At 40.8% G+C, this 243,324-nt stretch overlaps 2 protein-coding genes and 1 non-coding gene across 5 annotated transcripts; 2 read left to right on the top strand and 1 right to left on the bottom strand.

The window, feature by feature from the left end:
- Nucleotides 1–11,633: 11,633 nt before the first annotated feature.
- KRIT1 (KRIT1 ankyrin repeat containing) lies at nucleotides 11,634–53,294 on the bottom strand. Its single transcript, XM_067562211.1, has 18 exons — nucleotides 53,193–53,294; nucleotides 47,270–47,374; nucleotides 45,724–45,848; nucleotides 43,944–44,103; nucleotides 42,902–42,994; nucleotides 41,684–41,813; nucleotides 38,359–38,602; nucleotides 37,543–37,658; nucleotides 36,946–37,089; nucleotides 34,649–34,805; nucleotides 33,209–33,316; nucleotides 32,109–32,265; nucleotides 27,192–27,343; nucleotides 26,008–26,174; nucleotides 20,718–20,805; nucleotides 19,387–19,593; nucleotides 18,935–19,051; nucleotides 11,634–13,715 (listed from the first exon to the last, which is right to left on the bottom strand). The coding sequence occupies exons 3-18, from the start codon at nucleotides 45,823–45,825 to the stop codon at nucleotides 13,647–13,649; spliced, it is 2,211 nt and encodes a 736-aa protein (XP_067418312.1). The 5' UTR covers nucleotides 45,826–45,848; nucleotides 47,270–47,374; nucleotides 53,193–53,294; the 3' UTR covers nucleotides 11,634–13,646.
- Nucleotides 53,295–53,369: 75 nt separating this feature from the next.
- Nucleotides 53,370–225,805, top strand: ANKIB1 (ankyrin repeat and IBR domain containing 1). 3 transcript variants are annotated; one of them, XM_067562209.1, is made up of 20 exons: nucleotides 53,370–53,738; nucleotides 96,350–96,618; nucleotides 133,593–133,893; nucleotides 154,688–154,870; nucleotides 162,389–162,506; nucleotides 176,252–176,460; nucleotides 183,625–183,713; nucleotides 187,168–187,312; nucleotides 189,143–189,309; nucleotides 194,696–194,784; nucleotides 203,651–203,781; nucleotides 209,139–209,273; nucleotides 210,098–210,184; nucleotides 210,280–210,346; nucleotides 211,529–211,674; nucleotides 213,363–213,541; nucleotides 214,935–214,986; nucleotides 217,737–217,830; nucleotides 220,601–220,734; nucleotides 221,080–225,805. In XM_067562209.1, exons 2-20 carry the CDS (start codon nucleotides 96,431–96,433, stop codon nucleotides 221,830–221,832), a joined length of 3,267 nt encoding a protein of 1,088 aa, XP_067418310.1. In that variant the 5' UTR covers nucleotides 53,370–53,738; nucleotides 96,350–96,430; the 3' UTR covers nucleotides 221,833–225,805. The 3 variants fall into 3 exon arrangements, with proteins under 3 accessions (XP_067418310.1, XP_067418311.1, XP_067418308.1); XM_067562210.1 differs by having other exon boundaries at nucleotides 217,719–217,830; nucleotides 220,601–220,644; XM_067562207.1 differs by having other exon boundaries at nucleotides 217,719–217,830.
- Nucleotides 93,769–93,932, top strand: LOC137162510 (U1 spliceosomal RNA). The gene has a single exon (XR_010922387.1). It is a non-coding gene; the product is annotated as a U1 spliceosomal RNA (small nuclear RNA).
- Nucleotides 225,806–243,324: the final 17,519 nt, after the last annotated feature.

Genomic DNA, 243,324 nt, shown 5'->3' with positions numbered 1-243,324 from the left:
CCTGTGTGTGCAGAACAAGGCAGATACCTAACTAATTCTGACAAGAAAATACTCAGATGTCTAAGCCACCTTACCCTAAGAGAGGAGTTCCTGTTTGTGGATTGTTAGCAGGATGGGCACCTTGGCTTTAGGTGCCTAACTCCATGAAGGGGAGAGATTAAGGACACACCCCTATCGTCAGCATCTCCTATTGGCTAGTTTAGGTGGTGCCCAGCCTAGCATGCTGACTTTTGTATATTGCTGTCTAAAGCCATCTCTTTCTCTCCCCATTCATTAGGGGTCTAGGTGCCTAACTCAGGCTTTGTGTATCACTATATTGTTCCTATGATTTCCTAGGCACCTAAAAATAAGGCTTTGCAACAATGGGCATCACAATGCATACATTCTTTTGAGGATCTGGTCCTAAGTCTCTTTGTGAATCTAACTCTGAGAGAATTTAGATATAACTCATTACCCTGGCAATCGATTGGTTTTAAAGTTAATCTGGTCCTGTTCTCTTAATGCACTCAAAACACCCATAGGAGCAGCCAGCAGTAAGTGAATCACAGTTCTCTAGTTAAATCTTAATTGTTTTACATTTTTATGTTAAATGGGGTATACTTTTGGAAAGGGTTGATTTATTCCAGGATTTAGCACTTTATACAAAGCTTTCAGGAGCACAGAGCAGTAGTTTTCTAGTGAGGGCCACAGGTGACACTCCCCTTGAGTCACACAAATTAGACATAGAGGGGGGACTATTTGGTCATCTAGTAAATATGGTGGAGGCCAGCACAGGCTTGTTCCCTAAAGTAACTAGCCAAAGACTTTGTTGGGTCTAGGGACCAGGGGCCAAGCCTTGGAGAGGCTCTTCCACAGCCCGACAACTCCAACTCCGTCAGCAGCTGCTCCTGCTTTACCCTACAAGCTCCCACTGCTCCAGGCCTAGTTCTGCCCTCGTGCCCCTCCCTCGATAGCGGCCAGCTCCCAACTCGCCCCCGCCGCCCCGCCCCGCCCCGCCACGGACTGCAGGCCACGGCTCTGCCCCCGCCACCCCTGGGGCCGTACAGCAGCCCGCCCCGCCGAACACCACTACCGCTAGCCCTGGCTGCGCGAGCCCTACTAGCGCCACGCGAGCCGCGAGGAAGCGGCGGCGGCGAGCAGGCGCGGACACAACGCACCCGCCTCAGGAGGAGGTGGCAGCTCAGCGGCATCCAGTAGCCATGACAACAGGAAGACGCTCGCTGGAGCGGGGACAGACGGTGCTGCGTAGACTAGTCTTGCGCATGCGCGCAGCGGCACTGGCAATAGACTGAACTCGGAGGTGTCGGGCCTGCAGCCGGCCGGCAGGGAGAAAAGGGGAGGCGGCCGGGCACGGGCGATCACGTGGGGGAAGGGGAGAGGAGTAGGCGAGGGCCATAGCCGGCGGGGCAGTGATGTGCTCGGTGCTGTACCATGCTGCGCTGGATCTGCTGTAATGACAGCCACCTCGCCCCCTGCTTAGACAGGCCCTCGCCGGGACGCACGTGTTTGTCCCGCTGTGCCGCGGTGTGGTATGAGAGGGGGAAATTAAACTCCCTTCCCCGCCCGACAAAAATCCAGCCACTTTTTAATTGATATTTTGCAGACTTTGGGACTCTGAAAGGAGAAATCTAAGTATCAAATTACATTACAGCAGCGATCGTTTTGCGGGGTGAGAGCCGATACCTTTTGAAAAGTCCCCTTCTATTGGCAGCCCCAGCTGAAGCGAAGCATGCAGCAAGGGGTAGAGCCATTTTTAGCGAAAAACATACTTGTGCGTTTTCTGAGCACAAACAAAGGATGCATAACTTTACTAAGTGAAAGCAATGAACTCCGAATGAAAGAGAAGTTGCTGAAGTTGAGGGCTAATTTCTTTTATGTAAAATAGTGAAGAGGCATGCATTTAAAAGTATTCACAGAATCATAGAAGATTAGGATTGGAAGGGACCTCAGGAGGCCATCCAGTCGGCTGCTCAAAGCAGGACCAACCCCCAACTAAGTCAGGTATATTTCCTTTTTCAGTTCCACAGGCATCCTCTTTCTCCCCAAAGCTTCCTTGTTCAGCTGGTTGGGGGGGAAAAGTGACATTCACAAAACTTTTCCCCAAAAAAGTTGCAAAATTAATTTTTTCATCCAGCTTCCTCGGGTTACTCCTCAGAGCAGATGAGCAATGAACTAATCTAAGAAGGAAATTGCACTTCTTGTGAATTTGGTAGTCAGAACATTCAAAAATGTTCATAACACTGACGCAAGTTCCCAGTATTTCAGTAAATCGTGCTTTATTTGCAATTCCTTAGTTACTAACAGTCTCCCTCAGGCATTGTTATAAGGATAGTTAATGTAAACATAAGTGGCATAGTCCTGTAAATAAGATACAATATAAATGTACAGAGGCTGATAAGGCACAGAAAGCCCACCACACTAATTGAGAAAAGAGTTGTATCTGTCTATAGTTCAATTACAATCCCTGGAGGAACCAAAACTGATTTGAGGTAAAATTGTGTTTCTGTTATATTAATTTTATAGTGTTATCCTTACTGAAATAATCAAGTCTTATTTCAGCATCACATCTGATGTTACTGGAGATGCCCATATGATAGCAACCAGCACGAAACAATTCACATAACCACAGAATATTTCCAGACTGATAAATCAGTGTTTTTTTCTTGCCCATGTATAAATGGGACCAGATCCAAATCCTAGTTAAATCAATGGAAAACCTCCCACTGACTTTAGTGTGTGAATTGGATTGGGCATTAGGTTTATTATAGCTCCTAAACAGATTTAATACAAAAGTAAGGTCATGTGGAAATAGCCCATTACCTTGGCAATAATACCATGTCTGCCCACTGTGAATATTAGGACTAATGTCTACTGTATTGTGTCTACACAGCAAATGGTTATTGTATTAGCATATAAACATGAATGGTATACACTGATAATTTGAACATGAAATTGCCTGTTAATATTTTTTGCTAGTCTGTAAAATATAAGATTCATGTAATGGTTTGTAGGATCCAAACACCATGTGTAATATAGATCTCTGTTGAGTTTGCTGGCTTCTGTCAGAGTTCCTCAGATTAAATATGTGATGAATATGCTGATGAATGTCAATGTCTTAATGTGTTATTTACATTACTATGTTTAACATACTTAGAATAATATTGTAATAAAGCATATACTTTATCTATAATTCTCAAATGTGCTTTTACATGGTAGCAACAGATTTAAGTGTGACAACCAACAGATAGAATACCTAATTCTGTAAGGAATATAGCCAACAATGAGGCAGCATTGAGGGGCACACTGTCAAAATTCACACAAAATCCAATATAAATGTATAATCATCTAGGAATCAGCTACAAAAAGGTGACAAGACAGCAGTTTGTCATTCAGGTATATGTAATGTAACTGCATCACATAGATACTTCAATTTTCATTTTCTTTATAACACTATAGTTTCCTTACAATGCTTATGTATACACTGATAATGCCTTTGTACCCATTTTCCTTTTATGGTACCTAAAGAGATTCCTTGCAGTCCTCTCACTAACTTTACAAAATATGGGAACTAGCCCAAGCCTTCTTGCAAGAAAAACTGATCAGCAGAATATTACATCAATTGCAAATGAAGATTGTAGATCAATAAAACAACACTTCACCACCACAGATGTTTAATGTTGCTAGGAATTTGATGAAGAATGTAATTAAATGATGCTATAATTGTGTCTGATTCAGAGTTTACAATGCATTCAATCAATTTTCAGTCAAGAGAGCTTGACAAAAGCTCAGAATCAAAACAGCAGACAAAAATTTCCCTAGTGTGGTTATAAGTCCAAAGTATAATGCTGGCACTAAAATTTTAGGCCAGGTTTTTAAAAATAGGCGCCTAAAGTAAGGTCCTGTTGACCTTAATGGGAGCTGTTTGGTGCTTAGCTCTTATAAAAATCAGGTCATTTATTTAGGTACCTAAATAAGGATGTAGGAACCTTACTTTAGGTCCCTGTAGGCTGGTGGTATGGTCCAGCCAGGGGCGTTGCGACCCTTCCTCAGGCCCAGGCTCCAAGAAAGGCCACAGCGCCTTGGTCTAGGGGGATAAGCTCACGATTTACTAGTCTTTAGCTCCGGCCCCCGGCAGGACGAGCCTCTATGGCAGTCTGTAGCCCCCTGGCCCTCATGTATGGCAGGGCTGGTAAGGAGTCCACGACCCCAGCCTTCCAACAGGCAGGGCGGGCAAGCAGTCTGGTGCCCCCGGCCCTCAGACAGGCCCTCAGACAGGACGTGGCAGGCAAAGCGGTTTACAGCCCCCCACCCTCAAGTTGGGCAGGGCTGGTGCGTAGTTGGTGGCCCCTGGCCCTCAAGCGGGTGCGACAGGTAAGCTGTTTACAGCCCCCCAGCCTTCAAGGCAGGCAGGGCAGGTGAAATAGTCAGTAGCCCCTCGGCCTTCCAAAAGGCAGGGCAGCATAGTTGTCTGTAGCCCCTGGCCTTCCAATAGGTGGGGCAAGCAAAGCAGTCTACAGCCCCCAGCCCTTAAGCCAGGCAGGGCTGGTGAAGGAGTCAGTAGCCCCCAGCCCTCAGGCAAAAAGGGCAGGCAAAATAGTCTAAAGCCCCCAGCCTTGTTGGCAGGCATGGCTGGTAAAGCTCGGTAGCCTCTGGGCACTCAGAGGACGCCCAGCACTCCCAGGGTGGTTAGGGAAGGGGGACGCAGGCCCACTGGACTCCACTGCGTCTCAGCCCAGGGCCCTATCGGTGGCAAATGCTGACTGGTTTGGCCACAGACTCAGCCACTTTCTAGTTGGCTGTCCCTGGGTACCTGCATCCAGGTGTTTCCCTCTGGGTTGCTGGGGTAGATGGTGAGCAGGCATCCTGCGAGTCCCTCATCGTTGACCAGTGGCAGGTCTGGAAACTCCTCAAAGTCGTCAGCGGATGGCAGCTCCTCCAGGTCCCAGGGTTTCTTCTAGTTCACGAGGCTCAGTCCGCTCCTGTGGGTCCCCTACATCAGGCAGCTCCTTCAGGTCAGGGCTGGCTTCGTGGTTTCTCCCACCCAACAGGCTCAGATAGCTGCTCCCAGCTACTAGGGTCTGGCGACCCTCTCCAGTCACTCGGGCCCGGCAATCTGGGCAGGCTTTCGAGGTTCCGGTCAGTGGAGCGGTTGGTCCAGACAGCCACAGGGCCTAGGTCAGGCCTAGACCACAGCCTCTGGGAAGACACATCTGCCTGCAGCGGCAGCTTTCTCCTGACTGAGGGGCTGGGCCGGCCTTTTATGCTTCCCTCCCTGGCCCTGGCTCCTCCCCTCTACTTCTGGATGGTCTGGCCTGCAGGCCCTGGTTCTGTTCAGTAGGGGTGTTGCGACCCTTCCTCGGGCCCAGGCTCCGAGGAAGGCCACAGCACCTTGTTACAGCCCGCCCCCCTCAAGTCCAGCTCCTGGTGTCCAGAGCTGGCTTGTGCCCGTTCCCCTAAGCAGGACAAGGCATCCGCGTTGCCATGCTCTTTATCTGCCTGATGTTGAATGGTAAAGGTGAAGGGTTGTAGGGCAAGGTACCAGCGCATTATCCGGGCATTAGTCTTCTTCATTTGGTGGAGCCAGCGGAGGGGTGCATGGTCTGTGATTACAACAAATGGGCTGCCGAGGAGGTAATATCGAAGGGCCTCCAGTGCCCACTTCACGGCCAGCGCCTCTTTTCGTTGGTCGCATATCTCTGCAGGTGCGGAAGCAGGAACAGCCGCCCCTCAGCCTCCTGCATCCTCTGCCCACTGTGAAGGGCCGAACTGGCACCCCCCCAGGCCAGGGGATGAGGCCACCCCCATCTGATCTGGTGCCGGGTTGAGGTGCTGGTACGGCGGGTAAGTGCGGGGTGGGGGGGCGCACCGGACTGGCCCTTTGCAACAGAGGCAGGGGGCACAGGAGGCTCTGAGGGGTGCCCCTCAGCACCTTTCCTCCTGCACGTTGTGAAGGGCCAACCCAGCCCCCCTCTCCAGACTGTGCAGGATGAGGCTGTCCTATCCAAACCGGTGCCAGGCTGTGGGGCTGCAGTGGGAGATGCGGGTGTTGCATGCCGGGTAAGTGTGTGTGTGTGTGTGTATGGGAGGCGGCGGAGCCAAGCCTACATTTGTGCTCCCCCTGCGCCTCATGCCCCACCATAGGTACAGACCCCTCCTCCCCAGGGCAGCTGGGGGGCAGCGCCAGGACCCCTCCTGCCCTGCATGGGGGGAAGGTGTGAGGTCTAGGAGGGGACGCAAATGTAGGCTTGGCCTCTGCATGCTGGACACCCTTCATACGCCACTGGAGCTGCCTAATCTAGCCAATGGGAGATACTGATGAGAAGAGTGTGTCTGAAGTCCTTCCTCTTTCTCAGAGGTAGACACCTAAAGCTGGGCTGCAGGGGAAGACCTCTTTCTTTCTGCTTGTGATCTAAAACTGGGAACCCATCTCCAAGGCTGAGGCAGCTTGGGTGCCTAATTTGTTTTTTGCAAGAATGAGTTAGGCACCTATCTCACCCCACACAAAGTAGCCAGAGGAGGAGGAGGAGACAGTGGTGGTGATGGTGCCACCCACCTTATAACTTTTAGCTCCCTGGTTAGAGAATTCAGCAAGGATGTGGGAGACCTGGGTTCAATTCCCCCCTCTGTTACAGGGAGAAGAAAAGATTTGAAGAGGGGTCTCCCATCTCTCAACGGAATGCCGGAACCACTGAGCTATGGGATATTCTGGTGTAGGGCTCCCTCAATATCTCCTGAGGAAGCTGTTCCACTTTGGATAAATAATTAGTCATTTTAGCTGTGAGAGTGGATCCTTGGTCTCTTGCCTCCCAGGTGGATACCCTAACCACCACACTTATAGTCATTCTTTCGCTCTCTCTCTCTGAACCAATGACTATTTAAAGCTGTAAATAACTATCCTAAATCAGAGTGAAGGATCTCTATGGTGTCACATCATTTACCAAGATATTTGGAAATGGATCATCAATATGTAGTTCATATATTTTTAAGGCCAAAAAGAACCATGATAGTCTGCATAAAATAAACCATAGGACTTCAGCAGTAATTTCTGCATCAACCTTTTATGCTCTATCACAAGCTGAAGTTATTTTTCAGAAAGACATCCAATCCTGATTTCAAGGGTGAAGGCTTGACTGCATTGTAGTCAATGAAGGTTTGCCGTTAACATTAGCGAGGCAAAGATTTCACTGAAAGTTTTCAGGTGACAGAGAATCCACCACATCTCTTGGTAAGTTATTCCACTGGTTAATTACCATCACTGTTAAAAATTTACACCTTATTTCTAATCTGAATTTGTCTTAGGTTCAACTTCCAGTATTGAATATTGCCTTTGTCTTTGACTAAAGAGCCTTCTATCATCAAATCTTCACTTCATGTAGGTACTTATAGACTGTGATCAACTTGCCTCAACCTTAGGGTGACCAGATCACAACAGTGAAATATCGGGACAGATGGGAGTGGGATGATATACCATATCAGACATAAATGCATAAACATAAAATACATTGGTATTAATACTCATGGTACATGCATAACCTCTACAATAACAATATAGCATCGTTAACACAATATTCTGTAAATATAAATTGATAATTAACCCATTGGATTAATCAAAAACCCCTTTGTTCTTATTATTCCTATCTCGTTTTCATTTGATAACTCACCAATGCATAATTACACATTAAAACACTTTTAAAATGGTAATTAATGCTAAATAATTTTAATCCATATTTAACCAGATTTGTTTGTATGCTAAACAAGTAACATGGGCAAAGGGTGTGGTTTTTTATTCAGTCAATAAATCAATTTCACAATTTGCATACCTGTCAGAAGCGCCAGCAATTAATCTTTTACTTCTTTGATGACTTTGCCATAGTCATGACTTGCTTCTGAGCAACCACAAAGCTCTGAAAGACCTTGCAACTCATCCAGAAATTAATTTTGAAAAAGGTTTCATACCGCACCAAGTCTATGCTGCTTTGATTCTGGACATCGGTCCATGCACCTTTCATGCTTGAAAATCCATGCTCTGTGTATGCGTTGCTGACTGGTATACAGAGCACATATGACACCAGTTCGGTCATATTCAGGAATTCAGTGCTACCATCCTTGTTTCTCAGCACTTGAGACCAGAGTTCCCCAATTGAATATTTGCCAGGCTTCAACTTGGAATTGATGTCTTTGATGATACAGTACTCATCACAGAGCTTATCAAGATTCATTGTTTTCTGTAGGTTTACAGCTGTCACGGCCGCAGACAGATCCCTGTATTTGAGTCCCCTATTAATGTTGATGTTCAAGCACTGGGTATTGAACAAGTAGCCAGTTGTCGAAAAATCATACCATTTCTCCAGATATTGGTCTGACAAAGCATAAAATGTCATGAAGTCTTTCCGGAGACATTCAGCATTGACAGGCAGCATCTCAGTTCATGCATTTTCAACTTTGGAGCCGAAGAAATTGTCATTCTTCCGCTGATGAAGTTTAATTCTCAGATTATTCATTATGGCATACACTTCACATGCTGTCACACTCTCATTTTCTAAACAGAACACAGTACTGTTAAAGACTATCAGGACATTCTGGAGGAAAAACAGATGAATCTCAACTTTGCTAGGCCCTCAACTTCTTCACTATTTTCTATGTGGGAGAACAGCAACCATAGCGAATTTGGACACTCATCACTGCCCAGAGAAACTAAGTAGCTCTTAACAGCCTGCCGTGTATTTATAAGCCTGTTTACAGCTGGGAAAAGACTCAACCAACGTGTTGGAACGTGGCACAGTAAAGTGGCATCCTCCATATCCACAAAGTCAAACATATCATTCAGTGCTGCTACTCTCTTAGCAGAACTACTGAAATGATTGAACATCTTAATCACCAAAGTTTTAATGTCAACTTGCAGGGTATTGCTAGCATGTTTCATGGCATTGTGCACAACATAGGCCAGGCAGTTTGCAGGCAAAATATTTTGTTTTTGTTTTTTTAAATTCTGGTACACTGATTGTCGCTTTCCATAATTCATGTTTGCATTATCAGCACAACAGGAAGACACTTTGTTCAGTTCTAGTTTGTGTCGTAAGTTTTTCAAGTAATGTGTTGCTTATTGCCTCTGCAGTCTCTACACTTTGCTCATAGAAGTCTAACAGTTTATCTTGGACCCCATGTTCAGGTATCCAGTATCTCAGAGATAAGGGGTAAGTTTTCAAGTTGCCCTTGTTAGATGCGTCTGTGGCAACTGAGAAAAGGTTCCGTCTGGCTTGCTGAGATCTTTTAAAAGTTTTGTCAAAAGTGACGACAGCACATTTTTGATCATTGCCTCCACTTTAGTCTAGCCAAAGCTGATGTGCTTTGCAATAATTGAATCTGGATACAAAGTAGGTGCAAGTTTAAGTTCACAGTCACATGAGCGATAGAAGTGTGGTACACTTGAATTAGTTTAGCAACGATAACCTGGTTATTGAAGGATTCAATTAGCCTGCTGAAAAAATTAGAGACCAGGCTATTGCTTGAGAGTCTTGATGTTTTGTTCATGATTTTTTGAATGAGCATGATGCTTGCCATCAGACTCACTGCTATCAGAAATGATAAATTCCTTCCTGCGTGCTTTACAAAAGACTCTTGAATCACATTTGTACGATTTCCAAACCCAGGTGCAAGTGTTTTCCCATTCTGTCCTGGATCTGCACTATGTTTTTTGTTAGTTGGCTCTTCCTCACTTGCTGCTGTTATTTCAGGGTTTTTGACTGAAGATGGCTAGCTAGCAACTGAAAAGAACCACAGTCTCTGTATGCATACATATGTTATTACACGCCCACTGTAGTTTGTGCTACAGTACACACTATGGTTCAGAACTGCAATGTAAACCACATATCCCTACTTTAAATTGTGTTACACCAGAAAAATACCCAAAACCCCCAAAATTCCCAGCAGATAACAGGGCACAATCAGGTAAGGGTTTAACAAATAGGACAGCCCAAATTGACTAATTTTCTATTTCAATACCAAGTTTTAAATTTTGGCTGAATATTGGGACAAATGGCATCCCGCTTGTACATCAATTGGGACACGGGACAAAGGGTTAAATATTGGGACAGTTCCTATTTTATCAGGATGTCAGGTCACCCTACTCAACCTTCTCTTGGACAACATACATAGATAGAGCTTCTTAAGTCTCTCAGTATAAGGCATGTTTTCCAGACCTCAAATCAGTCTTATAGCTCTTCTGAATTTTCTAAATTTGTCTACATCCTTTTTAAAGTGTGGATACAAGAACTGCACACAGCATTCCTATAGTCTTACTATTGATGTATGCAGAGGTAATATTACCTCATTTCCACTAGTCATCTCTGTTTACATATCCAAGGATCATATTAGTCTCCTGTCCACAGTATTGTAATTGAAGTTCATGTTCAGTTGGTTATCCTTCATGACTCTCTAAAGTCCTTTTCAGAGTCACTGCTTTCCAGGATACAGTTCCCCATCCTGTAAGTGTAATCATCATTTTTTGTTCTGAGATGCATTATCTTGTAATCTGACTGTATTAAAATATGTGGTGTTTGAATAAGCCCAGTTTACTAGGTGATTAATTGCTTTCTCTAACTGATCTCTCATTATTTACCTCTGCATCAATCTGATTCATCTGCAAACTTTACCAATAATTATATATTTCTTTCAGATCATTGATAAAGATATCCAATGTAATTATTATTTATTATATGTATTCCACAGTGCCTAGGAACCCTACTCATGGACCAGGACTCCATTGTAACAGAAAGATGGTCTTTGCCTCAAGCAGCTTACAATCTAAGTATAAAACAAAACAAAACAAAAAACATAGATATGGACAGATGGGAGAGTACTAGTAAACAATGAGACAATATTGGTCAGCACGGTAGGCAGTGGTCTCTGCACACTAGTAGTCTAACTGTTGTCAAGTTTTTTGTAGGCATCAGAGCAAAGGAGAGTTCTAAAGAGGGATGTGGAGGATAATGAAGTAGCTATATAGATATTTATAGGGGTGCCTTCAAGTGCACAGGGCAGCACAGGAGAAAGTACAGAGATGTCTGTTTGAAAATATAATAAGCGGGTATTGGAGGCTGGCATCATACACTAATCAGAGGCAAACACTGATAGCTTGACAGTGAATGAGAGATGATAGGTAGGGTGGGGATTAGCTGCAAAGGACCTTAAAAGTGAATACAAACAGCTTATATTTGATGCAATGCATAGGAAGCCAGTGGAGCGATTCAAAACGATGAGCTAGGAAAATGATCTTTGCAGCAGCATTCTGACTGGACATGAGAGGAGCAAGATTGCATTTGTCACGGCCAGAGAGAAAGATGTTGCAGAACTGAGATGCAGAACTTGCACCAGTGTTTTAGCTGCATGGATGGATAGGAAATAGCATGTAACTGCTAATCTGTTTGTACAGTTACACTGTATTACAGGATGAGCAGAGGGAGGCTCCCAAACAACTTATGAATATGAGAAATAGTGGCAGAATCTAGTTCTCTGGAAATAGCATGCATTGGGTTAAGATACTCAATATTTATATAGAAACAAAAATGCATCTTTCATATTGGTTGGGATATTTAAAAAGTAGTAAACTTGGACATTTTTGCAAACAAGCCATTTATTAGATAGTAATAATAAATAATATATAGCAGTAAGGTATATTAATTTTATTTTTAAATATGCAACTATGACACTTATTTGTATATACACTTCTCCTAGTTTTCTAACAAGTGCATGTTATAAAAAAGTATATTCTGATATTAAAGTCAAGTGATAGATGAGAATTAAATTAGCATCTGCTATACCATTCACTTCAGATAAAAGGCAATACAATCAATCCAGGAAGATTTACAAGTAACTGCATGCCAATGAAGCTCATGTAGCATAGGTACAGCTTTAAAGAAAGTTTTATAGTGCAGACTTTTTCCTGAATGCCTTTTAAAAAATTGCCCAGAGTAATTTATAATTTGTTAAAACGTACTGATTTAAGGTTTCAGAGACATTTTAATGCAAAGATGAAAGTATTGCAAAGTGCTACAATGCCTGGCATTGAATTCTTTAATTTCCATTTTAGAGATGAGTGTGAATGTTTAACTTTACCACAAAATAATGCACATAATTTAGCCACACAATTCCCATTAAAATCAGTGATACTTAAAGTAAAAACCCTACAAAACCTTCTTGAAAGTTCAGAGGTTAGTACAACAGGGTAATATTTTGTGGTATAAAAATATATTTCAGACTCCATTTGATGATTTAAATGTTCATACCATACTGTTCATAAAAATAACCTAATTACTATACAACAGGAAGATTAAAATATGTAACAGTTTTACTTTAATTACTGTCATGCTAAGCAAATATACATTTGCTTGTTTAGGGCAGATTTTTTTCTGGTCCTAAGTGTCTTTTAAATTTTACAGTTTTCAGACTTCTTAAATATTATGAAAAGAAAATGATCATTCCGTCATACTCCACTCATTAGATTATATTGGGGCCTGCACCTGCTCCCACTGACTAGTGGGAGCAGAATGGAATCCTCAGTAAACTGCTCTATGGATGCCCACCTTCTGTCTCTGCACTGTAAATCCCCAATCCTGCAAATCCTCCATCCTATGGAGTCCAACAAAGCCATGTAAAACATGAGCATGAAAACTCAAAACTTGGGAACAACTCAATTTCCTACTACAAAAGCATTACTTAATCTAACCTGTTGCAATCCAGTAATTATTATGTACACAACTTTTCTGAATATAAACCTATTGGAATCCAGTAATTATTATGTAAGCCTTTCTGATACCATCAATAAGGGAGGTATTTTATGAGCTTCATTTTTATAGACAAAAATGCTGAGGATTGCATTGCAAAAGTAATAATCTAATAGTTTCAAAACATTACATATTCTAAACATTTAATCTGTTCCTGAAAAGACTTAAAAATGTATTTTCTGATAGCTGTCCTCAGGTAGTATTCTAAAACGATATTGGGTACATAAGAAAAAGAATTTAAACTTAAAATTAAGTCAAGTCTTAACTATAAAATGTATTGAACACCAAATTAAAAACACAGAGAAACCGACAGGATCACTCAACAGACTCCATGGTCTTCTAATTAAGATGGCGCAGAATATTATTTAATATATCTGGGAATACCTTTGGCGCAGTCTCCTAAGAGAGCAGGTAAAGTTAACCTTTGTCTATTAAAGGTTGTTACTTGTACAGGTTTCACTGCATTCTAGGGCATCAGAAGTAGATTAATAACAGGTATATTGGGGATTGGTTTAAGGCACTGTGAATCCTCCATAATCTTTTGGGAACAAAAGTATACTTTATTTTTTTGGTCCATATTCGTTTTATTTGGCATACCCCTTTTCATATCAATATTGTTGTTCTCATGGTTTAGCTAAAAATCAGAATAGCTTATATGGAAGAAAATCTCTTTATAAAAATAGATATGTTACATTCTTTTAAAAAAAAATAGCCCATAAAGCTTCTGTACAAAGTCTATACAAACTTCACAACATATTTCATTCTGAAAAACTTTCATGCACATGAAAGGCTTCTACTTTAATTAAAACAAAGTTACTTCTGCTTAATCACAAAACACTGTTGCATAACCACTGTCCATCGCTGTCACTCATTTCGTTCAGTTGACATTAACTGGCTGTTTAATTTCATCAGCAATTTTACAACGAGACCTGCCTACATATAGGGGAAAAAATGAAAATGTTATATCAGTTTTTCCAGTAATCATATAATCCAGCTCTCATGATTATATCGTGGGTCTTATGGTACTTGATATTTTTCTTAAAACCACAACACCTGGATTCATGTAATTAGGCAAGATACTAAGTTTAAAACTTTCATTTAATTTTTTTTTCTAACCTTCAAAGTTGCAGAGAAACTATAGATAACAAGAACCATAAAGGCTCAAATACCAGAAACCAAATAAAAACCACTCAGAACTCTCATTATAAAATTATCTCCTGATTTTTAATTCAATCATGATTTTGTGGGCCCGACATATGATAGATGAATACTTATAAAATCATAGAAATGTAGAGCTGGAGGGAACTTGAGAAGTCATCAAGTCCAACCCTCCGTGCTGAGGTAGGACCAAATAAACCTAGACCATCCTTGACAGGTGTTTGTCCAACCTGTTCTTAAAAACTTCCAATGGGGAATCCCAACTTCCCTTAGAAGCCCTATTCCAGTGGTTTACTGCCTTTATAGTTAGAAAATTTTCCTAATATCTAACCTAAATCTCTCTTGCTGCAGATTAAGCCCATTATCTCCTGTTCTACTTTCAGTGGACATGGAGAACAATTGATAACAGTCTTCAAATATGTGAAGGGCTGGTATTAGGTCCTCCCTCAATATTTTCTCAAGACTAAACATGTCCCAGTTTTTTTTTTAACCTTTGTTCATAGGTCAGGTTTTCTAAATATTTTATCATTTTTATTGCTCTCCTCTGGACTTCTTCAGTTTGTCCACACCTTTTCCTAAACTGTGCTGCTCAGAATGGGACACAGTACTCAGGCTGAGTCCTCATGAGTGCCGAGTAGAGCAGGACAATTGCCCTATGTACGACACTCCTGTTAATACACCATGGAATGATATTAGCCTGTTTTGAAACTGCATCACACTGTTGACTCTCATTCAATTTGGGATCCACTATAACCCCATATCCTTTTCACCGGTACTACCACCTAGCCAGTTATTCCCCGTTTTATAGCAGTGCATTCAATTTTTCTTTCCTAAGTGAAGTATTTTGCACTTATCTTTACCGAATGTCATCTAGCTGACTTCAGATCAATTCTCCAATTTGTCAAGGTGGTTTTGAATTTTAATCCTGTCCTCCAGGGTTCCTGCACAGCCCACCTTGATGTCATCTGCAAATTTTATATGCATACTCTCCACATCATTATCCAAATCATTAAGAAAATATTGAATAGTACCAGATCTAAGACAGACCTCTGCAGGATCCTACTAGACATGCCTTCCCAGTTTGACAGTGAACCACTGATAACTACTCTTTGAGTATGTTCTTTTAACCAGTTGTGCACTCACCTTACAGTAATTTCATATAGGCATTTCCCTAGTTTGCATATAAGAATGTCACATAGGATTATGTCAAAAGTCTTACTAAAAATCAAGATATATCATGTATACTGCTACCTCCCTACCTGCTATGCCAATAACCCTGTCAGAGAAGGAAGTTAGGTTGATCTGGCATGATTTGTTTTTGACAAATCCATGCTGGCTGTTCCTTATTACCCTATTATGCTCTAGGTGCTTACAAATTGATTAATAATTTGTTCCACTATCTTTCCAGTTATTGAAGTTTGGCTGATTGGTCTATAATTCCCTGGGTCTTCTTTGATCCCTTTTTAAAGATAGGTACTATAATTGTCTGGGACCTCACCTGTCCTCCAAGAGTTCTCAAAGATAATTATGATTCAACTTACGGTCGGCAATACTATACTTATTAAAAATCTCCTTGAGGCATAAGAAGTCAGGGCAGTAGTTTGAAATAGTGACTCTCTTCAAGAGGAAAGTCTTTTCTATAAGTATATAAAAGTGATGAGTTTACCTATCAAAGAAATGTAACCAGGGATAAAAAAGAACAAATAACCAATTGTGTGCCAAGAAAGCTACACACATAGTAAGGATCAACCTGACAAACAGGATTTTACAGAGGTCTTTAGAGCCTTGCATGGACACAAAATTTGTATCCACAGCCGATTCGCAAACATGGCCGCAGAGATCTGCATCCGTGGATTTGGATATAAAGTAGATATCTGCAGATTTGCAGGGACCTAGATATAAAATTTGGATCTGCATCCATCCACGATCTGCAAACATGGTCCGTGGATATTCGTGGATTTGCAAGACTCTAGAGATCTTGTCTGCTTAGGCTTCTTGATCTATAAAGTAAAATTTTCAAAATAAAATAAAAAATCCTAGATTTAAGTCAGCAATAACATTACACCAAACATCTTTTCCCCCCCCTTAGAGTTCTATTTACATTTATTTTTACTGGATTCAGGAAGGGTTACAGATTGCTTCTGATACAACAAGCTTTGCATAAGAACATAAAAATGACCATACTGGCTCAAACCAATGGTCCACCTAGCTCAGTATCCTGACGTACAATAGTGGCCAGTGCCAGATGCTTCAATGGGAATAAACAGAACAGGGCAATCTATAGAATGATTAAGATTCTGTCATGACCATTTTTAGTAAAAGTCAGGGAGAGGTCACGGGCAATAAACAAAAAAATTCACGGAAGCTGTGACAGTCTTTTACTAAAAATAACTATCTATGACAAAATGGGGCTGACTGAGAGTGGATGGGATGAGAGCAGCAGGTCTGGGTCCCCACCACTGCCTGCAGAGGCTAGGAGCTAGGGGCCAGGGCTGGGAGCACTGGGTCTGTGGGCCCCCTGCTGTCAGCAGCAACTCAGAGCTGCCGGGGGCATGCTGGCGCCCTGCCCGTGGTGGCTGGGAACTCCAGAGGGCCACCTGTGGTAGTTGGGAGCTCTGGAGTTCCCTGTTGCTCACGGTGCTCTGACCTGAAAGGGCCTGTGGCGGCAGGGAGCTCTGGGGACCCTCCCCTTTCCTCCCATCCATGGCAGCAGAGAGCTCCAGCGGTTCCCTGTTGCTTGCTCAGGCTCTGAGCTCTGAATCCCCCCTTACCCCTCCCACCCCCAGCTGAAGCAGAAAATGTCACGGAGATCACAGAAAGTCACGGATTCTGTGACACAATCTTATGCTTAAGAATGATGCATCCCGTTATCCAGTCCCAGCTTCTGGCAGTCAGAGGTTCAGGGTCACCCAGAAGATGAGATAGACCTCTATCATATCCTCCCTCAGTCATCTCTTTTCCAAGCTGAACAGTTCCAGTCTTTTTAATCTCTCCTCATATGCAAGCTATTCCATACTTCTAATCTTCTTTGTTAACCTTCTCTGTACTTTTTCAAATTCTAATATACCTAATATACCTTTATTATATACCTAATATAATTCTAATATACCTTTTTTGAGATGGGGCAAACAGATGCATGCACTATTCAAGATATGGGCATACCATGGATTTATATTGTGGCATTATGATATTTTCTGTGTTATGGTTCCTGACATCATTAGCTTCTTTGACTATCACTGAACGTTGAGGAGATCATTTCAGAGAACTATCCACAATGCCTCCAAGCTAAATGTGAGTCAACAGCATAACACCGTTGCAAAAAAAGCAAACATCATTCTGGGATGTATTAGCAGGCGTATTGCAAGCAAGACACAAGAAATAATTCTTCTGCTCTCCTCTGCACTGATTAGGCCTCAACTGGAGTATTGTGCCTGGTTGTGGATTCTACATTTCAGAAAGATGTGGACAAAGAGGAGAACGTCCAGTGAAGAGCAACAAAAATGATTAAAGGTCTAGAAAACATGACCTATGAGGGAAGGTTGAAAAAACGAGGCTTGTTGAGTTTGGAGAAGAGAAGACTGAGGGGAGACATGATAACAGTTTTCAAGTACATAAAAGGTTGTTACAAGTAGGAGGGAGAAAATTGTTCTCTCTAACTTCTGAGGCTAGGACAAGAAGCAATGGGCTTAAATTACAGCAAGAACAATTTAGTACAACATTAGGAAAAACTTCCTAACTGTCAGGGTAGTTAAGCATGGGAATAAACTGCCTAGGAAGGTTGTCGAATCTCCATCATTAGAGATTTTTAAGAGCAGATTAGACAAACACCTGTCAGGGATGGTGTAGTGGTTCTCGACCTATTTACCATTGTGGGCCACATATGCAGCTCTCTCTGTGTTATGTGGGCCACATCCACACAATATATATATACTACCTGTATGGCCCTGAGAATGTTACAGTGGCCGCAGATGTGTGCTGATTGGGCTGAAAGGAGCCCGAGGGTTGAGAACCACTGGTATAATACTTAGTCCTGCTCTGAGTGCAGGGGACTGTACTAGAAGACCTCTTGAAGTTCCTTCCAGTCTTACACTTTTATGATTCTATGTCTTTCTTGAGTGGTAACAGCTAATTTAGACCCCAACATTTTGTAGCTATAGTTGGGATCATGTTTTACAGTGTTAATTCTTTTGCATTTATCAACACTGAACTCACCTGACATTTTGTTTCCCAGTCACCAAGTTTTGTGAGATCCCTTTGTAACACTTTGCAGTCAGCTTTTGACTTAACTATCTTGAGTAATTTAGGCTTGGTCTACTCTACCAATTTATGTCAGTATAACTACATCGCTCCAATGTGTGGAAAATCCACATCCCTAAGCGACACAATTGTGTCAACATAACTCCTGGTGCAGGCAGCACTATGTTGATGGGAAGACTTCTCCTGTTGACATAGCTACCAGCTTTCAGGGAGGTGGAGAACCTATACCGATGGCAGAAGCCCTTCTGTTGGCATAGATAGAGTCTTCACTAAACACTACAGCAGTACAGCTCCACTGATGCAACTGTGCTGCTGCAGCACTGTAAGTGTAGACAAGCCCTTGGTATCATATGCAAACTTTGCCACCTCACTGTTTACCCTTTTTTCCAGACCATTTATGAATACGTTAAATAGCACTGTTCCCAGTACAGATCTTTGGGTGACCCTCTCTCCATTGTGAAAAAGTGACCATTTATTCCTACCCTTTGTTTCCTATATGCCCTGTTCTGTTTATCAGTCTGTCCTGAATTTAGCATTCTCAGCTGTGACCCACACCAAACATGGTGACACCATTACTGCTTACTTTGCTTCAGTGACATTAATGAGGGACCTTGTGAAAGGCTTTCTGAAAGTCCAAGTACACTATATCCACTAAATCACCCTTGCTCACGTTTGTTGACTCCCTCAAAGAATTCTAATAGAATTTCAGTATTTAACTACATTTTTTCAATGCTTACCTGTTTGGTATGCACTATAAAGCTCATTTTGTTTTCCAGACTATGGATTTGAAAACAGGTGTCTGCATCTCCTAACTGCCACATAAAGCAACCATATTTTAGACTGATGAGCAAACTCTGCAGTGAAAAATAGAAAATGATGAGAATATTTTCTGAACAATTATATGAACCTTCCCCAATTTGTCTAAATGAGGTTCTGATATACAGTTAAGGGTACAGCATGTACAATACTGAATTTTAAACAATCAGCTGTCAAAATAATAGGATTTCCATTACTAAGAATGTAAAGCTGAAACTCCATATTTTAAAGAGTTCTTAAATGACATATTGATTGTAAATGCATACAAGATTTTAATTCAGTGCTCAAATGTGAAATAAATCACCAGCAATTAGTAAACTCCCCATATTCTTAACTTCTATGTAAACTGCCAGTAAAAACTGCTAACCCTCACCTTGGTTTCCATATTGAGGAGATGCAGTCCTTTTACATTTACTCCTACGTAGACTCTGATCACTTTATGACTGCTTGAACTTGCCTTGGTGAATACCTGTCCTGTGAAAAAAGCAGCTCCATAGGTAGGAATTTCCCAGCAATTCTGCAAGAACATGCGTTGCAGGTGATGCATTTCTTTACTTACACCTTCACTAGTGCTGAGACTCTAGAAGTAGAAAAGCAAATAATTCACAAAATAAACTGTATTAACAATGCACATTCTTCAAATAGGGTAAAAAGGTAGCTGGTTTTCTTGAAGGGCTTTTTCTGGCAATCATCCTGAAATGATGCCACACCTGAACTAACAGCCTAATAGCAGTGTGATGGGACATCTCAGGCATTTGATGCCCCTCCGGTGGAGGCCCTGTAGCCCTAGTGCACTCCACCTGAAGGTGTTCTTCTGGGGGAAAAGAGCATTGAATTCAGATCTAGGAGTGTGTCGCGAGGCCACCCAGGACCAATGAGAATTGGTCCTGCAGCAGCAAGGGCTGGGAGCACGTAGAAGCTAATCAGGGCCCAGTAGGGAAGGTACAAAGGACCAACTGTTTCCTCCAGGGTGCAGTTCTGGGTAAACTTGGAAAAAGGGAGGAATGATCTCCCTTTTCTTAATCCAAAAGCTAAGCCTGATCAGGGACCTAGCTCTGACTACCCCTTTTGATTGAGTCAACAAAAGATTGTTTTGTTTTACTTTGTGGAATTTAAAGCCCAGGTGGCCATCATGAGTTGGTTATCAATTGACTTTGGTAAAATTAAAGGGAGCTCAACTTTGCAAAATTTGCCCTGGTTCATGCGAACGCATGACAAGCAGTCTCAATTTGTCAGGAATTCAGAACTGTTTTAAAAAAAAAAAAAAAAAAGGTGATGAAAACATTTCTGTTAGGTTTCATAAACTTACACTCTTCTGACTTATATTTTGTGCCTAAACTGAACTGACAGTGTCCTTTTAAGCACAGTTAGCTGGTTGGCATCAAAGTAAAAAAAACAGATTATGACTTTAGTGACACAATTTATTGTACTCACTTTCTGACAAACAAATCAACTTTTAATTTTATAATCAGAAAAAATATTCAAACAGCTCAGTATTAAGATATGTTGTTTCAAGGTACATTATATTTTACTTGAATATAAAAAATAAAAATAAAAATGGACTACTGATCAGTAAAAAGAATGATTCATTATCAATTTTTAGCTCTCCTGTGTTTCTGGCTTTGTATCTTACCATTATAATGCATAACAGTAACAGAAAACTCAAGAAAAATAAATATTTTAAGACAGGATTAATATTCTTACCTTGTACTCATGAAGTATCCTATTTGTCCAGTGAGGAGCCTTACTTTTTAGTTTGGTAATGGGTACTATGGATTTAAGATTTTCTTCACTGAAAGGAAAAAAGCCAAAATATTATCTAGTTTTCCATCATTGAGCAAAGTATAGGACACAAGGCAGTGTCTTCCAGCATGGCAATACTAACATCTTTAAGTATCAAATATTGGGATAGATTGTTATCCCCAATTCAAGCTGCTCTGTGTTGTTTCAACAGCTGAAAAGCTTTCCTAAAGTGGTAGCAAAGGTTTCCCACTGACAAAGAGGAATCCTTAGCTGGTGTAGAGCCAGTGTAATTGACTCCACACTACTTGTTTCTACCTACCCTGCACTGTGGGTGGTGCAGGAATAAGAGATTCTAGGAGTGGGATGGAGGACATGGGACTTTACTTGGTTCCCATTAGCAGCTCTAAATTATGATAGGGGCCATTTCAGCTTGCAGTCACCTTTTTCCCTCCCGCTTTTCTCAGCTGCACCAACTGTAAACTCAGCATAGCTGAGGGTTTGTCCTATTAACTTCCAATTGTTACAAATGACTTGAAACCAAGGCTATAGGTGCAAACATCCATGAGTGCATTAGTCACTTGGTTTACAAAATAAAGCTCTTAATAATTTCTTTTTATGCACAATCAGTACTGGTAATACCAACAGCTTACATGGTGTGTTTTTCTGTTCTGAACATTTTTTTCATCAATATTATGGTTTGAAAACAATGACAAGGAAGCTTGAACAATACAGGATACCCAGATTTCAAAAGCTGTTACCAAATCACCAATAATGAGGAAAGGAATATTATTAAAGTCACAGATTTGAAAGAACAGATCTTTTGCTAAATACATGCACTTGTTCTAAATCAAGGATAGCAAAACATAAAATATAAACAAAAATCATGATGTCTGTCTTGTAAAAATAAAAAAGCAAACACAAAGTAAAGTGAAAATGAGTTTTCTCAAGATTCAGAAAAAATGTTCCCTGTCTCCCTCACACCTAAGAACATAAAAATGGCCATAGGTCAGACCAATAGTCCATCTTGCCCAGTATCCTGTCTTCCAACAGTGGCACATGTTAGATGCTTCAGAGGCAATGAACAGAACAGGACAATTATTGAGTGATCAATCCCATGTCGTCCAATCCCAGTTTCTGGCAGTCAGAAGTTTAAGGACACAAAGAGCATGAGGTAGCATCCCTGACTATCTTGGCTAATAGCCACTGAAGGACATATTCTCCATGAACTCATCTAATCCTTTTTTTGAACCCAGTTATACTTTTGTACTTCATAACATCTCCTGGCAATGACTTCCACAATGTGTTGTGTGAAGAAATACTTCCTTATGTTTATTATAAACCTGCTGCCTATTAATTTAATTGGGTGACCACTGCTTCTTGTGTTATTTGATGGGGTAAATAACACTTCCTTAAACACTTTCTCCACACCATTCATGATTTTATAGACCTCTATCATATCCCCTCTTTGTCAGCTCTTTTCTAAGATGAACAGTCCCAGTCTTTTTAATCTCGTCTCATTATGGAACTTATTCCACAAATCCCGATCACTTTTGTTGCCCTTCTCTGTACTTTTTCCAATTCTATCTTTTTTAACGTGGAGCAACTAGAACTGCATGCCGTACTCAAGGTGTAGGCCTACCATGGATTTATATTATGGTATTATGATATCTTCTGTTTTATTACCTATCCCTTATTAATGTTTCCTAACATTCTGTTTGCTTTTTTGATTGCCGCTGCACATTGAGTGGATGTTTTCAGACAACTATCCACAATGACTCCAAGATCTCTTTCTTGAGTGGTAACAGTTAATTTAGATCCCAGCATTTTGTATATATAGTTGGGATTATGTTTTCCAGTATGCATTACTTTGCATTTATTGAATTTCATCTGTCATTTTGTTGTCCAGTCATCCAGTTTTGTGAGATCCTGCTGTAACTCTTTATAGTTAGCTCTGGACTTAACTATCTTGAGTAAGTCTGTATCGTCTGCAAACTTTGTCACCTCACTGATTATCCCTTTTTCAAGATCATTTATGAATATGTTGAACAGCATTGGTCCCAGTAAAAATCCTCCAGGGATCCTGCTATTTACCTCTCTCCATTATGAAAACAGACCTTTTATTCTTATATTTTGGTTCTTATCTTTTAACCAGTTACCAATTCATGAGATGACCTTCCCTCTCATCTGACGACAGCCTAATTTGTTTAAGAGCCATTGGTGAGGGTCCTTGCCAAAGGTTTTCTGAAAGTCCAAGTGCATTATATCCATTGGTTCACCCTTGTCCACATTTGTTGACCCTCTCAAAGAATTCTAATAGATTGATGAGGCATGATTTCCCTTTACAAAAGCCAGATTGACTCTTCCCCAACATTTTATGTACATCTAGCTGTCTGATAATTCTGTTCTTTATCATCATTTCAGCCAATCTGTTTGGTACTGAAGTTAGGTTTACTGGCCTGTAACTGACAGGATTGCCTTTGGAGCCTTTTTTAAAAAATCAGCATTACATTACCTATTTACCAAGTCAGCAGATACAGAGGCTCATTTAAGCCACAGATTACATATCAGTTAGTAATTCTGCAATTCCATTTTTTAATTCCTTCAGAATTCTTGGATGAATACCATTTGGACCTGGTTATTTATTAGTGTTTAATTTACCAATTTGTTCAAAATATCCTCTACTGACACCTCAATATGGGACAGTTCCTTAGATTTGTCACCAAAAAAGAATGGCTCAGATGTCAGAATCTCCCTCACATCTCATGAAGACCAGTGCAAAGAATTCAACTTCTCCATAAAATCATAGAATATTAGAGATGGAAGGGACCTCAGGAGGTCATCTAGTCCAAACCCCCTGCTCAAAGCAGGACTAACCTCAGCTAAATCATCCCAGCCAGGGCTTTGTCAAGCCGCAGCTTAAAAACCTCTAAAGATGGAGATTCCAGTGCTTCACTACCTCCTAGTGAAAAACTTTTTCCTAATATCCAACCTAGACCTGCCCCACTGCAACTTGAGACCATTACTCCTTGTTCTGTCATCTACCACCACTGAAAACAGCCTAGCTTCATCCTCCCTGGAACCCCCTTTCAGGTAGTTAAAGACTACTATCAAATCCCCCCCTCATTCTTTTCTTCTGCAGACTAACAAGCCTAGTTCCCTCAGCCTCTCCTCATAAGTCTTGTGCTCCAGCCTCTTCATAATTTTTGTTGCCCTCCGCTGTACTCTCTCCAACTTGTCCACATCCATTTTGTAGTGGGGGGCCCAAAACTGGACACAATACTCCAAATGTGGCCTCATCGGTGCTGAATAGAGGGGAATAATCACTTCCCTTGATCTGCTGGCAATGCACCGACGAATGCGGCCCAATATGCTATTAGCCCTTCTTGGCAACAAGGGCACACTGCTGACTCATATCCAGCTTCTTATCCACTGTAACCCCCAGGTCCTTTTCTGCAGAACTGCTGGCTAGCCGGTCGGTCCCCAGTCTGTAGCTGTGCATGGGATTCTTCCATCCTACGTGCAGGACTCTGTACTTGTCCTTGTTGAACCTCATCAGATTTCTTTTGGCCCAGTCTTCCAATTTGTCTATATCTCTCTGTATTCTATCCCTACCTTCCAGGGTATCTACCACTCCCCCTAGTTTAGTGTCATCTGCCATCTTGCTGAGGGTGCAAACTACCCCATCCTCCAGATCATTAATGAAGATGTTGACCAAAACCGGCCCCAGGACTGACCCCGGGGCACACCACTTGTTACCGGCTGCCAGCTAGACATCAAGCCATTGATCACTACCCGTTGAGCCCAATGATCTAGCCAGCTCTCTATCCATTTTATAGTCCATTCATTCAACCCATACTTCTTTAACTTGCTGATAAGAATACTGTGGGAGACTGTATCAAAAGCTTTGCGAAAGTCAAGATATATCACATCCACCACTTTCCCCAGATCCACAGAGCCAGTCACCTTTTCATAGAAGGCAATCAGGTTGTCAGGAATGACTTGCCCTTGGTGAATCCATGCTGACTGTTCCTGATCACCTTCCTCTCTTCCAAGTGCCTTAAAATGGATTCCTTGAGGATCTGCTCCATGATTTTTCTAGGGATTGAGGTGAGGCTGACCAGTCTTGTAGTTCCCTGGATCCTCTTTCTTCCCTTTCTTGAAGATGGGCACTATATTTGCCTTTTTCCAATCATCAGGGACCTCCCCCAATTGCCACGAGCTTTCAAAAATAATAGCCAATGGCTCCATAATAGCCTTATGTCTTCCTGGAGTGCTCATGTAGCACTTTGATTATCCAGTGGCCCCACTGATTGTTTGACAGGCTTCCTGCTTCTGATGTACTTAAAAAAAAAAAATTGCTGGTTTTTTTGGTGTATTTTGCTAGTTGCTCTTCAAATTATTTTTTGGTTTGCCTAATTATACTTTACACTTGACTTGCCAGAGTTTATGTTCTTTCTATCTTCATCAGTAGGATTTGCTTTCCAGTTTTTAAAAGATGTCTAAAACCTGTATTAAATCTTAACAATAATCTGTATAGATAGCACACAGTAGTGGATTTCTTTTGATGCATATTCTAAACAACATTGTTCAAAAAGGTTGTGTTCTTAGGGCCTAGTCCTGTAAACTCTTATTCCTGTGTGGAAACCTTACTCATGCGAGTATTGCTATTCACTTTAGTAGTACTATTCACATAAGCAGGAATTTGCAGGATCAGGCCATCAGCCCCATGATAATGTATACAGCTGAAGTTCCCATAGTCAACATGAATGCATTTTGAGTTGTTGGGAAGTCACTGTTTCTTGTATAATGGGTTCAAAAGTTCAATAGCTGCCTCATCACCCCACTAAAACTACAACTCAAGTTTACAAGAACATGACTGGAAAGAAAAATTGTGACAATTAAGATACTGTCTAACACCAGTTAATAAAATTGACTAATTTTCTGTTTTTAAATGATAGCATACCCACTGGAAAACCCTAACTCCTCTAGTCCTTAAATTTGCAAACTATTCATACAGGATACATTTTCAGTCTCAGACACAGGGGATTTGATGCACAGCACACATTATTGATATGGGAATTAAGTGGCTAGACCAACGTGCACAGTTCTGAAACTGTACTCCACATACTGGAGCTCAATGATAGTGTTTAATTACTAGTTGATACAGTTTATAGTTGAAATAGTTTAGGACTTGTCTGAAAAAACATTTCATTTTAAAAACAAAACAGTATCAGTTTAAATACTCACTCACTTTAGGAAACCTTGTTTGTGTTTCTTACTCTCATAATTTCCATAGACTATTTGTAACAGCAGACTTGCTAGTGTGATCAGTTTGGCATCAGGTGAGGTATAGAAGCCTTTCAGCAAATTATATCTGGCTTCATCAAACAGGATAAGAATAGCCAGTGGATCCTCAATCTGTTTAAAAAAATAAAATTTTTAAACATTTGGATTAAACTAATATTTTTTTTATAAACTAAATATAACTTTTCACTGATTCTAGGAGATAAAGATATGTTTAACTGAAATGTGTATTTTATTTTGTCTGGAATAAGAATAAGTACTATGATGCAAAAACATTGATATGCAAGTATTTCCATTTTCTGAATTACACATTCATACTGATCTAACATCTGTAAATTACAATCGAATACCACACTATACCAAATAAAAAGTTTACTGACAAATATTCACATCAAATCTATAAAAGCAAAAACATTTTACACTGTTGTCCAAAACCCCCCGTTTTCTCACTCTATAATATCTATTTCCCACCACTTTCTACTACCCTTACTCTTGCCAAGTAGTACCTTTCTCTAGGAGTAATCCCACTGAAATCAACGAACTATTTAATCTTTCAATTATGTTTAACTGCTTAGGAGTACACTCTAACAAATCTTCATTCAGTTGGGGGAATAGCATTTATGAGAAACTGCTGTTTATAGGAGCTCGCTTAGTACCATTTTATTACTGCCAATACATTTGTTTGGAATTTAAATGATTTTCTGCTATTTCAATAAATAAATAAAAGGAGAATATATCTTATAATTGTAAAAAGTCAGAGGTCTAGTCTACCATTGTCCTGTTCCATAATTATTAACAGAAATTACAGGTTTGATCTAACCCTTGTCGAAGTCGATTTTCTTTTATCTTCAGTGGAAGTTGGATTAGGCCCTTTCTACACACAGGCAGAAGAACAAATCACTAATTGATTGTTAGAAAATATTAGTAGGTATAAAAGTAACAGGTTTAAGTATGATCTAAAGTCATGGGATCTGAACCTGTGAGTTGCAACTTCCTTTTCTATTAGCCAGATGGAAAGGTGGTCCCAAAATTTCCAGACTAACGGATTGACACTCTAATTAACATACTGCCTACTGATGACAAAGGTTTCTGTTTCTGCACCTATTTGATATTAGCACTTCTAATACACACCTTTTTTTCAACCTCCAAAGGAAGTCTCACATCCCTCCTCAGGAAAAGCTGTGGAGTTTCCCTTTGAGGATCCAAGTTTGTCAGTTCAGTGAGTATTTCAGGCCAGTCACGAACATGCTGCAAAGGTTTGTGATATGGCTTCAGCTGGAGGCCTGGAAAATAACAGCTTTTCATTTAAAATAGCAAACAGGAGAATCAAGCCCATACATGTACAAATGAATGCTATATCAAAATGTTTGAACTGAGGACTCGCTTATCTCAAACAAAAAAGTGTTTTAGTTTACCTATATATATATATGTGTGTGTGTATGTGTGTGTGTGTGTGTATATATATATATAAATAAAAGGTCACAAACATGGATTTGGTGACAAATTTATCACAGTAGGGGCCAAAGCAATAATTCAGCAAATGCACGCTTGAATTATGATCAGTGTCTCAAAAAGTTAACTGAAATTTAAAAAAAAAAAAAAGTAACTTTAAAAAATTAAGTTTTTAATGAAACACATGGGTGGACCCTAAAAGTACAAGGGAAAGGCCTGTGGTAAGGACTGTAGAACTGGTTCAAACCACCACATCAAATAAAATATTTTAAATAATTTCCTCTTACTACTTCTCCCTCTGTTCCTCCTGCAAATGCCTGTGGAATCACAAATATCTAATTCAGGTTAAGGAATTACAATCATTAAAGCCGGTTGGTTAATGTATCAGATAGTGACTATATCAGTTATTTTAGGAGACATATACAAGAACTCAGGACTTGACAGGAAAATATATCTTTGGTTTATTTTAGAAACATATTTGCCATTTTACAGACTGTAATTCTTTCAGGATAGAGGTGCCTTTTCTATAGTCTGCAATGCCCCTCTGTCATGTACATTGGCCAAACTGAACTGTCACTACGCAAAAGAATAAATGGACACAAATCAGACATAAAAAATGGTAACATCCATAAACCAGTCGGAGAGCACTTCAATCTCCCAGGACACTCTAGCTGACTTGAAAGTTGCCATACTTCTACAAAAAAATTTCAAAAACAGACTTCAGCGAGAAACTGCAGAGCTGGAACTCATATGCAAACTTGACACAATCAGACTGGATCTGAACAGGGACTTGGAATGGTTATCTCATTACAAGAAGTAATTGTCACTGTTCACACATTCTCACCTTCTAATCAACAGTTGTGATAGGCCTCATCTACTCTAACTGAATTGACTTGCCCTCCCCATTGTTGTTTCTTACCCTAGGATGTATATATATACCTCCTATCTGTGATTTCCATTTCATGCATCTGACGAAGTGGGTTGCAGCCCATGAAAGCTTATGCCTGCAGGAATTTGTTAGTCTTTAAGGTGCTTCAGGACTCTCGTTGTTTTTGCTGTATACAAACTAACACGGCTACCCATCTGGAACTTATAACCTATCATAGTTTTCTTGTTAGATTTTTATTATCTAACATAAAATGACCCTTAGTTGCTTAAATAGGCAAGCAGAAATTGAAATTGATTTCTCAAAGTATTTTCATAGAGCATCTTGGTTTAAAGTCGTACTATACATTTCATCACATGGAGTCTTTATTTTCTTGGAAAATTAAAATATTCAGTCTAATTTGGAAAATTATGAATGTTTCATAGAATTACTTGTGGTAATAAAAACTTAACAAAATCAGTAATATTTCCCTGAACAACAAACAAAATATCTCAATATTTTGGGCAAAATAATTTGGAACACACATTTGGAAGGTAAAGGGACTAGAGCTGGGTGATTTTTAAAAAAATGTAAAAAAAAAATGTTCCATTTGGTACAAACAAACGGAAAAAATGACTCTATATCTTGGTAGTCAGGGCACTCATCTGGGAAACCTAAGTTCATGTCCCTTCTCCAATGACTATTTAATTATTTATGCACAGTGGAACAGCTTCAACAGGAAAGACTTGGACAGACTCCATCAGAATATCCCATAGCCCAGTGGCGTGGGGACTCTTCTATAGTGTAGGAGATCCCAGTTCAAATCCCTTCTCTGGGAGAGGAGGAGAATGAGCCCAGGTATCTCCTAGCCCAGATGAGTGCTCTAATCACTGAGCTATAGCTTATAAGGGAGACACTACTTTCTCCTTCTTCTCACCACTTTAAAAATGCCCAGAAAAACAAAGTTTTGGATTGAATTAAACATTTTGCTCAACCCAAAAAGGACTTTTTCAATTTGCTGAAATATTTTTACTTTTCAAATTTGGTTCCATCCAAACTGATATTTTCTCCACAATTTTTCAGAAATGTCAGAGAACAAAAAAAATCTGTTATTTGCCCTGCTCTAAAAGGGACACAAGCATCAAGACATCATCACTCAACTAGGTTCCTTTCATCTCAAAGACTGCAGCTCTGCATTTGTATCTCTGCTGTTGGACTTGTATGGTGTTCGACTAGTTGTGCATAAAGTAAAGGAAGTTAAATAACTGTGGTGAAACAGAGAAACTGTTCAGGCAGAAAAACTGAAGAAAAGCATTATTTAAAACAATTTCAGCTATAACACATACTTCATATTTTAAATTCTAGATATAAAAAGAAGAAAGCAAAACTGAAGTGTTGATACTCACACTGAATTCTTAATGCAAAGCTTTTGTACGAACGCTACCACAAGCAGCGTGTCTAACACAATTTGAAGCAGTTGAAATCATAATGATAGTTTCTCAAATTTAATTGGTATTACAAATGAGCCCCACAGCAACCTTGTCACAGTAATGCTGTTTACAACCTTTTCTGACAAATAGACATAATCATGACTGACTACAGCTTTTGCATGGTTCCAAATATCTTTTTGAAATCTGGTTGGAAAGAGGTGGCATGAATGTTGTTAAAGAAAAAGAATTACAAAGATATATACTGTACAAATGACTTTAATCCAAGAGAAGTCTTAAATTGTATGAAAAAGATAGCAATAGGGTTAAGGATTCTTCCCCTTCCAAATATAGCGGAGAACTTGTATAAATTTTTTTTTTTAAAGTTAGTGCAACACTGATTACATGAATTTATCATACAAATGAAGTAAATTGAGGTAATCAAATCTACCTTAGGCTTGGTCTACGCTTACCTCCGCAATTCGGCAGAAGTCGACGGGAGCTACACAAAGAACTTGCGTAACTGCCATCGACTGCTGTGCTTCTCTTCTGCACGCTGTCTTCACTGCACTGCGCCGGTTCCCGTCGACGCAGCACTACGCCACTTGTGGGGGTGGATTAATAACGTTGACTTCTGGATTGACTGAGCGGGTCTTCACTGACCGCTCAGTCGATCCAGATAAGACGATCTGATGGCAGCAACTTTGCCGCTGTTAGTGTAGACATAGCTCTAGTTACACATTTAAGCAGACTAAATAGTCATAAAATGTACCTCAGAATACATAATGCTAAAGTCAGGAAATAAAATATGTACTAAGGACTGTCAAAGGGTGAGGGCCCTTTAAGAGGGATGGGGCTCAGCTGCACTCTGTGCCAGGCTAACCTCACTTTTCCAGATGAAGGGAATAAATTCCAGGGATTATATGGTAGAAGACTGCAACTAAGTGCCAGGCCTGCTGGGATGCAAAGGACAGCATGAGTTCGGGTAGAAGGCTGAAGACAAGGGAGCAGATGGCTCTCCTTGGCACCCATGCAGATGTTCTAGGAGTGCAACTCTGCAGGGAGCAGGCTGAAAGCTAATCTGTTGGAGGAAAGCTTCAGCAGAAAGCAGTAGACAGACTTGTCTTAATGCCCAGGCAGAGGACCTAAGAAGTAATCTTAAGAAGGGAGTAATCAGCTCCTGCAAGAGGCCACAGGAAAAGGACACAATTTACATGTGGAAATTAAGTTGTTAATTCAGTCTCTGAAAAAAAGGGACTGAAATCCTGTGATTGCTGAGAGTTCTTTTGAGGCAGTGGCTGGCAAGATAGCCCACTGGCCTACAGGGATAAACTCGAATCCTTTGAAAAATACTAACTGTTTATGATCTCAAATAATTAACAAAACATATGCATTAATAACGTAAGTCCAGTCCTTTAATTATTCTCATATGTATAATTTCACTGAAGTTGATTAAGTTATGTATATAAATATGGCTCACTTATGTGAACAAGGTTTAAAGGGATTTGGCCCTGTATTTGCAGGCAAAGATTTTTAACAGTAAGTGCTTAAAGCTAGGCTGCAAAGTCCATACTAAGGCATCTTAATAAGTGACATGATTGTCAAAAGTGCTAAGCATCCAGCAGCTCCCACAGAAGTCCTGTGTTGTCTCTTCAGGCATCCACATCTAGTTCTCTTTGTGGAGGGTGGCCAGACACACTACTGCAACAACTCCACTGATCTCAATGGTTTAAAATTCTAGAAGGCATTTAAGATGGTTTTCCCACAATTTGTATCACAGATTGTATTACAGAACTGTAAGATATCTCATGGTGCACGATCTTTTCCCTTTCTTCCAACGAGAACCACTATTTTAAAAAAATGTACGTGACCAAGGATGACAGGCACCAAATCTAACTACTGAAAAAAGAGTGTGTTTTAAAGAAAATTTTTTCAAGGTGTTAAAAAACAAAACCCAGGGTATGCCAAAAAAAACCAATAACTCAACATTGCTGAGCTCCAATGTCTCATCTAACTAACAACCAACTCACTATCAATCTAGTCAGTTCTCCATTTTTTGCAATTGCCTCCTTGCACTACAGTGAGCAAAATTCTCCTAAGTTTTTTAAAGGTCTCAAGAATGTCTCAGCAATGCAGAAAATGAAGGGATAATGCGAATGACAAAAGAAAGCTGGCAAGTTTATTGTTTGGTCTACCAGCCTTTTTGCCCAAGTGCTTTTTTTTTATTTTAACAAGACATTTACAAAAGTAAAGGTAAAAAACTAAAACAAAAACCCCAATTTTATAAGTTCTCTAACTACTTACTAAGGTTCTCAGAACAAATCCAAATAGTGAAGTACTGCTGAGTTTCTTGAGACAGACGCATTCCTTCCATTATCTGCTGTACAGTAGTATTGTTTCCATGTTTCAGCTCAACAGAGCGATATGACCCATCCATTCGATAAATACGCACCTTTTCATACTATGGCAAAAATATATAAAAATAACATTAAAATAAATGGGAGAAAAATTAATCATAAGCTAAAATCCTACTTTTCTATTGCTTTCATTTCCACAAACATCAATTTTTAATCCAATTTAATAGCATTTACATTTTGAGGAAAATAATTATGCAGAATTCTTTTATATTTATCTTGGAATGGATCAGAATGCCCTTCACAGATCTGTGGGCCTCCCAGGACCCATGTAGCATTCTCTCTCTCTAAATTCCTAGACCGCGCCCATTACTGTAGTAGCTAAGGTGCAGATTTTTAAAGGTATTTAGGTGTTGAAGTGCTGAACAGACCAATGCATAAATTCATTTAAAAAACCGCTTACATATATCCTGCCAAATGCATTCTGTAATTACTACTACTGATTGACTATGAATTATGCACACAACTAGTCTATATTAAAACACCTTCTTGTTACCCTACTTAAGAACCATGAGGACTTGCACTGAGGACTTAAACTTCTTATCTCCAGTTGTTTCAAAGCTTTAGCTGTTTAAATGAGAGATCAGTTCCTTCTTCAATCACATTTAAAGTCAAATGAAAATGCACTTTAAAATAACATGTCAACAGACTGTATCTTCAAACATTAGAAGACAGACAAAAGAAAATAGGAGTAGCATGATCAATAGTGGCAGTAGAATTTGTGGCATTTTATAGAAATCAAAATATTACATTTTAAAATATTGCACACAGCTTTAGAGCCATAGGTATAAGATACAAATATTTAAAATGACAAATCCATGATATGTCCCTGTTCACATAAAAAAATCTACGTATATGCAGAGTATGTGTCCTGTAGACTTTAGTTGCTATATGTGGATCTACCACTTGCCTCAGTTTTCCGCTCTGTATACATTTTCTAAGACTTTAAAATATGGCCCCTAAACTGTTTAAAAGGTAGTAAACACATACAGGTTTATTTATGGCTTCCTTCAACAGTTTTGCTGTTGCTTCCCAATCATTTTGTTTGCTCTCTTCACAGACATTCAATGGGGATCTTCCTTGTTGATCAGTAATGTGCTATAAATATGAACAGAAAGACTGGCATAAATATAGATTTCAATCTAGATAGGTAAACATTACAGTTTTGCAAATAAATCCTAGATATTTTAGTTTCAATAATATTAATTAAAATCCTTCCTTGATCACAGGGTTCAGAAGTTTGATTGTTTAAATACTTTTAATTAATTGCACTTTTGTATTATTGTGTCCATTTCTGGCTCCACAGGAAAACACTGGGGTAAGAAGCACAGATGTGTTTCCAGGCCAAGACTGAGGTGTTGTTGGCAGAGTTGTATGAAAAACCTTGCATAGGGTTTGCTTACACTAAACCTTATTATAGTCCATGCTGTCAGTCATTTATTACCTAAACACCAATTTGACTCCATTTAAAATAAAATTTTAGTATTCTAATTTTTGCTACTGTGTATTCTGACATATATTTTGCACATAAAATAGAGTAAAATCCAGAGTCAGAAATCTTCTCTGGTGTTGGTGGGGGCTGTGGGGAGAGGGTTTGCAGTTCCCATTGACTTATTTATTATCAGCAAGTTAAATGTAATATAACTAACAACAAAAACTGCCCCACTTGATGGGGTTATGACTTCAATCCAATAATGTATTTTCCATCTGTACATTTTCATCACATTATGTACATTTGTTATTGGACACAGTATGTATGTACAACAAATGTATACAAAAATTGTGCAGAATTTGATTGCTTCCCTCTCTCCACCCTTTGTATGCTGCAGAAAAGAGAGGAACTAACAGCACATGCCTTTTATAATTGTGACCACTTTGCTTATACTTGGACATAGTCTGCTCTACCGCTCTTTATCTAATTCCTTGTCTTTTTTTTACTATAATATCCGATAGGGGCAGGCACTGTCTCTTTCCATGTGTTTACAGAGCACCTAGAACAATGCAGCCCAGCCCTGATTAGAGCTTATTGATGCTATTGCGATAAAAAAAATGACTATTAACTAGACAAGTAACAGAAATATGCAATTCAAGCAAAAAATCCAGAGGCTGAGGAATTTAATTCTTGATAATGAATAGGAACTTTACAAAAAGACAGTAAGAGCTTAGACTAAAATCTCTAGTAAAATCAGTCTGTATGTTTGGGGCAGAATAAGTTTGAAGATGGAGTACAATATCATATGAAACAACTGGAATTTGGGAGTTTAAAATGTATTTCCTTTTTAATTTAATTTAATAGAGACAATTAAGAACTGAAATTGCATTTCTTTGTTTTTACCTGGGAAATAGAAGATACACAACACATGAGAGATATTGTAAGTGTGTGCTGCAACTGAAGGTAAGACTATCATTCCAATTACAAAGGTATCTTACTCTGTCAATTTCCGGATGGTTTAGAAGAATTTGCACAATTTCAGCATGTCCTCCTCCAGCAGCAAAATGAAGAGGAGAGCTAAGTTGTCCATTCAATAGGTTTGGATTACATTTCCCTTTCTCCAGCAACATTCGAGTGGCTTCAACTTTTCCATACCTTCAAGAAAGATTAAAAGCAGAACGGTCATAACAAAGAACATAATTAAAAAAAAACAAAAAAAAAAAAACCCCCAAAAACCTGTTTCAGATGCTTTCAGAGATATTCCTGAATGTTTTAGGACATGTGGCATATTTAGGATAGGGAAATGTGGTCTAGATTAATTCACTATAATTTGGGCACCCAACTGGTTGAAAAATCATTCTCAAAGAGTACTTTATCAGTGATTTGCTGTTAAACTGTGAGGATTTATCTAGTGGGATCCTGCAGGGGTCAGTCCTGGGTCCAGTACTATTAAATATTTTCATTAATGACTTGGATAATGGAGTAGAGAGTATGCTTATAGAATTGCAGAAGACACCATGCTGGGAGGGGTTGCAAACACTTTGGAGGACAGGATTAGAATTCAAAATGATCCTGATATACAGGAAAATTGGTCTGAAATTAACAAGATGAAATTTAATAAAGACAAATGCAAACTATTACCCTAAGAAAGGAAAAATCAAATGCACAACTACAAAATGGGGAATAACTAGCTAAGCAGTAGTATTTCAGAAAAGGATCTGGGGATTATAGTGGCTCACAAATTCAATACGATCCAACAATGTGATTCAGTTGCGAAAAAAGAAAAATATAATTCTGGGATGTATTAACAGGAGCACCGTATGCATGAGCGGGAGGTAACTGTTCCACTTTACTTGGTCTTCAAATACAGTAAGGGATGTTACAAAGAGAACAGTGATCAATTGTACTCCATGTCCACTGAAGAAGTAATCAAGTTAGTTTGCAACAAAGGAGATATAGATTAGATATTAGGAAAAATTTTCTAACTAGAATCATAGTTAAGTACTGTAAGAGGCTTCCAAGGGAGGTCATGGAATCCCTGTCATTGGAGATTTTTAAAGACAAAACACCAGTCAGGGATCATCTAGGTATACTTGGTCCTGCCTCAGCACAAGGAGGGATGAATACATGACCTCTTGAGGTCCCTTCCAGCCCTATATTTCTACGATATAAAGAATAGAGCTGTATTGTGAACAATTTTAGTTCCGACTACAGGTCTGCAGATTCTTATTTTCTGGCTAAACCTACTTCTCATTAAGGCCTATTTACATGTGTAGTTCAGTGGGAAGTGGATTTGAGTCAATGGAATTTTTGATGAGCTAAAAACATTTTACAATGTTTTAAAAGAAAGTGTAATTTCTTTCACTCTTCAATAATTCAAAAAATAGCTGAAGAAATTTTCTACAAAATATCTGGGCTAAGAAAACACATAAGGTTAATTATCCAAAGAACATATTTTCAGAAAGTAAGGATCATGTGAAAAAAAAGGTTATAATGAAACTTCTGGTAGTAATAGCTATAGTGGCCAGGTTACAATTATAAGATGTACTCTAGAGACCCGGTACAGAAGCAAAAGTAAACACTGAAATGACAAAAAGAACAGAACATATTATTTAAACTTCTCACTCTCGGTGTACTTTCAAAATGGAATAATCAAGCCTTTGTTTAATAATAATAATGCTCTTCAGTTTTATACCACATTCTATCTAAGGGTTCCCAAGCATGACATTAAAATATTTTTATTTTCAAAATCCAGTTTATCTTGCATTATTTATGTGACTAACTTTCTGCATTTGTCTCAGCATAGACAAAAATACTGAAACATTTCTATTGGTCTGAGGGTTTATAATATTTGTTTTCATAAAATCTAAATTTTGGGGTAAATTTCAGTTGTCAATGTCTCTTTAATCAAATTAGAAACATAGGAATTGGTATTCTGGATCAGACCTATGGCTCATCTAGTCCAGTACCCTGTCTTTGATAGGGGCCAGAACCAAATGTTTCAGAGGAAGGGACAATAAAACGAGCATTAGGCAGATATAGAATAATGTGCCCCTCCAACTAGATCTCCACCTCCTAAGCCCTCTAGTCAGAGACTAGCTTAAAATCTTGAAGCATGAAGTTTAATATCATTTCCAACCTTTTTTTTCATTAACTATAAGAACAAATGACATCTACAGTTCTAGAGTTTGGATTTCCTGGAATTTAATTATTATTATAAATCATATAAGTGCTTAATGGTAGAGGTTTTCAACCACATATACCAGGAATACATTCACTTGGCAAAAATACTCACCAGCACGCATAATGGATAGGTGCCCAATGATCACTGTCTAACTGGCTGACTGAAAAGTTGTCATCTAGAAGGTGGCTCAGTAATTCAGAGTCTCCTTCACAAGCACTGCGATGAAGAGGGAAATCATCCACCCATTGGCGCTCTCTAGTAATGATAAGCAAAATATGAAAAAGATGCAACTCACTTATATTTCAAACATCAAATGTAAAGAAACATAACAATGACACACTTATGGGTATCTAATGATGTGCACAAAGCACAAGCAACTAAAATGAGTCAATGTTTATACAATTAGAATTTAGGTAGACAGATGGCCAGCCATGACTAATATTCATCATGCTAAGAAACACTCATTTTAGTGTTGCCTCACCCTCCAGCTGATCCCCCACTCCACCCTACATTTGTTCGTTTCACCAATCTGTTGTGTTCTGCTGCAAGCTCTTTGGGAACTGTTTTTTTTGTTTTTGTTTGTTTTTTTTGACAAGTCTTTGTGCAGTTACTAGGACAATGGGGCCCTGATCCCTGAATGGGGCCTTAGAAACAATTGTCATATGAATAAATAATATAAAATATAATTAAATAAATGTAACACAATACTTGTCTTCCATGACACTGCTCATGCTGCGTTGCCACTTTTCTCGTTTTGGAATCTGAATCTTTGAATAGTCTGGTGCTCCAAGACCAAAGTATGGATTTATAACCACTTTATCAACCTAGGAAGACAAAATAATGTTTTTTTAAAAACTGAAAAACTTCTCATTGAGACTTGAACGAACCAATCACAATGACTTGTATGTTCTCTTGGAACCAGTGTAAACACAGTAACTTGTTGCTATTAAGGGGACAGATTTTCAAATTTGAAAATCAAATCTGGCCACAAGCATGCACCAGACCCACCGACAGCAACTCCAGGTCCCAGGGCAGAACAGTCAATAGCCCGCCCAGAAAGTGATGGATGAGGTGTAAGTGAGCTTCTGCTGGAAGTTTTTGCTCATTTATTATGTGCCGTGCAGGTTCTCAGGTGGCTGAGGCAGCTACTCAGCTTCCCGGGTCCCTTGGACTTCCCAGGGAGATTACTAATGAACTCAGGAAGCTAAATATCAAATACTACCTCCTCAGTTGCCCAGGAACCTGTGTGGCACATAATAAATGAACTTGGCTCAGGGGAGGGGCAGAAAGCTCAACCAGAGGGGGCCTCGGGGAAAGGGGTGGGTGGAGGAAAGGCAGATACATATCTACCCTCCAATCCACCTGGGCCCTTTTAAATTGCCAGGCCCCTGGGCAATTGCCCCTTCCCCACCTCCATTGGCGGGCCTGGCATGCTTTGAGAAAATCTGACTATGTTAATGTTCAGTACATGATTATCAAATCCATTTCATAACTAAAATATAGTTCATACTACAAAACTCTTACCCTGTTGGTATACTGAAGATCTGACCCAAACAAAGGGTTGTAGATACACATATCTGCTTTCTCCAGCGCCAACATTTTGCTCTTTATTTCTAGTGCAGTATAGCCCATGTGTAGTGAGTTCTCAGTCTGCCCTGGTTCAATAGCATATGCAGGGTTTGTGACATTAGTTTTAATCCTCTCAAGAGGAGATGGTCTGAATAAAGCTGGGATGGAATGAGATTGTGTATGTCTTTCATCTAACCATCTGCAGAACGGAATGGAAAAGTCACACTAGTATTTGTTCATTTTTGAAGATATACAAAGCACTGATTCTTTACTCACACTGGGTACACCACTCATGGGGAAGTCAAAGGTTGTTGAGTGCATGAAGAGGTTACAAAATTAGGCCCTAAATCTGTTACATGAGTTGCTCCTGACTCTAAGGAGTGCTTTTACTGACAGAGAAGGAGGGACCTGTCCCCTATTTAGGTTGAGCTGGGGAGAAACATAGGGCCATTTACACATTCCTCTTGCTGAGGTAAGGTTTTGCCACTCACATATACATTGTGGGGCAGGACTTAGGGCCTGCAGTAAGTCTTTATCTTCAGGAGACTGTCTTGGCATTTAATTGCTGATTTTATGTTGTCATTACGTTGATCATTGTGGGTTTTGGAGGCTTTTTTTGGGTCAAGTCAGATTTGAGGTGGACATACTTTTGCAGGGGAAAAATTTATTTGGTTATTTAGGCGAGGATGGGAGGGAAGTAGGGAGGGATATATATCCCCAGAATTGTGGGATTCACTGTGTAGCTAGGACAGAAACACTCACAAGCAGAGACTACCTAGAGTCTGTCTCAGTGGTAGCTTTAACTTCTCTATGGGAGTAGAGTGTGGTTTGTGGTCCAAGACATGTCTCCAAACCTGGGTATGCTGTATGGTATCTCTAGCTTGGAAGTGTCTTGTGACTTTGGGGTCTGCTAGTCAGGAAAAAGGGTGTCCTGGATGCCAGCTACCCTTTGCTACAAAGAATACCTTCATTCCCTCCATTTGTTTACAATTTTGTTTGTTTATTTAGTAGAGCTGTCACCACTGTGCAGTAAACTATCTCTGGCTTGTGAAGTGGACTATAAAATGGATAGAGAACTGGCTAGAGCATAGGGCTCAACGAGTAGTGATCAATGGCTCTATGTCTAGCTGGCAACCGGTCACAAGCGGAGTTCCCCAGGGGTCGGTCCTGGGGCCGGTTTTGTTCAACGTCTTCATTAATGATCTGGAAGATGGGGTAGATTGCACCCACAGCAAGTTTGCGGATGACACTAAGCTGAGGGGAGTGGTAGATACCCTGGAAGGTAGGGATAGGATACAGAAGGACCTAAACAAACTGGAGGATTGGGCCAAAAGAAATCTGATGAGGTTCAACAAAGAAAAGTGCAGAGTCCTCCAGTTAGGAAGGAAGAATCCCATGCACAGCTATAGACTGGGGACCGACGAGCTAGGCAGCAGTTCTGCAGAAAAGGACCTGGGGGTAACAGTGGATAAAAAGCTGGATATGAGTCAGCAGTGTGCCCTTGTTGTCAAGAAGGCTAATAGCATATTGGGCTGCATTAGGAGGAGCATTGCCAGCACATCGCGGGAAGTGATTATTCCCCTCTATTCGGCATTGGTAAGGCCGCATTTAGAGTATTGTGTCCAGTTTTTGGCCCCCCACTACAAAAAGGATGTGGACAAGTTGGAGAGAGTACAGCGGAGGGCAACCAAAATGATTAGGGGGCTGGAGCACAGGACTTATGAGGAGAGGCTAAGGAAACTGGGCTTGTTTAGTCTGCAAAAGAGAAGAATGAGGGGGGATTTGATAGCAGCCTTTAACTACCTGAAAGGGGGTTCCAGGGAGGATGGGACTAGGCTGTTCTCGATGGTGGCAGATGACAGAACGAGGAACAACGGTCTCAAGTTGCAGTTGGGGAGGTCTAGGTTGGACATTAGGAAAAGGTTTTTCACTAGGAGGGTGGTGAAGCACTGGAATGGGTTACCTAGGGAGGTGGTGGAATCTCCATCTTTAGAGTTTTTTAAGATGAGGCTTGACAAAGCCCTGGCTGGGATGATATAGCTGAGATTAGTCCTGCTTTGAGCAGGGGGTTGGACTAGATGACCTCCTGAGGTCCCTTCCAACTCTAATATTCTATGATTCTAAGTGTCTTTTGAGCATCTACCCATTAGATGTTTAGGGAGTTCGAACCTTTCAGAATTATTGCTTCAGTTTGTCTAAAGACTCAGTTAGATGACATCAGTAACACTTGTTCACATTTTCAAGGTTTTCTTCACAATCATAAAGGCTAGAAACAAATATATTAAATGGAAGCTTAGATTCTAGGGCATCCATACAATGATAGGTAAGCTGAACAATTACCAATGTGAAGTAGACAGAAACTTATGACTATCAGTGCTAATAAATAAAAAATGAACAAAAAAAAACCGATAAGTCAGAGCTTATAACTTATATTTTGCAATCATCTTTGGCCTTCATCCTGCCAACATTTATGCATGTGCCTAATTTTAATCACGTGAGCCATTCTATTGTATTCAATGTCTGTAGAACAGAACGGACAAGCCGTGCTTTCTGAAGATAAAATAAAGGACTGATTGTTTTACAACTGAATGGGGCAACACATGAGCAAAGTTAAGAGTGTATGTGTTTGCAAGTACAGAATTTAGGAGTGAGTCACTTTTAAAATCTGAAGAATCACAGGATTTCTTTGCTAGATGGAGCTGAAGAAGTCAGACTCACCAAAAGTATGTGCTTAGCTAATTTTCCATCAGAAATCTGATTAATCAAATTATCAGAATTTTCTAATTTTTAAAAAGTGCTGTAAATCTGTGGAGGATATACTATATTATTCATAAGTAGCAGAGGCTTAATTTCTAGTTTAAGTGCAAATCTCAGTGCAATCTTAACTATGGAGATGCTAAGGTGACTCCATTATTCTCTGGCAAATATTGTTAGTTTATCATTAAGATGATCTATATAAGATGTAGATATCATTATTAATATTCTTGCACGCTTCTGTAATACATTAGAAGTGATCAAGTCTCTTTTTGGGAACCTCTAGATTTAAAAAAGATCTTCACTTCAAAACTATCTGGTGTGAAGGATTACAAATCAATCCTCAAGATCTGCTTGGTATTTTAAATAAACGTACTAAGAAAACAACATGTGATATTATCATGATTGCCTTCTCAATGATCACAAGACTGCTGTGAAATGATTCTAATTTTTCATGTTTGCAGACAGGGTTCCTTGTTTATTTTCTATTTCTAACCAAGTATTTCTACTTAATGACATTTCTTACTTATCCAAGGCTATTAACATTCTAGCAGTGAGTGTAGCAAAATGAGTGCTGGATTCGCTGCACACCCTCATGATGTCCTGTAAACAGTAGAAAACTGGGCATCCAGGACTGTATGTGTATTTCGTATTATCTAAAAAAGAAAGGGAAAAACAGAAAACTTTTCAACAGCAAAAAAATCTTGTTTCCCCATTATACAATTTCAGCCAAAATAGATATTCTATTTTTAGACTATGGTAGATCAATTTTTTCCAAATGGCAACAGATACAAATTACATATGTAAGTGTTGTAGGGGTTTTGGTTCCAGGATATTAGAGGGATGAGGTGGGTGAGGGAATATCTTTTATTGGACCAACTTCTAAAGCTTGCCTTCTACCAGCAGAAGTTGGTCCAATAAAAGATATTGCCACACCCACCTTCTCTCTCAAAAATTACATACCAATTCTTATATAACAAAATTCAATCCAATAAAGTTGCCCTAAATGTATTACAAAATGCTCAGTTACTGTCCCACCATTGTGATCATGGGGGTTTTTTTTTTTGTAGTTACTGAAAAAACTGTATACACTGTTGAAGGAAAAATAACCTGTAAGCCTTGACAAAGACCTCATGACTGAAATAATGGTTTTTTGGCCAACTTTCACTTTCAAAGCATATCACAAACAGCAAATGAACATGTTTCCCCCAGTAGAACACAAAAAGCCTTCATAATATTTGTAATTTATTTTAGTCCCTTATTATGTGAAATATATTTTGCCTTCAGAGACCTACTCAGTATTCCTTACTCAGACAAGAATGCCCCTTGACTTCAATGGGCACTGTTCTCTGAGAAAATAGTATAAATACAGTAGACTTTGTAATAAACAAAATTTGTTTTTTTGTTTCATAATACCAATATTAACTATTGTGAAATGTATTGAATACAAGATAGAACGTATAACAAAATATTGCACTGGTTCTCTAAAAATGCAACATTTTATTTTTTAAAACCTTTGATTCTCTTTAAACTTTGAATAACAATATTTTCCTCCTGTTTTCAGGTATCTGGAGAAACAGACAATTATGGACATTTACCAACCTCAATCCAATTCTTCCAAACCCAAATATAAATATCATAACAGTTAACATTTATATTACATATGTATGTAAATTCTTTAGGAAACAACAGTTTAACTTTCTCTAAAATACACACAATTTCAGGAATTATGTTTTAACGTTACCTTTGACAACTGTTGGAACAATGAAAAGAGATGCTTCCCTGCCCACCTTCTCTCCATCAAGAGGAAATGTCTTCATTAACACTACTCGTTTTCCTAACATATTATTAAAACAACAAAGAAAGTCAATTGAGTCTTGAATGGCCAACTGGACAAGTGATTGATAGCTTGATTCTTCCTGATTCCCAGGAAACAAAATCAAATATTATTTCCCAAAAAACTTAGGAAGAAAAAGATATCTGAATAAACCTGAGCAACTGCATGAACATATATGCAGCTCAACATACACACAGACACTGTTAACAGGTAAATAATCCTATTATTTTCAGTTTCCCTTCATATGACTATTTTCCATGAACCTAATCATTGTCATTGCTCTTCTTTAAACCACCTCTAAAATCTGAATACACTTTTTTAAATGATGTGTCCAACAATGCACACAGTATTCCACATGAAGGTGAACCATCAATTTATATAATGGCATTATATTTTCCATATTATTCTCCATCCCATCTTTGTGCAACCTAACATTTGGTTTGCCTTTTTTACCTCAGTTGCACATTTAGCAAAGTCTTCATTGAACTGTGCACAGTGATGCCCCGGTTCTTTTAGTATTATAACTTTGACCAATTTACCAGGTACAGTTTAAGGCTAACTGGTGCATAATTTCCTGGATCATCCCTAAAGCTTTTTTTTTAAATTGAGAATTTTTTTAACTCTGATTAAGGTTGGGTGCATTGTAACAATTTTTCCAAGAATTTAGAAACTTCGCTGTAAAACTCATTTTGGACTAAAACATAGGTATTGGCACATAAGGTCTCACCTATATTTGTCATAAACAGTTTTGTTTTTTTTAAAAATATTTAGAAGTAAAAGGAAAATAAAGGGCAGTCAGAGTTCAGTTGCATGTTTCTCTTTGCAGAATTTAAAATAGAGCTAGATTTTTAAAGCAGATGTTGTTTTATTAATTGCTCCAACTGGCCTATTTTGAGTATTAAAATGATTATAGAGAAACTAATACCAAATAAGAAAAAACAGTTCTCACCTTTGATACCTTGATTAGCTGGTGAAATTGGTTTGGTGGTTTCTATTACATAATCCAAAATGCTCTGGGTTATCTCACTGCCTCCCTGAAGTTTAGTTTCCAACAAAACTTTCTTTCTCTTTTTCTTTTGTCCTTCAATAGGAACTTCAAGCAACAAAATCTTGCAGACAATAAAATTGAACAATTATTTAAGCATCACTGAAACATTAGTTTTATTTATTTCACAAGCAGACTAGCAAGTTTTTGTTTTTAATTAACCAATTATAGTGCTATGTGCTGAATTCCCTAAATAGCAAGAGTATATGGGACATTCAACAGACACAGTAAGTGATTTTGAACACACTTTAACCCCATTTTTCAGGTCCTCAAAGTCATGGATGGCCTACTCTTATGTTACATTCCACAAAGCACTTTACTGCAGACTTCACAACCATCATGAATTCTGCTGAAGCATGGGGTTTGTCTACAAGTAATCATTTACAGAATATATTCCTTTTTATATTGTTAGTATTTTTTATTTTGCAGAAGCTGGAATCAAACTGTTGTTTCATTAGGCACAAATTACACCATTAATTATATGATGAATGTTTGATTTTTATTATCTGAAATCCTTTGATATAAAATAATAAAAGTATGAAGTCATTATATACAGGGCTTTTTATTTATAAAATGGATATTATAAAAGGAGAAGCATAACTGGCCAGTGAAGATTCCAAATTTGTGAGATTATGGTGTAACTTCACAAATTGGTACTAGGTAGTCAACTGTAAAAGCAGTGACAAAATCCAAAAAGTACTGAATGCATAATAGCATGTTCTGAAAAGTCATACTCACACGACCACCAAAGACACAGAAATGGGAAAAGCCAAGATCCCAATCTTGTTAAGTTCCATCCAGACACAGAGGGTCTACCAATTTGGAACATGTTATGGGACCAGGCCTTACTCTTAAAGACCTGACTCTGTTAACACCAGCACATGTGAGACAGAGTTTGTAGGCTCAGATTTTAAAATAGTAAGTGTTAGACATGTTCCTGTCAATATGCTGTGCTGAGATTTTTTCACATGTTGATTTTAAGCACAAGAAAATGTATTAACATAACATATTACAGTGTTTTAGTAAATGTTGGGTTAGTATACTAGACCAGCGGTTCTCAACCTTTTTTTCCCCCGAGTACCACTCGGGGGAAAAAAGAGGGGGGGGGGGGGGGAACGACTTTCGGCGGCAGTGGGGTTACGTGGGGGGAACAATGCCCTCCGCCGAAACCCTGCCGCCGTTTGCCCCTTTTTGGTAGCAGGGTTTCGCGGGGGGGAGAGGGGGGGGGGACGGACGACGATGGGGGGACACGGACGACTTTTGGCGGCGGATTCGGCGGCACGGTACGGCTCGCGTACCACCCAGCCTTCTTCAAAGTACCACTGGTGGTACGCGTACCACCGGTTGAGAACCGCTGCGCTAGACTGAAACACAGGTTCAGCTCTCTACTCTGCCACAGACATCCTGTGTGACTGTGGCCAAATCAGTTAGTCTCTCTGTAAAATAGGGATAATTGTACTTCCCTATGTCACAAAGGTTTTCCTGTGGATAAATAAAATAAATAAATAAGAGATTGTGGGACACTCAGCTCCTATGGTAACGGGAGCTAGATAAGTACCTAAGATTGCTCAGACAGTAAATATCTGTTTATCTAAATTAAATTAAGGTTTTTGTTTTTTCATTACATTATTTTTTTCATATTTTCAAACTTTAATCAAAGAAAGTTAAAAAATATAGTTTATACTTCATATGATTTAGCTCGATATTCCCGAGAATTCAGGCTAGCAGTATTCTTTGGACGAATCACAGCAACATATGCATCTCCTATGTTTTCCGGGTTTCCCATGGTTTATTCTTTTTCATTTATTACTAGAGACAAAGAAATAAACAGAAACCAAAGGATAAATTGAGTAAACAAGATAAAAACAAACTAAATAGGATATCATATGCTAGCATAAAGCATTATATTCACTGATGTTTACCCTTTAAAACAGATTATTCATCTTTTTTTTATTAGCTGGAGAAATTATTTCAATAGTTGTTACAACTCCTTTTCCTTTTCATGCACTAAGAGAATGTATGAGTGAAAAACCCCTACACTGTACAGAATTAATATGAATAAACCTGTTCTCTAACTTATTTTTACAATTAAGTTTGGAAGGATTAGATTTTTTGGATAAGTGTCAGTAAACATTGATTTCACCATGCACACACAAACTGATGAAAAAACATTACATCAATAATAACTGAAATTTACAAATGGGCAGAGCAAGAAAAATGCTGCTTGGGAACTTATTTGAGTTTAATTTTAAGACATTTACTTTGTAAATTTTGACATGTGACATTGACAATTTGTGCTGTAATGGTTGTAAAGCCAACTTTTTGACTATCAGTATCTACTATCATTAAATAATTGTCAGATTCCACCCCCCCAACTGTGAAAGTTTAAATTGACAAAAATAAAAAAAAATGCTTAAAACCTATAATTTTGCACAAATGGGAAAATTTAAAATCAATAAAAACAAAAAATATGCTTAAAACAAACATCAATATTACCTATTGAAATTATATTTTTTTTAAATTTGGGGAAAAAAATCAAATTCTGCAGAGCCTATTTGTAATGTAAAGATGACAACTGTATCTCTTTCAGCAAGCACATATCCTCTATATTTTGTAATTTGCCAAAAGGATAAGCAACTCTAGAAACTTGGAAAGTATAATACACAACTAATAACTCTTCTCAGTTTTTTAGTATATGTATGTAGTGTACAGTGTATCTGCTATTATAAATACCCCATTTCCACCAATTCAAGAACTAGAACCTCAAGAAAGAGTCTGAATCTCTGTTCTTCAATGGGAACTAGAACATTCTTACCAGGATCCCAAATAACAGAGCTGGGAAAAATAAGCTCTAAAACGAAATATTCCTTTTACTTCAGTGGGTCTCTAAGTGGGAGCAGAGGGTCCAGCCACACAGCTCATGGCAGACTGGAGCCATATTCATTCCAACTGACTGACAATTCTTTCAGGTCCTCAAAGCTGTGATTAGTCTTCCTTGTATTAAAATAGATTATATAGTGGCACTCCCTTATAATCCTAAAATCTTGCAATAAAATATATTAAATTTAAAAAAGAAATCTCCATAAAATAACTAGTTCTACACTTAACAATCGAGAAACAAGGTAATCTCTGGGCTCATGGCCCATTTCATCTGATCTTTTCCCTGACCCACAACTGAAAACCCTTTCATTGCCTATAATCAACATAGATTATATGCAAATTTGTCTCACCATAAAATGGAGATTTGCAGTGCTGCTGCACCTGTTCTGAGGATAAATAGAGAACTTCAGTCTTCCATGCACTCAATCCAGTATATTTCACCAGGATGAGATTAACTGAAAAATGCAAAGGGAAAAGAATAATAATTAAATGTAAAATGTTATAAACAAGACTGTGATAAAAAATGTTTTTCATCATTATGACAATTCCAGAATTAGATAAATTCATGGAGGATAGTCCATCAATGGTATTAACCAAGACGGTCAGGGATGCAACTCCATGCTCTGGGTATCCAAACTACCAGAAGCTGGGAGTGGATGATGGGGGATGGATCACTTGGTAATTGCCCTCTTCTGTTCATTCCCTCACTGTCAGAAGACAGGTTATTGGGCTAGACAGACCATTGGTCTGAGCCAGTATGGCCATTCTTATGAGAATGTTCTGCTAGCTTGAAGATATCAACACTAGGGTTGGGGTGGAAGTCTTTAAATATTGATTTGTATTATGGTAGCATCTATTAACTCACTCAAGCATCAGGGCCCCATTGTAACTAGATGCTGTACAGACATGTAACAAAGAAGATTGCCAGAGCTCTGCAGCAGGGACTATCAATCCGATTGATTGGAGACAAAGCATACAAAGTGGGGTTGGGTGGAGAGGATGAAATAACAATAAAATGAACAGATTTTAGCAGAAGTCGTAGTTAACGTTAAGATTTTGTCACAGTTATTTTAAGTAAAAGTTACGGACAGGTCGTGGGCAATAAACAAAAATTCACAGAAGCCCACGACCTGTCCGAGGAGGGGCGGGGCTTGACTGACGGCTGGGGGTGCTGAAATCTAAGACTGTGGGCGGTGGGAGGAGGGGCTGACATCCTGGAGCTCTTCATCAGGTCTGGGAAAGGTAATCAGAGTGTCACAGCTAAATACAAGGTGGAACAGATTGTTTAGCATAAGTAGTTCACCTGGAATTGTCCCTTGAAATACGTGTTAAGTGGTCTGTTAAGCCCCTTCCAATCAAGGGAGGGGGAGAGGGAAAGAAGGGACAGAAGACCTAAACTTCCTCACAGCTTTCCACCACAACCTCAACAACCATCACCCACCCATTAAACTCTCTCTGGAACACTCTCACACTAGCATCAACTTCCTGGATGCCACAATCAGTTTCAAGAATGGAACCCTACAGACAACTATATACAAGAAACCCACAGATCACCACATAAATCTTCACAGAACCAGTAACCACCCCAAACACACCAAGAAATCTGTTATCTACAGCCAAGCACTCAGATACCACAGAATATGCTACGAGGAAATGGTCCACCTTAGCACACTTAAAACCCCCTTCACCAAACATGGACACTTCACCAGAGAAATAGATCGCATCATGGATGGGGACACCCAAATACCCCAAAAGAACCTGCTTCCATACAGAAATAAAACCCCCTCTGACCACACACCTGCTGTTGTCATCTACCACCCCAGACTGGAACCCACAAGGGGTATCAAACAATTACAGCCGTTACTCGATGGGAACCCCATCCTGAAATAAATATTTCTTGAACCCCACTTCTGGCCTTCAAACAACATCCCCAAGCTCATCCTCAGAAGCAAGCTCCCCACAGACCAGGACACATCAACTCAAAGCAGCACTAGACCCTGCCAGAACAACAGATGCAAAAGCTGCAGACCTATCTCCACTGCTACAATAATCAACACCCACAACAACATATCTGTCAAGATCCACAAGTCCTACACATGCCTATCACAACATGTAGTGTATCTCATATCCAGTGCACTAAATGCCCAATGTGGGTGAGCAACTAGGTGGGTGAAACCAGACAATTGCTATGCTCTCAAATAAACTCACACAGGAAATTGATTAAAGATAAAAACACCACATCACCTGTGTAAGGCAGCTTACATCGACCTAATTTGGTAAGCGTCTACACTACAATGTTGCTCCCACTGATGTAAATCGCCCAGTACACTGACTGAGACCCTATCTATACTTACCTCCGGGATTAGGTGGCAGTCAATGGGAGTTACGCAAGCTATGCAAAAAACTTGTGTAACTCCCAATGACTTCTGGGCTCCTCTTCTGTACGCCGTCTTCACTGCACTGCGACACTTGTGAAGGTCGTCTTAGTACGTCGATTTCTGGATCGACTGAGCGGGTCTTCACTGACCGTTCAGCTAATCCAGAGAAATTGATCTGACGGCGGCGACTTTGACGCCGTCAGTGTAGCCGTAGCCTGAATAACTCCACCTCCACGAGAGGCACAGCGCTTAGGTCGGTGTAATTAGGTCGATGAAGTGTCAGTGTGGACACTGCATTGACTGTTCCTAGCCTGAGCCCCACTGCCTGGGGCTGATATCTGGAGCTGGAGCCCTGCTGCCTGGGGCTCTGGCTGTCAGCCCCGGGTGGCAGGGCTCCATCTGTCAGTGCCCTACAATGATAGCCAGTGCAAGCGCTCCTGGTGAGGATGCGCACCACCGAGAGATGCTAGTGTGGACATACACACCGATTTAATTACTGTGGCGGCTGTGTACGTTAATGTAACTTAAGTCGACTTAATTTTGTAGTGCAGACATGCCCTATAAGTACATTTCCCAAGCCTGAAGAAGAGCTCTGTGTAAACCAGCTTTTGACAACAGTAGCCTCTTCTGCAGATCCAGAAAGAATATTTTCTTTATTTCAGTTTAGTCAACATGCTCAGTTCAATGACTATTTCATTCAAAGTTATAAAACCAACTGGGAGCTGAAAATACAGGAAACTTTGTTTTCCTCTTCCAATCTGTAAATAAAAAATAGGTAAGAGAGGACAAAGATCTACTAGTTTTAAAATACTGAAGGACAATGATAAATAGAACCAACCAGCTTTTGATAAGGTCTCCTACAGTATTCTTAGCAGCAAGTTAAAGAAGCGTGGGTTGGATGACCGGACTATAACATGGATAGAAAGCTGGCTAGATCATCGGGCTCAATGGGTAGTGACAACGGCTCAAAGTCTAGTTGGCAGCCAGTAACAAGCGGTGTGCCCCAGGGGTTGGTGCTGGGGCCAGTTTTGTTCAACATCTTCATTAATGATCAGGTGGATGAGGTGGATTGCACCCTCAGCAAGTTTGCAGATGACACTAAGCTGGGAAGAGTGGTAGATGCTGGAGGGTAGGGATAGGGTACAGAGTGACCTAGACAAATTGGAGGATTAGGCCAAAAAAAAATCTGATTAGATTTAACAAGGACAAGTGCAGAGTCCTGCACTTAGGATGGAAGAATCCTATGCACTGCTACAGACTGGGGACCAATTGGCTAAGCAGCAGTTCTGCAGAAAAGGACCTCGGGATTACAGTGGACAAGAACCTGGACATGAGTCAACAGTGTGCCCTTATTGCCAAGAAGGCTAATGGCATATTGAGCTGCATTAGTAGAAGCATTGCCAGCGGATCGAGGGAAGTGATTATTCGCCTCTATTTGGCACTGGTAAGGCCACATTTGGAGTATTGTGTCCAGTTTTGGGCCTCCCGCTACAGAAAGGATGTGGACAAATTGGAAAGAGTCCAGAGAAGGGCAACAAAAATGATTAGGGGACTGGACCACATGACTTATGAGGAGAGGCTGAGGGAACTAGGCTTGTTTAGTCTGCAGAAGAGAAGAATGAGGGGGGATTTGATAGCAGCCTTTAACTACCTGAAAGGGGGTTCCAGGGAGGATGGAACTAGGCCGTTCTTGGTGGTAGTAAATGACAGAACTAGGAGCAATGGTCTCAAGTTGCAGTGGGGGAGGTCTTATGTTGGATATTAGGAAAAACTTTTTCACCAAGAGGGTGGTGAAGCACTGGAATGGGTTACCTAGGGAGGTGGTGGAATCTGCATCCTTAGAGGTTTTTAAGGTGTGGCTTGACAAAGCCTTGGTTGGGATGATTTAGTTGAAGTTGGTCATGCTTTGAGCAGGGCGTTGGACTAGATGACCTCCTGAGGTCCCTTCCAATACTAATCTTCTATCATTCTATGGATCAGTTCAATTCACTAACTACAGATAATACTTTGTTTAATAAATCAGTTCGTTTTAAATGCAACATGTTTTGATAAATCTTTTCTCTTATATACTCAATATATTTAAGGTAGTTTTAGTTAAATAATAAACACAATTTTGAAATGCAGTTTTTGTGGCATTTAATTGAATTTGAACTACGAAATAGAGCTTGACACTCATCGTAAGTAAAAAATAAATTATCATCTAGTAAATAAGGAATGCATTATTCACCATTATCTAACATAAACAATGTAAAAGTTAAGAATTTGAATAAGAGTCTGAATAAATGTAAGTTAAACTATACAATTGCTTAAATAAATGTCTATCGATATAGCATATCATCCTGGTTAACAAAAAGAAAGACCAAATTTAGTGCAAAAGCTACATTTAGCTACAAATCAACATGTTTTAAGGGTTACTAACCAATGAGAAACAACCTTTAGGAATCTTTAGAATTAGCAATCTTTAGGATTGTTAGAGGCTAACAATCTTTAGGAAGATAACAAAAGTACAAATGCAAAACAAGATTAAATTTGATGATTTAAGTCAAGGTTTCCTGCTTGCTGATTTAACTCATGATTAAAACTGATTATTTAAATTGCTTTGATTTGTTTTTTAGTGAATGTCTTTTGACCCTTCCCAACTTCCTGCCATCCTATCTTTGAAGTGAAGTCTTTTCTTTAGTGGTCTCCCAAATGAGGAAAAAGAACCAAGGTTCATCTCAGAGCTGCTGGCTTCTAGTGAGATGTGAATATTAGGTGAAGGAAGAGGTGCATACTATATTATTCTATAAAGCCCCCCCCCCCCCCCCCAGTCTTACTTCTAGGTTTTGGTTTAAACAAATATAATTTTTAATACACATACATCCCTCTGATTTGACTTCTGTCAGAGAAACGCCTTTTATTTGTATTTACAATTGGCTTGGGCATCCTCTTGGGTAAAAGAAACTACATAAATTCGTCATTATCTTTTCTATCAATCAACAAACCCATCATTTCTGAGAATCGGAGATGGGAACGGAATACATCATTTCCTCCCCGTTCAGACCTCCATGCTGCACACTCCCCCAAAGGTTAACCAGAAATAATTTGCACACAGCGATTAGTTAAGGGCCAGATCCTGCAAACATTTAGCGAAGCAAGTGGTCCTTACTGAAGTGAGCAGCCCCACTGAAGATAGTGTCTAAGTTCTACGGCTATTTCGGGGGAACTCAACAGAAAAACAACTAAGTGGAGATCTTTATAACACAAAGCACAGGTCTGGTGGTGCGTCTAAGTCACAAGCGATCCCAGTGGGGTCATTGGACTGAAGGAAAAATTAACTTTGTGCAGAACTGAGATGAGCTATTGTTTCCATGAGACAGCGAATAGCAGAGACACACCCAGGGCAAGGGCAAGGGCAAGCCACCCCTTCCCGAGTCCGAGTCCCAGTCCAGTCCCCACCCCTCCAAGCTCCAATAAGCGAGACAAGTAGAGGAGGACGAGGCTAAGCACTAGCCTGCCCGCTGTAACAGCACTCCCCAGGGGAAGGGATCTTTCTGAAAGTTTCTGGATGGGTGGGGTGGATGGAGCGGAAACCTCTCCCCCGCCCCGGAAGGCAGGCAGAGGCGCTGGCAGCAGGGGCTCTTCTCAATAGCGGCCCTTTCCTCTAGGGGTGGGAGAAGCTTCCCCAAACTTTCCTCCGGCCTGTTGATCTCTGGTCAGGCTGCCCCACCTCGAAGCAGCAACAGGGGCTGATGCTTATTGGCTGCGGCTGGGCCGGGGCAAAATGGGGGGCTCCAGCCCTCTCACCCGAGGCCGCCTCCCCCTCAGATAACACGGCGCAGCAGTTCAGCGGCTGAGAGGGGAGCCTGGTGGCGGCCGCGGCACCGGTTCGGCTCCCTCCACCCCGCTCTCTTACCAGGTGGCGCCTGGAGCCTCCCCCCGGGACGCATCCTCCAGCGCGGCGCTCGGGTCCAGGCCCGCCCCTGCTCCGCAGGCACAGACAGAGCGAGCCGGCCCCGCCCAGCTCCCTCCCCCTGGGCCGGCAGATCCGCTTCCCGTCCGGGCCCCCGCTGCTGGCCTTAGCTCAGCTCAGCTGTTGCCGATGAATTTCCGGGTCGGCGGCCTCAGCTCAGCTGCTGCTGCTGCCGCCGCCGCTGGCTGGCGTCGGCCGTTGGCCACGAGCTGACTCGGGACTGGGCTGCAGCCGCAGGCCGGGCGGGCGCGTGAGGCGCCGCGGAGGTGGAGGGAGCCGCCGCCGCCGCCGCGAGGAGGGCCTAGTCCGAGCGGAGGGGGAGCCGCGCCGTCAAACAAAGGGTAGCGCCCGAGAGCCCGCCGCAGAGCCCGGCCAGAGCCCGCTCCCCGCCCCGGCGAGCGCCTCACTCGGGGGACCCCAGCCTGGGGGCAGATGGAGGTGCTGGATGCAGGGAGAAGAAGCGGCGGGGAGAGACTCTCTGAGGAGCCGGTGAGTGACCCGCTGTGCCGGGGCCCGGGGGCGTGCCGTGCCGTGCCGTGCCGTGTCCCCTCAGACACGGCGGCCCCGCCTGAGCGCCGCGTTCCTCGGGGGGCGCCGAGGAGTCCGCCCCTTCTCGGACTGTGCGGTGCCGTGGGTTGCGGGGAGGGAAAGGCAAAGGCACCGCAGACAGAAGAAGAGTCTGCTCCTCTGCATGTCTGCAGCCCTGGGCGTCCCGGGGGAGGGGCAGCTAACCGGAGCCAATTCTGAATGCAGCAGGGCAGGGGAGTTTTGCTGAGGAGCCCAGTGCAGAGAAGAGAGGCGGCGGCTCCAGGGATGTCTCGGTTTTTGTTGCCACCAAAACAAAAGAGATCGGAAAGGCAGACTGTGTGCGCCTGTATATACTACACACTTAGTGCTTAGTAAACATTACCCGGCCTTTGGCACCAAGATTCACAGAGTTAACTGGTCTGACATGCCCTATTTTGAAGAACCTAGTGCGAATGAATGATTTGGTGAAGCCTCCTTAATTGTGGGAAGCTCGAGACCATCTCCGCTGTTTAAGGCATGTGTGTCAGACTATGGACAATATGCGGTGTTTGCATTGTATAATATATATTTGCATGCATCCAGATTTGTTGCTTACGAGGAATCGATTTCACTTCCCACGGTGACTTTCCCCGTCGCGTTTTAGTCACTTGTAATTCGCGAGACAGTGAAAGGTTTGCAATGTGTGGTGGATTGTTTACTTGGCAACTTCTTGGATAAAGTAGTGGGGATGTTCAGTTTTTCCTGGTAAGTGATACATATATATATACACACACCATTCATCAATTTCTATTTTTCTGGGTGCTGTGTACTATGAATTTCTTGAGACCATTAAGAAGACAAGAATGGAAATATCAATGGTAGTTTTGTTGTACCCACAGAATTATAAGAAGCTTGAATTGTCATAGCTCAGTATCAGTTCCTGTGTTTAAAAACAAATATTTGCATTGACTTTAAGTAAATTTAGGAAGTTTTTACAAAGGAGATATATTATTAAAATAGGAGAGTGTGGGGGGCATGTGCAGCTATAATTATAGTTGTGATCCTTTTGATATAACCCTGTTTTCAAAATGCATAGCTTGGTCATAAACAATCACTGTTGGGTGAAATTGAGCATTCAGAGTTTCAGATTGGAAATTTTTTCCTTTACAAAATTGAGCCCTGATCCTGTAAAATCACTCACAAGTGCCAGTAGGACCCCTTGATTTGCATTTAAATAATAAATTTAAGCCACTTTATTAGAAAATGTGGATTTTAAAAAAATAAAGTAAACCCTTACTAATTTGTATTTACTGTGTCCTCCTCCCCTTCCCCCCATCAAGGTTACAAAGTCACAAAATATTTTGTTCACTTAATTTTGAAAGCTAGTTTGGTTTCAAATAAGGTTCAGATACTGCACCTGATTGTGCGTGAGTGGACACCTACATCCATGCAGAGCACCTTTTGACTTCAGAAGCTCTCCCTGTGGGCACAGAAGTGAGACCAGTTTTTTGTGTGTGTCTGTATTACTAGCTGTGCAGATAAATTAAGTAGAACTAACAAGATTCTCTTCTAGTATATTTGCTAGTTACTATTGGTTTTTTGTTTTTTTACCGTAGTTAGTTCATTACTCTGAGGAATTAGTCTCTTTTAGGTATTTGAGGAAAAACAGCAAGTGCTCTTTTTTCTCTGAAATTGCTACCTGTAAGCAAGAAATATTTTCCAATACAAAATTTTAGGGATTTATAGAGCCTGTTTATTGGGGTCCCTATATAGCAACTGACCATATAAAGTGAGGGAGTGAGGCAATGTAATTCAAAGCAGGACTTTCTGAGCATGGAAAGAGCAAACTGCATGAAGAGATGAGAAACTGCAACACAGGCTTCTGGAATCTTATCCTAAACCTTTCTGTGCAGGGTGGATTGATTTAAATCAAGTTTCCCACTGATACTTGTTGACATTTCTTAATGGTGCAAATCTGGTCACTAAAACATGTTAATTTACAACTCAATACAGCATTTTACAACATCTAGGAGGGTATGCTTTGTGTAATTTTTTAGATAACTTGTTTTTTATTAATATAGGAAATAGTACATAATACTCATTACTTGTGTCAAGCTGGAGATGCAGCAGCAGTACATTAGGAATGGTAAGAACTAAATCACATATACAAACACAATAGCACTTATATTTTATTAAACTAAATCTAAAATGTTACATAAATGTTTCATATTTGCAATTGCAGCAGTCTCCTGAGTTGCCAGCTGATGTCTGTCCTTAAACTCTTTTTTTTTAAATTGTCACCTTATTAATTCTAACAGACAAGTCATCACAACACTAAACATACGCTGTCCTTAAAACTTCTACAACTAGCTCTCATCTTCCCCATTCCCACTGTCATTTTTATTCATAGACTGAAACAGAAATACAAGTTTTCCTGCTTTTTCAACTCCCAGTCGATTTCTTAGCTTTGAGTGAATAATACCAAATGATGAAAATATTCTTTGTGCCTGCAGAGGAAGCTACTGCTGTGAAAAGTTGGCTTAGCAACTGAAGGAGCTCTGTTTCAAGGTGCCTGGCTAATGATTTCCACCAATTCAGGGGTGTGACTTTGTTCAAAACACCATCAGTAAACATGTACTGTTAAATGGTTCCGCTCCAGCCCTGAAATTTATTATGACTGGCATAACTGAGGAGTGATTTTTGAGATGTCTATGCCATGGCAGCAGCATCTTCTTCAGAAGTTAGGCATCTACCTTTATATCTGGGGTTGAGAATGCTTGCAAGAAAATGAGGTGGAATTAGTACTTGATCCATTATCTTCTTTATTGCTTGCAGTTTAACTTTCTAGTGAGGTATTTCTTTCTTCTGTGTCTCTTGAAGTGCCTTCCAAATTTCGACAGCATCAGCAATGCAGCAACAATTTCTCTGAAGTTTGTTTAAGGCTATGGATATAGGCTTCAGTATACAGAGCATATCCTTCACATTCCTCTTTAATCCAATGTTAAATACTTTGGATGAGATACTTCCATCTATTTTATCACGGTTTTCTTCTCAAAGTTTTATGAGAATAGGCCAGTTCTTAATAAATTGTTCAAAACAATCAACCACAGAATTCTATCGAACATCTTGAGGGAGAATTAGTTTGGATCCTCCTGCTGTCTTCAGTGAAGCGGAAGCAAAATGGTTGTTATGGAAGTATTTTGTGACTTCGACAACATTTTTTTTTTATTCCTGGAGAAGACATACTTAAGTCTTTGGCTAAAAGATGCATTAAATGGGCATTACAGCCATATGTTATAAGGAGCATTCCTTCCATTTCTTCTTCTAGTTATCTTCTCATCTTTGCCATGTTTGCAGCATTGTCTGTGACAAAACTGTACATGTGACAGTTTATTACAGTTCTCACTGCCACTTCTTTTAATATTCTGTCGTGTGGGCATTCCCTGATGTATCTATTGGTTCTGAAAGATATGCAGCCCCATCTTCTGTTGTCACACAGGCACATATTACTGAATCATTGTGTACATTGCTCCACCCATTGAGGCTTAAACTGGCAAATTTCCCCTCAGTATTTCTTGCACACTGTTGAAGTTCTTTCTCATACACTGTATCTAGCAACTTTCCACCATTATTTGCTCTACCAGGTGAAGTGTTGTCTGGTTGTAAGGACTCAACCATGGCAATGAAGTGTTTATTGTTAAAAATGCGAAAAGGAGAATTTGTGGCATAAATGAACCAAACAATCTGTTCATCTATGGTGTCTTTTTGGTATTTGCTGGTCCTTACTACAAACCCATCTATAGTGGTGGTTTTACTGGATGATTGAAATCTTTTGCTTGCTACTGATACTTTGTTGTCTGTCTGAAATATGTTTAGTTGCAGCACTGCTGCTAAAAGTACCAATGGATGACTGAAGTTGTTGCAGATAGACAGTCAAAGTCAAAGTCTCTTATGCTTAAATGGAAACAAAATTCAAAAACAATTTTGAATAATTGTTCTTCTCAGTTAATTATTCACATTTATTTCAGCAAGGATGCAGATCTGACTCCAAATTACCAAAAAAGATAAGACTGACGGCACTTAGAGTGCACTTAATTTTGGAGTAAGTCCCATAGAACTCACTGGCACTTCTGTATTTTGAGAAAACAAGTATAGGATGGAGTTCCCTTTGGAAAGCTGAGTTATGCTGAAGTAAGATAGGGAATAGACTTATGGCATCACCATTATGGTCTGTGGCCATGATGTTCCAAAATAAGGGGCATGTCTTATGCAATATAAAATAAGAAAATGACAACTGGCAACTCTAGATTTCTCTTACTGCAGCTTTCTGTACTGTATACTTGGATGATAGATTCTGAACCTAGTTAACTAATTAAACAAGCCATAAGGATTAGCTAAACTAAACTTTATTTTCTAGCAACATCCAACATAGCAAACAGCTTGGGAATTTACTTGTTAAATCACACTTATACTGAAAGGCATAGAGAGTGTCTTGAAGAATAAATAATTCACTTTGCAATGCATCAAGTTACTAACCAGTTGATCCACATTGTTCTTCAGACATAGCCACATGTTCATCCTCATCATTTTCTCCCCGTAAGCATTATAATGTTTCATTCTTGCAACTAGGCCCTGCATCTCCTCCTTGCACTGCTTACACTTGACATGTTTTCCTTTTTTACCCAGGATGTGCTCCTGTACTGGAACAATTTGTTCTCTCATACCTGTGATGTATCAGGGGGTTTGATTTAGGAAGTTAATGTTGTTGCTTTAAATAGCTTACTTAGTTGTAAATTGAAATTAGTGTATCAAATGTGTATTTCATACTTAGTTGTAAACTAAAATTTTTAAAATACATGAAGTAATATATAAAAGAGAGGACTTGGCCATTCATAGAACCATAGATAACTAGGATTGGAAGGGACCTCAGGAGGTCATCTGGTCTAACCCCCTGCTCAAAGCAGAACCAACCCCAATTAAATTATCCCAGACAGAGATTTGTCAAGCCACACCTTAAAAACCTCTAAAGATGGAGATTCCACCACCTTCCTAGGTAACCCGTTCCAGTGCTTCACCACCCTCTTGGTGAAAAAGTTTTTCCTAATATCCAACATAAGACCTCCCCCACTGCAACTTGAGACCATTGCTCCTAGTTCTGCCATTTACTACCACCAAGAATGGCCTAGTTCCATCCTCCCTGGAACCCCCTTTCAGGTAGTTAAAGGCTGCTATCAAATCCCCCCTCATTCTTCTCTTCTGCAGACTAAACAAGCCTAGTTCCCTCAGCCTCTCCTCATAAGTCATGTGGTCCAGTCCCCTAATCATTTTTGTTGCCCTTCTCTGGACTCTTTCCAATTTGTCCACATCCTTTCTGTAGCGGGAGGCCCAAAACTGGACACAATACTCCAAATGTGGCCTTACCAGTGCCAAATAGAGGCGAATAATCACTTCCCTCGATCTGCTGGCAATGCTTCTACTAATGCAACCCAATATGCCATTAGCCTTCTTGGCAATAAGGGCACACTGTTGACTCATGTCCAGGTTCTTGTCCACTGTAACCCCGAGGTCCTCTTCAGCTGACCTGCTGCCTATCCAGTCGGTCCCCAGTCTGTAGCAGTGCATGGGATTTTTCTGTCCTAAGTGCTGGACTCTGCACTTGCCCTTGTTGAACTTCATCAGATGTCTTTTGGCCCAATCCTCTCATTTGTCTAGGTCACTCTGTATCCCATTCCTGCCCTCCACTGTATCTACCACTCTCTCCAGCTTAGTGTCATCTGCAAATTTGCTGAGGGTGCAATTCACCCCATCCTCCAGATCAGAAATGAAGATATTGAACAAAACTGGCCCCAGCACCGATCCCTGGGGCACTCCACTTGTTACTGGCTGCCAACTAGACTTTGAGCCATTGATCACTACCCATTGAACCCAATGATCTAGCCACCTTTCTAGCCATCTTATAGTCAATTCATCCAATCTAAACTTCTTTAACTTGCTGATAAGAATACGGTGGGAGACTGTATCAAAAGCTTTGCTAAAGTCAAGGTATATCACATCCACTGCTTTCCCCACATCCACAGAACTAGTCATCTCATCATAGAAGGCAATCAGGTTGGTCAGATGTGACTTGCCCTTGGTGAATCCATGCTGACTATTGCTAATCACCTTCCTCTCTTCCAAATGTCTCAAAATGGATTCCTTGAGGACCTGCTCCATGATTTTTCCAGGGACTGAGGTGAGGCTGACCCAGTCTGTAGTTCCCCAGATCCTCCTCCTTCCCTTTTCTGAAGATGAACACGATATTTGCCCCTTTCCAATCATCTGGGACCTCCCCTAATCACCACAAGTTTTCAAAGATGATGGCCAGTGGCTCTACAATCACGTCAGCACCCTCAGATGCATTGCATCTGTCCTCATGGATTTGTGCATGTCCAGCCTTTCTAAATAGTCCTGAATCTGTTCTTTCAGCACTCAGGACTGCTCACTTCTTCCCCATTCTGTGCTGCCCAGTGCAGTAATCTGGGAGCTGATGACGTCTGTGAAGACAGAGGCAAAAAAAGCATTGAGTACTTCAGTTTTTTCCACATCGTCTGTCACTAGGTTGCCTTCCCCATTCTATAAGGGGCCCACGCTTTCCTTGACCACCTTCTTGTTGATAACACACCTGTAGAAACCCTTCTTGTTCCCCTTCACATCCCTTGCTAGCTGCAACTCCAATTGTGCTTTGGCCTTCCTGATTTCACTCCAGCATGCTCGAGCAGTATTTTTATACTCCCTTGTCACTTCTTGTAAGCTTCCTTTTTTTGTTTAAGCTCACCAAGGACTTCTTTGTTAAGCCAAGCTGGTCGCCTGCCATATCTGGTATTCTTTCTGCACATTGGGATTGTTTGTTCCTGCGCTCTCAATAAGACTTCTTTTAAATATAGCCAGCTCTCTTGGACTCCTTTCCCTCTCCTATTAGCCTCCTAGGCGATCCTGCCCATCAGCTCCCTGAGGGAGTCAAAGTCTGCTTTTCTGAAGTCCAGGGTCCGTATCCTGCTGTTCTCCTTTTTTCCTTTTGTCAGGATCCTGAACTCTGTCACCTCCATTGTCACTGCTGCCCAGTTTACCACCCACTTCTACTTCCCCAACCAATTCTTCCCTGTTTTGTGAGCAGCAGGTCAAGAGGAGCACAGCCCCTAGTAGATTCCTCCAGCACCTGCACCAGGATGTTGACTACAACACTCTCCAAAAACTTCCTGGATTGTCTGTGCTTTGTAGTATTGCTCTCCCATTGTCTTATTTTGTTTGTTACCATCCTCTTTTATATACAGTAGATACTTATTATCAGCAACATATTGGTGCCCTTTTGTTATGTTGCTCCTAAGCGGCTGTTGCTGTTATGGGGAGTGTTGTCTGACCAGAGCCACATGAAGAGTTCAGAGTGTTTTGGAATGGGTGGGGCAGCCACATTGTGGGGGGGGAAGTTGGGGGTGTGTGGGAAGGAACACCAAGTTTATGGGGCAGGGGAGCCCCGGGTTTGTCGGGGAGCCCCCAGTCAGCAAAACAGCTGAGCGACTGCTACGGACAGGCTGAGGATGCTCCCACTGGCAGCTTCATGCTCCACCCTGGCAAGGGATGGATGGCCGTGGTGTGGGCACTGTGCACAGCTTGCAGTGGAAAGTGGGGGTGGCTCCTAGCATGGACTGCGGAGATGGGAGTGGGGAAGAGGACAGGTCAGTGCCCTGGGGAGGGAGGTCCCCTGCATCCCACTGCAAAACAGCACACCCACACCCTGCCACCAGCTACCGGATGGAAGAAACAGGTCAATGCATATGGAGGGTCCCTGATACTTCCCACTGAAAACAGCAACCCCCACTTCACCTCCAGAAAGCCAGACGCTGAGGAAGTGAGGAGGAAACCTTCCAGCTGTACCTCTGCTGCTCCCTGACCACAGTCCCTCTCCTCCCCTCCCAAATCCCTCTTTCAGACCTCCCCCACCCTAACTCCCTTCTACTCATGTTCTCCATGCAGGGACAGGCAGGACAAGTGGATGGGGCTATGTGCCCTGGAACTGTGTTGAAGGGCCAGGGTGAGGAGGGGAGTGGAAAGATGCAGTTTGACCACTCTATGCCCTCCTCCCATCTCCATCCTTGGATGTGACATCACAAATGTTGCTTTTTTGTATCAGCTATGCTGCTGTTACTGAGTGGACTATTCACAGTAGGGAAAGTGTTCCCAGGGGAAATGTTGCTCGTAAGTGGCAGTTGCTCTTTCCAGGTGTTGTTACAAACAAGCGTCTACTGTAGTGTCAAAACAGTACACCATGAATAAAAACTATTCATACAATATTCACTAATGAGGTCACAATTCCAGATTAGTAAATGGAGTTCAGTGGAACTACTGGTAATAATTGTATGCCTGATAGTTTTAAAAAAAAAAAAAAAAAGGTAAATTCTGGATCTTTTGCCATAAGTTACTTGTGTCAATGGTTTTGTCTTTGTCTTTTTTTATTTTGCCTGTAAAATGCTGTTAGTGTTTCAAATGTCTCAATGCTGCGTGATGATCTCTAAGTTTCCAAAAATTGTATGGGATTTGGCCATACCGCTCCTGTGGAATTCTTTGAAATTGTAAATATAAGTATCATTAACTTTGCAAGACTTTAAATGAAAGTAAATACTAAAACTTATGCTTTCTTTTTAGAAATTTTATTTAATAATAAAAAGTACTAGTTTTCTTCAGTAGCTCTAGTTAATTTTATTTCAAATGGAGCTGGTGGCATCATCCTTTGTTTCCCATTTGTTGTGGGTATATCAGCTTATCATAAGTGTAGCATCAGAGGAGTAAAATTTGTATTTGTCTGCTTTACATTAATAATCTGTAAAGTTCCAAGTATGTGGAGTGCTATAGCCAATTAAGACATGTCCCAGCCCTAAGGTGCTTTCAGTCAAGACAAAATGTGGGTGTGAGGAAAAAGGGATAAACACACCTCACTCTCTTTGCTTGTAAGTTGCGACATACATCCATCTTGTTAATATCATGACTTCTAAAATTCCCTTTTAATCCTCCATTTCTTCCCATCTATTCCCAATTCTCCCTCTGCACTCTGTTAACAGTCTTTCCCTTCTCACCTCCTGATTCCCTTGACTTCGTTGTAGACTTTGAGTTGCGTGTGAGTTAAGTCGCAAAAGGATGAAAACAAAAATTAGTTAACCAGTCAGGAAAAAACTTAAGTCCCAAGTGCCAGTGTCAAAAGGTGGTCTGGTGGGATCCTTAATTTTTCCTGTTCTGGCAGTCTATTACAGTATTAACACTCTTATTATTTGGAAGTAACTTTAAAAAGTTAATGGGTTTTTCAAATATTGTATATAAATTTTAGATAGCCAATCCTCATCTGAATAAAATCACATCAGACTGTCTAGGTGAACTTTTTATTAAATGAGAGATTAATGATTTTTCTTTTCTTTAATTCTAAACGTAATTTGTAATGTTGGCCTCAACATTGAATTTTCTCCTATTTTGTATTAAATTGTAATATTACTTAAAGTAGCCTTGTGTGTTAATCTTCCTTCATTTTGCATTGGCCAAAGACCTAAATTATAAGAATGAGAGCTTCTAACCTTTCAGAATTTTGAAGGATGATCACTGTAAGAAAATATAGTAACAACTGATAATGAGTTACTGTACTGTAATAGATGCGTCTTTGATTAATGCCTAATTCTTAGTAATCTCTTCAAGCATCTAGCTCAGCTGAGCAGCTGCATGACAACATTAAATTTGTAGAGTTCTTTTGCTATTTGTGTTTGATTCTAAATAGACAGGAAGGACAGATCTTTGTCTATGGTATTATTATATTACTCTGTATGTATGTATGTAAATACTATATCTATTGGCAGTGGTTAAAAAAAACCCATTATTCTTGCGGAGACCTGCTTGTCCCTGTATCAGGACTGAAATGCAGACTTTGGTATCATAATTCAGTTTATGTAGGGATATGCTTACAACTATTACTTAATGCTTATATATGGCATACTCCAATTGTAAAGTCAGTTTAAGATGTATTATATTAGTTTAAGTAGTGTATAACATTCTCTTGATTATTGTAAATTAGGTTTAAAATAGAGGGTTTTTTTGGTTTTAAAAAATAAGGCTGTGATGAACTGGCTTCCGTGAGTATACTTTGTTGGATTTTTTTCCTCTTACAAAGAGCTGGTTAGAACATCTGTCTGATATACCTGAATAATTTTTAGTTATATAATGTGCTGAACTAAATTTGCATCAGTCCTGGAGGTAATTTGTTTCTCCTGTTATGCACATCTTTACAGCCTTCTAGGATTTCCAGCTATATTTCTTTCTATAACCAACACAAGAACACCAATTTTCCAAATGTTCAGCTTTATGGTGTCTCTCTTTGTTGTGAAAAGAATACCCCCAAAATCATATTATACATTATTCCAGTTTCAAATATGGAACTGTGCATCTCTGACAGGATTTCAACCCAGAGCATGCTCTAATTGGTTCAGCTGACCGGAGCCACTATCCAAGTTCTGACACTTCCCTCCATATGTGAAAAATGTTTCCCTTGCTATGCACAGGTGCCCTAACCTCGATGGCCAGTTTAGCATATTTGACTTTCCCAAGCCTGCTTTGCCCTTTCAGGATCTGCTTGTGTTTGCTTGGTTCATTCCCATTATGCGGTCAGCCCTATCACAGCCTGGGAGTGTTTCCACCACGTTTCTTGGATATGTGCCTCATGAACCTTTTTCTGGCCGTCTAATTCTTGCCAAAGAGACTCCATCTGGACCTGTAGTTTTTAAAACTGTTTGACTGCAGTAAGGGTCTTGTTGTCAGCATTTTGCTGGCCTTCCAGATCCCTGATTCAAGTTCTTTTTTATGGAATCCCCCATTCATGAATTCTACTGTTATGCAGGGAAGCTTGTAGAACTCCCTTGAGTGGAACCCATTCCAGCTCATGGTCTGATCTAGTCCCTTTAACAAATTATTCAGGGTCCCCAAGCTTTTATACTTTGGGGCTGAGAATGGCATCAGGGTATCTCCCCTAGCTAACAGAAGTTTGAAACCCATGGCTATCACTCCACCTTTAGGTTTACATCCTGGGTGTGTTTTCTTCACTATCCCATATATGCCTATTCCTATAAACTCTAACTTTCCTATAGCTATAGTCTTGCAGTCCAAATTTTTAGCAGGGGAACAACTTTCTATGTGCTCTATTTTCCCACAACCAAAATAGATTGCCCCTTAAGCTTCACTCTTTCTTGCTTCAGTCTGGGTCCAAATAGTCTTTTGTTTAGACCCTGCAGCACCCTGTTGTGTAGTGGAGGGGGCCCAGGATATTTTAATAGTCTGGTCTTCCCCAGTTTTCTCAGTGCTCTCAAGAGCAGATATGCCTTGTTATTGTTCATATGGGGCAGACCCATCTTACATACCCCTCTTGCCTATAGTCGGTGCACGCAATTAGCAGGATCCCAAACCACCTTTCCTTTCTGTGTCTACCGTGTCTGATCCTTTCTAGTCACTGGATCACTCCTCTACATATTGTGGCTGCTGCATGGGCACTTCTGAAAACAGGAGATGGAGCTCCCATGATCGTTGCTACCCCTGCATTTGCTATCTTAGGAGAGTGAACATCTCACGATTGAGGAAGGTGTCTGTGTCTTTTCTGCTCAATCATTGCTCCTTGATGGGATGGGGATCTGGTCATTCCACTGCTGGTAATGGTTGTGAGAGGGTGCCATCACAGAGCACACGCTTTCATGCCACAGCACCCTGCCCTCAGTTTCCGCCTGATTCTCCCAATGGTTTAGATAATGCTTGATCCTGCCTCGAGTGCAGGGGACTGGACTAGAAGACCTCTTGAGGTCCCTTCCAGTCCTATGATTCTATGGTTCGATTCTATGAATAACTTATCCACACCCTTGACTATGTAAAGTAATATCCTGCTTCTTCGGGTCTAATTTATTTAATTTTCATACAGTATTGTCTCTCTTTGCCCTTTGGGCCCAAACCCATTCCTTTTGGGCTTCCTAATCACTCTTATAGGACACTGTTCCTTCCTCTTGATTAAGAGAATCCACAGTTCTTATTCTTGGGCTTTGCTGCAGGCAGACTTGCCTGTCAAGTGGCTTTGATCAATTACTCTTCTTGGGGAGGTGAGCTAAGTCACAAGTGGAACTTTAAATGATGATGGTTAAGAGCCAGTCCCCTTTGACCATGATTTATATAAAATATCACCAAGATATCAAATATGCATCCATACGAATACACAGTTTTATGAATATGAGTATATTGGGAATCAGATGTGAAGGTAATTGATAATTTAGGATTTTTATACAAACAGGTTAAAAATTAATGTATTTAAAACGGATAATGGAACAAAATGGAACCTCTTTAAACCCCCTGCAGAATTGGGACAACTAGATCTGTCTGCCTGCTGTATACATACACCAATTCTGTATATGGCTTAATGAGATAAAGAGTCTGATGCAAAGGCCAAATTCACCACATCATGTGGAATGGAAATTTTTATATTGTAGCCAAATAGTGCATTCTACTTATATAAAACATACATTTTAAACTGAAGTTAACTACCTAGTGTGTATTTTATTACATTTGCAGTTAAAAATGTAATGATGTTTCCAAGTCAATGTGGTTAAATGTGTAGACCCTTAAATTTGCTGGAGTGCCCTGGATTCTACTAGTCATAATAGCAGTTGACAGTTAAAGTAGATCCTAAGCTATTCTGAGTTTAGTATTCTGGAGATAATATATAGCTCTCGTTGGCAAGAAATCTGAGAAATGTGGACACAAGGACACTCCACAAGAATTTACTCTTTAAAAGTCAGTTTATTTTGTAATATTTACAAGTCTTGATTTTTTTTTAGTAGCTTCCAGAAATTTTTCTTTTAAGGGGTTCCAATGGTGAGATAGTTGGAAAAACCCAAAGAATTTTAAGTGAACTTGAACTGTTGTAGTCAAAGAAAGTAGCTCATGGCTTACTCTTTCCTTTAAACAGCCTGGAATAAGCATCAGGACACATCCACATGATTTTGTAAAAATAAGTAAGGGCCTTCAAGGATGAAAAGACCTCTACTTGTGTTTTTGTTCTAGTCAACTCACCCAACCAATAAGTCATCCCTGAGATCTGTTTTGAAGAGTTTCTGGGTCAAAGCAAATGACCTCCTCTAAATTTTAACCTGATTAGTAGCTGAGTTAGAACCTTTAATTGAAAAATACCAGATAAAAATACAGCCAAACTCCTATTTTACTAAATAATTAGGGATTTAGGAGTTCATAAAGTTAAAAAGTTCATAAAATTGAACATCTCAAAGTTATAGTGGATATGGTGCATAAGTTGCAGTATGGCGTACTGCACCACTTTCTTGTCCTTCAAAATACTGCAAAGCTATTTCCATTGGACTGAAAGCATTGTCATGTGAAAGTGTGTCTACTTGTTCTTCATTGTCATTGCTTTTGTTATGTGCTTTATTTATTTGGTCACTAAAAAAAGGTTTGTGTAACTGATCATTCATAAGACTGATGTTTGTTAAATAGAAGCTCTGTTGTAAAATATCCCTAACTATCATCTAAAACTTTGTAAGGCTGCACTTGAATATTGTGAAAGTGTCTAATTCAAGAAATATTCCTGTTGGATGGGAGATGGCTTTCTAGGCAGATGGCCTACCATTTTTAAGAGCCTGATCCTAAGTCCACTGAAGTCAGTGGGAGTCTTTCCATTAACTTGAATGGTTTTGCTTCAGGCCTTAAGAGATTAGAACAGCCATGAATATTGCCATATTGCCAGAATAGAGTGCTTCTGCAATGGAGGCAGGAGTCCATGGCAGTTTCCCTGAGGTTATCTCTGGCTGCTCCATTTATCTGGTGCCCCAGTCTTATGGGGCTAGTCAAAGACAGAGTGGGGAAAAGGGCACCTCTTAAAATGGAAAAGTTTGTTTGCTGGGTTTTTAAAAAAATTTAATTTTTTTTTACCACCCGTTCCATAAGGCTTAGTTATGTCAGCAGTCACATGTAGATAATGGAACCTCAGAGTCCCACAAGAGCAGTCTTGTGTGTCCCTATAGGTTAGGAACCATCATACTAACAAGAAGGTAGAGAAATTTGAGAAAATCAGTGGGAAAAGTTTTGAACTTGCATGTTAACTTAAGGTTTCTTTTTATCATATATATCTTCACTGTGAACATAGTTTTCTTTTGACTTAGCTTGTATGTTATTTACAGATATTGTCTAGGAATTTCAGATGAAGACAACCTACAAAATAGTTTCCTTGAGAAATGGTGAAATTCTGATTTTTTTTCCCAGCACTTGTGCAGCTGCAGTCCACTCGGACCAGACTGTTATTCCAGATCATCCTTCAGCCTAACAATAATTACATGAGGGAGGATAAAAGTTATTACAATGCTAAGGTCACATGGTTAATCCCTCCAAAGTCTGGAAATGCCAAAATTAAAGTTGATGTGCGAGGTTGAAAAATGTTTCCATGTGTATGCATTATGATAGCATATTTAATATGATCATATACTCTTATGCAAATACATTATATTACTTTAACCAATCTTTAGATATATATGTGTAGCATCTTGTAATATTTTAATTCTTGTGTACTTTAATTTTGTCATTATATGGACTGCTATTTTTAAGATATTTTATAAACTATATTAATACCCCTGTAGTATACATTTTACAAGACATTTTGAAACAGATATGCCTCTGAACAGTAGTTTATTATGCTTCACAATGTTATGTTTCACAAGCTGTTTCTTGAGGAAATAAACTTAGCATTGTATTAAACTTAATAATTTATTAATATAAATATAATGTAGTAAAGTCAGGCCAGATGGCTACAAAAGAGTATACCAGGGCCAGTATGTGAGCCCTAGAATGCTAAAGGCCCTTTTCCCTGCAGGTAGAGGAGAGGTTACTGCAAGTCAATTAGAGACACCTGGACCCAATTAAGGGCTACTCCTGGTGTATTTAAACCCTGCCTTCCCTAAAGGGCAGTGGGGAATAAAGGAGGAAGGAGAGAAAGGAGCTGTCAGATGGTTTGTGGTGGCTGGAGGAGAGACTCCCCCAGACCAGGAGATAATGCTTCTTTTCAGCCAGAGAAGCAGAGAGAGGAAAAACCCCGGCCCCAGCCTGCAGGAAGGACCGGTTTCTCCGATCCTCCAGGGCTTTACCATCATCTTTACAGCCCTGAGAAGGAACCACAGAAAGGTACCTCACTGGGCCCTGAGGCATATACACGGACTGGGACTACCCACCCCTCCCCTGCGGGGTTGAAGGAGTGCCCTCTCCCCCGGCCTGAAATAAGGTCTGCACCAAACGCTCCACGAGAGAGGTGCCGAGGGGAAGAGCCAAAGGATTTGTCCAGGTTGGGGCAAAGTTACCACGGGCCCCACTGCCAAAGGAGACTGTTGCCAATAGGTGAGACCAAGGGGGGGGGAGGAGTTGCTATACCACAATAATTAATAGTTTGTTTGAATATTTTATATAGAAGTGTATCAAATCATTTTTTAATTTAAGACATTTTCAAGGTATCACACTTAATTTCTGTGAGTAATGGATATATTTTCTTAAAATATTTTAATTTCACTCAAGAATTGGACAGAATTTATGCATATCCAGTAATTATTTGAAGTTATGTAAATTTAAAACTAAAAGCAAGTTGTTGAAAATTAAATTTTTCCATAGTTCAACCTAAAAATGTTTTTCCAGGGCCCAAGTATTTAAATGGCTACTATCAACAACTAAAAAAATCATATTTCTATATGAAAATGTAGTACCTACTGTAATTACAAGTAATCCCTATGGTCCCATGCTTGCAAAGAGATGCATTCAAATAGACTATTTTTCTTGCATGTAGCCCTACCGAACTCAAAGGGTATTCATGTGAATATGGAAGTCTCCCTGCATGCATCTGTTTGTAGGATAGGAACCAAATAATACTATAACTGAAAGAATTTAGTGGGAGAAAAACATAATCCTTATATTTTTTTAATGTAACTTTCCCACTACAGTAAGCCAGTTGTCGTCTCAACAAGAGGGATATTACCCAGCTATTGTAATTTAATCATAAAGTCTTATCTGTATTGATACTGAAAATTTGACTATTACTCTAATGTACTTCTGTGGTATGCTATTAAGTACTTTTTTCCTTGTGCTTTATAGACTGCTTCTGACATATGTAGAGTACTACACAATAATAAGATGCCATACACAGGCCCTGTGTACTCAGTGGCACTTTAGGACCAAATTCTTCTGCAACATTATGTTATTCCTGTTCCCATGGAATATTCTTCATTCCCATCCTCCCCACTACATTCAGCCAGAGCTCTGGCACATAGCTGAAAAAGCTAATTGACATAATATGTGTTTGATTATTTTATAGCATGATAGTTTCTGAGGATGAGTTTTCTTTTTTCTATGTTCTCTAGGTGGTTCCCTGACCGCTTCCTGCTTCACTACATGGAACAGTGCAGGAAGCATATATTAAACCAATTGACTTTCTCTTATGGAGAAAGCTGCAGACCAAGATGCAATTGCAGGAAGGTCCTGACAGGGTGACAGAAAATTAATGTCTGGTGCCTGGCTCCATCAAAATGGCAAATTTCATGATATCTTGGAACAGATGCCAAATTATGCAGCTACTAAACTTTGAAGACTATAGGGCCATAACTGAGATAAATGGGGCAGGTCATATTTTGGAGCTATTGTTTCATGCTTTCTGCAAATGCAGGCAGAAGATACTGTTTCATGTGTTCAAGATTGTCTGTTACCATAAAGGCTAGGAACTTTATTTAAAATGAAAGTTCAGATTTTGGAGCAAAGCTCTGCAGCAAATTTCTGGTCCCTGAATACATAGGGCCCTTTGTTTCTAAAAACAATCAGTATGACATTTGAATAACATTATGTAATTGTAATGTCTTGTGGAGATAATCTAGTCTTACACAGAATTAGAATGCTAATGCTATTTATTAAAAGAACTCCACTCATTTACTACTTGCTATAACAGCTTGTATACTAGAGCAACTTCCAGCAGTGCTGGTTACAATACTATGGTAGCTTTAAAGGTTTACTAATTAAGTATTTCATTGTATGGCAAATGTAAGAAGTGACATAATTTTAGTTGCTTGTACAACCTTAACTTTGGCATTTCCTGATGAGTGCTTAAGCATGTAACCTTAATATTACATGAATATTGTTTTTTGCATTTAGTTTTCTGTTTTTTCAGAGGAGGTGATTAGGGAGGAGAATAATCCTCAAATGTAGCTATTTGGCTAGAAGTCACTAGGACCTCACTTCACTGCCTATGCCTTTAGGCTTCCTGAGTTTTCATGATCTTTATTTGGCAGCTTGAATGTTAAAATACCAGATCTTGTAATTTCACATTTATTTACCAGCTGGTTAATCATCATTAAATTCCTTGCAAGTAGCTAAAAATTTATCCTCATTAAGAAACTGTCCTATTAGTATTTAATCTGTTTAAAGAATATTCATTACCATTTACTATCATTTTCCTAAATCATTTTCCTATAAGATGTCCTAATAAAGCAGACATTCCAAATTAAGTAGAGTATGCTCTAATACAGGGATGGGGAACGTCCGGCCCGCGGGCCGTGTAATTATTTGGTCCGGCCCGCGGCGGGCCGTATAAGGCCCACGAAATCATCTGTCTGGCCCTGGCGGCGGCGGGGAATTCGGCGGCGGCGCGGTTTCACAGCGGCGGAGGTGCCCCGGGGGGGGCGGCAGTGCCTGCCGCCGAAACCATGCCGCCGTTTGACACTTTTCGGCGGCGGGCACTGCCGCATGCCCCCCACGGAACCCCGCCGCCACCGCGAAACCGCGCCACCGCCGAATTCCCTCCCGCCGCCAGGGCCACCATCAGGCCCTTGAGAGAAAAAAGGTTCCCCACCCCTGCTCTATAAGGATGAAACTATCACTTTGGGTTGTTGGTTTTGGTTTTTGTTTGTTTTTTTTTTTTTTGCACATGCTATACTGTAGGACTGCAGCAGATTCTAGAGTTAAGGGCAGAAGCTAACTGCCACAGAGCATGCTATACAATAGGATGTTAATGACTGGGAAGCTTTGGGTATGTCTACACTGCTTGCACAGCTGCAGTGCTGCAGGTATGCTGCTGTAGAGTAGACAGTTGCTACAGTGACAGTTGCTGCAGTGGGTTTTTCTATTAATGTTGTAAATCTCCTCCCTCAAGGCAGTAGCATGGTCGACAGAATCTTCCATCAACCTAATGGTTTCCATCCTGGAGCTGATATTGGTTTAACTAGGAGTGGTCTACTGGCAAAAAAAATCCCTGCAGCAGTGAGTCTCATAGCCCAAGTCAACAATCCCAGGCTCTGAGTTGCAGTGGTTGTTATCATGTAAATCTACCCTACATGTCTCAGGAGTGTGAATTTTTCACTCCTCTGAGCAATGTGGCTAGGTTAATCTAAGTTTTAGGTATAGATCATACCTTTGTATGACTCTGGCATACACTCCTTCTGTAAAATATATTGTGCTCTTTAATATTACTGTACAGTGCAGTCTTTGTTTTTAAGAATTTGCTGGAAAATGCCACATAAATCAAGATTTGAATTAGTGGCTCCAGTGCAAGTAGGTATTTTGAAATGAATATTTATAGCACTGATTTATTTCCTTCATTGGCTTGATAGTGCTGCATGGAGTATATTTTCTCTAGGCTTGGCAACATTTTATATTTATTTTTAATAATTTTGATGGATAATATTGATTTTAAGCATTTTTTAAATTTTATCAATTTAAATTTTCACAGTTGTGGAAAATTATGGGAGGAAGGATTAGACACAAATTATTTAATGACAATAGATGTAGAAATTCAAGAAGTTAAAGCTTTATAACCATGAAAGCATAAATTGTCAACACCATGTATCAAAATATACAAAGTAAATATACTTAAATCGAACTCTTTACGTTCTTCAGCAGCATTTTTCTTATTCATCTATACATTTCAGTTGTTATGAATGGAAATATTTTTTTCAACAGTTTGTGTGTGTGTGTACGAAGAAATTTCAGTTTACTGATAAATTGAATCCTTCCAAACCCAGCTCTCATTTGTAGAGAAAGACAATGACTTAAAAAACATGCAAGCTAAAACATCCCTTCTCCATCTTCCATTCCTAGTCTGTGTCCATAAATGCTGCTGGTTTCCCACAAACCCCATGAGGTCATAAAGCAAAACAAATGTAGATCCGTGACTAGAACCTACCTGTGTGTTGGATTTTGTCAAATCCACAAGGCTATAGTGCCTCACAGGGAAGTCATTCAGTGATCTTGTATTCCTGTCTGTAAAATATGCAGTGTTGTCATAGCCGTGTTGGTCCCAGTATATTAGAAAGAAAATGGGTAAGTGTGACAGTACCCCCCTGGGGTGCAACCTGGAACTGGGGTACTCCTGGGTTACTGTGTGACCAGCCTGGGCGCTCTCTCACACTGTAATGCTGTAAGAAGTCACAAATCTTGGGCAGGTGCTGCACTTACATAAAACCATCCACAGGCAGGGACCACACCCAACTTAGTTTAATGAATGCTTTCCCCAGCCATTCCTGAACCAACAATAGAGAAGCTCCAGCCAGTTCCCTAGCCTATGACCCCAGGACTGTATCATATTGCCCTGGTCAAAAGTCTGACCAGTGAAGTTTATTGCCCAGTCTGCCCCTCCCTCAAAATGGAGGAGACAGGCACCAGCTTTTGTTAACTTGAGCGAAGATTTTTCCAAACACTTCAAGCAAAACACACTGTTTTAGGTAAAATATAAAAGAGATTTATTAACTACAGAAAGATAGATAGATTTTAGGTGATTACAAGTAATAAGCGTACAGATCAAAGTAGGTTACCGAAGAAATACAGGTAAAATCGCAATCAGTTCTATTAACGAGACTGGATTTGAATCAGGCAATGTCTCATCCTGTTGCACAATCCAAGCAGGCTATCTCTTCCATACACAGACACACCTGGGATCCCTTCCCCCAGTTCCAATTTTTGTCTTCTAGGTTTCCAGGTGTTGAGTCCCGGATGGAGTGAGAGCCAGTCATGTCACTCGCCTTTTATAGTCTTTTCCAGCTTGAAGCTTCCTGGACCAGTGGCACTTTTGACCTGGGAATTGTCCTCATTGTTCAATCAGTACTTCATTGTGTACATGCTTCCTTGGTGAAGTGTCTCCTGTAAACAATCCCTGTTAGTGGAATCTATTCTTGGATGGGTGAGAGAGAGCCATTAATGCTGTCTGGCTACTCCATTGTTGTTCCTGAAAAGCTGTTTATGGGAGTTTCCTGACTTGCAACATGTTCTAATGGCATGTTTAACGATCTTTCAAAACTTCACATACAATGATAGCACATACAATCCAACAATTCAGCAGATCAAGACTTTTAAAATAATACTACCCAAGGCATACCTTGTATAGAACATATCATAATTACATATTATTGATGAATATAGAGTTTTTTGGGGGGTGTTTTCAGACACAGAATGTCACAGTAAGGTATATCTTTTATTGGACCAACTTCTATTGGTGAGTGGGACAAACTTTTGAGCTTACACAGAGCTCTTCTTCAGGTCTAGGAAATCTGTATAATAGTATTTTGAAGTAAGACTCCATTTACAATGTTACACTTGAGTAGAAAGCTGAAGTCATTTGGCTTGAATGGGAGATGACATGCTCTGCATAATGGTTGGCTGTATGAGGCGCAAGTTTAGCATAGCTAAGAACTGGGTTCTGTCAAATTCACAAAGTAACTGAAAATGGGAAAGTAACAATTTCTCATCTTAATTATAATATTTGGTGTTACTTGTAACACTAAAATAAATTTCAGACAGAGATATGATGTTTGAAGTTGGCATTATCCTATTATGATGGAAAAATCAAATCAGTTATGTTCCCTAAGTTGTATTTAAAATACATTTTGAATTTGCCTAAAATCTGTGTGAACTTAATGTATTTTTCTCAGGGATGTCAAGATAGAATGACTATTCTTATTTCTCTAATTTGTTTGCTGTAAGAAAGGTGTAGCCTGCAAGGAATAAGTTTAGCGAAAGCAATAAAAGCAGGACTTCAAAAATTAATGTATAATTTTAAAATATTTGTCTTTTAGTAGGCCTAGGCCTTCACAGGCTGGTGCCACAAAGGAGACACTTCAAGCCCTGGACCTTCCTTGATTTTTATCAACCACAGCAGAGGCAGCACTTTGGCAACAAGAGGGATAGGAATAATGAGAGGAGCCCTCCTCAGCCCTCTACCAGCCACAGGGCAGGCCCAGCAATACAACCCCTTGGGCCCAAATAAAACTTTTGAGGGTGCGCCCAAGGACTGAGTTTAAGCCCAAATCTCAGATCCGCCACCTTGTTTATTTTTAAACCGGCTATCTCTCTTCTGCCAGGCATGGACACAAGTCCTATCAGACCGCTGGGCGCTATGCATGGTAGAACTGGGATACTCCCTCCAATTCAGGTCCCTCCCTCCTTCCCTGTCCTCCTCATGGACCCCTCTCACAAGCAACTTCTGATTTAAGAGATTCAAATGCCCTTTCAGTGGAGCAGTGGAAGAGGTTTATTGGGAGCTAAGGGAAAAAGGTTTCTATTCCCGATACTTCCTAATCCTGAAAACCAAAGGCAGTCTAAGACCCATACTAGATTTACAGAACCTCAACAGATTCATGAAGAAGTTGACATCCACATGTTCTCTTTGACCTCGATTATCCCCTCCCTGGATCCAAGGGATTGGTATGCCACCCTCAACTTGAAGGATTCATACTTCCATGTGTCAGTTATCCCGAGACACAGAAGATTTCTTTGCTTTATGGTAAATTGGTCTCACTATCAATTCACAGTACTCCCATTTGGCCTCTCGGCCGCACCCAGAGTGTTTACAAAGTGCATGGCGGTTGAGGCCTCAGAAAGTGGAAAATACAGGTCTTTCCATATTTGGATGATTGGCTAATCAAGGGCTACTCCAGAGAACAGCTGGAAATGGATGTAAGATGCATAAGATCGACTTTCACCAAGTTAGGCTTCCTGGTTAACGTGCAGAAGTCTTCACGGACTCCTACCCAGAAGATAGTTCATAGGAGCAATACTAGATTCAAACCAGGCTTACCTCCCAGACTCTCAACTCCAAGCCATATGTTCCGTCACAGAAGATTGGAAAAAGTATCCCACTATTATGGCCAGGAACTCCTGAAACTTCTGGGCCACCTAACAGCATGTACTTACATCGTCCAGCATGCCAGTCTGCGCTTTCGGCTTTTGCAGGCATGGCTGGCCTCGGTCTACCACCCATCACACGATCACATTGACAGGGTAGTTTCAATCTCTGCAGCTGTGTTGCAAATGCTCCACTGGTGGCTCGACCTGTATTATGTCTCTGCAGGAGTCCCCTTCGCCAGTTCATCTCCATCTCTTCTGTTGGTCACCGATATCTCAGCCGTAGGGTGGGAGGCTCATCTGGGAAAGCTCAGGAGCCAAGGCCTTTGGTCCTGGGGACATCTGTCAACCCACATCAATGTGAGGGAGCTGAGAGCAGTACGCCTTGTGTGTCATGCTTTCAGTACTCATCTAGAAGGGAAATGTTTATTGGTAAGAACGGACAACGTAACAGCGATGTTTTATGTAAACAGACAGGGTAGAGCATGGTCCTCTCCCTTGTGTCAGAAAGCCCTTGATCTGTGGCATTTCTGCATAGCTCATGAAATTCACCTAGAGGTTTCAAACCTGCTGGGGTCACAGAACACGCTGGCCGATCACCTCAGCAGGTCAATCTCCACCTACAAATGGTCTCTTCGTCTGGACGTGGTGGATGCCATCTGGAGGTGGGGGTTCCCCTTATACATTTATTCATGACAAAGTCCAACAGGAAGCGCACAGTTCTGCTCTTTCCAAAATCAGTCCAGGGTCAGTTGCAGATGTTTTCCTCATTCAATGGACAGCTCACCTGTTCTATGCATTTCCACCACCTCCCCTCAACCTCTCAGTGGAGACTCCTCTCAGTTTTCCACTATTGCCAGACTTAATCACTCAGGATCATGGTTGCCTTCGTCACCCCAACCTAGAATCTCTCCACCTCACAGCCTGGAAGCGCCACGGCTGAACCCGCTGGAGATGGAATGTTCAGAGCAGGTCAGAGAGATTCTCTTTGGCAGTAGGAAACCTTCTACTAGGGCCACCTAACTGGCTAAATGGAAGAGATTCTCCATCTAGGCCATGCAGAGGGGTATTCTACCCGAACTGTCATCCATACCTCTTATCTCAGAGTACCTATTATGCCTCAAGCGTCAGGGGGTATCGATATCATCAGTTAAGGTCCACTTGGCTGCAATCTCAGCTTTTCATCCCTGGGCAGCAAATCACACGGTAGGGTGCTTTCTCAAGGGCCTCGGCAGGTTATATCCTCAGACATGTCTGCCAATTTCCCAGTGGGATCTTAACCCAGTGCTATCAGCACTGATGAAGCCACCATTTGAGCCATCAGCAACATGCTGGCTTCTCTACCTATCATGGAAGGGAGCCTTCCTGGTGACCATCACTTCAGCTAGAAGAGTTTCAGAGTTTTAGGCCCTCACATCTGAGCCTCCTTTTACAATCTTCTTCAAAGACAAGGTTCACCTGTTCCCACATCCAGCTTTCCTTCCAAAGGTAGTGTTGCAGTTTCTCTCGAACCAGGACATGTGTCTCCCGGTCTACCCAAAACTGCACATCAACAGCCGAGAGCAGAGCTCTTGCTTTCTATGTCGAAAGGACTAAACTCTTTAGAAAAATGACACCGCTCTTTGTGGCATTAACAGACAGGATGAAGGACCTTTCAGTTTCATCTTAAAGGATTTCTTCTTGGATCACGTCAATCAGGGCCTGTTATAATTTGGCAAGAATACCGGCTCCAGTGTTGACAGCTCATTCCACAAGGGCTCAGGAGTCCTCAGCAGCATTCCTAGCTCAGGTCCCGATCCATAACATCTATAGGGCCACAACATGGTCGTCTGTCCACACCTTTGCAGCAGACTATGCCATTACTCAACAAACCAGAGATGATGCGGCTATTGGTAAAGCAGGGCTACAGTCAATCGTGCATTGAACTCCACCCCCTCCTTCTTTAGGTCTGCTTGTGAGTCACCTACTTGGAATCGACATGATTAAATGCTTGAAGAAGAAAAAATGGTTACTAACCTTCTGTAATGGTTGTTTTTTGAGATGTTTCTCATGTCCATACCAACACCCACCCACCCCTCTGTTGTCAAGAAGGAACTGAAGAGGTGGGGAGTGGTTTGGCAGGGCCCTATATAGGATGTCATGGAGGCACAACTCTAGGGGGCTCCAGAGCAGACCTTACGGGTACCACTAGGAGAAAAACCTTCCGGCGACTGCACACAGCACACACTCACCTATTTGGAGTGGACTTGAGGAACAACATTTACAGAAGCGTAGTAACCATCTTTTTTCATGGTTTATCTAACCAAATGTTGTTTTTCTGCTCTTCATATTTTTGGACACTTAACCTTAAGCAAACTAAATTGCATTCATTTGTAGAGGATTCATGCTAATTTAATTTTTGAACTCAGATGAAGTATTTTCCAAAATGGCATAAGGTTTTATTAAAGCCTATATCGAAACCTGTAGCCATACCAGCTTGTACTATGATCCCCTCAGAACTCTCATATCCAATAGTTTTCTTTTACTTCTGAAAAGTAGGCCTGGCCAGTTTAGAAGCCTCTGATGAAAATATTCTCTTTTGCTATGTATTTTTCTACATTGGTTTTACAATTATTATGCCACTACTTTCCAACCTCCAATCTGATTCCTAGAGCTGTGTAACAGGTGAGCATTCTGTGCAGATGTTTCTACACAGATATTCTAAAACTGAAAACATTTCATCTCACGAACAATGTGTAGTTTTCATTTGGCAGTGGGTTTTTGGTCAAATTCAGATTCTTGGTGAATTCAGTAGATGCTCGTTTGCAGCAACACTTTGTAAGAGCAACCGCTGCTTACAAGCAACATTTACCCTGGGAACACTTTCCTTGCTGTGACTTGTCGACACTCCCCATAACAGCAACAACGACTTAGGAGCAACATAGTAAAAGGGCACCGATACGTTGCTACTAATGAGCATCTACTTTAATAGAAATTACAAATATTTTTAGGGAGTTTGTATGATGCATTACAAGGTATAAATCTGGAATGTTCACACTTCGAAAAGTAAAAGTTAGGATGGTGATGTTAAAATATTTGGAATTTTGTGGGACTCGGGGATTTACTGTCATGTTTTGTAATTCATCTCTTTTAATCTAGTAATGTGGCTACAAGAAAGCTCTTTCCTTCAAGTTTTGACCTTCCCACTCTGCTCCAAAAATAAGTATCCTACCTTTTAATTGTCCATCAATGCCATCATTACAATATCCATAATTATCTATGGCACTCATTGCCACAAGGTAACATTGAGATCAAGAGTTTAAAAGGAATCCTTGAGATAGTAGGCACATTCACACATATTATGATGAACATCCACAATTTATTATATATGATGATACCAGCCCTCATTCCCCTGACTTGTTACAGGATATATTCTTTTCAGAATTTGGAAGAAATTTTCTTTATTGGCAAAAATTGTCCAATATTGGGTTTCTTTCATCTCACTCTAAAGCATCTGCATACTGTCAGGTAGGATACTGGATTACATGAACCACTGAGAGTCTGATCCAAGTTGGCAATTCCTATGTTTCATGCAGAAAAAGCACAAATAAATAAAAATAAACAGGATCATGACTTGGTCCCTCATCTTCTGAGTCATCTTTCAAACTCTTAGGTGCTTTGTAGTATTTTATCAGGAAAAGCGGTTTTGGGACCTTGACATAGCATCAGCAGCATTCTGATCCCCTCTGATACAGAGGCCTTTGTCCTCACTAGCATGATCTTGGGGGTCCAAGTGCTGTTAAGGTTTCTGGCTCTGTAAATGCCCAAGATCTGAGAACGTGATTAAATTCTTCATAGAAGGATGTTGTTTCCTCCCTAGCCTGGAGCACTTGTTTGTATCCCAGACTTTATTGTACTGCATCTTTATGGTTTAGATTGAATTACTCAGTACTATTACTCAGTACTATTTCCTGGTTCAGATGTTATAATCAGTCTGGGCCAGACACTTTGTTACAAATGGTCACATTTGGCTGGGACTAGATCACCGCATTGCCCCAGATCTGTATGAGCGCCGGGTATCTGTCTTGGGTCAGCTGGTAGCATGAATATAGGATGCTGGTTGAGAAAAAGGAATTATTCTTGATCCAGAAGTACTTTGGGACATTACCATTCCATCCCAGCGCTTTCACTGAAATGGATGATGTCAAAAAAAGTGAGAGCTAAGGTTTGTGGAGCTCATTTTGTACAGATGAGAGAATTTTGGAAGGCTTTACCTAAAGGTAAAGAAACTTGATGTGACAGGCACTGAAAGACCATTTGGTGCCATGTGTTGTGGTGTGGTATTGAGGATCAATTAAAGCAGTGAAGCTATCACACCAGCAAGCACTTCTACATTGACATTGCAGTAGTGGAAAATGAAACAGCCGTGGAAATACACAGTGATTAGCCTTATTCAGTACAATAAGAGTTAAGGTGTAACTGCTCTTTCATTATTGTTAGCACTTTTGTGTGTGGACATAAATGTCTAAGTGATTTGAAGATTGAAAGTGACATATTTTGAGAAATATGGAGAAATCCTCTGAAGTAAAATTCAGTAAGAAATTCAAAAAGAAATTCAGTAAGGACAAATGCAAAGTGTTCCTTCCTAAGTGGAGTAATCAGTTGCACACATACAAAACGGGAAATGACTGTGTAGGAAGGTGTATTGCAGAAAGGGATCTGAAGATCATAGTGCATCACAAGTTAAATATTGACAAGAGTCAACAGTGTCACACTTACAAAAAAAAGCAAACGTAATTCTGAGATGTATTAGCAGGAATGTTGTAAGCAAAACATGAGAAGTAATTCTATTGCTCTACTCCATGTTGATCAGGCCTCAACTGGAGTATTGTGTCCTGAGTGCCACATTTCAGGAAAGATGTGGACAAATTGGAGAAAGTCCAGAGAAGAGCAACAAAACCAATTAAATATCTAGAAAACATGACCTATGAAGGAAGGTTGAAAAAATTGTGTTTGTTTAGTTTGGAGAAGAGAAGACTGAGGCAGTGACATAATAGTTTTCAAGTAAATAAAAGGTTGTTACAAGGAAGAAGAAGAATTTTTTTTTTTTTTTAAATCTCTAAGGCTAGGACAAGAAGTGGTGGGCTTAAATTGCAGCAAAGGCAGTGTAGACTGGACATTAGGGAAAACTTCCTAGCTATTAAGGTTGTTATGCACTGGAACAAATTGCCTAGGGAGATTATGGAATCCCCATCATTGGAGATTTTTAAAAGCAAGTTAGAGAAACACCTGTCAGGGATGGTCTAAATAATACTTAGTCCTGCCATGAGTGCAGATGACTAGAGTAGAAGACCTCTTGAGGTCCTTCCAGTCCTACAATTTTATGATTCTATGATCTTGTCATTTTTATTTTATTTTTTAGTCTAATCAATATTTGGATGGAGTTATAGCTGGAGGTAAATCTGTCAGTCTGTTCCTCCCCTTCGTCTACTGGACCCCACTGTCTCCAACTTTACATTTTTAAACAAATAGAATTCAGCCTCTCCAAAGTTTGTGTTCTAGTTACTTTTTACATAGCTCTTCCTTATTTTCAGCTTTCACTTTGTCTGGTGCAATTCCAATAAAATCTGGGGCAGACTCATCAGAACAGCACTAAGGAGTTGACTACTAGAGTTCGATGTGATGGGCTGGGATTTGGCTTATCATAATGGATATTTCTCTTCACCCTTTCCCCCTTAATTTTGGTGCTGCAGGTCATTAATGATAGTCTACAGAAAACAACAATTACTAATACTGCTGCGTTAGTGTGTGATAAAATATTTGTGTACCTCAGTCATTAGGTATAGTAAAATTTTATAGGAATGGAACTGACACTCGCTGATTTTTTTTTTTCAAGGTACAGAAAATAAACTGTAATGTTTTTTAATAAAAACCTTGTCTTTTTGGCTTGGCATTTGTTTAGTAACAGGAGACCATTGTCCTATGACAACATTCTATTTGGGTATTCCTTACCTTCATATACATGATTATATAGTTTGTGGAAAAATAACAGAAATTTGAGCGCAGGTGATCTGGCACAGGTTAAAAATATTTTTCTCAAAATTACTAATTTATCTTTGTTTAATCAGAATAATAGAAATTAGAGCTGGGAAAGACCTTTTAGACCACTGCCAGTATAGACTTGTTACCTACAGCATAGTCTTAAGTACTTTGTACAGTTCAGGTTTAAAGGACTGTTGCAGTTGCAATTCTGCCAGTTTCCTAGCATGCTGAAGATGAAAGTGACATTACTTGCCATTTTTATTATTTTTTTAATTCCAATCAATGTTTAGATGGGGTTACAGATGGAGGTAAATTAGTGAGTCCATTCCTTCCCACTTTGCCTTCTCTCCCTCTCCTATTCTCACACTTCCTTTTCCTCTCTCTCCTCCTTCCTGTCCTGGAGCTTTTCAGAGAAAAGCAAACTGTTGAGGGATAGGATTATGGCATCTGAGGCAAATTATCCTATCATGCTCTGTTTTTTGCTCTCCCAATCACTTTTTATTTTGTCCTCTGTTCTCCTTTCTCTAGTCTACACTCTTTCCTCCTCTTTCTTCCCCTCTCTCCAATCTTAAATTCCATTTAATTAAAAATAAAATCTTTTGATTCAAATGTTCTTGGTGGCATGCATATCTACCAATTTTAAAATTTTTTATAATGATTCATCCATATTGGATCTGAGGTGTGGTAGTAGTTGGTGTACATTTGTGCAGTGCAATGATCATTATTTTAATAACTGGAGCCTAGTACTGTAGCGCCTGCTCTAGTTAGGGATGCAGAACACCTTTCATTATAATCCTGTTTATACACGATCTTAACTTTCTGAAACATTCACCTTTGGACTGAAGTTTTTTGTGTTTGACTTATGTTTAAAGGTTAATTCTTCTGGTTACTTTTGAATAAAATCACTTCAGTCATTTGTGAATCTTCCCCGGGTTGAAAAATACGTACGTCAAATTTAAAAGAATTCTAACACTTTACATGAACCTACAGCAAAATGGCTGGGCTTTTGCCTTTGCTCATTTTGAGAAATAATTGGTTTTAGTTTACTGTATTTCTGAGTGTTTAAAATTATGTGCTAAGAAAGCATATTATTATTTATTATATTTTAGGAACATCCAGGAACCCCAGTTGGTGTCCTGTTGTGCTAGGAACTGTACTAAGATATAACAAGTGACAGTCATGGCCTGGTATAAGGGCCTTATATTGCAATTAGATCCACTTGAGTGAATCTCTGTGCCATGGAGGATCTGATTCTAGGATTGGGGATTTATAGTAAGCTCAGGGCTCGACAAATTTGTTTTGGAGTTAGGAGCCAGCCCAAAAATTAAGGAGCCAGACAATGTGGGCTCAGTAGTGGGTCGCTCTGGCTGGAGTGCAGCAGCTGCTCTCCCCTCCCGGCCCCGCCCTTCCTCCCACCCCTCTCCCACAACATGGGCCCAGCAGTGGGGCGCCGTGGCCACTCACCCCTCCCAGCCCCGCCTCTTTCCCCTTTCCCTCTCCCACAATGTGGGCCCAGTGGTGGGGCGCCCTGGCTGGAGTGCGACAGCCGCAGCACTCCCTCCTTCCAGCCCTGCCACATAGGTTGCAGTGGCACCCTGGCCGGAGCACGGCGGCCACTCCCCCAGGAGAATTACTCCGCGCCAAACTTAAATTTCTAGTTGCCATGGCAACCTGGTGCCCGGGGTTTGTCGAGCCCTGAGTAAGCTCTTTGTCAGAAGGATGAGAATTTACCATGTATTTGTTCACCACTAATATAGTGGGGCCCTAATCTGATTAGGGTTTCTGGATGTAAGGCTGCACCTTTAGGGATTTTAATAAGCAATATTAAATTTCCCTTCAGTGTTTGAAATCAGTTCAGTGGTCCCACTGCATAAATTAGGCTATAGGATTGGCCTCCAAATTAATACAGAGAAAACAAAATAAGATACAAGCAGAGAGAGTGAGTGTGCATGAGGGAGGTTGAAAATCAGTGACAGGACCATGCAGTTGCATAGACCAGCTACATGCTCAGTTTGTGGGTTTGAGACTTATAAAAGATACGAATGTACTTTTCCTTTAGTGCTCAAATGCAGAGTTAGATCCTATTCCTGCGATAAGTATAGATCCCATTGCTCACTAGGGGTATGTCTACATTGCAATTAAAAACCTGCAGTTATCCCATGACTGCTGACTCGGGTTTATGGGGCTTGGGCTAAGGGGTTGTTTTATTGCTATGAATACCCTCAGGGTCAGCTTGTAGTAGCCCAAGCTTTGGGACCATCCCACCTCTTAGAATCCTGAAGCCTGGGCTCCAGTCGAAGCCCAAACATCTACTCTGCAATTAACCCACCCCTTAGCCTGAGCCCCACATGACCAAGTCAACTGGCATGGGCCAGCCATGGGTTTTTAGTTGCAGTGTAGACATATCTACAAAGCCCTATTGATTTCAGCAGGGCTCTGCACAGATGGAGGGGTCTACTTGCACAGAGCTCATTGCAGCATCAGGAGCTAAAAGATTCATTGTGGATGCATGACAGTTAACTAAAAGTACACTTTTCAAGTCTGTGTTGCAAAACTGCTGCATCTAATTGTCTTTAAGATGAGCTTTAATATAGATTTTATTGGGACCTGAAAATCAGTCTGACTTGAATAAAATCAGTTAGTTTTAAACTTCTAAGTGCTTAAAATCAGACATTTTGAAACTTTACATTTGGTGTTTTAGATCAGTTCATAGCTAGAACTATTAAGGACATTGGGAGCCAAGTAAGTGGCTGTGAAGTACTCTAGGTTTGCATTAATCCAAAATAGTGATTCTCAACGTTTTTTCCATAGTCTGACCTTACATTACAATAAAAAAAACTTTGGGACTTCGCCATTTAACCATAAAGAAAAGAAGGGCTACTGCACCTCCCGGACTTTTGTGACCCATATGGTGGAGAATCCATGTTGATCATTTCCTTTCCGCATTTAAATCTTCTTGTTTTTAAATTTTTTGATTGTCCGAGGAGTTGCTGATTTTAAACATTAATAAACATTAAAGCTACCAAACTGATTTTCTTCAAACTTGGTTTGATTATTACATCTTGATGTCATCTTCAAGAGGTGTACCAGCCTTAGAGTTTGGTTTAGTTACAGTTTCAAAGGCATTCATGTTTAAAGACAATAAATGCATCCTGAACCAGCAATGATCTGAACCCAGTGTGTCCTTTCCCAACTGCTGCCTTTCAACTCTCTGCCCTGTTGAACCTTGAGTCCCTTATTCTCCCTCCATATTAATTGTCTTTTATAAATGATAGTTTAAAGCAATTTGGCTCTAAGTGGCTTAAGCAGTTTAATCTAAAACTTTAAATCCGTTTGAGATGATTAAGATGATCTAAAGCTTTGATAAATTTTGGAGAGCAAGAAGCATTCCAAAAAGGAGTTTTTTGAAGGAGGACAAGGGCTGGAGGGCCAGCTGTGGAGAGGAGGTAGAACTTAAGCTGTTGTAATATTTTTTAAAAAAACTTTGCCCTTATAAGAATGTACATATGGCTAGGAATGGAAATATATATTTAACTTGCAGTACAAATGCTATTTTGCCAATTGGTGGAGCAGAGCAAGCACTTGAGCCTGATCTCCCTTGAAGAGATGCCTTAAGCCAGTGGTTAAGACCTAACAGCTAAAACTCAAAAGTATTTGTAATTTTAATCCGTGTAACTGTTTACTTTTTGTTGTTGTAGCACCTAGGTATTCCTAGTCATGGATCAGGACCTATTGTACTAGGCTTTGTACAAAAACAGAACAAAAATATGATTCCTGCCCCAAAGACTTACTATCTAAGTAATGACAGATTTTTACTCTGATACTTTACTTTAAATCAAGCCACATGCTTCCTGAAGCACATATCAGCAGTTCACATGCCACACTAGTAGTACACCTACTACATTTTGAGAACCAGTGACTAGGCCTTTCTAGTAGATTTACAGTGGCCTGCTAGACTGATTTTCTCTCCCATCAGCTGACTTCCTGAATCTGGGGACTTCTGCTGCATGAACACATTTAAGCGGTTACTGTATGCCTGAGGAGTTTTCCAAACTATTTACTGGAGTGTCTTTCACTTGAGTAGCTCTTCATTGCCAGAGTCATTGTTATTTTTGCTCTATAAGGATATGTCTTGACAGGCAAAAAGATTTTTTTTTGTTTTGTTTTTTGTTTTTTTGAACTTTTAACTTAACACTGAAAATCCCATTAACATGTTAGGTTAACACATTTGAAGTTGTTAACTGGTCATGTTGTGGTATAGGCTCTTCCTTACGCTCCAGAATGGCCAGATAACACAACTTCAAACATTTGCCTGCATCTTAATGAGGCTTGTAAGTCATGTTAAGCTAAGGCCTGGTCTACACTAGAGTTTTATTGACAAAAGTCAGCTTTTGTCATCAACAGTCCTGGTGTGCACACTACAATGACTCCCCTGCTGACAAAACTGCCCTGTTTTGATGACAAAATAAAACCACCTGGATGACAGGTGTAGGACTTCTGTCAGCAGAGCTAGGGTGATGCAGTGTTAGTGTAGACGCTGTGTCCCATTGCAGCAATGGAGAGGCTGTCATTCTTGTCAGTTTTCCCTTATAAGGGGATCCCTGCCTAGTTTATCTGTGTGGCTCTTGAGTGAATGTGTGTGTGTGTGAGTGAGGCAGAAGTAAATCAGCAGAAACAGACATATATGTGAATCTTATGATACTGCTGATGTGGGAGGAATCTGATGATTTACCAATATTGATATTCTTTTTAGTCAGTTTGTTAGTCTGTCGTTGTCGTTACTGACATATATCTATATAGCTGAGACAAGGTCTTTTATTGGACCAACACAGCTATAACAATACTGCATACAACAATGGAAGATACTGAATTTTGTTGTATGAAATGGAAATTCCATAACCTGAAGAAAAAGGAAGCAAAACTTAACAGCGACATCTACTTCAAGTGCAAATGAAAGAAACAAAACATCATCCCCAAAGGTCTCACTATCTGTAACCCTCTGATCTCCATATATATGGCTACAACAACACCGCATATAAGAATGGAGGATATCTAATGTAGCTAACAGTTACTTATGTTTTCTCTAAGCATGGGCTGGTAAATATTCTTTCACATTTCTCACTAGGGCTTGGGTTCATACCCGATGTGGATAGTGAAATATTGATGGAGGAGCAGTATTATTCAGATGTGAGCTATTGTATAGTGGATGTTTCATTGCACTATCAGTATTTAGCTCATATTATAAAGTGCTTTGAGTCACATCAATGTAAAGAGCATTGTGTATTCAACTAAATTCTGTCCTATATAAATGGTTATTCTTGAGAACATTTTAAAAGGCTTTCATTTCTTTTTGCAGGCTATGATATTGACCATGTAAAATGCCAGAACTGTCATGCACTTTTTGTGTGAAGTCTGTTCAACTCCACTAAAATGTCAAAATGCTTTTTGCTTTAAAATACTAGTGGCATTTTCACCTCCTGGCTTAGGCAGAAGAAAATTTAAGGAATTACTGCCAGCGTTGTAATAGTTGTTTAAGATTAGATCAGTTTGTTTAAACTGAGAAAAGAGAAGCTGATCCTGAAAATGTTTAGCTGGAGCTAATAAAGGGCTGTTCAGAAAGATCTCTCTCCATGTAACAGTAACTAAAAGTTCAGTAAATTGAACTGAAGTACCATGCTTTTTGACAGATTATCAGGTTGCTTGCACTTGGAGTTCACTGAACCCTTTACTTTTTAAAGGCATTTTGTCGGTTTTTAATGACCTGGTGTATTGAAATGAGTGTAATATTATGAGTGGGGATATTGCATACACTCATGCAGAAATTCAGGAGAATTGTTACTTCTATTCTGTCTTAACTGCATCTTCCTTAGGGTAAAATATTAAACCAAAATATCTGCACTTTTAAATAATGTCCTCGGGATGAGGAACAATTACTTCTTTAAGTGCAATTGAGAGAGATAATCTCCTTGTCTGACTATATTTCAGTGCACTTTTCATTTGTACTGAAATGATCTACTGTTGTACTCATCCATGCAATCTGAGCATATCTCATTGTACATCATACTATATCTGGCCTAAAATGGATTATCTCTTTTTGCATTTCATTGTAAAAAGGAACACATACTATAGGGATGGTGTTGAAATAGTGGTAGCTGCCATTTAAACTGTGTATATGAGCATTTTCTCCCCTAAAATTTTCCATCACTACTTCTAATCTTTCTTTCACACCTTTAAGGCTCCTGGAGAAAACATCTTCTTTATGGAAGCAGTGTGCTTCTGTAATATCAGTGCAGTGTAAACCAGGCTCCTATGTAAAATCCTTTTGTCTCAACAAAATAGAGTAAGAGGTAGGCAAAAAGAAGTGGCTAGTTGAAGGCATGTCAACATAGGTACTTTGTACCTAGGCCATAGGCTTGATTCTCAAGTGAGTTAGTTTTGGGGACTTCTTTTAAGTTTTCTTTGGGTGGATGTAGGTGTATAATAGGACAAAACCATCAACAACATAGTTATAGTTGATAGATTGAATATCCCACTAAAGTAAACTGTAACAAGCAAGGAAATAAACAATTAATTCATTCAATGCTCCACTCATTAGTTCCCTTTTTGAGGTTCTGCTATCCACAGTTCACATTCATCCTTATCTTAACAACAAAGCGGAAACCCTAAAACTCACCTTATTTGTTGGTGATATGTTCATGTGTTTTGGATTACTCATATAGGGCTGATTTGGTTTTCCCAATTACTGGTACATAGCTCTCTCCATGGTGGGTGAGTGGGTGGGGATGTGTGTGGGAAGGGGCTCAGGTCAGGTCAGATTGGGTCTGTCCAGTGGCTCCCTTCTGATGAATAAGAGCTTTGTTAATGGGAACAGCTGCCTTTTTTATAGAAAGCTCTCTATTTTATTGAAAGCTCTCTATCTCTGACCGCTTGAACTTCAGCTCTCCCTATTTCTGATTCCCTTCATGAATCCTTATTTCTAGGATGGTTAGGACAGTGGTTGCGGGGCGGGCGAGTCAGTGAGACTAAAAGGATTGTATGTTGTAACTGCAAAAAACAGCTGTTTTTTATAATGAAATAGCTATCTTCCTGAAATCCTAGTGGAGACAAGGTACGTGTAGTTTTACTTCGTAGATAGTTGAGATCCACCCTAGTGGTTGTGGGGGGGCTATAGGATTGACCCTGATTAGCTAAATTTCAGTTATTTGGATGGTAGTAGACACCTCTCTGACCTCAGAGCAACCCCTTCACCAGGTTTAAAGTCTCTGCTCCAAAATATGGAAGCTGAGTACAGCATCTCAACGAAACACTTGTAAGAGTTTTTAATATTGGAAAAGCAACGTATTTTCAGAGGGGTAGCCGTGTTAGTCTGTATACAGCAAAAACAACGAGAGTCCTGACCCACTTTGTCACGAAAGCTTATGCCTACAGAAATTTAATTTGTTAGTCTTTAAAGTGCTACAACACTTTCATTGGTTTTTTTTAAATGTATTTTCAGTGACCTAGTTCTCATACTGAACCATTTTTGCTGAAACTTTACAAAAGTATTTGGCCTAAGGCAGACACCTAAATGGTTAAAGTTTGGCAAAGTTATAAGTAACCTGAAAGATGGCCTTACAATGGAAAATGTTGGTTCACATTAGCAATAGGTATCTCTGCCAGCTGCATCTATAATATACATGCACAAACAATACTCTCTTGAATGTTTTGTTTAAAATTTTAAAATCTGGCTTCAAGCTAAAGCAGGGATGTCCTTTAGCTTCCTCGGGTTTTATAGTCCCGGAGGGAAGAAGTTACCTACATTTTTCCCTTTGTATATTTATGAAATGTGGCTGAACATCCTGGAGTTCTAAGGATCCAAATTCTTCTGCATAAATTTTGATGTATTCATTTTGTAATAGTTCATGATGGGCATCATCACTCCTACAGTCAAAGCATTCTAGTATTCTTTCAAATAAATATACACTTACTTACTTTCCGCCATATTTCCACCATATTTCCCTTTTATAATAAATTATTAATAATTATTTGCATTACAAAAATGCCCAGAGGCCCCAAAGAAGATTGGTATACCATTGTGCTTGGTGCTGTACAAATACATGTTAAAAGACAGTCCTTGCCATGAATAGCTTACAGACTAATCCTTTCACAATCATCTTGCAAGGTTCGTTGGAGGAATTCCCTGTAAAACACCACAGTCACCAGATTTTCCTCCTTAAAACTCATCTGTGCCATGATGCTGATGTGCTGTGCCCAATGCTTATGATGCTAATCAGAATCTCATTGTTACCTTGACTATCGGTATCCACCTGTTATTTCTTGTTTAGTCCCTTAGTGAAGAGTTTATAACCTGTCTTTGTTATATGTTTGTACTGTGCCTAGCACAGAGGGGCTGGTGTCTTGTGGTGCTGCTGCTGCAGCAAATTTAAACGTTTTATTAGGAAATGTTTAAGCAAAAAACAAAAAAGCAACGGTCAGGGTTTACAAGGCACAGTAATACAATATCCAGGGATGGTATGCAGTGGGGGGGTTGGGGAGTGATCGGGGATCAGGGGGTGGCAGCAGCATGATGAGCTGTGGTCCCGTAGGAGGGGCTGGAAGTGTGGGTCTTGAGGGTTGCAGGGGGCTATGGGGGGAGAGGGGGATGCTATCCAGTGTGGGGGGAGGGTCCCTGGGAGGCCTTTGCCAAGGAAGGCAAGCGAGTCCATGTGTGGGAGTGGAGGTCTGGGGAGTACAATGGCGTGCAGGGAGATGTATGGGGTGGGGGGGACGCTATCCATTGTGTGGGTAGGATCCCTGGGAGGTATTTGGCAAGGGGAGCAAGCGAGTCCATGCATGGGGGTGGGAGTGTGGGTCTGGGGAGGGTAATGGTGGGGTGGGCTGCAGTATCCCGGATGGAGGGTGGTACTACTACTACTACTACATTTAAGTTTATGGAAGTTTTACCTTTTGACTGCAGTGGGGGAAGAATTTGGTCAACATTGAGCACTTAAGGAAATCCCTTCTTGGAGTTGCATGTGGTTGAAGTAAGCAATATTTTGGATTTATTATGTTTAAATTGTAGCTTTTTTTTTGGTTGAAGGGTGAGAAGCACTTCTGAGAAGTTAAAGCTACTTTTGAGAGAGAGAGAAAAAATGCGTATGTGAAATCAACTGAACTCTGAAATGTTGTAGAGCAGCGGTTCTCAACCTACCACCGGTGGTACTTATGAGAAGGCTGGGTGGTACGCGAGCCGCGCCGCCGAATCCGCCGCCGGAAGTGCCTTCCCGCCCGCCCTTGCGAAACTTTGCCGCTGACAATGGGCAAACGGCGGAAGGGTTTCGGCGGCGGGTATTGTTTCCCCCATGTCTCTCCCCGCCGCCGCGAAACCCCGCCGCAAATCCCTCCTGCCGCCGCCGCGAAACCCCGCCGCTGCCGCACGTCCCCTCCCTTTTTTCCCCGAGTGGTACTCGGGTCGGGTACAGTCAGATCAAGTGGTACTTGACCTGACTGTACCTGGCCCGAGTGGTACTCGGGGGAAAAAAAGGTTGAGAACCGCTGTTGTAGAGGAAGGCTATTAGCAAACCTTTTGTTTAGATTGCCTAACACTTTCTATTATAGAAGATTTTTGTGACCTTTACTTTGAGAAGTTCCATCGTTAGCAGCAGACCTTTTAAATTCAGCAGGTGAAAAACCTGTGGACTAGTGAAATGCCTTTTCTTTGTCCTGTAAAATTCTGTCCATGTCAGCTTTTGCTGAGATAAAAACCTCTGAAAATCACCAGTTCCCTACTTTCATTTATGTTTCTCAGGAAAATGTTTGCAGTATGCCAAAAGAACTAAACATGAACATTTTAAAGTGCTGGGCTCAGGCTGTCACCAAAACAGCAGTAACAACACAATCACCACATACTGTACTGGGAATACAGGGTAGCTCCTGTGCCAGAGGGGAATGATGACGTAGGCTTGGCTCCTCCTGACTAACCCCTAGATCTAGCACATGGCTCTTGGGGCATATCATGGAGTGCTGCCATCTCTGTAGAGGGAAGGGTGAGTCACTCTCTGTCCAATCATCCCCTAAACACAGCATGTAGCCCCAGCAACCCATCCCTCCACAATGGGGCACCACATGTGGCAGAAGCTCCCCCAACTCCTGCAGGCCGGCCAAGGAGAGAGAATGTGTACTAGGCTGTAGTTCTCCCAACTGCTGCCTGGACTCAGCATCAGGTATTAGCAGTCCATCTTCTCCTTGGGTGCACATCGTGGGATAGGAGCTCCTCTACTTCCCTGTTGGGGAGAGAAGCGAGAAGAATTGGATTGGCCACCCCTCAACCACCTCTGCATCCAGAACCTAGCCCCAGTAGCACGTCTTCCATCCTCCCCTCCCTATTCAGTAGCAGCCTTCTCATGCTGCTGGTTGATGTAGTTAGTCCTGAAGCTCAAGTGGTAGAAGTTTGTGCTGCAGTGTCAAACCTTTGGGGTTCAGACTTTACCGATGGTGTGTGATGGTGGAGGCATTGTTACAGTTGAGCATAATATAACGGATTTTACCTTTTTTTTTCTTTAAAAATGTAATTTCCAATTTTAAAAAAACTGTTAAACGAATGTTGTTTAGGTTGCAAAGTTAAGTAAGCACTTGCAAGTTAGGCAATGCCTGATTTATGGTTGCCCATATAATTTTAGTTCTGTCTCTTTGTTCTTATGCATTGTAGTGTAGTCTTTAATTACATGATTGTGATCAGTGATGCTAATTCACTAGAGAGATGCACAAAGGGCAGTATTAAGGTTGCAAGGGCAACCGTAAATCTGATATTTGCTAACTTCTGAATGCTTCACATTGCAACCCAAATAACATTCTTTTAGGCATAGGTTTTTTTAAAGAAAATAAATAATTCTACTGTGAATCGATAATGTGCTATATTTCAAAACAGAAGACATGAGTTCAGGAGTTTACTTAAGTATCTCAGGCTACAGGTTTTATTAAAATAAGTTTGGTGCTTGGGAAAGATGCAAGATTGACAGCTAGCAGGAAATATTCTTTGTTCATATAGAACAGTTCTTTGCATGGGTGGGGACAGAGGCTGGGGGGTGCTCTCAGGCACTCCGGCTCCCTGCCCAGGGCAAGTCCAGGATCTGGGGCTCCCCATAGTGGGCCTGGGTTCAATGGACAGCTCCTACTGTGACCTGGCTCTGACTTCTGGCCTGACCAGAGGGTGAAGCCTTGGGGGGAAGAAGAGGAGCAGAGGCGGAGCCACTGAGCGGGACCGGGCTTTGTGGCAAGGGGAGAACTAAGGCCTACCTCAGCCTTCCTACCAGGAAGAGGCAGGCGCCGCCGGCAGGGACTGTGCTTCATGGCGGTGGAGCTGATCACCTTATCAGTTCTCTTGCCGTGAAAGCGCAGCCCCTGCCAACATTGCTTCGCTCCTGTCCAAGGCTTGCAGTTTGGGGGGACAACACAGCCCCCTACCCTCCAAACTATGCCCATTTTAAAAGGTAGGTGGGCCCGAGTCCCTCTTCTCCTGTTTCCAGTGCCCTGGGTCCATTACACAAAAATCTCTAGTTTGAGTTAAATATTGCTTTCAGCTTGAGGTAACTTGTCTTTCATGGAGGTGGGTTGAAGTGCAAGTGCTGCTGATGCTTGAACTAGTAATGCAGTGGGAATGGAGTAGTGTGAGTATATCTTAGCATCTCATCAGCCATTACTCTAGTCACCCTGTTAATCCAGCCGCTCTGCTCTGCTCATCAAACCCTTCTGTGTAACACGAGTATTTTCTTTTTTCTCAGTGCAATCACTCTCACTTGAGCTAGCTCGAGTGGAGTAACTTGCATGTATACTTACCTGGTAGGAGAGACACCGTGATCACAAAGGTGGTTTTCCCAGGGCCAGGCTCATCCATTGCACTGCGGGTGTGCTGACCCCTGTGATTTCCCCAAATGCAGGAAACTCGACTGCATAATTTGTGGTAGCAGGGGACTGTGTTCACGCTCTCCCCTGGTTTAAAAAACAAACAAACAAAAAAACTCATGTTAACTGTTGCAGTGAAGACCAGCCCAAAAAAGAGACACTTTGATTCAGATTGCTTACAGTCTAAGTAACAGTAAGAGTGGCTGAGAGTATGAGGTAACAGTAAACACTCCCACTTTGACCTCTGGCAAATCCTTCCTCAAACACATCTTTTCCATAATTCATACAGTAAAGTACAGTCTGATATTTGTGCTAGACACATGGAGAGCTGTGATCACTACTATTGAGTGGCTACGAATTTGCACATCATATTATATTTTTGTTTCCCAGCCTCTTTTGCCCCACCCTGACCTGCTTGTTTCTCATCCACCTGTCACATCTGGTCTTTTATTAGAGTATGAGCTGTTTGGAACTCTGACATTTATTATATGTTTACTCAGTTCCTAGCACAATGGGGCACAACCTGGTTGTGGGCTTTGTGCACTACTGCAATATTAATAATAATAACAAAACAAATAGATGAGCAGAAAAATAGAAGATATATATGGAGACTTGTCAGAAAACGCACTTAAAATTAATACTAAAAGTTGTCTTCCAGATCCAGAATTTTTGGCAGAACACTAGACGTCAATTTTTATATACTGCCAATTGTTACATTTTCTTATGACTGAAATTGGGATGGTTATATCAAGATATGCCACCATCTAACATGTCCACAGTAACCCAGTTCTTCACAAAATATAAATAAAAATTCCTAAAGATTTTATGATTCAGGGGTCAGTTATTGAAAATACAATTATTTTGTTCCCCTAGCTTTGTTTTCCTCTTGCTCTTGTAACATATAAAAAAATAAGAAATGAAAATATGAGTTCCCTGGAAAGAATGTTTGTTTGTTTATACTGTGAGTGTATACAAATCGTTGGCTGAATATAAATAACATGTATTTTTTTCAGTGCAGCCTATTTTTAGAAGGCATAAAATTTACTGTAATGAGTACAAGTAAATGAAGTAATGCATTATTTTTAATGTTGAAAAACATGATCTGTGGATAGCACATTTCAGATACAGTAATGATAGCGGTGCCATAGTCATGTGAATTAGTGTGGTTTGTTTTGCAATTGTAATTGGATCTGAAGAACAAAAGTGCAAAAACATTCTATGTGTGCTAATCTTTTTAAGTAGAGAGATGGTAGAGGTAGACAAATTGTATTACCAGAATTTGGGCTTAGCTTAGCCTGTGTAACCAAGAGCTCAGTGGTGGTGGAAAATCTGCGTGGAGGTGGGTTATGGTGACACAGGGCACCAAAAAAGCTCCGTTCTCTGGAGGACTTGCAGCTGGCTAGCTCAGTCCCCAGTCAGATGGTTCTAGCCATAAAGGAGCAAGGGTTGTGTGCTCAGAAGACTTGCTGATTCAGCACATCCCTAGTCATCTTTCAACAGTGGGGTTCCTACCTCGCAGAACTTTTGGGGAAGTGCTGTGGTAAATCATGCTCTGGTGTACAATAGCTAAGGTTAAGATTCTGTCATGGGTATTTTTAGTAAAAGTGAGGGACAGATCATGGGCAATAAACAAAAATTCATGGAAGCCTGCAACCTGTCCCTGATTTTACTAAAAATACCCTGGGGGAGAGGGGGAAAACAGAACTGCTGGGGCTTGCAGCTACTCCAGTCCTGCTGCTGCTCTGACGGCAGCTATTCCAGACCCAGGAGTGCTTACCCAATCCGGGCTGCTGCTCTGGCGGGCTGGCCACTGGTCAGCTATTGGGTTGTGGCTGGCCGCCATTCAGTTGTTGGGCAGGGGCGGCCCTGGGGACAGAAGTCACAGAGGTCCTGGAAGTCACGGAATCAGTGGCCAAATTGTATCCTTAACAATAGCCCTATGACACAGAGATATGCTAATTACACACACCAACGCAAACAGAGGTTATTCAAGCTCTTTTTTTTTTGTTTTTTGAGTAAACTTCTACTTCCATGCATAATACCTTGCATACTTGTGAAATATTTTTAGTCATCCCTCCATTTTGTTCCTTAATGATTTTACTTGGATTTTAATAAGTTAACTTTGCAGTTGCTTATAAATATGGCAGGTCTAAGTCTGTCTTTGTTTTCTGTTGCAGAGGGGTATGACCCAGGGGGAAGTGTTTATATTCTTTGTTCTAAGTTCAAAGTGTGTGTGTCTGTAAAAATGTTTTAACCATGTTTAGATAGAAATATGTTATAGTTTAACAGGGAAATAGTTAATCTATACAGAATTAGAGACTCAGGCAAATATGCAACTATTCATATAAGGACTTTGATAATGCACCATAGAGTTTATTTGCCTTAAGCAATTGTTCAGATATGTATTTACAGTACCTTCAATTCTGGGCAAACTTCTTTAAGAAAGAGGGTTTACAACAGCATTTGAAAAAAATATATATATATATATGTATAATTTTTTTTTCCAGGATGTGAAACATGTTGCTGACTCATAAAATGAGTGGCTGAAAGGGAAAGGAAAGGAGTGCATCATTTACTAGAATAAAAACATGGGAAATACAACCACCAAATTCCGCAAAGCACTTATAAATGGAGATGAAAATCAGGCCTGCCAAATATATGAAAGCAACCCTCAACTAAAAGACTCTCTCGATCCAAATACTTCTTATGGGGAGCTGTATCAGCACAATACTCCATTACATTATGCTGCTAGGCATGGAATGAACCAAATACTAGGGTGAGTATTACCATGTGATTTGTTAACATATTTAATAGTCGCTCTAGGAAATGGAAGAAGTTTAGATAAGGTTTATAAATCTTATTTTGTGCGGTAGGTCATTGGTGAACATTTTAATTTGTATTTATTGTATATAAATTTTAAAATATCCAGATTATAAGAAGTGGACAAAACAACCTCTTGTAACAAATGTATATAATAAAGAACGTGCACTTTTTAACTTGGGAAATGTTTCATTTTAATTGATCTTTAATGGGCTTTTTTTCTTACATTAATTTCAAGCATAAAAGTCTATTAGAATAAAAACAGCTTGCTTCCTGAGGTGTCTTATAGTACAATCCTTTAAAAAGAAGGGCTTTTCTACGCACTTCAAGATTTATTTTTTAGAAGTCCTTGTAACTCCGTACCCAATATGCTATCACCTTTATCTAAAATGTTCTCTTATTGCTAATAATTCATTTGTACTTTTAAGCATGCCTTCTGAAGTTGAATTTGTTTCACTTGAACAGTTGTCAGTTGCTCTTTATGCCAGAGGTGACTAGTTTAGCAAGAGCCTTTGTGATTCAGACTATGGTTGAATTTCTGAAATAGGCCTTTTCATAGAAAGCCTTGTGATATTTGCTGTCTAACTCCTTCTGTCTCCGCTGACAAAGTATTCTCTCTTTTTTTGTTGTTGTTGATTAACAAATCAGGCTTCAGAAAATTGTGTAAGATGTTTCTTTGGTGTGGGAAACTGATCAGTGTGGCAAGTACTGTAGTATACAAATATGCATGTCTCATTGGGCAAGGTTCTTTTTCAGATCATCTTTGTATCTCTTCTTCTGTCTGGCTTTTGAATTTTTTGCCTATTAAAATTCACTATCCAATATTTTCTTTGGGAGCTCGGTTAAGATGTTATGAACATAGTTTAAATGCTGGTTGTGGAACCTCTTTCCAAATTGCATGAACAAGATAATAAACAATGTAAAAATGTAATACTATACTGATACATTCTGCTAGGAGTATCAGCTAATTTTACTGCAGATGGAGCAAATACATGCACATGTTCTTATAAAGTTCAGAGAATTTCAGTTTTTGCATTTGTGTAATGATAAACACAGTATCCTAGCAATTACTCCTATGGGAATTCTGCACCTCTGAACAATGCAGAACTTGGGCAGAATTACTGTTCCGTACAGAATTTCATTTCCACCCTGCACCCAGCAGAATTGGCACTGTAGATCTACTGGACCCAGCAGAGCCTGGCGCTTACCAGCTCGCGGTGTACCTGTGTGGGAGGTACGGGCAGGCTGCAGTTCCCCACATTCCCTGAATGAAGGTAGCAGTGTGTGGGCTGGCCATGCAGTGAGTGGAGCACCCATCCCTGCGAGTATGGAGGTCCTGCAGCTCTGCACACTCTGGTTGCCAGGCCTGATCCTCATCCTCTTTGGGACGTGAGTGGGCATGGGAGATCTGGCTGTCCTGGCTCTGGCAAAGGATGAGAAAGGGCAGGATCATACCGTGTCCCCCAGTGGGACAGTAATGAAGCTGTGCTGAGTGGAGCCTGCAGCTGGGCTCTAGGGGACAGGGAGTTGTGGGGGTCTGAGCCCGGGGGCACCTCACAGCTGGGCTCTGGGAGGAGGAGGTGGCGGTGGCGGTGTCTGGGCTGGGAGTGCTCTGCGCAGCCCCCTCCAGCAGCTCCCAAGTGCTCCCTCCAAGTATACACACCCCTCCAGCTTCAAGAATCAACTAAAAGACCAGAGAGGCAGAGTTTTCCCCCAGGATGTGCCCCGCTGGCACGTGTGACGCACCCAGACAGAGGCGCCCAACAAAAGCATAACAGAGAAACAGGAACAGAGTTGTCATAGGGATTTCTTTAGCTCTCTAATCCTGGGGAATCATTTTTGTTGTCTGTATTGTTAGATATACTTGCTGTCAGGTACTTTGGAAATAAATTACCAAAATTATTGAAACTGGAGTGATTATATATTGTTATTTTGACAAATAAAATATGCAGAATTTTGCCAAATTCTAAAATATTGTGCACAGAATTTTTAGTTTGCTGCTGCAGAATTCCCCCAGAAGTATAGCAGTGGACAAAATATGAGTATTTGTGTGTAATTTGTAATAAGCAATTATAAGGTCATAAGTACATGGCAATTGGTATTTAAAAGAGAGGTTTTTGATGGGTAGCAACAAACCCATGAATTATAAGATTATATTAAGCTTTGTTGGAGCAGCAAAATCCACTCCAATAAAGAGTCACTCTGGCATTATGAAAAGCATTGTGTATGAATCTGACACCTTTTATGAGCATTCAATTTACTTAAAAATTAAAGTGAATATTAAAAACATTGTTCAAGCTATGCTGTCAAACATTTGATTATTCAAACCTGGCTTCTGGATAAGTTGAAGGTCATATAAGTTTTGAGTGAAATGTTGATCCTGGGAAGTTTACCACTGAACTATAGCTTAATGTTGCAGAACTCAAATGGTTTTATTTTGTAATTTTTATTGTGGAAGAGCCCCAGTCATGCACACAAGCTCTATACAAAGACATAACAAAAAGACAGTCCCAGCCCCAAAGAGCTTACAGTCCATTCTTTAAGATAATGGGATCAGCTCTACCAATTAATTTGAGTCCTTTGAATAGCTGAAGGCTTCACCTACCCCCCATAAAACTTAAAATAATTTTGGGTTGCACTCCTGTTACTGTTGTCCTCCTGATATATCTGTTTTAATTCAGATAATCATTTGTTTCTTAAATAAGAGCTTTTAAATTTGATTTATAGACTTTCGTTATGTCAAACAGACAAAAATATAGATCAACAAATATAACTATTATCCAAAACAAGGTTGTCTCTTGACTGTTGCAGGGGATTTCAGGTAAATTGAGATTTGAATGCAAGGACAACCCACCATTTGGTGCACAAAGTCAGTCAACCCATCAGAGTGCAGAAGTAGAACCTTTAGTAGTCCCTCTACTTTAAAAGGTTACTCTTTGACTTTGTTCATAAGAACTTTATCCATTGAAGTGCCTAAGTTTCCCCCATGGTGGCCAGCACAACAATGCACTGCTCAGTTGGTAGTACCTAAACTAATTTTTTTTTTGTAAAATTCTCACTGTTGCAGTAGAACAGGTCCTGCACCACTGGTGCTAGCATTGGTGTGAGTCCTAGTGTAGTCAGGCACAGGCATTTCAATCACCTTGTCTTCTACACCTGCTCTGAGCATGATTAGACAACATGGTACATCTACACTGTAGCTGTGGGTCCAATTTTGAGTGGCTAGCCCAAGCCTCTGTTGGCACAGCAATATTCACAACACTATTTTTAGTGTGCTAGCTCAAGCCCCACTAGCACATGTCTGTCTACTCAGTCTGGAAGTCTCATTCCTGGCTGCAGTTTAGACATAACCAAAGTGTTTAAAATACCAGTGACCATTCTGCAGAAGCATTCCCCTGAATGTTAATACCAGAGCAATAGCAACAGGAGAAGAATTCCCAACAACCGTGAGTGTAGACAAAATTTTGCTAAATCAGTAAACCTTGGAGATACTAGTCAGTAATCTTTAATTGTGAGCGTCTCTTCTACAAATTTTTAAGTTTCCTCTCAGCGTCAGGAGACTTCAGAATTTGCAGAAGAGTCACCTGAATTATTTGAAGGCCTTGGGTGTCCCATGAGATCATCAGATAATTGAGAGAATGAGGGCATAGCAAGATTTTGGTGTCCCCAACTGCCAGAATGATTCCCTGGAGCTGTAGGCAACTGGGCATAACTTAGAACAACCCTAAAACTGCTTTGAAGTTGTATTGGCAGACCAACCCAGTGTCAGGACAGGCCATGGTTGGGGGCATGAGTGTGGCCTAAAGATAGTTTATACTACTTTTCAGAGTTTTGCTGAGTGCAACTCTGGCTCATAGACTTTTGACCATATAGATTGCTCTGTTTTTAAATTCTTTCACACTAAGTTATGTTGATGTATGAAGCAAAAAAAAGAGAGAGAGAACTTAGCTTGCTCTAAGGAAACTTTCTTCTTTTTGCAGTTAGTAGTAGAAGTAGGTATTATTTTATTTAAAAAAAAATACTATAAATCAGTTATTTGAAGAGTTATGAAGATAAGTGTTCAAATTTTAGACTTTGATTTGTTTCTTGTCCCCTTGTTAAGGGACCAATAGGTTGTTCTTCCCCATACTCATAGAATGCATAAAGAATTACTGCTGCACTAGAAATTCTGTCGTCACTGCTTTGGCAGCAAGTTGAAAGGAAAATTGAAGACACATCTATACATACTGTTCACTGTTTTTTTTGTTTTTGCCAGATAGTCAGAAAAAAAAAATCATTTCTTTGTTTTATTTTATTCATTTTCATGTTTTATTTAAAAAAAAAAAAAAAAAAAGTACCCTATTATAGTACCAACCTGATGATAATTGGAGATGTGTGGAATAAATACATTGCAGGGACCCACTACATTTCTATAATTCTTTTATTCTATAAAATGTCATAGCCATTTTTGAATGTACGTCTATGAAGGTAAGTCTCCTTTGCCACTTTCATACTCTTAAAAGCTTAGATTTCTTTCCTGGAAAAGGTTGTTTAGAGTAGGCTTAAAAAAACCAAAAAGCCCTCCTGGTACTGCTACTCAATGTGGTATTTAATATATATGGACAGTATAGTACATTGTAAAATATGTTTTTCTTTAAAAGGAGCTAATAGGTAAAAAAGTAATCTCTCCTCAAGCAAGGGTCCAGAGGCTTGTCCCTGAGTTTATTCCTTTTGTTCCTATCTGAAATAGGATTAGAATTTAAAGGTCAGTTTGCCATGCCTAAATCAGTTGACAGTGATTGTGCTGAACCTCACCATTTGTAGATCTCTAAAAGAAGGTGAGTTTTCCTTAACTCTTCTAGAATATTCAGAAAATTAACCGCAAATCAAGGGATGTAGAATACCTCTGCAAATGTCATAAAGGCTTTTTCTGTTTGTGGACTGCCTAATGACCATAAAACAAGCTTCTGAGAGTCAAAATGAAAGACCTATTTATTTAGGGCCCAGATTTTCAGCCAGACTTCTTACTTTGCATATACAATGGTCTACCTGGCATTTTGTATACACCGTGAATTCTGGATGTAATACTGGTAATTAGAACATATGATTTGTGAGCATAAATTGTCAATAAGATATCTTGCTGCAAATATTTAAGCCTTCAATTCCAGAATGCAGGTGCAATTTATTTGCTGGTGCAAAATTTCTCCCATGAAAATGGAGTTCTACTGTTGAAAATCTGGCCCTTAATATGTATGAACATTTAATTTTGGTAAGAGCAAGTTGGTTGAAGTTTGAAACCATATTTTTTGCCAATATGGGTAATGCTCTGATACTGAAAATCATCTTTAAAGGGAGCGCTATATAGAAGTGTAGCCTTTTCTATCTAAAAATTAGTCTGGTTGAAAAGGAATTGGACTTAGCATATGCCTGCCTATAAAATAAATAGTAAAAAGGGAAAAAATAGTTTCCCCTCGAGTTCATTTTTATGAAGAGGTAAATACTAGAAATTGTGGAGATGAGATCATTCTCTGAACATTGAAATATGCTTTTTTCATTTAATGCTGGGAAATAATCACCAAAAATAAATGCATTTTAGGCAATTTGTATTTGTATTAAATTACTCGATATCCATACTATGTTCATAATGTGGTATATTTATGCTTTGATTAATTGCTTTTTAAAAATAGTTAGTAAGATTATACATGTCTAACTTGTGCCTCTGTTTCAGTGTATTGGCATTTCTTCTATGTATCATGTCTAAAGTTTTTCATAGAACCCCATAGTTTGTAATATCTTGTGCATATACAGTACGTCATCTTTATACTCACCTGCATTTCAAGCTTCATTGCTTGACAATTTATGTAAGAGGAGTAGTTATTGTATAACTATTAATAAACAACTGCTGAATAATGGAAAATTATTTCTGAACACTTAAGAATCCGCTAACCCATCTAGAGAACACTATACTCAGCTACCAGAATACCAGGGGCGGGCTCCCTTCTCCAGGCAAGCGCAGCAAAACAGCATTAAGTATTTCAATGAGTAGAACATATTAACATTGATCAATCAAATTCAGAGACCAGGCTCAGTATTTGTAAAATGAGCAAAACCATGGCACTTATAAAGACATCGAAATGGAGAAGTTGGTCTGGATATGAAATGGATCAACAAAATTAATATGTTCTAGAAGAATTACTGTTGAACCAGTGGGTCATATTAGGAATTGTATGGCATTAAAATGCTCCACAGTGAAAGGTTGGCTTAGCAATATTCACAGACTATACTGTATTTTTAAAAATAAATAAGCAGTCAATTATTTAAGTTTCTCAAGCAATATTAAAATTTCAAACATGACAAGCATCTGGATTCTCCACTCTATTAAGGCCACTTTGCACTGTATAAGTGGCAGCAAATAGTCTTAAAGGCTTAAAAAGAAAACCAAAATATTTTTAAAAAAACTTAAATTCCAGATTTTCAAAGCAGCCTCTAAATTCTTCTGTTTAATCTAAAATCTCAAGGACCCAAATAAAAGTAGCTTCATTTTCAGAGATCTTGATCACCTTCAACTCCGATTGGATGTTGATAGTATTGAATGGAGTTCTGAAGTTGCATGCTTCTGAACCAGATGAAACTTGACACTGATTACTGGCTTTATACAGTTGAATGAAACTTGTACATAACTTATAACTTGTATAACTTAACTTATAACTTGTACATAACTTGTATAACTTAACTGCTATGCATAAACTAAACTGAAACTTGAATCTGATTATGTAGTTAAATGATTTGGGAATACCTTTAACAATGCATTCAATTCATTTATTTTATTTTTCTTTATTGCCATGTAAGAGCATATGCAGTCTGTGTAAACTGTAATGTTCAATTAGTGGCATGGAGTTACGTTTTTTAAAGTAGTAATTTGATGCCTTTGAGTAGTATACATATAAGTTACTTAAAGATTTGGCCGAGCTGCGCTTGAATGTTGAGGGGAGGTGAATCTGCAGGGAGCCAGTTGCAGCTCCTCGATTCAGAGCCACCTAGCCCATTTGCAAGTTAGGGCTGCATAGGGCAGCCCTAATTTTAGGCCACTGGCATCCTCAGGGAGTTTATACTAGAGGAGGACCATACATAGTGGAGCTTCACTCCACCATATCGCCTTCCTGTCCTACACACATGCTGTCCTCAGAATGCCCTGACGCACCTGTCATTCTGTCTGGAATGGCACACCAGCATTATAACCAGAAGTAGGAACTTTAGGGCAGACTGTCAGAAGCAGGACAGACAATCCAAACTGGTGGTATGGTCTATAATTAGATTTCACCAACCCAGTACCAAATGTGAACTCCCAAAGTACAACAATAGTCTTATAATGGAGTCTGAGACAGTCCACTTAGACACTCCAGTCTGTCTTGCCACCCAGGCAAGCTGGATTGTGATAAATGGTCACTTGCCAAAAATCACAAATATTCCAGGTTACTCCCAGTCCCAAAAGACCAGTCACTCACCCAGGTTGAATTGCATTCTAGGTCTCACACCAAAGACAACACTGGTAGCTAATTCTATAGTAAACTAAAGGTTTATTAGTTAAGAAAAGAAATGAGTTATTGAGAGATTAAAGCAGGTAAAATATGTACAGGTGAGTCACAGTCCATAATTCCAAATAGTAACAATTGTTGTGGAAAAGATCACACAGCTTCTCTTTTAGGGTTGGATCAAGCAGAACTTTAATTGTGACATACACACAGGCAGCTATAGCTATAGGTCCCTATGCTGATTTCTGGAACTTCACCTTGGTACAAAATACAGATAGCTTATGTAGGTTTTTAAAGATTCCTTTTTACATTTTGATCGTATAGTGGAGTTCCTGATACTTAACAGGTCATTTACCGCACCTGGGGTACTTATAACACACAGTGGGGGTCTCACGGTGCCAGCATGTCCCAATGATTCTTTGGTGCCAGTGAGTCCTTGCTATCTATTTGACAGGGTATGGCTGGGTGCAGCTACAAAGGTAGTTAACATCTTACAACATAGATCAACGACTTTTGCATTTCTATTGTAGTTCTAAGACATCCTGTCTGAATTTAGCATTTCTATCACAGTTTCAGTCTAAGGCATCTTGTTTACTATCACAGTTTCCAGTCTAAGGCATCCTGTCTGAATTTTTGATTCCACACAGTGATGTAGTAATCTGCCAGTTTCCCAAAAGTCTCTCAGGTCTACCTGGAATGTTCTTGTTCAGTTATTCTGCCCTGTTAGAATCCAGACAGTCCAGAGATGAAGGATCTTTTCCTGAGTCCATACTTATTATTTTTTCTCATAGAAAACAAGCTGACAGGGTCGCTACCCATGTGGGCTCACTCTTTGATGGGCAGAGAGAGAGAGAGGAGTGCATTTAGAGTCTTTGATCTCTGATCATCAGGCACAATGACCACTTGCCTACAAATGCACAGAAATTAGCATTTTCCTGTTAAAGTTCTTCATTTGAATTACACCAGACTTCTTTCTTGTTTGACGAGTTATTTAGTTACAGAGGTGTACACAATATAAGTGATTGCCTTTACTTATCTGTATCCTGCTATAATGTAATAGCAATGCATGTAACATGCCGTTAGTTTTCATGATGTTTAAACACCAGATACCTTCTTGTACATTTAACAATCACTTTGATTTATACTAATACACAAGTGAATCGGTCTGGCTTCCAGCTGTGAGTCTGACCATTCTCAGCTGACCACCTGGACTTTGGCATGAGCTGGCACCTGGTCTTGACAGCATAACAGCACCCTTTTATGCCACGAGTGGAGAATTCTTCTGCCATCTCCAGCCACTCTAAGACCACTTTGCAATATGGCCTTGTTTCAGGGGTTAATATTGCTTGAAAAAACTAAATTAATTGACAGTCTCAGAAACAACCTCTCGAAGAAGCCCACTTTTATTTCTGCATCCTTATCTATTCATGTCTCTTCTTTTTCTCCTCTTCCAAGTGGAGGAGAAACTAAGCAGGACTTATATTTGATAAATAATTCTGAATTTTTGCCATGACTGTTGATCTTATTTTTATTTTGAGATGACTCAGTGAGTGTGTGTTTAAGATGTTTAAATTGCTTATATTTTTGTATTCCTGTCTGGAATGTAAACCTCTGAGTTAACATTTAAACAAAGGAACATATTAAAATCAATAAATAAAATTTAGAAAACACTTCTAGGATACTTAGTTACATTAGCGTTAAATTTTGAAATCAATATGTTTCTGTTTTGTTTGGTCTGCAGCCAGGTGCAGTGATTGCCCTCCCAAAAATGTAAGCTTTCCCATTTATTTTAGTGGAGTGTTTATTTAGTCAGAGTAAGCAAGTTTCTCCAAAACACTTACTTCAAGTTACCAAAACTTTGTTATGAAACTCAGTGGTCTAAAATGCAAACAGCCTGAGTCTCATTTGTTCTTTCCAGTAAATCAACATAAAATTGTGTAAATTAGGGTTTGGAGATTTTTTTTCTGGACATTTTTTTCTATTAAGTTAAAGGGACTGAAGAAGTAAAAATGTGACTAAAAACTGTCCAGGAAAATTTTGAGCAAATTCTTATTAGATTCATGTGGAAGGCATTTCATTCTTGTGGAAGGCATTTGGGGATATGGCTCTGTTGAAGGATGAGTAGTGTTTGTGGAAGCTGAGATGAGGATATTCAAGGGTTTTTTTAGGTTTGTTTTTGTTTTAGACTGGCTTCTTTTATGTGGAGAAAGGTTATTACCTGGCTATTAAGTGTCTTTATAGGATTGTATTGTTGTTATTTACCAAGATTGCTTTAGCCTGGGAACAATGCTCTTTTGTTTTTTATATTGAAATGTATATACTATATACAAATCTATAAATAAAATAAATATAAGAAAATTAAATATATAAGTATGAGTGCAAATTTTGAGAACACCAATTGTCCCACAAGTGATGGTCACACTTAGGAAAGGTTACCTTGCTGCAATATGTCCTATTACTCAAAAGAAAAAAATGTTTTTATGCCCCATTGAATCAGAACTGCCATAGGACCCAATCTTGCAACAGCATTACTTCAGCAGGGCTCTATGCAGATGTATGCAATTGCAGAAGTGAGACCACAGCCCTTAATAGTTTAGCATATCCCAGTGGTGTACAAAATATTTTATAAAAACTTCGTGCCTATTCATAGGTAGCAGAAACATAAATATTTTAAATTCACATATCTACTTGTATGTTCACCATATATATAAAAGTAATTCTCACCCCTCTCCTGTATATTAAACTGTTAATGTAATGTATATATACTTGTATTAATTGTTTCCTAGGTGGGGGTAAATTATTTTCTGCATCTTAAACTTTCACAGCTATAACTAGATAGGCTGAGTACACTGTTTTATAGAGAATATAAACGCTTTGAGTCAAGATACCTTTTGGAAAGTCCAAAATATCTGTATAAAACTAAGGAAAAATAGGGCACAGAAATAAAGCAAGAGGAAACCTTTAGGTAATAAAGATAGAGGTGCATACCTCCCATGTGAACCATGTTTTGAGCTGACAGCCTGTTGATCCATGGGGAACAGAGGAGCTCTCTAAAATCTATCAACTGTTTAGTATGTACTAATCGCTAGTTGTTTAACAGATGTATTTTGTGACCCTGAGGATATATTTGGCAGAGATCAGTTGGGTTCACAATAGAAAAACATGGGGGAAATACTTGAGACCCCACTTTCCTCCATCTGTGAGAAAGAAACACTTATCTAGGAATACTAAAAATGTAAGACTGTGCACCCCTGCTTCAGGAGCAACTTGGGGGTAGTGAAGTTACAGTCTGTACACCAGCCAACAGAGAGGAGGATGGTGGTTTTGGGAAGACATTAAATATCAGGCCTACATAGGAGAAAAGATGCCTCAGGCTTTAACCTGGGATGCCATTTAAATTTTTAAATATGCTGAAATATTGTAAGCATAGCTGCAGAAATTTTTAATAATTCCCTGTCTGATAAAAAATGTAACTTTTTTTTTATGTTTATGAACTGGTTAAAAGTTATTTTATGGCTAAACTTCAGAGTTAAATGTCCTATGGAGATAACTTAAGGGTATTTCATTTACTGAAGTAACTGATCCCTTTTATGAATAATAACAATTAGTAATTTTAGCAATAGTTGAGTTACATCTAGCCAATTAACTTTATAATTCCTGATCACCCATACTTTGTTTTGCAAACAAGTGCCTGCAGGGATAATGTCTCATGATTTGACTTTGAAACATGAACACTGAGTGATCTGTAATTATAAAATCTTTATCAAACAAAGCAAAAAAAAAAAAATCAAAACAAACAGAACCACGCGCCCCCCCCCCGCCACACACACACCCACACCCCATTAGGTATTTACTCCTTGGCCATAAATTTGTTATAGCTCACTTAGTCCAAGTTTTTAACAAAGTGATCTTTGGTACTGAATTTCAAATTTGTTCAATTTTTTTAATGTTGATTTAATACAATACCTCTCCATTAGATGATGGTCCCTCGTTAGATCATCTCAAGAAATGAGCAGTAATCTTGAGATACCTACGTTTAAATATGATGAAGTTATCATCCTTTAAATCACCAAATCAAAACAAAATACAGGACATGAAATTTTTTGGAGTGTGAGAGAATTACTCACCACTTCAATTCATTTTCCCTTCAACTTTTTGATCAATTTATGAGCTGTCGAAGAAGAAAATACACTGTTGTTAATTATAAAGTTTCGTGGCTATAATGGGTTCTCTACAAGATTTTGTTTGAATATGCGTTATCATGGGTGCCAATTGGATTCACTTTTCTGAGAAATGAGTTTCTGCAACCACTTTAAAATCTTAGGAATTGGTTTATTTATTTATTTATTTATTTATTTTTAAATGAGCAAATGAACATGGGGCCCAGGACTCTCGGTCAGTTCCCAACAACACATCCATTGGCGTTTGGGTGTGTATGCCAACATCCTTAGGCCCCTGATTGTCACCCCATTTCAGATACATCTGAGCCACTGGGAATTGGAAAGGAGGTTCTGTTATTCCCTGAATGGGGAAGATCCTCAAGGGGTCCATCACCCTGGGAGTTTCACGGTTACTTGTGCCCCAGTGTCCTTCCATCCCTGAGGCTTTTCCCCATCCACCTCCACTGGGAAACAGCGTTTAGTTGATTCCTCTTTGGGGTCTGACAACGTCAGGATTACTCATTGGACCATCAAAGCTGGGGCTGGTTCCACCGATTATTGCCATCTGGACTCACAGCAGACTACCACTAGCTCTTCATCTGCCTATCACTGGGCAGTGTGCTGGTTTCTGGCCAGTTTTATGGCAATAAAAATGTATCAGCTCCCTGGGTTCCTTTTTTGAGCCTGTTAAGGTTTACCTCCCACCCATGCCTGCGTTTCGTTCATTCTCCCTTCCGGAGAGGTTCCCCTTCTCCCTTCTTAAGGGGTCTTGATTGGGGATCAACTTTGTGCCAATATCACTTTTTTCCCCCCTCAAATCCAGGCTAAATATCTTCATGTTGGTTGCCCCATTTCCTAGCTCTGGTCACATTTCTGGGATCTTGTCTGTTAACCATGATTTCATATTGGGGTGTTAGAGTTCATAGAATTGTTATAAACCCATTACATCAGAGGCCTTTTTGACTATTGTAACCTCCCCCAACCAGTTCCCCACTTTCTTATGGAAGCCCTAATTTGAGCTGAAACCTCAGCATAAGTCATGTCCCCTTTTTCTGAACACTCTGAAACCTGTTTCTGTACACTTCAAGGATCAGTTTAAACTTTTGCAGCAAAGCTTGTTTATATAACCCATAAAGTTTATAATTCTCTGTCCATAAGGTTGAAAATGTCTAAGGTCTTTGCCCACGGCAATAGTGAAGCCAGACACAGGACCACGTGCCCCAACTTGTTAACTCGCACCCCATTTCAAAAGCATGTAGAAACACATTCATGTCATCCCCTTCTCTAAAGTGAGGAAATAATTTGGCATGTGTGTCCCACTGGGGCAGGTACAGGAGGTCCAGCTTCACCTACTGGATTAGGGTTTTGCTGGTGCAGTTTCTCCATTTTGGGCTGATATAGACATTCCCTTTCTTCCTCTCTCTTCTCATGCTGGTGCTGGTTCTACATCTTTTCTCTCTTGTACTGACACACTCTCTCCCAGTTTGCAAGCAGTTGGATTTCCAGATACACACTCTCTCTCTCCAGTTGTAGTTTCTCCTGCTCTGTCGATGTATCCACAATGCCTGTTGCAGTGGTGCCTTCAATTGCAGTGGAATGTGGATACTGTCACTGTCAGCTTCTTTGCGGCCTTCCACAGTCAGTCTAAGATTTCCCCTGCTTCCTGGTCCCTTTACCCAGTGGGCTAGATGTTCCCTACAAATCTGGACCATCCTTCCTTTTCTGGACATGAGAATACAGCAAGTCTATAAGCTGTGTCTTTGTCCACTTTTCAGGGTTGAGTCTCCTATCTCCACTTAGCTCAACTAACGTTTCTTCGGGCTTGTTCATAACTCATTTTCCCCAGTTGTTTTTTTGCTAATCTTTTCCTGAAAAGACTATTGAGGCTTTTCACTGTGGTTTTCCCTTCTACAGTACTTGCTTCACTGCTATTGGTGCACATTGGAATTTACACTGTCATAGATCCCACACCCATTGCCACCATATGTATATTATTACCGCTATAGCAGGGGTGGCCAACCAGTCAGAGACTAAAAGCCAAAAAATAGCTATAGATACCGCAAAGAGCCATATTTACCTTTTGTGTGTGTGTGTGTATATATATCTGTACAGTATAAACATACACATACATACTGGACGCACATACATTGAAACAATAATTTACAATAAGACAAAATAATCAAAATGTTTATTGTAATGTATGTTGTGATTTTTGACTCAGTGGGACTTTTGGCAATCCTTGCTTTCAACGATCCTTTTAAAGTCTGGCTTGTATTTGGTTGAGGTCACTCGAAGTAATTCTCTCACGTGTGTGTCAGTTAGAACAGATCGATGCTTAGATTTCACGTGTCAGTGTTGAGAAAACCGATTCACAAAGGTCAGTTGACCCAAACATTGACAGTAGTCTGAGCGCAGCCTGTTTGACATTGGGATATTTCTCCATCTGTACAGTTCTCCAGAACTCAAGGGTTCCTTCCTTTAGAAAAGACTTAAGTTTGTCGTCCTCAGAAAGTTCAGTCATCTCAATCTGAGACGTTGCTTCATCCATTTCTTTAAGTGTCTTCCCCAGTCTGTCATAGTCTCCTTTGATGCATTCCAGTGAGAATCCAGCAGTACCATTTTATTCCCACATGAAGGACAATTGGTGTATTCTTTCCTACTCCCATTAGGATCCTTTTCAGCATCAGGTCCACATCCCATATTTTAGCTTCCAGCAGATAGCACACCCTTCTGTTCTCTGGATCAGCTCTGGTGACAGGCCTGTCTGTTCTTCTTAGTAGGGAGTCCTCAGTCACAGACATGCTTCTTCCTGGTGTTGTTTCTGAGCTCTTACATAGCAACAGCAACTAGTAACACTTTTTATCATCTCCAGTTGGCTAGAAGACTCTGTCCCATTCTTGCGGACAAGACCTGACCTCATTTTTTCATGCCTCTTTCACCTCTTGGCTGGATTAGAGTAATGTGATATATCTGGGAGTGAAACTTGCAGCACTTAGGAAACTCCAGCTAATATAAAACACTGCAGCATGTCCCGTCAATAACATAGGCTACTATGAACTCATCCAACCCATCCTCCACTCTCTACATTGGCTTCCATAGAACTTCAAATCAGTTTAAGGTCTTGGTCCTTTATCTTCAAAGTGCTCCATTGCCTGGGCCCAGGATAGCTAAAAGACTGTCAGCTTGACAACTTTGCTCCTCTGCCACAATGGAGCTCTTAGCAATAAGAGTAAAGCTCATATGTGCCAGAGAGAACTTTCTTGGGGGGGGCAGTTGGAGCCTGTCACATGAATTCCCCCCCAAATACAGCACTCCCCCAGTAAAGCGGAGAGAATAGAAACTGATAAAATACAGGTACAAACTGAAGAGAAACAGTCAAGTGAAAGAATCCCAGTCAGTTACATCACAGGAAGGCAGACAATTAAATATAGACAAATTTTGTAAATGTTTGTCAACAAATGCTAGAAGTCTAAATACTAAGATGGGTGAACTTGAGTGCATCATATTAATGAGATTATGAATATAAATAGCATCACAGAAAGTGGGTGGAACAATGATAATCAATGAGACAGGGAGATACCAGGATACAAAATATATAGGAATGACAGAATACGTCATGCTCGTAGGAGTATGGCATTATACATGAAAGAAAGCATAGAATCAAATATAGTAAACTTAAATGAATAAAACTGTACAATAAAATCTGTATGGATAGAAATTCCATGCTTGAATAATAAGAGTATAGCGGTAGGAATATACTAATGACCGCCTGACTAGGATGGTGACAATGATTGTGAAATGCTCAGGGAGATTAGAGGCTACAAAAACAGAAAACCCGCTAACAATGGGGGATTTCAACAATCCCCATATTGACTAGGTGCATGTCACCTCAGGGCAGGATGAAGAGAGAGAAATTCTAGACATCATTAATGACTGCTTCTTGGAGCAGTTAGTCATGGAACCCACAAGGGGAGAGGAAATTCTTGAATTAGTCCTAAGTGGAGCACAGGATCTGGTTCAAGAGGTGTATATAGCCGAACTGCTCGATAATAGCAACCATAATGTTGCTGTTTTACATCCCTGTGGGGGAAAATACCAAAGAAACCTTCCACAGAACTTCAAAAAGGGTAACTACACAAAAATGAGGAAGCTAGTTAAACAGAAATTAAAAGGAACAGTCATAAGAGTGAAATGCCTGTAAGCTGCATGGGAACTATTTTAAAACACCATGCAAGAGTCTGAGTCTAAATTTATATCCCAAATCATAAAATACTGTAAGAGGACCAAAAAAAAAAAAAAATGCCACAATGGTTAAACAACAAAGTGAAAGAGGCGGTTAGAAATAAAAAGGCATCCTTTAAAAATTGGAGGTCAAATCCTACTGAAGAAAGTAGAAAGGAGCATAAACTCTGGCAAGTGAAGGGTAAAAATATAATTAGGCAGGCTTTAAAAAAAAAAAAAACTAACAAAAGACACAAAAACTAACAGCAATATTTTTTTTAGTACATCAGAAGCGGGAAGCCTGCTAAACAATCAGTGAGGCCACTGGACAATCAAGTTGTTAAAGGTACACTCACAGAAGATATGTGGAGAAGCTAAAATAATTCTTTGCATTAGTCTTCACTGCAGAAGATGTGAGGGAGATTCCCAGTCCTAAGCCATTCGTTTTTTGGTAACAACTCTGAGGAACTAGCTCAGATTGAAGGGTCAATAGAGGAAGTTTCGGAACAAATTGATACAGTAGTAATTCACCAGGATCAAATGGTATTCAACCAAGAGTTCTGAAGGAACTCAGATATGAAATTGCAGAACTACTCATGGTGGTATGTGACCTATAGCTTAAATCAGCCTCTGTATCAGATGATTGATGGATACTAATGTAACACCTATTTTAAAAAAGGGCTCTACAGGTGATCCTGGCACGTACAGGCCAGCAAGTCTAACTTCACTACCAAGTTGAAACTATTGTAAACCAACAGAATTATCAGACACATAGACGAACACGATTTGCTGGAGAAAAGTCAACTCAGCATTTGTAAAAGAAAATCATGCCTCACCAATCTATTAGAATTCTTTGAGGGGGTCAACAAACGTGGACAAGGTGATTCAGTTGACATAGTATGCTTGGACTTTCAGAAAGCCTTTGACAAGGGCCCACTTTTGAGCAAACTAAGCAGTCATAGGATAAGAAGGAAGGTGCTTTCATGGATCAGTAATTTGTTAAAAGATAAGAAACAAAAGGTAGGAATAAAGAGTTTTCACTAGCAAGAGAGGTAAATAATGATCTGTACTGGGCCCATAAATGATCTGGAAAAGGGGTAAAGAGTGAGGTAGCAATGTTTGCAAATGACATAAAATTACTCAAGATAATTAAGTCCAAAACTGACTGCGGAGAGGTACAACAGGATCTTGCAAAACTGGGTGACTGAGCAACAAAATGGCAAATGAATGTCAATGTTGGAAAGTGCAAGGGTTACACATTAGAAAACACAATCCCAGCTATACATACAAACTGCTGTTGTCTAAATTAGCTATTGACACTCAAAAAAGAGATCATGGAGTCATTGTGGATAGTTCTCTGAAAACATCTGTTCAATGTGCAGCCAGAGTCAACAAAGCTAACAGTGTTAGGAACCGTTGGCAAAGGGATAGATAATAAGACAGTAAATATTATAATGCCACTATTTAAATCCGTGGTATGTCCCCACCTTGAATACTGCATACAGTTTTGGTTGTCCTATCTCAGAAAATGTTACATTAGAATGGGAGAAGGTACAGAGAAGGGCAACAAAAATGATCAGGGGTCTGGAACAGGTTTCATATGAGAAGTGATTAAAAATACTGGGACTGTTCAGATTACAGAAGAGATGACTAAGGAGGGATATGATAGAGGTCTATAAAATCATAACTGGGTTGGAGAAAGTGAATAAAGAAGTGTTATTTACCCCTTTACATAACACAAGAACCAGGGGTTGGCTAATAAAATTAATATGCAGCAAATTTAAAATAAACATAAGGATGTTCTTCACAAAACACACAGTCAACCTGTGGAACCCATTGCCAGGTGATAGTGTGAAGGCCAAAAGTATAAAAGAGTTAGATAAGTTCAGGAAGGATAAGTCCATCAATGACTGTTAGCCAGATGGTCAGGGGGACAACCCTACACTGAGGGGCCTGTAATCTTCCGATTGCCAGAAGCTGGGACTGGACAATAGGCGATGGATCATTTGATAATTGCCTTGTTCAGTTCCTTCCCTGTGAAGCATCTGGCACTGGCCACTGTCAGAAGATGGGATACTGGGCTAGATGGACCATTGATCTGACCCAGAATGGCCATTCTTATGTTCTTAAGAACTGAGGACCATCACAAACCCCCTTCTACTTCAAGTGCAAGGCACATTTGTTTGACCTTGCCCTTCTGTAACAAAAATAGCAACAGGTATATTTATGGATGGGGGGACCAAAGGAAAGCAAAAGAAACAAACAACCTCCCCGCCCCCCCAAAAAATACCAAAACCTCTACTAAAACAGGACCCTCCACTGCCGATGCATTTTCATCTGGGGAGAGGATGAGAGAACAAAGAACACGAGAGATGTAATTACTTTGCTCATGGTGCTTCTAGAAGGTGCTCAAATACTACAGTGATAAGCATGATATAAAAATCTGTATAGAATAGACTCTCCAGCTGCTTTTTTGCAGCTAGCAACAGTTTCCAAGGGTGATAGGCAACAAGACTATGGCCTTTTCTTTCAGAATCAGTCATTACCACATTCACTCATGTCTTTGTCATGTCAGGATTGCACCTGCAATGCCTTCTACAGTGAACTACAATTTAAAGCCATTTGGAAATTATAGCTAGTGTAGCAGAAACTTCTGGAGACTGTCTCACTGTTAAGTGGTATTTCCCACAGGCTGTACATTACTCCTGTACTCAGTGATCTGCTCTGTGGATTTCCAGGTGAGATTTAAATTAATTGTTTTTCACCTATAAAGCCAGGATTCAAATTGAGGGTGGGATGAGTAGTGGCATTCTTTCAAATTCCAACCACAAAATAAGCCCTGCCTACACAGCAGTCATCAGTGGGAGGCACCACTCCTGTATTGTGCAGGTGTTCAAATTATGTGTGCTGTCTCTGGACCCACTCACCCTCACTAGAGTTTAAATAAGCTCATGACCTCTTCTGGCCTCCTGAGACTCGGCTTAGTATAACTCATGAACTGAGATTCCTCAAACTCAAACCCTTAGTATGACTCACTTACCTGTTAGGCTTATTGGGTACTTCCTTCCTGATTTGGCAAGGTGAGGGATGGAATAGTGGTACCCTCCCAAATACCAACTAGTCATGGTTCCAAAATGAATTATTGCTAACCGCAAATTGTGCCAATCTGCAATCCCTTTTCCCTCCACATGAACTGGTGCCAGACGTTTTTCCCCTAGTGGTATCTGTGGAGTTGGCTCTAGCACCTCCAACGTCTGTGTGCATATGCACCAGTATATAGGCAGCCGCCGGTCCCGCTTCCTCTCAGTTCCTCCTTACTGCCTATGATGGTGCTGGAACGTTCTCTTGCTACTGCAAGCTCTTCGACCTAGTGGTTTTCATAGTTCCTTAGTGTATATAGTGTAGTTTACTCATTTTTAAGTGTTAGTGTGTTGGATATAGTATTAGGTTTAGTGAATGGCCCAGAGACAGGGCATGCCCCGGTCTCCAGACTTTAAACTATGCGCTTCATGTAAGAACCCTATGCCAGTTAACAACTCGCACCAGAGCTGCTTGAAGTGTTTAGAAGAGGCTCATATGCGAGAGAGGTGCAGGATGTGTAAAGGATGCAGGCCCCGCACCAAGAAAGATTGGGACATTAGACTAAGAGCCCTTCTAATGGAGTCAGCACTCCGACTCGTGTCCAAAACGGGCTGGTCGGAATTGGTGCTGAGTATGTCAGCTTCGATGCAGAGCGCGCGCACACCCTGGCGCCATCTTCCTCCCAGTAGTGATCACTATTTCTGGTGCTGCGGAAAAGACTGAAGAAGATGCACACTGAACAGGGGCACTTGCCAGCACTGAAGAAGGACAAGAAAGGGGCAGGAGAGCAGGCGAGACCCGAATCGGGCCACCTATCCCCACCAGTCCTCACCCCACCTGGGTTTTGAGCCCTATTCCAGACCCACCACCAATTCCCGGAAGCAGCAAGGGACTCCGACACCTAACGATGTCAACTACACTGGAGACGTTCCAAGTTGTGAAGGACCTCTTGGCAATCTCTGTGCCCCTGACACCTTTGGAGGAGAGGCCTCTGCACTGGGACCAAGTGCCAACACCATTGTCCATGGGGCCATCCAGGGGCAAGCCTGCAATAAAACTTCTACAGCGATCCCTGACACCAAGACATCAGTCTCTGACCTGCCAGCAGTCACTAGGCCCACGGCACCAGTCCCCAGAACCGCACCGGGGGCAGTCAAGTTCTCCCCACCTGTCTCTGGACATTTGGCGCTGGTCTTTGAAGCAATGGCACCGGTCCCCGGAGCATCTCTGGTCCCCGGTGTTCTGGCACCAGTCCCCAGAAACTCAGTGCAGATCTCCGGAGTCCCGCCTGTGGTCACCAAGCTCATATACAAAGCCTAAAGACAAAAGCAAGTCACTAGACACACTATATCCAGGCTCCCGGCACTGCTCTCTGGTACAACCCCTGGTATGCTGGGGAGAGGCAAGCGACTTTGGCACCGCCATGGTCTCCAAGGAGCAGCTCCTCCAACTTGGAGGGAGAAGAGGTGACCCTTCCCAAGGGACAGACTTTTACCACAGCTGTGGGCTTCCCCATGGCACCTCCGATGGGGATCTGCCCACAAGGGCAGTGCTCTGTGCCTTGTCAGTTTTGGAACCCATGGAAGTTCCCTCTGGCCACAGGTTTCCAAGGAAAGGCACTCTCTGGAGCCTCAGTGCCAAGGTCCTCAGAGGCCATTCACCCGGTACCAGATCAGGATGTTGAGTCGGACCAGGTAGAGGCCTCTGCAGTGAACTCGGAAGGGACTACCCCAGCCAGAGAGGATGACTCCAACCTTCTGCCCTTACTAGTTTCATCCTCCTCCTCATTTGATGAGGCTGTGGCAGGACCGTCCACCACTATCCATTTGACGACTTCAGGGCTCGCCAGGAGCTGCTCAAGTGAGTTGCATCAAATCTGGGCCTCAAAATAGAGGAGTTTGAAAGAGCCTGCGAATGAGCTGTTTGGCATCCCGGCAGCAACAGCCCTATCCAGGGTGGCCCTCCCGGTTCATGAGAGAGTAGTAAAGGTAGCAAAGGCCCTGTGACAGACCCTGGTCTCTCTGCCTTCCACATCTAAGCAGGCAGAAAAGAAGTAATGCAAAAAGATTTGAATACCTTTACACCCACCCCTCCCTGGGGTTATTGATGGTAACAACAGTAAATGAAAGGGGCAGGCAGGGGAAGTCAAGTTCCACCCCTAAAAATAAAGAGGCTAAGAAGCTGAACCTTTTCAGAAGAAAGGTTTATTCGACAACAAGTCTGCAACTATGCATATCTAACCAACAGGCCATGTTGGGTAGATATGATTTTAATATCTGGCAATCGTTGGGCAAATTTACAGACACCCTGTGGCAGGCCTCCAAGCAGGAGTTTTAGGCGATTTTGGAGGAAGAGAAGGCGGGCCAGAGCCTCCCTTCAAGCAGCCTCGGACACAGTCATTTTGGTGGCCAGAACTATGGCGTCCACAATGTCAATGAGAAGGGCATCGTGGCTCCAGTCGTCTGGCTTTTCATCGGAGGTCCAACAGTCCATCCAGGACCTCCCCTTCGATGGTGCAGCCCAGTTCACAGACCAGATAGACTCAAGGCTGCACAGACTAAAAGATTCCAGGGCTACATTGCACTCCTTGGGTCTATACTATACTTCAGGCCCCAGCAGCCACAGAGATTCGGAGGCCAATTCTGAGGAGACTCCTACAAAAAAAAAAAAAAAAACCCAGGGGTTATAAAAGATGCCAGGGCCAATCCATGGCACCTGCCCCTCAGTCAGGCTTGAGCCATTATCCCAAAGGGCAAAACAGACCTTTGGAACATGCACCTTGGGGCAACCAACCAGCCACTACCTAGGATCCAGCCTCCCTCTTATTTTCACACTGCCTCGCTCCCTTCCTCTTGGCCTGGGCTACTATAACATTGGACCGTTTGGTACTAAACCCAGTAGCGACCAGGTACACCCTTCAGTTTACCTCCCTCTCACCTACCTACCCTGTCTTTCTTCAGGAACCCTTCTCACCCTTCTTACCAGGAGGTCTGAGCCTCCTTTGGGTGAGTGCCATGGGGGAAGTACTTCAAGAGCTGAAATGAAGAGGGTTTTATTCCCATTACTTTCTAATCCCAAAGGCAAAAGGGGGCTTGTGGCCCATTCTGGACCTGTGCGACCTCAAAAGATATCTCAAGAAGTTGAAGTTCCGTATGGTCTCTCTAGCCTCCATCATTCCCTCTCTGGATCCGGATGACTGATACGCAACCCTCAACTTGAAAGACACCTATTTCCAGGCTGCAGGAGGTTCCTATGTTTCATGGTTGGGAAGCAGCACTACCAGTTCATGGTGCTCCCTTTTGACCTATCAGTTGTACCACACATATTTATGGCGGTGGTCACAACCTACCTCAGACATCAGGGTATACAGGTCTTCCCTTACTTTGACGACTGGCTCATAAAGGGTCGCTCGAAGACACAAGTCCAATGCAACATCAAAGTTGTCCGGGCCACCTGCCACGTGCTAGGCCTATTAATAAATGAACGGAAATCAATGCTGATAGCAGGTCAGAGAATAGAGTTCATCGGTGCAGTCCTAGACTCCATCTAAGCCAGGGTGCTCTTTCTGGAAGCCAGATTTTTGGCCATATTGGAGCTCGTAGCCCTAGTATCAGCCCACCCTGTCACCACAGAGAAGGTGTGCCTCAGGCTGCTGGGCCACATGGCGGCCTGCACCTACATGGTCCAGTATGACAGGCTATTCCTCAGATCTCTGCAAATGTGGCTGGCGACAGTTTACTCACCATCCAAACACCATCTGGATATGGTCCCCACTGCCTCTCCACCAATACTTACCTCCCTATCATGGTGGACGAAACTGCATCATGTATTGAGAGGGGTACCTTTCGCAGCCCCACGGCCAACTTTGTCACTGGTTTCAGATGCTTCAGATCTAGGCTGGGGGGCACACCATGGTTTCCTCAAGATCCAGGGCCTCAGGGCCAGGGAGGAGCTGGCGTTGTACATAAATATCAGGGAGCTCAGAGCGATCTAACTGGCCTGCGAAGTGTCTGTCTGGCAAGGTGGTTCAAGTATTGACAGACAATATGGCCTCAATGTACTACATCAACAGGCAAGAGGGAGCCAGGTCTGCAGCCCATTGTCAAGAAGCCCTATGTCTATGGGGCTTCTGCGTGGATCACAACATCTACCTGGAGGTTGTGCACCTCCCGGGGGTCAGGAACACATTAGCAAATCACTTCAGCAGATTCTTTTTCTCTTGCCACAAGTGGTCCTTGCACCCGGAAGTTGCCGAATTCATCTTCCAGAGGTGGGGTCCTCCCCGAGTGAACCTGTTCACCACCAGACAGAACAGGAAGTGCAATCAATTCTGTTCCCTGCAAGGGCTTGACAATGACTCACTGTCTGATGCGTTTTTTATGACATGGTCAGGTGATCTCATGTATGCCTTCCCACCAATACTGCTGATACACAAGGTCCTCGTACAGATCAAGAGGGACAAGGCACAGGTCATCCTGATAGCCCTGGCATGGCCATGCCAGCGCTGGTGCGGGGTGCTACTAGATCTGTCAGTGACCCACCCTTGGGCACTACCACCATGATCAGACCTCCTCTCATAGGACCATGGCCAACTGTGTCATCCAAACCTGGCCTCCCTGCACGTGACGGCGTAGATGCTCTGTGGCTAACCCTGGAAAAGAGGGTGTGCGTCACACAGGTCCAGCAGGTCCTGTTGGGAAGCCGGAAACATACTACCAGAGCGTTATACCTGGCCAAGTGGAAATACTTCCTGCTGGGCAGCTTATTGCAATATCTCTCTGACTAAATCATCTATCCAAACCATGTTGGATTACCTGCTCCACCTAAACCAAGAAGGCTTGGCCTTGTCATCGATTAAGGTAACCTGGTGGGCTTGTCGACTTTTCATCATCCTATATAGGCAGAACAGTTTTCTCAGGCAAGATGACCGCCAGATTCCTCACAGGCCTGGTGAGACTCTTTCTGTCAGTGCGAAACCCAATCCCTCAATTGGACCTCAACCTGGTCCTAGCCAGGCTTGCTGGACCACCTTTTGAGCCCTTGGCATCCTGCTCTCTTATGCACCTTTCCTGGAAAGTTGCGTTCCTGGTGGCAATTACGTCAGTGAGATGAGTCTCGGAGATTGAGGCCCTGACCTCTGAGCCCCCTATACGATGTTCTACAAGGACAAGGTCCAACTGTATCCTCATCTAGTGTTCCTGCCAAAGATGATATCTTAATTCCATGTCAACCAGGCTATTTTCCTACTGGTCTTCTTTCTGAAGCCACACAAGTTCAACAAGGAAAGGCATCTCCACACTCTCTGTCAGAAGAGCTCTACACTGATAAAACTAAACCTTTCTGCAGATCCACACAATTCTTCGTCACACTTGCTGAATGGATGAAAGGGCTGTCAGTGTCATCCCAGAGGATATCATCCTGGATCACCGCTTGCATCCAAGGTTGCTACGAGAAGGTGGAGGTCACACCCCTGGCTCCGCTGATGGTCCACTTGACAAGAGCGCAGGCATCATAAGCAGCCTTTCTGGCTCAAGTCCCAATGCAGGACATCTGTAGAGCTGCAACATGGTCTTCAGTTTATACCTTTGCATCCCATTACACCATTACCCAGCAGGCCCAAGACGATGCCAGCTTTGGCAGAGTGGTGTTGCAAACAGCACACCCATGAACTCCTACCCACCTCCAGAGATGCCGCTGGTGGGTCACCTAATTGGGAATGGACATGAGCAAGCACTCGAAGAAGAAAGATTGGTTACAGACCTTCGTAACTGTTGTTCTTTGAGATGTGTTACTCATATCCATTCCACAGCCCACCCTCCTTCCACTCATTTGGAGTTCCTACAAGAAGGAACTGGGCCGGGGGCAGTGGTGCCCTATATACTGGCGCATACGTGCGCCACTGTGGGAAGTGCTAGAGCTGGCCCTACAGATACCACTGGGGAAAAATTTCCGGCACCGGTACAAGTGGCAAACATACACCTAATTGGGAATGGACATAAGCAACACATCTCGAAGAACAACAGTTATGAAGGTCAGTAAACTCTTTTTCTTTGCAACCATAATAATTAGAGGCAGGAAATGTGGAAGATGTAGGAGAAGGGGAAGTTCTAGGGCCTGTGTTATACAGGAGATTAGATTTAGATGATCACAGTAGTCCTTCCTAGCCTTGATATCTGTGGTTCTTACTGACATTTCCTCTGATTTAGAGACTGTCAGATGTTCATTGCCAGTTAACACCTTTTGTGATAGGGCAAATTTTTAACCTGAACTAGTGGATGGCCTTTCAATGACCTCTTGGGTTTATTTCCAGCAAAAATGATGAGGTGCCTTTTCATGCTGTGGACATTCAGATTGCATCTCACTAAAATAATCATATTTTGCTAGAGTGCTTCTAAATGCTGTATGGTCGTAGTAAAACAATGTAATGCTAGTTGTTTAAAAAACAAAAACAAAACAACAAATCAGCCATGGGCAATTAGTGAACAGTGCTTTTCTATTTAAAAACTATGCAAGACAGCCGGGCCATAAATTCTTCTCTGTATTCAAATCAATTATTTATAACTCCTTAAGTCTTAAAATAAGGGTTTCATTAGTTCCTCTCCTCTCCCGCCCCCAGGGACTTAATTGTACTGTGGAATAAAGTGTAATAATGGTGGCTGAGAAACAATGCTATATTTCTATTTTTATTTTTTCCCCATGGAAATTGTAGTGTTTATCAAAGGTGTGCTGTTTGACAGTTCTGAAGTTCCACATTTATACACAGAAAAGGTAAAGTACAAGGCAGTTTTCAATGCACTGCCTTACTGTTGCACCTGAACCACGTGTGGAGTGACCATCTCTGCGTGTGGAAAGATAGTTCATGTCCATTAATTCCTTTGTTCTTGCTGCTGAGATTACTGTGTAGAATCCAGTGGAAGACCTTATTGTAATGCATTTGCACAAGGAGAGAGAGTTAAAATTGCCAACCTTAACAATGGATTTCCAGAATTTTTGTGACTAACATCACTCAAGAAACATATCTTGACTATGAGATCTATTAGATTGTACAATAGTATTCTAAGAGAGTAGAATAAATCCCACAATTAGAGATACTTAAAACTAGACCACAGCAGAGACACTGGGAAATATACTGTATGTAAAAATATCTGGTGATGGACCAGATCAAATAGTTTTTCCCCTCTCTAATTTATATGATACAAGTAAGCTTTACAGGCAGGGCATGTGTGTAATATACTGTGTAGTAGGTCATTTTTTCCTTACTAATTACGAGATTGTAATCAGCAGTGTCTGATAAGACTACCTACTTATACAGTTCATTGCACACATATCATGCTATTCTAAAACACAGACACACTGTAACCTGATTCAGAGTGAGTCACATGCTCTAAAACAGAGATTAGATTATACAGTACAGTGCATTATCAAATGGTGATTCCAAAACTAAATTTTGGAAATGGAAATTTAATTTACTTTGTTATATTACAAGCCTAGACAATGATGACCAGGCTTCTGAAGATATTGAGCTGACTTTATCCAGTGGAGTGTCAGGAAACAATGAAAGGCTTCTAACAATAAAAAAAGCCTGTTTACCTGAAATACATGCTGAGACACAAACAAGTTGTACATTAATGTTTTCTTTATCACTGTTTGCTTCATACGACACCCATGACTAGGATAGGTGTAAGGAATATAAAATAACAGGTAGGGGGAAAATATCTGTTAAAAAATTGCTGATATTTGAAGCATGCATAGTCTCAGGAATTTAACCATGCAGAATATTATGGACTTTATTGTTCAAATTTTGTTTCAAGGTGCAGACAGTTTGTTTTATATGAAAAAGTTAAAGCAGAAGAACTTTCATTCTTCAAGGAGCCCACATTCTGGAAAATGCATTGCTACCATATTGTTATTCGTAGCTCTACCCATAGCTGTTTGCTAGTCTTTTGGTATCCAGTAAAGCAGTGTTTCTCAACCTTTTAAGTAGCAAGTACCCCCTAACTTCTGAAAATTTTAGTAAGTATCCCAACACTCAATTTTCCATGGGATTTTATATTTACAGACTAATGTGAGCCATATGTTGGGAGAAGGACTAAGTATATAAGGCCATGATAGGATAGATGTCACTTTACACCAGGGGTGCACAGCTCAAGTATATACCTGGGCTAGAGATGATGTTGGCCAAAGCTAGGAGGCTTTGAGCAGCATGCCAATGCTGGGGAATATAAATTGCCATGCCAAATTTTATGCCATAGATTTGAGAGGAGGAAGGGGTGAGAGAGAGACAGGAAAGGAGGGTGAGAGAGAGAGAGAGACAGGAAAAGAGGGTAACTGGTGAAATCTGGGTCTGCCATAGTTGTCAATTTCACTGCTCAGCTAGAGCAGTGAAATTGACAAGTTTTCTCAACCCTGGGCTTTGAGCCAGGGAGCGGGGCTGCAACCCAGTTCGAGCTGGGGCAGAGGAGGCTTCCGCACTGGCTGGGACCAGGGATGTGACAGGCGGCTGCTGCCTGTCTTCAAGCTGGGGAGCTGGAGGCTGTCCCTCAGCTCGGAGCCTGGGAGTGGGTGGCTGCCACCCAGCTGCGAACCCAGCTCGCAAGATGCATGAGGCTGCCACGGGGCTCCCACCTGGGAGCTGGGACCCAGCAGGAATCAGGAGGCTGCTGCCCACCTCCCCCAGAAGCTAGCAGCTGCCATCTGCCTCACAGATGGGAGCTGTGACAGGGCAGGAAGTGGGCGGCTGGAGCTCGGTTTCCCCAGAAGCTGGATGCTGCCACACGCCTCCTTCTGGGAGCTGGAACCGAGTGGGAAGCGGGCTGCCGCCGCCCAGCTTCCCCAGAAGTCAGCAGCTGCCACCAGCCTCCCCTTCACTCTGTTTTACCTCGGGTACCCCCTGCCTGTGTCTCGTGTACCCCTAGGGGTATGCGTACCACAGTTTGAGAAACTATGCAATAAAGCACCTCATTTCAGCATCCTTTCTTTAACTCTAGTTGTCTGCTACCTTGTAGTCAGATGAGCTCCTGCTGCAGAATTCTGCAGAAGTAGTAGTACCAGTGGGATCCAAGTGGGCATGCTCCACTCCTGTGAATGCAGTATGGGCATGACTCCTTCTGGGGTAAAACCCTTCTTTCCTGCTAGTCACATCATTCGTTTAGAGAAAGAAGAGTCTTTGTGAAGAGAACCTTTTAAATGGAGATAGAGAAGTGGAAGGAGTATTTGTTGGGGCTAGTTTTTTAAGTAAAAAACTATTTAAGCATACTGACTTGGATATCAAGGAGTAGTGCGCTCATGTGCCAGTATAAAGGGCCCGGCTGGCGCCGCAACCTCTCTGTTCTTTCTTACCCATGACAATCATTGGAACAAATTCTCTTGCTTTGGCAAGGTGTTCAATCATTAGTTTATTTCCTCCTTTCCAAGTTTAGTTACACTATATGCACTACTACTAGAAAATAAAAATTAAGGTTAGACCCACTTTTTAGCTTAGAGGAACATCCTCTGCCCCTGGGGCCGGGCATCAACCCTGTGCCTCCTGTGGCAAGCCTTTGCCAGTGAGTGACCTGCACTCCAGCTGTCCAAAGTGTGTGGGAAAAGAGCATTGCCAGATCTGTCACAACTTCAAGACTTGGACAAAAAAGGACAGGATGGCTAGGCTAAGGGCTATCCTGATGGAAGCCGCACTCAGACTGCCATCAGAGCTTTGGTGCGGAGTGCTTCTCTATTCCTTTTCACTGGTACCGAGAAAGAAACACAAGAAACAACAGTCCAAGAGGGGATGCTCCCTGGAACCAAGAAAGGGGAGTGCAACCTGTGTTGGGCCACTCCTCGGCCCTTGCTTGCAGGTTCGATTGAGTCCCATACAGGACTATCCACCAACACCGCAGGGACATCATGGCACCAGCAAGATCACAGTGTCATCCACCTCAGAGGCCTTTGCAGCAGCCAGAGACTTGATGACTCTCATGGTACCACCGATCCCAGTGGGGCAGCTCCAGGCACCAGTGAAATTGTGAAGCAGAAGGGAGCATGTTATCCCAAGCTCCTACCCAGGACTGGGTTCTCCGGTACTGACCAGAGGGAAACCGGCCCTGCTAATGTCATCAAAGACCTCCCCACTCCAACACTGATCCCCGGACCCTTTACACTGGCCAGCAGAAGTGAGGGGTAAGTCCCCCTCCCCATGGTCACCTCAAGCTGACTTGTCCTCAGAGTCAGAGGTGACTGTTACCTGAACCTGACATACATTCCACCGGCTCTCAGTACAGGTGCCTCAGGCTCCTGACCCAGAGGACAGTGGCCTGTGCAAGTCAATGGCTGTTTTGGAAGCCATGGGGTTTTTGCCTGATACTGACTCCTCCTTCCAGCTGTTTGTACTTGTTGGTGTCCAAGAGAAGGGCTCCTCCACCTGACCCAGACTCTGATACTGAGCCCCATATCAACACTTAGTACTTAGTCCTGCATGATGTGGTCGGTGCAGAAGAGGAGGAAGATCCCATGCCAGTGCTGGCCGCCTCCTTCTCCACCCCAGACAAAGCTATGTCAGGATCGAGTAGCTTGGTGCCACAGGATGATTTTAGAGCTCACCAGGAGCTATTAAATAGGTTTCTAACCTGGGGCTAGAGGTGGAGGTGCTTAAAGAGTCCTCACATAACCTGATTGATATTCTGGCCACGATGGTTCCATCAAAGATGGCCCTACCCCTTAACAAGGCCGTTATGGGTCCAGTCAGATCCCTATAGCAGACCCTATCCTCTCTGCCTCCCATCTCAAAAAGAGCAGAGAAGAAGTACTATGTTCCAGCCAAGAGGTATGAATACCTATATCCCCTTTCCCTGCCCCCCCCCCCCCCCCTGTGTCCCTTATGGTCACAGTCACCAACAAAAGAGACAGGCAAGACTCGCAAGGCACGATCCCCAAGCCAAAAGACTCAAAAAGGCTGGACCTGTTTGGTAGAAAGATTTATTCTACTAGTGGATTACAGTTCCATATCTCCAACCAGCAAGCCTTGCTTGCAGGATATGACTATAACGTCTGGGACTGTATGGCAAAGTTTAAGGACTCATTTCCCCAGAAGTTCAGGCAAGAGTTCTCCACTCTGTTGGAGGAAGGGAAGACCATAGCCAGGGCCTCCCTCCACACGGCCCTAGACGCAGCTGACACAGCAGCCAGAACAATGGCATTGGGTCTAGTTATGAGGAGCTTCTCCCAGCTCCAATCCTCATTGCTGCCTCTGAAGGTTCAGCAATCCATTCAGGATCTTCCATTTGAGGAAACCGCCTTCTTCTCTGAACAGAAAGATTCAAAACTCCATGGTCTGAAAGATCTACTCCCCAGTTCCTTCAAGGAAGGACTTCAGAACTTAACATCCAGCCCACTTCTTGGCTCCTCCATCCTGCCAAGACCTGTTTAAAAAACAGAGCAAGGGCTATAAGCAAAGGCAACTGCCCCTCTCCACCTCAACCTTGCTACTGGGCTCTCACAGATATCCAAGAGTCCCCAAGCAGAACTTTTGAAGGGGTGCCCAAAGGCATTATATCAGTTCCCATACTGAATCCCGCCCCTCTTGTGTTTTCAGACTCTCTCTTCTACTTCAGCATACTGTGGTCCCTCATCACCTTGTACCTTTGGTTGCTGAGTACAGTGGAGCAAGGTTACACCCCTCGGTTCTCTTCCACCCCTCCCTCCCACCCCCATTCCTATTCTTCTTCAGGGACACTTCATATGAGCAACTTCTAGTCCAGGAGGTGCAAGCCCTTCTGAAGGTAGGGGCTGTGGAGGAAATTCTTCATAACCTGAGAGGGAAGGGATTTTACTCCTGATATTTCCTAAGGCCAAAGGTCCCATCCTAGGTCTGTGTTGGCTCAGCAGTTATCTCAAGAAGCTGAGGTTCCGCATGGTCTCCCTGGCCTCCATTATTTCCTCCCTTGATCCAGGGGACTGGTATGCCACCTTCCATTTGAATCCACATCTCCATGTTCCAGGGCCACAGAAGGTTCCTCAGGTTCATCGTAATCAGACCCGCCACCAGTTCATTGTCCTCCCATTTGGCCTGTTGGCAGCCCCTCGGGTTTTCATAAAATGTACTGCAGTGATGGCAGCCTTCCTCAGAAGGCAAGGTGTTCTAGTCTACCCTTACCTTGACAACTGGCTAATCAAGGGCTTGTCCAAGGTTCTGGTGAAAGCTAGCATCAATATGGTTCAAGCTACCTTCCATGCACTGGGCCTATTGATAAACGAGCAAAAGTCAACTCTCATCCCCATCCAGAGGATAGAGTTTATTAGGGTGGTGCTCAATTCTACCTGGGCCAGAGCCTTCCTTCCAAAGTCTCGATTCTAGACAATGTCAACTTTGATATCCAAGTTCAAGGCTCACCCAGTCATGACAACTCATTATTGCTTCAAACTCTTAGGTGTTACATGGCTGCATGCACTTACGTGGTACAAGATGCAAGACTGCACCTCACACCCCTTCAAGCTTGGCTGACCTCAGTGTATTCACTGAACTGTCCCCACTTGGACTCAGTGCTTACAGTTCCCACCATGGTCCTTGCAGCCTTCAACTGATGGAGGGATCCCTGATTGGTGGGTGCGGGTATTCCCTTTGTCACTGCCCAATCTTCAGTATCCCTTATTTTGGACGCATCCGATCTAGGTTGGGGGACTCACCTCGAGCACCTCAGGACTCAAGGCCTGTGGTCCCAGGAAGAGCTCTCCTTGTACATAAATGTCAGAGAGTTCAGAGCAATCTGCTTAGTATGCCAAGTATTCCTACCCCAGATCACAGGCAAAGCTTTTTGAGTGCTCACGTACAACGCAGCAGCCATGTTTTACATCAACAGCCAGGGAGCAGTGCACTCATGTACCCTGTGTCAGGAGGCCATTAGCCTATGGGACTTTTGCATGAAACACTCCATCCACTTCCAAGCTTCCCACCTTCTGGGAGCCCAGAATACTCTGGCCAATCAGCTCAACAGATCTTTTTCTTCTCACCATAAGTGGTCCCTTTTTCCTGAAGTAAGCAGATCCATCTTCCAGAGGTGGAGGTTTCCCCATGCAACCAGACAGAACAGGAAATGTCAGCAGTTTTCCTCACTGCACAGTCACAGCCTGGGCTCTTTCTCGGATGCCTCCTACTCCCATGGACAAAGCACTTATTCTGTGCATTTCTCCTTATTCCTCTGTTATACAAGGTTCTTCTGAAAGTTGGGCGAGACAAAACAATGGTTTATCTTATAGCCTCTGCATGGCCACACCAATACTGGTTAGGCACGCTGCTGGATCTGTCAGTAGTGACCCTGCTGCTGCTCCCGCCCCTCCCACACCTGATCTTGCAAGATCACAGCCGTTTGCTCCCCCCAAACCTCAAGCACCTCCACCTGACATCATGGAAGCTCCATAGTTGAATCTAGCAGAGCAAGCTTTCTGCAACAAGTCCATCAGGTTTTGTTAGGTTGTAGAAAACCATCTACTAGAGTAATTTACCTAGCCAAGTGGAAGCATTTCTCAGTTTGGTCTTCCCAGTGAGGCCTCTCACCACCTCGGTCACCTCTCCAGTCCATGCTGGAATATCTGCTACATCTGAAACAACAGGGCCTCACCATTTCATTGATCAAGGTGCATCTAGTGGCAATCTCAGCCCTCCACCCTCTAGTGCAGTGGTTCTTAACCTTTCCAAACTACTGTACCCCTGAAGCCTGAGTCCCACCCCCACGGGGCTGAGGCATGTAACTTAGTTTCATGGCGCCCCTGTGGCTCCAGGCAATTGCCTTTCTTGCCACCCCCAATACCAGCTCTGCACTTGCGACCCCTCTAAACCCCCAGGTTAAGAAACACTGCTCTAGTGGATGGTAGGTCAGTCTTTTCACATGAAATGTCCATTCACTTCCTCGAGGGTCTAGAGATGCTTTATTCTCAAGTTCACAAACCTATATCACCGTGGGACCTAAATTTGATACTGTCAAGACTCACAGATCCGCCTTTTGAGCTGCTGGCATTGTGCCCTCTTTCATATCTCTCCTGGAATATCACCTTCCTGGTAGCGATTACTTTCGCCAGGAGGGTCTCAGAAATTAGGTCCCTTACTTTAGAACCCCCATACACAGTATTCTTTAAGGACAAGGTTCAACTGCACTCTCACTCAGTGTTTCTCCCAAAGGTGGTCTCACAGTTTTATAGTAATCATGCTATTTTTCTGACCATTTTTTCCCCAAAACCGCACAACAATATGGAGAAGTGGCATCTGTACACACTGGATGTTAGATGCATCCTGGCCTTCTACATTGAGAGAACCAAGCTGTTCCATAAATCCACGCAGCACTTTGTGGCATTGGCACACATAATGGAAAAAGACCTATGAGTTTCAGCCCCAAGAATTTCATTCTGGATCACTTCCTGCATTTGTACATGCTACAAGCAAGTGGGTGCCATACCTCCTGCCATTTTGACAGCCCATTCGATGAGAGCTCAGGCTTAGTCAGTGGTGTTTCTGGCCTAGGTCCTGATACAAGACATCACCAGGGCAGCAACCTGGTCATCAGTACATACCCTTCTCCTTCTGCTGCTCCATCACCCAGCAGGCTAGGGATGATGCCAAGTTTGGTAGAGCAGTGTTGCAATCCACATGTCCATGAATTCTGAGCCCACTTCCTAAGGTACTGCTTGGGAGTCATCTAGCATGGAATGGACATGAGCAAGCACTCAAAGAAGAAAAAACAGTTTAACTGTTATTCTTTGATATATGTTGCTCATGTCCATTCCATGACCCACCCTCCTGCCCCTCTGTCAGTGTTAGCCATCAAGAAGAAACTGAGAGGGTGTGCTCCTTATACCAGTGCATGAGTGCGCAGCACCAGAAGCTGCTAGAGCCTGCCTGACGGATACCACTGAGGGAAAAATCTCCGGTGACAGTGCATGCAGCACACGTACACACCTAACATGGAATGGACATGAGGAACACAACTCGAAGAACAACAGTTACAGAAAGATTAGTAACAATTTTTTTCTTTCAGGCATGGAGTTTCTCCGGTGCCATAATCTTCCATGTTCTTTAAGGGAGAAATCAGGAGTTGTTGGCAGGAACAGAATTTTCCGCTACAGGCCAATATGTTCCAACCAGCCTTGACAATAAAGTCTGGGCATGAGATATTTTACAAAAGGCTTAAATAATTGTGATCTCTTCTAATTTTTGTTTTTTCATTTTGCATACCTCTATTTCTGAGAGAGTATACAAGACTTCAGGAGAACTGTTGAACAGAAAAACAGTCTTCTTTTCACTTTCCATTTGGTGTTACACTTTAAAATGATTATAAGTTTAATTGGAATGTGGATACAGGGTAGTAAGATTGGTAGTAAAAGAAACTGGAATAGGGAAACTGGAAAAAGAAACAGAAAGGGAAGGGTACCACTATATTATAGAATGATTTTATTATAAGAGAAGGGCAGGGAGTCGTATTTTAGTGAGAACATCCTCAAAATTTCACATTCCTAAAAACCAGATCTGTCTTTAGCTATCTAAGTTTTTGTATTGGCACCCGTCACCTTTTATTTATGAGCACCACCTTTTATTTCCTTCACTCCTCTTCTATCTCTTTCCTGCAACTCCTCCCTCCTTCTTGACTCCATCTCTTTTCTTTTCTTTTCTTTCTTTGCAGCTGTGGTAAAGCAAACTCAGGAAGTGATGAGTTCCAAAGCCTTGGCTGTTGCCAAGAATGCTCTGTCTCAGGCTTCTCCCTTGAATTTGACTGCTTTGAAGTTCCTGAAGAATGCAGCTGCCAAATTTGTCATCATGTAAGGAGAGAGAAAAATATTCTCTAAGCCTAAATCTTCACTGCAAAAAAAGGTGCACTTTTACATCTAGATAGCTATTTCAGTGTAAAATACGAATGGAGACAAGGCACATAGTTTTTACCTGAATCAAGATCAACCCAGAAGGAAGGATATAGAGTTGCCCTTGACTAGCTACATCAGGGTAAAACCTTCAATGCCGTGTCTCCACTTGGTTTTACATGGCGATAACGCTTTGAGTTAGCTATCTTGATGTTAAAACGTACCTTTTTTTTTCCTCAGCAAAAACATACCCTTAAGATACTTAGGGCCATTTCCATGGCAGATTTAAACAATTTAGATCAAGACTGAGAACTTATTCTGTGTGGAGTAAATGTAGTAAACAGATCCACCTGGGTGCTATGCTCTAGATGCCTGGTGCTGCTGATGAAGTGGGCTGCTGGACTAACTGAAGTGCTTTTATTGTTGGAATGCCTGTATTTAGTTTTAATAATTTTTCCTGATGGTCAAAAAGATATGAATCACTATGGCTAAATCATTGTCTGACTGGTTGGAAAAATATGCCCATGCTATTTTAGGAGAAAGAAGGCATTGTAGGAATAGTTGGAGAGTATCTTTGCAAATGACCTTTTCAAATGCATGCAGAGTCCCTGGTCCATCTTCTATCTTCTAGCTCCATGCAAAGTCCTAGGTCCTGCTTCCCACCCCATTTCCTGCAATTATCTTTATTTTCCTTTGAATTCACTACCCTGTTGCAGATTCCCCCTGGTCACCCACAAAGAGCCCATTTTCTCCCTTCCATAAATTGCCAATTGCTCACCCTCCTTTAAGGATCATTATTTTTTCAGTAGAGCTCAGGGTCCAATCACTTTAGGATCCCATTCTAGTGGTGTACTATGCCCTAGTTCTCTTCTCTTGAAACTGGATTGTAATTTTATAATTGCCTGTGTAAGGGGCAATATAGGGGGCAGGAACCAGATTGTGACTCCAAGAATCACAATCTGTTGCTTTCCCAGTGTTTCGGGGGGAAGAAAGCTCACTTTTTTACTGGTGCAGATTACTTCCCCATCTGTACTGGTTCTAGGGCATGAGACTTCGCACTGGGGACAGGACAGAACCCAGGCTCTACCCACTCCCCACCCCACCCACTTCCCACTCACTTGAAGAATCAGACTGGCAGCCCTTATTATGCCCCTAATTCCTCTGCACAGGGAGGGGCTCACTACTGAGAACTCTGTGTGTAAAACTACCTATTGTGGAAGAAACTTTTTTCAGTTCTTGCAGTGTTAGCAGAAAAAAAACTTAATTTTAAAATACTTTGAAGAAAAAAAATAATTGGTACCTTTTGTCTTGAACGAGTAAGTGCCTGGAGGGAAAAATAAGAAAAAGATTTTTTTTAAAACCACTGGGTACATTTTAAGAGTGCAAAAGTCTGTTTTGTAATTGTCAGCATCTCTTTGCAAATCATTAGATGTAATGGTATTAAAACAGCAAGTAGGTAAGTAAAAGCAATCTGCTAAGATTTTAATTTTAATATGTTCAATTTATTCTGAATCTCCTTCTGTTTCTTAGTGTATCCGTTAGTTGTATTTATTACAGAGAAGATTTTTTTGTAATGTATTGTGAGTAAATTACACTATTCAGGGGTATTTTGGTGGTCCTGTATTTTACTACTACTCTGGGATTAGAGTTTATGGCTGATTTTGACAGATACTTGCTTCCAAGAGTAATGGATAAAAGTTGGGAGTACTTATGCGTTGGGGGGAAAAAACATATTTCAAGTTTCTCTTGAATGAACTACAGACAGGTGAGCATTCAGAGCAGGATGCATGAACTCTGGAGTGAGCCTTCTTCTATTGAACGGAAAAGCAAAGCAATTTGGGGCCATTGGAAAAGAATAAAGAAGGTAATTAAAGCAACCCAGGAGCATCGTACAAATGAAGAAGATTAACAGTAGTTTTAGTTTTACTTCCATATTTTAGCAGCACAACTCAGGAGACAAATCATATCCAGCTGTTCATACTGTGAAATATTTTTAATTATCACTGACTTAAATAAATCAAATTCTTGGCAAGAAGAGAGTAGCAGCCATAATAGAATCTCTCTGCTTCAACTTACTGTATCAAAAGAATAAATTATGTTATATACTGATTATTTTTCTTCTTCATTTTTCCATGTAGGACTTTTCTTTTTGTTAGAGATGGAAACCCGAATAAACGAAATGTACACAACGAGACATCTATGCACTTGCTGTGTATGGGACCTCAAATTATGATAGCTGAGGGAGCTCTTCATCCTCGCTTGGCCCGGCCCTCTGAAGATGACATCAGAAGAGCAGATTGTCTACAAATGATCCTAAAATGGAAAGGAGCAAAGCTTGACCAAGGAGAATATGAAAGAGCAGCTATTGATGCTGTTGATAACAAAAAAAATACACCATTGCACTATGCTGCTGCCTCAGGGATGAAAACCTGTGTAGAGGTAAAACCTGATATAAATATACAAACTTGTGATTATATTGTGGTATTTATGTATGTATTGAGTAAAGCTATTACACAAAGAAAACAAACATTTTAAATACAAACTTAAGAATGACAAAGATGGGGAAAAGTTCATTTAGAATGCTACATTTGTAGATCTGAAAGAAAAAGAACAGAAAAAGAAAAACTATCAGGTAGCCACACAAACTGAATAGAGGTCAAAGGAAAATCAAACTACATACACTTATAAAGTTAACTTTATAAGATAAACCATATAATATGAGGAAGAACCATACTAGTTTAATTAATTAAATTAAATTAAATTAAAGGAATTTAATGTTAGAGAAATATGTAAGAGAAAAATGGAATAAATAGCTGCCAGAGCCAAATTTTAGAAGCTTGTTTACCCAGCTCGATAAGGGAAAAACATCTGTGACTGGAGGAGTTTTAACTACAACCCCCCTGCCTCAAGAACACCTTATACTTGTTTAGCCGAGAATCTCCACCTGTTGATTGAAGAGAGAATTCAACACTCTGTGCTAGCATGCTATAATTTACCAATGAAAACAAATTTTCATGTATGTGAAATACTGTATAGTATCAGCCACTTAATCTGGGCACTCTTAGGGCAGGTCTACACTACTGCATTGCTGTAAAGTGTCTGGTGAAGATGTTCTAAACCGATGGGCGAGCGCTCTCCCATCAACTTAATAACTCCACTTCTGTGAGAGGCAGTAGCTATGTTGTTGGGAATGCTTCTCCCACCGACATAGTACTGTCTGCATGGGAGGTTAAGGTTGGTTATAACTACGTTGCTCAGGGGGGTGGATTTTTCAAATCCCTGAGCAACTTAGTTATACCAAAGTAAGTATATAGTGTAGTGTAATTCCACGTAACTGGGAGGTCTGCCATGGAATCGATTTAAACCTGATACTAAATGGCAATTGTTGCTGTTTAATTGGACTGGTAATTCCACTTAATTGGGTGCCTTCAGGTGATTTAATAGTGCTTAGGTCTCTGTATTCCAGTTTCATACCGATAGTGCCTGTTATCTCCCGTATGAGCTTTCAGTCTTTTCTTAGTTTTGGTACATGCAGTAAATCTTTGAAATGATGGAAGGAAAGAGACTGTGAACTCTTCAGTTATTCTCTCCTTTCAACTCTCTTGGTCTAACAGCCTGATGGGCGCTAACCACAATATTTTCTAATCACTCACAATTCTATCAGCCTACCTTCCCCAGCATGGCTCTCATTTTCATAACCATCTGATTTTTGAGCATTATTATACAGTGCAGCATAAATGTACATGTAATATATAGGAGGAGGAGGTAACTGCCTAGCACTCTAAAGGTATTTAATCTTTCCCTTTGCTCACACTGGCTAATGCCAAGTTCCTTGTTTCTTTCCTGTGGGTATGGGGCCAACATTTCATCAAGTGACTAGGTTGACTCACTCCTGATCTGTTTCCTTCCCTTGGGAGTATCTAACAATACACAGAACAGTTGGTCTATACTACCAGTTCTTTGAGTGCCAGTATCTGTGTACTCTATATGTGGGTATGCATGCACACCATGTGCCCAAGTCTGGATATTCTTAATAAACCTTGTCCATTGGCCAGCACATATTCAGTTGATATCCTCATGCTCCAAAGTAAGGGCATGAGACAGTACAAAGCTGATGCCTCTCCTGTTCCTTCTTACTGCTGCATGGCCTGAGTCAGAATCCTCTATGTCCACAGATTTCTCCAGCTACTTTTTTATTGCCTGTAAATAGATATTGTAAGTAGTTTTTATGTTAGCATAGTTATATTTTTTATAGTATAGTTTATATAGTTTGTTTTTCCCTTTGGTCTGGAATTATGCCCAGAGTCCTGGGATTCAAGAATTGGGTCTCTTGGCCTTGTTCTTTCTCTGTGAGTGACGACCACCAACCTGAGCTGTTTGGATAAGACACATATTTCTGCAGAGTGCAGCATCCTTCATTCATTTCCCCTGTGAATACCTTTAAGCTCATGAGCTTTGGTTGAGGAAATACCTTATGGAGAAGGCTATGAGACCTCACTATGATCTGAACAAAGGAAAACCCCTGTACATCAACCCCAACTGACAAGGAGCACCCCTCTGAGCACAAGTTTGGGAGCAGAGCCTGAGCTGCTAAGCCTTAGGACTCATCTTCCAGGACTTCACTTGAGAGTAAGAGACACTCTAATGGTTACAAGGACAGATTCCCATTCAGGTCTGTTTCTAAGAGAAAGGATCCCTTCCCGACCCCACCTAGGTAGGCCAAGTCGGTGCACATGAATTCTAAGGGCTCAGGGGCATGTAAGACCCCCAGCTAGGAGGTAAAGTGCAAAAGAAAAAGAATCCTTCAGTTCCATTGTTGGCTCCAATTCCTAAATGTAAAGACCAGCATCCGCTGGCACTATCCAAGAGTGCTGGACCTGACTGTTTGGCAGTACTGCTCATCCTTTGAAGGACCAGCCACCCGCAACATCTCTGGATGCATTGGAACTGTTGTTCCTGATCATCGAAATGCCCCAAACAGTGGGATTTTTTGACACGTACATCTTGCCTGAGGATATCTTTCTCCCTTACCTTCAGTCCCCTCTCCTCTCAGACCTGGTCCTTCAGCGAGACATTGCCACACCGGTGGATGAAACCACTTCGATAACACAGGAACCATCTCTCTATCCCTCAGGCAGGAGGGTTCATCCTCCAGAACCATCAGCCCCATCAGTGGAATGAAATCAGATCTGTGAGTCAGATGCTCCAGCCAGTCCTTCATCTCCTTGCAAAGAGATGAGTCTTGACAGGTAGTTGAGATATGGACGCCCTCTTCCCAAATATGATTTTCACAAGGACTGCTGATATCTGATGCCATGGGGTCCCTCTCAGCTGTATTGCCCATTGGCTCTCCTGGGACCCATGGGACCTGAATGACACACATTCTGGATCTGTCCACAAGTACTATTGCACCTCTCCCACTTGGCATCTGCCAGATCTGTTAGAGTATGAGGAGGAGGAAATTGATCTGGATGCACAAGTACTAATGGTACCAACAGGGATCTCACCCTCATCTCCGGGTGAAGCAATTACTCTGTCTTTGCTGTCTCCATTGGACGACCGGAGGTATTACCAGGAGCTACTGCCGAGGATAGCAAATGACCTTCAGATCTCAATGGAAGTCAGGATTCCCAGCACTGGCTCCTTGACATTCTGCAACCTACAGGTCCAAGCAAGGTGGTGCTTCCAGTAAATGAAGTAATCATGGACCCAGACAGTGCAGTCTGGCATACCCCAGCTTCCTGTGCCTCTGCACCTAAAAGAGCTGAGAGACAATATTTTGTCCCAACCAAAGGAGATGAGTTTCTTTTCACTCATCCAGCACCCAACTCACTAATGGTGCAGACAGCCATGGAGAGAGCAAGGTCACAATATCCTAAGACCACCCCAGCTGACAAGGGCTCAAAGAAGTTAGACCGTTCGGGAAGAAAGGTATTTTCCTCTATGAGCCTGCAATCCCATGTCACTAGCTATCAGGCTTTGTTAATGAAATACGATTTTAGCAACTACTCTAGACTGGCAAACTTTAAGGACAAACTTCCCCTTGAGGACAGAGCCCAATTTCAATTCTTCATTGAGGAAGGCAGGCTAGTGGCAAAAACATCCCTACAAGCTTCAGTGGATGTAGCAGACATCTAGAGGGTCAACCACTGATGTAGTTATGAGACATGAGTCTCATCTTTGCTCTTCAGGGATCCCCAGGGAGGTGCAGAACACCAGAGGGATTTATCATTTGACAAGTCATATTTGTTTAATGAGAAAGCTGATGAAACTTTATACTCATTGAAGGGCTCTGGATTGACCTTCCACTCCCTGGGAATTTGCACCTCAGCTCCAAAGAGAAAACACCACAGGCAGGTGCATGGACCAAGACCATCCCCTCCACAACATTCAATCACCAGCATCCCATTGACCCTCCACATTATTGGCAGAAGATTCAGAGGCCTCAGTTTTCAGCCCCCTCTATTACCAGGACTTCTGCCCATTCCCATTCATCCACTAATGGCCCACAATTGGGACTGTATCACCACAAACAATTGGGTTCTAGAAATTATCCACCATAGTTACACCATCGAATTTCTCTTTCTTCCTCCCAAAAAAACCCTTCCTGGTTCCTCTTCAGGCACCTCTCTCAAGAGGAGATTCTTCGCTGGGTGACAGATTCTTTTCTCCAGTGAGGGGCAATAGAATGAGTGCCATCTCAGTATCAAGGAAGAGAGTTATATTCCTCATACTTCGTAGTCCTCAAAAAAGGTGGAGGGTGGAGTCCCGTTCTGGACCTTTGAGATCTGAACATCTTTATTTGAAAGTCAAAATTAGCATCAATAATGTTCTCCCTACAGGAGGGAATGTGGTATGCTCTAAACATGAAGGATGCCTATTTTCATGTAGGTATTCATCCATCCCAGAGAAAATTTCTTCACTTCCTGATAGATCAGGACCACTGAGTCCTGTGTCGTTCCGTTTGGCCTAGCAACAGCATGCAGGGTATACATGCAGGTTTTCTCTGTGTCAGCAGCCCAAATGAGATGTCACGGTTACACAGTTTTCCCATATTTGGATGACTGGCTCCTACGAGGTCACTCCAACCACAAGGTCAAGTCAGCAACTTTGTTCCTGCTCCATTTTTAGCAGCGCTGGGTGTTTGTGTGAACAAATAAATGTCCATTTTTTGACCCTCCCACTGACAAGAAATTTCATTGGAGCAACATTGGACTCAATTTCAGCAAGAGCTTTTCTCCTCATAGAAAGATTTCAGTCAGTGAGCAATCTGATAACACAGGTTACTTGCAGACTAAATACTATGGTCTAAGTATGTGGTTTTTCTATTAGGCCAAATTCCTTCTGGGTTGGGGTGCTCACTTGAACGACCACACCGTAGAGGGCACCTCAAGCTCATAGGAGGCCAGATTGCACATCAACCGCCTGGAACTGAGTGTGGAACTGGAACTGGCCTGCTGGCTCTTTCTTCTGCTCACACATTCACTCCATATCCAAACAATGTTGGGCTACATCTCCACAATCTTTTATATGAACAAGTAGGGAGGAGCAAGATCCCTTCCCCACTGCCTGCAAGGACTCAGGCTTAGAAATTGGTGCATCAGAAACCACATCACCACAAGCCAGGTGTTCAGAATTCTAAACAGCAACCTAAGCAGGTACTTCTCATCAGGTCACGAGTGGGAAATACACAGCTCTGTCCTGAGGGAGATATTCACATAGTGGGGAACAACTCAGTGGGATCTCTTTATGTCCCAAACAAACAGGAAACTTCTCCTGTACTGCTTCAGAGCAGCTATGGGCCATGACTACCAGGGCGATGCTCTCCTGCTGTCATGGACTGAGCAACTCAGGTATGCTTTTCCACCCTTCACTTGCTACCACAGGTCTTGAGAAAGATCCCTCACAACAGGGCCAGAGTCATTCTGATAGCGACCCAGCTGGCCCAGACAGTTTTGGTTCCTGGAACTTCTGGAAATGGGAACCTGACCTCCTGTCAGGATCTATCCCTTCTTTTTCGAGTGATGGTCCTTGTGTATTCCACGTGTGGACGTGCATGCACGCCATGTGCCTGAGTCTGGAAGTTTTCCTAGCAGTGTCTGTTGACCCACATGTGCGTAGTGCATCTCCTTATGCTCCCAGTCAAGGACATAAGAGGTAGTGCAGATCGATGCCACTCCAGTTCCTTTTTACAACCACATGACCTGAGTCAGAACCCCTTTTTCCTCTCACTTTTAGCTTGCTAAGAGAATTATTTCTCCCTGTATGTTCTTGTACATAGTTTTGAGTAGTTTGTAGTAGTTTTAATAGTTCTAGTATAGTAGTATTGTTATTAGTCTTTCCCCGGCCTGGGGATTCCACCCCACCTAGGGACTGTGCCCAGGATGCTGAGTTTCAAAAACTGTGTCTCTTGCCTGCACTCCTTTTCTGTGAGCGATGAGTACCAGCAGCGTCTCTACTGCCTGGGTGAGACACATGAGGGCCTTGCTGGAGCCCAAGGCATAACTAACAGTGTGAACCAAAGGCTGTGAACCAGAGAAGGCCTGGCCTTGGCAAAATAACAGCCCACTAGGTATTGGCTAACCAAGAAAGCACATTCCTGACCGAAGAGGATGGCCCAAAAACACCCACAATTTTCAAAGAACTACATAAATACATCCTTAAGAGATGGTACAGGAACACACTGATCCCTCGTAAGGTAAGGATGGGGTGACAGGATAATGGATAAGGATGTTTTATTCGAACTAGCCAGGTACAAGGTGTAGGTTTGGTAACTAACCATGTCAGGAGTGTAATATGTAACTTGTTCGTATCAGTGTATAAAAGGAGAAGTCATAGGAGGGGCATCTTTGACCAGCCTAAAGGGTAGCATCCTGGTGCGCTGACTGAGCTGGTACCATTGTCGCAGGCACATATGTGTTAGTATATCTGTAACCACAGAGCCAAGGCACTAGCACCATGCTTCATCGACAATAAACCTGGCCAGGCGCTTTCGCCACTGAACCATGCCTGAGGTCTTTCTTTATGAGTAACATCCAGGTCTGCTGAATTAGCAGGCTGCACTTTCTGCTCTTGCTGATAACACTGGAGATCTAAGAATGGAATCACTGAGCAGCTGAAACAGCTTAGCAGTCTTAACATCGTTGCCACAGCAACAACATTCCACAGCACTTGTCCACAGCGCACATCTCAGCACAGTGCACTATCTGCCCAGGACCAGGAAAGCCTGTGAACTCTGCCTCCATAAAAATCTCATGGAGGAAGCCATGTGACCCTGAACACACTTGGATCCTGGCTGGGAGACCCTTCCGGTACAGCGACCACAGTCTACTGTGAGCGCCCCTCTGAGCACCACTCATGGTGTGGAACCGTCGGTACCAAAGCCAAGGACAGTTGTTGGCACTGAAAACTCCCTGGCTGGAGAGCAAAGCGAAATGCAAGCAGGATCTGTTGGTACTGACAGCGACCCCAGTACTGAAATGTCGAACACTCACCAATGCGCATGTCGCAGCCTGCTCTGATGGTACCCAAGTCACCTGCTGGACTGACCGACTCCACACACTCCACCAGGTACCTTGGGCATCTTGATGGGTGCTCCATGGATCCCTGGCCACACAAAGATGTTCCTCATGGCGGAGGAGTTGATCCTCCCCTACCCACAGTCTCCTCTCGGGCCCTTCACTCAGCTGGGGCATCCCCACACTAGAGGATGAATCTCTGTTCATTCTACCAGATAAGCCTGCTCCTTTTGCACTGAACTGCAGCTTTCTAGTACTGATGGTCCCAACATTGATGGCACCATTCTCTGATTCCAAGGACTTCTCAGATGCAGAATCACCATTTTCCCCAATGCCACACAGAGCCTGGATATGCAATCCAGATCTCCCTATCCTCCAGCCTGTGAAACACCCAGGGAGGCCTTGTATGACTTCCCATGGGGCCTGCCATGACCAATAGACCCCTCCTGGCCCTACTGGGAGTCCTTGGAGCCATACCAGAGGCACCGAGAACCATCCCAGGCTTCATACTGGGCATCCCCTATACACCTGCCTGTCTCATTAGTATATGAGGAAAGGGGAAACTGGTACCACAGATTCCACCAATCCCTACTGGAGCATCCTTCTCACCAACTGAGGCAATCATCCCCCTCCCATTCTCTCCTCCGGATGATCACTGACAATACCAGAAACTGCAACGGAAGGTGGCAACAGACCTGTAGATTGCATTGGAGGAAGTCCAGGACTCACAACACCGGCTGCTGGACATCTCCCAAACCCAAGGCCCCTATAGGGTGGTGCTCTCTATCAATGAGGTAATCATGAAACCAGCCCTTGTGGTTGTGTGTGGCACACACCAGCTTCATGTGGACCCACACCAAAGTGAGTGGAGAGACAGTACTTTGTGCCAGCTAATAAGGCCGAGTTCCTATTCACCCACCCTTCCCCCAACTCCGTAGTCATTCAGGCAGTTACTGAATGGACAAGACAGCAGTCACAAAAATTCAATAAGGCGGCCAAGAGGCTGGACCTGTTGTGCAGGAAGGTCTTTTCGTCTGTGGGTCTATAGTTCCATATTGCCAACTATCAGACTCTGCTAGTCAAGTACAGTTTTAACAACTATAACTGACTAGCAGAGATCAAGACAAACTCCCACTAGGACACCAGAAGCGGTTCCAGACACTGATGGACAAAGGGAGGCTGGCAACCAAGGTGGCTCTTCATACAGCAGTGGACGCAGTCAACACTGCCTCTCAGCCAAAAGCCACTGGTATAGTCATGTGCAGGAATTCGTGGCTCCAATCCTCTGGCTTCCCCAGGGAGGTCCAAAATACAGTTGAGGACCTCCCCTTTGACGAGACCAACCAGTTCAATGAAAAGACGGATGAGCCCCAGCACTCCCTCAAAGATTCGAGGTCCACACTATGTTCCCTTGGCATTTATACTTTGGACCCTAGACACAGACACCAGAAACTACCCTTTCATCCATGGCCACACACATCTTACCCAGCCTAACAAGAGCACCCACATCAACAACAGCAGTCTCAGAGGCCTTCACCCTCTCCCAGCCACAGGCCTAAAGCCAATTTTGACCCATGAACGTCTTTCAATATCACGCCTCAAGTCATCTCCATGGGCTGTCTTGCCCTATTCGCTCACAGTTGGGGAAAGATCACCATGGAGAGTTAGGTACTGGAGAATATCCACCATGAATACTCCATAGAGTTCCTTTCCTTCCTGCCTCATTGCCCTCCCACCTGACCCCCTTTGGGAGTTCTCTCCCACCAGCTGCTTCTCCAATAAGAAACAGATGTTATACTCCTCAGGGGGGCAATAGAATGTGTCCCATCCCAGTACTGGGGGAGAGGCATTTACTCACCATACTTCATCATCCCGAAGAAAGGCAGAGAATGCTGCCCCGTTCTCAATCTTCAGTTACTAAATTCATTTACAGGAAGTCCCAAGTTCCAGATGGTGATGCTAGCATCAATTGTCCCCTCCTCCACCAGGGAGCACGGTTTGTGGTTCTCAACATAAAAGATGCTAATTTCCATGTAAACATCCACCCATTGCGCCTGACATTTCTCCGTTTCAGGGTGGACCACCACCACTACCAATTTCAGGTCATCCTGTTCCGCATAGGGACAGCACCAAAAATGTTCACAAAGGTCTTCACAGATGCGAAGCCAAGGCCAGTCAGTATTCCTCTGCCTCGACAACTGGCTCCTGGTGGCACAATCTCAACAGGAAGCACTCTCCACGATCCACTTTCTTTGTGGCCTCCTGACCTTCCTGGGTATCCATGTCAATGAAGACAAGTCTGTTTTAATACCCACACAGACAATAAACCTCATATGGGGGAGGCTGGACTCGATCACAGCACGAGCCTTCCTCCTGGCAGACCGCTTCTCAGCGATGACCACCCTCATCATGTGCCTTTGCTGCAAACCTCACGCCACGGTCCAACAATTCTTCTCCCTCCTAGGGCATTTTGGTGGCCTGCACTCATGGAATGCCACATGCACGGCTTCACATGTGCTGCCTACAAGTTTGGCTTCTCTCCACTACAAGCCTGGTACAGATCATATTGATTCCAGGATCACCATCCCAGTGCCCGTGACTTCCCTTACTTGGTGGTCCAATCCATCCAAGATCATGATTGGCACTCTTTTGACCCCCATCCCTTCCCCCCAACACACACCACAGGCCACCATCATAACAGAGGCCTCCCTCACAGGATGGGAAGCCCACTTTGACCACCACACAGCACAGGGGGTGTGGACGCCACGGGATACCAGTCTGCACATAAACATAGTAGATCTCAGGGCAGTCCGCCTCGCATGCAAGGCCTTCCTCCCACTCATACAGCCCCTTCACATCCAGCTTCTCTCAAACAATATCATGGCTGTGGTATACATCAGCAAACAGGGTGAAGCTAGGTCTCCCTCCCTTTGTTCCGAGTCTGTCCGGCTCTGGAATTGGTGCATCAGGAACCAGGTCACACTTCAGGCTGCGTACCTACAAGACATCCAGAATTCCGCTCAGCAGAACCTTGTACCACGATCACGAGTCGGAGCTACACGATACCATGCTCCATGACCTCTTTCCCTGTGGGACCTCTTTGCGTCCCAAGGGAATTGGAAACCCACCTCTATTGCTCCAGGGAAGCTCTAGGCAAGGGCTCTTGAGGCTACACTCTCTTCTTCTCCTGGACAGGCGACCTCTGTTATGTATGCCTTTCCCCCCATTCCCCTCCTGCCACAGGTTTGTTGCAAGATTCATCGGGATAGGGCCACCATCATCCTCATAATGCCCTACTGGCCCCGGCAGTTCTGGTACACCAGCTTCCTGAGGCTCTCCACCCAACCACCAGTCCATCTCCACGTGCTCCCAGATCTCTTGACACAAGATTTGGGAAGATTCCGTCATCCCAATCATAGCCTCTTCCCCTCATAGCCTGGTATTTGGGTGGGCATCAAATGTATGCTCCCTCCCAGTTCAGCAAATTCTGACCCAAAGCAGGAAAGAATCCACTAGAACATGCTACCGCACTAAATGGAGACGCTTCCTAGAAGGCTCCCATTTCCATCACCGCTCAGGACACAATGACCATCCCAGTCATCCTTGACTACCTCCTCATCTTCAAAACGTTGGAACTGGCTCTCAACTCTATTTGAGCACACCTGGCAGCACTTACCGTATTTCTTCCACCAGTAGATGGCATCTCCATCTTTACACACCTTACCGTGGTGCACTCTATGAAGGGATTGATCAATACCTTTCCACCGGTGGTGAAGCCCACTCCTCCATGGGACTTTAACCTTGTTCTCTCTGTCCTCATGAGACCACCCTTTGAACCAATGGCAACATGCATTCTGGCCCACTTCTCTATGAAAGTGACTTTTTTAGTTGCTGTCACCTCAGCCAGATGCATCAGTGAGTTCACTGCCATGATGGCAGACCCCTCCCCCAACCCACATGATATTTCACAAGGACAAGGTGTCCTTATGGCTACACCACAAATTCCTTTCTAAAGTGGTGTCCAAATTCCACCTCAATCAATGCCTTGACGTTCGACACACCCTAGTGTTCTACCTCCACAGGACTCGCTCCTTTTGGAAGTCACCAAAACTTTTTATTGCCATCCCTAAATGGTCAAAGGGACAAGCCGTCTCATCCCAACAAATCTTTAAATGGGTCTCAGAGTGCATCCTTGAATGCTACAAATACACCAACCTACCTCCTCTCAGCGGAGTCATGGCACATTCTACAAGGGCACAGGCCATCTCCTCAGCATCGCTGGCTGATGTGCCATGGCAGAACATTTGCCGGGCGGCGATGTGGCACTGTTCACACCTTCATAGCACACTATGCCATAACGCATACATCAGCAGCAGATGCAGCTGTGGGTTATGCTGTACTGCAGACCACAATTCCATTGGCATCTTCGCACCCATCTCTGCGCTGATCACTGCTCACAAGTCACTTGTGTGGAATACACATCAGGACCATCACTTGAAGAAGATGAGGTTACTTACCTGTAACAGAAAGTTCTTCGAGATGTGTGGTCCCTATCTGTATTCCACTACCCACCCTCCTTCACCTCTGCTTCTGACTAGAAGAAACAACGGTAAGACGGGAAACTGGAGTGGTGTCAACCTGCACTACCACTTATATCCTCAACTGGGAGCACAAGAAGATGCACTACGCACAATGGACACTGCTAGGAAACACTTCCAGGCTCAGGCATATGGCACACATGCACATCCACATGTGCAATACAGATAGGGACCACACATCTTGAAGAACCTTCAATTACAGGTAACCTCCTCTTCCTGGATCTCCTAACTCAGGAAGATTGCAAAATCAGACACCCCAATTCAGGCCCACTTCAGTTCACAGTGTGGTGTCTGAATGGACATCAGATCTAGAATGTTCATGTTCAGAAGCCATCTAAACCATTCTTATTCAAAGAAGGAACGATTCAATTAGGAGCTGCTACCTAGCTAAATGGAGACCTCTCTTTACCTGGGCACAGCACAATCAATCTTCCTCAGGCTCTGCAGATATCCCATTCACTTTAGATTATCTTCTGTCATTGAAGAACTCAGGTCTTTCCATCAGTTCACTGTATGTCAATCTTACCACAGTCATTGCCTTCCTTCCTCCAATAGACAAGTGTTCCGTTTTTATTCACCCAACAACAGTTAGATTAATGAAGGGTTTAGTCAGGACCTTTCCACCCGTGGTCAAGCCTACAGCTCAATGGGATCTCAGTCTCCTGACAATACTCACCAGACCACCATTTGAACGTTTAACAACATGATGTATGTCCCCTCCCCCCATATCCATGAAAGCTGCATTTTTAGTTGCTATTACTTGTTTCTGAAACTCCATGCTTCTGTTGAAGAGAAAAGACTTAATTCCCTGGATTGCTGACATACCCTGGCATTCTATTTGCAAAGCACAAAATGAATTAGAAAATCACCAAGACTGTTTCTCGCTGTAGCAGAAAGGTTGCAAAGACAAGCAATATCTTCTTAGAGAATCTCTAAATGGATTTTATTTCCATCATTGTGCTACCAATTAGTGCATATCCCTTCCCTGGATGGAGTAAGAGAACACTCCACAAGAGCGTAAGCTGCTTCTACAGCATCTCCACAGGAGGTACTGATACTGGACATATGCAGAGTGGCTACCTGGAGTTCCATTTATATGTTCGGGGCCCTGCTGTGGATGCAGTGATGGGGACTGCAGTTCTTTAAACATCTTTACTGCCAGCATCTTCTCACCAACCTCTGGTCTGAGTACTGCTTGTCAGTCACCAATGTGTGGAATACATATAGGCATCAGCACTTGAAGAAGAAATGGAGTTTACTTACCTGCAATTGAAAGTTCTTTGTGACATGAGGTCCCTCACAGAAGAGGGACTGGAATTGGCCCTCATTGGCTCTTATACCCTTTGTCTGGAGCATGAGAAGAGCAACTGTACATGTGAAGGCCAATGGACACTGCTTGTTAAGAATCTCTAGACTGGCACGCATGCATACTCACATGTGGAATACAGCTAGGGATCCACATGTCAAAGAACTTCCAGTTGCAGGTTAGTAACTCCCATTTACAAATGCCTTAACAAAAGGAAACTAGTAGGCATGGGATTAAAAATAAAGAAAAATATCTACCAAAAATAAAAGTTAAGCAGAATTCAACCAGAGCAAGAATATTACTATGGAGAGTATTGATAGCCTGGCTGGATCATTTAATCTCAATTTGTAATATAGAGCAGATTAAAACTCTTATTTCTTGGAAGTTTGTTTGCTTGGTTAATGTTTGTCTTTGATGGAACTTTCTCAGGAGCCTGCCTGAGACTGGCATGAGCCACCCCAAAAATGAAGGATCATCACAAACCTCAGTACCTTCTGTCCTAAACACAAGGTGCCTTTCATTAACCTTGCCATGTCTAACATAGATATGCAACACATATTTTAAAAACATCCACTTATGACCCTACCAAAACAAGATATTCCATTGCACCTGAAGATGAGGATGAGAACAAACAACATATGGTGTTGTCACACAGATGGGTAGCCATGTTGCTTAATGCACTTCTAGAAGGTGCTTACATACCTCAAGGATGAGCACAGTATAAGACCTATATAGACTAGAAACTCAGCATGCTCACTCTGTCTATGATATGACTCGTCAGATCACATCCAATCACTGTCTCTGTTAGCACCTTACGTTGTTGCTTTTATTGTCATTTATTATTTGTATTATTATTATTGTAGCGCCTAGGAGCCCTAGTCACATCAGAACCTGATTGTGCTAAGTGCTGTACAAACACGATATAAAAAGATGGTCTCTGCCACAAAGAATGTACAATTTATGTAACTATAGAAGCTTTGTATGTATTCTCTCTGGGGATTTGTGTTGATTAATGTATTGAATATTACCTCTCTGTTTAGCTCCGATTTTAATATGTGTTCAGGAAGGTGCCCTGAACTACTTTACACACACATTCAGCCCATAATACCAAACAGAGTGCACAATTTGATAAAGCCATATCCCACTCTGTCACAGCATATTTGACATATCAAAGGGTATTTGCCTATTTAATGGAATTATTTTGATCCTCTTTTAGGGATTGGTGAGTCAGAGACCTTTTTACATTAATACTTATGAAAAATGCTATCCTATGAATTGTTAACTTGGTAATTTTCTCAGGGTTTCTGGTCAGATTGGTTTCTGAGCAAACATCACCTTTTGGAAGATTCAATATGTTCATTGATCTCCTCTCCTCCCCCCCACTCCCCCCAGATTATTGTTTCCTTGGATGAATTGTCATAGAGTTTAAAATGTGTAGTCATAGTATGAAATTCAATATAGTATCTATAACTAATGTTGTGCCAATATTTTAAAAACGTAAATGGAATGACCTGAGTAACCATAGGCTGGTTATCTTGATATCAATCCTGGGCAAAGTCACAGAAAGACTGATATAGGACACATTTAGTAAAGAAGTAAAGTATAGTATCCTAATTAATGCCAGTAAACAAGGTTTTATGGAAAATATGCCTTGTCGGACAAACATGATATAATTTTTTATGAGATTATAGGTTTGGTCAATAAAAGTAACTATTAACATACTGTACTCCTTCGAGTGCTGGTCCTTATATGTATTCAACTATGGGGGCCTGCGTGATCTCCTTGTTCCCAGAGCCAGAGAATTTTAAAGGCAGTGTCCTTTGGTTCACATATACATCTTGGTTCACATCTTGCTTCTGGCTGACGAGATAAAGGGCAGGGCGGACCAACTGCCTCTCCAGTTCCTTCTGCCTGTTGCATGGTCCAGGTCAGAACCTCCAGTGTTTGAAGCTTTAGCTTTCTCCTTTATCTGTGAAAATATTTAGATATCTGTAAATAGTTTTTTAAAAATAGTTCTAGAGTTTTAAAGTTTTTATCTGAAATTTTTAGTGTTTTATAATTAGTTAGTCTCCTCAGCTTAGGGATCACCCACTCTCCTATACCCTGTTTGGGCACTGGACTATAACTTGGACCTCAGGTTTCAAAATTTGTGGTTCCTATCCATAGTCTTTCTTGATCAGTGACAACCATCAGTACTGCTTATATTGTCTTGGGGAAGCCCACATGTTGGCAGGGTGCAGTATCTGCCATCCATTCCCCAGCTGTAACTGGGAAGGGCAGGAACTTTGCCTTAGAAAGCACTTAATGGAAAAGCTCATGAGGCTTCAATTGGACCCACTTCGGGGGACCCTATGCTTCACATCAGCCTGACTCAACAAGGAGTATGCCTTCTGCCACGAGATCTGACTCAGGATTGAGGGAGTCTACCCTGCCCCCCCCAAATTCCTCAGCGGAGCTTTGTTGGGAGAGCAGGGAGCATTCTCATAATCATGAGGCTTAGTTGTCTTCCAAATCCACTTCAAAGAAGTCTCATTCAACCCTGCTTCAACCGGGCAAGTCTATAAGCTCAGCTCAAGAGAACTTAGTATGTTCTAAGTCTGTGCTGTGACAAGAAAGCCCACGAGTCAAGGGTTCCATCATCATTAGATCATGATCCAGCAGCTCTAGTGCCTCCAGTACCTCCCAAACCCCAGGATCCGCCAGCACTGATGAAGACCGATCATTGAGTGCATTAGTTACCCTCGTTTCCTAATTTGTCTTCAATGGCTTTGGCACAGACTGTCTCTACTGCGGCTCTGGCAGCTCAGGCAGACAGAATCACACTCACTCCAGGAAGAGCTGAGACCTGTGCTCCTCCTCAAGACATCTTAGTTCTCCCAGACATAGAGTCTTCCATTTCATTGGGTCCCTACCTCTTGAGAGAGGTTATAACTCCACCAGAGGAGTTGGCCTTTGGGAGGAGTCTGTCTCCCCTTCCATCTTCAGGTTATGACTTCCTTCCAGTGGTACCATTGATACCACTGTTGCAACCAAACTTGGCTTTCTCCCTATTGGGAGATTTTGAACCGCCCAATTAATTGTTATTCTATCCTCCAAGACATACGTACCTGATCAGAAGACCTGGACCAGCTTAGGATCTACCTCCGCTTCATCATCTGCCTCAGAGCTATTGAACCCCATGACATGGGGACCACTGCAATCCCCATTCGTCCCATTCTATTTGCCATACTGGGGGCTGTGGGACCAGTACCATCCTACAGAGTTGACGTGGCCAGCTAAGGAGTTGCTCCTTCCCTCCTCTCTGAGAGGACAACCAAAGCCGCCCCCAAATCTAATAGAAGAGGAGGAGTAGTACAAACCGGACAAGATTGCCATCCTGATCTCCAGTTGAGGCAGTAACTCTAGTGTCTCCATTCCCACAATGACTGTAAGCAGTTCCATGAACACTTTCTCAGAATTGCAGGAGAGCTGCAGATTCCTGTTGAGAAGATTCAGGATCCTCAACACAAGCTCCTGAACATTCTTCAGTCCTCCAGCTCCAGTCGAATAGTGCTCCCAGATAATGAAGCCATCCTTGAGTTAGCTGTCTTGCAGAATTGCCTGTAAACCATTATCAACATTTGTGATACTGTACAATTAAATAATAAGAATTATACTGGAGCTTGTCACAACAGCATAATTAAGGTTAATATGAAAATTTCGGTTTAACATGAGTTTTAAACTTTTATTATGTGAAAAATCATTGTTAGTTACTTTATAAATATCTAACACACCTCTTGAGTGTGAGAGACAAAAATTACCTTTTGTAGGCCAGTGTTAATGAGAAAAACTGAATCTGGTATTTCCAATTGGGCATTTTACTCTTACTTATTTACTTCCTTCTCCCTCTTAAAAGGCCATTTAAGGAGACCACATTTTGTATTTAGTTCTTTCTGTTTCCCTTGTAGTTACTATTTTCTCTTCCTTGCTCAGACTCATTTATCTGGCTTGTCTTCTCCTCTCTCACTATATTATTTAGATCTCTCCTAAGCTCTGTCTTTAGTTTACAGTTAACATTAAGATTACAAATACCTATGAAACAAGTGTGAGCTGGAGATGAAGGGGATCTGGGAATGTGTGTTAAAATAAGCCCCATGAAACCTAAAATAAAAGTTTTTTATATACCACATAAAAATGAATAGCACTCAAGTAGCAGACTGAGAAGTTGTAACTTAATGGATTGTGCGTCCAGTTTTGTCTTATCCAATTGTCATCATGGGTCAGTTTTTTCTGAACAGGAGCTCAGTCCTTATGGTGTCGAGCACTCTGGTCCCAGTCCAGCAACCCACTTGAACACATGCTTAATTTTAATTATATAAGCAGTCTCATCAAAGTGGATCCACTGAAGTCAATGAGACTACTCATGTAACTAAAGTTAAGCGGGTGCTTAAATGATTTACTGGATTGGAACCAAAGTTCTGAGTGCTGTCAGATCATGCTTGAGATGCACAAGTAAGTACATAAAATCTGGAGGTATAATAAAATCTGATTTTGAGCTTGCTCCTAATCCATTTTGGCTTGTATACTCCTGAGGTTAGGTAGCTCACAAATGCTTGGTTTCTGCAGTAAGTCCTTGTGAAAGTTCACATTAGTAATGACCTCCAGTCAGGAATTTCCTGGTGGTTAATGACCAGCTGGTGTTCACTCAGACCCATAAACAGCCAGATGTTAATTGTCTGAAAGTGCTTGATTCAAAGGTCATTTGTTACTACTGTAAATCATGGCAAGTGAATTTTTTTAAATAAACATTGAAATAATTTCCTTTTTATATCTAGAAAATTTAAAAGATGAACTGCACATTGCTATGGATACAGTTCCTGTTTTTTCCTGGCAGCTAAAGACGAGCAGAAAGCAAGGACTTCATCCTTCCCCTCCCATTAGGTGTTAAAATATTTTTAAGCATAAAGAAGGTGTCAGAAATTTGTTAATCTTACAACAAAGCCCAAAACATGTAAGATTTCTTTAGATTCAGAAAGAACTTTAGAGACAGCAAAAATCTATCTGCCTAAAATAAGGCAGTTATTGCAGTTTTTGTAGTGCTTCTCTCAACAAACATATATTGCTGGAAATACCTTTTATTAATTGGTTTGAATCTGGGGATTTGCTCTTGTTTGGAAGATTAACTGGTTCTTTTAAGAAATATAATCTTAATGTTTTCCACAAAGAGGGGAATCACTGAATTATCAAATGAACTTAACTTTTTACTCACAAAAACTTAGGAAAAATACAAGCCTGAACTGTAAAATTGCAGGTACTGGATTTAATGAGATACTAAAAGATTCAGAAAACTTATCTTGTATTACATTTTATATTTTCACGTTTCATTCCAAATAACTGTACCTTGTGGAGGTCACAGATGCAACCAACAGTTGGTTTCTGTAAATCAAATATTCATATTGTTCCATACATTGTCTACAAGGAATGGGCTGCCTGGAAGTTGCACATAAATTTTTCTACTTAGAAACCTCGTGTATTCCTTGTTTTACAAATTCCACTTTAATGATCCAGTTCCCAGTCTTTGGACAATATAATCTGATCACACTAAAAGTAACTGAAAAATATTTTCCAGACTTGCAGCTGAAAGATAAACCTATGAGCAGTATTTGTGATGTTTACCGTGCAAATCAGTAAAGAATATTTACAATATTTAGCACTTCTATAGTACTTAGACTGTATGTTATTTGACGCAGGGTCTGTCTTTTATTCTGTCTTTGTATAGCACCTAGCACAATGGGTCCTATGTACTATGACGACAAGAACGATGATTATAATAATAATACTTTTCTTCCATAGATTTCAAATCACTTTGTAAAGGTGAGGTAACCAGTGTTCTCGTTTTATAAATGAGGTAACTAAGGTATAGAAGGGTTATAAGATCTTGATCCTTCTCCTATTCAAGTCAATGGAAAAACTCCCATTGGCTTGAATGGTGCAAGATCAAGTCCTATATATTTAATCAAGGTTATACAGCATGACAATGGCAGAGTCAGGTACAGAACCCAGGCTTTCTGACTGTCCCATCCCACTGCTTAAGTCAGAAGGCCATCATTTCCCCTTTGTACAATGGCTATAAAGCACAAATATTGTAGAAGGAAACTTTGATGTTTTGCTGTCCCTTTCAGCAAAAAAGATTGCTTGCTTAGTGGAAAAAAATATATATATTTTTTGAATTACTTCATCATTTAATCTGGTTATTCTACTTACTTTGATAAGACATATATTTCTTAGCGATATTAGAAATGGAATTTCATTCACTAAATTTTTGCAGCACAGCAAGAGAGGGTAGCATAAAAAAAGAAAACAAGATATGCAGCAAAATTGATAATGTGAAGAATACATTATGCTTTTATTTAAATAAGTTGCCCTTTATCTGTTGTCAGCCACTCTAAAGTCTTTTAAAACATACTCTTTCATAGATTTTAGTGTGTTCTTATGGTTTGCCAGTCCACCAGTAACTATAATAATAATACCTAGCTCTTACATAGTGCTTTTCATTAGATCTCAAAGTGCTATACAGGTTTATTCTCTGAAGAGAAAGTAACTAAACATAAATTACGGTAATTTTAAGAAGGATATTTTTACTTGTTGCCTTTGCAGTTTTAAACAGTCAATCCTGTGATATTGTTTGGGAGATACTAAATGGGATTTCTAGTTGGTATATTTATAGCTAGAGCACTAAACATTTAAAACACACTTTTTACTGTGTCACATGCATGTTAACATTTAAAACATCATATAATACTATTAATCCTCAGATCACTGATCTGTACTAAGGTGTGCTATACCACTGGAGCTGTTCTGTTCTCTTCTATTTAGTTTCTTATATCAATAGTATCTGAGCACTTTTTTGGTATTCAAACACCTGACTAGCTATTTTCTGGCTTTAAAGGAAACTTTTGGGGCTGCCTTGGAGACAAGGGAGAGTTTGTTGTCTCTTAGATTGCAACTCATGTATAATAGTGCCAATGTAACCTGTCTCACTATACTGGGCACTCACCACCCCCTCTCTGTACTCCCACTGTGTCACAGTTCTTGTAAGTGCTGGGTCCTAGCCTATGCTGCCTCAAGCATGGAAGCATCAGAGGCGAGTAGATGGAGATGTGGATTTTTTGGCATATAGCCAAAATTGACTCTGTGCTGAAGAAGTGGCTAATAAGGGAGGTAATCTAGTTGGTGACTGCGAGGTTTGTTTCCCATTGGGAAGATGTTGGGATCTGGTGATGCTTTTGTAGAGAAGATTAAGGAGGAGGGATGGCTTTTATTCAGGAAAGGCAGTGAATAATATAAAAGGGTGGAGAACTGATGCAAGGGTAGAGCTAGAGAAAATAATCTTGATCCCTTTCCTATCCCTTAGAATTCTCAAGATAAATATTACCATTCTTCAGGTTCAAAGGGTTAAATAACATCACCACTTCGAAGCAAATCAGTTTTGTCTGATTTTGATTTGTGATGGGCATTTTACAAAAGCTGCATTGTAAAATTTCAAGAAGTGGGTTGGGACTTTTTTACCATTTGCTGACATGATCACTTGCTAATTTAAAAAATAAATTGCAATACATCTGCCTAACCAAGACACACTTGATGTCCAGGTATCAATCAAAATTAATAGGAATATATTCTGTAACCTGTTTTAACTTTATTTCTTAATCCCTTTGCAATTTTGTAAGATTGCTTTTGTATACTTTATATACTAATCCATATTTAATCCTTGTTAATTAGTGTCAAACATTTTCTGAATCTGATAATTGTTGAATTTTGATTTTTGTTTTTAGCTTCTGGTAAAACATGGTGGAGACTTGTTTGCGGAAAATGAAAATAAAGATACTCCCTGTGACTGTGCCGAGAAGCAGCACCATAAAGAGTTGGCCCTCAACTTGGAATCTCAAATGGTATTCTCACGGGATCCTGAAGCTGAAAGCATTGAAGCCGAATATGCTGCTTTAGACAAAAGAGAGGTGAAGTGAAACTTTTCATTATGTGTACTTTATGGTTTTATAAATCTGCATATGTAGCAATGCTTTGTGATAGAGGCAAAAAAAATCTTAACCATGAATTTAACTCTAGGCACATTTTTAGATCCACTAACTTCAGTGGCACCATGCACATGCTTAAGTTAAGCACACTGCGGAAGAGCAGTAGGGATTCTATAGTTAAGATTGAACAAAGCTTTCAGTTCACAATTTTTCAGAAAGCTCTAAATTACACACACAATGTAGGCTGTCTTGAAAATTGCTGTGCCATATAAAGATTAGGGGTAGAGTTGGTGCAAACTTTGGGTCATTTGTTGTACAGTAAGTTGGGAGATATAGCCTTCCAAAAATCAACTTCTAAAATGTTCAAGTTCTTAAGATTTTCTGCCCAAAGATGAGGGGGTAAAATATAAGAAGGCTCCAAAGCATATTTCTCCTTATCTCAACTCACGAATAACACCAAGAAGCAGCTGCAAAGTGCAATATTTCAAAAGATATTCATTAAAGTGCTCTAAAATGCACATGCAGAGCTAGATCATCCTGAATATTGGATTGTCAGTAGAGGGACCAGGATAAGAGGTAGTAGTGTGGTGTTGGGGTGACTTAATCAAGGGGTTTATAAGATACAACCCTCCTCAATTTCCTTTCCTCCCAAAATGAGTAGTGTGAGTCCGTGTATCACTGACAAGAGTAAGAAATGGAATGCAGGCAAAGCTGCAAGGGCAGAACACTGTGCCAGTTTCAAAGCAGTTTTCCAAAAGTACTCTAAAATTCATAGGCTAAGTCAGGTCAACTTGCAATTTGGTGTGCCAAATGAAGACCTTGGATACAGTTTGTCGGATAAATTCAGATAATTTGGTCTCAGGTTTCTGAAATGTCAGGCTTTTATTTTTCAAAATGCTTCAAAATGCAAATGCATTAGCAGATTGCCTTGAAAATAGCTATACTATATCAAGGGCCAGGATAGACTTTGGGGTATCATTTCATCAGGAATTTTCTAAGATAAAGGCCTCCTTGTGACCTACTCTTAATTATCAAAATGCTCTAAAATGCACATGCAGAGCCTGATCGGCCTGGAAATTGCTTTGCTGAGAGAGGCCACGGTAAAGGCACTGGTGAAAAATTGGGATTATTTGGTCAGGGTGTTTCCATGATACAATTCCTCTACATATTTCTTTTCAGGGTGTTCTAAAATGCATGTGTGTAAGTAGATGCCTTGAAAATAGCTATGCCACATCAGAGTCCAGAATAGATTGTGGGTTGCAAATTTAGGATCATCTGGCCAATAATTCCCAAAATAAAATCTTTTCCCTAGATGGTCTGCTTTTAATTTTCTAAGTGCTCTAAAAACAGGCGTGTACCACAGGAATTGGAGTGGTAATTGAAAACGGGAATGTCAGTGTATGCCACAGGCACACAGTGCTCAAACCAGATTAAGGGGTTAGGAATAAGTATGCTCAATGCATGCCACAAGCACTCAGCTTTGAGGGGAAGCCAAAGAGAAGCAGGCTTTCTCAGCACAAGCCACAAGTGCACAGCACTGAGACCGGTGTTCAGGAAAATTGCTCAGGCTCGAGATCAGTGCTGGCTCAGGCTCTGCTCAGACTCCTCAAGGAAGGGCTTAGTGAGTAAGCAGATTTGTGAGCAACCCATTCACCAACTTAAGATCCCTTTGCCTATCTCTTACAAGAAGGTTAGCATTTCAAGAAAAAACAAAATATAAACTATGGGAAACCATGATTTGTAGAGTTAAGGTGACTCTTCCCATACAGCCTGCCCAGATGAAGATTAGAACTGGGAGTACAACAGTACCTTAGCCCTTTATAACCAATTCTGCCATTTTATCTGGGCCCAGCACAACTCAAAATCAGCACTCTTATTCATACAGTCCAGTGGACCCTTACTATGATCTGTGCAGCACCACTGATCCAGGGAGTACTTGCTGCTGGCTGGCAGAGGCGGGCAAAAGGCAGAAAGGTTCTTTTACAGGCCAGTTCCTATTGCCGTGCCTCTGTGAGCAGTGTTAAATATTCTTGTGTTATACAGTACACCCTTGCTGTAACATAGCCCTGGGGATCGAAGCCATTTGGTTATTATAGCCAGGGGTTCATTATAGAGAGAGAGATCTGCTGCGGGGGACGGAGGGGACACTTGACACCTCCAGGCCTGCAGAGGGTGTGGGGCTGACAGCTCCCCCAGCACCAGGAGAGAGAGCTCCTCTGGCCCTGGGGCTGCAGCCAGCGCAAAGTGTTCCTCTGGCCCTGTGGCCGGGGCCAGGTCAGACAGCTCCTCCAACCCCAGGGATAGAGGAACATTATGACCCCTATCACAGCCCCCCACTGCAGTGGGCAGGGCTGGAGGTAAGATCCAGGAACCAGGTCTCTATAGCCCAAGGTTCACTATTGTGAAGGCATTATAGGGTGTACCGTAGTAACAATATCTTAGTTTCAAATGGTTGTAGCATATTCATGTCATTCATATTCAGATGTCATCAAGGAATTATAAGGAATGCTTACGTTTAGAACTGAACCATTTGTAATGAAGTAAATAAACAATTTGCAAAGCTTAGAAAAAGGCATAAAAATGTATCATTTGTAATTGTTGAGGGGCAGAACAAAAGCTTTCCATCTTTAAATAAGATGGGAGTCAGTAGTAACTCTACAACTTTTACAAGTATTTTCTTACTTTGAATATTTTTCTCAAGAGTATTTCCTATTTAACTGTTTCTAATAGAAGTAATTGTTTAACACAAAGTCATTCTAGAATTGAAAATAAATGAGAACTTTTAGTATGAATTTAACACAATGGAGAAAGAGAGGTTGAACAGGCCTAGTTTTTTATTACTTTGTTTTTGATAGAATATGACAAACTGTGCTATCAGTTTCACTTATTCCTTCTACTGGTGTTTCTGAATAAAATCTATTTCACTCGTAAACACAAACTGTAGGTCCATCCTTTCAAAATCTTGTTTTCCATTGTTAATACTTGAAATGAACATTCTCCTGAAGAGACACTTCTGCTTTAATTTTGTCTTTTTAAGAAATCTTGGGTATCTGTAATGATTAGATCTGGGTTTGCAATTAAAAAATTTATAACAAATGCAAGGTCATAATAGTTTTTTTAAATTAAATATGTTCCTACATAACACAGTATAGAAGAATAGGAATATTAAACTTTTATAAAGTAAGATATAAACGTAAGAACTATGTCTCTGTGTAAAACACTAAGACATAAAACTTTATGACCAGAGTCTATTCTCTTATCATTGTGGTTGGCTGAAGCAAAAGTGTCAAAATATACAATATGCCTGTGGTGTTTTTTAAACAGAAATCAGCTCAGGGAAAGATTCCATGGGATTTTTCTGGCCTCGAATTCTGTGTTTTTATTTAATTAATTAAAACAAGCCACAATAAAAGAACATAAGCGAACATTACCTGTAAGTATAATGTATAAGAATATAATAAATATTTCTCTCTTAAGACTTATTAAAGGTGAAGTTAGGCTAGCAGCAACCCAAATAATATAAATTGTATTTTAATCATTTTAACTAACTATTTTTGCATCAATTTTGATGGTTTCACATTCATAGTTCTCTGGTTCACCGCTTATTCCTAAAATAGAAACCGGTTCATCTTTGCAGTGTAGCCTGAGAAGGTAAAAGACATTTCATTTCAACCCCATGCTTCAATGTACGCAGTATATGCTAAGGAACACCTGGGAATAAGCAGAAATTTAGAGCAGATCATCCAGAACAGTTTTAGTTCTTCTGCCAAACACACAGAGCACTATATTGCACAACACCAAAGCAATCATTTTCTTCAATCATTTGCATGTTTGTATATCACTACATCTTGCAGAAATGTTCCCATTAGTGTGGAACAGGGAAGTCAGATATTTGTTAAATTAATTATATTTAGACTGGATCTGTTCAATTTCAGTTGAAAACTATTTAGCATAAATGTACTTAGCATTTAGTATAAGCACAACTTTAGTGTTCAAATTTAAGAAAATGAAAGATGTGTTTGCACTCTTAAAATAACCCACTTAAAATTAGTACCTGGAGATAGAAATAGCCTTTTAAATAGGAAGAGGAGATAAAAGTACAGTTGGCTTTAATATCTCAAATCTATATATCTTACACATGTGTGCATGAGGGGTAGATGCAGAGTCAGATGAATTTTCAAAAATATATAGCCCCAGTTTACAAAAAGGGTGATAATTACATAATTTGTTATCACTTGGTTGCCGTCTTAATTGCACAAAAAGGAATTGCTTTGCCTTTTCAATTTTTAACAGTACATTAAAAATAGAAAAATCCCTTTAATTTTAAATGAACTGATAAAATAAAACCTCTGTTCACGAGCGAAGATATTAATAAACAGTGTCAAATAGTTTCAAATAGCAATTTGTTAATAAAATAATTGATGGTATCTTCGTTATCTGTCTCAGAATATTAGATGTAAAATAATGAGGGAGATGTGCACGTGTCTGCTCGGATGTGCAAGTGTGTAAAAGGAGGCGTATACAGAAAATATTACAAGAATTGAAGATAGTAGTAGAAAACACTTATTCCATGGGCTGAAAAAGTGACCTGAAAATAGAACATCCCAAAGTGACAGTATAGTTTAAAGGGCTGGAGATCTCTTGGTTACATGCAAACGGCAAGTTTTTCAGTACAAACCTCAGTTATAATCAGTGAAGGGTTCCTGCAGATGGAGTGAGTTGAAGGAGGTCTCCTGTGCACTTTGGGTTTGATCAGGTTCATTGTAATCATGGAGATGTTTCCATTGACTTCACTATGCTTTGGATCTGGGCCTATGTAAGTTATGCAGGAATGAGCTACACATGTATCTGAGGTCATAGAAAAAATTGTTTGAATTATGTTGAGAAACAGTACGTGTTCATATAATTAAAGACAGTATCATCTTTGCGAAGAGGGCATATTTAAGGTTTTCTCTATGTGTGCAACATTAACATTACCATTTCAGAGTTCTGGCTGCTTAACTTTGTCTCCTTAATGTTTTTTCATGGAATAATATATTACTTAGTGAACAAAATATATGTATTTTTAAAACATGTTCTTAAGGAATATTTCCCACATTGCTTTAAAGAGCAAATTAAGATTCTTAAAACCAGAGAATCAAAAAATCCTTTCTGGCTTGTGTGGAATGTTCCAACTGAGATAATATAACAGTTATTACTCAAGCGAGATAAGTGCCAGTGTTCAACCTAAAACCAACCAGTTAAACATAACTTAGAGCTAATGTGCAGTTCAGATTGAAATGTTAGTTTCTTGAATATACATTTCTGTTGCAGATATCATTAAAAAAAAGAATATATTTATCTTACAGATGCTGTCTTTAGAAGGGGTGGTTGTCATGCTGATGAAGCTAACTTACATTCTTTGAATGATAATTCAGAGTACAGTTCAGATAAAGTTCAGAGTATTTAGTCGTTGTCCCAATTTTTTTACAGCACATCCATGCAAATGTAATCACTTGAGCACCCAGCTGGTTGTATCTCTGTCTATTTAACATGTTTTCATAAGTCATCTCTTTTGTAAGAAATTAAATAGGTCAATCAAATTCCAGAATGCTATCAAGCTAGTGACCCAGATTTACTTTAGGAGGGACCCATTAAGGATCAAATTGTCCTTAGCCCTAACATGGGTGTGCACCAACAGGAAGGCACAAGGAACTCTCCCCAACTTGAACAGCCCACATAAGGGCCCAGGATGGTCACAGTCCCTGTTTATGGGGAATGCAGGGACCACTTCCACCATGCTTTCCTAAAGGGGGCAAAGAGGAGACAGGGCTATGGATCCACTTCCTCTGTTTACACTAGTCTGGGGAGCTGGCCAGTCACAGAAAGGAGAGCAGGCTATACCATCAGTTGATGCTAGTTTATGTTGCTGATGGAACTACTGCATGTGGGTAATTAATCGAGTCTCTTTATTAAATGTATTTTTTTTAGAGTTTATTGTGGGTGTCCAGTGTGTGAGGTGGACTCCTTTTTGTTTATTGTAGTATAAATGTGAATTAAAAAAAAAAACTATTTAAAAGCCTAGCAAACCATTTTCTCAGTCCCTTTCTTCCTTCCTGTATGCTGTCTGCATGGGTGTATAAGATTTAATAAAGTCTTTATTTTTTCCTTTGATATTTTTAAAGAGTAAGGATGCAGCTCTCACATCTTGGCCATAGGAGCTGGACTGTGACCCCAAAGTTACTGCCTTTTTTGCCTTTCCAGCTGAACCTATTGCTAATACTGTAAGAGAAGTTGCCATCCTGAGACCAGCAGGGGGATTGAAAATGATTCTCACCATTTAAGGTGATGATGTCCATGTCCACTGCTGCCTGAAGAGTGCGTTGAACTTCTGTATTTGCGATGGATCAGCCACCTGTAGCTGTATGCTCAGGCCTCTGAACCAATCAATTACCTCCATTCCCTCTTCTGACTAGGTGCATGCTGCCTCACGTGGCCTGCAGTTTGATCCCAGTCAATTATACATTCTCCTTCTTTCTATCCAAACCTTCAGCGTTCCTGTCCCCAGAATAATGCTAAGGTAATGGCCCTCTGCACATGTGAGGTCAGTAACAAGTCATCCAGCTGCTACCCACATTTGCATTTTTGCCAAGCCAAGTAATATCTTACTTCAGGTAATCCTGGATCTAGCATTCTTTTCTTACCCATGCCTCAGAAATAGATTTTGAACAGGTTCAGAATTCTAGCGGCCAACTAATGAGTTTACTTTTCCAATAAAAATTATTTGGATTTCCTGTCTTCAACCATATCACCAACTGAGTTCCATTCAAACCAAGTAATTTGGGTATTCTTTTTTTTTTTTTTAATCATTTGACATAAAGGGCAGGTCTACACTACCATTTAAGTCGAACTAACTTATGTCGCTCAGGAGTGTGAAAAAGACATATCCCAGAGTGACACAAGTTACAGTGGACCTAAGCACTGTCCAGACCAGTGCTATGTCAGCGGGAGGCGCTGTGTTGGCCTCTTGCTGACATAGCTTCTGCCTCTTGCAAAGGTGGCGTAATTATGCTGATGGGAGAGCACTCTCCTGTCGGCATGCAGCGTCTTCACCAGATGTGCTAGAGCAGTGCATTTACTGTGCCAATATAGCACTTCTAATGTAGAGCTGCCCAGAGTTAGACCATCTCAATGACAGAACTCTAGAAATATCAGGGAACTGTAGAAATATTTTCTTTTGGCTTTGAAATGTTAAAGTTGCACTATAAATAAATATCACCAAATTACAATGTCTTCCTAGAATTTGGTATAGCTGTCAGTCTGCACAGTCATGAGTCAAACTAAAGAATTATACCCCAATTTACCTATCAATGGGGTAGTTCCTCTGTCTATGAATTGAGATATTTGTTAGGTAGTAGAAATGCTTAAATTGTTGTTGCCACTTTAATACAAAATTATAGGTTCACTGGAAAACATATAGTGCTGTAGAGCTAACCTGTATTTTTCTTTTTCTTTTCAAAGCCATATGAGGGACTAAGACTTCAGGATCTGCGAAGGCTAAAGGATATGCTGATAGTGGAATCTGCTGACATGCTTCAAGCCCCACTGTTCACTGCAGAAGCTCTGCTTCGAGCACATGGTAATCAAAAACTAATAAAACATTCAAATAGTTTTAAAAATTGTCTCAGCAAAATAAGTCATATTCATGAGGACTTTTCCTCTTTTTTCTAGCTATGATTAAGGAGGAGAGAGAAAATAATTATTAATAAAAATTACAGGAAATGAAGATTACTTACTTGTCACTGGAGTTCTTCTAAATGGATTCTGCATATGCACACTCTTGAGGTGCACCAACCAGGTGCAGGCAGACTGATGGAACTTTCTGGTAGCAGTGCCTGTTAGTGTGCTCATGCCCCTCCCTCCTCCATCCTCAGTTTATGAATGCATTTTGAAGGAATAGTTATAAAAGGGGGCATGATGCCCGTTGCCACCTATGTTCCTTCCAGTCACTAAATCGAAATACCAAGTAACACTGAAAGTAGGACCCCTCTCCACAGGAGCCTGGAAAGCAGGTGGGGAGCAGGAATATGCAGAGTCCGTCAAAAAATTCTGGTTACAGTAAGTAATGTTCATGTCTTCTTTGAGCATCCTCTGTATATTCCCACTCTTGGGATAGTTGCCAAGCAGTATCATACAGTGGAAGGAGAAAGTGGAGTCTAATTAAACAATGACTCAAGCACCGCTCTGCTAAGCTGTGCATCAGACTTGGATGCCAGATCCTATGCATATTGTTTTGTAGAAGTGTAAATTGGACTTCATGTAGCAGCCCAGCATATCTCAGTGAGAGGGATACGTTTAATGAATGCTACAGTTGTCGTAACCACTCTAGTAGAATGTGCTCTAAGAGGAACGGGAGGAAAGAGTTAAGTTCCTCTAAAATGCTCCTCAATGCACTATCTGATCCATCTTGAGAGGGACTGTGCTGAAATGGCCTACCCTTAGAGGTGCTGATATATGAAATAAACAGCTTAAGAGAAGACCTAACCTTCTTAGTTCTGTCCAGGTAATATATGAGTGCTCTCTTTGCATCCAAGTAATGTATTCTGGATTCCCCTTTATTTGTATGGAAGTTTCAGGAAAATACAGGTAAATTAATACTTTGATATTGCAGTGAGATGGTCTTATGGGGATATGGAAATATGCATCTTTGAGATTGAGAGCACTAAACCAATCCATAGTAGACACAGGGAATGATCAAAACTATAATAATACTATAAAATATAATAATACTAAAAAAAATACTATCAGAAGATAGTATTCTGAACTGAAACTTCCTGATGTATCTGCTGAGAGCTCTAAGATCTAAAATCGGTCTGAGACCTCCGTTCTTTTTCAGGATTAGAAAGTAATGGGTATAAGATCCTTTGCTTCTGGAAATTAATACTACTTATGTAATAGCCCCTGCATACAGTAGAGCTTGTACTTCCGTTCTTAATAATCTCTTGTGGGAAGGGTCCCTAAAAGGAGGTGAGGTTACATAGAGGAAGGGATTGGAGTTGGACAGTATAACCTTACTTTATTGTGGCTAAAACCCATCTGTCTGAGGTGGTGATTTTATGCAGTGTTGTTGTAGCTGTGTTGGTCCCAGGATATTAGAGAGACAAAGTGGGTGAGGTAATATCTTATGCTTCGTAAAATTGGGACAGAAAGGATAGGGTTTTCCAAAACTGGCTCAAAGCTTTTGATCAACATGTCAAACATGCAGCCTGACATTAGGCAAGGAGGATGTGTTTGAGGAATTTTTTGACCTCATCCGGGACTTTCTCCTCTTGTGTTTGAGAGAATGCTTACTGTTGGTGTTGCTGTTGATAGTATGACTGTCTCTTCTGATTATAAAGAGACTCATAGACTTTAAGGTCAGAAGGAACCAATGTGATCATCTAGTCTGACCACCTGCACAACGCAAGCCACAGAATCTCACCCACCCATTCCTGTAATAGACCTCTAACCTATGACTGACTTATTGAAGTCCTCAAATCATGGTTTAAAGACTTCAAGGCACAGAGGACCCACCAGCAAGTGACCATGCTACAAAGGAAGGCAAAAAAAACCCCAGAGCCTCTGAGACAATGTGGGTGAGGTAATACCTTTTATTGGACCAATTTCTCTTGGTGAGAGAGACAACCTTTCGATCTTACGTAGAGCTCACAGTCTCAGGGAAGGAGAACATCAACTGGAGCAGAGAAAAATGATCCCATAGTTGGGACCTTCCTTCCACATTATGTCACGGTATCCTCTTGCACTGAGGATACCTCTCCAGGGAACGGAACTCCAGTTATTAGAAAAAGATGGCTAAATAGTAGTGGGGGACTCAATCATTAGAAACATAGACAGCTGGGTTTGTGATGACTGGGAGAACCGCACAGTGACTTGCCTGCAAGGTGCAAAGGTTGCAGATCTCTCGAGACATCTAGATAGACTTATGTGTAGTGCTGAACAGGAGCAGGTGGTCATGATACATGTAGGTACAAATGACATAGGGAACGATAGGAGAGAGGTCCTGGAGGCCAAATTTAGGCTGCTAGGTAAGAAATTGAAGTTCAGGATCTCCATGAAAGCATTCTCTGAAATGCTTCCAGTTCCATGTGCAGGGCCAGTAAGTCAAGCAGAACTGCAGGGTCTCAATGCATGGATGAGATGGTGTAGGGAGGAGGGGTTTAGATTTATTAGGAACTGGGGAACCTTCTGGGAAAGGGAGAACCTATACAGGAAGGATGGGTTCCACCTAAACAAAAATGGAACCGGATTGCTGGCGAGTAAAATTAAAACAGTCAGAGCAGATTTTAAACTAAGAGCTGGGGGAAAGCTGACAGATGCAGAGGAGCATATGATTTGTACAGAGACTTGTCTTAGGGGAGGATCTATTAATGTAGCTTCTCTAAATCGTAGTAAGGAGGAGAGGATGAAAGAGGATAAAATATGGGCAGGATCTGATGAGAAACAGTTAAATGAAAAAGAATCCCATTCAGTTATATCATATAATGACAGACAGCTAAAAGCTGTCACTAGAGTCGATGTGTGGCAACAGGGTTTGTTGCAGGGATAGGTTCCTGGATTGGCTTTCTTTTAGGGTGTATGGTGCTGGTGAGTAAGGCCAATCCAGGAACTCTAGTGACAGCATCACTGGTCCTAACCACATCACTCACACAATAAGGGGTTCATTCACCTGCATATCTACTAATGTTATATATGTGCCATCATGTGCCAGCAATGCCGCTCTGCCATGTACACTGGACAAACTGGACTGTCACTACGCAAAAGGATAAATGGACACAAATCAGACATAAAAAATAACAACATCCATAAACCAGTCAGAGAACACTTCAATCTCCCAGGACATTATGTCTCTGACCTGAAAGTTGCTATTCTCTCTCAAAAAAAACTTCAAAAACAGACTTCAGAGAGAAACTGATGAGTTTGAAACCATCTGCAAACTTGACCCAATCAAACTGGGTCTGAATCAGGACTTGGAATGGTTATCTCATTACAAGAAGTAATTATCTCTGATCACCCATTTTCACCTCCTACTCAATGGTTGTAATTAGGTCTCAAGTACCCTGCTTTCAGCCACCTTTGTGGCCCATTGTTGTCACTTCCCTTGGATATGTATATGTTGCCTTCTGTGTGATTTCTATTACTTGCATCTGAGGAAGTGGGTTGGAGCCCACGAAAGCTTATGCCTGCTGAAATTAAATTTGTTAGTCTTTAAAGTGCTATAGAACTCTCATTGTTTTCGCTATATTAAATGAGGATATTTATATAATAGGCATCACATAAACTTGGTGGAATGAGGATAATCCAGTGGGACACAGTAATACCAGTAATATATCAGGAGGACAGACTAGGCCGTACTGGTGGGGGAGTGGCACTATATGTGAAAGAAGGCATAGAGTCAAATGAGATAAAAATCTTAAATGAACTAAACTGTGCCGTAGAGTCTCTATGGATAGTAATTTCATGCTTGAATGATAAGATTATGGCAGTAGGGATATACTGCCGACCACTTTACCAGGATGGTGATAGTGACTGTGAAATGCTCAGGAAGATTAGAGAGGCTATAAAAATAAAAAACTCAATAATGGAGAATTTCAACTGTCCCCTATTGACTGGGTACGTCACCTAAGGACGGCATGCAGAAATAAAGTTTCTTGACACCTTAAATGACTGCTTCTTGGAGCAGCTAGTCCTGGAACCCACAAGAGGAAAGGTAATTCTTGATTTAGTTCTAAGTGGAGCACAGGATCTGGTCCAAGAGGGGACTATAGCTGACTTGCTTGGTAATACTGACCATGACATAATAAAATTTAACATCCTTGTGAGAGGAGGGAGGAACACCAAAGCAGTCCACCATGGTAGCATTTAATTTCAGAAAGGGAAACTACACAGAAATGAGGAAGTCAGTTAAACAGAAATTAAATGGTACGGTGCCAAAAGTGAAATCTTTGTAAGCTGCATGGAACCTTTTTAAAGATACCATAATAGAGGCTCAATCTAAATGTATACCCCAAATTAAAAACCATAGTAAGAGAACCAAAAAAGTGCCATTGTGGCTAAACCACAAAAGTAAAATAAGCAGTTAGAGGGAAAAAAAGCATCCTTTAAAAAGTGGAAGTTAAATTCTATTGAGGAAAATAGAAAGGAGCATAAACTCTGGCAAATGAAGAGTAAAAATATAATTAGGAAGGCCAAAGAAGAATATGAAGAACAGCTAACTAGCCCAAGACTCAAAAAAAGTAACAGCAAAAAAAATGTTAAGTACATCAGAAGGAGAAGCCTGCTAAGCAACCAGTGGGGCCACTGGGCAACTGAGATGCTAAAAGAGCACTCAAGAAAATAAGATTATTGCAGAGAGACTAAATGAATTCTGGTGCATCGGTCTTCATGGCTGAGGATGTGAGGGAGATTTCAATACCTGAGCCATTCTTTTTAGGTGACAAATCTGAGGAACTGTCCCAGACTGAGGCGTCATTAGAGTTGGTTTTGGAACAAACTGATAAATTAAACTGTAATAAGTCACCAGGACCAGATTTCATCCACCCAAGAGTTTTGAAAGAACTCAAATGTGAAATTGCAGAACTACTAACTGTGGTCTGTAACCTCTCATTTAAATCAGCTTCTGTACCAGATGACTAGAGGATAGCTAATGTGATGCAATTTTTTAAAAAGGTTCCGGAGGCAATCCCAGCAATTACAGGCCGGTAAGGCTAACTTTAAGTACCAGGCAAATTGATTGAAACTGTAGTAAAGAACAGATTTATCAGACACAGATGAATGTTGGAAAAGAGTCAACATGGTTTTTGTAAAGGGAAATCATGCCTCACCAATCTATTGGAATTCTTTGAGGGGGTCAATAAGCATGTGGACAAGGGTGATCCAGTGGATATAGTGTACTTAGATTTTCAGAAAGCCTTTGACAAGGTCCCTCACCAAAGGCTCTTAAGCAAAGTAAGCAGTCATGGGATAAGAGGGAAGGTCCAGTAACTGGTTAAAAGACAGGAAACAAAGGACAGGAATAAACTATCAGTTTTCAGAATGGAGAGAGGTAAATAATGGTGTCCCTCAGGGCTCTCTACTAGGACCAGTACTGTTCAGCGTATTCATAAATGATCTGGAAAAAGGGGTAAACAGTGAGGTGGCAAAATTTGCAGATGATACAAAACTACTCAAGATAGTTAAGTCCAAAGCAGACTGTAAATAGTTACAAAGGGATCTCACAAAACTGGGTGACTGGGCAACAAAATGACAGATGAAATTCAATGTTGATAAATGCAAAGTAATGCACATTGGAAAACATAATCCCAACTATACATATAAAATTATGGGATCTAAGTTAGCTGTTACCACTCAAGAAAGAGATCTTGGAGTCATTGTCAATAGTTCTCTGAAAACATCCACTCAATGTGCAGTGGCAGTCGAAAAAACTAACAATGTTGGGAATCATTAGGAAAGGGATAGATAATACAACAGAAAATATCATATTGCCTCTTTATAAATCCAGGGTATGCCCAACATGTTGAATACTGCATGCAGATCTAGTTGCCCCTTCTCAAAAAGATATATTGGAGTTGGAAAAGGTACAGAAAAGGATAACAGAAATGATATGGGGTATGTAAAAGCTTCCATATAAGGAGAGTTTAATAAGACTTTCAGTTTTCTTTCAGCTTAAAAAAGAGACGACTAAGGGGGGGGACATAATAGAGGTCTATAAAATCATGACTGTTGTGGAGAAAGTTAAAAAGGAAGTGTTATTTACTCCTCATAACATAAGAACTAGGGGTCACCAAATGAAATTAATAGGCAGCGGGTTTAAACGAATGAAAGGAAGTATTTCTTCATACAGTCAACCTGTGGAATGCCTTGCCAGAGGATGTTGTGAAGGCCAAGACTATAATGGGGTTCAAAAAAGAACTAGATAAATTCATGGAGGATAGGTCCAGGCAGGGATTGCCGTTTGCCAGAGGCTGAGAAAGGCCTACAGGATGGATCACTTGATGATTACCTGTTCTATTCTTTCCCTCTGAAGCACCTGGTATTGGCTACTGTTGGAAGACAGGATACTGGGCTACATCGACCATTGGTCTGACCCATTATGGCTGTTCTTATTCTTATGAGCTCTTATAGTAAGACAAAGAGGAAGAGAGTGGAAGGTATTGATTGAATGCTTAGCCACATTTTAGCCCTGTTTGTTGAGAGCTGATGTCAACTTCCTGTAATCCACTGGGAGATTTTTCCCTCACAGTTGAACTAATACCTGGCCATAACCACTTGATATGATAGATTTGTCATGTGTGTTTAAAGAAGCTGAAGAAAACATTTTTCTTCCTAGAGTCCAACTTTTTCCTTTCTTTAGCATAAGGGTTAGAAGGTTGAAGACCTCACCTTGCTCTTGAACTGATATTGCCATAATCCGAGTTAGACTGAGGGTGTAGATGAAAACAAAAGAATCCCGCATAAGGGATTTGGTATAACTTGTCAGCCTTTTTTGAAATTGGTTGACACAATGATGGATTGGACCAGAGGAATTTTACTGGTTGCCAAATCCTGTCTAACCTAAGCAACAAAACCCGACTTTTTGCAGTAGACCCCAAAATGTGAAAGACTGGATATATAACCTCTTCCAAAGCAACAGATGATAATTTAAAGTTTATGCCATCCTATCAACTAGTTCATGAAATTAGATCCCCTCTGCCAAAGGAAACAATGCTGTAGCTACTCACAGTGTCATCAGGAGATGAGCCACTTTCCAATTCTCTGACATATTGGAAATCCTCCTGTGGACATTCCTCCTGGAGTATTCCTTCAAGGAATATAGCCTGTGCCAAAGAAAGGGTGTCACAGACCCTTTTAAAGCTATGCCCTCAGAACACGTTCATATGTTGGGGGCAGGGAGGGAAGTGTGTGAACACCCTAACACAAAGTGCTATCAGAAGTTCCATTTGTCCATTGTTCTGGCTGCTCCTGCTCAGTGCATCCCAAGAGCTGGAATATGCAGAGGACACTTGAAAAAGAATATTTTATTACAGTATTTTGTCATGACATAACTCTACAACTCAGCTACTCTACTTAGCAACATGTTGTGATTTTAAATTAAAATATAAACTAGAAACCATTCTACATAAATTTATTTTGCCAAACTAAATATTTTGCTATTAATTTTGAAACAGAAACAAAATATTAATAAGGCTAGTTTAATTCTAATTTTCTTAATTCAAAGGACATGAATTTTTATAAAGTTAAAAATAATGTATTTTACTCATCTTTTAGAACCTTTAAGTTGAAATCTATTTACTTGACAAATTTGGATTTCCTCTGTTGTGGAAAAGCATGGATTTGTTAGTACAAGTTTGTTTGTGAAAGCTGGGATTGGGGTTTAGTTTGTTTTTTCACTAATAGAGCACAGATTTGAGGGAGAGGGATGGAAAACAAATTATTACATAGAATTGCAACTAGAAAAGAAATATTAGTTGTTTTTTCTGGACCTACTAACCTTTATACTATTACCTCTTTTTAAACCTCATTCTTATAGGATGAAAGATAGAGCAGTCTAATTTCTAATTCAGCTCATGCTAAAATAATTGATTTCAAGGTAAGAGAGGTACTGTTCAGCTAATGTTGCACCACCTTACGTTCTGCTGCAGCTCATGATTTACTAAAGAGAACAGTGGACTCCCATTAGGCAGGAAGTCTTTGCTCCAACTACTAATTTAAAAAGGCACAACAAACATCCATGTTGAGGACTCTTACAGCTTTTAGCAATATCTTACGGTCAATAAGTTCCTTTTAAAAGATTATAAAGACAAGATAACGTGTAAAATGGCATAATATGTTATGCTGGTAATAAGAGTAACAATATTTTTTATTGCAATCTAATGATGTTACATAGTATCCTTAAGCAGATGAAATTGAATGAATGGAATCTTTAAAATGTTGTATGGTTTGAACAAGTTATGCAAAACTTGACTCCAGATCATCTGCATTTATATTAAAAAGCAGTAAGCAAATTTCAGTGCAACTTGTCCTACTGATATGCAGAATGAACATTCTTTGATACAGTAATAGGACTACTAAATAGGGCTTCTTATATTGTATATTCTTTACTTTAGTACACATGCAATTTTTATTTACAATAACATGGTTAGAGAGTTCTATTTATTATAGATTTTCTTCATAATAAATTGGAATTTAAAATTTTGAAAATTTAGAGTTTTCCTAAACCACGGATGCTTGTGGTTGGCAAATAAAATGAGATTTTGTGTAAGATATAGTAATTGACAGCATTTGAAAAATTTGTTTTAAGAAGCTTAAAATAGCTGTGATATATTTGGTAAAATATTTGACAAACAATCAATGTTGAATGTTTTGTTTGGTTTTATATTTGAAAGAAAGCAGTTTTAAACCATTTTTAAAAATCACCATCTTTATCGTTGTTACCTTAATAACTGCTTATATATTCATTTATGTATTCAACATTGTTGTAGCTATGTTAGTCCCAGGATATTAGAAAGAAAAAGTTGGTGAGGTAATATTTTTATTGGAACAACTTCTGTTGGTGAGAGAGACAAGCTCTTAAGATTACACAGCTCAGACCTGAAGAAGAGCTTTGTGTAAGCTCAAAAACTTGTCTCTGTCACCAACAGAAGTTGGTCCAATAAAAGATATTATCTCACCTTACCTTGTCACTCTTTAAACATTTGTTTTACTGTAGTTCATTTGTACCATGGAAAATTGTAACTGTGAATTTCATACTTGTACAAATGAAAAGGTCACAGTAATATTTGGTTGTAGAATAAAACAATCCTAGAAAGGATAAATTATTTCTTTTTAAATTCAGATCATTTTTAATTTTATATTTTTAAGAAAGTCACTCATGAATATGCAAACAGGCTGTTGTGTAGATGGCAAACACTTCAGCTATTTCAGGTCAATCTGAATAATTTTCAAATGTGGAAGTAAAATAGTCTCAGTTGTAATACTTATACAAAAGTCTTCATGTTGTAAGTCTTTAAAACTAAATAATAAAATTTAGAGTACCTGTTCCAAAACAAATATTGACATTGTCACGCTTTTTGGAATGGCTCACAACTGTGAGTGTCTATCTCAGGGCAGACTGTCAGAAAACAAGGGCTGGGGTGACCAGATATCCCAATTTTATAGGGACAGTCCCAATATTTGGGGTTTTGTCTTATATAGACAAATGCCTATTACGCCCACCCCCTGTCCTGCTTTTTCACACTTGCTATCTGGTCACCCTAACAAGGGCAGACACCCCAAACTGGTGGTATGTTCTATAATTAGATATCACCAAGCCAGTAACAAATGTGAATTCCTGGATCATTATACCAGTCTTAGCATGGAGTCACAGACAGTTCCTTTAGACTCTTCAGATTATCTTGCTGTCCAGACAAACTGAACTTTGTGATATGATCACTTAAACCAAAAAATCACACATCAGGTTTCTCCCAGTTCCAAGAGACCAATCACTTACCCCAGATAAGTTGGTATTCCATATCTTATACCAAAGACAAAGCTAGCAGCCAATTCTATAGTAAACTAACTAAAGATTTATTAGCTAAGAAAAAAGAATGAGAGTTATTGAGAGATTAAAGTACGTAAAATATATGTACAGGTGAATCACAGTTTGTAACTCCAAATGGCGGCAGTGATGTAATAGACTGCCAGTTTCCCAAAAGTATTTCAGAGTCCCCAGATTGTCTCTGGGGATCTCCGCTTTGCATCTGGTACACTTCCCTGTAAGACTCCAAAAAGTTCAGAGATGAAGGATATTTCTTTGGATCCATTCCTATATCTTCTCACAGAAGAAAAGCTGATATTCTCTCTAGCCATGTGGGCTTTTCCTGTGATGCCAATGAGTGAGGAATGCACTTTGTCTCTGACCTCCGGTCATCATCACAATGGCCATTTGCTTTGGAGTTAGCATCTTTTCTGATAAAGTCCTTCATTAGCATTTCACAAGATCTCTTTGACTTAGTTAGTTAGTTACCAGGATATGCATGTTTGTTATTGCATTATAACTGGAACAGATAAGTGAAAACAGTACAAGTAACATTTCATTAGTTTTCATGAAGTTTAAACACTCAAATACACCCTTATATTCACACTCATTTTGATATACTAATACACAAGCGAATTGGACTGAATACACTTTAGCATGATCTGGTCAGGCAGCATCACAAACTTGAAATTTTTCACAGCTCAGACCTTTTACAGTAGGAAACTCAGACAGTTGGGGGACAATTCCCCCTATTTACAGCATTAGAAAGTGTACAGAATTACAAAATCAGAAGTTAGTGAAAACGGTGACAGAACTGCTGTACATAGAACTTCAGTTTTGTAGATTGCAGAAACTTTCATATGTTGATATCCTGCCTCATTATAGACGGGATAGATAGAGGAATTATGATTATAAAAGGCAAGATTGTCACTTGTCCTATGCCCCAGTGCAGGGCAGGAAGAGAGTATGAGTCATCTCCTTACTTCTTTTCTATGTGGACTTCCTGTGTTGCCAATCTGTGCATAGGAGACAAAGCAGGCTCCACAGTTCTCTTTCCCCACACATAAATGCACTGGCAAGCAGAGCTGAGCCAGCACAGGGTGGGAAGATAGTAATCTGAAACTGTTATGGGCCAGTAACAGATTATTTCCTGCCCGGGGCAAGGAGAGACCTTGGTGGGACATTGGCACACTGACCTGTAGTTCCTTCCTGAATTGCTATCGGGGCATTGTATTTATCCAAAGCTCCTTACAGAGAACTAGAAATCATGGCCCCATTGGGTACATTCACACAGCAGTTAAACACCCACGGCTGGTCTGGGTGAGCTGACTCAGGCTTACAGGGCTTGGGCTGCGGGCTGTTCAGACTTGGGCCAGAACACGAACTCTGGGACCCCATGAGAGGGCAGGGTCCTAGAGCCCAGGCCCTAGCCCAAGCCCAAACATCTACACAGCAATTTTTAGTCCCACAGCCCAAACCAGTTGATGGCCATGCTAGCGGTCTTTTATGCTAGTGTAGATGTGCCCTGAAGTCAATAAGAGTTTTCCCATTGACTTCAACAGGGCCAGAATTTCTCCCAGCATGTCAATCTACCCCAAGATGTTCACATTCTATAGCTGTCCTAACCCACAACTACTTCAGATTTGGAGCTGATCTATACCTTCAAGTCAGTGGGACAGCTATGGGCACCCGTACGGCCCCACAGTATGCCAACATTTTTATGGCTAGCCTAGAACAACACTTCCTCAACACTCATCCCCAAGCACCTCTCCTTTATCTACGCTACATTGATGACATTTTCATCATCTGGACCTACGGGAAAGAGTCTCTCGAATAATTCCCCCGGGATTTCAATAATTTCCACCCCACCATCAACCTCAGCCTGGACCAGTCCACACAAGAAATCCACTTCCTGGACACTACAGTACAAATAAAGGATGATCACATTATTACCACCCTATACCGAAGACGAACTGACCGCAATACATATCTTTATGCCTCCAGCTTTCACCCTGGACATTACACGATCCATTGTCTACAGCCAAGCCTTAAGATACAACCGGATTTGCTCTGATCCCTCAGACAGAGACAAACACCTGCAGGATCTCCATAAAACATTCTTAAAAACTACAAGACCCACCTAGAGAGGTGAAGAAACAAATTGACAGAGCCAGACTGGTACCCAGAAGTCACCTACTACAGGATAGACCCAACAAAGAAAACAACAGAACACCACTGGCCATCACCTACAGCCCCCAACTAAAATCTCTCCAACACATCATTAAGGATCTACAACCTATCCTAGCAGATAATCCCTCACTCGCTCAAGCTGTGGGAGGCAGACCTATCCTTGCTTACAGACAGCCCCCCAACCTGAAGCAAATACTCACCAGCAACCGTACACCATACAAGAAGATCACTAACCCAGGTACATACCCCTGCAACAAACCCCGTTGCCAGCTCTGCCCACACATTGACTCTAGTGACACCATCACAAGTCCTGACCACATCAGCCACACCATAAGAAGCTCATTCACCTGCACATCTACTAATGTTATATATACCATCATGTGCCAGCAGTGCCCCTCTGCCATGTACATTGGCCAAACCGGGCTGTCACTATGCAAAAGAATAAATGGACCCAAATCAGACATAAAAAATGGTAACATCCATAAACCAGTTGGAGAGCACTTCAACCTCCCAGGACACTCTGTAGCTGATTTGAAAGTTGCTATACTTCTACAAAAACTTCAAAAACAGACTTCAAAGAGAAACTGCAGAATTGGAACTCATCTGCAAACTTGACACAATCAAACTGGGTCTAAATAGGGACTTGGAATGGTTATCTAATTACAAGAAGTAATTGTCACTGTTCACACATTCTCACCTCCTAATCAATGGTTGTGAATAGGCCTCAACTACTCTAACTGAATGGACTTTGCTTATACGTAACTTCCCCATTGTTGTTCCTTAACCTTAGATGTGTATATATATATCCCCAATCTGATTTCTATTCCTTACATCTGATGAAGTGGGTTACAGACCACAAAAGCTTATGCCTGCAGAAATTAAATTTGTTAGTCTTTAAAGTGCTACAGGACTCTCATTGTTATAGCTGTACTGATTTACTTTTTAAGTGTTCATAAATTACACTTATCCATATCAGTAACTCTAATCCCATGAGTAGTCTCACCAAAACTAAGGGGACAATTGTGCATGAGAGCTTGCAGGAATGGGGACTGAATGGCTGTTCTGCATTGTTTATGTTTCTAAAAATGACTGATGAAGTCAGTGAGAGTTTTGGATGTGCAAGGGATGATGGATCATACGCAACATGAAGAAATTGCAACTTGTAGTAATTGCTTGTTTAATGTATTTTCATAATATCTATTGTGAACAGGTGTTTTGAAAGTTTCCCTCTTCGTTTGCTTTTAACACTTTGCTTAAGTCAATTAAAATGTGGTTCTTTAAAAAAAAAAAAAAAAAAAAAATGGATCTAAACTGAATGGTCAGCTTTTATTATATTAAAGTGGGAATAAACTTTCCATTTAGTTTATGGTTGACATTGATAGAAGGAAGATATTAACAGTGGTGTTAGCTATAAATAATGTACATTGTATGTTATCCCAAAATATATACTGAAAAATTAGTGTCCATTGAGGGCTGCAGTCTCCAGTATTTTAAAAGATATGTTCAACCTCTAATTTTTATTAGTAAAATAAATATAGATCCTTTTAATGAGGCAATCATAAAATGTAAATAAATCCATATTCTAGGATAGCTAAATAATTTTCTTTATATATTTATTGAAGACTGGGACAGGGAGAAATTACTTGAAGCGTGGATGTCTAATCCAGAGAACTGCTGCCAACGTTCAGGTGTTCAAATGCCAACTCCTCCTCCAAGTGGCTATAATGCCTGGGACACACTCCCTTCTCCACGAACTCCACGCACCACTCGCTCTTCTGTGACTTCCCCTGATGAAATCAGCCTGTCACCGGGAGACATTGAGACAACTCTGGTACGTTCTGTTCTTAAGAAAGATTACCTGTCTACAATGCCAAAATACTTTCTTGATAAATAGTTAGAGGTGCAAAGTAATGTATTATATATTATTAAAAAGTTGCTCTGGTATATAATGCTTTGTGACTTGTGAGAAATATCAACTTCCATAATCATTGTGCATTAGGCTTTTAAAGTATATTTTTAGTGCCATACAAGTAGAACTGAAATTAATTGGGAAATTGAACTGATTCCCCCCTGCCCGCTTCCCCCCAGTAAAATGAGAGAGCTATTTTGTCATTTCCCTTTGCAAAATTTCCCTTTAGAAAGAACAAAAGAGAGATTTTTTTGCTTGCTTGCTTGCTCTCTTGCTTTTCAAGAAGTGTCATTTCATGGACTTCTTAAATGTAGGCAAACACTGAAGTGTGTGTAGAATCCCAGAAATGCAGAGTTGGAAGGAAGCACAAGAGATCATCTAGTCCAGCCCCCTATGCTGAGGCATGTTAACAATTGGCTTTATACTGACACAAGTTGTGCATGTGGCTGAAACAAGGGACACTCTTTTCAGCTTGACTGCCACCATTATAATGTAGGACTTCTGATTTAACAAGATAGGATCCTACCAACTGTGTGTGGCTCTGCATTTCTTTTGAGACTTTTTATCTAGATGTTCACTTCCATGGTATCAATTTCTCTGAACATACTTAAATGCTCTGAATCTTCCCTTTTTCTATTTTTTCATTAGGAAATAAAGTTTTCTTTGTTTGCATTTTAAATGTCAGCCTGCTACTGTACTGTAAGATTATGAATAATTTTGCTGTGTGTGGGCTGCTTTAAGCAGTTTACAAGGCTATCACAAATTTCAAATATAAAAGCATCGTTCTTTAAAATCACTAGGGCTCTTTTGGAAGACAAAACTCTTTTTATTAAACCACAGCTGTAACTTTGTAAAATTTGTGCTCAGTGGCCTAAGCATTTTTCTAGAAGATATATAGTTTTGTAACTGGGTTATCCCAGTCATCATATTAAAGTAAAACTTTGCATTTAGTATGCAGACAGCCCTTATTTCTCTAATTTTAAACTAAAAAAAGTTATATGGGATGGTGTTATAGCTTATTTTATTTATGTTCTGTCATACTTTTCTTCTTCAAGTGCTTACTCATGTCCATTCTGATTTAGGTGTGCGTGCCACATGCACTGGTGCCTGAAGTTTTTTTCTCCTAGTGGTACCCGTAGGGCCAGCTCTAGCGCCCTCTGCAGCAGTGCGCATATGTGCTCGTATATAGGGCTCTGCCAGCCCCCCCTCTCTTCCAGTCCTCCTTACCACCCATGATGGTGCTGGAACAACTCTCTTGTCTTGCAAGTCTCCGTTTCCTAGTGGTTTCTAGCTTTCTAGCTATTTCTAGTGTATATAGTTTAAAGTTGGTTGTTTAGTTGCTAATCCGTTAGTTAGTAAGTTCCCAGGGTCAGGACATGCCCCATTCCCTGGGGTTTAAACTCTGAGCTTCATGCAAGAAGCCTAGGCCACTGAGCAACCCACGTAAGAGATGTTTAAGTTGCTTGGGAGAAGCTCACCTCTCTGAGAAGTGTAAGATCTGTAGGACCTTTCACCGAGAACTAAGAAGGACTGGGACATTAGACTTAAGGCCCTTCTGATGGAGGCAGCAGTCAGACCGGCATCGGAGCTGCTATTGGACTTGGGACCGAGTACCATGGCATTGTTAAAAAGTGTTCCTCCGGCATCAGAGTAGACCCAGCACTGCTCGGCATCCCCTGTGCCGAAGAGGCACCAAAAGAGAGTGCACTCAGGGAAGGAACAGTCGCCGACACTGAAGCTGGCTAAGAAAATTTCAGGCAAGCTGGAATCAGCCCAAAAGGAGTCTCCTCCTGGGTGGGTGTCGAGCCTGGCACCTGCACCACCACCGACTCTGGGGAATGGCAGAGGCCCACACCACCTATTGGTCCCCTCCCCACTTGAGGCGTTCCAATCAATAAAGGACCTATTGGCCATGCCTTTGCCGCCTACACTATGAGAGGGTAGGCCCCCACACCGGCTGGGGGTTCGTTGAAGGAGATGCCAGCGTCTATGCAACAGCCCTGCACCCCGTCAACTGGTCACAATTCGCTGGCCTCGAGGCGCTCATTGGGTTCTCGACACTGGTCTCCAGAACTGAGCCGGGACAGATTGGGTTCGTGCCTACGATCTCTGGGCACTAGGCACCGATCTCTGGAGCACCAGCACCATTCCCCTGACCGTCAGCATTGATCTTCGGAGTCCTGAGGTTCGCCGAGCCCACGACCTCGCAAATCACTGGCATGCCACAGGTCACCGGAGTCCCGGCACTGCTCAGATCCTTACAGAAAGCCAAAGGGCAAGACACGATTGAGATGTGGCCAATGCTCCGGCTCCGGACATCGTTCCCCAATGCTGGAATTCCAGCACAGAGACGTGGAGAAACAGGCGGCATCAGCGTCCCCGTGATATATCTTTTTGGATTCCGGGGAGGAAGTTATAGTCCCCCCAAAGGTGTAGGCTACAAAGCCCCCTGCAGTTTTCCCCATGCCACCTCAGATGGGAGGATGACCTCAAGGACAAGGGACTAGGCTGTGGCAATACTGGAACCCATGGGGGTTTCCCCATTCCACAGTACCCTACCCACTCTCGTCTATGGGACTTCGGTGCCGCACCTGCCCAACAAGGTGGTGTGGGTCCTCATGGACAACACAGCGGCGATGTCCTATATCAACAAGCAAGGGGAACCAGATCCTCAGCCCTGTGTCAGGAAGCCATATGTCTCTGGGACTTCTGTGTGGCTCACAACATCCACCTTGAAGCGGTCCATCTGCCGGGTCTGAAGAATAGCCTAGCAGATTGTTTGAACAGATCTTTTTGCTCTCACCACGAAAGGTCACTCCACCAGGAGGTGGCCGACCGTGTCTTCCGAAGGTGGGGAACTTCCCAGGTGGACCTGTTTGCTACTAGGGAAAACAGGAAATGTGTTCCCTTCTGCTCTCTCCTGGGGTTGGAGGACAACTCTCTGACAAATGTTTTCCTCCTCTTGTGGTCAAGGGGTCTCATGTACGCATTTCTCCCGATACCTCTTGTGCACAGAGTTCTGGTGGAAGTCAAGAGGGACAAAGTACAAATCATCCTGATAGCCCCAGAGTGGCCTCACCATCACTGGTTCAGGATGCTGTTGAATCTCTCGGTGGCTCATCCTTGGTCTCTGCTGCTGTGCCTAGACCTCATTTCCCAGGACAGTGGTCAGTTACTTCAGCCGGACCTAGCCTCCCTGCATCTGACAGCATGGCTGCTGCATGGCTGAACAGGGAAGAGCGCCACTGTTCAGCCCAGATCCAGAGAGTGCTGTTGGAAAGTAGGAAGCCTTCCACCAGAGCGGCATTCCTAACAAAGTGGAAGCGCTTTGCCTGCTGTCAGAATTTGCCCGTCAGAATTATCGCCGACAAAGTCTCCTATACAGGTGATCCTGGACTATTTGCTTCATTTAAAACAGGAAGGCTTAGCCTTTTTGTCAGTAAAAGTTCATCTGGCAGCAATCTCGGTGTTTCACCCACTGATATAGGGCAGATCCTTTTCTCCTACAAGATGGCATCTAGCTTCCTAAAAGGGTTGGAAAGGCTCTTCCCTCCAATTAGAGAACCAGTTCCCCAGTGGGACCTGAACCTTATCCTGTCCTGACCTGAACCTTGTCCTGTCCTTTCGAACTATTGGCCTCCGGTTCGCTCATGCACTTGTCCTGGAAGGTGGCCTTTCTAGTACCAATCACTTCTGCACACAGGGTGTCGGAGACTAAGGCCTTGACCTCGGAGCCTTCTTATACGATGTTCTTCAAGGACAAGCTCCACCCTCATTCTGCGTTCCTCCTGAAGGTCATTTCCACTTTCACGTTAATCAGGACATCTTCCTGCCAGTATTCTGCCCTAAGCCTCACAGCTCTAATGAAGAGAGGCACCTGCACTCGCTCGATGTAAGGAGGGCTCTAGCTTTCTACATCGATAGGACCAGTCCATTCCGCTGCTCCATGCAGCTCTTCATAGCAATTGCTGACAGGATGAAGGGCAAACCAGTCTCCTCACAACGAATATCATTCTGGATTACAGCCAGCATTTGAACCTGTTATGAACAAGTCGGAGTTGCGCCTTCGGTGTCCCTGTCAACCCACTCCACAAGGGCCCAGGCATGAAATATGATGGTGGATGTAGTTTTGTAGCTGTGATATTAGATTTATATCTGGATTTAAATTCTGTCCTATTCCTATTTATTTTAAAAATCCTATGAAAATTATCAAAATAGTCTGCAAAACTATATTTTTGAAGTCACACATTTTCCAATTTTACTCACATTAGGCCAGCCAGATGAATACAAATCATGACTAAAATATATATTTATTAAAATTTAGATTACATATTGCTAGTTTACTTCCATTTTTAGTCTTAAATTGCTGAAGTGTCTCTTTTAGGAAACTAAAGAAACAAGTACTGTTGTTAGAATTTGATTTTACATAGAGATTTTTTCTGTTAAGACATTTCACATTTAAAATGCTCTTCTATGCAGAAAAAGACAAGTCCTGGGCCTGATTAACATCTTTGCTGTGAGACAAACACAAAATTGATAAGCAAACAGCCACAAATTAAATAGCGAATAGCTACATTTGCGGCCAGCATCACCTGATATATTGAACTTCCACAAGTCAAATGATCTGAAATGCTTCAACCACGCTATACCCCTCCATCAGGATTTGCTGTTTGAAATGAATGAAATTTGTGCTCCTAAATCATTCAAGTGCTTTTTAAAATCCCACCCATAGGAGCCTGAACATGGGTTTAAATTTTTGAGTATTTTGGCTTTTGTGCATTAAAGAAAGAAAGATCATTCACTCAAATAACTTCAACATACTGAAAGTCTAAATATCTTTTAATTGCTAACAGTGATGCAATTTTGTTTTGAAGTGACAAAGATTTACATCCTATTAAAAGAACAGTTTTTAATAAAAAGAAAATTTCAGCCCCTAAATCTAAAAAAATGTATGCACATGCTTAACTTTAAGCTTGGAAGTAGTTTATCCATGTGAACAAAGTAACATATTGTAAAACAACTAGAGTTCTGTGGCACCTTAAAGACTAACAGATTTAAAGACTTCGAAGTGGGTTTCTGCCCACAAAAACTTACGCCCAAATAAATTGGTTAGTCTTTAAGTTGCCATAGAACTCTCGTTGTTTTGCTGAAAACAGACTAACACGGCTACCCCTCTGGAACTCGGTAACATACTGTGACATTCCAGGGTGCAATTCAGACCAGTGAGGGGCTGCTCACCCCTGCCCTGCAATCTGCTATCGCTCCCAACCTGGACCTTTTACAAACAGCCTGCCAGCATACACGTCCCACTCAGATGTGTCTATGTAAAGCCACAGCTCTGGTCCAACAACTCTGCAAACACACACCAGACACACGCTGCCTTCCAGCAGCCATGGTTACCATTTGCAGGGTGACTCCCACACACTCCCAGTCCTGGATTTTCCCCCAAAAATATATGTTCTGCGCTGTCCTCTCCTGGATAGTCTAGATATGTTACGTTTGTTGTCCCTCCTAGGGAACAATACACAACAACTTGTGACCTTAAATGGAGTTACACAGACAATTTAATTTAATTTAAACACACTGGATTAATTTAAATTAAAGAATAAAACGGGGGTTTTTTAACTACAAAGAGAGAGATTTTAAGTGAGTACAAGTAATGAGGCATAAAAGTCAGAAATAAAATAAAGGTAAAATGCTTCCTAGTGCCTAACGAAACAAACTACATTTGATTTAAGGTGAAGTCCTTATCACAAGTTCCAACAGCATTACTGACCAAATTATTCAGACCCTTCCCCCATAGTCCAATGGCTGTTTCTTTTGCCCTCTTAGGTACAAAGAGGGAGGTGGAGAGGGAGAGAGAGAACTTGGGGTGTTTTTGCTTCTCATTTTTATAGTTCAGTCACCCTTTGAAATGCACCTTCCTGGGTGTGACCCCTAGCTAAAGTTCTTTCCAGCTGAGAGCAAAGAGACATGGAGTCTGGTGGATGAGAGATTTGCTAAATTGTTGCTAAGATGCAGATCTGTTTTGTTGCTGTCCCCTTTCCTTGTCAAAGAATGGCCACTTGATAGGTGATGGTCCATCAGCTTTGATGACACCTGGCTGAGGCATCAACTTGCCATTTGTCTTTGAGAAACAGGTTTACCCACTTCCCAGGCTTGTCTGGTAAACACGCTTCAGTCATGATTTCAGTTTATGTTAATAACTTTACATATAATGTTGCCACATACATTTTACCATGATATTATTGACCAATGAGTTATTAGTTTTCAAATGATACCTTACAAGGCATATTTTGTAAAAAGATTATTACAATACTACGTCGGATGTGAGTACAGGGGATCATTCAGTCATACATACCTGCTTATGTGTTTGCAGGATCAGGGCCTTAACTTTCAATATTTTGTTTTTTTCATATAGCAGTTTTTATAAAATTCAAATGAGATACCCTACCAATAATAACATGAAAGGAGAGAGGCTTTATAATTTAGATCATTATAAATTTTTATCTGAACTTTCAAAAATGACAAATTTTCAAATCCATTTTACAAAAGTGATTTAAAATCACAATTTAAATCCATTATTTAAATTGCTTCACCCTGCCTTGGGCCTGATTAGTTGTGGGGGAGAATACCTACTGTGACATGAGACTTCCCTTATCTCCCAAGACCTGCTCCTGCTCCTATTGAAGTCAGTGACAAAACTCTCATTGACTTTACTGGTGCAGGCCAATGTTGTCTTTACTGGAAGCTAAAAGTGCTCAACAACTTAAAGGATAGAGGTGGAGAAAATCCTTGAAGGCAATAAAAAAATGTGTTGAGTGCTTTACTAAAATATTTTACTAAATGTTTATGTTGAGGTGTGTGGAAATGAAGACGTGCACCTTTCCATGTTCAATTTTTCTAACATAAAGTAACACTTTCTCCTTGACAAATTAATAAAAGATTTTTCCCTACTTTGTACGTGGTCTGTTTTCTTACAATAGTTTGATTTTATATTTTTATTACGTAATTCTTGTAAGTTCTGCACATGGCATACAGGTTTATTTTTTTCTTCATCATTTGTATTTCTTTTTTAATCTACAGTGTGACATTTGTATGTGTAATATTTCTGTATTTGAAGACCCAGTGGATATGCCTTGCGAACATGAGTTTTGCAGATCATGCTGGGAGGCGTGAGTATATATGCATTTAGCATTTTTTGCAAAATTAATAGATTTTTCATTTTAAAGAGGAGGAAAAAATCATAACCAATAAACAGCTAATGTTAAAGGTTGAGATGTAACTGTTCTGAACCATATGGAATATTTTCATATGTATTTCATGTGTATTCTTTTTTTTTTTTTTTGATCGTTTTAACTGGCTTATGGATACACAGTGATGGCTTTGGCCCTGTTACAAATTTAAGTGCTTTGCTTAATAGGGATTGATTTAAGCATGTTCTTTAGTGCGTTGGGAACTAACTGTCAGAGAATTGGTCTATACTTAAAAGTGTTACTAGTATAACTATTTAAATTAGGAGTGTGACTTTTATTGAAATAGTTAGACTGGCAAAAGCCCAAGTGTGGATGCAGAGATACTTTTATACCACTATCACTGCATCCACAGTTGGGGTGTTGTACTGCTTTAGTTATACTGGTAAAGTTAAAGTGGTACAACTTTTCTAGTGTAGATAAGGCCTAATTCCAAAGTATCCATTATTGTGGTTTTTGTAAGAGCATTAACTCATCATATTTAAGGTTGTGATGTTTAAAAATGTGGATTTTAGCGCATGTAGAAAAATCATTCATGTGCCTGTTGTTTTGTAAATTGATGGGCTTGGCAAGGTCTGGGTAGGGCTCGTGCTGTGTCCAGGATATGAAGCCCAGTATGGTGTTATGAGGCTCAGTTGATGGGACAGACTAGATGTCACATTGAAATGGTATCAGAGAAGCTGGCAGAAGAGTCGCAGCCAGGATAAATCAGTTCTGAGCTGGGAGGGGCTCACTGAGCTCCTTTAAGGTACCCCCTAGGCATGGCAGATCTATACTGGAGGCTGGAAATACGCATATTCTGTGCATGGCCCAGGCACATACAGCTGAAATTGGCAGGAAAGAGCACCCAAAAAGTTGAATGGGGAAGTTCACACATCTCAGAGCTATTACTAAATGTTCTGTTCATCTCCAGGAGGTGTTCTTATTCATTGTAGGCATTTGTTAAGATGAATGGGCCACTTCACACCTGTGAGCCTCCAGTGCTGCAGACAGGTGTGCAGAGCTCCTTTCCACTATGCTAGGGACTTTGGGACTTTCCTTCCTTACCCTTCCTGCCCCCAGCTGGAAGAAGTGTTCCTCACAGCCCCTCAGAGAGCACTTTGCCTCCTCCCTAGACCCCTTCAGCCCTACTGGGGGTGTGGAGGGATAGGAAGTGCACAGCTGATAGATAACATGGTGATAGTGAGGGGTGCATGATTGAAGGGCACCTGTAGTGTGGCATGAGGGGGCTTCCTGGATATGTTTTGTCACCACTTTGGCCGTGTCTACATTAGCACTTATACTGGCAAAACTTTTGTTGCTTGGGGATGTGAAAAAACCACACCCCGAGTGACAAAATTTTTGCCAGCATAAGTGCTTGTGTGGACAGGACTATGTAAGTGGGAGACGCTCTCCCGCTGACATAGGTACGGCCGCTCATTTAGGTGGTTTTATTATGTTGCCTCTCTTCCGTCAACAACATGGCTACATACGTGCTCTTACAGCACCCCACTGTACCGGTACAGCTGTACCGCTGTCAATTTTAAGTGTAGACTAGCCCTTAGGATATGTCTACACTGTAGTAAAAGACCAGCGATTGGCTCAGGTTGGCTGACTCGGGCTCACTTGGGCTATGGAGCTATAAAAGTATAGTGTAGATGCTTGGGCAGGAGTCCAGGCTCCGAGATCCCAAGGGGAAGAAGGGGGTCTCAGAGTCTGGGCTCCAGCCCAAGCCTGAACAGCTACACTGAAATTTTATAGCCCCATTGACTGAGCTCCGTGAACCTGAGTCAGCTGACCTGGGCCAGCCATGGCTGTGCTGCAGATCTTGTATCACAGTGTAGACAGTACCGTAAGTGGTGAAAGCATGCCCAAGAAGCCCCTCCTGCTGCCTAACAGGTGCCCTTCAATCATGCCCTCCTCACTATCACCACTTGGTCAAAAAGCAGGGGGAAATTTACAGACAAAAAAGTTATCGTTGTGTAGCACTGCTTCGTATCTTTTCAGAACATGGAGAGTGACTAAACTTAAACTTTTGAAAACCAGAAATAAAGAGCTATGCTAAGACAAACTTAAACCTCTGAAAACTGGTAATGTCTCCCACATAATGTTTACTCCACCTACTTTGAGTGACGCCCCACCTGTCAAGGCTCATAAGACTGTATCCTTCCTGAGCACATGGATGACAGTGTGGAAAGTGCACAGTAGTAATGGGAGGGGGAATATTTAGGCCTTGTCCTCACTAGGAAAAAGGTAAACTTTGCAAATGTGAGCTAGTAAGCCCAAGCTACACTTAATCACTTTGCCTACTCCTTTCAAACTCCCAAAACCTTGGCAGATATTTATCTTTCTTCTAAGGATTCCTTCTAGGATATTACCTTTGGTTACCATTGACTGAGCCTTGTGGTGCACTGTGATGTGTGCCAATAGGCTGCATAAAAGGTTCATGGCGATTTGTGAATGCCAGTGTGGGTGTAGAGTTCTGATAGGCACTGAGAATATTCAAGAGAGTGTTAGAATGGAGTGAATTATTCTTATAGTTCCCTATCTCCTTGATGTAACTAGTGGAATGTTAGCTTCAGAGGTAGCCCTGAACTTCATGCATTCTTAGTTAGGTTTTAGAGCAAGAAGGGGCTGTTGTCAGAACTCCTGCATAACACAGTCCAGCAAATAGGAATCCTGGATCCCTCTAGCTGCAGATGCCAGCCATTGCACTGCCATCCGAGGAGAGATGTCTTATTTGGTTTGTTTTCCATACCTATTCCAAGCTCCAAGGGAATGGAGTTAAGTTTGTGGGGGGCTGTGCTGTGAAAGGCATTACCAGAACACACAGTTCCTTGGTTTTCAGAGATTTAAGTTCAGCTACTCTCCATATTCTGGAAAGGCACAAGGAAGTGCTAGGCAACCTTAACTCTATGGTAATGAAGTTTTTTGTCAGTGAATTTGGGTATTTTTCAGCACAAGATTGTTGTATTTTGATAAGAATAAGGATTGCTATTTATTGTAAAAACGAATTACATGTCAAACTAATTAGTGCATATATTAAGTACTGCTATATCCATTTTGGGGAGTTAATGAAGAAACTTTGCTCAGTTTTATTAAATATTGTACAGATGGCTCTGACAAATGGGAGATGGGAGTAAACCACACATACATGCATGCAAGTACTTTTTTCAGTTGCTTACTTTTGGACTCTTCATTTTTTTTCATCAAATTGATCCTCAAATCTGAGGTATTTGTTGAGTGTAAAAACCAAGGGACAATTCATATTTCTTGTTTAAAAAGAGATGAATACGAAAGTATATATTTTATTAAGTTAGTCTAAAAACAATAAACCATCCATTTCTTGACTTCTTTATTTTTTATTTTCAAATTCTGACTGACATAATTCTGGCAGGTTTTTGAATCTGAAAATTCAGGAGGGTGAGGCTCACAACATTTTTTGCCCAGCATATGATTGCTTCCAGCTTGTTCCTGTAGAGATCATAGAAAGCGTGGTTTCCAGGGAGATGGACAAAAGATACCTACTGTTTGACATTAAGGTAAACTGTCAAGCTGTTCCTGTGTGACTACTGTGTGTCTGACTTTACTATTCCAATTACAGTGCAACTTCTGTGTGAAATATGACTGCACCTTTTTTAAGTAGAGTTTAATAAATTAATACTATAGATTTAAACTGTATGTAGTTTACAGATGGTAATGAAGGAGTTGGGGTGCTGTTGAGGACATTAAAAGAAGAAATCATTATATTTCTTCCTCAAACACAGAAACTACACTTCCATGCAGGACAATTTAATAACCTTTTTTGGTACTTGTAAAATTGTTTGATGAAATTAATGTCCAGAACAGATTTTAATCTGCCAAGAATATTTGTGTTGGCATATCATAAAACAAATGTTTTTAAATGAGTTTCTTGAAGAATATTTTGATAAATGAGTCACTATTTCGATTCAGAGTTTCTGGGAAAGTTCTTCTGTACCTGAGTGATGCTGTTCACATCACTAGAGTTTGTTCAAACCCATAGTTTCATAAAATTTCTATATAACCCAGACAGGAGAAAGAAGTTGGAAAATCTTGATTTAGTTCATGCTTGTTTTTATTTTCTCCGTTGCTACAGAGTGTATCTTAAAAAAGTAACCTTTTAATTAACTTTTTGCAAGTTATTGACCTATAATGTGGATCCTTGAAATAACTTTTAAATTATCCCTGGGTGGGGAGGATAGAGACATTTTTAGTACAAGGACATATTGTAGATAAGTTACAAGTTACTTTGATCTGAGGCATATAAAACTTTCTACACCAAAGTGGGGATCTGATATCCAGATTTGATCCAGTGTCCTTCACATCCTCACCTTCTAAGTGACCTGCACATCTGCACAATTTTGAAGGAGAGCAGCAGAGGTTCCTTCCACATAATTTATTTTATGTAATTAATAAAAAGGAAAACGCTACAATGACAGAAAAAAATTGAGGCAAATTTCTGATTTACTTTAATTCTGGTTCTTAAGAGTTTATTGCAGTTAGTTATATTGAGATTGGTGATAGAGAACATAGGTTTTATTTCTTAATCTGCAGTACAGTTATGCACTGTAAAATTTCAAATGTTATGCATTAAATACATTTGCAATAATAGCTATTCCTAACTCTAGGCTGGTCTACATTTACCTGGAGATTCGGCTGCAGTCAATGGGAGTTACGCAAACTACGCAGAGTAGCTTGCGTAACTCACGTCGACTGCTCTGCTTCCCTTCTGTGCACTGTCTATACTGCGCTATGCCAATGGGAACAGTGTTCCCGTCGACGCAGCGCTACGCTACTTGAGGGGGTGGTTTACCAGTGTCGACTTCCTGATCAATTGAGCGGGTCTACACTGACCGCTCAATTGATCCAGAAAGATGGATCTGGTGGCGGCGAATTTGCCACCGTCAGTATAGACATGGGCTCTGTGTGTGAGCACTCTTAAATTCAGAATAAGGCATTCTTATTCCACAATAAGTGTGCCCACATATCGAGATAATCAGGAACAGTTACTCCATTTTAAATTTACTTTCATGTGTGGCCAAGCACTAAATCTTTTAAAAAAAGGGGAGGCTGGTACACATTAAGCATTTTGCATGAGCTGTAGATGTTCAGGTGTTAGTGTGAATCTTAAGTGTTGCTGTAGCAAAGAAATTTTTGAGTTAGTGTTTAAATAATACTCTTTTTATAACTATTTTTAAAATACCATACCCGTTTAGTTACAAGACTGTCTTATGCTTTTTGGCTATGCTCCTTCAGAGACAGATTATGATCACAGGTTACAGTTCATATAAGTGATGATGATCTGTTTTCAAATGCTAAGTAATTTTCTTCTCCTTTTTTCTTCTTTTCAGGCCTTTGTTGAAAATAATCCTGCTATTAAATGGTGTCCTATACCAGGCTGTGAAAGAGCAGTCAAGCTAACAAGACAAGGGTCAAATACAACGGGTTCAGACACACTTAACTTTCCATTGCTAAGAGCCCCTGCTGTGGATTGTGGAAAAGGGCATCTCTTCTGCTGGTTAGTATTAGGAATTTGTACATGGCTGCATTAAATGATTGCAGCCACTGCCAATCTAAAGGTCAAGAGAAAACTCCACAGCCAGCTGCTATGCTGCAGAAGCCTACATGAAACTCTGTAGGTGTTGATACAGTAAATAATTGATGTATAGTATGTCGTGAATATATTTTCATACATACATGTGCTGAATATTAATATGTGTACAGTGTAGGTCAGATTATCCATTCCTCCTTTTCTGCACTAGGCATCACACCAAAAATAAGAAGGATTTCACTTACCAAAACCTTTCTGAACTTTGGAGCTCAAAAATTCCTCCTCCCTGAATCTTGATTACTCACAGAATCATAGTAAAACATATGCCAAATCTTAAACTTGCTGCAAATATATAAAACAATTTTCTCTCAATCTCCCTGGTTTATACAAATGTGTGTGTATCTTTTATGGCACCAAAGGGTATAATGTTGTCTACTTCAATATATTAATAGTTGTGCTGGACACAAAATAACTGCATGGAACTCTAGGCTTTTCAGTTCTATTCTCATAGCAAAGAAACTTTTGTGCCTGTTTTAGAGGTTTGCAATATAATCAGGATAGATGTTGGCATGTTCAAAATTATATTTCAGAAAATCATTAACTCATGCTTTTTTAGAATTGTGGGGTTTTATTTAATCTGAGGGATTCACATACAATACTGTGTATGGCTATTGTAACAAATATTCTAATGGCCACAAGAAGCATGCAGAGCTCCTTCCCAGCTTCCTCAGATACTCTGTCAGATTTGGATCCATTGAAAACCATTGTAGCTTGGAATAGGGCTTCTGCACAAAGAAGTTCCTCTCTTTCCCCAAGGGGGAAAATGGAAAAAGGGCAGCCAAAATCTAGAAATGCAGACAATCTAAATAATGTCCTTCGTTCTGGGAAGGGCATCCTTCAGAATTGGAACCCAAATTGAAGAGGAAGAAACCCTGGATAAGTTTGTAGATTTCAAGTATTTCAAGACGTTCCTAAGAAGAGATACCTTTAGTCTAGATCTTTACCCAGATGTACCCTGAGGAAGGAAAAAGACCCAGAGGAAGGTAGAAAAATTAATGAGACAATTGAGAAATATTTTCCAAGAGGCTCAGAGTGGAACAACATCATTGCATGCCACTCTGCATATTGTCTCATGTGAATGGCAGAACCCAGTGAAAGCAAATCCTATATAAACAGTAACAAGTAAGGTAGAGTTTTCAAAAGTAGATACTACCTATCATCCCTGGTTAAGGATGCTACTGTCTTGACAGAGGGAAAACCACAAAGCTGAAGGACAGAAGAGTTGAGACCTCTGGTATAATTTCAGTATAATCTCAGTGGCCCTTTAGGCATTAGCAACCTCGACTTGTTTTACATGGACAGTCATAGGCTGGACAGACTTTCTCCAAGACTATTAATCTAAAAGTTAGAAAGGACCATGACTGGACACCTTGCTACGAAAGATCTCTCTGTTGACAGACTTGCCTCTGATGCATCTCTGGATGCTTTTTTTTTTCTCTGTTGTGGTGATGGGGTACACCACAGGCACACACAGGCAGGTGTGGTTAAGAAAGAAGACACCTGGGCCAAACAACTCCTACAGTCAGCAAAGTGTACAGGAAAAAGAATCTTCAGGAACCTTATAGAAACAGCAAACAAAGACCCTTTCAAAAAGGCAAACATAGCATCACTATCAGCCAGAACCATTTGCTGAGGACATCTAAGTTGGTGGTATTAATCCTCCAGTTCAGTGTTTCTCAACCTTTTAAGTAGCAAGTATCCCATAACTTCTGAAAAATTTAATAAGTACCCCAACGCTCCATTTTCCACAGGATTTTATGTTTTCAGACTAATGTGTGCCATATGTTAGAAGAAGGGCTGAGTATATAAGGTTTTGATATGACAGATGTCAGATCTAGTGTAGGGTTACCACCTTTACACCAGGGGTGCACAACTCAAGTATGTACCTGGACTAGAGGTGATGCTGGCCAAAGCTAGGAAGCTTTGAGGGGCATGCCAATGCTGGAGAATATAAAGTGACACACAAAGTGCAGCACACACATTTTTTTGCCATAAATTTAAGAGGACTGGGAGCTGGGACCAGGCAGGAAGCAGGTGGCTGCAGCCCAGCTTCCCCAGAAGTAGGTGGCTGCCGCCACCCGCCTCCCCTTCACTGGATTTTTCTCCAGGTACCCACTGCCTGTGTCTCATGTACCCCCGGGGGTACATGTACCACAGGTTGAGAAACTATGCTCCAGTTCACAACCAAAATCCTCTTCAGATAGGCATGAGTTATTCAACAAGAAAAGACCCAGGGTATTTGTTCAATTCAGAGAGATTTCCTCACCTCTGTAGATTTAAAAGAAGCTTACTTTACACATTCCGGTGCACTGAAGATTTTTGCACTTCTGTCATGGCTACAATACTTACTCCAGCATTCTACAAGCTGGAGCTTCAAACACCAGCAGATGATAAGTTTGGTGAGAGGGTTATTCAGTCTGTAGTTACCTCAATATAGAGTATATCTATTTTTCTAAAAAAGTAGATAGTTGTATGTTACTTGCTGTTATGTGGTAAGAATCTCTCTCCCTTAGACCACACTGACATAAAACTCCCTCTGTGAGGACTTGTGGACCCTTCTGCTCAGAAGAATGGGGAAATTTATCTACGCAAATTTCCTTTCTTCTAAGTAGTTAGGTTCATAGATCTGATCCACTCTGGGACGAGTACTGGAATTACTTTTATCATTATCCTTTATGTGGATAATTGTGGAGAGGTAATTATTCTTGCTTTGCAGAAGAAACACTTCCACTATAGGCAGGACCGGCCCTAGACCAGATGGCACCCTAAGTAAGGAGTGTCTTCAGCACCCTCCCTCCATTTGTTAAACTTTTGAATACCTTATTTTTTATTGCATTTCGTAACCCATTTCATTACTTTGATACATGATTTACCACTGTCATATAACACTATAAATTTTCATGCTAGGATATGTAAAGCTGTATTTATTCATGTCATATATAAACACATTTTTTAAAAACTTTTCCTCTAAGCTTATAGAAACTTTTTAATTTTTAGAATAACTGAAATGTACTAACATCAAGCAATTGAACGGTGCACCAACATTGGGTGGACCAGTATTAAATTGCGTTACAGTAGGTGACAGCCTTAGAATGTAAACCCTAGTCATTTAGTTCAAAAGGTTGCTTTTCTCGCCTTTGCCCTCACAAGCTGAAGCACAGCATCAGAGAGATCCAAAGACTGGCCAATGGCATTTTCAAGTGATAAAATAGCAAGGACTGTCAATCTCTTGTCATCATCATCGATCAAAGATACGTTTTAATGACCCTGAACTTTGAAAAGCTGTGCTAACCACTCTTGACTGTGACCAGCAGCGTGAGCAGACTCCTTAAAGCTATCTACACATTAGGAAAAGTGTCCTTCAGCTGTGCATCATGAATGAATTGGAAAACTTGGAGTGGAGAGTGCTTCCTATGTGGCAGAATGTAATGGATGTTGTCCAATTAGGCATGGAGGTCTTTATCATTGACATCTGAACATTCCGCATGTGTCAGCATCTGTCAGCATAATTGTTCAAGAGTGTTTTCCTGTCAGTCGGCAGCTTACTAAAGTCATACAAAACTCTCCAGGTCTTTTCGTGATACTTCATTTGTCCAAACCTTTCTTTGATGGACACTCAAGCAGTGTCAACGAGTGAGCAAAAAAAGTCCCTCTTGAATTTTTCTTCTGAGTTTCCCATCACCTCATCCCTGCCCTCATAACCAAACTGTCTCTTCTTCCAATGAATTCAAGTTTCCTTAAAGACAGACTCAACTCCTATGTTTTCTGCCATTTCTTTGGCAGCAGTGATGGCATCTTCAAATCCATTGTCCACATACGGAATACCTGAAACATTTTACTTCAAACATTCTATGTTCCCTTTTGTCACTAACAACAAAAACAGCACCCTGAGCCCGGCACCCCCCAAACTCGGCAACCCAGGCAGTCATCTGGGTTGCCTGTCCCTAAATCCAGCCCTGATTATCAATGTGTGCATACCCCAAGAGCAGATGTTATGGGTGAAGTTCTAGCCCCAGTGAAGTCAGTGGGGCCAGAATTTCATCTATGACTCAGATTGATCCTAGCACTATTTCAGTTGTACAGGTAAAAGAGGATGGCTCAGAAGGCTTTCTTTCTTTCTTTTTTTTTTTTTCCTGTAGTTTTCTTTAAGCTTTTCTTGTCCATGTGTTCCCTGTTGTGATGAAGACAAGAGAGATCATGAGTATTAATTCATCTTATGACATTGCATTGCAGAGAGTAGTTTACCATTTGATCCTCAGAAAACAACTTCCATTTTCTTTGATATAGCAGGTGTCTATGTGGAAATATATCCGTTTGTAAACTATTTGTGTATTTCACGTGACAGATGTCTCAAGCTGTTTTGCTGAATTTCCAATAAAAGAGTGAGTCGTGACAATTCTGGAATCCATGTTGACACATCTACACCCAAGCACCATCTGGAAGCCATGTATCTGCTGCTGTATACTGACTGCCATCCTAAAAACTAGCAGTAATAATACTGGAAAAAGTTGAGGGACCCACTGTTAACTCTTTGTGTGTCCATATAATTTCAACCAACCTTATCTCCTTTCCATTTAGGGACTCAGGGAGGGGTAGAAATCCAAATTCACGCAACATTATTGGAGCATGAAAGCAGTGGAGTTTGACTCAAGCACTGACCTTGTTATTAAGGATTAATGATTATCAGTGGACATGGACAGTAATTCTGGGTGAAATTCATCCCTGCTCAAGACCCTATCCATCACATAAACTCCATTTAAACTAAGATCTTATACTTAAACAGAAAGGTCTTTGGAGCAGGGACCTTGTCTTACTATATTTGTACAGTTTCTAACACAGTGAGGCCTCAGTGCTGCTTGGGGCCTTTGGAATACTACTTTCATATGAATAATAAAGGCCTTTCATAGTCCATTTGCACTGAGGTCAGCTTCACCCACTGTACAAAAGCTATATGAACATCTTATGTGGATCTAATTTGCTATCTAGAGTCATATCTGGTCAGCCCATAAAACATACCACATACGAGCTGCTTTTGAGATATTCTCCATCATAATTAAAAAGCATTTTTCTTTGCTGCCTCACTTAATTCTCCCATTAATTTTCATGAGGCTCCACCTGGGCTTGTGAGCAAATGTAAGCATTTTTTAAATGTAAGAAATTTTTAATTGAGTAGATTTCTTTATCTTCCTGGCATAATAAGAGCTTTAAATATGCCTTGGTTAATTTTCATTTTGAACCAAAGTAGATTTTAATGTAAACAATTAGCTACTATATTTATGACTTAATTTTTCAGGGAATGTCTTGGTGAAGCACATGAACCTTGTGACTGCCAAACCTGGAAGAACTGGCTGCAGAAGATATCTGAAATGAAACCAGAAGAACGTAAGAGTGGTTTTTGTGGGGGTTTTAGCAGTGTTAAATAAGAACTTTATGGTAATTAAGAAATCAGTGTGAAAGAGGGGGAGAACAGGTTTGATAACTTGTCCTATAGAGACTGTCTAATAAAAAAATGGTGCTGAAAACTGTATACTTCTGGGGGTTTTTCCCTTTCTTTAGCGATAAATTTGCTTGCTAATGTCTTAAATCAAACTCTGTAGATTAGAGGTTTGTTTTGGGTAACATTATAGGGAAAAAATTACCTAAAATATATATGCTCTTAAAAATCATTCAATAAATTTACCATAAAGTCAGAAACTGATATTACAAGAGGAGCAGTAGTGTTATGTAAATAGCTAACCTGTTTCCCTAGCCCATGAAGGATTAAATGCCATGCCCAAAGTCTGTTCAGACCTTTTCTTCTGGGAAACATTTATTGTTTGCATTGAAAATCTCTAGCAAACTCCCACATAAAAAACAGTTCAGCGTAAATGCAATGACCAGAAGCTACCTTTCCCCTGACCCAAGGACTTTCTTGCTAGAGTGTCTTTCATAGTTGATCTGTGGTGGAAAGTGAATTATTTTGGTAAGTTTGAGTTTCAGCCAATTTTGAATAAAAGCACAATGGGGAAAATATACTTTTCACATTATATATGTATATATAAAAATCTTGTGACTATTTTTTTTTAGCAGCTCTGCCACTGAAACAACTCAGAATATTTGGCATGGAAATAGTCTTAACTAAGCCATGCTTTTGAATCTTCTGGCTAAACTTTGTTTTGATATGACCAGCTTATGAGCCTTTGAAATTTCCATGCTTTGTATGAACAGTAGATTTACATGCTCTTTCTTGTCTCGCTCGTAGTTGACTTCAGCGATGTGTAATGAAAAATGTAAAGCAAAGCACCCCACCCCACAGAGTGAATGTCTTTAGGAGCTCCTTGGTATAGAAGGGAGCACAGAAGGGGTGCAGCATCTTCAGCTCCTTGGTGCTAGCCACTCTGCTTGCTGGCTCAGGGAGGGCAGAGCCATTGTGCCACCTACTTCATTTTTGCCTTAGTTGAGCCACCATGCACCTCTTAAGAAGTAATTGAGGGACAGTTTTTGCACTTGGCTTAGAGCAGGGAATGAAATTCTACCCTGTCCTTAATTAGGGATATTAAGGAGCGGGGAGGCTCCATTGCATAATGGCTGGCCAGACTCTAGCCTTTGGTAAACTCACTCTTGAAGGTAAACTGCAGTGTAAAATAAAAGATAAAATCACAACATTAATGACAAAGAGCAAATCGAGTTTCAAAAGGTAAAAATGTGTAAAATGTATAAAAACAAACGAACAGGGAGGTGCCCTCTTGACTGTTTGATTCTTTTGGTTTAGATATGGGAAATGCATCTTACAATTGGAATGAACTGGAAATCCAAGACTTTCATTATTGTTGTAAAAGTAAATTCTTCGAGTGGTCCTCTGCACATTCCTACTCTTGGGATGTGCCCATGGTATCGTCAGGACCGGTGGAAGCATCTGGTAGAAGTGCCTGTTGGAGCGCTCTTGTGCCTTCTTCTCCCTCATCTTGTGGCTCTGTACACTCCGAGAGTGAAGCTATAAATGGGTTGTGTGCCAACCACCTCCTCCAATGCACGAGTTGGAATTAGAATTCCAAGGAAGAGCATTCCAATGTGCAGTATTGCTAGAAGGTTCCACCATTTCTGGCTACACCATAAGTACGTTCTAAGAATGTGAATGAGCAGAGGTCACTTTAAAGAAAAAACAGTTACTCACCTTTTGTAACTGTTGTTCTTCAAGATGTGTTGCTCATGTCCATTCCAAGCAGGTGTGCACACGCTGCATGCACAATCATCGGAAGGTTTTTTCCCCAGTGGTACCCGTCGGGTCATTGCAGGCGACCCCTTGAGTGGCACCCTCATGGCGCCATATATAGGGCCCTGCCGCCCCGCCACCCCTTCAGTTCCTTCTTGCTGTTCATCTCTGACAAGAGGGGAAGGTGAGTGAGTCTTGGAATGGACATGAGCCACACATCTTGAAGAACAACAGTTACGAAAGGCGAATAACCATTTTTTCTTCTTCGAGTGCTTGCTCATGTTGATTCCAAGCAGGTGACTCACAAGCTGATCCTAGGAGGAGGGGGTCGGAGCTCACGAAATGTCTGACTGCAGCATGGCCCTGCCGAAACCTGTGTCATCCCTAGCCTGCTGGGTGATGTCATAATGTAAAGTGAACGTATGGATAGAGGACCATGTTGCAACCCTACAAATCTTCTGCGTGGGAATTTGCACTAAGAACACTGCCGAAGTTGCCTGTGCCCTGGTTGAATGTGCTGTCAAGGGTGGGGCTGGAATTTTAGCCAAGTCCTAGCAGGTTCTGATACAAGAAGTAATCCATCATGAAATTCGTTGGGATCACACCAGATTGCCCTTCACCCTGTCCGCCACTGCTATGAAAAGCTGGTTCGACTTCCAAAATGGCTTGGTATGCTCCAGATAGAATGCTAATGCTCTCCTAACATCAAGCGAATGGAGGGCACGCTCTCTGCTGCTAGTGTGCGGCTTAGGGCAGAACACAGGCAAAAACATTTCCTGACTTGTATGGAAGTAGAAGACCACCTTGGGGAGGAAAGCTGGGTGAGGATGTAGTTATACCTTGTCCTTGTGGAACACCATATACGGTGGGTCTGAGGTCAATGCCTTAAGTTCTGACACCCTCCTTGCTGAGGTGATTGACACTAGGTAGGCTACCTTCCAGGATAAGAACAGAAGGGAGAAAGTAGCCAGAAGCTCAAATGGGGGCCCCATTAGCTTATTAAGTACCAAATTCAGGTCCCAAGCTGGGATGAGGCAATGAACTGTAGGGTAAAGCTGTTCTAGTCTTTTAAGGAAATGTGACACCAGGGGGTGGCAAAAACCGATCTGCTTCCTTCCCCGAGAATGAACGCAGAGATTGCTGCTAGGTGCACCTTAATTGATGAAGTAACTAGCCCTAGCTACTTCAGGTGCAGCTGGTAGTCCAGGATAAGGGGCAGCGGAGCCGGTTGGGAGGAGTACCCTTTTGAGATGACCAGATGGAAAATCTTTTCCATTTCACCAAGTATGCCACCCTGGTGGATGGCTTCCAGCTACCAAGGATGACCTCCTGCCTCTGCTGTGAGCACAAGGCCTCCCTAGAACTCAACCATGCAGCCTCCACTCTGTGAGGTGGAGTGACCCCAGGTTGGGGTCACGGAGCTGTCCATGGTTCTGAGTGATAAGGTCTGGGACCAGACGCAGAGTGACGGGTGTGTCTATGAACAGCTGCAGCAATGTTGTAAATCAGTGCTGCCTGGCCCAAGCTGGGGCTATGAGGCTGACCGAGACCCTGTCTCTCCTGACTTTCAGGGGGACCTAGTGAATCAGAGGGAATGGCAGGAAGGTGTATGACAGGAAGTGGCCCCAAGGGAGAAGGAATGCATTAATTAAGGAACTCGGCTGTGGTTCCGGTAAGAGCAGAATCAATGGCACTTCCTGTTGGAGTGCATCGCAAAGAGGTCCACTTGGGGAAATCCCCACTTTTGGAAAATGTCTTTTGCTACATCCTGGCGGAGAGACCACTCATGAGTAGCGAAGCAGTGGTTAGTTCGTTCTGGACTCCAGGCAGGTATGACTCCTCCAGGTGGATAGAGTGGGCTATGCTGAAGTCCACAGGCTGATGGCTTCTCGACACAGGAGATAGGAGTGTGCTCCCCCCTGCCTGTTCATGTAGAACATCGCTGTGGTGTTGTCTGTCATCACCGACATGACTGTCCCCTGAAGTTGAGGCAGAAAAGCCTGACATGCCAGCTGGACTGCCTGAAGCTCCCGGACATTTATGTGGAACGACAACTCGTCCATGGACCACAGACCATTGTGAGCGAGCCAAGGTGTGCCCCCCCACAACCCAGAGCTGAGGCATCCGTGGCCAGCACCACCGATGGCAAATGGGACTCCGCTGCAAACCAGCTGCAGATCTAGCCACCACCGCAGGGCTTTCAGCACTTGACTTGGAATGGATACCACCTTGTTCGGTTTGTCTCTGTGGGGACGATACACTGATGAGAGCCACAACTGGAAAGGTCTGAGTCTTAGCCTCACATGTCTGACCACAGAGGTGCATGAGGCCATGTGGCCTAGAAGGGTGAGACAACTCCAATCTGTGGTGGTTGGAAAACTCCTGAAGCCCCTTATCAATGTTCTCATGGTCTGGAAATGAGCCTCCGGGAGCAGCGCCCTGGCCTGCACCGAATCCAAAACTGCCCCAGTGAACTCTATTGTCTGTACTGGCTCCAATGTAGACTTGCTCATGTTTAGTTGGAGCCCTAAATTGGTGAAGGTCAATCTCACCAGCGCGACATGGGCCCGCACTTGCTCCCTGGAACGCCCCGTGACTAACCAATCGTCCAGGTAAGGGTACACCTGAACATGGTTCCATCTCAGGAAAGCCACAACAACAGCCATGCATTTGGTGAAGACCCTTGGGGCTGATGAGAGGCTGAACAGGAGGGCTGTAAACTGGTCATGCACTGGTCATGCCCCACTGCAAACCTGAGGAATCTCCTGTGAGGGGGAATATTGAAATATGAAAGTAGGCGTCTTTTAGGTTGAGGGCAGCATACCAGTCCCCTGGATCCAGAGAGGGAATGATGGAGGCAAGGGAAACCATGTGGAATTTTACCTTCTTTATGAACTTGTTGAGGTTCCGCAGGTCCAGGATAGGTCTGAGTCCCTCTTTTGTCTTGGGGATCAGAAAGTATCTGGAGTAAAAACCCTTTCCCCTCATGTCCAGAGGGACCTCTTCCACTGCCTCAGCATGCAGCAGTTGACGCACTTCTTATATGAGAAGTTGCTCATGACAAGGGTCCGGGAAGGGGACTGGGAGGGTGAGGAAGAAGAAAACTGGAGGGAGTATCCCAGCTCCACTGTGCATAGGACCCATCTGTCTGATGTTATACAGGCCCAGGCCTGGTAGAAATGGGATAGCTGGTCCAGGAAAGGAGGATGAGAATCCAGGTACTGAGCTGGAGTGTCGCCCTTGGGCATGGCTTCAAAAGTTTTGCTTCGGCCCTGGGGGTTGTTTGCCCGAGCCCCTGCCCTTGTTATGAGGCTGAGGGGTTTTGCATCTGCCATTTCTAGCCCTCCTCCTTAAGAAGTCCTGCCTTGGTTGCTGGGGGTCGAATCTTTGGCTCAGCTGAGGCTTAAAATGCTTCTGCTGGGTAGAAGGTGTGTGGAACCCCAGGCATTTAAGAGTTGACCTCGAGTCCTTGAGACTATGGAGCTTCGAATCTGTCTGCTCTGAAAACAGACCCCCCTCCTTTGAATGGTAAATCCTGAATTGTGGACTGAACTTCCAGCAGGAGGCCCAACACCTCTAACCAGGAGCTATGCCTCATCACTGATGCCGTGGTGCATGTCGCCGAGTCTGCTGCATCGAGCGTAGTCTGCAATGACGTCTGGGCCACTGCCTTGCCTTCATCAGTTATAGCTCTGTACTCGGACTTGGAGTCCAGTGGGAGAAGGTCCTTAAACTTCAACATCACCTCCCATGAGTTGAAGTTATACCTGCAGAGGATTGCCTATAGGTTGGTGATCCTCAGCTGGAGCCCTCCTGTGGAGTAGACCTTTCTTCCTAAAAGGTCCAGTCTTTTGGACTCCTTGGGCTTGGGGATTGGGCCCTGCTGCCCTTGCCTTTCTTTCTCATTTGCCGCCAAAACCACCAGTGATCCCAGCTGACGATGTGTGAACAAATATTTGTATACCTTGAAGGGAGCAAAATACTTCCTCTTTATGCCCCTCGCTGTTGGGGGAATCGAGGCAGGAGTCTCCGACAAGGTCTTAATTGTGGCCTGAATTATCTTAATGAGTGGCAAGGCTACTCTTGAGGGCCCTTCTGGTGTCAGGATATCCACCATCGAGTCCACTGATTCTTTAACCTCTTCCCCTTGGAACCCCAAGTTCTGAGCCACCCATCTCAAAAGCTGCTGATGGGTTCTGTTGTCCATTGGGACATGTGTGGTCGACGAGCCCACCACCACTTCGTCTGGGGAAGAGGAGGACAAGGCTCTCAGCCCAGTGCCAGCCTCCAGTATCTCCCGTTCCAGATCCTCCGTGTCCGGTTCCTCCACTTCCTTCAGGGCACTCCTCAGTGCCGGTACCCTCCCTGGCACCGTGCCCTTCACTAGCCGACACTGCAGGCTCCTTCTCCCTGTGATCACAGACTTCAGTTCTGGGAGGGGTTCTGTGCTCCAAGGCGTGGGGTGTCTGTGTCTCTGACACAATCGAGTAAGGGCCTCTCGAGTGAGTCCCCGGGCCTAATGGTACTCTCATGGAGTCCAGAAGGGCCATTGCTGGGGCAGTTGCCAATGAACGGTGCCGTGGCGAAAGGGCCTGGTGCCGCGGCAAAGCTGAGTAGCATCTCGGAGATGATGACTGGTGTCGCGGTTCAGGCGGGCGGTGCCGTGCGGGTGACCGGTGCTGGGGCGAGGGTGACTGACCCTGATGTGTCAGAGACTGGTGCCATGGCAAAGGCGACCGGTGCCCCATCATTGCCGGCTTGCCTCTCGACAGCACTGCCACTTGCAGTGCCGGAGGTCTTTGGCTGGCTCTTGCCGAAGCTGGGGACTGGTGGGCCATCATGGCAATCAAGTCCCTTGCCGCCTCAAAGGTGTCTAATGTCAAGGGGGGATCCAGCTCTTCCAACTTGTTATCCCTCGTTGGAGAGTCCTTGCGTGCCGGACTCATGGGCTCCTGCAGGGGCGGCATAGATGGCTCTGGGAGCTCCTTGGTCTGGTGCAACTGGGGGCACGGTATAGAAGCGTCCATTCCTGCAGTGTGCACCGTAAGGGAGTAGCCCCGATCTGTCATTTGCTGCTTGTGCGGCTCCGGTGAATGAGACCAGTGCCATGCTGCTTTGTGCACTGGCGAGTGGTGCCGGGATTCCCTCAGGGCTAAGCCCTTCTTTGGCACCGGGTCTCAAATCAATGCCAGGGAACAGCGCACTGAAGCGGTAGGTGCTGGGTCCGGGGCTTGTGGACGTAGAGCCGCCTCCATCAGGATCTGCCTCAACCTAGCACTCCTTTCTTTTCTGCTCCTGGGGTGAAATCCTTTACAGATCTTGCACCGGTCGATTTGATGCGACTCCCCTAAGCACTTCAAGCTGGAGTCATGTGGGTCACCCTTGGGCATAGGTTTGTGGCAAGCACTGCAGGGCTTAAAGCCTTGGGTGCCCGGCATGCCCTGATGCCCCTGGAAGGGGAATACCATGAACGGGGATGAGCTCCCTTAACTAATTCTAAACTACAACTCTAACCACAACTAATTCTAACTTGATTTAAAACTAACGGGAACCGCTAAACTAGAAGAAAGCTTGCAAGGCGGGGAAGCTCTGACAACCGTCACTGGTGGTAAGAAGGAACTGAAGGGGCGGTGGGGCAGCAGGGCCTGTATATGGCACCATGAGGGCGCTACTCCAGGGGGCATCTGCACCGACCTGACGGGGACCACTGGGGAAAAACCTTCCGATGATCATGCACGCAGCGCTCACGCACCTGCTTGGAATCAAGATGAGCAAGCACTTGAAAAAGAACTCTGGTTACAGATCAATAATCTTTATCTTTATAATTTTTTAAATAGTGTTTATTTTATCTGTTTAATTAGATTAATTGCTTAGGACTTTTTCTGACTTCATGCTGTCTTATTGATGTAACTCTGTTGCCTCTCCTATTTTACATCAGTGTTAAATGATGTCAGAATTAGGCCCTTTATGAGTCTACCACATTTAGAACAAATAATGTGGTATGTAAATGCTAATTGTCATTATAAAACCATAATTAAATTAACCAAGCATTTTAAAATAGAACATGCTTTTCATCTTTGAAAATCTCAGATTCCCTCTTCATCCTAGTATGAGACATTTCCTGACACTTTTTACTTTACAATGGAAAGTCCAATTTAATAAATGTCATCTCCCACTAGCCCCATTTATATTTCTATTGGGTTTCCTGCAGTTGTTTTAAGTATGAGTTAGTAAGTTTTCACACAGTTCAGCTAGGCAGCGTGGATGAAATCTTGTAATCCCAAAAGGGCAAATATTTCTTTTCTAAAGTATTATCTTTTGTTCATGGTTTGGCCCTTAATGCTACGTCCAGAAGTCATTTTTTTAAATCTTGCAGCTGACACTTACGTTTTTTAAAAAAATGGGGGAAGGGGAAATAAAAATAAGAGAGAGAGAAAAAATGAACATGCTGTTTGCTGCCATCACATTATTCACTCTGCTTGTATGTTTCACTCGTTCCCCTACCTGTGTCTCTCTTGTCTATTTAGATTGTAAACTCTTTGGGGCAGGCACTGTCTTTTGTTCTGTGTTTGTACAGTGTCTAGTACAGCAGGGTCCTGATCCATGAGCAGGGCTCCTAGGTGATACAAATAATGATAATAATGTAAAATAACATAGGATACACACTTTGAGTTATCCATGGAAACTAGTATAAAACTTTAAGTATCAATAATAGGTTTTTTTTAATTCCTAGAATGGGTCTTGGACTGTAATAAACATCTTATCATAGTATATTTAATAAATTATAATGTAAAGCATAATAAAATATACGGAGTACAGATACTTTCCCTAGCTGATGTGAGGTGTGGATGTAACCTTTGACTTATGTCATATTTGTCAAAGCATTCTAATTTTTGCCTTACATTATTTTGTAACACATGCTATAGGATAATGAGGAAATTAATGTGCACTGTCAAGAATTAGGGAAACATGCAGATTTCTTTATCTGCTTTTTACAAAAATTGATATGCACATAATCTTAACTTTTCTACTTTTTTTACTTTTTTTCCCTCAAAGTTGTGGGAGTTAGTGAGGCTTATGAAGATGCTGCCAACTGCCTATGGTTACTAACTAACTCCAAACCGTGCGCCAACTGCAAATCTCCAATTCAGAAGAATGAGGGCTGCAACCACATGCAGTGTGCAAAGGTATGAAGAAGTTTGTTATTTATGGTGGAAAGTGTAACTCAAGTTGTATATACATGTCTATTTTGTAAATACAAACATATGAAGCCTTGAAATTTCAGGTGTGGGATCTAGTGGAACTTCTAAACCACATTGCATCGTTGGCAGATGGAATAAAACTCTAATGTATTAAGATGTAAGCAGAATATTTGATATAGTGTTTCATTAAATCTTACTTATAAGATCCATTTTGGCTTGGCAGTGAACACTGGTTACATGAGTTGAAGGACAATAAACAAAGAGAAATGATGAACGGTAAATTAAGTATAAAATAGGAAGAAAGGTTTAGAGGAAAACTATACAGATCTTCACATAGTTTACTCTTCATTAATGGCCTAGAAGAGGAAGTGAATAGCATATTTAATTCACAGAAGATACTAAATATTGAGGAGTTGTGAACACTAATGAAGATAGAGAAATAACACAAAGGCAAATAAGGTGAGCAGAAAATATCAAAATCAGGTCAGGTTGGAAAAATGCAAACATAAATATTCAATGGCATTGAGAAACCAGGAGAACAGTAAAGCCAAGAGAGACTTTGGGGTGACAATAGACAGAAGATGAGATACAAGTTTTCAGTACTTCAGAAGAATATAAAATATTGTTATGCAAAATCTCTTTCTTTATGTCAAAACCTCTTTATGTAATTTTATAATACATTTCAGGCAACTCTTTTTTTTCAAATTTACTAAAAGAGGAATGTTAGAGTTCTTGTTCTTTATTCAATGGTAGCTTATGTGAAAGCAGTAAGGACAGCTAATATGTCCATTTAGTAATGTAAGGTTTTCAGAGTAAGAAGGGGCATCTGTCACTATTAAGGTTTCAAACACATATTTATGTAGGTAGGTTGACTTCTAACAAAATATAACTTGGGTTAGAAAACAGTTTTCTCTCTCTCTCTCCCACATAAATAGCTTTTTCTTTCAGCGCCCATCACATACTCCTCCTCACTTTTCCCCTACTATATATAGGGATGTTGTTTATGTTGCCAGCAGAAACATATCCTGTTGCTCTCTGGTTCGTTCCAGGTTTACCACTTATCTTTTCCTCTCTTCAAATGATTTTAAAGAGAATTCATAAATTCAGTGGTATAAAATATCAAGCTTATAATGTTTAGCTAGGTTTGAAACTTTCCAGAATGTGAGTTCCCATACATAAGGCAAAGATCAGAGACCTTGACATAATCAGATATAGAAGGATCTAATTAGCAGAAGTTGTGAGGATTCACGTATGGAATGTAGAATGAATTCTTGTTAGTTACTTGATGGTGATTTTTGCCAATAAGCTCAGCTCAACAGGATTTAAAGTGTTGCATATTATAGGCTTGATTGCCTTTCACCATTAAACACAAGTTAGTTTCACTACTTCAGTTCTAGCAGCATTTGAGATACTGACTAGGGGCCAAGATTTTCCAGCCTGCTAAGGATGCTTTGCACCTTGTAAACAGCACAGAGTGGCTTTAAAATGCCAGAGGTAACTCTTGCTGAATTCCCATTATGTAAGGGAATTCTCCATCAACAGAAAGCTGATAGAAGCAAATCTACTACTTCCTGGGCAGCCTACCCTCTCCCTTATATAAGAGGAGGGGGAAGGGTTATGTCAGCAGTATTCCAGGGCTGGGGCATGTGGTGGAGTGGAGTTCCCTTATATGTGTTCATCCATTAGCATAAGGTCTGTAATGGACTTTACGCCTTTGGCGGAAGTTAGAGTAGTCTCCCTGCTGTTCTAATTTCTGCCAGAGTCTAGTGGTCAAAGATTAGAGAATCACAACTGTCTTCCTGCAGTTGCCACACTCCATTATATGCCCACATAGCTCACAGTGGAGAATTGGGTCCTAAATGTTTTGGACCATAATTTTGAGAAGTCATTGGTTTTTCACCAGACTGTCTATTTGGAGGCTGTCATTTATTCCTTCTCTACTCTAAATCAGTTCAGGATTATTCTTGCCATGTCCCTCCAGGTCTTATAGCATTCTTCTTAATATAGAATAGGTGGGGAAGCATAAGATTTGTAAAAGACATTATAGAGGAGAGACCTCACTATTGATGCAAAAAAAGTTGTTAATAATACAATTATAATTTTAGATTATTATGGAATTGCCTTCACTGTTACTGTTTTAAGAGACAGTTATTTTCATACACAAGATGCTTGGAGAATATGATAGCTCACATGCTTATGTTTTTTGGTTACTTCTATAATGAAATGTTCAAGCTAATTAAGGAAATTCCTAGGAGATGTCTGCATTCCGTCAAACAGTGATAAGAACAAAATGTCAAAGAGGATGACACCACCTTAGCTGTAAAACCATATTTATTACCTCCATGTGTATTCACACAGACTTTTGAATACAGCTTTATAACTTCTATTTTGCTTTAACATTCTGTACTATTTTCTTTTTACATTATGCTTTGAAAGATGTATATAAATGTTAGTTATTGGGATTTTCACCTTGTATAGAGTATTTGATAAGAGTCTTTAATTGTAAATTGTGAATGTAGTACAAATAGTAGGTTGTAAATCTAGGAACCATTTTGTCAAAAGGCAAGCAACCAACAAGGCTCATTTATGATTTGGAAATGTTTTATGGAAGATATTGGTTACTTCTAATTCACGTTTCCAATCAAAGGTGAAAACTTATTTTGAGATGTATATTTATAAATATTGTATATTTAAATGCAGGCCTTCATATAATATTGCCTGATACCATTATGTGAATAGTAAGATCTTTTATGTACAAATATAGCTCTGTCATTTGATGCTATAACTGGTTACTAATGTAAGATGCCATTTGAATATAGAAAGTATTTATATTAATTGAGAAATCTGGCAATGTTTAGTGGCTCATTACCAAGCTCAAAAAGACAAGAAGAACCTCTCCAAGGTTGGTATGGAGAAAAGACAATACTTTCTCTGACCATTTAAATTTAAATACTCTCTCTTTAAGAATCATTTATATTTCAAAAGACTATTTTAAGACCTGAAAGCTTACATTTAAAAAGGTTATTTTAAGAGCTGAAAGATCTGAAGATTATTTTAAGAGCTGACTATTTCAAGAGCTTTTATATAGGAAATAGGCATATTTGGACTCATTTGAAATAGAATTTCTGCTCCTATTAAGCACAGATGGATTTAAAGGGATAGCTCAGAAAATGAATTGAATAAAAGAGAGAGTTAAAACTTTAAATATGACACAAAGACAAAAGTCAGTATCCCCATAAAGCTGAAGAAGAATTACAACTCTGCTGCATATGCAATAGCAGATTGCATATTCAGGAGCTGAAGATGGTACCAACACAACCTCATAAAGATGCTGAGCCAACGAAAGGTGACAGCAGCTGATATTTTAATCCAGCTATACCCCTGAAAGAGATCTGTCTTTCACCTTCAGCGTGGCCATGGAAAGAAAAGAGGATACATTTCTCTGAACTGAAATACACTCTCTTATTACACTCTTATGCTTATACTCTTATCCTTATGTAGTCTTATACATACTTGCTTATTTACACTCCAGCTCTTAGCTCTCATCTTAGTTTAGCCTGTTCATTTAATCTCTGCAAGCAAACAAAAGCAACAAGATAACTAAGAACAATGTAGCCACAACACAGCATCAAGAGGAAGCAACCTTCCACCGAGCATTGCTTTTGCAACGTGATGACATCATCAAGAATTCAGCATCACTGGTGAGATGGAGTTTGCCAAAGCACTGCCAAAGGATTAGATTTAACTTGTTCTACTCATTTTATTGCGATATTGAAATTCTATTATAATTTAGATATTAACAGCTTCTCATGTTAAATCCCAGATTGTTTAAACTATGTATTCCTAGAAAGGAGACATAAGCAAATCTTGGTAAACAGAGAGAAATTGTGGGATTTAATTCAAATTTAAGATTAGTATTCATAAATTTGCCTGTCTTGACTACTCCTTAAATGGCTTCTTTTAAGTAACAAACTTAAATACCTTCTTTAGTTTCATAGGACTTAAACCGACTCCCATTGATTTCAATGGGAGGTAAGCACCTAAATACTTTTCAGGATCTGGCCTTCGTTAAGGTCACTCATTCATAATGAGGTTCACAAATCAATGACATTGAGTTTCTGCTGTATACAGTCCTGCAGGCAGACCAGACCTGTCAGTTGGAGGCATGGGATGCGTGGCTCCACCTCTGAGGAACCACCAGTTTTTCATCTGCCTTTTCAGCTTCAGGCAGGCAAACCATCTCTTCCCTGCTGCAGAGCAAATTTGAAGAAGAGAAGGAAAAACAGGCTTAAAATCACCAGCCTGTGTTGGTCTGCTTTTATCAGCACAGGGGGATTCCCTTTCTCACCCACGTGGAGTGCAACATGGTGGAGAATGCTAAGAAGGCCAGATGCTGTGTCTCCTATACCTCCCCTGGATGATCTGTGCTTGTTCTGCAGACTCAGGCATCTCTCAAGTGCTAAGGCTAGGGCATGGTTTCTATGGCCTCCCTTCCCAAGCAGGAGAGCTATAAGAAGCAGCAGCAGCACCTCTGCTGCAAAATCACCTGGGCTTGGCACAGGTGGCAGCCCCTAGAATGATGGCTCCTTCATCCACCCACACCCCTGTGGCAGGAGTGTATCAAAGAGCCAGGGAAGCTCCCATCCCCCGGATGCTGGAACCTGTGCTCACAGCACTGAGTGTTGACCATGGGACAGCTGCCCAGCCGCTTCCACAAAGGGGCTGTGGCAGCAGGGGAGTGACTGATAGGAATGCAGAGCAGGGAAGGCCTTTAGTCAAACATCTCCCTCTATTCTGCAGCGTTCCCTGCTGCCTAGCACCACAGCCTTTTCTATGGTTAGCTTATTATCTTTGACAATTTCAAAACTTCTTCCAACCCCTTTTTTAGGTTAAAAAAAAAAAAAAAAAAAAAAATCATTGAAATTGATGCTTTCCCACAAACAGTTTCAATTTTGACGAACTGATATTTTTTCAACAGAAAAAGTCACTGAAATGTTACCAACCAGCTCTACTCAACATCTCTTTCTCTGTACCCATGCAGCTCTCTTATAGCATGCAAAGCACTCCTGGCCTTTGATTCTCAGACATAGCTGCTTGCTCTCAGAGTCAAACTGTACCTTTACATTGCACCACAGACCTATTACAACAAATACAGAAGCTTAGAATACCTCTGCTACGAGGGTCCTTGGGCCTTTCCTTTTGGCATATAAACATATGGGGGAGTGTGCTATTCCTGTGAATTCTGTTGCTTCAGTTGATTATGGCAGAATAGTGATGCAGTAATAGAAATCTATAACATGATTGGATGCAGGTATTAGTTTTGTTTTCTTCTTTTTCTGAAGTGCAAATATGACTTTTGCTGGATTTGTCTGGAAGAATGGAAGAAACACAGCTCATCTACTGGCGGCTATTACAGGTGCACTCGCTATGAAATCATTCAGCATGTAGAGGAACAGTCCAAGGAAATGACAGTGGAGGTAGGAGATTAAACTGTACTGGCCACGATAAGGTACTTAAGCTGTAATTTTCTGTCTTGCCTAACATTCCGTATTGGTGTCCCTGAGAAGAGTTTATTAGACTTTAATTTTTCCCCATCCTAGTTCCTCCATGGAACAAAAGTGAATTATAACGCTAAATATCATATTGAGGTAATAGGAAGATTCTAGGCTTGCGTTAGACTGGGAACAAAGACAACTGGATCTTCTTGTTTCTCACAGACTTTAAGATCAGAAGGGACCATCATGATCATCTAGTCTGACCTGAACACTGCAGGCCATAGAACCTCACTCACCCACTCCTGAAATAGACCCCCTAACCTCTGGCTGAGTTACTGAAGTCCTCAAATCATGATTTAAATACTTCAAGTTACAGAGAATTCACCATTTACACTACTAACAAACTGTGTGATATGTTGGGCAAGTCACTTCATCTCTCTCAACCTTGGTTACTATTCTGTGCAATGGATATAATAGTACTGTAATTACCCACTGTGCCTCACAGAATAGTCATTTGGCTTAATTGATGTTTGCAATGTACTTACAGGTGCTCATCTTAAAAGTTGCTCTATAGGCACAAAAATTTCAATTCTACAGATTTGATGGCTGTATCTGTCAGACTTCCGATTTCAAAATGTTACCTTTCTGTCTGTCAGTCTATTAAACAGTACCCTTAACCGTGGTATTTTTGTATAAATGTGTAATGTTGCCAGTCAAAACATTTAACTCTACATTTGTATTTGCTGATGATTGATAAAATAATATAAGTCTAATGAATGACTCATGTTTGATTTCTGACTTTCTAGGCTGAAAAGAAACATAGACAATTTCAAGAGCTTGATAGGTTTATGCACTATTACACAAGGTTTAAGAACCATGAGCTTAGCTATCAGGTATGGCCCAAACATTTTCTAATAAATTTTGTTCTTACTTCTTTAGTCCAGAAATCACATAAGTTTATTATATTTTATTTATGTCCCTTTTTTAGTTAGAACAGCGCCTTCTAAAAACTGCCAAAGAAAAGATGGAGCAGTTGAGTAGAGCTCTCAGTGGAAGTAAGTACAGTGTTTATTAGGATTTACTCTGATTTATAATGGTGGTCTGAAGTCAAATATCTCTTTACAGTAAAAGAACAATTTTGTTCTTCTTCAGATTTTTCTTTACTTTGATTGATGCCTGCAAGAAATGAGATATTTCAGACTGCTCTTACTGTACATTTCAGGCTCTGAACTTTCAACCTTTGTCAAACTCAAGTTAACACCATATTAACCGAGGACTGTGTCCTTCATTATTAAAGAGATAACAATTCTCTTCCAGTATTAATGTATACAGCCCCCCACACCTGATTCCATGTATTTTTTAAAAATATGTGGGAGAAAGGACAAAACACTGTTAAATTAATGAAAATCGCTTGAGGGAACAGTGAAATATGAATTTCAGACTCTTAATGAATGCTATCTTATATTTATGTAGCAATTGACACTGTGAAGGATCCCAAGGTACATTTTGAACTACAGCACATATGCTATATATGAAGAATCACTTTGCTTCTGAAATACAGTCACCTTTAGGATGAGAAAAGGCGATTTGGTTCAACCAGTTCACAGCACAGTGCACAAGTTGTTATATGTGAATCTGTTCTGAATCAGTTTATTTTCTTACTTTTTAGAGAAGTGTACCCATAATAAAGAAATAAAGTCTTGATCTTCCAATGAGCTCTGTGCATATGCAGGAATTTGCCCAGGAAGAGCTCTTTACAGGATCATGGCATAAGTCTGTATTGAGACTATATGAAGACAACCTTCTACGTCACCACCTGCAGCAGTAGGAATTCAGACCTGGTCAGGTGGCCACTGCTGGCAGTTTTACCCAGCTGGCCCAAGTGAGCAATCTTTTGGATAAGCCTTTTATGGATAGGGCCCTTTTGACCTATTACATGGTGTAATTTTCTCATTCTGAAATGTTGGTGTGAATAAAAAGTAGTAAAAGCTTCAATTAGGCAGTAGAATAAGCATATGAGATTATAAATACACACAAGGAATAGATCACTTGAGTAAGAGAGAAGCTAGTTATACATAGTTACTTTTTTGACCATCACCACGTCTACCCATTTTCAGTATGGACTGGAGTTTATTTGGAAAATATTTCTGATCTTACATTAACAGACACTTGTACTTCTTTGGGGGGAAACTCTCATAATAAAAAAATGTTTTTACAACGCTTGTATTACTGTATAGCTGAAGAAGGCTGTCCTGATACCACTTTCATTGAAGATGCAGTACAAGAGCTTCTAAAAACTCGCCGCATTCTCAAGTGTTCTTATCCATATGGATTCTTTTTGGAACCTAAAAGCACAAAGAAAGAAATATTTGAACTTATGCAGGTAAAATATATATGCTTTGATTTTTATGACAACTAATTTTCTTGTAATAATAATTATCCATAGCACATTATATTTTCTGGCTATATAAAATTCTTAAACATAATTCAAAATGACAGACATGTGGAAAGAAATGTACATAACTATTTATTTTGCTGTAGCATTAAACTCATGGTTGGGTCTATATAATTTTGAATTCTGTCTTTAGAGATCTTAAGGCTACAACAAATTGGGGGGGAAAGAGGGAAGAATTATTTTGACACGATTGTTTACTCTATACTGCAATATATTTTATTTCAGCTTTAAAGACAAAAAGCATCTTAATGCAGGAAAAAAAAAAAGACAATTACTTACCTGTAATTCTGCTTTTCTGAAGATAGCCTATGTAAAGGATTTTCATTCCTGGATTAGGTAGATCTCCCTCAATTCTAAAATAATTTTGATTCCTGAGGGCACTGGCTATGCAAACCAAGCCCCATATTGACCATCAAACCTCCTTTTTCTGCTGGTTGTGAAGGAAAATAATTGTCTGCTTGACCATAGTTACTCCATTTTAGTTCTTTGAGTGTTCTGCTCTCTGCTGAAATCACCCCTCCCCCCTTCCCTTTTGTCCACTTACAGTGCTTAATCTTCTGCCAGGGTCAGAGAAAGGTTTCCTAGAAGAGGCAAGGAGATAGCCCCAGTTGGTTTTAATTAGTTACACAGCCTTGAGAGAGAGATCAGGCGACTTTGATAGATAAGCTGAAATCTTCTGTTAACATGTTTTTTGTCATGCATACCTTTATAATTAGAAGAACTAGAAAAAGTGTAAGCCAGTAGTAATAATTTGAATATACCTATAAGCATCAAGAATTTATGCATATGTAATTTCTTTGTCTTGTTTGTATAAATATGCAAAAGAGCATGCCTTCGGGGTCTCATACTGACCACTTGCTGGGAAGTGTTTGACCTCTGCAGAAATAAAGTTGGAGACTGCCTCACTACCTGCGTGGATCTCTTTTCGGTGCAGGGTAAACGAACCTCAGTTGGAATCTTTTCCAACAGTTGTAAATAATGCCCTCTAAATGATCTAGTCAGTCACTTTGTTTGCACAGGAGGTGAAGTTTCTAGGATGATAAGTCAATACAAAATGATTAACCATGACCAAAAATATGCCCCAAAGACAAATGGAATCAAGGCATAAACTTTAAAGAAGATAATCCCCAAATTCTATGGCGAGGTGTGTTGTGAATGGAAGTTGTGCCAGAATGATGCTTTTGTTCAATGTATTTCCATAGCACCTAAGAGCCCTAGTTAAGAACCAGGACCCCATTGTACTAGGCATTGTACAAACACTAAACCAAAAGACAGAACCTGCCCCAAGAGCTTACAATCTAAGAATGAGATAGGAGATGGATACAGACAAGAAGGAAGTACAAGGAAAAAATGAGACGGTAGTGTCAGCATGATAGGCATGGTCTTAGCTCACTTCTACCCTCAGTGGTAAAAATTCTTTGAGGGCTAAGGGAGTTCCATCAGTTTCTTGTTAAGGAACTGACACCCAGGAATGAAAATCCCATCAGGATGGTATCTTCAGAGAAATTGAATTATTCAGCATAGCATGTTCACAGTGCAATTATGCTTGTTTTTCATTTAACTGTTTTATTTTGTAGTAACATTACATGGTACACTTTGTTTAATTTTTGTTGCAGACAGACCTAGAAATGGTCACTGAAGACCTTGCTCAGAAAGTAAACAGGCCTTACCTTCGTACTCCTCGTCATAAAATAATCCGTGCAGCATGTCTTGTGCAACAGAAGAGGCAAGAGTTCTTGGCCTCTGTGGCCCGTGGAGTTGCCCCTGCAGACTCACCAGAAGCTCCAAGGCGCAGGTAATTTAGGCATAAAAATTAAGTGTGCAAACCCCAAAATGTTCAGGTTATAGCCACCAAGCTTTGTGAACCCAACCCCCCAAATTAGTACTTCCTTTGACATACACGTCAAGTAAAAATAGAGCTGACAGAATTTTGTAGTTGTAGGTCACTGGTTCAACAAACACTTTAATTTGATTCATGTGAAATTATACCCTTTCACTTTAAACTTCAAATGTGAAACTCAGTTAAACTGCCAAGTGTCTCCCACTTTCATTTTGGAATTATAAATGAGGAATCTTGGCTGACTTTTAAATTTGTAATGAAACCCAAAGGCAGGAAAGATTTTCACAAATTTTTGGTTTTGTTGTCAACTCTTTCCACACAGATGCATCTGCAGGGTCAGCATAGGAGATAGAGCCTACGCTAGGGTAGTAATCACTCCTGGAGTTTGGGAAGCTGCAGAAATGGACTAGATGCATGGGGAAGTCATTGATTTCCTCCTCTAGCTAGAAAGCCAAATAATCTTATTCACAGTTCCTACAGTTTTGGTTAGATTGGCGTTTTCATTTCACTCTTATGGCACCTTGTGGATGCCCATTCAAATTGCTGTATAGACTTCTATTGATATCCGGTCGGCTGGCAAGTAAAAGGTGTTAAACTGAACCCATCTTGTTAATAGAATATATATCTTAATAGAGTAATGTGATTGATTGAACAGATTCAGCAAAGCAATGTTTTTGCTACTTGGTGTTTTGGTTTAGATTACATTTTAAATCGTTTAAAGTTGCTGGTAGATTTGGTGGGTCTATGCTATTTTGTCCCTACATTTCACTTCCTTTTCTTGTAGTGAAAGGATGTAAACCTAAAAATCATTCTCTTTAGTTTTTTCTGTTTTTTTAATTACAGTAAGATATGTCAAGTTGTAAATTATAATAGTTAATAAGTATAATTATAAAATATACTCACCCACTCAATTGCTCTACCATCTAAGACATTGTGACAGTGCAGCATAATTTTGGTGTAATGATTCTTGCCCAGTTTAATCAGTGTATTAGGTATGAATTATTACAGTATAATTCACACTCAGTTTGGGTGTGATCTGTTAATAGCTAGCTAAGTACTTGTGGCCTCATTTCATGTCCCGTACTCCAAAATAGCCACTAAATATTTGGCATTCACCCAAATGCTATTTAAATAATTGCTGAGAATTGTAAAAATCCAGAAGTTTGAATGATTTCATTATACAACCATCTGAAATATTTTTATAAATGTATGTATTAAGCAGATGGGGAGTTCACCTCAAAGATGATTTACAGTTGTACCCCTTTCTTGTACACTGGGAAAGCCTTGAGCCAATGTTCATACTTTATTCTGCTAATAAATTAAATGGTGTATCTGATTTAATTTATAGCTTTGCTGGTGGAACATGGGACTGGGAATATTTAGGATTTGCATCCCCTGAGGTAAACTATATTTTTTTACATTTTTAATGTAGCTATGCATATAGAAACCATGGTGTAATTCTGTTTTGCATGGACAGATTCTGGATTTTGTTTCAAATTGTACTAAGGTTTGCAAGGTTTGGTTTAAGCTTTCCATTTTCTTTGCTTCACAATAGAAGGAAATATATGCATGGGTAAGTAGGCAGAACCTAAACCATGAGTTTTATGAAAAAACAGTTCTTAAGATTGGCATCAGACCAGCTGTTTTGCATTGTATTTTCTCCAATCTCAGATCAAGGCAAGAATCTATGAACAAAAACATGCCTGGATTTGTGGTAATATTTTTATAATAAATATTCAAAAATCTGTATAATTAAAAATATACTTTTGTATGCAATACCTGTCCAACAGAATTTGACAGAGAACCTAAATAAACAGGTACACTATCTTCCACTCTTTACTGATTTAACAATCAATGAACAAACAATTTAACAATTGCATTTCTTTTTTTCTTTTTTTTTTTTTTTTTTTAAAGAACCAATCACTTTCAGACACACTGGAAAAATACCATATCTTATAAAACTTCATTTTTCTATATATTTCCTTTCCTATTGTTGCTGGTTAGCAATATGCTGGCAGAGAAAACAGCTTGTTTCTGATAGAGTAATCAGCTTGCTTCTCCCATCCAATTCCTTCGGTTCTTCCTTTGTTCCTAAATTCAGTGTTTTATGAGACCAAACTATTTATGATGTTACAACAGCACAGGAGGAACAGGGTAGGAGAAAAGGTTGATTAGAAAAGGGAAAGCTTGTGTTAAGTATCATGGCAGTCATGTTTAGATGACAGTTGATTAGCAGTTGTAATTTGCCCAAATACAACACTGGCTGATTTAAATTGGACCCTATGTACCTAGCTGCCAAGGATACTTGCAACCACGGGTGCTAAAAAAATTTTGTAGCTAAAATAATACAATTCTTTTTGTATATTTTCCATTACATTCACTAGACAAACTTCATTTAGCACAATTATGTGTTTTTACTGACACAAACTAGAATATTTGTGTATACCAGATCCTGCTATCACTAAATTCTACTCAGAATAGAGAAAATCTCAATGTTTTCAGTAAAAAGCACAATATTTAGGCCAGTATATGAAAATTCTACATTTCAGTGGAACAAAATTAAAACTTATATTGCTAAAACATATAAAATCTTTCCAAATAATCAGAAATAAAATATCTGTATGAGTGCAAATATCTGTCGGAAGCACAAATATATTAAAGAAACCATAGTTATCATTAAAAAGGCCATAAGTGAAATCTGAGTCCTTATTGCAAACAGAGAGAATATTATATTTCATGTAATATCTGGCATGATTTTCAAATCTTAATACTTTATGGACTCATTTATGGTCACTTATAATCCCCACCCAGTGTGTGTGTATTTATAAAAGAATATGGAACTCTCTACTTGAGGAGAAGGTTTATATTGTGTAAAGAATACCAAGTAAATTGTTAGGCATCAAGATCTGGTAATTAAGGTTCTGATCCAGCACTTGAATCTGTTTGTGTGGTCCCTGGAAATCAGTGTGGCACCACACAGGAACAGCATTGATCTTGTGGTGAAAATGCTTATGACTTGCATTAGCACCCAGGTTGAAACTCTCCATAGAAAGAATTGAAGAAGCCATGCAGCAATTGTCTCAGCTGTTGGACCTTTCTGAGTTTCTTTTATGTTGCAGAGCAGCTGTACAAAAGGAGGCTTAATGGCCAGGCTACCTTTTCCAAGCCACACAGTGCCAGGGAAGCTTTGAAGTAGAGGTTTTTTGGGTGCAAAGTGCAGGGGTTGAGAGAGGAAATAGGTATTGAGTGTGTTTAACTAGTTGAATTTGTTTGAGATTGGTGTGAATCTGAGTGAGAGAGAGAGGTTAGACACAGCTGCTTCTTGGGGCAAGACTGTGGTGCCTTATCTGCAGTTTCTGATAAAGAGAGTTAACACCTAACTGCAGTTTGTTGGAACCTCTGTATCAAGTAACCAGGATTTGTGTACATTTTGTAAATAAACAAATCACATTAAGAAACACTTGCAGTCCCTATTCCAATGCCCATGCCCAACCTGACATGTCAAAACAATTAAATAATTAGGTATGATGACATGCCTCTTTTACTGCTGTACAGTGGATGAAATCCACCCCATTTGGAGAGGCACAGACCAGCCACATTATACCACAGGTTCTGTGTTAGCCCTGCAAATATAGGCCCTCAAGTCAGCAAAGCACCTTAAGCACATGTGTAACTTTATGGTTCCTGGAAAGCAGGCACAAACTTAAATGCTTTGCTGGATCGGGGCCCTTAGAAGGTGGCTCCTTAATGTCTAAAGTTAAACAAAAAGGAAAGAAGACACACATTTAACTAGTTGTATATCTAAAAATAAATAAAATTTGGTATTAAGGCTTGTAAACAAAATTAATGGTACTTGGAATTATTTCAAAATGGAGATTGCAAGTATTCAAATATCTGCAACTTGACTGGTAGTCTTCTTTGCTAGCTAATAATTTTATAGATTTAGGGTTAGCTGCTGTGTTTTTTGTTTTTAATTTCTTGCATGATGTAAACTGAAATTTATTTTTCTGGGAACAGGTGATTTTATAATGTGTATAAAATCACACATTTTTCTTCATAGAAAATGTACTGTTGGTTATGTCAGAAAAATATTGCATGTTCCCCCGTATTTTGTAACCTTTGGTTTATGCAGGAATATGCTGAATTTCAGTATCGGAGGAGGCATAGACAGCGTCGACGTGGAGACATGCACAGTCTGCTCAGTAATACTCCAGACCCTGAAGATCCTAGTGAGAGCACATTAGGTATGTTCTTTGTTTGGATGTATTTTTCCTTTTTTACTCCATCTCAAATTGTTAGTAGAGTCCACTGTGATCCATAGATTAAAAGGAGCTTATGGTTTCAAGGCTGCACTTCCTTAACTTTACACGAGTTGACGTCAGTGTGACTACTCCTGTACAGCTGAACAAATCCATGAATATTTGCAGGAGCATGGCCTTAGAGTAGCCGCCCTTACTTAAAGCAGACTTATTTTTCTGTCTCTGAAGGAATTTTCAGCAGTATATACTTCAAGTGAGATTCTCATCCCCAGACCAAGCTCCTTTAAGCCCAGTAAAAGGGCCAGAGTGACATAAAGGGGTTCTAAAAGTCCTGTATCCACCTGGAGATTTCCCCTGATGCAGGCACTGCAGAAGACAGCAATAACACTGTTTTCTGAGAACTCTTTCACAAAGCGTAGGGTAGTTGACAAGGCCACACCATGCACTACAGCACATAGCAGGGCAGCCTCAGTAGACTGCTGTAATTTAGACAGGCCCTAAGACTGTTTTAAATTATGCCAAGGGCCTCTCCAGCCCCTGGAGTAGCCTGGGATCATAATGGTGCAAAAATAGCTCAAAGCCGCCTTTGCCCTCACTCCCTCTGGGCTGTATGTGCTGTGCTGTGATTCTAAGAGGCACAACACAAGTTCTCACCCTTTGTCTCTTTTATTTACATAAGGGTGTGCTGGTAGGGAGTGTAGGCTCCAAATTAGGTTTGTTTTAAATACACAACAAACCTTTATTAAATCTAGTATTGAGAGAAATGTCTAAAAAACCCTAAATCTCTGAAAATAGTTTTGTTTGGCTATGGACATTCTACCGTGTAACTTAAACACACCATTACCATGATAATATAGGAGAACTAGAAAATATCCCCAATTAGGCACATGGGATGCTAGTGATGAGCACAGTATAAAAACATAGACTAGCAATAAAATATAAATGATAAAATAAATTGGGTTTCTTTTATTTTTAATAATCCAAGGTGTGTGTACTGGTAGTAGTAATAACAGATGTGTGAAAAGGTGTGGGTTTAAATGTTTTTCCTCTAAGTTATTCTCTAGAAGACAGTCTAAACAGAAAGATACATTATAAATAAACAACATAAACTAAACTTTTAATACTAAAAAGCACTCCCCAGCTATGGTGCTGGTACAGGGATTTAATAACATATTGCAGAATTAATTAATTGAAACTATACTTTTGGATCCTTGTACGTTATATATCAAGAGCCATTTTAGTATTTTCAGGAGATTATTTGGACTCGTTACTTGTTTCTAAGCATATAGTCCAACACAATATAAATTCACTGTTTTTTGTCCAATGAGATATGCAGACATGGAGGGACAAACTCCAAATGTGGATTAAAATAATTCCAAGAGTGCAATTTAAAATAACGATGCAAAATTGCCACCCTTTTGGCTTTTTACAAGGTAATTTGTTTTATGCCACCAGGTTAGTTGTAATTAAGGGACAACTTGTTGGGGTCTAACTTTTATTTCATTCTAAATTTTCAAGTGAAAATGGTCAATCCTAGTAACATAATTCAAAAGATTGATATTTCCCTTTACTACAGAATGAGTTTTTTCTGAAAACAACATTTATTTCATTATTAGAATTTTTTTTTCTCTTTAAGTACAGGCATGTCACTTGGATTGCACAGGGGAAACACTAGCAACACTACTTTTAGAAATGCTTACACATCACAGGAAAAAGAAGTGGGAACAAGATTCTCAATTTGCAGCTGAGCTATGTATGGTGTGCATCTGTGACCAGCATAGTCTTGCGCCTTTTTTAAAATAGAGCAGCCTCGTGGCTGCTCTGAATTACACTCAATTGCCACAACACACTAGAGCCCATTCTGCAGCTAAGAATAGAGGAAGAGAACTGCTAATTTACAGATTTTGATGGGTAGGAAGGAGGCAGACAAGCACAAAGGGTCAAATCCAGGCCTCTACCTTAGGGGCTGAGATGGAGTGACCAAGAACATTCTGGCAGTTCTGCAACATCCAGGGAGCTCTCTTATGCCAAAGGTATTCCCCAGAGGCACTTTCCACAAGGAAAATCATAAAGAGGCCAAATCATGATGGAGAGTTTAGCCCCATATTTGGAAGGAAGATTTGTTTCTATAAAGAATGTTTTTCAAAGTATTCCATAATGTACAAGTGGGTTTTAGAAGCCCTTCTGCCACCTTATCCATCAACTTGTATTATTGACCATGTATCCCATTCCCTGCAAAGAGAGGAAGAGTGCTGCAAACTTACCAATTAAAACTAAGTATAAAGGAGTAAATCAATCCCATCCTGTGCAGCCGTGGAGGCTCCCAAAACAATGTAACTGGTGCTCTTCCACTGGACATGAGTTGGGGCTGGCTGTGGGGGTTAGTGTATATGCACCCACGCAGAACATGGTGTGGTGCAGCAAGCAAGGCCAGAAGAACCATTTGGTACAAAGCTCCTCTGGTCTCTCCCCACCTTCCCTCCAAATGCAGCAGGGGTTCATTGGTGTCATGGGAGAAGATGTGCAAGTATCCCAACTGAGGGATTGAGAAGCAGTCCATTCCTCTAGCACACATCTGGTTGTTTGCACTATGCCCTGTATTATAGGATTTGGGCCAAAATGAAGCAGGGAGCAAGATCATACACCTGAAGCCAAAGGAAGGAAGGGCAGGAGGTTCTGCCAATAAAAATGGGGATAAAAATTGACAGGTTTTTGTGTTAATACTTAAATGTTTTTGTTTAAATTATTTTAACAGATACTCAGGAGGGTGGTAGCAGTAGAAGACACGGTACCTCCATGGTGAGTTCAGCTTCTATGAGTATTCTGCACAGCTCTTCACTTCATGACTATACCCCTGTCAGTCGCTCTGAAAACCAGGATTCTCTTCAGGTATCTTCCCTAGTCTCCTTTCCATTTTCTTTTCTTTGCTTCCCTTCCAATATTTTTCTTTATCATATTTTCCTGCATCCTACATTTGTTACCTGACTATTTGTGGTGGCAAAAGGGGTGGAATCTAGAATAAGAAAATATGAATTTACGAAGTATTGTTAAGCTACTATAAATGTATCGTCATCAAGGATAAATCAACTTTTAGATTTGATTTTAAAAATTTACTGGAATAAATTTTTCAGCCGTTTTAAACAAGATGCAACAATACATAAATTAATTTTGAATCCAAAACTTGATAAAAGAAAAATTATTTACTTTTGAAAGTGATCTTACATATCTCCATAGGCTCTGAGTTCTTTGGATGAAGATGACCCAAACATCCTGCTTGCTATTCAGTTATCATTGCAAGAATCTGGCCTGGCTATTGATGAAGAAACTAGAGACTTTCTTAATAACGAGTCATCATTAGGAGCAATAGGTACTTCTTTGCCTACAAGGTTGGACTCAGCTCCCCTAAGTATAGATAACCCTAGGGCTGCTTTGAGCAGCTCTGAGTTGTTAGAACTTGGTGATAGTTTGATGAGACTAGGAGCAGGCAATGATCCATTTTCAGATGACCACCTTAGTTCACACCCTTTCAGCGATACAAGAAGTGGATTATACTCAACATCTAGTGATGCCGATTCAAGTAGCCAAGACCCCAACATTCATGAAAATCTTCTTGGAAATATTATGGCCTGGTTTCATGACATGAACCCTCAAAGTATCGCACTAATTCCTTCAGCAAGTTCAGAAACTGATGAGGATTCACAGCAACCTAGTATCGATGATGGATCAGGAGGACAACCAAATCTTATAGAGGTAGGACTGGAACTCCAGGAAGAGCATGCACTTTTTGAGGATACCCTCCGAAATGAAGGCAGAGGAACCCAAACAGAAGAGAGTATTTCAGAAGAAAACAGCATTCCGGGGGAAAGAGTACTGCAAAGTGCTGACTGTACCAGGGAAGCTATTAGCAGTGTGGATACTTCAGAAGATGTTTCAAGTCAAACTCCTCAGACCTCAAATGAGTGGATTGAACATGTACATTTGGTATGAACACCAACTAGTTTTTGAGCCTAAATGGGTGGCAGTTACAGATGGTACAGTATGTGGAGTAAGCATTATGAGGACTTTGATCCACATACTTACAACGCAGTTGTAAACCACTGACATAATGATGGAATACATAGGAGTTCCCTTGAATTGAAGTTCTTTATACTAATAATATGAAACCTTTCAAGGAATATCCTTTGCATTTAATCAGGTGGTGTTTGCCTTTTTTGCTCTGAAGAAAAAGGAATAAGTAGGTTGTACGCCACATTCCTAATACAATGAAGCATCTGTTTACCCTTTGGTTGGTGATCCTTAATTTGTAAGTATGGATTAAAGGCTTACACTGATTATTTTGGTTGTTTATCCTAAGAAATAGTTTTCTCCATTTTTAGAACTTAGTCTTTCAGCAAAATAATAATGGTTAGCAGTTCATTTACATTTTGTTTTTGCTTTTCTATAACTTTTTCCTCATTCATATTTCATTTTTTACTAGCAGTGTGAATTGAGGTATTTAATGCTTCTCTTTAGTTCTGCTCCAGGAACAAGGAAATGGATATTCTTTTCATATTCAAATCAAAGATTTTTTTCATGTCTATTTACAGTCCAAATGTGCCAAACTGTGAATAGCTAACTAACTTTAACCCAATATAACAGGTGCAAAGTGTTCCTGTCTCAAAGTAATCCCAGGATTCTGAGCGGTGAAAGACACCATTGAGTAGCATTGCTTCTCTAAATTAAATGGCATTTATTGCCATGGTGACTGCATTTAATTAAATGTAGCCTGTACCTTAAGTTAATTAAACCTAATGCTGCTGTTAAACAGTTATTTTAAATATTAAAATACAGTTTATTAGCAACAGCTATGCTGTATTTAAGCGACACTTTAATGGAAGTGCAATCATAGTTCTCTGTTTTCATAATTTTAGAATGCATTTTATGCACTAATGGTGCAATTAATTTTAATGGTAACATTTTATAAAATATAGGAATACAAAATTTTCATATTATTGCCAGTCCCACAATTATTAAAGTTCAATAATGCATTCTGCACAACATGTTACCGTGCCTTTGCCGTAACCCAAATGGATAGTTGCCACAGTTAAATAAGTAATTCAGATTCAGTGTCTGTTCTGGAGTAACTATGCTATTAATTGCAAAGACCTCCATAAAACCACCCATGGCCTTGGCTTTACAGTAAACAATGACTAACCGTTCAAATCAGTGTTTTTGCATAAATAACAAACACTGCTAGATATTTGTTCAATTGCACAATATTCACTTACTGTGTGATTACTGTTTAGTGGAAAAACAAAAAAAGACCCTTCCTAGTAGTTGTACTGTGAAGAAAATATTGGTTTTAGATTTGCTTAAAAGCATCAAAATTACAGTTAGTGGTAAGTGAGATACAATGGTACAGTATATAATTACAACTAGAGTAAATTGTTGAAATTGCTGTTTTACTTGCATATATTCAAAACCTGTCATAATATAAGGAAAATCAATATACAACACTCCATTGTAAGTTTTGCTTGACTGTTAGAAGATTTGTTGACATAGAAGTTTTTCACTACTGAGCGTGTACAGGCAAATATGATGGCAAACAAAAATATATATATATTGATTACTGTGAGTGTTTTGGTAATATTTCATTTTAATCCTACTTCTGGAACCTTGTAGTTCCCAGGGCTCATATTAGTAAGGAGTTATATATGAATATTTTATCTCCAGCTGCCACACACAATTTTTTTCTCTTTAGCAGTATCTTTAGAGAGAATGGTTTGAGGTTATGTTACTATGCTCTATAGTTCCATTACATTCTCTAACTTATCTCTAGGTGCCCCATTCTCAAAAACATTGATGTTGAACCCTTTGTCATCTTTGGAAAATACCTATTTTAAAATGTTCTATGCTATAAAATACTATAATCTAATATAGTTCTTAAAAGACTATCATCATGAATTGGTCTAGAACTTAAAAATGTTTTGCTCACATAGCGTCCTGGAGTTGCAATTTCTGAATAGAAAGATTCTCACAAAGATTGTATTGCATTGAGATGTGTCTTGCAAAGTTACAGTAAGATATGTAAGAGTGCTCTGTGAAGATAGTGAAGTTTGTGGGTTCTGGTTTTTCTGTACTTTGTTTAGGTTGTGCAGTATATCCACTGTTTCTGTGTTACTCTATTCTGAGCATGAAAATAAGCATCTTCAATTTGTATTTTCTTGATACTTATTTTAAAAATCACCACAGTCATTGACTTTACAGTTCAGAAATAAAGTTTGGCAAGCCTATTTTGTAAACCTGTTAATTTTATAATGTAAAAAAGTTACTCTAACCTTGAATTGTTATTTGCACTTTCATAGTCTATACTTGATACATTCCCACTTTATATACAGTAGGATACTACACCGATGTAGATGTTTGGCCAAATGAATGCTGTTAATAATATGTAAAATTCTTTGATTAAACATTTATTACTTAAACTATTTCCTTTCTGTTTCATTACCTCTTGGACTTTATTTCAGCAAATTCATAAGATTGATTTGATTAATTTGGTTCTTAGATTATGAATATTAAATCCTACACTTTGGGAGTTGCAGAGTATAGAAGGTGAGGCATTTCTTGATGCATAAAAAATAATAAGGATCACAGTATAATGTATTTAACTGAAGTGAACCTATTTTATTAGGGGTAAAATTTAAGAGGGGAAAACCTCCAAAATACACTTAAATTTTTGTTTGGTCAGATTACACAATAACTTTCATCACAACTTGTGCTACTTAAGTCAGTGGAACTAGTTAGAGAGTAAAGGAATCACAATCTGGGATCAGTTCTGAACACAGGGGCATACTAAGGCAGAATATAAAGTGTAGATATTGTACCATCTCTGTAAGGGAAAAGCTGCATTCACAACAACCTTACTGATTTATGTACCGGAGCTTCCAAATTCCACCCCATAAGGAACACATTCAACCCCTAATAGTTTTCCAAGTTTCAACTTTTAGCCATACCCTCAGTGTGACAGGTTTAAATAAGAATATACATATGCTGTTGTTATTAAGTATCTTCCTCCAAATGGTATGCCGTGAATATCAAATTTTATTTTAAATATACTGTAAAACATACTTGAAGTCTTAAATCTAGCATTCAGTTTTGCTCTTAAGATATTGGGCCTTGGGCAGCTGGAGAAGACAGATCACAAGCTAATTTCTTGAGGGTCTTTTTAAATAACACGCATACCAAGTTGTTGGCAGCAACCCATTATGGTCCAAGCTCAGAATTGTGCTTAATTAAGTCTTCTCATGGTGGGCTCTTTCTCCACACTAGGTTTCCCACTACTATGCCCCCAGATGGTGGCAAGGTTGAAAGCCTGAGGTGCATATGATGCAAGTAGCCAGTGTTTATTACTGTGTTGTCTAGAGCTGTTATCAGCACTAAACAGTAGTAAAAACATCAGCTATTAACCTGTCTAGACTAGGACTCCACCACTGAAGCTCAAGCAGTGGAGGAAGACCTTAAGGATAAAGACCCAGCTCTTCAAAAGGTAGTTAAGTGCCTAACTCCCATTCCAGGAATGAAAGATCTGGGCCAAAGAGGCTAGTGGAGATGCATCCCTGAGAGACATTTCACTGCCCCAACTCCTTCAGCTTCAGAATAGTGGACAAGTTATATGGAAAGAAGGGGGCAGTATCTGCTTTACTTACTGCATGGGCCACAATTCTAACAGAGAGTGATGACAGAGGAAATGCTTTAAGGCATAAAACTGGACTCCCTAAGATATGATGTACATCAGCTCAAATGTAAGCTACTTTAAATGCTGTACCTATGTATTCTATTAAACAATTGTTTATGAAAGCAGCAATGTATGTCTATATAATAAGACAATAAGAAATTTGTTTGATATTTTGAAATTGTTTTTACAGCTGTGTTGAAATGCGTTCACAAATACTGTACATGTATTAAAGAAGGAAGCTGTCCTGCCAAACCCTCTCTCCCCCCCCCCTTTTTTTTTTTTAAAAAAAAACAACTGCAAGCCTCCTTTCTTAGGCTCTTCATAGAGAATTGAATTATAAATGTGAGATGTAGCTTCATGTTAAAGCTAGCTGTTGGTAGGATTATGCCATTGTAAATGCATTTAGTTCCAGCTGTAAAAATTAAGTTTTTTGGTTTTTTTTTACAACTGCACTTCTGAGTTTCATATTACACTACAGCATGAATTATTTTAGCATTACTCAGATATTTTGCCTCACACTGTTCCTTTTCCTAGTTCATGTGCAAAATCCTTTTCAGTGTGAAAGCCTAATGAACTAGAGTAGATCAGCAAGAAAATATTTGATGTCCAGGTAAAGATTCAGTGCTGCAAAAACATATTCTTCAGGGTTCAGACAATGGTGCTTTCCTCCCAGCATGAGTTGTGTATCTACTGCAAGATACTGAAAGAAAACAGATTTCAGTTTTACAGGTTAATGTAAAAAAAGCATAAGAATAATTCACCTGACCCAGGACATAAGTAGTGATGTGCAAGATCTGAGTTTATGGACCCACGTGCTTTTCCATAAGTAATGATTAATAGAGCTGATGAAGTATACTCATGGAACAGTTTTCTGTGGCTCTAGCCCCTGTGCACATGAATTGTTTGATAAATAATAGTTTGAAAAGACCATTTTTTACAAATTTCTGCTGCTAGTTAGTCCGCAGCTTGTGTTTATGTTGGCTGTTTGTTTCTGCTTTGCATCTGGAGCTTCTAAACTAATTCTACTTAGCCAACACCAAAAGCCTCTTCAGAGGTGTACATATTTATAGAAACAGCCATGCCCCAAGCAGTCATGTAAATTTACAATTGTTTTCAAGAATATTCACAGCCACCCCTTGCAGAGAGGTAGATGGACAGTACCAGAGGAAAACTCCTTAAATAATGCAACTTTTTAAAGTCTTATTTCAAACCAGCACTAGTGTATAGGAGCTGTCTATTGTTATTCTGTGTTTCAAAAGATATGCAACTGGCATGGTAAATTGAGCACCAGCAATAAGCATTTTTATTCCAACTCAAATTTCTGTCTACATTACTTAAGTCACAGCTGCTCAGGTAACAGTAGCCAGGCAGAAGCTATGCTTAAATTAGGCTGGGCAGCAGGACTAACAATCCTGCTTTGGAGGATGCACTCAGGACAAGACCAAATTCAGTCCCATTACCCTAGACAGCTTTGTGCTGCAGAATCAGCAGCATTTTGTTGTGCTGAGGGAGAGAAAGGCAAAGAGCAGACTGTTTGGGAGCATGGATGCTTGTGTGGTACACAGTCCTGTTCTTTGTAGCAATGCAGATGGCTGATAAGGACAAAGATCCAGCATGATGTTGGACATTACTCGAAGTCAGTGTGCAAGACCACCCCAGAAGGACAGAGTTTCAGTAGATGAAGAAACAATTAAAAAAACAAAATGTACTGCACCAAAGATCAATGTTCCAATTGACACAATATTTGTAGCCACTGGAAAGGAAAAGGATAGCAAATGTTTATCATAAATGGGTTAGATTAAGTCAATGCCAAAATCAAGTAATGAAAACCCAATGGTAATTGGTTAGATAGAAAAAAGATGGTGTCCTGTAACTGATACATTTCACCATTTTCAGGCCTTGACTGATTCTGTCATAAGACTTTATAAAAAGATACATTTAAGTTTCCTTGTACACATACCTACGGTATACAGACACAGTGGTCCAACTTCATCCCTTGTGGAACTCCAGTGAAGTCAATGATTTTCTCCAGGATGAGTATAGCCCTGCATTCTGTTGTAATCTCAATGAAAGAGAGGGAACAGGGAGGTGTTTTTAGATGAAGTCTGAAAAGAGATGGAGGTAAAGGAATAAAGATACCAAGAGGGCAGGAACTGCAGATAAAATTCTTCCTTCAGACATTGGCAAGACCATTGGCGGCAGAAAGGAAGTAGCAGTAATGAGCATGTCTGAGGTAAATTAGAAAAAGATCATGGAGAATTTTTAAAGATGAGAAGTTTGAATTGGATGTGGAACTCAAGAGACATTGTAAGCGTTCATGGGATGTAACAGATGAAGCATACTCACAAACGATCATATGATGGCACAAAGAATCCCAAAGGCCAACAGCATCAGAACCATAAGCATGAGGATTCCAAATGTCATGGTAATGTCCCACTGAAGATAAAAATGTGATTCAAACTCAATTTTCTTAGCTACCACATCAATCAGCACACAGCTACCTACTGCCCCATGTGGGATGAAAGGGACAAGAAGTTGGAGCTAGATAGTAGGACACAGAAAGACGAGTGCTATCTCCCCTTCAAAAGTCTTCCCAGAAGTACAGATCTAAAGCGGGGCAAAACTAGGAACAGTTACTCTAAGACAGGAATTCTCTATGTAATGTAATGCTGAAACAATCTCATTAATGTAGTATTTGCTTCCCTTCACATCTGAAAGTGCTTGGGAAAGATTCCAAGAGCAACCTGCAGAAAAGCAGCTCCTGGTAGTACATCATGTTGAGGAGACAGGGCAGAAGTCTGGAGTTGCTGAAGAAGCCCCATGCCTGCAATGTTCCCAAAGATCTGAGGAGGTAAGCCATTTTAGTACTTACATATGAGGGAACCCCCATCCAAAAGAAGAATTCATAGGAGATTCCATGAGTTGGAACTCTCCAAGAATCCTGTCCTCATTCATATGTGGAAGTAGCCCAACAGGGCACTACAAGGGACTGAAGAGGCTAGTATTGCCACATTTGAAGAGTAGTTACTTTGAAGCAACGGTATATACAACAGCGATGGTACTAAATTGCTTTGGCGTTTTAATCTCAAAGTTACCAGCTTGGAAGAGTTCCATTATAAATGTTTTACTAACTGCCAATTACAGTACAGGCTGGATGCCACTTGGAATCAGCATTTGCTTGTAGTTACTGCAGCTGCTTCTATTGTAGCTATGAGAATATACTTTATTTTAAAGTATTTATTTTAAGTCACATTAAAAAGCACATGGGTCAAAAATGTAATTTAGCATTTTAGTCATAGTTCATTGATGGATGTATGCTTTGGGCTGAAAAGCAAACAGGGACAGTCCCAAAAGTCACAAATGGAGTTGCACCTACAGACCACTTTAACATCATAGAAGCTGAAACCCAAGCATGCATCAGAATTTCAGTGAAATGCAGTTAAACTGGTCCAATCAATTCCAAGTCTGGTGAAAGTTTTATACATGTTCCAAGCATTAAACTTTCAAGAATGATCTAAAAATAAAGCTGCTAACTCCACTTATTATTAAGGTTGCCCAACATTTCTCATAATAAGACTCTGGTTTTGTTACCCAGGGTTTTCAGAACCTAAAGCAGTGATAACTTAACTGTTTTCCAGGTGGTGTCAGGAATAAGTCAATAGGGACACAGCTCCTCCGTCTGGTAAATTATTGATATAAATCAGAGTGCTTTTACCTAAAACCTACTCTTTTTTTAGGTCTCAAGTATACACACGTGTATGTTATAGCAATAGGTTCAAAGCACCCCAAAACATAATTACCCTAAGTCTGAGATGGTTTTGAGTAACAGCAGGTCCACCGATAGCCAGTCACCTTCCCACTGGGGAGTAGGGTGTCACAGAAGAGTCTTCAAGGACTGCTCCAACATGTATTCTTTACTTAATCTTTTATAGCTAAATTAAACAAAGCACGTAACTCAGTGACTCCTGGTGGGTCACCAAGTCTCATAGCTTCAGCAAATAACTCATTATCTCTCATAAAAACATTCTAGTATTTCTTCTCATAACAATAAAACTTGTATGTCAGGAGCACTTTAAAACAAAGGTCACCTATCCAAACACTCCCTTCCATTCTCATGGTACATTAACTTTCCTTGCCATCCTCCCATTTTGATTAGCAAAAGTGAAATCATGCATGCCTTTCAGAGCCCTAATGATTATTCCTAGCTATATAGTATTTGGTTTTCAGCTACCAGTGGCTTGACATATAAAATGACTGACTACAGTAATATCAAGGTTAATTTTCCCCTAACAGTTTCAGTGATTTATAACTTTTGTAAATTTTAGCCATTTGGGCAGAAATTTTCCATGGTAGTGCATCTGCCTCAGCCTGCTTGGGGTAGGGTTTTTTTCTTTTAAATTTTAGCCAGAACAATTCAGCTGTTTCTGAGAACAAGATCAGGGAAACAGACATTTTGCCCATGTTAAATTCTGGTGACCTTTTCTTTGAGAAGTTCTACATCTTAAGACTTGGAATTTGACAAGAGTTTGGGCTTTGTGCCAGGGATTTTGCCTTTTACTGTACCTGTAAAATCTATCTAAAGTTAGCCAAGTTATAAGTCTTTGAAAAATTTCAAGTTGCATATGCTCAGTAGAGACTTGCATGAATTTAACCACTAATATGTCTAGATATTCTGTCCTCACTGAGCTTGCTCTGGCCTCTCACAACTCCTAGTGTTGACCAGACAGACATCTGTGCACTCAATGACCTCCCTGCTAGCATCCTGGCAGCATAGAGGAGGAATCCATCTGACTGAAATGCAGAGGGGATAAAAGCCTGACCTGGGAAGTGGGGGTTAGGGAAAAGATTGAGATAAGTAGTCTGCTGAGACTGGGACTGGATGAGGCAGAGGTGGAAAAGAGAAACTGGGACTGGTTGGGCAAGGAGATTTGGACGTGGAATCAGTGGGGTGGAATGGAGTGGGAGGGGAGACATCTGATAAGGAGCTGCAGTGGTGCGGAAACTGGAACTTTAGGGGTAAAGAGACTGGGATGAAGAGCCTGGGAGGTTGGGAGGAGAGACAGATCAGATGAGCTTTCCCATATATTGAAGTTACAAAAGATGGCTACTGGTGCACCTCTTGCAAAAAAGCTTAAGAAGGAAAGCTTCCTGCTGCTGCAGTTAGTAAAACTGGAGGAGCTTGGTTTGCCAGATCAATCAGCAAAGCTGATGCTGATAAACCATGTGAAAAGGCTGCAAAACACCAAGCCTCTGAACTGTATCAACATGAAGAAAGTTTTATAAGCCAGTCACTGTTAAAGCCAGTTTTAGAAGTACATAATGAGGTTATAAGAATGTTGGAGATACAATACAGTTGATGTGAACAAATATGGCTGTTGCATCATGCTTTTCTATTTAAACAAGAGAGATATCACACACTACAAACTGGAGGCCAAAGTCACTGTCACCTGTTAACCCCAAAGTTGGACACGGGGTCTGAACAACACTGGCATATGCTCGCTATCTTTCTGCAAGAAACACCTGACTGGTTAGAAGTATGCAGTGCAAAGTGAAAGACTCAGCAGTTGAAAAAGTGAAGAACTCTCTCACCCCATTCAAAAAATTTACCTGAACTGTGGTTCCCACATCCTCCAGAAGCTGAAAAGGATAATTTCACAGAGGTCTCTGGACGTCATGGAATCTGTGACTTCTGTGACCTCCATTACAAAAATATCATCATCTATGATTTAAGATTGAAAGAATTGGGTTTGTTTAGTCTGGAAAAGAGAAGATTGGGCGGGGGGGAAGGAACACGATAATTTTCAAGCACATAAAAGGTTGTTAAAGAGGAAGAAAAATTGTTGTTCTTAACTTCTAAGGCTAGGACAAGAAGTAATGGGCTTAAATTTCAGCCACGGAGGTTTAGGTTGGACATTAGGAAAAATTTCCTAACTCTCAGGGTTGTTAAGCACTGGAATAAATTCCCTAGGGAGGTTATGGAATCTCCATCTTTGGAGGTTTTTAAGAGCAGGTTAGACAATCACCTATCAGGGATGGTCTAGATCAGTGTTTCTCAACCTTTTTGATACCAGGGACTAGCTTCCTAATACTGTGTCAGGAATTCTCAGGGACCAGTGCCGGTCCATGGACCGGTTGTTGAGAAACACTGGTCTAGATAATACTTAGTCCTGCCTTGAGTGCAGGGGATTGGACTAAAAGACCTCTCAAGGTCCCTTGTAGTTTTACAATTCTATGATCTACTCAATTAGCACTAATATAGGATGCAGAATCTTCAAAAGACATTTTTAAAAGCCATAAATTTAATGTCTTTGTTACACTTTTTTTCCCAACAAGCGTCCAAAAAGACCAAACGTCTAGGAAAAATTAAAAGATGCTTTGGGATTGACGTTCAAATTAGTCCAACCTGGGAAAACCTTTTGGCTTTCTCATGGACCATCCTTGGCTGTTGTTTTTAAATTACTGCAGCCATTATTACTGGCTTTGGAAAGCATCAATCAAATGGGATAGATCTTAGTGAGGTTGGTGGACTACTTTTGCTACTACATTCAAAGACGACAATTGCCATTCTCTCTCTCGTAAGTCTACTGTTGAAACCACTTGTGTCATTACATAATGCCATCCAGGCATCTGCCACAACAGTAGTAGATCTTTGTCCAGCAACAGAAGCTACTCTTGGATCAATCAGAGAGATATATTCATTGAAAACATATTGAAAGACGCAAAGACTTCAGTCCAGAAGTTGACTAATGAAGTCACTTATATTGACTCCTTAAGTGAAGAGGACAAGTAGTATTTGTTAAGCCAGCTGAAAAAGTACACAGTCTTGATTCTTACAAATCAACTTCTGGATTCTGCCCAACCTCTCCACAGCTTTTACAGATGCCTGTCTTATAAAACACTGACAGTTGAGTGGAGTAAGGGCAATGGGGCTGCCCACATGATCAGGACAGAACAGAGAATTTGAGCACCAAGTGGAACATCATACGATGAATGAATGAATATTTTTTACTTCAACTTCTTTTTTACCATTACTAGTGTCTCGACCCAATCTTTGTGCTATATTTCCTGGGATGAAAGAAATAGGAATTCATCTCTTGCTACTGTGACTCACAGCAGCTACAATTGAGCGTTCTTTTTCATCGTTGAATAGAATTTTGTGTTCTGAAAGAAGTTGCTTTCTGCCTGACTGTGCATGAACTAATGAGCGTAGCGATGGAAGGACTAGTGGTACCAGACACATGAGAAGCCACCAGAGATGAATGTGCTGCATTCGAGAAGTTTATTAACAGAGTTATTACAAGAAGAAACCAAGAAGCATGGAGATTTAGCGCTTTATAGGAGATTTGAGTAGCCAACTTTAATTTGTGTGATGATTTTAAAACTTAAGTTAAATATAATAAAATGGTTGTGAAACATTTTTCATAGTGCCATACAGCCCACCTTTGCCCTCACGATCTCACCCTTTAACCCTCACCCTCCCAGTAAATTCAAACCCCCCCAACCATTTCAATTCCAGTGGAAAACGCTGGTGCCCACTACAGACCACTCCTAGAGCCTGGAACAGGACCCAAGATTCCTGACTTATCACTCTCCTGATCTCAACAAATATCTGTGAAACCCACTGGCAAAATGTGTGTTTCATTCCCCTCTAGTGCTGGTTCACTTAAACAATGACAGCCTATAGGTCTATGTAGAATAAATATGAAATAAAAGAATTAGGGTTATTTTACATTTGGTTCAGGAAATGTGTGTTGTAAAGAAAGGCCCTGATTAGCAAGCAAAAGGAAGGCCTTGAAAATAATGAGTTATAAGGCCAGAAGAAATGAGATAGGGAGGATGTCTGGTTCAAAAACCAACAAACTAACGGAAAAAGTTTCTTTAAAAAAAAAGAAAAAGAAAAAAAGGGTCTCTGACCAGTAGGGGTGACTGCAGATCATTTTAAATAAAATGAAGAGACTCTGATTTAAAATGAGCCAACGTAGCCCTTCCCCCACCCCACATACCGATGTTATCTCCAAAATGAAGGCCTATACGAACCCAAATGCAAAAGAAAAACTGTTGGTCAGCGAGGAGGGGAAGAGATAGGGAGGAAAGGTCTTGAGAAAAAAGGAAGTTAGAAATCTTATCAGGAAAATCAGCATGAATTGTCTCAAATTGGTTTTTAGCTGAAGTCAGTAATTGGCAGTAACATCACTTGTTTGTTAAAGGGTATAAAAAGTAAACTCTTAAAAGGTTCATTGCTAATAGCTGCCTGACCATGTTGGAACTGACCAATATGACCAGTGTTTAGCCTGTTTGTAAGGATCTTGATCAAATACTTATAAATGCTTTGTTACAGTACTGGGTGTAGCAATTGCTTATTTTCAGGCTGAGCAACTGTAAAAAACACTATTTGGCCTTAATAAAGGAATTTCTGGTTAAATTGGTGTTGTGGTAATACCCTGCAAAAATTAATAATAATTTCAATATGCTGTCAATTACTCTATTAGCTCAGGTGGCAAAGATCTGGTTCCAACCCTGTTGAAGAATGAGGTGGATGTCAATAAGAAGCCACTTTTTTTTTTTTTAAAGGTCTAGGAAATTACACACAAAAAACTATGTCAAAAACATTAAAGTTGCAAAACGAAACTCTCAAAAGTTAGGAAATGTCAGAATTAAGGTTAAAATTCAGCCTCCCTTGTGTGTATGCATTATGATGCCATCTTTAATTATATGATCATACTATTTTTTCCACTGAATCCCTGCTTCCTTCAGTGCACAAGATGGACCTGCTTTGGGGATGAATCATGATTACGTAGTGGAGACTTGTCTATAAGGCCCATCTCATTTGTTAAGAAAGGTGGAAGGCATGTAGTCAATGAGGTAGTAGACTGCAAGAAAAGAAAGGATGGTCTGTCTTATGGTTAAGAAAGCTGAATGCAGCCCTGGAGAACTAGATTCTATCCCTGCTTTTGCCATAGAGCTCCTGGATGATACTACTCAAGTCTCTAAAAATAAACTTTTCACTGGTGGTCACTAACTGCTCATTTCCTGTGTGCCTGAATTGAAACTCCTGCGGTCTGGTTTGTAGAAGCACTGAGCACACAACTGCAACTGAAGTCAAAGGGAGCTGTGTTCGAACATAGAAAGTCCTATAATGCTAAGATACTCTGAAGAATAAGGCCCATGTCATCTTAATTGGACTTCCAAAAATAGTGGATATTTTTAACTTAATCTGTGTCTCAGCACCCCATCTGTAAAATGGGGATAATACGCTCTCACCTCATAGGGGTGTTGTAAAGATAAATTAATGTTTGTGAAGCACTCGTATGACCATAGTTGCTTGGAGGAACCCCACTGAGAATGCTCAAACTGCAAAAAATGAGGACTGGTAGTTTGTTCTAATAATTAGATACACAACGCCAGTAACAAAATAGCTTCTGTAATTCCTAACTGGTTACTAAGAAACCAAAAACACAGACTTTGATTACCACCCAGCCAGGCAAGTCTAATATAGTGAGCATTACTTATAATCTTATTCACCATATATAAAGTTCTACCAATCCCAAGAGATCAGATACATTACCCACCAGGTCAATGAATATTTCAGATCTTACTCAAATACACACTTACAGTCAATTCTTAACAACTAATCTAAGATGTATTTTTTTTAAAAAAAGAAAAAGTTACTATAGTTAAAAGATCATATGTCCAGATATGAATGACTATGAATCCAAATATGAATCCAGATCAGGCCCTATATTTCTTTCATAGTTCCCTAGCAGGCTACGATAGCCTCGTCAGCAGACAACACAGCAGGCATTCCTTGGATAAAAAATAGGTAATATACATTGTTGCTTTGAAGTAAACCTCTATTTCCTAGGCACATGCAGGTGACTAGCTGCATTCATTAGCATAAGGTAAGTAACCATTTTAGTAGTTCACAGACATCTTAACTACAAACGTCAAAGAGAAATATAGACGATATTATATCCAAGTTTCATCTAAATGTTAATATTCCTTTTTTATCTCTGAATCAATAGAATATATAGTTACAGACATTACAGATAGGAACCGAAGTTTAGCATTTACAAGCTAATCAAATCACATTGTTAACCTTCTAAAAAGACATAGGTAAACACAGACAAATACAATTAGTACCTATTATAATTCTCTGACAATACAGGTTCACTTAACATGGCTTTGATAACTATCTACAAGAAATGGCCTTGTTTACCACTTAATATACTTCTCTAATATGTCCCTAAAGGTTGATTTTGGGTCACTTAGCCTTTTGGTTGTTTAACCCTTGCTGGATCAATGTCACAACTCAGATACTACAGTGATAAGCATCACAGAAAAGCATGTGAGAAAATTAATTCTGGCTTCAGAGCAGGGTTTGAATTGTGTGCAGTAAATAAAGTCATACTGAACAGTGAAGATAAAATTAAATTTTGCATCACCACTTATTAAGGGAGCACCATCCATACCTTGGACTGTGTGAAGCAGTGTACTGTGTGAAGCAGGGTTCCATGGAAAAAATAGTCTTTAATTACAATCACATGCTATCATAATCCATATGCACAATGGGGGGGCTGAATTAAAGCTGCAGAGGTGACCTTAATTCTGGCATTTCCTAACTTTTGAGTGCTTGACTCTGCAACTTTAAAGTTCTTTTAACAGTTTTTGTCGCTGTAATTTCATTGTCACTTAACTTGCACTTTATGGTTTGGGGGCAGAGGGGCCATTCATTTATATCTGCTCCACATCCCTCAGCTAGCAATCACAACTTTCTTTTTAAAAAGCACATGAAGATTTCAGTGAATATTGAGGTGGCCAACTTGTGACAAACCACATTAACAGGCCCCATAGTAGTGTCATAATGTCAACAACCCCACTTCCCAGTTACTGCTAGAATGCAGTGTCTGAAATGCTACATCTCTTTGCATGAAGATTCAACACCAGGAGGCAGCATTTCCCCTCTCCCATGCTCCACCCCATCCCCCCCTGGAAAGATGCTGCCTCCTGATGTGGAATCTTCATGCAAAGAGATGTAACGTTTCAGACTCTGCACTCTAGCACTAACTGGGAAGGGGGGTAGGTGAGGTTACTATTTCTATAAATTCTGGCCTGTTAAATTGCATCATGGAGCTTGACAGTAGGTGCTCAACAATATCCACAATCCTTGCTTCTCACTCTTTTACTGTTTGGGAAATCCCAAGCAGTAAAGAGTAATTTAATTAGTTAAACACTGTACAATATTTGGGGAAAGGATACCACTTATGTGTGCAAAGAGACAGTTTACAATATCTGCAGAGGCTACAATTAATAAAGATCCTTTACAATAGTAGAAAGACAGATAGGGGAGTCCCCATCAGTATTTTTAGGTTATTATGCACCATACATTGTTTATTGGATACTTGTGAGAGTCCAATAGAGAGTTGCTGTGTTGGAGACACATTTGGAGACAACACTGGTTTACCCAATAACGATGCCTCCAGTTAAAAAAGAAATGTTTTACAAGCTATGGGGCAGCACCCAAGAGTATTAGAATAAAACACCTGTAACTTATTTTGCCATGAACATTACACTTTTGGGGGGGGCAAGGGAGACTTTTATCAGAGATTTGCAGATTTGAAAAAAATTGTTAGATAATTGTGTAGGTGTTTTGTGGCAAAAGTTTTGAACAGAACCTGAATGGAGAACTGCTTTCATTTAGAGCTATTAGTTTTAATTCCAATGAAAAAGCTGTGAAGGAAGATGATTTAGACATCCCTTTCAACATTGGAAACTGAGACAAAATATTGTTAACACAAAAGAAGTGAATGTTCAGTTGCTTATCCATGCTGGCTGAAGAGTTAAATATAAACATAACTTAAATGGTGCAGACTAGATTAATTTTATTAGAGTTTTAATAGCAGTATCATCACCCAATGAATAACCGGACTATGCTTACAAAATAAAGAAAAAAATACTGAAAATACACAAAATTAAAAATTAACCAACCCTATGAATTATAACAGTCCCACCTCAGAGCATAGCAAAACTCTGGATACCTACCTCCTGAAATAGCAATGGGGGGAGGGCAGTGGGACCTCCACTCCACCTATAATTTCTTATTAAACTGAACAATCATTAGCTTCTGCTGCAAGGCTTTTATACATCAGACTCAGACTGCCTCACTAACTGCTGTTTGATATTTGATGCAGCTGCAGATTCCTTTAATTAGCCACAGCTGAGCAAGCTGGGTTTGATAGCATAGTTCTCAAGTGTCAGGAAGCAGCTTGCAGATTCAGAGCTAAATTTTCAGAAGCTTGTGCAAGCACATATCTCCATATGGCTGTTTATTTGGAGGGGCACAAATGCAAAACAAATGTAAAAGGGATTTTCAAATGGAGCAGCTGAGCATCTGCAAGATTCTACCTTCCTGAAAGACAAGTGTATACAAATAAATTGGGTTTGGGTCTGGTTAGAAAATAAGCATACAATGTCAAATTTCTGGATTACACACGGGAAAAGGAGCAACCAATGAGCAGTTCTTCAAAAAGCGCCTCTACTTTCATTGGGAGATGCAGTACCAGTCTCTCCTCCCAAGTTCAGCTGTGGCACAACTATGCTGCACCACTCTGCTAGCTCTGGTGTTCCTAACCTGTGGGCCACAGGCCGATAGCAATCAATGCAACTCAGTGCTAGGTCTGGCTCTACCATACAGAGCCATCAGGAAATTGGCTAGGACAGTAAAACATTAGAGGCACGCGCATATCTACAAAGGGACTTAAGGCCTGTAACACTTAATTTTTAAGCACCTGGAATATCACTGTAATAACAACAGGATCCACAAAATGTACATTAGGCATCTAAGCACACATACAATGAATGGGGAGGGAGTGGCTAGCATGCTAGGTAGAGAACTGGCTAAACTAGCCTAGGGGAGAAGCCAAAAAGAGGGGTGTGTCCAAAGCCCCTTCTCTCTAAAAGAGTTCGATGCTTTCCTTAGCTTGCAACTCCACATCTAGAAGTTCCTGTCCTGGCATTAGGTGACTTAGGCACCTAAGCCATTTCTTGCAAGAAACAACAGAGCAAGTGGTGTTGCTGTCACCTCTCCCTTATAACTTTTAGCCTAGTAGTTAAAAGCATTCACCCGGGACAGGGGAGACCCAGCTTTAATTCTCTACTTTGCTAAATGAGGAGAAAGGATTTGACCAGGAGTCTCTTATTTCTCAAGTGTGCTATAACCACCAAACCATGGGATATGCTGATACAGGGCACCCTCAACCTCTCCTGTTGTGACTGTTCCACTTTGGATAAGTATTTAAATAGTCACAGCAAGAGAGTGAGAGAGAATCACTCTGCAATCCAGTAGTCAGGGCACCCACCTGGAAGGTAGGAGATTGAGAGTCCTGTCCCTGCTCTAATGACTATTTAATTAGCTATCCAAAGTAGAACAGCTTCAATGAGAGAGACTGAGGGAGACCCACCTCAGAATAACTTAAAGTATTTCTGGAGAGGTAGGAGGCCTCTGTTCAAATCCTTTCTCCCCATCAGGTAAAGGGGGGAATAAAATCTGGGTCTTCCATATCCAGGGAGAGAACTCTAACCACTTAGATAAAAACTTGAAAATGGAAGGCAGCGTGGGTGAAAGTGATCATGAAATGGTGGAGTTCAAATTCCAAGGAATGCTAGGAGGGAAAACAGCACAATAAAAATAATGGATTTCAAGAAGGCAAACTTTAGCAACCTTAGGGAGCTGGTAAGCAAGATCCCATGGGAAGCAAATTTAAGGGGAAAAACAGTTCAAGAGACTTATTAAGGGTACAAGAGCAAACTATCCCACTGCGTGGGAAAGATAGAAAGTACGGCAAGAGACCACCCTGGCTTAACCAGGAAATCTTCAATGATCTGAAACTCAAAATAGGAAGGATGCAAGTGCTTTGGAGGATAGGATTAAAATTCAAAATGATCTGGAAAAACTGTAGAAATGGTCTGAAGTAAATAGGATGAAATTCTAAAAGGACAAATGCAAAGTACTCTAGTTAGAAAGGAATTATCAGTTGCATACATACAAAATAGGAAATGACTGCCTAGGAAAGAGTACTTGAGAAAGGGATCTGGGGGTCATAGTGGATCACAAGCTAAATATGTCACACTGTTGCCAAAAAAGCAAATGTCATTCTGGGACATATTAACAGGAGTGTGGTAAGCAAGACACGAGAAGTAATTATTATGCTCTGCTCTGTGCTGATCAGGCCTCAACTGGAGTATTATGTCCAGTTCTGGGCACCATATTTCAGAAAGGATGTGGACAAATTGGAGAAAGTCCAGAGAAGAGCAACAAAAATGATTAAAGGTCTAGAAAACATGACTTATGAGGGAAGATTGAAAAAATTGGGTTTGTTTAGTCTGGAGAAGAGAAGACTGAAGAGGGGACATGATAACGGTTTTCAAATACATAAAAGGTTGTTACAAAGAAGAGGGAGAAAAATTGTTCTCCTTAACCTCAGAGGCTAGGACAAGAAGCAATGAACTTAAATTGCAGCAAGGACGCTTTAGGTTGGTCATTAGGAAAAACTTCCTAACTGTCAGGATAGCTAAGCATTGGAACAAATTGCCTGGGGATGTTGTGGAATCTCCATCATTGGAGATTTTTAAGAGCAGGTTAGACAAACACCTGTCAGGGATGGTCTAGATAATGCTTGGACCTGTCATAAGTGCAGAGGACTGGACTAGATGATCTTGCGAGGCCCTTCCACTCCTACAATTCTAAAGGAGGTAGCAGCACCACCTCCTCATCCTCAATTTAAATGGAGACCACTTAAAATGGGGCATTCTCAGAGCACACCTACTGGATCAGGGCCCACAGGCTAGAGAGGCAACCTTCCACCTATATTCTGCTGCTCTGAGGATCATGCTGGGGTTTAGGCATGAGTAGGTGTCTAGACAACTATCATGAGGCAGAGCATAAGTGCCCAGAGGCAGAAACTTAGCTACTGAGGGAACTTTTACAGCAGAAATTTGGATGCTAAGTGAGTTTACGAGCCTACAGAATTAAGCAGCAGCTAAACTGGGCTTTTGTGGATCGCAGTGATTCTTCAAAAAATCTGGCACTACTTAGGTGCCTAAGTACCTTTGTGGATCTAGGCCAGAATGGTCAAAGTTGGGTTCCTAGACGTAGGCAGATAAATAAAAATGGTCTGATTTTTGGAGATCCTGAGGACCCACAGTTCCTGGATGCCCAGTACCTCTGAAATCAGAGGTAAACACAGGGTTAGGGACTCATGTTTGAAAAGTTTGTCCTTGGTAACTGTACTGTAAGTAACCTGGGTGCAAGGATATACTGTTTTCAATTTTCTGCAAGATACTCTAATCACTACTGTCTCCCCCTACCTTCCAGCATAGGGAGCAATAGACCACTATTGGTGATCAAACCTCAGCCTCTGCTGTGGTAGATCATTAGCACTAGGCCATTAGAACAACCATAGTAATTAGTAATTACCTTTTAAATTTAAGCCATTACTTGGCTCCCATACTGATGGTAGTCAGACATTAACAAACTATAATTTTGTTAAGGAAGTAAAATCTTCACATTTTGTGGAGTAGACGGTTTGGTAACAGGACTGGTGGCAATTCCCCTCTAGCCCACTGATTCAAGTCTGCTCTATGTACATAACTCAAACTCATTGCTACTTGCTAGAAGGTATCTTTCTGGCAGTCTGAATAGTGAGGTCCTAGACAGAAGGGGCATGAGAGCAAAACTGGTCATTCCAGTTTAGGAATGAGGCCACTGAGCTGAGGCAGCTGCTACAGCCTGTACATCACTTCTGCACATAAACAGGATGTCATCCTTCAGGATTGAAACAGGCTGACACTTTCACAAGCACAAAATTTTCTTAAATTGTTAAAGGCAAGAGAAAAAAGAACTATAATTTTAACATCACACTGCCTTGTGATATATAGTCCCTTGGGGAAAAGGTAGTTAATATTTCTCTATGCTAATAAACAGTACAAGTGAATGAGCTCTCCGACATTGTATTTTGATCTATCAGCTAAAACACTTACAAATGCTGCAATAAAGCTGTTTTCTTTCATCATTACAAAATTACATTACAAAACTAGCTCAAACTATTACATCAAAATAAAAATAGTTTTAAGTTTTCAAAGCTTTCATAGCCATTTTTGTAGGTGTATTTATTGCTAATAAATATCAACAAGATAAATTAGAGCAGAGGTATTATCAGAGCAAGGTTATGTAGGAGCAAATCCCATTAAGGGCATCAAAAACTGTACATGTGTATCTGTAAGACAGATAAATGCTCTGGCCCCAATCCACAAAGGTACTTAGGCACCTAAGCCCCATATTTAGATGTGTAAGCATCAGGTGTAGACATCTAGGTCCCAGTTTTAGGTTCCACTGAGATCCACAAAACTTCCAACGAACTCTCTATGTACCTAAACTCACTGGGTATCTGTTTTCAGAGTAAAAGTGCCCTAGGTGCCTAAGTTTCTGCCTCTGGGAATGCACACTACTGCCTCCCTCTATGTGTCCAGACACCTATCTCATGCCTAAGCCACAGAGCGATCCACAAGCTGGGGAATCAGACAAACACCTAACTCAAGTAAGGCCTGATGTGGTAAGCATGCATAGAGGCCACCTACCAGATCAGATTCCATTCAAAATCTGGCCACTAGAGGACAAAGTGGTGGTGGTAATGGTAGTGTTGCCAAGCTTGTAACTTTTAGTCCAGTGGTTCAAGTACTTGCCTTGAATGTGGAAAACCCAGTTTCAATTCCCCTTTCAGCCTACCAGGGAGACTGAATTTGAACAGGTGTCTTCTACCTCTCAAGAGAGTGCGCTAACCACTGAGCTATGGGATAATGTGATATGGAGCTGTCTCCATTTCTCCTGCTGAAGCTGTTTCACTGTGGATAAATAATGAAAGGACTGGAGCAGGCGGCAGGACCTTGGGTCTCCACATGGGTGCCTAACCTCCAAATTAGAGTCATTCCCAGACACTCATCCTCTATGATTCAGTGATTATTTTAGAGCAGTGTTTCTCAACCTGGGAGTTTAGAGGGGTCGCAAGTGCAGAGCTGGTATTGGGGGTGGCAAGAAAGGCAATTGCCTGGAGCCACAGGGGTGCCATGAAACTAAGTTACATGCCTCAGCCCCATGGGGGTGGGACTCAGGCTTCAGGGGTACAGTAGTTTGGAAAGGTTAAGAACCACTGTTTTAGTGGAACAGTCCCGGGACCACAGATAGCACACAAATGTGGGATTGATTCTGTCTCTGACTGGTTAGGGGAGATGGTAGATCCTGGGAGATGGGAGGCTCAAGGTCCAGTTCCCTTGCTCCCGTCATTCTTTCATTATGTATCCAGTGGAACAGCTTCAACAGGAGAGACTGAGGGAGCCTGATAACAGAATATCCTGTAATATTTTCATAACCAGTATATTTTCATATATACCACTTTGCTACTCCTGCTGACAGAGGGGGACTTCTGTGCAAAAATGTACAGTTAATTAATCTAATGCAAAAGATTTTAAGGCCTCTGAAGTATCCTCCCATCAGCATCAATCCTGCAAGCGGATCCACAGCACACAGGTGCACCCTTAAACCTACATATTGCCCCTATGAAGTCAATGGGATTCCATACTGGTGCAGGAATCCACCATCCAAATCAACTTGTAGAAGCAGAGCCATGCTGAAATTTAAGATTGTGCTTTTGTATCAAGCTACAGATTGCTGGGCTGCAACTAATAAAAGTGATTACATTATTTGGGCTCCTTTA

The sequence above is a fragment of the Emydura macquarii genome, unplaced genomic scaffold, assembly GCF_026122565.2.
Source record: "Emydura macquarii macquarii isolate MOO-44397 ecotype Brisbane River unplaced genomic scaffold, CSIRO-AGI_Emac_v2 contig_2422, whole genome shotgun sequence".
Taxonomy (NCBI): domain Eukaryota; kingdom Metazoa; phylum Chordata; order Testudines; family Chelidae; genus Emydura; species Emydura macquarii.
This window is presented reverse-complemented; position numbering and strand designations above follow the sequence as displayed.

Excerpts from the sequence above, each read along its gene's own strand:
- KRIT1 (XM_067562211.1), bottom strand. The coding sequence starts at position 45,825 with ATGGGAAACCCGGAAAACATAGGAGATGCATATGTTGCTGTGATTCGT. Across the intron at positions 41,814-42,901 it reads TGTTCCAACAGTTGTCAAAG|ATAATACGAAATACACATAC; the intron begins GTAACGTTAAAA and ends TTTCTTTTTTAG. Across the intron at positions 38,603-41,683 it reads ATGTTAATAGCCTTGGATAA|ATGGTTAGATGAAAGACATA; the intron begins GTAAGAAATGTC and ends TCCGTTCTGCAG.
- ANKIB1 (XM_067562207.1), top strand. The coding sequence starts at position 96,431 with ATGGGAAATACAACCACCAAATTCCGCAAAGCACTTATAAATGGAGAT. Across the intron at positions 96,619-133,592 it reads GGAATGAACCAAATACTAGG|GACTTTTCTTTTTGTTAGAG; the intron begins GTGAGTATTACC and ends TTTTCCATGTAG. Across the intron at positions 214,987-217,718 it reads TAGGATTTGCATCCCCTGAG|GAATATGCTGAATTTCAGTA; the intron begins GTAAACTATATT and ends TGGTTTATGCAG.